The sequence below is a fragment of the Capra hircus genome, chromosome 10 (assembly GCF_001704415.2).
Source record: "Capra hircus breed San Clemente chromosome 10, ASM170441v1, whole genome shotgun sequence".
Lineage (NCBI taxonomy): Eukaryota > Metazoa > Chordata > Mammalia > Artiodactyla > Bovidae > Capra > Capra hircus.
Window position 1 is genome coordinate 40,869,361 of NC_030817.1, and position 255,313 is coordinate 41,124,673.

Here is a 255,313-nt window from a genome sequence, read left to right on the forward strand (position 1 = left end):
AGTAAACCTGGTAGCCAGGTCCTGGTGGGGAGACAAAAGCTGGGAGATAAATTCTCCCCTTCTCCCCCCATCAGGGTCAACTGAACTGAGAGGCATCTTGTATCTCTTCCAGGGAAATGGCCTCAGGAGGTAAAGCAACTTCCAGAAGGCTGGCTCCACAGCCCAACCTCACCTCACCCTTCCTCCTCCCTGTCTCCCCTCCCTCTGCCCTCAGTCCTGCTCCAGGCATTATGTTCTTCCAGTAAACCTGGGCTTTGGGGGAAGCCAGGCTAACACTGCAGAGTTAATTTCATATTAATTCCAGTCTTCATCACTCTATTTCACAGAGACTAGATTTTACTGAGAGTGCCAAGAGCCATGATTAGGAAGGACTTCCCTGGTGGCTCAGACGGTAAAGCATCTGTCTACGATGCGGGAGACCCGGGTTCGATCCCTGGGTTGGGAAGATCCCTTGGAGAAGGAAATGGCAATCCACTCCAGTACTCTTGCCTGGAAAATCCCATGGACAGAGGAGCCTGGTAGGCTATAGTCCATGGGGTCGCAAAGAGTCGGACATGACTGAGCAATTTCACGTTCACATTACCTATTTAAGAAGGTAAGACCCTCGAAGTCATCCAGGAAAAGTATTAGATCCCGGTACGTGGGTATCCCTAGAATGGGAAATACAGCTCCTGGATAAAATGGTCCACAAATGCAAGGCCTCCAGCCCCCCAAGTTAAAGAAAGTAGAATTCATGAAGAATCTGGGAGGTTGCATGTAACGGCTTCCTGAACTGGACCTAGAAGCAGTGTCAGTGCAGCCTAGCCGTTTGATGTTGTCAACAGAAACCCTTCCTGGTGGCTCAGATGGCAAAGAATCTGCCTGCAATGTAAGAGACTTAGGTTCGATCCCTGGGTCAAGAAGACCCCCTGAACAGGTAGGGAATGGGTAGGGAATGGCTACCCACTCTATTCTTGCCTGGAGAATCCCATGGAGAGGGGAGCCTGGTGGGCTACAGTCCATGGGGTCGCAAAGAGACGGACACGACTGAGCCACTTCGCTTCCACAGCAATCCTGGGCCACTAACCAGTGGAAAACAAGGGTCGCCTGATGGAAAGTGGTCCTTAACCAAAAATATCATAATGAAGCAGACAAGCAGTTAACCTGAAGTGTTTCATGACTAATTCCAGTTTTTGAGATTTCAAACACATTCTGAAAGAAAAAAAAGAATAAGTGTCTTCTTTTATCTGGTAAGGCAACAGCTGTCAGGACACATAATTGTCCGGTATCTGCCACACTGAAACAGCCATCGCTGTAGTCCTCTCACTGGTCCTGGCACCGAGATGTTGCTCCCAGTCCCAGGCTGCTTCCACCCCAGCTGGGGATTTCCTGGAAATACTCTGCAGAATGAATAATACATCGTTTTGTTTCTATGAGGACACTTGTCACTGTTTCACTTGCCAAAGTGCAGATGAATATTCAGCGAGCACTGTGGCCTCCGCTGCCTGCCATGAATGGTCAGGGGCAGCCGTGACCCACGTGATGTGATTTCAGAATGCTCCCACCGCCGGAATCCACCGCCAGGAAGCCGCTAGAAACCCGCGGAAGGGGAAGTAGCCACCATGGAGCCCTATGCCCCACGCTCTGCAGCAGGGCCTTTCTGTAGTGTCACTGGGGTGGGCAGTTTCTCCAGAAGGCTCAGAGAGCAGATATCTTAGGCTCTGTGGTCCACACCCTCTGTCAGAAGCTTCTAACCTTGCCACTGTAGTGCCACAGCAGCCACAGCTAATAAATACACAAAGGGGCACAGCTGTGTTCTCCTGAAATTTTATTTACCAACACAGGATCTGGCCAGCAGGCCAGAGTTTGCTGTCTCCTGGGCCAGCTGATGTCACGTTCATGACTCACGGGTGGCAGGCGCGGTCCTCCTGGAGGCGTTTCTCATGTGCTGTCACTCTTGAGAGAAATGACTCAGCAAATCGCAAATGTGAGATTTATCATCCACTCTTCTGGAGATGAGCTGAGGAGCAAAGTACCAGGAGAGGGGGCAGAAAAGGACAGAGGGAGAGGAGAGGACGAGGTGACAGACCATGAGACGTAAGGCGAGGTGGGGATGAGGGGAGGCACCGGCTGTGAGCACAGATGGTGACAAGGTCCCCTCACCACAACTTTCCTGGACCCTTGTAGGCAGTGCCACACCATGGTTAAAAGCAGGGTCTGAATGTCAGTTGCTTTGACATAACTGGCTTTGCTTCTGATGGCGGGGAGGGACCTTGGGTAAATTATTAATCCTGGATGTTAGACTTCTCATCTGTCAAAGGGGGATTCTTAAGATTGAAGGGAGGATTAAATGAAATAATTCACAGAAGGGGCTTGGCAAAGTGCCTGGCATGATGTGAGTATTCAAAAAAGGCCAGCTGTTATCATCGTTCATTACCTAGGATGAGCCCAAGGAAGTAAAGGCCATCAGAACAAAACAACACTGTAAATTCACAAATACTCTTAGTGAATATTCCATACGGCTCCTGTCGCCCTTACAAGTAAGAAACTTACCAGAGAGCCCACTGGATGGTCTAGAATAATAATCACAGCAGCAGTGACACACTCAGATATAAGTTTCTGCGCAAGCCAGGAATCCATCAATCCTTTCCCCAAAGAAGTCTCCCTTCCCCGTTTGGTACACTTGAATGTATTATGTCTTAGCAGTTGATTACTGACACTATAGAGAATGCGTCTGCGATCCAACCTAAATGCCAAGGCTTGTTTTTCTAGTCATTTATTATAAGCATGCTTTTTTCAGGGCTTACTGAGGCTTTAGCAGTAATATGAGAGACTACAAATTAGATAAAATATAGTGCATAATGTACACAAAACCAATTGCTTTATAATTCCATTTGCATGAAGCCCGGTGACACCCTATTCACAGCTCTTGAACTGAAGGGGTCAACATATGACAAGAGCATTTAAGACGGGAAATCGAGTTTCTAAGCAAAAGTGTAGCCGCCACCAGAAAAACTGAAAAATGAGAATTGGAAATTGAATGTTTCCTGGGCTTGAAACATTCATGTATAGTGGAACCCCACTGGCCTCAAACAATCTCTCCCAGCCTTTCAGGATTCATGCATGTTCTGCTTCTCTGGGAAGTTTGTACCCAAGCCTGCAGTCTAAACTGGTTTCTGGCTCCTCTCACTGCCCACAGGACAAATAGCAGTGGTTCTCAATCCTGGAGGCACATTCAAATAATCTAGGGAGGTTTTTAAAAATCCTAATGCCCAGGCCCTCCTCTAAGAAATCTGATTTAGTTGGTCTAGGTAGGATTATACATTAGCATAGCTTTTCACGTTTTATCAAAATAAAATATTACATACAGAAATTGCTCAATACATTTTCATAATGGAACATGCCCATGTAACCTACACGTAGATTAAGTCACAGAACAGGACTTCTCTGGTGGTCCCGTGGGTAGGAATCTGCCTGCCAATGCAGGGGACACAGGTTTTGATCCCTGATCCAGGAAGATCCCACGTGCTACAGGGCAGCTGAGCCTGTGCTGTACAGCTACTGAAGCTGTGAGCCACCACTACTGAGGCTGTGAGCCTCAACTACTGAAGCCCACAAGCTTGTGCTCAGCAATAAGGGAAACCCCCATTATAAGCAGCCCCCACACTGCAACTAGAGACTAACCCCTGCTTGCTACAGATAGAGAAAGCCTGTACACAGCAATGAAGACCCAGCATAGCCAAAAATAAACAATTTTTAAAAAAAGATACCACCCCAGTTCCCTTCCTAGACTTATGCCTTCCAGGGTAAGCATCTTCCTGAATTCTAATAGCTTAGGATGAACGCTGTCTGTCTTTGGCATTAATGGAATCATACAGTATAACTCATATTTAAATAGACTTCTGAATTTTGGAGCAGTCCAGATTTGCAACAAAAAAAGAAGTGTGGATAATACAGAATTCCAGTGTACCCCACACCTACTTTTTTCTATTGTTAGCATCTTCCATTGTGATGGTACCTTTAAGTGTGACACTTGTTTATCTGGTTTCTTTCACTCAACATTATAGTGAAGAGATTTATCCATGTTGTTGCGTGTAGTCAATCTTTCCTTCTCATTGCTAAGTGGCACTCCATTATGTGAATGATCCATAATTATTTATCCATACTACTGTTGATGTGCATTTGGATAGTCTCCAGTTTGGAGCTCTTATAAGCAGTGCTGCTATGAACATTCCAGTAGGCATCTGTAGTTTTTAAAAGCTCTCCAGGGATTCTAATGTGCAGCCAGAACTGAAAACCACTCATAAATTCTTGGCCAAACAATTCATTCCTCCTTGGGTTGTTGTTCTTATCCCTCAGACTTTTCTCCTCTGTGACGGGGTGGGGGTGGGGGGTAGAGGGGAGGGGAGTAGGAGCACGGCCTGGTGTTTTTGTGCTCCCCACTGGAGTCAAATAGGTCTTCAACAAATGCGTGTGTGTTGATTCTTCAATTGACGACGCTTTCCTATTTCGCAGCACCCCTTTGCTCCAGGTTAGGACTGTTTCCATGCTTCAGCGTTACTCCTGCTGATGCATCAAGCTGTGCAGCACCCACCTTTGCTTCCTCTGGGCTGAAATAAGCCCCCTCTCTCTCTGGTGCTCACAAGCTGGGTGCTAATTAGGACATGCATCATTAGGACACACTTGAAAGAGCAAATCTCAAGTACCAGTTTAAGAGGAGGCAGGATGCTCAGTGAGCCCAGGTCAATTCAGGTGATGATCCATTCATCATTTGCATGTTTCCTTTGTATAGTGATTGCTTCTCAACTTTTGTCATTTTCCTAAAAGGTATTTATCTTTTTATTGATTGTTTGATAGTGGATCTTCATGTAATGAAATTCACACTTTTTGCCCTGCATGTTACACTTATTTTTCAAAGTGCTGTATGCTATTGAATTCTGTATGTGGTCCTCTTGGTAACCTCATATGGTAGCCTTTTTTCCCCTTCCCAGGTCCTCCCCAGAGCCCAGGCATGCAAAGCAAAGCTGCCATGTGCCTGGCATCATGAACTTTCCAACCTGTTTTCATTGAGACATCAGACCCGGATTTCTACTTGAAAACGAGGCTGGACCATCACAAGTTTATCTAGATATTAGTTTCCTACTTGTAACAAATTGCCATAAAGTAGATGTCTTAAAGGACTTCCCAGGTGGCTCAGTGGTAAAGAATCCACCTGCCAGTGCAGGAGACACAGGTTCAGCCCCTGGATTGGAAAGATCCCCTGGAGTGGGAAATGGCAAACCACTCCAATATTCTTGCCTGAATAATCCCTAGACAGAACAGCCTGGTGGGCTACAATCCATAGAGTCGCAAAGAATCAAACATGACTGAAGTGACTGAGTATGCACACAGGTGGCTTAAAACAACATAAATTTATTTTCTCACAATTCAGGAGGCTCCAATTCCAAATCCAAGGTGTTGACAGGACTGATTACTTCCAGAGGCTCTGAGGAAGAAATCATCTCATGTATCCACCACCTAGTCTGTTTCCCGCTAAGATGGAGAGATGCTTGCAGGCAGAAAGCACATCTTACTCTCCCCATCTTGGTCTTGTGTACCAAGCACACAGTAGGACATCAGTAGATGTCCCTGGTCAGTTCAATGGGCCATACTGAGTGCTGTGAGCCAGCTTGCTCTGTGCTTATAGTTTCTCACTCATCATGGCTCAGCTGGTAAAGAATCCACCTGTAATTTGGGCAACCTGGGTTCGATCCCTCAGTTGGGAAGATCCGCTGCAGAAGGGAAAGGCTACCCATTCCAGTATTCTGGCCTGGAGAATTCCATGGGGTCACAAAGAGTCAGACACGACTGAGCATCTTTCACTTTCATCATGTTTTATTTGTGTTGCACTGCTTGAAATTCTTCTACAGCATTTTCTCATAGCATTTGTCTTCATCACTCTCACTCACCTGTACTCACCATAAAGGAACCAGTCAGCCAGGTTCATGGTCCACTGTCCTCACATGTCCTGCTGGGGGGGGTGCTGGTCACACGAGCATGGCTCTGAATGGGTGTGTGTGTGTACATCTTCAGTCCCTTCAATAGTGCCCAACTCTTTGTGACTCTATGGACTGTAGATTCCTCTGTCCATGGATTCTCTGGGCAAGAATACTGGAGTGGGTTGCTATGCCCTCCTCCAGGGAATCTTCCTGAGCCAGGGATCAAACCCACAACTCCTGCATTGCAGGCAGATTCTTTACTGCTGAGCCATCAGCAAAGACCTCTGAAGGAGTGAGTTAGCTCCAACATTAGAAATCGCACCTTGGCCCTTGTTATTTCTGCTGTGCCAATATTATTGTACAAGCATGTTTTCAGCCTACTTGGGACATGGTGCACCTACCTATAAACTGACAGTTTTGACCTGCCCAGTCACAGAGATTAACTAAATTCTTAACTCAGCAATCTAAAAAACATATAAACAACTGAGGCAAGATGGAGAAGCCCAAAGTATCTGAGTTCCAACCTCCAAACAGATGGTCATGCAGCCAGCTAGTGTTCAGAGAGTGAGCCAGATACCTGAATTCACTTCTCAAGAAGCCTGACATATAAGAAGACAACTGGCATTCACATTTCTCTCGTCTCTGGTGAAAGATGACGGAGGATTTGCTTTGAGAATATTCCTGTATTCTTGGTGCAGTAGCATTTAGGACTGCTAGTCAGTGTGCACGGTACAAAATTTGGATCTCCCTCTCCACTTCACCCTCCACATTGTAACCAGGGAAGTCATTCTGAACTCCTGATCTACGGATTCAAATGGCCCAAGGCCATACAATGTTGTGCCCAGTGCAGCCCAAGCTTCTTTTAGAGAAATGTGTCTTTCTGCGCTCCTCACCCGCACTCTCCACTCCTCACCTGCTCTCACCACACCCTCCACTGCCCATCTCTCAAACACAGAGGGTGTCACTCTTCCATGCCTTGGCTCAGGTTAGTCCCCTACCTTTACTCCACCTTCCTCTTGTCCTGCTGGAAAATGCAACTATATATCCACTGGGTTTCCCTGGTGGCTCAGACAGTAAAGAATCTACCAGCAATGCGGGGGAGATGTGGGTTCAATCCCTGGGTGGGGAAGATCCCCTGGAGAAAGGAATAGCAACCCACTTCATTGATCTTGCCTGGAGAATTCCAAATCTCCAGCGCACTACATTGCAATGAATCAGAACTAGAAGCCATGGTAAACTGTTATTTTGTTTTTGGTTTTGGTGGGGAGGATAAGAGCAAGTTTTGCAAAAATATGCATAGCCTGTGGGCATGGAAGACCTTTGGAGAATTCCAAGAACATATCTGACATCAGCCTCCTCTCTCCCCACCCCCACATCCCCCACATTCACTCTGCTTAAAGTGAGGGTGCAGCCCAAGCCCACTGGCCATAGAGGTTTGGATGCATATATCACCTTCCATGCCTACTCACCATCAGGGCTTCATCACGAAGCCTGTCATGTGACCTAAACAACCAAATGTCCAAATCAGGTTTCAAGCTCAACTAAAGGCTGTCACTAAAGCTTTACTTAACATAAAACACATTATGAACCAGCAAATTAGAGTTTTCAAAGTTGGATTTAAAAACTTAATTACACAACACACAGTCTGAGCTCTCACTCCATCTCTCATCTGATCTAGACTTGATACCCCTCCGTCCTTGCCTTTACCTGAGCCCCACAATCCGATCTCTCTTCTGTTCTCTTCTTCCTTGTATCACCCTTAGTGGGGTGAGCAGCAGAGTTGTGGCAAAGAAAGCACTGGTTATGAGGGAAGAAGTGAGGAGTGCCATGATGCATTGTACATGACTATTCTTTAGTAATTTCTTTAAAGATAGAAGTTGAATTGTTTTTCAGTCAATCAAATCAAACTATTGTCATATTAAATTATCTGAGTCAAGATGTCATGTGACACAAGAAAGGAAATCAGTAATTTTTATGGCCATGGAATGGAGTTGGGGACACCCTTAGTTTTCAAACTACATGATAAACACCTCTTGTATTTTGTCTTGTGTGCATGCATTACCTTTTTGCCAAAACATTTTTTTAAGGTTCTATGTGCTCTTAACAGACCCAATGCACCAGGGTCCTAGAAAATAGTGCATGCCAACTCTAGGAAGGCATAACATTAAATATCCAATTAATTCCAGTGTGTTTGTGCCACAGCTTTGTTGGAAATGAAAACCTGAAGGTTTTCTTAGAAATGTTTCTTCTTTTCTTGTATTGGAGGTAGAGTCTAGAATTGGCTGTGAACTTATAAACAGCAATTGAACATAAGAGATAGGTTCAACATCACTTCTCCTACAGGAAGCCAAAGAATTATACAAATGTGTGTCTGAGAAGCAAAGGGATATTTAGGAATGCAAACTCATGTTTCCTGATTGGTGAATAAATATTACAGTCCTGTAACTCAACATACACAGCCAGCAATCTTCAGTAGAAGTTTATTGGCTTATTTATTTCAGAAACTAAACCAGCAAAATCTAACATGCTACAAATTTTGTTTCATTTGCTCTCTTCAATCAACTGCAAATGAATTGTTAAGAGTGTTACTCTTTTATAGGTTATCAATAGTTTTTTCCATCAAAAAGCTATTTTAATTCATTATTGACGCTTCTCACAAATGCCACCATAAAGTCACAACTCTATTGATGGCAGAGGATAAAAGAGAAAACATCTGAGGAAATGTGGGACATGAATTCTGTGAGCACAGCATTGTCTTGTTTTAATGAAAGTGTATTTGTTGCTCAGTCGTGCCCGACTCTTTGTGACTCCATGAACTGTAGCCTGCCAGGCTCCTCTGCCCATGGAATTCTCCGGGCAAGAATACTAGAGTGGGTAGCCATTCTCTTCTCCAGGGAAATCTTCCCTACCCAGGGATCAAACCCAGGTCTCCTGCATTGCAGGCAGATTCTTTACCATCTGAGCCACCAGAGAAGCCCATTAAATTATCCCTGATGATGCAAGTAAACTCAGCAATGCCTCCATTACCCCCCCCCCCCGCAACCAGGACACTGGGAGCACCAGCAGAAATCCCCTATACACACTCCCATCTGCTCTCTTGAAACCAGACAGTCAGTCTGGCTAAGAATTACATGTTGAGGCTCAAGAGCCAGACTGAAATGCTCCACTAACTCCTAGCTAATCACCTTGGCCAATTGTCTTTAACTTTTCTGCCTGAGTTTCTTCATCTGTAAAAGAGAACAGTTGTGTCTCTCTTATGGGATAGTTATGTGGAGTAAGAAAGATAATGCATGTCAGGAACTTGGCAGCAAGTAAGTATTCAGTAAATACTAGCTCTTATAATTATATTGAGATTATAGTAACAACAACCAGACTTGGTACTGTCATGTCTGGAGACTTTCCTATCCAGGTGCTTTCCTTTTCACCTTGGCCTCACTGATGATCCGATCAGTGCACGGAGAATGCATTTCTGTTGATCACTGTCCCCCACGTTTCACAGGATCAATTCTATCTTGGGTGTTTCCCATGTTCGGTATCCAGAAATTTATAACTGAACAACCTGGAAATGTGAACTCTTTCTATCCTTTCCTCTACTCTGCTTTGATAACTGCTCTTAAGCACAGGCAGAATATCAAGGACCAGTGGAAGATAAGGGAGGCCACAAAACCCTCCCTCATCCCCAGCCATCCCTCATCTCTGGACAATGCCTGAACTTACATCATTGGCTCAGTGAAATGTTCAATTAAGAGGAATGACAGAAAGATATATGGAATCTAGAAAGATGGTCCTAATGAACCTATTTGCAGGGCAGGAATAGAAATACAGACATAGAGCACGGACTTGTGGACCCAGTAGGAGAAGGAGAGGGTGGGGCAAATTGAGAGAGTAGCATTGAAATATATACATTACCTTGTGTAAAATAGCTAGCTAGTGGGAAGTTGCTATATAGCTTAGGAAGATCAGCCTGGTGCTCTGTGATGACCTAGGGGGGTGCGATGGCGGGTGGGGTGGGAGAGAGCCTCAGCAAGGAGGGGATATATGTATATTTAAAGCTGATTCACATTGTTGTATGGCAGAAGCCAATACAACATTGTAAAACAATTATCCTCCAATTAACAATTTTTTAAAAACAGAAAGTTGAGTTAAACTCTCCTAAAAGGAAATGAAACATGATTTTTACCTTCTTCCAATCCACTCCAAACTCAGGCTTTACATATGGTAGGAAAGCATGGTGCACAATGGATTGTGTAGCCTGTAACTTACCTTAAGAACCAGATCCGCAGGCTTTAGTTGCAATACTTCACCAAAAAATAGACATACGAGTTACTCTTCCTCTTCTGCATACACAAATCCTATACATCATTCAAGACTAAAATACTTCATCCAGGTATAAACACTCCTTTCTCTAAGTGTGCATAATGCCTTGTAACTAGATTCTGGCCCTTGTTAATTCCTGCCTTATTTTATGTTATTCGTGTATTATAGGTCCTGGTGACTATGCTCTAACTTTCCCCCTGAGCTCTCAGAGACCTGAGGTCAGTGCTGCTGCCTCTATTTCTCATCCTCAGCTTGTCATCCATGTTCATTTTCATGTTGTGCCATCCTTATTGCTCCAGTCTGCATCGACAGCCCCATTTGATGCATGAGCAACGATGATTAGAGATCCAAACATACAGTGACTTTATATCATCACAGCCTCTGAAACCATGACACAAACCAAGAAATAATCAATAGCACAGTTTTTAATAGTGCAACTAAAAATGGATTACCTGCTCCTAAGCATAGAGAAACGATTACAGCTGGAGCTGCTACAGAAGGGAGGGCTGATGTTCAATAACGTGAAATAGGAAATCTCATGCAGTTACGAAAATGGATTATCTATTCTTAGCTCCAACCTGGAAGTGACTTTTTCACACAAAGGAGTGCAAACCTTATTACTAACCACAGCCCTTAAATATTCAGCTTCTGGCCCCCAAACTATGAATCCTCACAAAGGGAATGCAGTGGTCTGGTCCATCTCTTCTTAGAGCCAAAAAAAACTCAGAAATCTCTAGGAACCATAGGCAGCATGTTGGAGGGATATCGAAGGGAAACCGAGGCCTTTTTAAAAAGTCCATCTGATGGACTCAGAGCCAGTGACACCAGAGCCAGAAAAAGCATGTTCTTCTCATCAGCTTAAGTGTACCTCGAAATGCATGTCATTCAGAGCCAGAGATGCAGTGTCTCTCAGACTTCATTCCAGCCTCTTTCCCCATGGTGGCTTCCCAGGTGTCGCAGAGGTAAAGAATACTCCTGCCAACACAGGGGACACAGAGACATAGATTTGATCCCTTGGTTGGGAAGATCCCCCGGTGGTGGAAATGACAACCTGCTCTTAGTATTCTTTCTTGGAAAATTCCATGGACAGAGGAGCCTGCCAGGATGTGGTCTATGCAAAGAGCTGGACATAACTGAGCACGCACGCAATGTGGTAAATCTCCTATGGTACCTCAGAAAGCTTGCCCTCCTAGAGCTCTGCTAGGAGCAGGGCATGGGTCCTAACTACTCTCCAGACTGGCCATTCTCCAGATCTTCTTAATATCTGGATTTCCCTGCTCCACCTTGTGCTTAAAGATGTTCCCTCTGCATCTGTCTTCCCCAGAACACCCAATGCCATCACTGTGAAAAGCTCAAGATCTTCAAACATGTTAGAAGAGCTCTTGTCCTCTGACGTTTCTTCTCTCTTCCCTGCAGAAGTTTCCAAGGTAAAGAAATAAGAACAACCTTGCTTCCCACCTGAAACAGGGAAGGAGAAAAAAATGGAAAAACTCACACCAATTGATAGGTCATTTCTTCATTCTGCCACAAATAAAGACTCTATAATAAAGACAAGAGCAAGATGTAGATACCCCAGGGCAGATGGGAGCTTTTCAGATAGGAGCAACATGAAACAGGCAGAAAAGAAACCAGTTTGGACTAAAACTAGTCTAGTAAAAAGTTATCTTCAAGTTCCTTAGGGAGGAAGGAGAGAAGAAAAGGGCCAAACCTGCTGTGTATCTTTCCTTTACAACTTGAAATCTATCTGTAAGAACAATGAATGGCGTTTTAGTTCATTCTCCACAATACATTAACCATCTTCATAAAACCCAAGGTACAGAATCCTTTCTAAAAGTGTTAGAAGCAAACTCTAGATGTGGGTGACACCCACTTGAACACCAGCATCCAAATTAAGTGGACAAACCAAGTATGAAACACCCCCTAAGAGGACTGGCTCAACCCCAGATTAGTTCCATCTCTATGTGCAGAATATGGAAAATCAGAGTTTTTGAAGGGGGATCCCAGTGTCCGGTGAGACATTTGCACAGCATAGATGATCTGAAAAATAGCAGATGCTTTTATCTGATTTATTACGCCATTCAGTCACTAAGGAAATGGAAATTCTGGAAGTCAGCCAGCCATGCTTAACCTAAAGATTTGTGCTTTCCAAAATGGAGTAGTGATAAACCTAGCCTATCTTTCCCATCACAGACACAACCTACAAAAGACAGAAGTTTTCCAGCCATTATATATTATCCCCAAACTTCTTCATTTTCCCCAATCATCTGGCAAACAGTTGCAGAAGAAACAATCAAAATATCTTAAATAGGTGTAGTAAACAGGTAAATTAAAGAAGGAAATGGCAACCCACTCCCATATTCTTGCCTAGAAAATCCCATGGACAGAGAAGCCTGGCAGGCCATACATAGTCCATGGGTTGCAAAAGAGTTAGACACGACTTAGCAACTAAACAGCAACAACAAACAGGCAGATAATCAGTCTGCACTCACATGGGAAATGATGTATAACTCTTTAATTACACAAGTAGTCAAGTGGTGCTTGTTTATTGATAAACCAAAACCCTAGAAATTATATGGATAAGACAATAGTAGAAATTAAAAATTGCCTACTATCCTACCGCCCAGTAATAACTGCTATTAACATCTTGGTATAAATTTTTCCAGATTTTTTTCATACGTACGCATAAGTAGACTAATTTTTGTAAAAGGAAATAAACCTAATCTTGTAAAAATATCTAACTCTTACAGAATTAGGGTCATTATACATGCCATTCTGTAACCTGTTTTTTCATTTAGGAATATGCTTTCATATAAAATTTTCATATTTCAAAAATCTCTACTTAATCATTTTATTATTGACAGAATACTCCACTGTACCATAATTATTTTATTAGAAAATGTATGTTATCTCCAGTTTTTTGACATTATAAACAATCTTACAATGAACGAATATACTCCAGATGCATTTCTGGCCAGTCCCTTTGAACAAATTCTTTAAAAAGGAATTTGAGGTCACTGCTGTTCAGATTTCAAATGCTGTTTTGACGTCCATTGCCAAACTGCCCTTCAGAAGAACTGTTCCAATGTATACTCCCACCTGCATGGTGTGAGTGAGTGTCCAAAGCGTTAATCTTAATTCTGCACAGTAAACACACTGACAGATCCAACTTCTTGGGTCTATAAGAACATGAAGCCCTAACAACACACTGTCCATCATTTGCAAACATGCACACCTAAGAAACAAAATGGTTATGTTGATAATACATATGTGTTCAAGCAAGACAAAAATCTGCAGGAGATTCTCATTTGGCAGTAACTCTTAAATCATGCTCTATTTTTAAATATGTAGTTTAATCAATTCACCATGTGGCTCTCAGGTTCTTTATCAGCCAGATGTTTTTTAAGACATCCTCCTGTTCCAAAATCTATGGTTCCATTCCACAGAGGGAGAGAAAAAGGCCCTGGGCCCCTGGCTGGGAACCAAAGGCACCTTGTGTGGCACGGCTTCCTCTCCAGCCATTGCTCCCCCAATTCCCTGCAGGAGCAGCTCCCTCCTGCCTGGGTGCTGTTTCCTGAGGAGGCCAGGCTACTTCCGGATTCCATGTCTTTGGACACAGAATTCCTCTACCTTGAAATATTACCCTTCTTTTCTTTCTCTCATGGCAAATTCTTCTTTTCCTTCAAGGCCCACCCCCAATAACACCATCTCTTTGAAGCTTTTTTGGAATCCCCCCAGTTACTATTTGTATTTCAACATCACCCTGTTTTGCCTACTTTACACCACTTATAACCCTGAGAGCAATGATCTTCTTAATGTCTGTCTCTCCCATGAGACCATGTACTCTCTGTATTTCTTGGGTTAAGAACTGTGATGTGAAATATCATACTATCAAATTAAAACTAAATTAATATCTTTTATTTTAAAAGAACTGTGATGTGCATATTCAAAGTGCTTTTCTTAAAAAAAAGTTTCTTTTTTTTTTTTTTAATATGGACTACTTTTTAAAGTCTTTTATTGAATTTGTTACAGTATTGCTTCTGTTTTATGTTTTGGTTTTTTGGCTGCAAGGCATGTGGGATCTTAACTCCCACACCAGTGATCAAACCTGCATCCCCTGCCCTGGAAGGTGAAGCCTTAACTACTGGACCACTAGGTATGTCCCCTAAAGGTGCTTTTTATACGCACTTGATAATAAGCTGCAAATGAGCTCACAGGTTACAGTTCTTCTAAATCTGTCTCTGACACCTCCAAAAATTCAGCGATCTACTCAAATCTGTGTCAAGTAGAAGACTACTACTTTGTACATCAAGGCGCCAGGGTTTCTTCTGGGAATTATCCCAGACCCAGTCTCCTCTCAATAGCATGCTCTTCCTTCCTTCTTAAGAACAAGCACCTACTACTAATGCTCATTCCTGGATTGAGAAAGAGGGGGATTAAACCCAGCCCATACACACAACACCATGGGACCAGCCAGGGGCTATCTGTCATCTACAGGGAGGGCTCCAGGGAGAGAGGGAAGATTGTAGCAATTCTAGTTAAGCAAAGTGGTCTGCTGAGTGTAAGAGGGACATAGTCTTTGTACATTGTTCCAGAAGCTACTATAGCAGGACAGAGAAAACAAATGAGAGGAGGCTAAACAGGGAAACAGAAACGTGTTTCTGCTATCAACTTTATCTTACAGGACTCAGGCAAGGGCCCAATGTGAATTTCCCTCAAGCCGTGTGAACATTCTGCGGGTGCACATTCTCCAGGTAACACTTTAGAAGTGCTAACTCAGCACACATGATTCTCAGGACACTCCCCTTCAGCTGATTTTCACACAGCAAAACAGATACCCTGTTGTTTTTCAAACTGACTTTAAGCAAATATGTGTTTCTCTTTTCACTATGAAACTGGAGCTTCTCCAAATGGCTATGGTCAGGGCAGGGGGCCACTGAGGCTCAGGGAGCAGCAAAGCCTGATGTGGGGAGCTGGAATTCCAGAGGTGGTCAAGAAGATGCTTTGAAGAAGGAAATTGCAATTCACTTCAATATTCTTGCCTGGGAAATCCCATGGACAGAGGAGCCTGGTGGGCTATAGTCCCTGGGGTCGCAAGAGTCAGACATGACTTAGTGACTTAAACAACAACAGCAATGCACATCATGTGCGGTAACTAGTAGTTCTAATAATTCTAATAATACACATTCCATCCCTAGAGTCATTTTTTCAATTCAATAGTAGAAATATGACTTGGTATAGTCCTATTTTATGTTTAATGAATAACTCAGCTTCTCCCATAGAAGGATTTTAGGTAGTTTACAAAAATATGTAAAACTAGCTCTACCAACATAACTTATATTGTTCTCAAATATTTTTACAATTGTTAATAAATTTTAATGCATTTTATTTGCTTATTCATGTATTTTACAGCAAACACTTTGAACAATCTCATTCAACAATCTCACTCTTCTTGTGCACAACACTTACTGAGACTAGTGATCAAACCTGAGAGAACATTCAGTTACCCTCAGTCAATGCATGCAGTGGCCTGGTTTCCACCCCACTGTGAGAGCACCCATGCCAAGTTGTGCTCATTCTCTGTCCTGCTAACTTCGCACTTCCATCTGAGGAAAGCAGCTCTTATAAAATTACAGTAGGCATCAACGAGTGTTCTGGAATACAGTTTCCCACAGTGACAGTATTTAGTGTACGTAATGTATTTAATGACTGTCCACTATGATGTACTGCAAAGCTCATAGCTATAACATGCTTCCTCTTTTTTTGCCTTTCATTTTCTTTATAGCATGTAGATCTCTACATTGAGTGTTCCCGTGTGGTTAGTCCTGTGATTTCACTCATCTTCTCATTCCCATTCATTCTTATCATCCCTCGGAGGTCTCTGTCCATATTTGTCATCTTGATCTCCACTTTACTACCATATTTGCGTTTTTTATGAGGCTCCCAGAGTCTTTAGACATGATTTAGCTCATCTTACATTTCTTAAATTATTTGACTAAGCAAATATATTTCAAAAATTCATAAAGTGCCTTAGTTAAGTTAATAAAGGCTCAGATAGGAACTGGAGCCTCTCCAAATGGCCATGGTCAGAGCAGGGGGCCACTGAGGCTCAGGGAGCAGCAAAGCCTGATGTGGGGAGCTGGAATTCCAGAGGTTTTAATTGATAAATTAAATTTAATTGATAAATCTTCAGAAATATGTTTACTTTTTATAAACAATTTTGTACCTGGTATTGTCTAAGATAGATGACATTTTGAATATTATATATTATAGAAATTCTCAACACTTATTAACTCAATAAATCCTCAGAAACATGTACTATTTATAAATGGACCTAATCTTAATCTTCACTATTAAGGTTTATAACAGGCTTGCTTTCCCCAGGATCACCAGGAATTTGCACCAATTGAAGTGGTCAGGAGAAAATTTCACCCAGCTGAACCTTGGGGAGACATATTTTAATATTAAATATTCAAGAAAGATTCTAGAATAGAAAAAGAAACATGAGAAGAAATCACCAAGATGAGGAAATCAGGAAAAGATAATCAGATAAAGCAAAGGATAAAATAATTCATAAGAAATGGATATCATATTTTTCTGCATAATTGCTGAAGCTGAGCCTCAGCCTCCGCCACAAATCTGGCTGTAATAGACAAAGCAAAGAGGAAAACACATTCACTTATGAGACTCACAAATTGTCAGTTCACTCAGGAGAGTCACAGGTCTTCCTAGCAATGAAATCTTAGAAAAGTTTCCCTTGTGGGTCCTAATGGAAGGAATATTGTGGAAGGGAGTGAATTACTTCCTCAGCAACCTACACTAAATACCACAGAGAATTACAAAGAGTGCTTCTCACAGCATCCGCAGCAGCAGTAAATGTTATTACCCACAAGGCTGCCCATAAGAAGTGGTCCCCGAGGAATGAAGACAGTGGTGTCCCAGGAAGCAGCTCTCAGTTCAGGAATAAGTTTCAGACTTTTTAAAAGAATAGACTTATTTGTTCATTCTATAAATGTTTATTGAGTATTTTATGGGTCAGGTACCATTCTGGGCATTAGGGAGGAAGCAGTGACAAATGTGATCCTGACCTAAATACCACATTGTTGGAAAGATAGACCAACAACTACAAAGCGCCAAGATGTGTGCAAGATGAGAGGACACCCAACTGGACTTTCAGTTCCTTGAACTTCTCATCTCCACTTGCTTTTCTAGTCTTATTATCACACACTAACCGGTTATTACTGCAATCAGCGCCATTTCCAAATCTGCAAATCTCCAAATATAAGATGAATTAAACATGATTTTTAAAATGTTCTTTATGATTAAAAATAGAAATCCATCAGCTAAGAATTTACATATCCTCCTCCCCACTTAATCTCCCCACCAATCTTGAACTCACACCCCCCATCCCCAACTCCAGTTCATGCTCATGATTTTTTCACCTCACCAATATCCCTAAACCATCAGCCATGTTCTCATTACCCTCCAATCAGTCCCCTTTTTTCATTTTCTTTCTGATTCATTTAGATCACATAATCCATAATTTATAATCACTTCTTTGAAAATTTCCTCCCCTCCTTTACACCTCTCTTGTCTATCAACACTTATTTGGAATAAAACACACCTAGTGAAAAAAAAAAACACACACCTAGTGGAGTCCAGTTTCCCCACACCTGCATTTTAAAAATAGAATATTACTGGAGGATGAATGCATACACACAGAATGGAGGTAACCAGTTTTGCTTTAAATTCATGATCAAAAACCTGAACAAAACACTCAACACTGCTCTTATGTTTCCCTAGTAAATTAGCTTTTCCAATATCAATATGATCATTTCATATCTTCTACAGTTTCTCTTCTCAAACCTTCCTCAAAAATGAATTAAACATGATTTTTAAAATGTTATTTATGATTTAAAAATAGAAACCATCAGAAAAGAAAGTATATATCCTCTTCCCCACCTAATCTGTGACTCTATATCCATCTTCTCCATTCCTTCTCTTTCAGGGGAAGAAGCAGAGTTTCTCCAGCAAAAGTCCACCTACCCTCTGGAGCTCTGAAACCCTGACCCCCAGAACTTTCTCAGGGATTCCCTTCTCTCTTCTGCATTTGCAAGTAATGCTTGTTTTTGGATCATCCAAATCAATGCAAAAACCTGCTATAGAATATCCCATGACATTCAAACAAAACCCCAGATCCCTCACCCAATATTCTCCTCCAGTTGCTGAATTTCCCTTTCACATACATAAAACAATCAAAAACCCTCTACTTTTCTCCTCTTCATCGTTTATTCCAACTTAACTTCTACCCATTGGACTCCACTGAAACTTCTCTCTTGAAAATCACCCATGATCTCTGTGCTGCCAAATATTACGGACTGTTACGTATTTCACCTTAACCTCTAACCAGTCCTCAGTGCCAACTTCCTATCTTCTGCTCTGGCAATACCACATTCCTTTGGTTTTCCTCCTGCCTCAGTGACCCTCTTTCTGAAATTCACTGGCTGGCTCCTTCTCCTCTACCTGGCTGCACCTCTGAGCTGTGCACATGCGTGCTAAGTCGCTTCAGTTGTGTCATATTCTTTTTGACACTATGGACTGTACAGCCCGGCTCCTCTGTCCATGGGATTCTCCAGGCAGGAATACTGGAGTGAGTTGCATTTCTTTCTCCAGGGGATCTTCCCTACCCAGGGATTGAACCCACATCTCTTATATCTCCTGCATTGGCAGGTGGGTTCTTCACCGCCAGCACCATCTAGGAAGCGTGTACTATCTTCTACTGCCTACCTCACACACAGGCGTTGGAAGGACAGTGGGAATGGGGGATTGAGATGACATCCTTGTCAGGAGGCTCCTATAGAAATCTGGGCAACAGACAATGGTAGCATGGATATGGAGAGGAGTGTGGACCCAAGAGATGTTCAGGAGAAAGAGTTATTTGGACTCGGTGATTGATAGAGATGGTAGAGAATGGGAGAAGTAGGAATCATGGATGACAACCAGGCAGTATCTTTCACTGAGATTCAGTTGGAAGGAAAATGGGCTGCATACAGCACATCCTTTAGAAAATTTCCAGAAACCTGCCCAAGGAATCAGTGGCATTCATTGCTTCAAGAAAATGATAGACACAGTAAAGAACAAAGGAGTTATTCCTTAACTGTGAGCTTCAAATTCAATCTGTTTTTCCATCTATAGGCAACAATTTTGAAAGCCAAGTTTTGTTGAAGGAAAAGAGCATTTTCTCAGATCTAAAACTCACTGTTCAAATATCAAGGGTAAAGTTTGGAGTTCTGAGCATAAACAAAGCTACAAAACAGGCTAGGGCCTATCATCACAGGTTGGGTTCTTTGAGGCTGTCATTTAGATGGAGTTGGGGTGTAAGATGTTTACTGGGGCTCTGCACCTGTGAGAGGAAAGGGAGGAAGCAGGATTTGGAAGTTAAAGAAGCTAAACTTCAAGGCAGGTCCAAAGAAGCCCTGGTCCAATCAGTGGGGAGCTCTGAAACTACACTGCCCATCAGAGTTGTCTTCGTGGCACTGAAATGACTGGGCTTCTACATCTCTGCCTTACTTAGATGTGGGCTGCCCTGAGGATGGTGTGGTTTTAGGTAAGGAGGCTCTTCAGCTCAGGCAGTCCGTGACAGGGCTAAACTGGAGGCCATCTGCTGACAGCAACCCCCATCCTGGGATAGCAAGTCCTTCAAGGGGTATCTGTGAGGTACATATCTGTGTCTCCTTCAGAGAACTTTCAGTTTGGAGAAGAAGAGGGAAAAGAGGGAGAGAAAGCAAGCAGTGAAATATGCATGTCCTTAGGTTCTAGAAAAAAGTAGTGTAACTCTAGTTCTTTGGGAATACCCAGCCAAAGATGCAGCAGGCTAAGAAGACTCGCAGTCTGGAAAGCAAGGAACCTTTTCACAGAGACTTGTGCCAACCATGCCAACAGATCAATTTACAAAGAGTGGCCACGGTCATAGTACCAACAACAGCCCTGGCCTTCATGGGCATGGAGTACAAGCTACTCGTGTTACTGTGGTTAGCCCTCTTGGTCAACTCCCCTGCTTCCCCTCTAGCTCCATACTCCCAACAACAATAGCAGCAGAGCTATGACCACCTCCAGCTCTACTTGCTAAGGAAGGACTTCGAACACACGACATGATGTGTGTAACCTATCCCAGTATAGAAAGAGTTATAAAGTGCTTACTGGCTTTCCTTCTTCAAAACCAGAGTCTTATACATTCAGTCCCCATGAACACCAGGGCTCTTGAGTTCCTAGCCTAGGCAAGAAACTCTAAGCCCAGCAAAATTTGAAGAATCCCTGATGCCTTCGTCCCTATTATTTAGAGTGAAGGAGGCATCAATCTCTTCATGTGGGGATGACAGCCTTCACAGAGCAGACTAAGGAGAAATGATGATGCTAACTCAGACCCTGAGGGGGTTTATTATATTAAAGTGAAGAAAATAAATCTTCCCACTCCAGCATATGTGAGTCAGGTCCCCCTGCCCTCCACTTTTCACACTTGCCACCCCCTCAGAACGCCTCAGTGAAATAGAGCTGGAGGAGAAAGTGAAAAAAAAAACAGGCTGGATCAAGCTTTTTTACAGATCACTCATTAAACCACCAAGTTCTGAAACATGTTATATTTAAACCTGGCGAAGGAAGACAGAGTAAGGCTAGCACAAATGAAGAAGGTGTAACAAGTACCAAAATACAGGCTAAAAAGCAAACATTTTTTTATAAATATAGCTAATGAAAATCCTTTATCTATTCATTTTCCCCCAACTCATGGCCTGCCCAATGCATTCAGTTTCATTGAGGGCTAAACACTATGCCAAGTTCTAGTGACATAAAATGTGCTCTCATGGAGTTATATTCCAGAGGAAAAGGGGATGAATATTCATGCTCTAGGTTTGTAATCTCAAAAGCATGTGGTATTACCCCCATTTATTGAGTTTCAGAAAGAATGAAGGAGGCAGCTGTAACCCAGGTTTAGCTAATTTTAAAATTATATACACTGTAAAGTGTTTTTTTATTTTAAACAATATTTGATCTGTAAAACATGATCAGCATATTCAGAGAATTGGAATATACCCTCCAGGGGGGGAAAAATACAAATTTTGAGAAGACTGTGAAGCCCTTCTAGGAACTGAAAATGTTTTAAACACTTTTCACTGAGTATGACCCACACAGCAGTGAATGAGACCAATCTGAACTGGGTTAGAAATTGGAAACGCTCAGTCACACTCGCAGCTAGTTCATGATCCCAACTTTGGCTGATAAACTCACTAAGGATGAGCGTATGAGAAAGTTGGCAGGTAAAAAGGGAATGTGTGAACCACACTGAGCAGACTGTTGCTCACTCACGGCCATGTCTGTGGTCCCAGTGAGCAACTTCTTTGTTGATTAGAGACAAAAGATGAAGGAGCTTGGTAGACTGCGCTGAAAGCTCCTTGTCATGAGGACTCCTAGGCTACTTCCTAGGAAAGCAGCCTGAGGGAAAGCCAGTCATGGGGCAGCAGCAGCTGAGATTCAGAGGGCTCTCTATGATGATGCACTTGCAGTCAGTGCTTGCTGCATCTCCAGCCTTGCAGACTGTTCTTAACATGGTGACCATCAATCACTGTCTTGTTAAGAGGCCCCCACCTGGCTTGACTCTGTGTTTAAATAGCAAAAAAGCAATGGCAAAGCATGTGCCCTCTTTTTGTATATTAGTTGTATAGGTATATTATATATTTTAACAGAAAGTTAAAAAATAAAAAGGTGATAATGACAAGCTGAAGTCAGAGCACAGGACCAGCCTTAGCCATCCGTTTCCTTTCCCTTCCTCGTTCTTCACAGTAGTTGGGATGCCTACAAAAGCCTCCACTTCAGGGTTGGGTGCAGATAATTAAAGACAACATTACTAGCTCTCTTTCTCATGAAGAAAAGTCAAAATCTCTTATCAAATGACCAATTTCACAGGGTTCCTCATTGTAGGTTTCCTGTATTTCCTCCAACAGGAAGTTGGAAAGCCCAACATGGTGTTTGAAGTAGTAGCAGGTGGAGCTGGAGAGCTGATTGACAGATGCTTGGGGAACTGGATGGCAGAAAGGGTCAACTTACAGAAGATACTGTGTATTCTTATCCTGTGGATGTTGTAAAGGAAAAGTCTTTGGGGAATTCCCTATTTTATTTCATTCACTCATCCATTCAACAATATTTAATAAATGTCTACCACATGCCCAGCACTGTGTTGAACCCTGGAAATGCTGGAGGAAACTAGATAGGCATGGTTTTGTCCTCATGAAACCTACACTATAAAGAGTTGGCTCAACTTAGCAGATGAGGACATTCTTGTACTTCGACATTAAATAGACCTTTGCCTGTATCCTAGCTCTGACACTTAGTTGGGAACTATATAACCTTAGATCTTAGGCAATTGACTCAATCTACCATCTATAAAGCAAGGGTAGAAATATCCATCCCAGTAGTTCTCAACACCCCTAGAATCACCTGGGAAATTTTAACAAAATATCCATGCCTAAGCCACCCCTTAGACTTTGATTCAATTAGTCTGAGTAAGTGTCAAGTCATCAGCAATTTTAAAAGCCACAGATACTTCTACTGAGCAACAAGTAAAAACTACTCCTCTACCCTTTAGGGTTAGCGGGAGAATTACACTGATTAATACATATGAATATGCCTCTTGCTTAGTAAACATAACTTTACTATCACCTTTGATTCCAAATATAGCAGGTGCTAACTCAGCAGAGGTCCAGGTATCTGTGAGAAGACTGTGAAACTGAAGCTGGTCAGTGAGCAAGGAAGAGCTGAAAGTAATTCTGACAGTTTTATTCCTCAGAAGAAAAAAATGACTACTAGTCATTGACTCAATGACCACCTCTGTACTGATTTTACCAGGGTAGCTTACTTGGTTGTTTCAATAGACTGCTTGTTCTGGGCGTCTTTATTTTTTATTTATTTTAGTTTTCACTGTGAGTACAGGACACAGTTCAAACTTTAATAATACTATCAACATGAAAGAACTCAGGGAATATAGTTCCCATGAGCCCTTCCAAAGAATCTACTAGAATATAAGATTTGAGCATCAGAGTATCTAGAGAAATATCAACCTAAGAATGGTGGCAAGTGTTGAAAATGTAATTATTTGTTTGTAGTACCAAGATTAGATGAGGGTTAAAAGAAAAAAGAATATATTTAATGACTGTATGCTCAGGCAATGAATATAGACTATAGATCGTAGCATAGAAAGAGAATGGAAAGGGCATCTATGTGGTGGTGACATCAGTATCACTATTTTGAGGTTCATAAATAGGATCAGCTAATGAGTAATTATGAAGCACTGGATTTTCTACTCCCCCCCCCCCCTTAGTACATGAGAACCTTGAATGAGAACTATCGGTATGAACTCATGAGGCAATCTATTAAGAGGTGTGTGTGCGTATGTGTGTGTGTGAGAGAGAGAGAGAAAGACAGACAGAAAGAGAGGAAGGATGAACATCCCTGGCAACCCAGATTCTTAGATCGTGGTCTTGATGTACTTAACATTTGAAAAAACAGAGAGACATTTGGGACGATGGCTGGTTTGAGGTAAATGACAAGCCTAGCGCATCTTTTTTTTTTTTTTTTTTAACATTAGGCAGTAAGAAAGCTATCAGAAACTATTAAGGCTCTCAGAAGTCATATTGAAGAGGCTCCTTCTGCCTAAAGATGAGACAATTTGAACTTCAGAAGTGATAATAACTATAATTGGAACCCATCAAAATATCTAAATACATTAATTCATAATAATTGTTTAAATAGAATTGGTTATTTGGGAGGAAAACAGAGAGCCAGTCATCCTGAGAAGTGATAAATACAGAAGAGTCAAGCACATATATTGTCTTTTCTATATACCCCTGGGAACCTACCAAGTGGATGACAGAAATTATCTCATTGTAAAACATTCCAAGTGATAAATGAAGAAGAAATCATAGAAGTAGAATGTCTTTCTTTTGCAAGTGAATGGATTGCAAAAGAATGAATGGATTTAGGCAATGAGCATGAAGGGCTGTGATTAATAACTTTACCACAAGAGAGAAGCAGACATTGTGTGCTTTATAAGGAAAGACCTCACCACCACCTTAGTGATGCCAAAGCGTAGCCCAGTAGCAAGCAGATTCTGAGCAAGCAGAGTTAGTCTTGCCAAAGGGGCAGAACTGAGTCTAATCAAGTTCTGCATCCAGCTGTCAATCAACAAAAATATAGAAAACGGATGCATCTATTGAGCTATACCATAGGACACAATCAATAAAATCAGGACTGTGAGAAACTCTACAGATCAGATGCCCGGGGGTTTTCTAACAGATAACCCATAAGGAGAAGAAAAAAAGAGAGGAAACCTATAAACTAAAGGAGACTTAAAAGCCTTCTTTCAAGGCTAAGCTGCAGTATCCTAAGAATGCACCCAATTAGGGATGGGTGATAAACTATTAAAAATACACCCACAAGGAGATGACTACTATATAAGTCAGGAGCCTGGTTACTCTTAGGGAAAAGGACGAGTTGGGACTGAAGCACATGAAAGGATTGCTGGGGTGTCTGGTAAACTTCTATTTCTTGACCTGGGGAGTTTATGAGGGAGTCCATCTTATAAAAATAAAACAACAACAATAACTGTTATGCCCAAGTTGTGAAATCTCCCAATGACCACCAGGGAGCTGATATCCGATGCAAAAGCAAGAGAGTTTTTATTACCAAGCTCGAGCTGGGGGCTCCCACCGTTACTGACGCAGCGGCTAAGGAGAGGAGCCCCAAACTCTGGGTTACTTTGCTTATATAGGGTATTCTCGAATGAAGAATTTGAAAAACGGGAGTTTCTGGGTTGGGAGATGTCTAATTGGTTACCTTCTGTGGAAGGGTTAGGTGTTGGGTTCTGATTGGTTCCCATTTCCTGGGCTTAATTCGAATTTCCTGGGCAGGGCATAAGCCCTAAAGTCAGGAGATCCTGATCTGGGATCTGATTGGCTCGCAGGTGGTGGGGTGAGGTCAGGGGATTTCCAAAGACTCTTTCCTCAGAACTCTAAAATGGAGTCTTTTTCAGTATGGTACTGGCACAAAGACAGAAATATAGATCAATGGAACAAAATAGAAAGCCCAGAGATGAATCCACACACATATGGACACCTTATCTTTGACAAAGGAGGCAAGAATATACAATGGAGTAAAAACAATCTCTTTAACAAGTGGTGCTGGGAAAACTGGTCAACCACTTGTAAAAGAATGAAACTAGATCACTTTCTAACACCGCACACGAAAATAAACTCAAAATGGATTAAAGATCTAAATATAAGACCAGAAACTATAAAACTCCTAGAGGAGAACATAGGCAAAACACTCTCCGACATAAATCACAGCAGGATCCTCTATGATCCACCTCCCAGAATTCTGGAAATAAAAGCAAAAATAAACAAATAGGATCTAATTAAAATTAAAAGCTTCTGCACAACAAAGGAAAATATAAGCAAGGTGAAAAGACAGCCTTCTGAATGGGAGAAAATAATAGCAAATGAAGCAACGGACAAACAACTAATCTCAAAAATATACAAGCAACTTATGCAGCTCAATTCCAGAAAAATAAACAACCCAATCAAAAAATGGGCCAAAGAACTAAATAGACATTTCTCCAAAGAAGACATACGGATGGCTAACAAACACATGAAAAGATGCTCAACATCACTCATTATCAGAGAAATGCAAATCAAAACCACAATGAGGTACCACTTCACACCAGTCAGAATGTCTGCGATCCAAAAGTCTGCAAGCAATAAATGCTGGAGAGGGTGTGGAGAAAACGGAACCCTCCTACACTGTTGGTGGGAATGCAAACTAGTACAGCCACTATGGAGAACAGTGTGGAGAGTCCTTAAAAAATTGCAAATAGAACTGCCATATGACCCAGCAATCCCACTGCTGGGCATACACACCGAGGAAACCAGAACTGAAAGAGACACATGTACCCCAATGTTCATCGCAGCACTGTTTATAATAGCCAGGACATGGAAACAACCTAGATGTCCATCAGCAGATGAATGGATCAGAAAGCTGTGGTACATATACACAATGGAGTATTACTCAGCTGTTAAAAAGAATACATTTGAATCAGTTCTGATGAGATGGATGAAACTGGAGCCGATTATACAGAGTGAAGTAAGCCAGAAAGAAAAACACCAATACAGTATACTAACACATATATATGGAATTTAGAAAGATGGCAATGATGACCCTGTATGCAAGACAGCAAAAAAGACACAGATGTGTATAGCGGACTTTTGGACTCAGAGGGAGAGGGAGAGGGTGGGATGATTTGGGAGAATGGCATTGAAACATGTGTACTATCATGGAAGAATCGAATCACCAGTCTATGTCCGATGCAGGATAGAGCATGCTTGGGGCTGGTGCATGGGGATGACCCAAAGGGATGTTGTGGGGAGGGAGGTGGGAGGGGGGTTCATGTTTGGGATTGCATGTACACCTGTGGTGGATTCATGTCAATGTATGGCAAAACCAATACAGTATTATAAAGTAAAATAAAGTAAAAATAAAAAGTTAAAAAAATAAAAAAAATTAAATGGAGTCTTTTTTTAACAAAATGGGGTGGCTTAGGTTCTTCAATAACAATATAATAATAAACTATACATTTATTTTATGTGGCTTTTTATATGTTTTATTTTACAATAGAAAGCTTTTAAACATTCTTTTGCAAAATGAAGCACAAATGTATGAAGTAAATCTAATTAGCCTCCTAAATTCTCTTTTCTTGGTAAAACTATGCTTTATCAGATAGTTTGTTCAGAACAAGTATATGTGTGTTCTGGGAATGTGTTTTCAAGACTTATTACAATCTAATCAATCAACAAATGTTTATTAAGTACCTACTCTGCACAGGATTCCACTGGAATTGTTTCATAGTCATTGGCTTTTCTCTTCAGATATTTGCTCTGTTTCCTGGATTAACAATATACATTGTATAAGTATTCACCCTGGGCTTGCGTTTTCCTGTTTTGTCTGTTTATAATGTTTAGTTTTATTAATTAGTTAAACCACTGCATTTCAGAGAGGAAAGGTTCATGAGACACTTCCACACACACCAAGTTAAGTGGTCTCTTCCCAGGGGGTTAGCACTGCTGGCATTGAGACCACAGGCCAGTGGTCCAGGGTGCCACCTCCTGCAGGTATCAGCAACCAGAACTCTGCTTGCTGGGAATCTGCTCTGTTCCTGGGCTACACTTTGGTGACTCATTATCCCAGCTTCACAACCACACCACACATCTGGGTAGTCAGTTCCTGGAAATGATGGTTTCTGAGAGGTTTATAATGGGTAACAATTCCCAGCAAAACAAAGGGGGTGTTTGAGAATTTTCACCAAATCAAGATCACAAACATCGGAAGCAACTTACTCCTTTCCACCAGAAAAACCTAGTTTCTAAATTTAAAACTAAGCAAATAGAACACTTTTTATGCTCTTTTCTGCAAAGCAAAGGAACCACAGGAGTTGCAAAACTAAAAATTACCCTTATGGCCAAGATTCTATCTTAATCAAAAGTAATAAAATAGCAATAATAATACACCTGATGCAAAGAACTGATTCATTGGGAAAGATCCTGATGCTGGGAAACAATGAAGGCAGGAGGAGAAGGGGATGACAGAGGACAAGATGGTTGGATGGCATCACTGACTCAATGGACATGAGTTTGAGCAAGCTCCAGGAGTTGGTGAAGGAAGGGAAGCCTGGCATGCTGCAGTCCATGGGGTTGCAAAGAGTCTGACACGACTGAGTGACTGAACTGAACATGATAGATAATAGATAGCTAGGTAAAATTGACCAAGGGGCAGAGGCTGTTCTGAGCAGATGACATGCATTCATTTATGTAATCTGCACACAACCCAAATAGAGGGTACTATAACCTTCCTGTTTTACAGAGAACGGAACAGAAGAGGAGAGAGGTTAAATAGCTTGCCCAAGGTCTTATAGCTAGTAAGTAGCTAGGATTCAAACCAAGAGGTCTGGCTCCAGAGCCTGTGCTATTTGCTACATGTTACCACACTGCCAGAAGTTCTTAACATTCCAGCAAGCCCAGTAAATGCTTAAGCAGGGAGGATAGTAGTTTATATTTGAACACTCACTGGCGTGTCCAGTTTGCATTTTCGAACCTCTGGCAGAGAGCACAGCTAATAAATGATCAAATAGCCTTCATCCACTATGGCTCTTACAAGTTCTTGAAGCTGCCCGCTTCTCTGCTCCCCCACTGTTGTTGCTCTGGTTCAAGTCACCATCATTTCTCCAGGAGATTATTGTAGGAGCCTCTTTCATGGCCTCCCTGCGTGGAGCCCTAACTAGAGAGAGAATGAGAGGCCCCAAAACAGCAGTATAAAAGTGTATAAACTTAGCCAAAGAACACATAGACAACAGCTCCAACAACTTCTAGAAGGGCTGGAGAGAGAGGTGGAAGCACTTGTAAACTCAGGTTCTTAGAAATCTGGAGAAAGCCCACAGCAGGAGTGGAGACGCAGACCTAGAGCAGACTTGTGGACACAGAGCAGGAAGGAGAGGGTGGGACACACTGAGAAAGTGGCACTGCCATACATACACTATCACATGCAAAACAGATAGCTAGTGGGAAGCTACTGTACAACACAGGGAGCCCAGCCTGGAGCTCTGTGATGACCTAGAGGGTGGGATGGAAGTGGGGAGGGAGGCTCAACAGGGAAGGGATAGATACATAGAATCATGACTGATTTGCCTTGGTGTATGGCAGAAACCAGCACAATGCTATAAAGCAATTATCCTCAATTTAAAAAAAAAAAAAGCAAAGCCACTATGAAGACAATAAAATCAGTCCACAAAGAACGAGCTGCCTCGATCTGCCCTCAGGGACCATGGGCCAGAGGACTGTCCCCCTCTTCTCCACCTCTTCCAGCCTCTCTGAGGCTTACAGCTGCTGATCAGAGTAGCTTAACTGACTCCAGTCACCCTCCCTCAAGCACTGGCCTTGCTGTGATGTGCCCTGGGCAGGGCGTGGGGCAGGAAGGAGACTCCTCACATGATCCAGCTTAATCCTCCTTTTCTCCCTTCCCAAGGCTGCACGCTGCAGAAAGATTGCTACTGGAATGCAGATCAAAGGGGGCCCACGGTGGGCAAGACGGGCCCTGCTCCTCGGCCTCCTCTGGGCTACTGCACACTTGCCTCCCCCAGGGGCCTCCCTGGCCCAGCGTCTCCCAAGGGCTACAGGTAGGTGGACACTGGGGTCAGCCACCCCTGCTGCTACTGCCACATACAAATAAACAAAGAGAGGGGAATTCTTATTTGGCTCACTTTTGCTTATGCTTGCCGCTGTATTTGCTCGGATTTTTAGCATTTGGTGGGGCTTCCCAGGTGGGTGCAGTGGTAAAGAATCCAGAGACGCGAATTTTATTTGATCCCTGGATCGGAAAGATCGCCTGGAGTAGGAAATGTCAACCCGCTCCAATATTCTTGCCTGAAAAATTCCTTGGACAGAAGAGCCTGGCGGGCTATAGTCCATGCAGTCACAAAGAGTCAGACACGACTGAGCATTTAGATTATTTTAGCATTTGGTAGGATATCGAATACTTTCGGTCCTTCAGGTAGGTTCTTGAAAATGGCTCTGAAATAACGCACAGACATCATGAAACAGTAGAGTCTTCAGATTTTATTGCTGGAGACTTCATCACAGAAAAAGGAATCTTTCATCCTATAAATTCTGTCTGCAACAATGAATGATTCTCTGTGGGCCTTGAGATTTGTGGACAATTTGGGCTCTGAAATGGGAAAATGAGATTGCATGGATATTAGAAATTTTTATCTTTAGATATATAGTTTCTAATTTAGGAGGAAAAGGGGTTCAGAATTCCCTTTTAGAGTTGAAGCAGACAAGGAAAACCGATTTCATTATTTCTTCTTTCAAATTCATCCACTATCTTTATTTTATTAAAACACCTCTTTTGGGTCCCAAAGACTAATATTTTTAAGGATCTATAATTATACCATAGTCAAAAGAGATTTATACATTTTTTGCCAGAGTTCTTAAAATTCCACCCAGAAACCCCACACTTACTATTTTCTTAAGGTATTTCTCTTTGTGGGCTTGGAATGCGTGACTCCAATATCCTTCAGATTTTCACCTCCTTTTCCTTACCAGGAAATAGCACCCAGTGTGTTATATCCCCATCATCGGAGTTTCCTGAGGGGTTTTTCACGAAACAGGAACGTGCAGATGGAGGCATCATAATCTACTTCCTAATTATCCTTTACATGTTCATGGCTGTGTCATTTGTCTGCGATGAGTACTTCCTACCATCCTTGGAAATCATCAGTGAATGTAAGTTGCTGGAAATCTCCACTATAACTTCCCAGAATAGTGATGCCACACACATATATGCCTGTGTTTGGAGAAGCTCAGTAACAATCCTGTCCATCTTACTTGGCTGCAGGACACTAACGTCTGTGTTGTGGCATCCTGTACTGTGAGGAATTGGCCTGACTGTGGTTTTTCTTGGTAGCTCATGTACAGCAGGGCATCTTTAATGGGTATAAAGCAACTATCCTACCAGCTATGTCTAAAAACTGCCAGTTTGTCTACTGTATTGTATAGCTATCTGTTAGTAAACTGTTTCGAATTTTATACACATGCATTTGGCGCTCCTAATACTTGCCATCAAATACTTCAATTTTTTTTTAAATTTTTACTCTGAAATCTCTGTAACTTTTTATAAATGGTAGATGATAAACAAATGCCTTTAAGGACCACCTCCTACCTCTTCCTTTACCAGTCTCCTACAAGGAGGGAAAGGAAATTAATTCATACTAATGAACCAACAAATATATAAATAAGTCCTGCATCTTATGTAAAGTGACCTCAGGGATTAGGTAATCAAAAATTAAGCTCAGTTATTGGTTTCTGGGAAATAAGACCTGCCAAGCCCTTTAGTTCTGTCTCTTCAATCATGTGTATCACTCAGCATTCTGAGCATAGACCTTACATGGGTGCACTGGTCCCTAAAATCAGGATACCAGTGATGTATTACAATGACTAAGCAAAAGTGCCTGCATTTCCAGGCTCTGTCTCCTGTTTAATTAGTTTAACTGGTTGAGCATGCTCACTTCAGAGAAGGTCGAAATTCAGGATTAGATTTCCCACTGCATACTCCCAGGATTGCACAGAAATAGCATGCCACTTCCCCACTGCCAGACACACACACTGCTAGCATTTCTTCACAGAGGGAAAGACCATGAATGTAAACTCTCCTTTTCCCCTTTTTCCCATGGTCCCATCCCCACCCCTGCTGAAATGCAAGTCCTTTTTTCTCTTTTCTCTCTTGTTAGCGCAGTATAGCAATATCCTTAGGACTTAAAACAGGATGTGGCAACAGTGTTTTCACTCAACACTTATTTCTCTAATTCAAAATATTTATAGAACAGATCAGTGTAAGTTTATTATAATTATTATTTAATTTATATATACAGTTTTACTTTGATATTATATTTGACATGGACATTTCTTTAATAGAAATTAACATTACATTTTACTTAGATTGATGAAATGCAAGAAAAATAGAAAAAGCATAGACTTTCCTACATTACTGTCACCCAGAGATCCCCACAGTTGTCATTTGGTATATTTCCTTTTAGTCTTTTAGATATTGCTACACATACAGTCTGAGACTGTTTCTTTTTCCTAAGATACTATTTTATTGTGAACATTTTCCCATATTATTAAATAGCCTTCAAAAACACGATTTTTAATGGTAGCACAGTACTTCTTGCTTCTATAAATGATTTCAGCACCTAACACTGGTTTTTATACAGAATGAGCACTCAGTAGAAATTTATCAATTTTTTAAATTATAAATTTTATTCAGTTCAGTTCAGTCGCTCAGTCGTGTCCGACTCTTTGCGACCCCATGAATCGCAGCACGCCAGGCCTCCTGTTCATCACCAACTCCCAGAGTTCACTGAGATTCACATCCATTGAGTCAGTGATGCCATCCAGCCATCTCATCCTCTGTCATCCCCTTCTCCTCCTGCCCCCAATCCCTCCCAGCATCAGAGTCTTCTCCAAAGAGTCAACTCTTCACATGAGGTGGCCAAAGTATATTAGACATTTGATTTTTAAATTTTTTGTCCTACATAATGCTCATACTTGTATCAAATCTTTGCAAACTTCGCTGACCATTTCCTAACAAAGACGCAGAGCTATGTATATTTTAAGCTTTATTTTATACATTGCCAGAAACATTTTACAAAAGGTGTGCCAACAAAAACCTCCACAATGTGTGGTAGCTTCCATTCCCAAAAATCATGAATAATATCATTTTAAATTTCTTTGTTAATTGCTTTAAAATAGAAGTTTATTTTATAAAATTTGCATTATTATTTGTGATGTTGAACATTTTATATAGGTACTGAAATTTGTAGTTTTGTTCTTGTGGGGTTTTTTTTCCCCATGTTCTAATTAGGGGAGTATTTGTCTTTTACTTATTGATATCCAAGATTTTTTCTAATATAAATTCCTAACATAATTTTCCTATCATATGCTTTTTATGGTTTGTTTGGTTTTGTATTTTGTGTGTTTATTGCATTGAAGTGTACATAGGTAAATTTATAAATATTTTCCTTTATGATTCTTTTTTGGTTTTATACCTAGAAATACCTTTTATCCCTAGGTCAGAAAAAATTTCATCTTCTCTCTACTGATGGTTTTTTCTTAACATTTATTTATTTATGTTGAGTATTTTTATTTTTTTCCACTAAGAATTTCTTTTGTTATCTGATACATTGCTATTTTACCAAAAGTTGATCCACTTTCTATACCTTCAACTCTATACTCTAATGATCTATTAATGTTTGTGCCAATACCACACTTTTCATTAGAAAAACTAAATCATATTAATTATATAAAACTAAGAAATTTAAATTCAAGGTACTATCTCTCTACTTAGAATCTTATTTTTCTGGAAAATAATAAATCCCCATCCCCTTTTTTTGCTTTCTTGACTGAAAAAATTAACACATCAATAATTTTTTTTAATTAAAAACCTGTCTTGAGAGTGGTAAATAAATAAATAACTTTTCTGGCCCTGCAGAAGAAACTACTGCATTAAAATTTAGATTGATACTTCAAAATAATCTTCTTTAAGTAACTTCATGAAATATCTATAATAAGTAACTTCATGAAACATCTATAATAATGACTTCCACAATGCCACTTGTGGAATTACCTTGAACATCATTAGCAAACATGCGTTTCTCAAGTGAATTGCCTTTTGCTCTGAAATATAACACAGTAGCTATTATGGATGTGTGATTGATGGATGCCTATGCCACTGCCTATCTTCAGCTGCTAGGAATTTATCCCTGTCTTGAGTATTGAAAATACTGGCAACAAAATGAAATAGAAATAGTGCTAGCTTGATTCATTTTTAAATGCCTATAAATTAATTCTGTCATTTCTCTTTTCAAGGTCTTAGCATGGTCTTGTCCAAATTAGGACATCAGCAATAAAAAACAGGTTCTCTGAAATTTGTTTACATCCACAGAAACTAGCTTCAGAAAGTCTATAATTGCTTTACATTTCCCCATAGTTCTTTGATGAGCATGAGTTATAACAGTCCCACCCAACTAATAAGTATTAATATTATCCTCAAAATAATTTACTGAGCATTATACATTGTACTGAAATGTTATTAACTACTTATATATTTATTGTAGTTATTTTTCATAAACAATTATAGAAGACCAAGCATAGTTCTAAATGAAATATATAAGGTTTTAGTTCTTCAAAAAACCCTACAAACTAGGGACTATTAGGTTGATTTTACTAATGAAAAAACTGGAGCTGAAAGAATATATAAGTTCTCAAGACTACACAGGGCTTCCCAGGTGGCACAGTGGTAAAGAATCTGCCTGCCAATGCAAGAGACACAAGAGATGCAGGTTTAATCCCTGAATCAGGAAGATCCCCTGGAAGAGGAAATGGCAACCCATTCCAGTATTACTGCCTGGAAAATTCTATAGACAGAGGAGCCTGGTGGGTTACAGTTCATGGGGTCACAGAGAGTTGGACATGACTGAACACACACATACACACACACAGAGCCAGTACACAGGAGAGCCCTGGTCTCTTTAATGTCAAAACCCAAGAATGGTTTCAATTGCTATATAATTTTACATATCCTTATTTGAGATTAGCTGTCATAATATGGTTGTTTCAGAAGAACTGTTATTTAAATAATTTTAAAAGGTATTTTCCACCCAAGGGCACCAAAAATTTTGATTAAAAAATACGTCAAAGTCATTGTAATGACAGAGGAAGTATACTACAAAATAATGAGAATCTACTGAGTCACTTTAAAACATCAGTTAAGAATTTCAGCAACCTACTAGGGTTTGTAAATTAATGTTATAAATGGTTACCCACAATAATTAATATGAGAACTAAGCATTTTGTTTACAATGCACATGAGATTATAGCATCATACTGTGGAACCAAACCATCATGTTTGATTCAATGACATTCTGTGGAGTACACGTCTGAGTTCCAATCTAGGATACAATGGTTGAATTGGCTGGCCCCTGGCCCACCCCAGCCCCATCATCCCATGATCCACTCTTCCAATCACTGACAGTGGTTCATTTGGTTATTAGCACAAGGGGCTTCAGCATGGTGAATTCTAGAAATGGCTGGGACTGCAGTCTCCATGCAGGGGATACGTTGGAGGTGGTGGAGGACAGAGCCTCTGGCTGATACTCTGGTCAGGCCCAGCTTAGACACCTGAGTGCTTTCTCTGTCTGTAGCTATACACATTGGTTCTATATACATTGGTCTGTAAATTACCTCTAGAACCACTACCACTTGATGCTTCCACTAAGGATCTTTCTCTTTCTTGCTCTACTCATGATCATTAAAGTCAAACAACCTCTCCTTCGCACCTCACACTAGGAAAGCAAGCACACACAAACCCTGAGACATTTTGTGGTCATTTTAACCAAGTAGATCCAATATGAGAAAATGCTGTTGCTATACCACCTTCCTTTAATCCTATCTTCTCTTTTATCCATTTAAGTTCTAAAGGAAAAGAGGCTAAAGATTCTTTGAACACATTTGTATATAATAGAAACTATATTAACTTACAGCCCATAGTAAGATGATTACCTCTCATCTTTATAAGCAGTTCATTTTTAGAAACACAGAAGTTCAGCAGAAAGCCAAAACAAATCCTTTATGTATCATTTTAATATGTAATGGGGATCTTCTAGAGTTATTTAATCACTGTTTAGAGTACCTTTCTTTAACTTTTCTGAGGCTAACTACAGAGAAAACTGAGAACCCCTAGTGATTGGTCGGTCACTTGATACCGCCAAAAGTCCACAATGAGCTAGTTATGAAACTTTTTGTCTTAAATGTTACACTAATATGCTATTCAGTTGATACCTCTAATCCCTCCACCATGTTGATCCTTTGAAGTATAACATGTCTTAAGTGAAAATGATCTTAATAAGGTTTTGGGAAACATACTTAAATAAAATATTTACTTTTTTATTAAAAATTCTTTTTATTCATACTGCTTTGAACTAATATTTGTCCATGTTCTATTTTATGTTTCAGAAACAGACAATAAGAAAGAAATACAAGTTTTAATTCCAGGTAGAATTGATTCTAAATTGATAAAATTGAAAGGGAGTCAAATAATTCTGTGAGTATGGCATTTGGATAGCCGACAGTTTCAGGGGATTGTTTGATTCTTAATCCTTATGAAATTTACAGAGGCAAAGCCTTCCTCAAGAACAAAGAATCTAAGAAGAGTGCTTCCTCCCAACCACAAAGGCACTCATCCTCCTCTTAAGAGCATTTCCATCCTCTTTGCTTTTCTTTTTCCTCTGATCTACACTAATCTGAATTTAAAATATAAATAAATACATTGTGGTTACCTTGGATTGCATCTAAATCTACCTTAGGTATACAGAGATAAATAAATGTTAAGTGGTCTGGATATTACCCAAATGCTATTGGAGAGACAGGCAATAATAATAATAATAAAGCTATGTATTAAATCTCTTCACTTACCTACATGGATAACAGAAAGAGCAGCTCTTTCAACTCAGAAAGATCTAAGTGCCCATCCCATCTCTGCAACTACTACCTATGTGACCTTGAGCAAGTTACGGAGACAAAACTCAGATAATTGTGAGGTTTGGACACAAAAAGTCTTGCATGTGGCTTTATATGATTGACTTACAGCAAGTGGAAACTAATAGCTGTTAGATTAGGGCATGGGGGCGTCCTTTTTCAGTGGAATCGGGCTTTTCAAAGCATTATACAGAGCTTCAGAATTTGTTCCGTTATGGCTCAGACAAGATATGAGATGATAACTATAAAGTACTCAAAATGTTTTTATTTACTATTAGAAGCATCACAGAGCATATAGATGCAATTGTGCATGGAGAGGCTAGGCATTTATTCCAGTGATGCTGACTTTACTGAAAATATTTCTAGAAATATATCTGAAATTAATGTCAGAACCAGTTTTGCAAATCATAAAAAGCACTGGTTTGCTGTCACACTTCATTTTGAATCCTAAGTAGAGTTACTCAGCATGACTACCCACCATAGTCACTAGAATTGGGTCTGAATGACTTTTAATTGCTTCCAAGACTCAAATCCATTCACAAAGCATAAAAATTTGCTATCACTGAGGACTTTATAAAATTGTACCAGAAGACACCAAATTGCTTATAGCCTAGTCTTGTAACTCTGTTAAATGTACATGTGAAAAGAATTGAAAATACATTTTTTAAAAGGTAGCAGTGGTTAAAATACAATGGTAAATGATGCTCCCTCCCATCTGTTTTCTCCTCTATCTTCTAAATTTTCAGTTAACATAGGGGTTTTTAATTATAAAAGGAATTTATCTAACAATAAGAGGTGGTCCAGAGGTGTAAGGCATAGAATTCATATTTTATAATTTTTAAATTTGATAAAAATTTGAAGATACCTCAAAGATTTGTATATTCCAACCCTATTACAGATGGCAAAATACAAGCCTTGTCTGAATGACTTATCTAAATTCTCACATTAATGTACTGGCAGGGCCAGAAGCCAGGTTTTCCATTTTAGTTTAAAACTCTTTTTCTATATTTCCAGAAAAAGATTTGCAAAGATGGTTATAAACTTTGCAGCATGTATCAGAGAACACACTCCAGAAAAAGTCTGTTGAGTTTTAGTAATCAGTTCATTATCATGAAGTTGCACTTTATATAACCAATGTAATATCTAAACCTATAAAGAAAACTCACCTTGAACATTTCTACTATATCCTCAAGGAAATATGATTAGTCCTTTAGAGTAATAGAGAGGGAAAAAAAAGTAATAGCTCTGGGTTGGGGGGGGGGACAGAACAATTTATCTTTAATAATAAACTATAACAGAGAGAAATGCTACCCAAAGGTCAGTGAAGACAAAGCCAGTCGATTCTAAAGTTCAAAGGTATAAACCATTCTACAAAATATGCTTAGAACCTTAACATATAACTTGTTAAAATATCTTTGAAGTTTTATAATTCATCTGTAGAGAGCTCTTCTTTTCATAACTGGAACAGAGCCCAGTGAATAGCAACAAGCTTTATTGTTAATGCCTTTTGAGAAAGAAAGTGTTCAGAAGGGTCACTTATTTTCTTACCTTGCAACAGCCAGATGGATCACTTTTTCTCTCTCCAGACTGAATTCTTCCAATGAAGCATTCTTCAGCCAGCACTAGACGCAGATCAGCCAATCACTCTTCAGCTGCCCCAAGTTTAGAAAGTTTAAAATATTTTGTTCTTTTTTCAATTTCCTCCACGTATTAGTTAACCCTGATTTCATTCAAGAATTCATGGTAATATCACTAAAATTATACATTCTCTGAAATATGCTAGAAAACTTCTGAATTATTACTCTCACTAGCTATTTTTTCCCCCTAGAAAAGAATACAATGGGGGAAGTTACGTACCAGTGCCACAAGGAAGGGAAGAAAATGACTCAACCACCTCCCATCTTAAATTGCCTCAGTGCCTTTCTGATACTGAGTTTCTGTGGTGAAAAAGAAATAGCACTGGACTTAGGTATAGCTCAGCTGGTAAAGAATCTGCCTGCAATGCGGGGGACCTGGGTTCCATCCTTAGGTTGGGAAAATCCCCCGGCGAAGGGAAAGGCTACCCACTCCAGTATTCTGGCCTGGAGAATTCCATGGACTGCATAGGTCGCAAAAAGTGGGATACAACTGAGTGATTTTCACTTTCATGTTTCATGTTTAGAATCAATAGACTTGGGGTTTACGCCCAAACTCCTCACATTTAAGACCCTTACTTTCCATGTCACTTTAAGTTACTTAACCTTCTGATTATCTGTTTTTTATATGTGAAATGGAAACACCACAACTCAGAACTTCCCTGGTGGCTCAGATGGTAAGGAATCTGCCTGCAATGCAGGAGACCTGGGTTTGAGCTGAGTCGAGAAGATCCCCTGGAGAAGGGAATGGCTGCCCACTCCAGTATTCTTGCCTGGAGAATTTCATGGACAGAGAAGCCTGACAGGCTACAGTTCATGGAACCGCAAAGAGTAGGACACAACTGAGCAACTAACACTCATTTCAAGGAATAGCTGAGATGATTAAATTATGTATATGAAAGTGAATTGTATGCCATGAATATAAGATATTATTTAATTCATAGATAAAATTTTTAAGAAGTTAATAGAACAATATGCTTCATCTTTTCTAAGTTTTATGACCAACTGGACCTTCTATGTATCAGAGTTGTAGTAAAAGTATAAATACTATATATACATGCAAAATCACTCCAACCAATTAAAGAAATGCTATGAAATGTAACTTACATGAATTATTACTTCTATCCCTTCATTAGTCACCACAAATAGTGTTCATCAAGCAACATGACCAAAGGCAAATAGGATAGAGAACCTGGATTTGGTAACTCCAACTATCCTGAGAGGATTTTTCCCAGTGGAGGCGTAACAGGTAGCAAAACAGTTCTGACTGGAGCTGGTTTGACCACTGAGACCAGATAGCCTCATTGGGACAAACAAAAGACAACTGTGGCTAGTATCACCAGCAACACTGTAGATGCCTTTCCAAAAACTCTATGAATTCTCCAGGCCAAAATACTCGAGTGGGTAGTCATTCCCTTCTCCAGGGGAGAAGTTATCCAAACCAGGGATCAAACTCAGATCTTCCCAAACCAGGTCTCCTGCACTGCAGGCGGATTTTTTAACAGCTGAGCCACCAAGGAAGCCCAAGAATACTGGAGTGGGTAGCCTATCCCTTCTCCAGCAGATCTTCCTGACCCAGGAATGGAACCAGGGTTTCCTGCCTCGCAGGCGGATTCTTTACCAGCTGAGCGACCAGGGAAGCCCATCTTTCCAAGCACTTCCCATATTTTTCACAGTAAAAGCCCAAGTGCTTGCTAGGATCCACAAGGCTTTATATGATCTGGCCATCTATCACCTTGGACTCCATCATCTACAGCTCTCCTTCACACACTTTATTCCAGACACTCTGGCCTTTCTCTGTTTCTTGAACATATAGGCTAGCGTCTACCTCAAAACCTTTGCATGCACTCCATCTGCCTATATGACCCTCAGGTCTATGTGTGGCTACTCCCTCACTTTGTTAGCATCTCGGTGAAGTCCTTTCTGGTTACCCAATCTAAAATTACAACCTTTCTTCCATGACATTTTATATCCCCCCTCCTGACTTTCGAGCTTCCCTGGTGGCTCAGACAGTAAAGCATCTGCCTACAATGTGGGAGACCCGGGTTCAGTCCCTGGGTCGGGAAGATCTCCTGGAGGAGGAAATGGCAACCCACTCCAGTATTCTTGCCTGGAAAATCCCATGGATGGAGGAAACTGGTAGGCTATAGTCCATGGGGTCACAAAGAGTTGGACATGACTGAGCAACTTCACACCTGACTTTTGCTCCTTCTACACAGTATGTATTTTTTCTTGTCTGTTTGCGCTCACTGGAATTAAATTCCAGAACAGAAATGTTTGTCTGTTTTGTGACTGCCACATTCCTATCACATAAAAAAAGCATCTGGTACAGTAGGTGGTCAATAAATACAACAAATAGATAAACAGGTGTTCCAGTTATCAATGGCTTCTTATGAAATCACCCCAAAACTAGGGGCTTAAAAGAACAATCATTTCAGACTTCTCATAGCTTTAAGGGTTTACTGGCCTCAGCTGGACGGTTCTTGCTTGAGGTCTTTCATGCAGTGATAGTCAGAAAAACGACTAGAATTATCTGAAAGCTCCCTCCTTCGCATGTCTGGTGCTGGGACGGGAGGATTCAAAACTGAGGGGCTGAAACAGCAGGGGTTCCTCAGGCATCTCTATGTGGGCTCTTCACAGGGTCTTTCCTATATGGCAGCCATGGTTTTTATGTGGTAGCTTAGGGCTCTGAAGCAAATGTCCCTAGAGAGAACAATTAGAAAGGTGAAAAATCACCTTTTATGTCCTAGCTTCAGGCATATGGTTCTGCCATACTTTCAGCGGTCACAAAGGCTCATCTAGGCTCAAAATACATAAAACTCCACCTTGTTTTTTGCTTTAGTTTGTTTGACAGGGAATGGACAGGTTCTGAAAGACCATGTGGGCAGAAATAGTGTAGCTATTTTTATAAAATTCAACCTGCTACACCACCAACAAAAAAAGAAATCAGTAATGTCAAAGGCAGATATCTCAGTAGAGAAGCAGAAGTTGAGGTGGACTGGAGAATAAGCAACAGGTAATGGTCCCACAGGTAAGAATAAGGAAATACTGACTACAGGTGACAGGGACTCAACCAAGCACACGAGAGTCTGAGGGTCTGGGAAGACTCAAAAATCAACAATAAACAATAAACACTGACAAAGGATTGCTATCAATGGCTTGGAAACCTGAATTTTCATTCTAATTTTAACTTTCTGATATAGGGTAAATAATGCCTAGAAGGCTTCCTCTATTGGCTGTTTTCCAGTTGAAGTTAGTAACAATGGCTTTCTATGAAAATGTTGCTTTGATATATATTTAGTTATGAGAACATGCTCTCCCGTTTGTCACTTTACCAGGCATAATATAATTTCATTTGTCTTCAGCCTTTGGACTGTCCCAGGATGTTGCAGGTGCAACTTTTATGGCAGCCGGTAGTTCAGCTCCTGAATTAGTTACTGCTTTCCTAGGTAAATACCACTCCTTATATTTTTTTTTGCTTAATTGGTGTTATTTGATCTTCTCCAAGGCAACACTAACTTAGCTACAATCTGGCTCATAGGTGTATTTATCACAAAGGGCGATATTGGCATTAGCACCATTCTTGGATCTGCAATCTATAACCTCCTTGGTATCTGTGCAGCCTGTGGCTTACTATCTAACGTGGTACGTAAGAAAACTTTATTCAACAAAATATATTGTCTTGACAAATTATAAGAACTGCTTACTGTCAAACCGCAACATTAATCAGCCATAGGTATATATATACCCCCTCCCTTTTGAACCTCCCTCCCATCTCCCTCCCCATCCCACCTCTCTAGGTTGATACAGAGGCCCTGTTTGAGTTTCCTGAGACATACAGCAAATTTCTGTTGGCTATCTATTTTACATACGGTAATATGTTTCCATGTTACTTTCTCCATGCATCTCATCCTCTCCACCCCTCTCCCCATGTCCATAAGTCTATTTTCCATGTCTGTTTCTCCACTGCTGCCCTGCAAATAAATCTTCAGTACCATTTTTCTAGATTCTGTATATACACGTTAGTATACAATATTTCTCTCTTTCTGGCTTCACTCTGTATAATAGGCTCTAGCTTCATCCACAGAAATAACAGAAAACAACAGAATTTGACAGAGTTTTGACAGAAAAGAACAAAATTCTGTGAAGCAATTATCCTTCAATTAAAAAATAAATAAATTTATAAAAAAAAGACAAAGAAAAAAAAAGAACTGTTTATAGTCTGGAACAAACAAGGCACTAGGGATGTGTTCAATTAAGTTTATTAATCAGTAGAAAAACAACATGTATTCAATTTTAACCCACAAATACCTCTTGGTCAAATTTATGAAAATCAGACTAGGTTTAGAAACACAATTTTTCTTAAAATTCCTTTCTCTAAAAGCAATATGTAAAAGATAACAATGTTTAACTACAAATATACAAATAATTTTAGTATTACACTAAGCAAGTACTTGAAGAAGTAATAGTGTAATGGAAACATTAATTATTTTTACAGGTTTCAACACTGTCATGTTGGCCCCTATTCAGAGACTGTGTGGCATATGCTATCAGTGTAGCAGCACTTCTTGCCATAATATTTGACAACCAAGTTTACTGGTAAGCTTGAAACAATCATTACTCTTATGTAAACCAATTAGAGAGTACTTTTATAAAATTCTAGTTTAGTAACTTTTTTTTCAGAAATGTTATTTCTTTTACTTCTTAATTATCTACCACTTCCATACATTTTTCCTGTAGATCTGAGCTAACCTCATCACACTTGCTGGTTGGGTAGTTCTCCCTTGGCAATTTTTCAGTCAAATCAGTCTTCCTTTTGGTCTAACCAGTGGATGTTACCATCCTTCCTTTTCCCTACTGACTACCTTCTCAGAAAGTTTCCAAACTTTTGATGTTTGTTAAAGCCCCAACAGGTGGCTTTTTCATCTGTTGGGTTGTTTACCTTTCCTCAGTTAGAAGTGGCCATGATCACACAATTAGAGAGATAACAAAGAAATAAACAAAGTCCCTTTGAATTCCTCCAACTTTTTCCCTGATGTTCATTTAGTAAGAGAAATATAGGCCTCTTCCTCTAAAAATTAAAAATGTTTTAGGTTTCAAAACTAAAAGCTATTTGTTTTCTTTATAATCTCCCCATGCCTTGTCATTCTAAGAAAATGGACCAGCTAACATGTACCAGGTATTTGTTAGGTATTGATCACTATGATATGAGTCTTAACAGATGAATAAATGTAAAACACAGACACACAGATTATACATTGCCTGATGGTGGAGGTCAATGGCAGCCCTCTGGAATACTAGTTTGGCAGTGCTGCTCTAATACCTACTATCAAGAAACTTCAGACCTAGCAGGGAGTAAATTTTCAAAGTGAATCTTCCTGAAATCTAGTTTGTTTCCCAAGGAAAGACTGTTGGTTACAACAGAAGTGCTTCTGGGACTTGGCAGTTGTCTGCCAGGGGACAATGACTGTGGGAGTATCCAAGGTAATGCTCCTTTCATTAGGGGAATCAAGAACTCTGTGCTTTCAAGCTGTAGCAGTGATTCACTAGCTATAAAATAATTGGTAAATGCAAGGTTCAAATGTGATGGCATCAGATAATCAAAATTCTCTAAATAGCAAACCAGAGTATAGGAAAACGGTGCAAGCCAAACTTATTTACATTAAAATCATCAAAAAATCTCAGTATAGCAAATTGAAAAGCTTCAGCCAAAGTCTAACATATTCTGATTTAGCACAGAATTCCTATACCAGAACAATTGAAATGAAGGTATACTATATTCTTATAATTATTATCTTCTTTCAATGAACTGAGGTGGAGAAACCCTATCACTATTCATTAGTTTCACTTTCACTTTGAAAATTTGTAATTACTATTATTTTCAAATAGGACCTCCCAGCTGGCTCAGAGGGTAAAGAATCTGCCTGTAGTGCAGGAGACTCAGGCTTGATCCCTGGGTTGGGAAGATCCCCTGGAGAAGGGAATGGTAACCCACTCCAGTATTCTTGCCTGGAGAATTCCATGGTCAGAGGAGCCTGGCAGGCTACACTCCATTGGGTCGCAAAGATTCAGACATGACTAAGTGACTAACACACATTTTCAAAGAACTTTCTATGCCTGCTATTTGGAAGGATTCTACAAATTAAGAATGAGTTTATAATCCTTGTTTTTAAAATACAAAAAGGACAGTGTAGAACTTTCATCAGTAAGTCTTTTATAATGTTGTAACCAAATCTGGACCCATCTACAAAATCAAAATATATCTAGAATATTTCTGTTCTATTGTTTCATTAGAAAATTAAGCAGATACTGCCCCAAAACTACTAACTCTAAAATAACTTTCACTTTAAGTTGAAAACCACACAAATTTCTCTAATTTATAGGTATGAAGGAACTTTACTGCTTTTGATATACGGATTATATGTTGTGGTGCTGTGTTTTGACATTAAAATTAACCAATATATTATAAAGAAATGCAGTCCTTGCTGTACCTGTCTTGCCAAAGCAATAGAAGAGAGAAGTGAACAACAGCCACTGATGGGATGGGAAGATGAGGATCAACCATTCATCCGTAGGCAATCAAGAACTGACAGTGGAATATTTCATGAAGATTCTGGCTACTCCCAACTTTCTTTAAGTTTACATGGTCTTAGTCAGGTTTGTGAAGGTAATAACCACATCATGACCATTATTAAGTTTATTACTAGCAAAACTTAATTTCATTTCAATTCAGCAAGTACTATACACTTACTATTTTAAAAATACTATGGGAATTTAGAGATGATCAAGAGGCAGACCTATCCTTAAAGAAGCTTCCAATATTTCAGAAAAAAACCAAAATAGCTAAAATATGAACATTTAAATATTGTAAAGAGAAAGAAATAAAGCATAAACATAGTTCCTAAATGGGACAGATGGTAAAAAAAATTTGATGAGGATGGTCAGATAGCAAAGATTATCACAGAGACAAACTAAGCCTTGTAGAATATTCTAGTAAGATTTTAACAACTTGATTTATAGTAATAGCTACTGAAGTTTTATCAGACTGCATATGTCATAAGTAAATGATGCAGAGCTAACAGTAAAAAGCATTCCATGGACTGACAAAGAAATAACATGGGAAAAAGGCTTGTCAAGTACTAACATAACTGGAGGACTGAATGTGCAGAATGGAAGCAGAAGAAAGGTAGATCGGAAGGAATACGACAGTCTTAAATGCTAGATTAATAGCGTTTGCAGGTTTGCAGAGAAATTATCAGAACTGAAATATGAGATAAAAGACATGCTACTAAACCAACTGATGTGTTTAACAGATGCTTAGACAAGGTGACGGAGAAGGCGATGGCACCCCACTCCAGTACTCTTGCCTGAAAAATCCCATGGACAGAGGAGCCTGGTAGGCTGCAGTCCATGGGGTCTCGAAGAGTCGGACACGACTGAGTGACTTCCCTTTCACTTTTCACTTTCATGCACTGGAGAAGGAAATGGCAACCCACTCCAGTGTTCTTGCCTGGAGAATCCCAGGTACGGGGGAGCCTGGTGGACTGCCGTCTGTGGGGTCACACAGAGTCGGACACGACTGAAGTGACTTAGCAGCAGCAGCAGCAGACAAGGTGAAGGCAGTGGGAATACAAGAAAACAGGTGTGAGACAATGCAGAGGAAGCGTCACCAAGACCAGGCAACTGAAGGGCTACATGGGAGCAGAGATAATTCTGAGGCTTTTGATCATGACAAAGTAAGAACTTTGAGAATACCACGTACAAAAACTAGGAATTTAGGAAGAAGAGCTGGTGTGAAGAAAAAGTAGGAAGGAGACAGCTGAATTTTAAACATGTGAAGCAGTAGCAAAACATGTAAATAAATGTTTATAGTATATGTGCTAAGTCGCGTCAGTCATGTCTGACTCTTTGAGACCTGATGGACTGTAGCCCACCAGACTCCTCTGCCCATGGGATTCTCTAGGCAAAAATACTGCAGTGGGTTTCCATGTCCTCCTCCTCCAAGATCCCCTGGGGAAAAGAATGACCTACACACTGCAGTATTCTTGCCTGGAGAATCCCATGGACAGAGGAGCCTGTTAGGGCTACAGTCCATGAGATCGCAAAGAGTCAGACACGACTGAGCAACTAACATGTTTAGTATATAGGAAGTCAAATTCAGCTACAGCCAGAAATACATATTTAGGGATTTTTTTTTTAATAAAGTAGTTTCAAGAAACAGATTCTGGATTTTATTTAGTACATTAGACAGGGAACTTAGTAATTTATTATCTGAAAAAATTAAAACATAAATTTCCCCTTTCTTACAAAGATTATAGTTTCTAGTCTTTCAGGTACAAGAAGTACACATTTCTAAGTTAAATTTTATAACAAGAAGCCAAAAAAAAACAGTCCAAACATTTTTTATTACAATAAAATTATATCTGTTACTTTCTGGCCCATTTGCTGCAATGTGGCAAAAAGAAAAAATTATGAGTTATTTTACTAGTATTAATTGTAATGTGACCTAATAGATGGGCAAAATATTGGACTGGCCAACAAGTTTGTTCAATTTTTTCCATAAGATGGTATGGAAAAAACCAACCAAACTTGTTGGCCAACCCAATATTTTATAAGTGCCATACAAATTTAAACAATCTAAAGTGAAGTCTCCTTTTTATCTAATATATTATTATTGACTTCTTCCACCAAGTTAATAGAACAAACTGAATTTAAAAAACAAACTCAAGTTTTATAAGTTACACTGTAGATTCAATACTACTTCCAATTTTCTTAAAGTTCTAAGAATTGTGGTGAATTTTGTTTAGTAAATTAATGAAAGAAAATGATGAAATAAGCCCCATAAAATCACCTGAGAATCAGAAATATTCAACTTCATAAAAACATTATGCTGTAGCTATCTTTTACTCCCTAAGTATACATTTTGTGATACATAGGGCAGGCTAGAGGTATCAATACTGGGAAGTGGAGACAACTGGGGTTGCTAAGGGAAGACACCAGGTTAACCCCATTAGCAAAAGTTACTAAAAACCATCCACATTGTAGAAAATCAAGAGATGTTGAACTGAAACTTCAGAAACATTATGTTTCTAACACACTTAGTGAATGACCCTAAACACTTTGATGGATTTAAGACCCCAAATCAAGAAATGCTGAGTATCACATTTTATAGTCAGCCCTGAAGTCTCAATTAGCTTCTTTTTGCCAGCAATATCAGTAATGAGATATTCAAATGTTTTAAATAGCCTCTTAAAAACTGATACAGCTAATTTATTTCAATATAGCTTCTTAAATGGACACTCTAACTTAATTGGCCATTTGAGAAAACTCAAAATTGTTTAATTTTTCCTTAACAGATCCGCCAAGTGTTTTCAACATGCCTGAAGCAGACTTAAAAAGAATTTTTTGGGTACTATCCCTTCCCATTATTATACTACTTTTTCTAACCACACCAGATTGTAGAAGAAAGTTTTGGAGAAAGTATTTTGTGATAACATTTTTTATGTCAGCACTGTGGATATCTGCATTTACATATATCCTGGTTTGGATGGTCACAATAACTGGTATGTATAATATCTCAAGAGCACAATTTAAAAATAATCAGTTGTATATAAGAACAGCATATATTCACTAAGTATAGTCTAGTTAAAGAGAAAATTTGTTTTTCAGCAAAGACTAAAAATAAAGATTAGTGCTATTTACAAAAAGATTAAATATTAATATACCAACAAGCTCACTCAGGTTTTGTGAGGTGTATACCACATGTCAGCTATATGGTCACTATTACACAGCCCAGGGGTACGAGTCAAAGGAACATGTTATAAACTATATCAAATTCACAGAATTTCTATGTTGCTAATAATTAAATCACATTGCATGGGTCCACAAGATAGTCTTTATACTGAATGCCATCCCATAATTTAACATATAGCAAGGTGCCAGTGTTTTGAGAAAACAATGGGTATTCACTGTTTAACTGGATTACATTTTGTTTTTTAATATGGCAATATAAACATACTACAAAATGAATTAAAAGGGTATAAAATAAAGTCTCATTTTAGTTTCTACTACTTTCATGATTAAGATTTAACTATTACTGCCTGGCCATAATCAGCTCTAGTCCCAAAGAACTCCTAGTTCAGAAGGAAAAACTGAATATAAGCAATGTACAAAAAAAACCCAGGAATTTCTCCCAAAAAGGTCAATCAGAGGTGAGCAAACTACCACCTGTGTACCCAAACACTGAGTCTCCCGTTTTTGCGAGTTAAGTTTTACTGAACAGTCAAGCCCATCCATTTATATACTATCCATGAATGCTTTCACATTACACTGGCAGAGCTGAATAACTGCAACAGAGATTGTATAGGCTACAAAACCTAAAAAAATTACTATCTCACCCTTTCAAAAAAAAGTTTCCTGACCTCTGACTTTTGTCAAATTAATATATGACTCAGAATAGTATGCTATTCTAAGAACATTTTTTTATGAGTAATATAGAAAAATCCAATAGCCTGCCTATTAAAGCTCTCCATAAATGCTCTCAGCCAGATCACATTTGACATTAGGAAATTAAGAAAAGAACAAAATCAAGTACTAGATCACAGAACAGTCCCCAAAATGATAAATGTTAGTGTTATTTATGTACATATGAACTCTGGCAAACCAGTTAACAAATTAACAACCAATTACAGTTCCAACAGCAATATATATAAGCATGCAACAAATATGCTACTTGAAGTTTTTTTTTAAGTAACATTTTAAGAAAAAAAAAAAGAATTGTAAAGCAAGTTTTCAATTACAATATTAAGAGCAGTTACATTCTAGTTGTTTCCCAAAATGCATACATTTATGAAAAATGATGAACTGCCATCAGATTTAACAGAAGTATTAAACCCGGACCACAAAGTTAGAAAGACTCAAGTAGAAGCCTATTCTGTTTTCCTCAGATTTATGATTTCCCAAAGGAAACACCTAAACTAAGGTATATCACTAAAGTAGAACATTAAAAATGCATACCATGTTAACACATTTACAGCCTAAAAATAGCTATAAATAATTTGCTTAAATCTGACCTCTTTAGGAAATGTTTTTAAAAAGGAAAAGAGAAAATGACCAATCTTATTGGCATATTTTAAGCAACAGCCTTGATAACAGTGGACATCCAAAACTTCTATAAGCATACCAGATAGGGAAATTATTCCTTGGTAGAATTTTGTGTATTAAATATCACCATCTGTCATGAAAAATCTGTGCTACCTTGGTTACCAATTCACCAATATTATTCAAATATTTTGCTACCTAAAATCTAAGTACATATTGGTTCTGAAATCTAAATATGTCTAGTTTCTTTTTCAGGAAAGAAATATCTGCAGAGAACAGTTAGTGAATCTATAAGATTTGTAATATATAATATCTGTGTTTGTTACAGGGGAAACATTAGAAATTCCAGATACAGTAATGGGCCTTACTTTATTAGCAGCAGGAACAAGCATACCAGACACGATCGCAAGTGTGTTGGTTGCAAGAAAAGGTAAGAACTGGGTGCCTCAAGCTGCAATGCCCATTCTTAAAAGCCTGACTGAAATACACTGAGCAAAGATACCTTTAAAATATTTCCTCAGTAACACACTTTGAAGAAAAAAGAACTCAAGAGGAAGCATTTACTATTTAATAGATTAATTTCACTAAATCTAATCCCCTAAATAATATTCACCTGAAATGTGAATTAAATTGTAATTAACCATGTTAGAATGAAAAGCAACAAGTAATCTACATACCTTATTGAAAAATGGTTTAATAAATACGGATAATTATTATTAGATAAATAAATGTTAAGACTTTAAATACTAACCCCCTAAAATTTAAAAATACAAATTCAGTAAGACTTTTGCTCTAATACAATTTTCCAAAACAAACAGAAAATGTATCCAGTGTTTTTTCTTACGAAGCTTATTAATAAAATACAGTATTGGTATGCACATTTAACAACATGCTTTTTTTCTGCAGGCAAAGGAGATATGGCTATGTCTAACATCGTGGGATCCAATGTCTTTGATATGCTATGCCTAGGTGTTCCATGGTTTATTAAAACTGCATTTATAAATGCATCTGCTCCTGTAGAAGTGAACAGTAGAGGACTAACTTACATAACCATCTTTCTCAACATTTCAATTGTTTTCCTTTTCTTAGCAGTTTACCTCAATGGCTGGAAACTAGACAGAAAGTTGGGAGTAGTCTGTCTGTTACTGTACTTGGGGCTTACAACATTATCAGTTCTATATGAACTTGGAATTATTGGAAACAATAAAATAAGGGGCTGTGGTGATTAATGTTAACAGTGTTATGTGGAAAATGTGAATGATGGGGAAGGGCAGAGAAGAAAAACTTCATTTCTTCATTAACAAATAAAAAATATTCTGAACTTCAGAATTTAAAACTTACTTACAGTAATTTTTTATCACCAACAAAAGTTATTTAAAGCCAATCAAAATCATTTCCTAATTTGTCTGAGCCCTTTCTTTTCAAGGACAATTACATATATTAAACAGAAGTTTTGGAAAAAACCATCCTTGCTTTACCTTACAATAGGTTGATAACAGCTGGGGACACTTTTAACAAACAAATCCCACTATGCAGAACTGAAAATAACAAGAAAATGGCTTACTTCATTAAAAATAGTATAACCATTCATTTAAACTGAATGACCAGACTTGCTGTCTTAAAAACCCAAACTTGAGATTAACAAAAAAATCACAGTATATTTAACACTATACTGTTAAAAACTGGTGGGAGTTTTAGAAGTTCATTTTTACAACTTTTTGTAAGCAGACAGTATTACTTTAAAAAAATGACATTTACTAGGAGATTCAGCAAAACAGATGTAAGAATGTTCTAACCGTGGTTTCAAATTATGCATTACGATCCAAGCGAACATCAATTTCTCTGCCACTGATTTTTATGCCATTCATTATTCTGCAGGCTTTTTCAGCTGATTCTGGGGAGTCAAATCTGACTGTTCCACAGCCTTTTGACTTTCCATTCTCCATTTTTATTTCTGCAAACATTACATGACCTGTAAAAGAAAAATTATAGAATTACCTGTCAGTTTAAACAGGTTCCATTTCAGTATACAGGTTTGAAATTTCTCATAGCCTATGAAGTGACAAGTAACTAGGCTAAAAACATTAATGATTTTAAAATAGCACATCATATAAGTATTACTCTCATCATTTTATATTCTGTATATAATGCAATTCATATATAGTAATAAAGGTTATAATATATAAAATTGAAATAAAAATAGATTTGCTTAGGATTTAATATTTTTAGAATGAAAAATTTTAATGTAAATCTTTACTTGAATTTTATAGCAAAATAAGGTAAGCTAGCACAAAACAATACCTAGTTACCATGCCTAAAAACAAACACAAATCCAAACAAAATTTTTTTTTTTTAATTTCTTGTTTTATACTCAATCCCCTAATCTCTTTTCTTTCCCTTTTATCCTCCATATCACTGTTTATCCCTGAAAACAGTAACAACAACCCAGGAATTTTACCAGGTGCACAAAGGGCTCCACTAATTCTGTTTTCAACCACAGTGCAAAGTCATTTATTCAATATCTTAATTTGAACTCTACATCTAAGAGTGGCACCAAGTATTTATGGAAACAGACATGGAAGAGATACTATAGATTTAAATCAATAAAGGTAGAAAACACTGATGATGACAAGAGCATAAAGAAGGACCTCAGAGAGGAACTTTCAGAAGGAGGAAGAAAACCAGACAATGGTTCTGTTTAGAGTTAATATCATTACTGACTCTATACAGACTGGTATTTGAAATAAATGCATATCATTTATAAAAACATATGGCCATAAAAACCCATCATCCAAACCAGAAACTTGAGAGTAAAAGGGAGAGATGGTAATAAGTACACACAAATAACAGATGTAAACACTGAGACTATCCCCAGGCAAACAGGGATGTATGATAACCCAGTTCACATAGATTTAGATAATGAGGTGTGTAACTACTTACCACAGTGTTCCCCCCCTTGGAATATGTAGTTGCCAGATCACTATGGGCTAACTTTAGTCTGGCAATAAAATCAAAGAGTCAGAAAAGGGAGGAAGGTAAAAGAAAAGGGCTTATCAAAAAATTGCATAAGCCCTTTCCACATGATGGGATGAATTTTTAATCTGAGTGCAAGAGTAAGATTTTTTTCCTGTTTAAAGTTTGATCTGAATGATTGCTACAACATCCTGGACTATTTTTTACTTTCGTTTATTCATCCATCACCACCTTGCCCCATTACTGCGTTTTTTTTTTTAAACTGATAGTTACTCATCTACTTAATGCTAATTAAATGGTTCAAGTTTTATTAACTATTCATTATATCACACTGAGCCAAAACCATGACCTGTAACCCAGGTTGCTGCTGCTGCTGCTGCTAAGTCACTTTAGTCATGTCCAACTCTGTGCGACCCCATAGACAGCAGCCCACCAGGCTCCGCCGCCCCTGGTATTCTCCAAGCAAGAACACTGGAGTGGGTTGCCATTTCCTTCTCCAATGCATGAAAGTGAAAAGTAAAAGTGAAAGTGAAGTCATTCAGTCGTGTCCAACTCTTAGCGACCTCATGGACTGCAGCCTACCAGGCTCCTTCGTCCATGGGATTTTCCAGGCAAGAGTACTGGAGTGGGGTGCCATTGCCTTCTCCTTAACTGTTTTCTAAAATTTATTTGTTGTTTAGTTGCTAAGTCACATCTGACTCTTTGTGAGCCTGTTGACTATAGTCTGCCCAGCTCCTCTGTCCATGGTTTTCCCAGGCAATTATCCTGGAATGGGTTGCCATTCCCTTCTCCAGGGGATCTTCCTGACCCAGGGATTGAACCCTTGTCCCCTGCACTGGCAGGAGGATTCTTTACCACTGAGCCACCAGGGAAGGCCCTTCTAAAAGTTCTAAGACTAATTTCCAGAGAAATTATATTACAATAGTTAAAGTTTATCCAAACAATTTTTAACTTACAACTGGTAAAAATCAAACCACCCCTGTGCACCATTAATAGGAATGTAAATTGTTGTTGACACTATAGAAAACAATACGGAGATTCTTCAAGAAATTAAAAATAGTAATACTCTATGATCCAGCAATTCCACTCCTGGGTATTTATCCAAAGAAAATAAAAACACTAATTAAGAAAGATATATGCACCCCTTTGTTCATGGCAACATTATTTACAACAGCCAAGATATGGAAACAAACTAAAAACGCCATAAAAAAAGAATGAAATCTTGCCATCTGCAACAACATGGATGGACCTAGAGGTTATTATGCTAAGTGAAATAAGTCAGACATAGGAAGATAAATATTGTATAATTTCATTTATATATGGAATCTAAAAAACAAACAAACAAAACAGAAACAGTTAAACAGAAAACAACAGGTAAGGTTGTCTGAGTGGAAGATTAAGAATACAAACTTCCAATCACAAAATAAATGAATCACGGGTACGACACATACTATGTGAGGAACACAGTCAATAACTAGCATCTTTTTATGGTGATATATTGTAACTAGACTTTATTGAGATGATCATCTAAAAAGTAGGGAAATATCAAGTAACTGGGTTGTGTAACAGGAACTAACATAGAGTTGTAGATTAATTAAACTTCAAAAGCAAAGAAACAAACTCAGAAAGAAAAAAAAAGAGGTCAGATTTGTAGTTGTCAGAGGCAGGGAGAGGGCTGGAGAGGGGGAATTAGAAGAAGGCAGTGAAAAGGTACAAACTTCCAGTTATAAGATAAATAAGTACTAGAGATGTAATGTACAACATGATAAATATAATTAACACTACTATATGCTATATATGAAAGTTGTTAAGAATAAATCCTCAGAAAAAATCCTAACTCCCAAGGAAAATTTGTTTTCTGTTTCTTTGTTTCTATGAGATGATGGGTGTTCACTGAGCTTCTTGTAATACTCATTTTACATGTGTAAGTCAAACCATTTATGCTGTACACCTTAAACTTATACAGTGCTGTATGTCAATTATATCTCAATGAAACTGGAATAAAAAGTAAAAAAAAAAAAACGCAGAAATTGTATTTTCTAATAAATGTCATAAAATGAAACATTTTATATCATAAAATGAAATAAAAAACTGTATTTTTTAAAAAGCTTTAAAGATAAATGCAGAGCAATTTCCAGAGTCCTCTTAGTAACTCAAATGCTGGGACCTGAAAACAAGCACGTTTAATTAAAGAAGTACACCTTAGTATATGGCAGCATTTTTCAGTGACTTTGAAGAGGACTGTGGAGAATATTCAAGAGCTTTTAAGGTTAAAGGTTCTTCGTTATCCTAAATTTACCTAAAAATTTAGGGTTTTTCTTATCTTAAGTATCCTACCATAGATTTAACAGCAATACTGAGGTTCACTCAACCAAGAAATCTTCGTAACTTCAAAGGAAAATATGTAATTGTCTCTTGCAAAAATCTGTTAATCTCCCAGGACAAGTTTCTGCATTTTTTCCTCTTAAATTTTCCCTCTTTTTAGGAATCATGATTCAGACCCCCAAATTCCTGACTTCACAATGATCACAAGGCTGTTCCAGCTGACAAGGTCTATCAGCTAAGATAACTGAATTTTCTTATATTCTGGACACTCAGGCTTATAGAGAAAGTGACTTATAGATACTTGTTTCACGGTTAGACTGCCCTAAAAAGCTCCTAGGCATAGAACTGGAAAGTTCTGTTATCCAAGTTTCTTCTTAATTCCATAAAAACACCAATAGAGATATTTTCTTTTCTAAAGATAAATAATTGAGGAGAAAAAAATTTAGCTTTAAGTGATTATTATCAGATTTCCCTGGCTTTTTCCATGCTCTGAGGACTCCAAAATGACTTAAAAATCTCCTGATCTTAGGTGATTTCAAGAAAAATAAAATAGTACTGCTATTTCAGCAACCGTATAGGACAAACTGATGCTTTAGAACTATGGTGCTGAAGAAGACCCTTGAGAGTCCCTTGGACTGCAAGGAGATCAAATCAGTCAATCCTAAAGGAAATCAACCCTGCATATTCACTGGAAGGGCTGATGTTGAAGCTGAAGCTCCAATACTTTGGACACCTGATGCGAAGAGCCGACCCATTAAATAAGACCCTAAGACTGAGGCAGGAGGAGAAAGGGATGACAGAGGACGAGATGGTTGGATGGCATCACTGACTCAATGGACATGAGTTTGAGCAAGCTCCAGGAGACGGTGAAGGACAGGGAAGCCTGGCAAGTTGCAGTCCATGGGGTTGCAAAGAGTAGGACACAACTGAGCTACTGAACAACAACAAGCAGGACAAAAGAGTATGAAATGAGAAATCAGTATTACAATGATCAAAGATATTGCTGTTACATACACTAACTACAAAAATTACTTCCTTGCAATAAAAGAAACCTTTCTACTTTATTTAACTCAGTCTATTAACTTATCTTGTGGGGTGTACTCTGGAAAATGATGGAAAAGCATATCCAAAAACAGGCCAAGTTAAAGTACATTTAAATAGTTTAATAAAATCGACTTCCAAAGTATTCCTTAATATAACCATGGGAGAAAAAATGCAAAATCAAGATATTCTATAAGAAACTATAATTATGAAATAGAAGACAAAAAATTTTAGTGTTTCTTTACAAACAATAGAAAGTGATTATCTGTGAATGTTCTTCATATTGTGTTTCTACTCTTACTGCATTATTTTTACTGTTATGTTAATCTTGAGTACACTAAGTCATGCTTGATGCAGCATGTGAAAGCTGCTCAGTCGTGTCCGACTTTTTGCAAACCCATGGACTACACAGTCCATGGAATTCTCCAGGCCAGAAAACTGGAGTGGGTAGCCTTTCCCTTCTCCAGGGGATCTTCCTAACCCAGGGATCAAACCCAGGTTTCCTGCATTGTAGGCAGATTCTTTACCAGCTGAGCCACAACGGAAGCAGCATGTATTTTAGTAAATAAAATCTACCACAAGTCTCTGTTTTCTGTGCAGTTAACAGATCTTCTGATTGATATAGAAAACTACATTATGGAAACCTGTAGAGCAATGTTACATTTGTTACAGTTTAGAGCAGGAATAGTTAAGATGGGCTTTCCTTGCACTGCAATGTTATGGTCCTGCATCATACTAGACCACTGAGTACAGTTAAAGGGTACAGGCTATACGAAGTTTGATAGGCTATGCCTATTTGACCTCAGTAGCATAACCTAAACCTATGTGGGATCCAACTCTAAATGGTTCACTTATATTATAGTCTGCCTTCTTAAAAATGCATATTCTGAGGAATTACACCGAGCAGAATAAAGGAAGATCTACTTTACTATTCTCACTTAACTTCTCATCTTGTTATATTTGGAGATCTGAACAGATTTTTTTTTCCTGTATTTTATCTGCTGAGGAAATGCTGTACTGAGGGTTATATAACTCATATTACATTTTCTCAGCCTTTGTAAGTGCCCCATTAAGGAAAACTAAACACTATAGACATTTAATGATCAGAGGGCTTGCTGATGGGTCATTTGCTGACAGTTACTATTTTAGCAGAGAGCACGGAGTACCACTAGACTCTTAGTAAGTAACCAAGAGAATATACTTAACTTACACTGGGTCCAAGGGAGTTAAGAAAAAGCAAAACACTGACTTATACTACAAAAAGGGCCACTAAAGGCTTGAAGCAGATTAAAAACAAACTTCTCATTCTAAGAAAGAAAAATTCTTAAGATTTAAAAGTAAATAAATAAAGTGATGCGGCAGAAAATTGTTCAGTTCATACAAGCCAAATAAATAATTTTCATAGTTGTCAATAGCTGGACACTTAATTCTATATTACCATAACTTATTTTCCTTTCCACTAATGTAAGTTCTAAGTTTAAAAAAGGAAAATGGTAAGAAATTTATTATATTACCTTAATATAAATCTAAAATCAGATGCTTTTACAATTGAGAAAACAAAAAAATATCATTACTTTCGTGACATAACACAGACTGATCAACAAGGGACATAAGACTAGAGCTAAAATAACAAAGTTAACCACTTTATTTTATTAGCTAAAATGTACAGATTTTTGAAGTGTAGATTTAGGTATTAGTTTTTTCCTTTTAAAACATGTTTTTGAGTCAATGATGTCCTCCTGTCAAAACAATGCCAGTAGCAAGTATAGAAGCCCACCAAAGACCTCAATGTGCTACAATGTCTGATCTCGAAAGGAAATCTGCCTACATATGACAAAGAAGAGTCAATTCAATATTGGTCACATTTCCATTGATGTCACTATTTGTCCCATTTGTTCTTTATCTTGTTTCACTTCTACTTAATCATATGATATTTGGAGGTTTTTTTTTTTTCACTGAAACTACAATAGCAAGGGTTATCTATACTTGCTGCCACTGCTCCCTCATTTGATGTATTTCACTAAGGCCCTGATAATGTTCACTTCCCTGTAGTCTATGGGATTCATGGCTAACTGCTGCTTACTCATTCTGGCAGATCTTCTTACTCCTACAAAGACTACTAATACCTCAAAACAACTTCATAATTCTGCTTTCTCTTAGTAGCAACTATTACTACTAGCTGACTTATTTACAACAACTTTTTTATCAAGAAAAATTATGTTTCTCTTCTTTGAATAAACTACATAAATATAAATAAGAGGATAGTCAGCTAAAAGGAGCCACTAGAACATTATAGACAGATTCATATTGTATGTTCTTTGAGGGCAGTGGTAATATCTTACTTTCTTCCTCTTTCTAATCCTAATGACAAGCAGACTGCCAAAAATATAGTATTTGGAGATTTGATTAATGACTAAATAAGCAAATAAATGAATGAAGATCTTTTCAGAATGCTTAACTCATTCATGAACATTTAATAAACTCCTACTATATGTACAGAAGCAATGAAGGATGCTAAAATAAAAAGATGATGGTTCTTGCCCTCAAAAGCCTCTATCTGGGAGGGAAAAAACACATGTGAACAGATTATTATAAGAAAGTTAAGTATAAAGTACTCTCAGATTATAGCTTCCAAAAGATCACTATCACTGTGATAGTGGCGACAAAGGCTACTTTTACAGGAGAACACTGAAACTTATCCCCTTCACGATCTCTAAAAATTAAAGATAATAGTCCAAATACTCTTAGTTCAGTTCAGTCAGTTCAGTCGCTCAGTCTTGTCTGACTCTTTGCGACCCTATGAATCGCAGCACGCCAGGCCTCCCTGTCCATCACCAACTCCCAGAGTTCACTCAGATTCACATCCATCGAGTCAGTGATGCCATCCAGCCGTCTCATCCTCGGTCGTCCCCTTCTCCTCCTGCCCCCAATCCCTCCAAGCATCAGAGTCTTCTCCAATGAGTCAACTCTTCGCATGAGGTGGCCAAAGTACTGGAGTTTCAGCTTTAGCATCATTCCTTCCAAAGAAATCCCAGGGCTCTCACAGGCTGAATGTATCACTTTTATTTAGTCATTTTTCATCATTATATGCCACCTACATGGCTTACTATTAATGACTATACTCTGGGTTATGATGCAAGAACAGACAAATATTAGCAGGAAATCTGTTACTTTGTTCCACTTGCACTAATTCTCTCATCACAAGAAAAGTCCCTCTTTTAAAAGTAATAAACCACCTAATTTTCTACAGAGCTAATGAACATATTATAGTTGTACAGGTAGTATCATTATAGCCAAGAACAGTTTATAAAAGAAACAGAAGGGCCAACAACATGTACCTGTCTAAGGTATTCTAGACAGTGGGTTCTAAGCTACCTACCACCTAAGCTACTTGAGTTGTACAAGTGACAAGAGTGCGCAGAATGGGTCTCATCTATTAACTCCATATCACTTAGAAGTCAGGATTTCATTGGGTCATACTGACAATGCACTGCACTACATCATAAACAAAGAAAATACCACTCCTCAGTATTTCCCACAGGAAAAAAATTCCTTTTAAATGCAACCAATGATGATATATTAACCATTTAAAAACCAGGTATTACAATATGCACCTTCTTTATCCACAAAGACTCTACTCAATGACAAACTCTACTCTAAATCTTGTTATTTAGTACTAATATGCACTGCTGTTATGTCAGAGGGTAGCAAAATAATTCATTTCTTTGAAGTGGAATTAACCCAGGAATAAGCGTCTGGAAAGGTCATGATCTAAGCAGTATTTAAAAGTTTAAAATCAATTTTTCTTCCATAGTCAATATCAATATATCTACAGTTTGGCATACTTACCACACTGACTGAATTTCTCTTTTAGTTTCTGCCAAGTCAAGTCAAAAGGCAGCTAGAATGAAAAAAGGTATTAGTAACAGATATACAAGGAAAAAATTAATTTTAAGTATCCTTTACATTTAGTTGCTTACATTTCTGACAAATATCTGGTTGCCTTTGGAGCCTATTCTGTCTCTCATTCCGCTTCCCATCGGACCCGATAAAAATCCTCGATCCATATCGATGCTTCTCTCCAGTATAGCTCCTATACCTGGTCCCATTCTATCAAAGCTGGTACTCATCCGATCCAGTCCCATCCCCATTCCTCCAGTCACACTGTTCATGCCACCCATTCCACCACCTGGATTTTCAAGAAGGGAAGGGAGGATTTGGGAGTTTGGCGTTTTTGTTTTAAAAGCAGAAGGAAAAGGAGAAGGAAGAAGAAGGAGGGAAAAAGGAGGGAGACAATCATTTTTGAGAAAGAAAGGGAGATAAAAATTAATTTATTTATGTGATTAGACAATATATAAACATAAAATTATTTTCATACACATGATATAACAATCTTCCAAGGAACAAATTTTAATTTGGTATATATTAGGTTAGTTGAATGTTAATGGCTAACTCAATCAGTTTATTCTAGCCACTGTATAACTACATTAGACATATACACGTCTATAAAGTTACATTCATATCATAAAACATAATATAAATTTTCTACCAATTGTTAGTGCTTTATTCATTAATCTTATAGTGGTTTTTACCCTCATTTTCATTTTCTAACATTACCAAGTTTAGTAATTATTAGAACAAACACATATGGGATAAATTCAAATAATTACAACTCACACATCAACTGTTGCTCTCATCATACTGTCCTACATAATATTCTTTCCCTAGCTTACCTTTTATCTCAATATCTTTTCTCACATATAATTTCTCCTTGCATTATCAATTCAATTTCCAATAACCAAAGAACCTAACTTTTAGTCTCTCTGTTATACAGAACTTGTAGAGATAACAAAAAACACAATCACATCCCTTTAGCCAGAGCCTGAGAATCTAGCTTGTATCTCATACCCACTTGATTGCTATATTCAAGTTGAATCCTCTTTATTCCAATTTTACTCTTTCTCAAATGTATCCTTGTTTCTCATAGCTATTCTAGTATCCCCATTCTAAAAACTAACATCACCCTCAAATTGGTTTTCTGTTAATAACAAATACAAAATTAGGGGAACAGAAGTATAAACACTGAGGTGAAAAAGGAAGATAGGGATATTATATTTAACAAGGAAATAAATAGCCAAGGTTGACAAAAGATGTTGAAAAGAATAAAGTGAGAAGCAAAGTACAATGGAGTAAGTATCTTCCACTGACAAGATTTTTTTTAAACTCACTCTTAGAACAGTTCAAGTAGACTGTGTTTCCTATTTGTGAAATTTCAATCAAGTAAAGGAAGTCAATAAAGTATGGAGAGCTCACACAGACATGGTTCAGCAGAATTCAAAATTATAAGCCTTGTGCTAAGGCTTAATATAAGTTCTAAAATATAGTAGTGGAAACAGAGGGAAGAAATTTAGAATTCTCTAGGGTTGCAACAATGGTACTCTTGATTCTATCATGGAAAGATTTAAGAGGCAAGGAAATAAGCATCTCTTTCAATCTTGCCCTCAAACTCAGGCGGTCTCTCAAGAAGTGTTAGATCTGAGGCAATTCACCCATGTTTACCAGAAGACACAAGATGCTCACAGATGAAATAAGTTAGTCCAATATAAGCAAGGAAACAAAATTGATGCTAAAGCTAATGTTGTTCCTGACACATGATTAGAAAAATCCCCAGATTCATTAGCTAGAATAAATGTTCTTGAGTTGGGTGACATTAAACACATATTCTGGGGTTTAGAAATGTCAAAGAAGTAAAATTCAAAGTTAGTTTAGAAATTTCAAACAGTAAAGCTCAATAACTATCAAAGTTTCTCTAAATTACAAGTCATAATAACATTTAAGAACAAAGTATTACTATACTACAATAACTACTCTTGCAAAGTTTTTTGCAAGTACTCAAATATTACTATAAAATTCTAGTAAAATTTAAACCTACTTATTCCAGATCCTATTGGACCCATGTTAGAAGCTCCTATTCTTCCTGCAAACCCTCCAATCATTGCACTGCCTAAACAAGGATGGAAAGATAATATACTAATTAATAATCATACTTTAAAATTCCCAAAGTACTATGCTCTCAGAAGATGTATAAAAACTGAAAAATACAAAGTCTTCTAGAAATAGGGTTCAGATATGTAACTGAAAAAGAGAGCTAGTACATTAAAATCTCTAAAGTATTTTTCTTCAAGTAATAAACTACATGAAACATTTTAAATGTCTACTTTTTCATAAAAAAGAGAGCCAAACTCTAAAAATATAACCTGCAAAAAGAAAAGGAGAAGTAAACAGCCAGCCCTACCAAGTCTACCAAAGGAATCTCCAAAGCCTCGATTTATTCCAATATCACCACGTCCAAAATCTCTCTCCATGCTACTAGTCATCGCACCACGGTATAGCTCTGAAAAGATTATGCAACAAATTAACCCTTTTTCAAGTATTATCAATAAACAGTAATCTATTTAGGAACTTACTGAAACTAAACTGTAAAGACAGCAAATGTCACAATACAGAAAGTCCGTGATTCACCCACCTACTTTCTATGCCACATATATCCCAGTCCTGCTATATCTGTCCTTATCCCCTAGTGCCCATACATCCTCTGAAAATATCTATGGTATCCATCCCCAAGTAAAGGGGGGACATTTTTAATAATAAGGAAAATGAAATGTACCACACATATCCCACTATATACAATTACCTACCTCCCATTCGACCAACTCCTCCAAATCCTCCCATGCTATTCATTGCTTCCAGACCACCAAACCCAATTCCTATGAAATAAAGATTAAGTTTGAGATGTGACTGTCAGTTGTATAGCTGAATAGTGCATTTTGTAAATGTTAAGTCTCATCAGTAAACTTTTCATAACACATCACCTTCCATAGCCCTTAAGTAGGTGCTAGGCCAAATTTCTGCTCACAGCCTTTAGGACGTGAACCAATAGTAAATCATGTTTTGTTTTCCTTAGAATTCTCAACAAATTTCTAATTCACTCAACATGGCGATGGGTACATACAAAAAAAAAAAAAGAAACAAATACTTATACATACCTCCTCCAATCTATTCATTCCTCCAAAACCTGGACCATCCATTCCCATACCTCAAATAAAATACACAATATTTACTTTCAATAAACTTTATTTTAATGACTAAAGAATGACATAATGCAAGAGCACAATAGATGTAATACTGGTCTAGTCACAGCGGAACACTAGAGAAGCAGCAGGGCACAGGCAGGATGGTTTTAAGTGCTATGCCATAGCAGTTGTCTAAGCAAGAGTCTTTAAAAAGGTCTCTGTGAAAATTCATTAGTCAAGAAAACAAAATTCACTGGTCATGCTCACATTCAGTTAGAGAATATCTAGGACTGGGCAAGAGTTCATTATTTTTTCAGCTCACACACACAAATATCACTACAGCAGATTGAGAAATCAGGTCTCCTTCAAACATGGCAGCTAAGGGAGCAGTAAAAAATTAAAGAATAAAAATAGTATGTGTTTAGGAGGGCAGAAGGCCTAGGAGTAAGGGAGAAAATTTCCACCCATTTAGATGAGAATGATTATTTTAACTATCTTCACAATTTAAACTGTAGCTATAGCACCTCAACAAAAACAGAAACCAGACAGCATTTATTAGTTCATCAGTTAAAATAGCAATTCTCAAAATATGGTATGGGGACCTTTGAGGGTTCAATAGATCAAAACTATTTTCCTATTCAAATAATACTAAGATATTGACTGTTTTACTTTCACTTTCTCCTGAGTATAAGGTGGAATTTTCCAGAAACTACACAATAGATGGTATTGTAATGAATTGAATTCAGAAGCAAATGTAAGAGCATGATTATCTTGCATTAAGCCAAACATTAAAGAGATGCAAAAAAAGGTGAAATATCACTCTTCTAATTTTTGTTTTCTTAAAGACTACATTTATGTTAACACATAATAAGTTTATTATTTTAAACATGCAAATTTTTAAGTTCTAATTTTTAATTTCTTATGAAGTACATACCGACAAATATAACCACATACACAAAAGCACTTTGGAGTCCTCAACAAATTTTAAAAGTTTATAAAAGGGTTCTGAAACCAAAAAGCTTAAAAATTAATTTTCAAAGATAAACTGTAGATTACTCTAGGTGAAGAGTCAAACAGCTATCTGAAAAGCTACCTTCCCAACTAGATATTCAAATTTAAATTGCTTACAATATGGTAGTATTTCACCCATTCCACAAAGAAAGTATATCCATGATATACAAGGCACAGACAATACTGAATATTCTCCTTTGACAATTCAAAATCCACAGTGCTAAAAGGCTGACTGTAACATGGCTGGCCTCAGAGGAACCCTCCTGACCTTTGCCCAATCTCTTTCCTGTTCTCTGCTCTCAAGGTTTCCTTCCTTTTTCAGACTAAAGTAACATCTTAAATATTCAATTATAAACTACAGTCCTTTCAACATTATTACAAACTAGTAAGTATAAGCTTTACAATCTAGCAAATGTATCATTTAAAATGAAATAATAAAGTTAGAATACTTACCACTTGGACCTAAATTTCCCATTACACCACCTATGTTCAACTGGCTGGCACTAATAGGTTGTCCACCTGGACCAAGTCCCATTCCAATGCCTCCAAGACCACCTAAAACACAAATAAGGATTAATTCATATTTGATCAACTAACTGCCACTGAAAAGTTTAAAGCTATATGCTTATAGTAGTAATTCTAAAAGTTTGAAAATTTGTAAATAAGAGTAACAGTTCTTGCTTTCACTGAAACGTAGCACACTGAGGCCTTACTATATCATTTATTAAAGAGAAGTGTTTTATGAAGCAGGTTCATCTTATATCACAGTCAAATGCATGTTGAAAAAGAGTAATGAAATACTAAGAGCATTCTGAATCACTTTATAAATGACCTACATATCTTAAAATTATGTACGTATTAAATCTGTAGACCCTCTTAAAATCTAGGAATTACTTTTAGATGGTTCAGAAGAAACTAAAAAGTCAACAACCAAGTAAACATAATATTGAATAAAGTGAATGTTATATTACCCAGGTTTATCATTGACATATTTATATGTATCTTAAGTGTTTTCATATATGCCATGCATAGATGAGGTAATTTTTGAGACCTTAAGTTACTTGCAAAATGCTATGTGATTAAGCTAACACTAGAATTCAAGTTTTATGTCTCTAAATCCAGTATTCTTTTTACTTCTCTTAAACTACTTAAGTTCACTGAAAATAGACTCTAAGAAGATAATCTGATGACCTTAAAGACAGTGGGAACTGTTTTATTCTACTAACTCTGAGTTTGGTCTTAAAGTTCCTGCTAGTCAATGGAGCAATTAGTAAGTGCTAAGGGTTGAGAAAACCATATATTATATACTTTTTTTTCACAGTATAGAAGCATGTTGTGTTACATTGGGAAGATCAGTGTGACCTGGTAAAAGAAATACCTTTTTTTCAGTTCAGTCCCTAAAAATGATTCAAAGCAATAGCACACTTAACTATCAACAACGCTCATGTCTACACATAACACTCTTTTCATCTTTGATACCATTCTTCACTAACAGGAACCAGGACTCTTTGAAAGTAGGCCAATTTCATGTCTCAGAAAAAGAAAAATCATGGATCTGGGAAATTCCATTCTTACTAGAAAGTAAGAATATCAGAGGCATAAGAAATGAAGAAGCCTCCACTTGCCAAGTTACAATAATCTCAGCAAAGGAAGTGGAAGTGGAGGGAGAAAGGAAAGAATAAACACATTAAAAATAATTAACTTAAAACAACAAACTGATTCTGTCCAAGTCTATGAATTCACACTACCTCTCAATAGAAAGAGTACATAAAACCATAAATCTTGAAAAGAATAGATATAAAATAAATATGAATATAATAAAGGATTATTTTTAATCTAAACAAATTGAAGAGTTCTAGTGGTGGAAAAGAAAATTGAAAGCCCTTACTTTACAGAGCCAGGATCTTAAAAGATGACACCCTAAGTGATAAGGAAGGGCAGAGAAGGACTGCCCTACAAAGGGAGAACAGGCAATATTCAAAGACACGTTAAGCTGAGAATTTTCCAGAATTTATTTTAAAAAACTGAATTCTCAATTGTGAAAGCCCAATAAAGGATAATCCACACCCACAATGTAGTAAAACTATATGCCAAAGACAAAGATCTTAAAATCGGCTACAGGAAGAACACAGCTTACCTACAAAGAAAGGACAATTCAGCTGATAGCTGACTCAATAGCCATAATGGAAGTCAGAAGACTGGAATATTTTTAAAGTGCTGAGGGAAAATAACTATCTTAAACTACATAACTTCATCTTCGAAGACATTTGTAGACGAATCAAAATTGAGAGAATTTACTAACAACAGGTACTCATTGAAAGAGCTTTTAAAATATACACTTCGGGGGCAAAATAATAGTGTCATGATCTATGAAAGCAAATAAGATAAGTAAGTACTAAAAATGCCTATTTTGTGGAACTGGATAAAAAGTAAATATATAACATTAAGCAATAATAGCATATAATTCAGTAGGAAAGTGATTAAAATTAGAGCATTCAAAGGTCATTTGGCTTTTGAGAATAATCCTATTAACTTCAGACTTTATATCAACACACTAAAATATTCAGGATAAGCACTGAAAGGGAAAGATAGAAAAAGAAATATAAAGTAAATATTTGTACAAAGCAGATAAATACTAATAAAACACAAAATAAGATAATAGGAATTAAACCAAATAAATCTATAAAGTAAATAAACAAAACAAAGCTGTTGTATCTACATTACTATCAGACAAAAGATGTAGAGGCAGTTACTAAATATGAAATCATTCTACAATGATAAAATCTTAACTCACTAGGAAAATGTATCAGTTCTATACTTGTATGCATCTACTGAATTAGTTTTGAAATAAAGTTAAACTAAGAAAAAGCAGACAAATTCACCTTAATAGCATAGGATTTTACCATAAATATATCTCAGTAATTGATAGCACAAGTAGACAAAATTACTAGCAAAGGTGTAATTTAAATGATTAACAAACTTGACTTAATGAACACAGGGCTCTCCAGGTGGCACTAGCGGTAAAGAATTCACTTGCCAATGCAGGAGACCCAAGAGATGCAGGTTCCATCCCTGGGTCGGGAAGATCCTCTGGACTAGGAAATGGCAAACACAGCAGTATTCTTGACTGGAAAGTTCCATGGATAGAGGAGCCTGGAGGGCTACAGTCCATGGGGGTCACAAAGAGTCAGACACAACAGAGCGACTGCACATGCACACACACACAACACACACACAACAGTATACTGAACACCTGGAATATGTATTAAAATGTATCATATAGTAGGCCACAATAAAAAGTCCAAATTAATTAATTCCAAAGAATCACAATCATATAGACAGCTACAGCCACACTAAGTTAGAAATTAATAAGAAAAAGCCTATACATTTGGAAATTCAAAAATACATAACTTAGGAAGAAATCATAATGGTAATTTAATAAAAATTAAATCACAATAAAGACACTCTAGCACAACTTGTATATAGTGGCCAAATTGATAGTCATAACTATCTGTATTAAAAAAGAGGCTACAAATTAGTGAAGTACACATTCAACTTAAGGAGATATGACAAAAATAAGAGACTAAACCCAAAGAAATAGAAAAGGAAATAAAACTAAGAGCATAAACTAAGATATAAAAAGTGAAATACTACTGAAAGTAGTATTGTTTCTTATAACAGAAAAATTAGAATAACCTAAAATACACACACACATATATTTACAAAATGTGGCATTAGCCACTGAAGTGAAGGGATTAGAGCTACAATTTTTCAACACACATGAAATCTCAAAAACAATGTTAAACCAAAAACAGCAAGTTGCAGAAAAATATAAACAATATAATTTCACTCACACCAAATTTTGAATCCAGCAAAACAATTTCATATAATGTTTATGAATGTATAAATGTGTAATCAAATTATTAAAACACAGATAAAATGATAAACACTGTATCCATAAGTTGTTTCTTCTAGGTAAAGTTATCTAATGGGAGGTGGTAAGGGAGGAGAATCTTTATCTATAAAATGTTAACGAAAAATCACCTAAAACAAATATGGTCTATGATAGCTACATGAGTGATTTTATATTTGTCTATATAAACAGTTTATGATAAAAAAAACTTTAATAATAAACAGAAAAATATAACAAAAAGAATAAGAGATAGTATTTACTGAGTGCTTACATTATGCAGAACTGTTCTATGCACTTTATATATTAACTCATATAATTCTCATGCCAATCCATAAAGTAGGTACCATAAGCATCCTCATTTTAAAGATGGAGCATTGAGACACAGATGTTAAATATATTATATTGATGTTTTATAATCCTTTGGAAAATAATTTTGATAACACTGATCACCTGAAAATCTACTTCAAGGTATCTATCCTAAGGAAATAACCAAAAACATACCAAAGACTTGTATACAAAAAGAAAGAAAAAAGGAAAACTCTGTTGGTGATTAAAGGAAAAAAAGTTAACATACCTAAAATATACATAACACTGAAATAGTTATGGAGCTATATGGAGATATGGAGTTATATCATATGGATATAGTTACCTATATCCATATGATAGGTTAACAGCCAATAAAAAAATTTTAGAAAGAATTTATAACAAGGAATAGTGCTTACATTCTAATTCTAATTGCTAAACAAAAAAAATAGAAAATTATTTATGTGGTAGTTTTCAACTATGTAAAAAAAAATACACATATAAGGAAACACTGGAAGGAAATTCACAAAAATGTTATAATAATGGAGGTTATTTATGGATAATAAAATTACAAAGACTTTCCCCCACCCACATATGACCTTAACAAACTTTTTAGTATATATTGCTTTTATAATCAGGAAAAAACTACAAAAAGGAAACAGAAAGTGGCACATATTTATCTTCTCAGTCTTCCTAATTAATTAGCACAAACTAGCTCCATAACTCCAAACACCACACAGTGGGCAACTGGGGATGCAAGCACAGACAGTCCTGTTTCGCCTATGACCGTCTGCGTTGCGTCTAGGAACGGCTTCACTTACGTGGCAACTGCGGCGCTTTACTGTCATGCGACCGGTAGTCTTCATGAGGGACAGACTTGTCATCCTAGTTGCAAAAAAGTTTATTATATGGTTAATATATAACTTAAAAGATCTGTAATGTAGAAGAAAGCAGGTAAACTTTGAGGTTGGAGAGTTGAAGTGATATACAGGAACTCACCATTTTCACATGCATAGGTCTATCAAACAAAAACTGCCCATTGAACATAGCTGTTGGTTCAGTCAAGGAAAGCCAGTCAGAACAACTATGAAATTATAGTTGAACACAAATACATTTTTAATAATCATATTTAGCATCAAACTACCCCTAATATTTTAATCAACGTCTTTTAATATTTTACTTATTTGTATTAGTTTCTTCTACATGCTCAAAGAAAAGCTTCAATTTTTTGCTTTATAGTTTTACTTTATAAATAAAATATCTTTTAATCCAGCCACTGAAAAAATAAAACTAACTAGGCATCATTTAAAGCAACTATGTTAATGTACAATGAGATACATTACTGTCAACAACATGTATACAATTAGTTGTAGTAGCAAGAAAAAGTAGGAAAAAGCTAATACCAGGCCTGTATAATATGGCTAATTCAAGTTTTAAGAGTGACTTTAGTACTTGGACATAATAAAGGTTTTATGCACTGGAGACCAAATTCTAATATACATTTCTAAATAAGGCAACCTTAAATTCCATGATCCCCACAAAATGGTATCAAACTTCAACCTTATTAAATAACGCTCAAGTGTAAATCAGGATACAAATTGCTTGAACTGCTTCAATTGCTTGTTCAAAAGTGACTGTGCCCATTCCTCTGCTCTTGCCATCTTTGTCTTCTTTAATATCTGCCCGCTTTACAGTTCCAGCTATGCTGAACACTTCCTTTAGCTTCTTCCAACCAACTTTGAAGTCAAGCTTAATATAAAATCATATAAAGTTACACATCTATTAACCCCTCTCCCCACTTAATACAAATCATTTCTAAATTCTCCAAAATATAAAGAACTCTAATTCTTGTAAAACAGTGTATCAACAGTATCAAATAGAAACATCTGAAGTTGTTAAAGATCAGTAAGCTACATCTATGTTGTTCCTTACCCTTGATTTTTTTAAATTCTCAAAAACAGCCTCTCAGTGCTGCTCAGTCCTGTTTTGTACATTTTGAAACTTTTATATCTATTTTTACTGACAGAAATTCAGATTTTGGAAAGTATAATTGATATCACTGGCTTTCAAAAGCTTAAGACAAACCAATGACAACATGCACATTCACAAATATCAAATCTAAAGAAAGAAATCCAGTTACCAATAACACTAAAGTCACATACAATAATAGTATATAATATCAAGAACTGTTTGTTTATAAATTCTACAGTTCTCTTTTTAAAAATCCTAAATACTTGTGTTTATACTCTAACCTTGTGTTTATGGACTCAAATTGGGTTTGAGTTTATAATAATTACTATTTTGCTTACTTTAGTTAAAAACAAGCAAAATGTTTTATAAACCTGTAACCCATTCATCTAATAATCTCATGATTAGGACTAAATATCTAAATGGCAAAATTTTAGAGTAAAGCTTACACTTACATTAGCAACAAAAATTGTGGAACCAAGTCTACCAGCCTGCAAATTACTGATAACCTCAGGAGGAATGTTTGGATTATTGAGAATGGAAGGTGGTAAATTCATCAATCCCGATCCCATGTCGGGTACATGTCCTCCTGGAAATGATCCTCCTGTTCGTTGCAATGCCCTACGAGCATTTTCTCCATCAGGATCCTATAATACACAGTCAATGTTAAGTGCCACTATATACATCAGTAAATCTATACCACTAAAATAACAACTTCAAATTCTACAGCAGCTATCCAAACTGGCTCAAATTACTGGCCCTCTTGAAGAGTGAGCTTTTTTCTCATCCAGAGAATCCAGTCCCATAAAAACCTGTGGACAGACAAAAGATTTCAGTCTCCAGGGATGTCAATTAAATACCTCTTTCCAATCACTAAAGTCACTTAAGAACTTGAAATTAGTTTAATTTTGTCCTCACACAGGTATACAAATATATGGCACATACACATACAAATAACTCAAAGAGGAACAAATACTTACTGTGACTCTTTCCTTTTCAAAATGCGGTAAAGATACACCCAAAGCAATGCCAAATTCATATTACCGCAAAGCTTTCAACAGAGAACAAACTATTACAAAACCCAGAAATACTGGGGTAGAGGGGAACTGTTACAATCTGCAAATTTTATTCCTGAACAAAAGAGAATTATATACTTTCCAACCTCAAAAATGATTACAATTTGAGATGGAGAGAAGAAGAAGATAAAGAAAGGCTAAGTACCAAGTAAAGAATGGTACTAAACATTGTTTGGGTTTTGTTTTCTTTAGTTCATTAACTTTTAAGAGAAACATTCTGCCTTTAAACAAAACAAAAAAGGCAAGCTTAAACATACTTCTCACTTATCTCAGTAGAGTACAAAATACAAAAACCACATAAACACACAGACTACTACTATCTGCAATACCAAATGATTACGATATATGTTACCATCTACACTCTACTCTGCTGGTCCTGGTCAGGGAATTCTAATGAAAAGAGAGCTGGGTGACTTTAATAAATTTTCTAGGAAGGCTAAGAGAATAGAAGGTGAAGTGAATGTAAGGATAAAGGTATTCTGCCATTCAATTTATTCCATCATGATGAAGTAAAAAGAAATATAAAAACAAAGAAATGTTCTGAAGAATGCTACATAACTTTTTAAGTTAATAAATAAATGCTTCAGGCCTAAGTTTCAAAAACTTGCACAAATACAAAACTGAGAATAGTGGTTATCCATGGGGGAAGGAGGAGGACATAGCAGGGGAGATGCTTCATGAGCCATTAAGAGAGTCGGTTTCTCCTTAACATCTTAATAAAGCACATTGCTATATTTTTATTTTTAATGTATGACATACATATAAACACATATACACACAAAATACACATATATATCATAAAACATATATAAAATACAACTTATGTAAAACCACCTACTATACAGCGTGGTTTTTAGTCCTCCGTTCCCATTAGGTGTCAGTCTGTCTGTCACTGTCTACTATTGCTATGAGAGAGCCTATAAGTTTACAACTGCTATCAAGCACATTTAAGTAAATTTAAAAATGTAATTCTAATATCTGTTAATGAACATTGGAAATATACTTTTCCCTAGACTCAAACTAGTATTTCTCGGCAATGATCCTAGCCACCCATGTGAAAATCAGATAATTTCAAGAAAGGAACCTTTAGAGATAATACTCCAGAAAAGTTAATTGAATAAAGAACACCTCATCATTTAGCTCGGCCAACTCAATCATTCTTCTCTTTAGGCAGTTAAAAATAAGAAGTATTCTATATCACCTTGGATCACATAAATCTGTTATAGGGTCTCTGAAATATTACCAAGGATCTACAATGCGCTAAAACTTAAAAGAACACAAACAGTATGGGCTTTGTTCCCAGTTTAAAAAATAACAAAACAAACACAGAACCTATAATACTTGTGGGTTTTTTTTTTTTTTGGCCCCACTGTCAGGTTTGTGAGATCTTAGTTCCTGGACCAGGCACTGAACCCCAGCCCTTGGCAGTGAGAACACACAGTCCTAACCACTGGACCACCCGAGAATTCCCTGTAATACTTGTCTTTTGAAGAGGAATAGGAAACATCATAAAAAAGTAAGTCATAATCCTCAAAATTACAATTTCCTACATGGTGGTTGTTCTACAAATGTTACTTCCTTATGGGAAATTATTAGGGTATCAACACATTTCTGAAAAATTGGTCCTGGCTTATGCATGAAAATTATTTAATATCAAATAAATGGAACAGCTTACTAGAGTCTAAACTTCCTCTACCAATTCTCTACTTCTCAGTCAAAATGTTAACAACAAGAAAAATGAAAAAACCCTTAGGCTCAAACAGAATTAGAGAAACTCAGAAGCTGACTCCAATAAAGAAATAAGGGATACTTTTATTTGCTGGCAGCATGGCCTTTAATTTTAAGCTATTATTCATCTCATTTCCAGGAACACAAGACCAAGGACCAAGTTACACTGCCAGCTTGTGCAGCAATAACAAAAGTCAAAATTATTACAGTTAACTCGTCACACAGCTAGAAAATGATAGAGCTGGGACTCAAACCAACACCACACTACATTAAACTGTGACTGACAGTACTGTTCCACAATGATTTGTATCCATGTTGGTGGAAACTCTTCAGCATCCCAAGGTTATATCTTCTGTTGTTTCTTATTACAGACTTTAAGAAGGATATACGCCTAAGTGGTATGTGATCAAACTATTCAGGTAAGATTAACAATATGAACTAAAGAGAGACATGAAAATGACTTCTACTCAAGCTAGCCATTTCCAAGGTTAATTAAACAGCTAACTGTAAATAGTTTTTCATTTTATCTTCCGATCATTCTTTTGTCAACATATTTACACTGCTTCACACAAAGTGAATATCTTCATTTTAAGGGAGGCATCTAAACATCCCATTTATATAAGTTCTGGTTATATATTTCACTAATAGATTTATAACTTTTCTTAAATTTTAATCGGGGATAGTTTCAGGTTAATTTTATTAAAAGTGAGTATTAATTTTATTTAAATCTATAAGGTATTTGAATTACTAAGTAAACTTTATCAACTACAAGAATATCTGCAATATTTTTCAAATCTGACAACACAATCTGAAAACTGAAAGCATTTATACCAAAGTCAGCATTGTCCTCTTTAAATTTCTGCACCCTGTAATTTTTACAAATCATACACCTCTGCTTATAACAACTTGTGACAAATCAAATACATAGGATATTGCTTAAAAGCAAATATGAAACCATGTACAAGCAAAACTGTCAACTATATAACACTTTAATAAGCATCTATGCTTTAAAAAAAAGTTGTAATCAGATAAATAACATTACCAGATGAAAATCCAAAGAAACCATGTCCTTTTATTCAAATGTTTAAATTATTTCAAATACAAGAAATCTTACCTCTTTAATATTCAATGGTCTTCCACTAAGATCATATTTGTTCATTGTCTCTAGTGCTTTCTTGACAAATTCTTCATCTTTGAATTCAACCACACTTAAAGGGAAAAAAATTTATAGGAAATGTTTATGTACTAAGATTTTTTTCCAATCATAAATTTAAATTTCACTTAAGATACTAAAAAAAAAAATTCTTACCCACAACCCTACATCCAGGTAGATTTGTCAATATATGCAAAAGAAAAAAAAGTTTTGGATCAGTAGATGAAGTTAATGATAGATTCTAACATTTAAATCATTAAAGCAACTGATAATACAATCACTCTGTTTTTTACACCTCCAGAACATAACAGGCAAATGACCACAAATTTCCTATAAATTTTTAGATCTATCCATTTAAGATTGTAGAATCTAGCATCTAAGAAGCACATGTTTACTTTTAGATGACTGTTCTTTAAAACTAAGCAATGTCATCGCACAAATTCAATCAAGGAAATAACTGAAGGCTCTCAAATACCTATCCTTACATTGTTATATGTGTTTTTGAAAGATGTATGGTGTACAAATAATTTTAATGTAAATTTTCCAATTTTACTTTTACAAAGTTCTCAAAGAAAACTGGCTACACACAATTTAATAACATCCAGTTGTAACTGTTTTAAAAAATTAATGCTAAAGAAACAAAGTAATAGAATCATTTTTTAAAATAGTTCCTTGTCATTATTATTATTCAAAGTGCCCTTTGAATATGATTACAGAAGTTTTATTTATCATACCCAACTGGTTTTTGCTAATATAATTAAACATTGTTTAAAAGTTTTCCATTATATTCTTCAATATGTTGCTTTTGTTGCTAAAGATAAAAATCTATCAACCTATTCCTTCTCTGTCAATTTAATCATCAATGTTTTTATATTCATCCAATTGGTCAGAGCACTGCCTTTTCTGTAGTCCTGTAGGCTACCAAATTAAGCTCTTTAGTGCAAGTTTCAAACATACATTCTGAAATAACACCTTTAAGCTACAGGCCTCTCATGGAACTCTGAAGAAATATTATCAATTCAGTGACTTTTAAAATATCCTTGAAGACATCAAAACACAACAAAAAAAAATCCTACATTAAAATCTATTGGCTAAGAAGCATTACCTTAGAGCATTAGAAAAGTGAATGCCTTTTATGAGCATTTTCAAAACCCACCTCTTCAAGGCAGCTAGTTTGGTTTGTGTGTCAGACTTGCTAGTATAAAGCCTCAAATCTTTCATAATAGAGTAAAACAAAATGAAACTTAAGTTTCCAAAAACTGGTACAAGTATTATACAAAAAGTAAACTGCTGAGGAACTTTTAAACCTCAAGCAGATTATTGCCCACAGCACTTACCCTTGATTTTCCTTCCGCATCCTTAAAGAGCTCCACGTATGTAACCTCACCAACTACATAAGACATACAAAAGGAAGATACCAAGAAACAATACATTTAAACACCAGTATCTTGCTTTACTGCACACCTGTGCACAACTCTACAGAAAAGCACCTATTATTCACCAACAATCAAAACCAGACCAACATACCTCCTGTCAATGACTATGTAAATTTAACTAATTTTCAGAAATGTACATCATCCACATTCTCTAAAAAAAGCTAACAACCATATTAACCTAATTCATGCTACAGATCATATTTTGGCCAGCATGATATAGTTGGTGAACAAATGCACATATACATACAAAAGGTCCCTTAGCCTATCATATTAAAAACATCAACATTAGCACTTTTCAAATAACTTTGGTCCCCTACACACAACAGCTGTTTTAAGGTGACTTTCTACCTGAATGTCTTCAAATCATGTTTGCCGTCAGTAAACTAAATTTACAAGTCATGCTTCACAGCAAGCCACACACTTTCTAAATAAAGTCAGTGAATAAAACCAATCAAATAGTTGTCACCTTACAACAGATACACCAATGCAAAAAAATTTTTTTTATTTATTAGATCAGCCTCAAAACCAAGTACATAGTTTGCATGACTATTGAAACTCAATTTTTCAAGAAATAACAAAACTAACTTTTACAAGATCAAGTATTAAAATGATTTTTCCCCAAAACAAACCATATATATAAAATGAAGGTTTTCAGGTTATTCTGAAAACAAAACTGCAACAGCAGTAACGCAATTTTAATATAGAACTGCAGAGACAGCATCATGGCATTCATGACAATGCAAACAAAATGAATTCCACAGCCAGATTCCAGACTCCACCAAGATAATAACAAAACAGCTTTTGGAAAAAGAAATAATCAGACCTTATTATTCATACTTTAACACACTAAATGTATTGCTTACCTAATGCAATAGTCCTTTAAAAAATCTATAAAAACTTCAACTAGACAAAGCAATCACTTTAACAAAATTCTTGGTGGCATGCATATGTTGTCTCGCTCCTTCCCCACTAACATGGCAAAAAAAAAAAACTTCATTTATCCATACTACCTTGTAATGAAATTGTACCAAGTGAAAGAAGAGGAAAAGATTAATTTATGTGTCAAGAAATAAACAAAAATCAATTTTTTGAGTCTGTGTGGCTAAGAGGAATGAAAAAAGTTTGCTTATCTCCCTCCCCATTCTAAATGAAGATCATCCAACAATGAGTTTATCAAAAATAGTTACCTTTTTCTCTCATTAGATCTTTAATAGCTTGCCATTTCATGTCATAGGGGATGTTGCTAATAAAAACTCTGTTACGATTTGGACCCTTCTTTTCTCCAGTGCCTGAATTCTTATCTTTTGAATAAGGATGGAATCTATTGGCCTTCTTATTCCCTGTAGATTTTTCTTTTAATTCAGATTTCTCTTCTTTGACTGATTCATCATTCTCCCTATGAATTAAAAACAAAACAGAACAACAAAAAGAAAACCTCAGTGGTGCTTCCAATAGTGGAAGTCTATGTTAAAATAAGTATTTCACATTTATCTTTTCACAAAATTCTCCCCTAAGTTAGACCTAAGGAAAGCAGCTGGAGAGTCAACTACTGCCTTTGAAATTACCCAATCAATGTCTTTTCAAAGCAATGATTTCAGCATATTATCAAAGTTCTCATTTAACAACCCTTCTTTTTTCCATATTAAATAGCTGCAGCATTCAAAACAAGAGGGGGAAATGGGTGATTTTATTCCTAGAGTATATTAAAACTGCCACTGTTAATGGAGAATTAACTTTCTGGGCCTCATTCAGAACTCTAAAAACTTAATTTACAAAATGACACAATGAAAAAGTTCATATCTTAAAGGTTAATAACAGTTTCCTCCCAGAATTTTTCTCCTTTATTGCTTAAAAACATAATCAAAACACAGTTATATCTATATCTATACACTCCCCATATGACTCTCATAATTTTTGTCTCTTCCCAGTTTTGACCAACCTAATAAGGTATCCTATTATTTTCATGTTCAGTATTTCTGTTTTAACCTACAAATTAGGATAGGGTATTTCACAGAATCGAGCCATTTTTATTAAGAGTAATATCTATAATAGGTGGGATGGGATGGAGGAGAGAAGCAGTACTTAAATGCAACATGAACCAGAAATGTATAAATCTACTTTTTAATGAGGCCCTAACTGGAAAGACATTTATCACATTTCAATTACATGACGCTATTCACCAAGCATCTGTAACATGTAGGTAAACAAAGTAAATCCTAAAGACAAAAATTTGGATATACATTTTAAAAATGAAATTTACTTTTCAAAAGTAATCTTTAACAAAAGTAACAACAGATTTCTTTTAAGTCACCAATGATCCTACTGAACTTAAAAGTATTTAATTAAAACTTCAATTTGAAAGCAATTTTTCACAAACACGTATTAAGAAAAATCTCTGAGAATGATGCCCTAGGTTTTCTGGATTATTCTGACAACCAATCAGGTTTCATAATCCAGGCTCCATATTATCTTCCAAGCCAAGCAACTGTGTGATTTATACACTGCAGTACTTCACACACTTCTAATTGTAGTCACTTGTTCCACAATACATCGAATTTTTCAGATAACTGTTTTTCTGGGCAGGAAACAACCTAGCCATGAGTACAGTATGTAAAATGCTAGAGAACAAAAACCATCTGCAGTGATATCAGCAGTATCTAGCATGGTAATACGTGCTTGACAAATGTTCATTTTTGAATGAATAGTTAATTAAGAAACCATACTCATCTGAGCACAGACGATGCTACTGTCTGCCAGAAAAACTGTTAAAATCAAGGAAGACACTTGAGGGCCAAATATGCTTTGCCACCTCTTCAGACCTAGACAGGGACAACTTCACTATCCAGCATCTTCCCTCATTAGAAATGGCATGCCTGGAAGTGATCTCCTCAACTGTACTCCACCAAGTACCCACCTGTCTAAACAGAGTGGCACTCCTATAAATGGCAGCAAGCAGTCAAAAGCCACAGAGGACTTTTCTGTTTCCCAGGTACATCAGATACAAAAACAAATCCTTCTTTCCATCCCCCAAAGAACCTATTTACAGTCTGAATTCAACAAATATTGTTAAAAGTCTCTGTTCAGGTGAGCAGACAACTATACAGTCCCTATCCAAATACCCCTTCCCCTGTTATTTTCTTCCTACGTGAAAACAACTAGGAAATTTGCACAAAGTTCTGAAGTATGTTCTTTTATTCTTACACAGATGTTGTAAAGTTACAACAATCTGACAACTCCACTAAAAAGCAATAATGTAAAATCATTAATTATTATTAATCCCTTGAGTAGTAATAATAATATAACCCCTTAAGTATTAAAGGCTTCCTTGACAGCTCAGTTGGTAAAGAATTCACCTGCAGTGCAGGAGACCCCAGTTTGATTCCTGGATCAGGACGATCCCCTGGAGAAGGGATAGGCAACCCACTCCAGTATTCTTGGGTTTCCCCAGTGGCTCAGATGGTAAAGGATCTGCCTGCAATGTGGGAGACCTGGGTTCAATCCCTGGGTTGGGAAGATCCCCTGGAGAAGGGAAAGGCTACCCACTTCAGTAGAGTCAGACTCTAGTGACTTTCACTTTCACTTTTGAGTAGTAAAGGATATGCTCTTTACTGCTCAAGGGATTACCAGAGGGAGAGACATCTTCCAAGTTTTTCCCAATTAGTGGCATCTTAAAGATATTGCTAAACTGCTCATCTACAATGCACAAACTAACATTACTACAGAAGGTAAAATCAGTGTAGTTGCTAAAGGTATAGTCTGATTGTTAAGAAAGTGAACTATAATAATAGGGGAGGGGTGAGAGGAACATTTACGGGGGAGGGGATATGCGTATACTTTAGGTGGATTCATGCTGTTGCATCACAGAAACCAATGCAACACTGTAAAATAAAAATAAATTTCAAAAAAGAAATATACAAACATCATAATGTAACTCTCAATCTCCATATGCTCCAAGTTGTTAGTCACACATAAATAATGAAGCATTATAACAACACTGCTATTTTTCCTCACATTCACTTAAGAAGAGGAGAGCTAGTATACCATTTTGGCGTAAAGAAAAAGACTAGACCAAGGGAAATATCTTTAATTTCTTGTCAAAAGATGTGAACATGCCAAATAAATCCTCTGTATTCGAGTTTCATGATCATATGAAAGCTCACTTTGGCATTTCTTAAAATGTTTACTGGGCATTTTTAAATACAAAGAGGAGTAAGACATAGCTGATGCCGACATAGCTGCCTCCGTTCTCAATTACTATGGACTAGCCTCAGTAAAAATTTCACTCTTGATGACAAACAGCACTCTGTTCACCTCTAAGCAACATTTTAAGGCAATACGTGGCCATTTTTATCAGTGCTACAAGTTCTTATCATTAAGAATATATGGTGAATCAACTCAAGGTTTATGTATTGGGTTGTTGACTACTTCTGTTGGTGCCCAGAGTCAAAAAAAAGGCTGTTAGGCTGATGTAAGTAAATGTCTCTAGTTACTTAGCGTGAGTGATCCATGCCTGTGAGCTCAGTCACTCAGCGTCTGACTCTTTGTGACCCTATGGACTGTAGCCCATTAGGCTCCTCTGTCCATGTGGTTTTCCAGAAAAGAATACTGGAGTGGGTTGTCATTTCCTCCTCCAGGGGATCTTCCCAAGCCAGGGATTAAACACCCAGGTCTCCTGCATTGGTAGGCAGATTCTTAGCCACTGAGCCACCTAGGAAGCCCAAGTGATCCATGATGGTCTGTCATACGTTCTCAAGGAATAGACAGTACAAGAAACCCAACAGTAAACTGGTTTCTTTACACAACTGGGAAAAGAGGCAGGGAGAAAGATGAGTCATAAGCAATAGGAAAAGAATCTGCGTTTGCATTTACCGGTAACATTTCTTCACCTTATATTTACCTCTGCTTCAGTAAGAAGTGAAAGTGATTCTTTTCCCACTTCTCACTTCTTTTGTCTATCTACACCCCCATGGGACTTAAAAAGGGATTAGAGACTTTCCGATCTCATGGAAGTTCAGACACCAGCTTTATCTGTACCAAGACTATTATACTAATCATACGCGAGTACAGTAGGGCTTGTCTCCATAATTCAAGGTTGTACTTTTTGATAAGGAGGTGGCAGGCCCATATTTAGATAAAACAAAGTACTTCTTATTTCCCATTCCACTGGTTTTCACTTATATTTATGATGCCAACTCCCTGAAAGCCCACAGTTTGGCAGGAAGGGTAGAAAATGCTTCATTCACTTTTTTGGTCTTCAGTTTCTAAGTGCACCAGATTCCACCCAGGAACAAACTCCACTAGGAGACAGGTCAAATCTCCTATACCCACATCTCTGTTTTTCCTAGAAGATACTGCCCATCCTATTCAAATCCAATTGAGAGCAAGAGCACATAACCGAGCTGGGAGACCTACTTTATTTCATCTGCAATCAACCCTTAGACTGGTCCAGGTCTTACATAGTGTTCCAAACATTCTTATACAAAAGAAAAGTAAGAACGTTTATCTTTCCTACTTTAGTGTGAACATTATTACTTTCTAGTAAATTTAGTGTGTTCACAAAATTATTAACATACTTTCAACTTCAGGTTTAAAGAGCTGGGCATGTGCAGATGAAATGTCTGACTTCATATTCCTTCTAAATAACAAGAACAAAGGGAGGCACAGCATTTCCTTTTAACTGGAAATTATTATGACTCGAACCGATTACATTCTTCATCGGCAACTGATGACAGCTGCAATGTTTTAAGTAGTGGGTTTCCTTCAACTAAAAAACGATCTTATTTTACCAAAATTAAGATCCTACCATCCCGCACTGAGTGTTTTTAAAAAGCCTGTGTGGCTGACAAACATGGGGAAGCGGTAGGGAAGGGGGTGGAGCAAGGCACCACGCACCGTTCCCTTTTTAAAGTAGCTCTCACCAGTTCAAGGATTACACAATGGATTCGGTCTCACAGCACATTACTAAACTTCCTCTTGGTATATAAATCAGTTAAGAAGTGAATACACACTTTAGAAAACAACGGTGAATTTATAAAGCTCAGAATGAGGCCGGGGAGATGGGGGAGAGGGGGTGTGCAGATACTCCTTTTACAAACGTTCTCGGCGGTTAAGAGGCAATGTCCGATGATGTCATCCCTAGTTACTCCCTAGTGATGAACACTAACTATTGGCCTTTAAAGGGGGGTACCATTTTCCTGCAAATCGTGGCGACCGCCGAGTTCTGCGTAAGGGTTCTCCAACCGAAGTCCGGGAAGAGGGGGTGACTCGCGGTCTTGGGTCAGTAGCAGGGGAGGGTAGCCCCCAGGCCCGCATCCGGGCTCCCCCGGTTCGGTGCGGGCGGGGAGGGCCCGCAAGAGGGCCGACTGCACCTGCACCAACCCGCCGCCCACGGCCCGGGGACGGTTATCCTCCGCCAAGGCTCAGGCCCCGGCTTTGGCACCCCCCGCCCCCAGGTCGATCTCCCGCCCCCCACCTCGTCCCAGTCCCCTGAGGAAAAGACAATACATTTTAACGCCATTGGAGCTGCTGCTGTGCTGCGGAGGCTGCTTCTCCTGCTCGGGCGGCTGAGGTTCTCGCCGGGGCTCGCCCGGCGGCTCCGAGGGCTGCCGATGCGGGCTGTCGTCGCCAGCGGCCCTAAGCACCTCAGGCTTGTCGGCGTCAGCCATCCCGCCGCCACGGCCTCCGCCTCCGCCGCCTGCGCTGAGGGGCTCCGAGCGCGACAATGGCGGCGGCCGGCAAAGCGGTAACGGATCCCGATTTGAAAAGGCCCCGAGCGCTCAGTTGCCCGGATCTCGCGAGAACCAGTCAGGGCTGGGAGACTGGGAGATGGTGTGAGCTGGTAGAGGGGAGGGAGTGGGAGTGCGCGGGGAGGGGAGTAGAAGGATGGGTTGGTGGCGTGTGTGAGCCACCATGGCCGTAGTCCGTCCTGCTCCTGCCCAAGGAGGGCTTGGTTTGTCCTGAAGCCGGTGGTAGGGCAGTGTTCTGAGCCCCAGCCCCTTCAGTCCTGTGGCACCCGGGGGCGTCTTCACTAACAAAAGTCGGCTCTGGGTGTTAGAAATCTCCAGGGCTCTGAAACCTAGACTATTCTAATCATTTCCTGTAGGGGCAATTTAAATTAGAGAAGCACACACCGCTTAGCATCTTTACAAACGTCTGCTAATCTTCAGACTCCCCTTAGAAATCCTTTGAATAATGCAAATAAATCACTTGCTACTTCAGTGCCTAAGCACCCTGTGGACATTCAATAAATAGTCATTGATGACTGGTTGCAATTCACCAGAAAGAATGGCTTTGAATTCCTTTGAGTTCTGGTTGTTCTAGAGAATAAGGCAAAAAGAAGACTAAAGTTTTTAACTCTCCAGGCAGCAATCAATGAGGAGAATCTATACTTTTCCTAAGAAACCTACTAGACTAGCCAATAATGAACATTTGGGGGTTTGGTTGTCTTTATTATATGCTGATGGAAATTCTGTTTGAAGCAGTTACAGGCTCTCAAACAAATTTAATTACCGTATGGAGTTTTAAAATATAGGCATAGATTTTCCTCCCCCCACCAAGTATGAAAAAGAAACTCATTAAACTTAATCAACTTCTAACTTGGGAGTACCATAATAATATTTCACATTGAAATAACCTTTTTCAGCTGAAAAGTTCAAAGACCTTACCAAACCTTTCTTTTCATAAAGAGGCAAACATGTATGATTTACATGCTTTGTTAAATATCATGCACACATTAGCGGTAAAGCTGTAGTTAGACAAGTAATACATAATTTCCTCAATTACCCCGTTTCCTTGACATTTCAATGTGTAGGGGTTTTTCCCTTCAACTAAAAAATACCATAAAACAGCCAATTCTATGCCAGAAGAGTTACTTCATCAAACGCACACACATAAAAATCAGAACAATTTTAATCAGATGGGTACACTTGGTAAAATATTACTGTTTAGGGTGCCACTGACATTGTTTCAAAAACACAACACAGGCTGTTGTTGTTACTGCATGAATTGTTTCTCCTCAGTCATTTCTCCAAGATTTAGTATTTGGAGTAGCAGAAGTCATTGGATTTTTGACACACAAAAACTGGGTTACAACCCCTGCTCTGCCACTCTCTGCCTGTAACTCCTTGGACAAGTCACTTTACTTTTCAATCTTTCCATAATAAATAAGGATAATACCTACCTAGCAACATTAAGATGAGGATTAAAAGAAAGCACTTTATGTAGGGCAAATTGCTATATGAATATAAAGTAGTATTACAATTCCCTATCTCTCCAGGCTGAGCAGGGTTTTAATCAAAGAAAAGTCAAGTGGTTTTCATAGAACTGAATTGTAAGTACTTTCAAAACATCCATCACTCTCTGTTATTCTTTGGCTGTTACTGAATTTAAGATGAAAACAAACCTGCAGTCTCTTGTATAGTATATTCTTGCAAAATCTCAAAAAATTCAATTTAATATTTTTAAGAGGCCTTTATGCTTAAAACATAGTAAGAACATGAGGAATACAAAAATAGATACAGTCTATTCCCTATTGGGGAGAACACTTATAAAAAGCACTATTTGAGTGCTGTAATTGAGACAAATATGAAGTATAATTTAAAATTTATTTACAAAATCAGGACTCTGGCCTGCATTACTGTAGTGTGCTAATTAAAATGTTTCATTAAAATATTTATCTTGATTACTGAGCTTTTTGGCATCCTTTAAATGATGTACCTAAGACACGTACCTCCCTTGCTGGAATTTAACTCTAGTCCTGATAAATGCATAAATGGCAGAGGTTAATTTCTATAGGGAGATCCGTGAGAACTTTACAGAAGAGCTGAATCTCAAAAGATGGAGAGAACTAGGGCAGCTTCTGAAGAGAAGATGTTGAATAACTACTATTCCATCTGACTGCTCTATAGATTGATCTTTCCTCCCTCACTTGCTACTATATTTTACTTACCTTAGCAAAATGTGAAAAAAGATTTTTAAAACACATTTGCTAACATACTATTGCTACATTCCATTTCTATATTTTCCTTCCACACTTATTTTTTTTAAGTCCATATACACATACTGAAAAATCTTGAGTAATGATTTAGCTTTTACCTTCTCATAATTCCTACTACAAAATTCATCCTTTGCAATGGCACAAAATGCATTACTGATGCAACCTCACATAACTACCTAGTTTTCTCTCTTACAAATTGAAATGTATTTGTAATAGAGTGGCAGAAAATGAGAGGGGGAGATGGAGGGAGATTAAGGAAAGAACCATTATAGTACACATACCTGGAAATTTAATACTAAAATTCCAAAATATTTTCAACTAATAATTTGTGTACCATTTAGAAATTGTATTGTTAGTAACAGAGTCTAGAAATAATAGTGTCTTAAACAAGATAGAATTTATTACTCTTTTAAGTAAAAATAGTGTAGAAGAAGGCATCCCAGAGCAGGTATAGTTGCTCCACAATTATCATGGACTCAGGTTTCTTCTGAGAAATTGATGCCTTTAAACTGTTGTGTTGGAGAAGACTCTTGAGAGTCTCTTGGACTGCAAGGAGATCCAACCAGTCAATCCTAAATGAAATCAGTCCTGAATATTCATCGGAAGGACTGATGTTCAAGCTGAAACTCTAATACTTTGGCCGCTTGATGCGAAGAACTGACTCATTGGAAAAGACCCTGATTCTGAGAAAGATTGAAGGCAGGAGGAAAAGGAGATGACAGAGGATGAGATGGTTGGATGGTATCACCAACTCTATGGACATGAGTTTGAGCAAGCTCCAGGAGTTGGTGATGGACGGGGAGGCCTAGTGTGCTGCAGTCCATGGGGTCGCAAAGAGTCGGACAAAACTGAGCAACTGAACTGAACTGAACTGAACAGTTTTCTTCTTTCTTGACCTTTCACCACCCTAGTGTGTGGCAAACATTTTAAAGGTCACCCTAGGGCCCAAGCTGGCTACTGGAGATCTAGGCATCTTGTCTGGATTGAAGGCAAGAAGTTGTTCAGAAAAGAAGGCTCCTATTCAGAAGTCTCACACAACACTTCCCATTCACAGGTCAAAACTTAGTCGCATTATTGCAGGGCGGAAGCCAATTCTGACTCCATGTTGGAAACTGTTTCTTTGATTTGCTTTTATTATTATAATCATACTCAGTGGCTTGTCTGGAGGACCCTGCCCCCCTGTTAAACTAACGTGCCTTTGTTCAGCTCACGGAGAGATAGTTTGTCCCTTCTCACTTGTGAATAGAAGAGATTCGGTTCAGTTCAGTTGCTCAGTCATGTCCGACTCTTTGCAACCCCATGGACCCCAGCATGCCAGGCTTCCCTGTCCATCACCAATTCCTGGAGCTTGCTCAAACTCAAGTCCATCGAGTCAGTGATGCCATCCAACCATCTCATCCTCTGTTGTCCCCTTCTCCTCGCACCTTCAATCTTTCCCAGCAGCAGGGTCTTTCCAAATGAGTCAGTTCTTCGCATCAGGTGGCCAAAGTATTGGAGTTTCAGCTTTAGCATCAGTCCTTCCAATGTATATTCAGGACTGATTTCCTTTAGGATAGACTGGTTGAATACCCTCGCAGTCCAAGGGACTCTCAAGAATCTTCTCCAACATCACAGTTCAAAAGGATCAATTCTTCAGCACTCAGCTTTCTTTATAGTCCACCTCTCACATCCGTACATGACTACTGGAAAAACCATAGCTTTGACTAGAGAGACCTTTGTTGGCAAACTAATGTCTCTACTTTTTAACATGCTGTCTAGGTTGGTCATGGTTTTTCTCCCAAGGAGCAAGTGTCTTTTAATTTCATGGCTGCAGTCACCATCTGCAGTGATTTTGGAGCCCAAGAAAATAAAGTCTGTCACTGTTTCCATTGTTTCCCCATCTATTTGCCATGAAGTGATGGGAATAGATGCCATGATCTTCGTTTTCTGAATGTTGAGTTTTAAGCCAACTTGTTCACTCTCCTCTTTCACTTTCATCAAGAAGCTCTTTGGTTCTTCTTTGCTTTCTGCCATTAAGTGTGGTGTCATCTGCATATCTGAGCTTATTGATATTTCTCCCGGCAGTCTTGATTTCAGCTTGTGCTTCAACCACTCTGGCATTTTGCATGATGTTCTCTGCATATAAGTTAAATAAGCAGGGTGACAATATACAGCCTTGATATACTCCCTTCCCCATTTGGAACCAGTCTGTTGTTCCATGTCCAGTTCTAACTGTTGCTTCCTGACCTGCATGTAGGTTTCTCAGGAGGCAGGTCAGGTGGTCAGGAAATCTCTTTAAGAATTTTCCACAGTTTGTTGTGATCCATAGAGTCAAAGGCTTTGGCATAATCAGTAAAGCAGAAGTAGATGTTTTTCTGGAAATATATTGCTTTTTCTATGATCCAGTGGATGTTGGTAATTTGATCTCGGTTCATCTGCTTTTTCTAAAACCAGTTTGAACATCTGGAAGTTCACAGTTCATCTACTGTTTAAGCCTGGCTTGGAGGGAGAATTTTGAGCATTACTTTGCTAGCGTGTGAAATGAGGGCAAGTGGGTGGTAGTTTGAACATTCTTTGGCATTGCCTTTCTTTGGGATTGGAATGAAAACTGACCTTTTCCAGTCCTGTGGCCACTGCTGAGTTTTCCAAATTTGCTGGCATATTGAGTGCAGCATTTTCACAGCATCATCTTTTAGAATTTGAAATAGCTCAACTGGAATACCATCACCTCCACTACCTTTGTTCGTAGTGATGCTTCCTAAGGCCCACTTGACTTTACATTCCAAGATGTCTGGCTCTAGGTGAGTGATCACACCATTGTGATTATCTGGGTTATGAAGATCTTTTTTGTATAGTTCTTTTGTGTATCATTGCCACTTCTTAATATCTTCTGCTTCTGTTGGGTCCATACCATTTCTTTCCTTTATTGTGCCCGTCTTTGCATGAAATGTTCCTTTGGTATCTCTGATTTTCTTGAAGAGATCTCTAGCCTTTCCCATTTTATTATTTTCCTCTTTTTTTTTGCATTGATCACTGAGGAAGGCTTTCTTATCTCTCCTTGCTATTCTTTGGAACTCTGCATTCAAATGGGTATATCTTTCCTTTTCTCCTGAAGGCTGACATTTTCTCAAGGCTGGACATTCCCTTGGAGATGTTTTGCAAGACTGAGGACTCTTTCACTTTACTTCCCCACTGCATCTCCCTCTCTATTCTGCTTTTGACTTTAGTTCCTCATTGCTTCTTTCTCTCTCATCTATAAAACAACCTGGCATCCAGACCCCAAGAAGATGGTTATTTTGAGGCACTAGCCTGCCATCTTGTTGATCTGCCGGCTCCCTGATTAAAGTCTCTTCCTTGCCTCAACACCTGTGGCAAGCAGAGCGAGCTTGGACTCGGTAACAACACGACACACCCATCTGTAAGGGAGGTTGGCAACTGGGCTCATTGCCTATGGTTCTGCTACCAAAGAAGAGAATGGAGTAGCCACTAGCATTCTTTTAATTTGGCTTTAAGTACTGAAGGCAAAGACCAAGAATATGAAGTCAAAGAAATGGTATGTTTTTAAAGTCAGTTTACTTGGCTTTACAAAACTAAATGGCTGAATTTGAAGCCACTGTTTCCCAACTTTAGAAAACTGAAACTAAGAAAGGAATTTATAACTAAAAAATATTGCAGGTTATATTTGAAATACATATATAGTTCACTTTTTCACCATAGAAGCTCATTCTGTGATGAAAAAGTGGATATTGGTTATTATCACTTGAAAGAATAGATTTATTCTGACAATTAACTACTTACTCTTTTTCTTCCCTTCTCCTATTACTCTGTGTAACTTAGGAGTCCTTTTTAGCATTTATCATTCTAAAATTACATACTTAAGAAAGTTCTCTACTAGTTAAGAGAAGTTTAGAATTAAGTCAATTATCTGAATAATCCAGGCAGGAATTCCACTTTCACCTCAATTATTCAAATAATTCGGATAATACCAACAGTGTTGCTTGAATTCCTTTAATAATTGTTTCATTTTTCCACTTTACAATGCTAGGATCATTGCCCATTAACAGATTTACTTTTGATTTTTGTAAGCAATATTGGGACAGTTTTCTCCTTTGAAGATTAAACACTCCTTTAATTCCTGGGTACTTACTTGAGTCTCAATTTTTTTTCATTGTCTTTTTGTTTTGGAGGAAAATTGCTTTACAATGTCATGTTGGTTTCTTTCTAATTCCTTAAATCACCATGTCTTTTCCTCAATCTCATTCCAGTAACTCCATTAAAAGAAAGATCAGAAGAGCAAATTTCTAAATGTTCTGCCCTACTTTCCTTCCTATAGGCATAGCTACCCCCTCCTCTCGGGTAGTAAGTTCATGAATTAGGTTTCCTCTGTCCAAAGCCATGATACCATGTGGTAATATTTTTAACTCTTCCAAATTTGGTATTCTAGCTCAAGGAGTATTCATGAAAATGATTATTGTATAGCAAACATTGTTTTTAACTTAATTGCTCTTTTTAGCAAGGTCATTCTCAATGTTTCAGTTCAGTTCAGTCACTCAGTCGTGTCCGACTCTTTGCGACCCCATGAATCGCAGCATGCCAGGCCTCCCTGTCCATCACCAACTCCCGGAGTTCACTCAGACTCACGTCCATTGAGTCAGTGATGCCATCCAGCCATCTCATCCTCTGTGGTCTCCTTCTCCTCCTGCCCCCAATCCCTCCCAGCATCAGAATTTTTTCCAATGAGTCAACTCTTCACATGAGGTGGCCAAAGTACTGGAGTTTCAGCTTTAGCATCATTCCTTCCAAAGAAATCCCAGGGCTGATCTCCTTCAGAATGGATTGGTTGGATCTCCTTGCAGTCCAAGGGACTCTCAAGAGTCTTCTCAATGTTTAGTTACCACATTTAGAAGGGACAATACATTTCTTAGAGTGTTGACTAATAAGGTCTAATCCACACACTGTCATGCATATTTGAATATAATCCTATAAATCAGGGGTACCAACTCCAGACACTCGGACAGATAGCAGTCCAAGTCAGATAGCCTGGTAGGAACCCAGCCCCACAGCAGGAAGTGAGTGCATGTGAGGGACTAAAGCTTCATCTGCCCCACCCCATCACTCACATTACCACCCAAACCACCCCCTCCCTCCCCTGTTCGTGAAAAATTGTCCCAGGTGCCAAAAAGGTTGGGGACTGCTGCTGTAAATGGTAATGATAGACTTAATAACTAACATAATCCATATTCCTCTTATTTGATAATAGAAATTTATTTAAGATGATTGTGAATACAGAAGTCCAAATTTCCTAGCTTCACTTGCCACTGTGCGTGGCCACGCATCTATTGTCTGGCCATTAGAATATGAGCAGAAATGTTGTGAGGACTGAGGAGGAGGTTCCTTAGAAGGGACTGACCTAACTGGAAGAGTGGCCCTTTTGTCCTCTCTAGTCTCCTCTTGCTGCTGCTTGGAATGGACAAACGATGTCTGTAGCAGTGGCAACCATGATGAACCGTGAAGTGAGCTTATGACTGAAAGCTAAGGACTGACGTTGCTAGAACAGGAAAATAGAATTAGGGTCTCTGATGACACCATGAAGCCACCACAAACAACCTTCATAGTCCTATCTCAAGCTTGTTCTCAGTTGGAGGAAATCCTCTATCCTGATTAATATGCTACTATTTGGAGTCTTTCTGTTAAGCACAGCTAAACTTAATCCTGATAGTCAAAAGGTTTTTTTGTAAAAACCAATTTGCTTCAGTAGTCTACAGTGTGGTCACACAAACACAGCTTTATTTTTTTCTCTTTCTTGAGGACACCCTTTACACTGGTTTTTTTTGTTCCTTTGCTGTCTACTGTAGAACAGTACAAGTCTCCTGCCTGATATCCAGTCTCCCTCCTTTTTTTTTTTAACAACAGAATCACAATTTTGTCTAGTAGCAGTATGCCCAACTAAAATACTGGGAGTGGTCATAGGACACAGCTCTAAGAAGTTATAAGGATAAATAGGCTTGGATTGCTAGAAGAAGCTTTCCTAATAAGTTCTTTGCTTCCCTGCTTTCCTGTGAGGCTAGATGGTGGAGTATCCCTCTGAAACCATGAGGTAACAGGTTTGAGGACAAGAGCCACCAGCTAAAGATGGCAAATCAGAAAAAAATAGGAGCCTGACCTCACAGAGCCAGTGGATAAGCCCTAGACTGCCTATATATAAACTTAGGACCTATTTTTGTATTCCTATATACAAAAATAGGGCCTCACAGAGCCAGCGTATAAGCCCTAGCATGCCTATATACAAACTTCTTGCTTGGGGAGAAAAAGAACCTCCATTTGCTTTAGGCCTTGCATTGGGTTTCTATTACCACAGTTTCATGAAACGGAACATAATCCAAAAATTCTACCCTTTGCAACCCTTTATAACAAGGGTTATACTTTTGCTTATAGCTGCATATGAGCTTACTCTGTTAGAAACAATACTTTTTTAGTAGTATACAAATGTAATATATTTTTCATGGTGTATTACAGACTGGTAGGCTTAAGTGATTTCATGTCATTATATTTCAACTCACAAACTGTTTAAACATGTTAAAAATATATATGTCTATATGCATAACTGTAAACATATTGATGTATATAAACAGAGTTGATTAGGTATATTTCCATGATTTTACTTCTTTCTTTATTCAGTACTCAGTCAGGAAAAGAAATAAAAGCTTTCGATCCAGCTGTAGGCATTTCATGTAAGATCTAATGCACAAAGACAGGGAGGTTTACACAATAATTAGTGCGATTGATGGAGCAAAGGTCCAGGAACTATTGCTAGGGTTTGAAAAATTAAGCAGGGCAGGAATCATGGGAACTGCCACTAATTATCTTTGTTTCATGTAGCAGCAGGTAAGTCTCAGAACTTCCTTATGCCCTGAAGCTGCTGGTATAACATCTCATCTGCCATTTGCTGATACCTAGTTGCTGAGACTGGTGGTTTCTCTGTCCCTTCCTTTAAATTTTAAATCTGAGCTTCTCATAAGTAGAATTTAGGTTAGAATTAGCAGAGTGTGAGAAATGTCTCATACAAGGGAGCTCAGAAGGGTGAGAATAATGCTGAGTATCAATAAATAATATTTGGCACAATGTCTAAGCTGTTTAGTATATGTTGTGAGATATCCCAAAACAAAGGAGAGAATAACTATGTTTATTTGTTCATTCATCCATTCATTCATTGTGTCCATTAGAGACAGGAATCCGTGCACCTCTAAATAAGTCTAAGTGTATTAAAAAAAAAAGAAATTTGTTATTTATTTCATACTTTTTGCTCCATTAACAAATCTCAATTGTGAGTTCCCCGAGTTTCCTTCAGATAACTAAGGATGCATGGTAGTACTGTGAGGACAGATGTTCTGACAGTCCCAGGATTGACATTCTGTCCAAAACTTTTCTGAAAACTCAGACTTTATTCTTCCCGAATGTTTATTGCTTTGAGCATCATCTAAAGTCTTAGGATAGTTATATAAGGATTACTGTGTATAGAGAATATCATGCAAAAAATATTTAATTCTCAAACCATTAGCTTTATACTTTCTCCTTAAAATCTTCATAGTTTTAAGTATTGTTTTATACATAGCCACTAGCTTCAACTTATTTTACACCAACTTTTACGTAGTATCACAGGCTTTTTCAGTCTTACTGAATACTCATTCAGTTTAGCTTTGCTTATGAGAGATGTGAGTTCAGTTTGGCTACCTTGGTTTTACAAATCTGATATCAAGTATACAAGTGTTTCTTATTTAACAATGCATGCATTTCTGAAAACAAAAACTCATGTTCTATAAAATCATTCTTAAAAATACCTGGCAACTTAAGAAAATGAAAAGACAGACTCAGATAAGGATAAAATCTTTGCAAAACATATATCTAGTAAAGGGCATATTTCCAAACTATACAAAGAACTCTTAAAACTCAATGATAAGAAACCAAACTACCAAATTAAAAAGTCGGAAACTATCTGATAAAAAAGCTATTCTTGTGTTTCAGAGCAAATAAAGAAATTTCACAACCTATTAATGAGCAAATTTATATGCTTTATTGTATATGATTTAATAAAATCTAGAATTTATTTAATTATTAATTGAAAATCTGCATTTAAAGATGTAAAATGTCAGCATACTATTTGGCTGAATGACCTATTTTTGTTATTGGGCCATAACTTATGCCTTTGTTCTTAAGATACCACTGGTAATAAACCAGCACAAAACCCCATGTTTGTTCCCCCTGAAAGGTAAGGAAGATTATCCTTTATATTGCAGAAGTGTGTTACCAAGAAAATGTATTCTTTGTAGAACACATGTCTTTTTAATTAATGAGGACAAAAAACTGCCTGTGTCTTATGTCTTCAAGTCAGAATAAATAATAACTACTTTTGGAAAAAAAAAAAAATGAACAGACATCGCATCAAAGAAGATATACAAATAGAAAATCAGCATAAGATATTCAACATCTTTTGTCATAGAATTGAAAATGAAAATGGCACTGAGATATCACTGCATAGCCATTAGGATGCTAAAATCCAAAACACTGACAATACCAAATGCTGATGAGGAATGTCAAGCAACAGGAATTTTACTTTATTGCTGGTGGAAACATAAAATGATATACCTACTTTGAAAGACAGCATGTTAACTTTTTACAAAGCTAAACATACCCTTAGCATATACAATCCAGAAATCACACACTTAGTTATTTACCAAAATGAGTTGAAAAATTATGTTCATACAAAAACGTACAAGTGATGTTTAAAACACCTTTACTTTTAATTTCCAAAAATTGGAAGCAACTAAGATGTCCTTCAATAGGTGAATGGCTAAACAAACTATGGTATATCCATCCAATGGAATGTTAAGTGATAAAAAGAAATGAGCTACCCAGCCATGAAACATCATGAAAGAAAGTTAAATGCTTATTGTTAAATGAAAAAAAGCCAGTCTGAAAAAGGTAACAGAGTCTGTATGACTCCATACACACATTCTGGAGACAAAGCAATAGAGACAATGGTTTCCAGGGGTTAACCTGGTGGGTTAGGGAAAGGAGGAGAATGAGTAAATGGAGCTCAAGGAGTTATTTAGGGAAATGAAACTATTTTTTTAAGATATTATAATGCTGGATACATGACATGCATTTGGTGAAACATGTAGAACTGTACAACACAAAAGTTAACCCTAATGTACACTATGGACCTTAGTAATAATGTGTCAGTATTGGCTCATCAACTGTAATAAATGTACCACACTAATGCAAGATGTTAATACCAGATGAAACTGTGGAGTAAGGGCAAAAGAGATATAGAGGAACTTTCAGTACTTTCTGATTGATTTTATATAATCCTAAAACTAATCTACAAAATAAAGTTTATTCAGTGAAAAAATAATTGGCAAAATTTAGGAAAAAAATATCATGTTGGAGAAAAATCCATGTAAAACTCATGCAACTTCCCAAAAACACTACAAAAACATTTACAAACCTAATGAAAATATGAGCACAGTTAAAAATACAAGCTAAAATATACATGACAATGTATCTAGAACTTGACCAAAATTTTTTTAGTTAAGAGAGAATGATGAAAAAGCATAAGGAAAGGGTAAATTATGAAAACAAGGGCAAATGCACAAAGATCAGGAAATCACTCTGTATGTTCAAGACAGAGCATATGGCTGAACTGAGCAAAGAGGAAGAAGGAGTGAATGCGTAGTGTGTATAGGATTGCTTTCCTTCAAGCTTATTGCATTAGCTGTGTTAATAGATTTAGCATTAAATTCCTTTACCAAGTAGTCAAAACACTAATGTTTTAGGGAAAATCTTGTATAAACCTTGATTTTCACATTCTCTTGGCATCCCTATTTGTCAATTAATTGATGCATATTACAGAAACATACACTATAGCAGAATAAACTGATTCTATTTCTCTGTTTCTTTAACCCAGCAAGATAACTTGAGCCAATTATACATTATACTGTGGTTATGGATCACACATTCATTGTGCCCAAGGTACCTTATCATATTCGTTAAGATTCAACAGTAAATATAGAAAAGACTCGAAGTGCAGTTTATATGAAATGATTTAAGGCTTATGGGTAGTGAAATTGAAACCAGTTAAATGAAACTTCATTTAAAAAGTTCACTCTGAACTGACACATTTAGTGCATTTTTCTTTGCAGAACAGTTTACCAGCAAAACATACCATCTCATTTTCAATGGGACTCAATAAATAGACCAGCATTAGATCATTATCTATACTGAAGTATCATCATGCTCAATTCACTTATGATTCCACTTACTTAGATAATTTCTTCACTGTTGACAAAAATCCCACAGTCGTTTTCTAATCAAATTTAATCATCCTATTACAATACTCTTTAATCTTATTTCAGCATATTCAGCATTGGCTACTCTCTAGAGATCAGATGGTAAGATGACCTGGAGGAAGAACTCCAAGGAAGGAAAATTGAAAATTAATAGGGCAGTTTAAAAAATACAGAACTTTAAGACAATCAGTACTTAGTTGCAAAACTGAGAATGAGACCACAGACCATTTATTTATAGCAGAAATTTAAAAATCACTCCTTGTATTACTTTGGGATTTATAAAAATGGACTTCCAAGAGTCCATGAATGCCACGAATTGTAAGCAAAATTATCTGCAAGTGTATGAGGGCATAGATTTCCTATTGAAATTTCAAAAGCAGTCTTAACCTTCCAAAAAGATTGAAACTGTTTATGTAGAAAATAAGCCATAGGTACCTAAAAATGACAATCCAAATAAGAATGTATTTTTTAAAAACAAACAGGTCACTTTTGGACATAATTAATTATCTAATACCATCTAAAGCTAAGTAAGCACTGGGTTGATGTTTAACATTTATAACAAAAAGGTAATTTACATTTGTCCTCAATACATTTTTTTAAGTTTGGCATTTGAAAGTTGTAGTATCCAATATTTGAATAAATGACAACTTTAAAAAAAAAAAGCAGAGCTACTTTCAAATGTTTTAACTCAGAAAGGCTAAACAAACTTCAGCCAGATAAGATATAGATTTCCATGAAAAGCTGAAGGTAACATAGTAATAAGGTCAAGAGAGGATCCCACTATAGAAAACTTGAGAGCAAGCAGTCAGCTGAAACCAGGGTGACAAGCATTCATAGTAACAAAATTTTCCTCTGAAAAGAATCCTGAGCTGTCTTGTTAGAGAAAATTTTTGCTTCCAGTTCCTTAGTGACACCTTCATTCTCAAATATATTCATTAGAGCGGGGATGTCATATTCTTTACATTTCTATAGTTACCACACCTTCTGACAAGATAGATAATTAATAAATCTGCTCTCTGACATAAGAAAAAGTCCTAGTCATACAAAAGACACTATTTAGAAGAATAGAAGGAGAAATGGGGAAACAATATGTTTTGAAATAAAGCTGATCTATAGTTAAAGAGAAATTTTCTTCTGTTAGCTTAACAAGCATAATAAATTGGATTTTTCTCTTCATAGCTAACTAGATAATCATTTTTCTATATTTTAGTACCTTGTTAAAAACAAGCTTATGTTGACAACCATATATATTCACCCAATACTCAACACTTTTTTGCCAAAAAGTAGAGAAATAAATTTACTTATTTACTTATTTTTTAATTTATTTACTCCATTTCTGATTCCATAAGAACATTTGGATGCAGGCACACATTAAAACAGATAATTGAAAGAAAATAATACATCAACATCTGAGTAAAGAAAAGTGCTGCTGCTGCTGCTAAGTCGCTTCAGCCGTGTCTGATTCTGTGCGACCCCACAGATGGCAGCCCACCAGGCTCCCCCATCCCTGGGACTCTCCAGGCAAGAACACTGGAGTGGGTTGCCATTTCCTTCTCCAGTGCATGAAAGTGAGAAGTGAAAGTGAAGTGGCTCAGTCATGCCCGACTCTTAGCGACCCCATGGACTGCAGCCTACCGGGCTTCTCCGTCCATGGGATTTTCCAGGCAAGAGTACTGGAGTGGGGTGCCATTGCCTTTTCCCAAGAAAAGTGCAGTAGTCAATAAAGAAAGAACATAAATGCACTAGTCAATAAAGAACATAAATATAAAAGCCTTAAGGTCTTATACAGTTACTCATTTTTAGCTGTTAATTTGACCCTGACATCCTTGGTAACTAAAGGAAAAGGCACATGTGATCAGCTACATGATATACATTGTATATAAGAAGAGGACACACCACTTCCCTTGAGATGATTTAAAAGGAAGGGTATGAGAGTTCAATTCATGAAACTGGTCTTAAAAGAAATGCTTTCAGAGGTATGTCAAATAAGAAATAGTACAGAATGCGTTAGGCAAATCTTTAGTAACAACCTCATAGCAAGCATAGAGTGGATTGTATAAGCTGAACATTGCTTTATGTGGAAAACTTGTATATAAACTGAAAGTGTAAAGTCAAAGCATAGTAAAGGTAGTTCTATTGGAAGGAGATCTAAACGATTTCATCCACATATTTACCTTTCTAATAATTTTGGATTGTTCTGAAAATAAATCAGAGACAATCCAGAAACTATGTGTGTTTTAGAAAAGCATTCATTTCCTATCTTTCAACAATTTTTAAATAAAAATTGGGCAACAAACATTGGCAAGGACTTGAAATACAGTTATTCTTGATTTTATATTTTGCTATGCTTCATCACTTCTTTGGTAATGGAGAATAAAACATAAATGATTACTTTCTGTACTTCCATAGAACTTCATATAACCTGCTATGTTGTTTTCCAAAATATCTCATTTGTATCCCAGCACTTGGCAAAGGATGTGGAACATAATTGATATTTAATCCTTTTATGCTTTCCAGAATGAGCCATTTTGCAGACTTTTCAAAACATCACCTCGGTTCATATAGCTTGTTAAAGGTCAAGGTCATGTACCAAGTAATACCAAGGAACCTAATTTATAGTCAAAACTTTCCTTTGGCATCAATTCAAAAGCATTAACTGAAAGCACTGCACAACTGATGTAGGTATGGATTTTTAAAAAAATCATTCAGAGGAACCTTCAAAATCCAAGCATAAGTATATTATGTCAATGATATGACAGATCAGATTTCACTCAAATGGTCTGTGAAACAATGGTCCTCTTCTACTTTTTAAAATGAGTGAAAATTAGATCTGTAATGTCCAGATTTTGCAAATCAGTATCATGAGCGTTCGCTAAGGAACCAGATTTAAAGTCATAAAATGACAAGTTGAAGTCTCCAATCATGGTAACAAATTCTTGCAGTGAAGCCCAAACATCAGTAGTAGAGTCATATAACTTGCTTCTGCTTTCTTAAACTTGACTTCCAAAGAGAATCAGTGATTGTAGATCATAGTATGGAAATAGAGAATTGAGTAAACTATAGCATGTGTCTAGACAATGTCAAAATCAATCAAATGATAAATTCATAAAATTTGTTAATATTGTGCAAACAAAATGGTTAATCTCTGAACTTCTTTGAATAGAATATTATTGCAATAATCTAGAAACATACATAGAAAAATTGTGGAAAGAAAATGATCTCCTTTTCCATACTCTGTGAGTGACTGCATGCCAGAATATACTATGTCCAGAACCTTGTTACTAGAAGTGTAGTCCTGAGACTAGCAACCTATGGAATCACCTGAGATGTTGTTAGAAATTCAGAATCTGAGACCTAATCTCACACTTACTGAATGAGAATCTTCATTTTAACAAGATCCCTTGGGGATTCATATGCACATTAAATTTCAAGAAGCACTGCTATACCATATAATACCAAAAAATGATGTGGCCTTTAGCAAGCTTTAAAAAAAGAGTCAGTAAAACCATGGCAATGAACATGTTCCTGGAAGTAGATACTTCTTCCACTCTCCTTGGTGGGCCTGTATTATAGGGCATTTAATAGTTTCAAATGAAAAAGACAACTTTAGTATAGTTTTATATGAACCCACAGTTATACATTAAACATTTTTGTTAAGACCATGGAATTTTCTAGTTTAGTAAATAGTCTTAATGAACATGAAATGTGTCTTCACTTTATTTTCAATTAGAACACACTTGTTTTCAGCTTTTTTTTATTTGAACAATGACCCAATTCTGCACCACACTTTTCCCAGTCACTGAATAGTTTATAGTTCATTAGGTCAATAATTTAGTTTTTAAGGAATCTACAAATGTTTGCAACTTGTAGGTTCTGAATATACTGTGTTGTTATGTTTGTCACTCAGTCACATCCAACCCTTTGTGCCTCACGGACTATAGCCCACCAGGCTCCTCTGTCCATGAAATTCTCCAAGCAAGAATACTGGACTGGGTTGCCGTACCCTTATCCAGGGGATATTCCCAGCTCAGACATCAGGGAAGCCTCTGAATATATTATCCAAAGATAAATAGAATTGGGGCTTTATAACTGAGCTTGGAGAATGGGAAGAGCCCTAAATAAGGATGAAGGGAGAGGGGGTTTTGTTTGTTGTCTTGTTTGTATTGCTTTCAATGCTGTTTAAGTTTGATTTATATACATTCAATGCTGTTTACAAAATGAGCCTCTCTGCTTTATGTGGGCTTTATCTAAGGGTTCCTCGCTTTATGTCTTCTATAAATAGCTTGAAATACGCAGTGTTCTTGCCTGGAGAATCCTGGGGGCGGAGGAGTCTGGTGGGCTGCCGTCTATGGGGTCGCACAGAGTCGGACACGACTGAAGTGACTTAGCAGCAACGCAGTGTTTCAGCACTACGGACAGCGCCTAGGCACCTACCCCTAAGAAAAGAGGATTTTGTTGGGTTTGCTTAGGAAAGGCGATGAGTAGGGGAAAATAACTCCAGATGACATATGCAGTCCCCAGTTAAACCCATACACCCTTCACTCACGTCTTTCCTTTATAGGATGAGAAGACGTAAGAATTTAGTGCCTACTGCTCGACTGAGGCTGAGGTCACCGAGCAGAGCAAAATGCCCGCGGCACAGCTATTAATGCAGAGAGGAGAGGAAAACAAGGATTTTTAATAATAAGTTAAGGAAAACCCCCACTGCCTTAGAAAGCCTTATTGGTGTTGAAGGATTCCTAACCTGCAAAGTGTGATACGAGTGAGAATGAGCCGCTGTCTTTTTTTTTTTTTTTAAGAGCTGAGGACTAGACAGAGCCTGTTGCTGCAGTAGCCGATTTCCTTCCCCCGTCACTTCCCACCTCTTCTCTCTCACGTACACAAACGGTCAGACGCCCTCACAAACGCACACACGCGCGCGCAAGTATTTACACACTGCCACATCGAAGAAATCCGTACACATTTTCCTGCTAATATACTAGCGCGCGCACACGCTCTTCTCAGGCGCCCAGGTCTTCTGTCCATCACAGACAGAAACATTTACACACGTAGGCCAGGAAAGCGCTAACCGCGGTACTGTGACTCCACGGAGGTCCCCAGGACACGCCTTTTACATGGTTATTGAACCGATCAGCGAACACAGACAAACGTGCCAACCCTTAAATCTACTCTCTGGATTTCATCTCCATGGCAACAAGCATGGAAGGTGAGACATCTCTGCCTGCGAAGTAACTTTCTCCCCCTACCCTCCGCATTAACTGACAGGATTCCAATGCAGCTCCAGACGAGAAGTAGCATGTCTGCTTTTCTTGTATTTCTGAAGCTAGACAGCAGGAGAGGAGGTGGGGAGAGGGGAGGGAGGAAGGAGTCTGCAGGTCTGCCGAGTTCAAATTCTAAAGGAGAAAGAGCCCTAATGTTTCTGTTGCTGCAGCTGACAAAAAGAAAAGGAAAAAAAAAAAAAGAAAGGCAGATGTGTGTGCCCAGTCAGCTTGCTGATGATTCTTCCATAATATTTTGTAGGTGGTTTCTATGTTTCTTCAATTTAATATGTCCAAAGAGAACTGGCAGCAAACAAGGCAGAATGGTATTGACAGTCTAGGTTTCTCTAGTGAGAGAATTTTGAGAATTTTTGGACCAGGTTTCCAGTGCTTTGGGGAGAAAAGAAAAAAGGAATGTCAGAGTCCTTGAGGAGCCATTCAAAGATCCTCTTAAAAGAGGAATTTTCTTGATGTTGAAATCTGAAAGGTTGGGAGGAGGTTGATTCTAGCATATCTCAAGGTTTTGGATCCCTGGGAAGGCCTGAAATGTATGCACTTCATCATGAAGACATCTGGGTTTGTAATTTAAGGTTTTTCTTTGACTTCAACATATTCCATTCCAAATTATCAACCAATTCTTTGCAGATGTGGCCTCAGTAAGGCATGTTTTCCCTCTTTTAATGGGATTAATAATTTTGATATTTGAAGGGGTGTATATATATGTGTATATGGGAGAATTCATTATTTTTTAAGCATGGGTTTTCCTGTATGTCTCATTTCATTAAATTATGAATTTTCATATTATTAGCATTAGAGATGATTATATCTAGTGACTAGTATCAAAATACTTTTTACCTAGAACACTATATTCCACTATAATAGTTGTTATTTATTGTTTGGAATATCATTAATGGATGAGTAAACCGGAGGGGAAAAAACCTGTTGATTGAAATAAGATATAGGAGATTCTTTTATTAATGGGCACATGCTTTCCTTTTCTTTCTTTGGGGGGGGGCACATGCTTTTCAATTTTGGTTTCTGCAGTTGCACATTGTTGGGTGATTAAATGACTATAAAACTGAACTAAAAGTGAATTTGTATATCTCCAGTCAGTAAACTTATTTCACAGCAGAAAAATCATCACACATAACATTCATGACTCAAGTGTAAAAATACTATTATCTTTCCTTGACTACTCACAATAGTATTATTTGCATGGCTAGTCATAGAAAGACATGTTAGCTTGCTTACTGGTTACCAGCAACAAAACAATTCAGTGAGATTTGGGCCTACTGATAACTGCAGGTATACCCTTGGCCCAATCCCATGACTCATCAGAACTTAGAAATCCCAGTTTCTGGCAATTGCCATGAAAGGAATGATATGCTTTCAACTAATTTTCTCATTTCTAAAATACCTCAACATTTATTCTAGTCAATAGGGCTTGAGGCAATATTTTATCATTTGCAGAAGTATTATAGAAATATATTGAAATATGGTAATCATAATACACATAGACCCTGATATTTAAACTGTACAATGTTGATAATGTTACCCACTTTTTTGTGGCACAGCATATCTAAAATAAGTTTTACCCCAAAACTTTACATTCTGCTCTTTTCATAAAAATTCATTTCTGTATTCTCAATTTTTTTTTCTCATAAGGATTTGTTATTTACAGCTTTGTAGCTTCATGATCTAAACTTCTCCCATATTTCTTTCATTTCCTATTTCCCTATAAATAGGATATTAAGATGATGTTTTCCCTTTGAGGTAGGCATTAACATGACTGTTTTACAGAGCCTGCTAATTTTTTTTTTACTTCAGTTCCAAGAATTAGAGAAAGTGAAAGAAATGTATTTTTTATCCACAATTGAGTGATTTTAGATACCTTATTAATTACAAACAAATCAGTGCTGTATCTGAAGACTTCTATTGATTTTTAATAATATTTGATTACTTTTATATCATATTATACTCTATAATTGACTGAAAGATGCAAAGCTCAGCATACTTAGTAGTCTCAAAAACATTAGATTTGGTATTGCAATAAGACAAGTTAGGCAAATACTTGAAAAATTTAGGCCAGAAATTACTGATGTTTTAGCTACAGTCACCAAGAGACTTAAATTCCCAAGAGAATCTATTTTCTGAACATGCTGTTAGGTAATTGCTTAACTTTTAACCTATTTGTTTGTGTGAATACATTGCCTGCAGCAATGGTCAGACTTTTTTTTTCAGTATTTGAATACTGCCCTTTGAGGTGTTCTCCTTAGCCTGTATTTTGTTTTTATCTTTGGTGTAAGGTAGAATTTTAAGATGAATATAAAGGTCCAAGTTCTTCCTTTTTAGATATTAATAAAACATCTGTTCACATGAACTTCCCAGTCAAGTGTCCCCAATCTAAGATTCATGTATCTCTCTCCCTCTCACTTAAATATGGGACTTTAGAAGGGTTTTTATTAAATTTTTTCTATTAAATTTTATGTTCAGGTTTCCATTCAGAATTCCAGTCATCAGAATTGCCTTGAATCTTGATTCTATAAGTTAACTTATTGTTTTTGGTCGAGCTTTGTATCAAATTTAATAATCATCACTTCAATGTCTTCAAGCTACTGTTCAAAAAACATTGAAGAGGATGTAGATAGAGTTAGACCTTTGTGATACTATGTTAGAGAATGGCCTCTATGATTACAGAACACAGTTTTTATTAGGATACTTCAGTGAACTATAAATCTACATTAAAATAATATTATCCAGGCATATCTCACCAGCTTCCCCAAAAAAGATATCACAGGAGACTATTAACTCTATTGCCATGCTATTTGTACCAACTAAATCATGTCAATGCTATTTCCCTAATAATTCATGTGAGTAGTAAACTTTCAAATAAGGAAGTCAATTTAGCACGTTAATGATTTTTAAAAACACGTAAATAAATTTAGCTAATATCATAACTATACTCAGTTTAGGCTATTTCTGCATGGTGGTGAGATGAACTAGCTGAAAAATGTACAGATCATTAAAACTGCTCAGATGTTTTAACTTTTGTGAGACCAAGTGTTTCAGGTTAGATTCCTCAGAAACCAGACTCTGAGACAGAGATTAATGTGCAAAATGCTTACTAAGTATTGCCCTTGGGCTCAATACCTGTGGAAAAGTGGGGAGTTAAGCAGGAGTGGGCAGGATTTGAGCTGTAATTAAACAACAACAGCCTCAGCTTATCCCTTAATGAAATCTAGAGCTAGAATTGTTCCTCAGAATCGTGACCCTTTAAGCCAAGATGGCCAGGCCCTTATATTCTCACATTAATCAATTGTTATTAGTTGTCTGCTGTTGGAAGCGAAGTGACCTTGGGTAAGACAACTCTCTGCTATCAAGGAGAGGAACTACCAGCTGAGGATTATCTGCTGGTAGCACTCCCAGGTGCTGGGCAACAAGCCCTTCATTGAATGAAGTCCGTTTACTAAGCCCAGCAGCAAACCACGTTTATTGCCTCTTCTTACCCAGTGTCCCAGGAGATAGTCAAATGGTATAACCTAGCAAGGTCAGGATTCTAGGGAAGAAGTAATTCAATTAGTTACTTGACTGAATCAGCCAAATGATCGATCCAGCATCTCCAAGTAGAAACAGACTTCTTTTCAGTTTGTCCACCCATTAAATAAATGAACCAGAGGATGTATGAATCTAAACAAATGACCTTTAATTGACAAAGCAATAAAATTAAAAATTTGGTCAGAAAGAATGTTCCAGTTAATACCAAAGTCATAGATATTCAGTTCAGTCTCCCCTACCTTCTACAGGATAAATAGTATAAAAAGAGTTCAGTCTTCGGAAAAGACCGCTTAAGTGATCTGAAATCTTCTTAAAATATATTCAGTATACTATAATTATTAAGACAGAAAAATGATTTGATAGAAATTCCATAAATATGGTTGAAACATATTTTTCCTTCTATTGAACAGAAAAGTCTAATAACCAGCACATCCCAGAATCTACTGATTATTTCTGATACTTAGGATTTGAAGACAGAGCTATTTTGTAATGCAAACCATTATAAAATAAATACTGTTTGATATTAATTACTGCATAAGTGAGTGAACAAGTTTGAAAGCTGTAAGTCTTGTTCTTAATAATTGCTCATTTTTTCCACTCCTTAGCTACCATTTCTTGTTCTGCCTCAGTTGTTTTCTGAAAATTCAATCCATAAAACCCTGAAGGGTCAGTCATTTTAATAAACACAATTTTTAAAATTATCAAAAGAAGCAACAAAAAAGACAAAAACACTAGCAGTCTATCGTTTTCAGTTATTGAATGACAAGCTTTTGGTTACAATTCTATCAAGAAGGGCAGCTATGGGTTAGTAACCATTTGATTTAATTAACTAATCTTAATTTTAATTGATTAATTTCATTAACTTTAAGACATCAAATGGAAAGGTCTATTTTGCTTCAGTTCAACACACAGATTCTGAACATTTTTGCTGTAGTTTTAGAATCTCAATAGAGTAGGAGCTTAGAGAGAATGGGAATCTGGTTGGCAAGGAGTCTGGGGAGCTAGACTTGCAGCTGAATTTCATAGAAAGCATGCTGTTTAACCTGGATTTTATGTCTAATTAGGATATGAGAGCTAATGGAGGAGTTGGGGAGATGATTAATCATCCATGGCTACTGCAGCTTTGTAACCCACAAGCCACCATGTTGGGTATTGCTCTTTTTAACATAATTTTAAAAACACAATTTCTCTCTTTAAAAAAGTAGCATTTAGTGTATGAAGCGGTAGTGGAAAAGAAACTATAAGAATATAAGTCTAAAAGCTAAGGGGGTAAAAAAAGAATGAAGATAGACCTTAAAGCATGGACTTTAGAGAGCTTGATCAGCTTATACCTATAATTTATTATGACTTTATTGATACATGCAAAAATGAAATGAAAATTAGATGACAACTTGGGTCAAAGAAGTAATGACAACCATCTAGCAATGAATCAAAAGCTTTCAGGGTTAATAATTTGACTATTCCCCTTTATACTTGATTTTATGTTTAGTGTATACAGGTACTGTTTTATGTGTCCATGAAGGCAATTCTGTAATTACTACAATAAAAGTAGCATCTCCAATGCAAATTTGATCCTGATCCATATCTGATGATATTTTCAAATATCTTTTGTGAGTTAAGTCAAATGAGTTTGAAAAATACCATATTTTATTTTAAAAATTACCTGTCTAATGCTTTATATGGATAAAACTAAAGTGAGTCCAATTTTGTATCTAGGCCAAGAGGTGACTTCGGCAGGAATTCTGAAGACCCAAAATGATGTGACAGTGAATTATGAGTAGTACCTACTGTGGCAACACTTCTGCTAAGATGAGTGTCAACGAAGTGTCAGCTTTCTCATTGACTCTGGAGCAGAAAACTGGCTTTGCTTTTGTTGGGATTTTGTGTATCTTCTTGGGACTTCTTATTATCAGATGCTTCAAAATCCTGTTAGACCCATATAGTAGCATGCCTTCCTCTACATGGGAAGATGAAGTAGAAGAGTTTGATAAAGGGACATTTGAATATGCACTTGCCTGAATGTTCCAGCTTTACAGTTTTTAGGGTTATACTGCTGGAACACATGATGGACACAGTTGTAATTTCCTTCAGTGTGCTGGAAGAAGCTAATTTCATTCACTAAATTCAATAAATGTGTGTGGTTAATTTCTCCATGTAAGTGATAAACCACTGTTGGAATTTTTCACTTTCCTCTGTCCTCACACTGAGTTTTCTAATGAATAAGTAAGTAAGTGAAGTTACTTAGTTGTCTCTGACTCTTTGTGATCCCATGGACTGTCGCCTACCAGGCTCCTCCGTCGATGGAATTTTTCAGGCAAGATTACTGGAGTGGGTTGCCATTTCCTTCTCCAGGGGATCTTCTCAACCCAGGGGTCAAACCCAGGTCTCCCACATTGCAGGGAGACACTTTACTGTCTGAGCTGCCAGGGAAGCCCTGCGTCTGCTCCTATGCAAAACCCAGACACCCTCTCCATACTCACTCTGGCTCCCTTGCCTTAGAGAGTTAGGTGTCAAAGATAAGGGCCCTTCACTCCAAAGAATAAACAGAATATGTATTTCCTAATAATAGCCATAGGTCAACAATGTTCACACAAACCTTACAAGTAACCACAGGCCATAAAGATTCTAAAATACCTCAATTTGACCCTTTTATTTCTTCTTTTTCTAGAATCTCTTGCAATAAAATTCCCTAGCTTGGGATCATAGTGATACTCCCTTCCCCTCCCCTTTTATAAATAAAATTACAAAAGGAGTTTTCATTGTGACCTAGTGGAAATAAGAAGTCCAGGCTCCATTCTGCCACCATTATAGCTGTCAACCTTGGCCAAGTCATCCCACCTCTGTAAAGTTCAGCGAGGAGGTTAACCAGAGACTTTTTAACATCCTTTTTAATTCTAGTGCCTTGTAAACTTTACAAATATATCTGGAAACTCAGGGAACTGAGATGAATAAAGATTTAAGATGTCATGAAAAGTTTTTCAGCTTAGAAGCCTGAACTCTGAGATTTGAATTCTAATATTTGTCTAGCCAAGAACAAGCATTATGACCTAAAAAGTTATATAATGGGAACTTAAGTCCCACAGCTGTAAAACAAGGATAAAGAAAACTATTCTACATGTTTTGCAGGAATGCTGGGAGGACCAAATGACTTATAATGAGTGGGAAAGTAATTTGAAAACCAGAAAACACTGTTTAAATATACCTTGCTATTATTAATTATCCTTATTGGTAATTGTTAAAGAGATTACCAAACCTTAAGAAGCAATGGTTAGATGTTAAGTTATTCAACCTCCCCAGTATTCATTCTCTTCATTTGATAAATTAAAAAAATAAAATTACATAATTCTAAATTATTTCCAACTACAAAATTCTATCCATTATAAATTAATGGAGGAATGCACCAGGAGATAAATAATGCAAAAATATTTGTGTCACTTGAGAATACAGACCTGCCAAACACACCAAAAAAAAAAAAGGGGATTAATATGTACTGAAAGTTAGGACTAAATTAAGTGCTTTCCATTTATTATGCAACTTGATACTCTCATCAGTCCTTTGAGTTTGGTACTATATTTATATTTTATTATTTCAATTTTACAGATGAGAAACTGAAGCTCAGAGAGATTAAGTAACTTTCAAAGGTCACCAAGCAATGGAGTGATTGTATTAGAAATTAAACTATCCTCGAAGTCATAGTCATTGTTTATAGATATCATGCTGTACATTCACTGTCCTCAACACTTCTTCCTGCATATTTTATAACATGATTATTGCCCAGGTCTATGGCACTCCAAAATCAGCTTTTTCAGTGAGAATCCCTGACACTTTTCATTTCCTAGTAGATTTAGAACATATCTGTGTTGGCTACAGATTTTCTGAACCAAACTCACACCTTAAGGAGACTCTTTGAACCCCAGTATGTATTGAAGTGTCAACCTAGGATACTTTGTAGCCAGTTAGTAATTTGGTCCAGAACAGGTCACTGAGCCAAGTCTGCTGGACACACTGAAAGCTATAAATGTCCATGATGCTAGTCATCTCCTTAGTGACCCAGACTTTTGAAGTACTCACTAAGATATGTCCCCAAGTATCAGATACTCCATTTGTCTCCCAAGGAAGACACCCAACAAGACCTTTCATTTTGGTGACTAGACTTGTTATGTTAACAAGGACAGATCTTTATTTCAAAAAGAAAAAAGACTCCAAAAACCAAAGATAAAAAGTTTTGTAAAGTATGAGCGTTGTTTCTGTATATTCAATACCCATAAATTTTTCAGATATTATCAAACCTGCCTTAGCATTATATTATTTCTAATCCTACTAAAGAGAAATTCTTTTCACCAAAAGTGTCTTCATTCACATTCATTCAGGGCTATTTTGTGCCTTAGACTATTTTGTGCCTTTTGGGGTGCAGGGAAAGGTATGGGAAGGAAATGTTAGCATCTGTATTTTCAGAGCCAAAAACAATATGATATAAAGGATGGTTACAGCATGGAGCACATGGAAATTTCATGAAATTCTAATCCTTTTAGGAATAGATGTTCAATGTTATAGTCAGATTATCCCGTAGATGCCAATTCCCAAGAGCCCTAGCAAGGAGGACAAAAAAAGACAGAGAGGACCTCTAGACAATTTTCCCCTGTTACCTTACCCACCTGTCTGAAAGACCTTTCCAGGTTGGCTTTATGGATGGTGTAATTTCATCCATATCCCCTAAACCATCTCCCATCTGCTCCAGAATGGCTGAATCCCCTTAATGGAGGACAAAGACATTCATTTCACAGTTCAAGATAAAAGGCTTTGAGTGAAAGTGTCTAGTTGATGTAAGACTAAAACCAAAACCAATTCACACTACACTGTAGTCAAGTAGTCAGTCAGCAAGAAAAAAGGAAATTGATGGCTATCAGAGGCAGTCATAGTCTTTGGTAGAGGAAAAAGGTTGAGGAATAAATAGATGGGCTCCTCAAAGACGGCTGGAGTTGAGGGAACAGTTGAAGGAAAGGGAGGCTAGAGGTGGCAGAAATACTGCAGATAAGTTCATAGCTCCTGTCCAAGGTGAGTGAATAGGACTTATTTTAGGTCCCAGCCTCATCTTAGCTGATCTAAACACCTGGCTTCACTCAGCTGAGTCTGAAATGCAACGACTCCCTTTGTCTATTATATGGGAAGTCAGAACTCTTTGTTGAACAGATAAATGCCTTGCACCAGTGGCCTTTAAGAGCAAAATGAGTTATAGGTCTTTATCTTCCATGTAATTCTGTCTCAATTTCTGATACAGTCTCATGACATTAGCCTGACTTATTAACATGACATTTATCTAAGAACCTCTAAGGCATTTTACATAGGTACCTTAGACCCCTTTGTACAATCTGATATCTGTTCACCTACCATTCCTCCTCTTTTAATAGACATAGTACCTATCCCAACCTCTAATGATTTACCTCAGACCCTTGGATGTGACTGCAAAAGTCATCAGTGAATTGAAAATATTGTCAAAATAGTAAAAGAAAACACCAAGTGCAAACTGGTGTTTTCTGAAATTAGCACATTAATGTTCTACACAAACTAACTTATTTAACTCTAACATTAAGTCTACAATACAGTATTGTTCACAACTGCACTTTACAGATGAGAAAGTTAAGGTACCGTGAGGTTGACTAACTTGCCAGAGCTCACATAGATAGGAAGGGGCAAGACCAGGATGTAACTCAAGTGCACTGACTTCAGAGACTTTCTCCTACTCTCTGCATCACACCACAACTGTGCTACTCAGACAACTGGAAATCACTTGAATAGTTTCTAATAAAACATGAGGAGGACTCCTTCAATCATCCTGATCGAAAACCAATGACAGAACCTGCATGGAGGAACTCTGTGCTGTCTTAATAAGCACCACCTCACACATTTGAGCAAAACCTTTCCTGCAACAAAACTCAAAACCCAGTTTTGATTTAAAAAAAAAAAACGTTTTGCCAGGTGGAGGTAAAAAGGTCATTTAGCAGTGCCACTGAAAAACTTACCCATAGTTTGATTCTTGCTTAAAAGAGTTTCTCCATTAAGTAGAAATAATTGTCAATAAGTCATTGATCATATTCTATCTGCTCATTTCCCAATCAGAGAAGAATCAAGATAATATCTACCATACATGAGATAAAATAATCTCAAACACCATTTTCTAGTTGCAAAGTATAGAAATTATCTCTGGAGGCCTATATTTTGCTGCAAATCCTGAAAAATAGGAGGTCACTAGGAATCATGTGAAATGAAATGACAAGATTCTATTTATTTAACCTCAACTGAAGCACAGTTCATATTTTGTTGGATGATTGCTGTTGAGCAATTCAACTCCCCTTATGAATTAAAGAAACTATTTGTCTTCCTGTGTAAAGGGATTAATGGTTTACTCCTGGTTACAAGTTGATGTAGAACTCAAGGTTCTTCTGTGCTAATGGCTGGGTGGTATTATTTCAGGCCAATCATTGCTTGGTCATCTTTTTCAAGGAAGATTTTAGCCAATAAGAAGAAGCCTAATGTTTGGGGCGGTGGGGGCGGGGAGTGAGAGCTAAGTGGTTCATATATGCCTGGGTGATGCTGAAGGCTATGATTCCTGAGAAGAAGGCTCCCAGGTGGTAAGTTAAATATTTCTGGGCAGGGTAAAAATTACACTTAAAATTATGCTGTAAAGTGGATTCTGAGGAGTAAAGGGGAGGATGTCAAGGGCTATGAAGATAAGTGAGAGGTTCCATTAAAAACTAAAGAGGTAATAGCTTCACTTATTATTTCCCCAGGAATGATTACTTGGAGTTGAAGCTGAGATTTTTTTTTTCCTTTAATTCAAAGAAATAGCTGCTGGGGAGAAGCAAGGTTATTTGTTTGTTTTTTGTATTTATCTATCTTTGTTGAATTTTCTTTGAAAAGCTAAATTTTAAGATATCAATAAAGGTATTATTCTAATGAAAGAACGTTCTAAAATGGGATTATAGCATGGATTGTGAAAATGATTATGTAGTCTATCTCACAGTCAAATAAAAACCTCTCAAAAATTGAGAATATTTCATTAAAGGGAATCAGTAGAGCATAATTATTCTGCCTAAATATAGCATATAACTTTATTAAGGACTAAGATGCATTTCCTTTCCCTGAATACTCCTGTTTTTTAAAGATTCCATAATAGCATTTGTTAAACAAACAAATGTATGAACAAATGAAATATTTTGAAGACTAGTAAAAGATCCAAGAATTCAGAGACATCTTGACAGGGTATATTTTTATAACCCTACAAGAACTTTTCTTTAGAAATTCTAAAACTATTTTAGAAATTTACTCATGATGAAATATACGTTAATATCAATCGTAATATAGTTTCCAGTTTACACTTGTAGTACTGTCAATGTCCTGGGTTTCAGGCTGAGAATATTCTCATTAGCCTTCACTCAATTTGTCTGGGAGAATTTCATCTTTTCTAAAGTCATATCGAATCCACCTGCATTGAGTACAAGCAAATACTAGAAACGCAGGTGGCATTTTAATTACTCCATTGGAAATTCTGCTTGCTGAAGCACGTCCCCAGTTATTTATTACAGGATTTAATTGCTTAGGTAACTAAGGTTCCTAAGTGTAAGTATTAGTCACTCAGTCGTGTCCGACTCTTTGCGACCCCAGGTACTGTAGCCCACTAGGCTCCTCTGTCCGTGGAATTCTCCAGGCAAGAGTACTGGAGTGGGTAGCGATTCCCTTCTCCAGGGGACCTTCCCCACCCAGGAATCGAACCCAAATCTCCTGCAGAGACTTGCAGGCAGATTCTTTACTCTCTGAGCTGCCAGGTTCATAGACAGGTCATTTTTAAGGAAATGAATTTAAAGTTGTAAGTCTTATGAAAGAAAACTGTTCCCTCATACCTCAACCCTACTTAAATATATTTATGTTACCTGGAACGAGATTAATTTTCTCTTTTAATGACAGCTTTGAAGAACATTCTGAAGATTGTATAGGAGACAATATATCAAGAATCTGTTTGTTGCATTGTTCTAGAACAAAAGTCAAGAGCTCCCTAATGTAGCACTTCAGTGTTTTGGAGAGCAAATCTACACATTTTTTTAAACAACCATAAAATAGCTTAGTGAAAAATCTATTTGGAAGATGTCACTGAACAACTCTTCCAATGTATTTCTGGATTCCACGCCCAGTAATACCAATCGCTTTCAAGTTAATGTCATAAGCGAGAGCCTGAGAGCAGCGCAGCTGTGAATGACAACGCTGACCCTCCGCATTATGAGGAAACCTCTTTTGGGGATGAAGGCCAGAACAGGTTTAGAATCAGCTTCAGGCCTGGGAATCAGGAGTGCTACGACAATTTCCTCCAAACTGGGGAAACGGCTAAAACAGATGCCAGTTTTCACGCTTACGATTCTCACACAAACACATACTACCTACAAACCTTTGGCCACAACACTGTGGATGCTGTGCCCAAGATCGAGTACTATCGCAACACCGGCAGTGTTAGCGGGCCCAAGGTCAACCGTCCCAGCCTGCTGGACATTCACGAGCAACTTGCAAAGGTAAGCTTAAGGGTACAGACAAGTATCCTCCTCATTCCTTCAGGTGATTCCCTGCTCCATAAGAACCTTATAAGGTTTATAAATTTATTTATAAATGTAAAAGTGTCCAATGAAGAGGTCTATGGCAAACTGTCCATCTTACTCATACAACTGTTCCTAGTTCGCGATAAACAGAAGATACACGAAAGGTCTTTCACAAATGTTTAGTGGCTGGGAAAGAGAACTAAAAAATGAATTCTGAAAGTTAGGCAATATGTGGGATCTTGTTTACAGTTATTGTCTATTCAATTCACACTTGGTTAAGCATGTCAAACTGAATACTAAGCTGGTTTCACATTGGTATTAATGCCTCCACAACAGTTGTAAAAAAAAAAAATAAGAAATCACTGGTGCCTGCTGTAGTTAATACTGTGCAAACAGACTTTAGAGCACATGGGTATTTTTTATATTCTTTAAAGAGAGAGAGGAGATGTATATGATCAGCATTTTATCCCTTCCTCTTCAAAACCTTGCCCAAGGTTACTGAAGGCACTTAAGCATATAAAAGTAACTAAATTAAATTTTACTAAAGAAGAAGTGGCTGAACTTTTCATTATTTAAGGAATATGGCCAAGCTGTTAAACGCATGAGGCAGCACTTTTTCTAATCTTTAGCAAAGCATGTAAGCTTTGTAGATTTCTTCATCTGTAACTTGTTCTAAAATATATTGATGCACTTTATTTAACTGCTCATCTGGAACATAGTTTGGAATGAATAGCACTCTTTATGTGATATAATTAATTACTATGAAGAATAATTATTTGTCTCATATCTAGATTCACTCTACTTTTGCCTAGGGTTTAAGGTAAGGAGAAAAAAAAATGGCTGGAACAATTCTTTTCATATTCATTCATTCATTCAACCTTTTTTAAATTAAATGATTGTCCACTCCAGGGATTCTAGGAATACTGCTAATACGATTCTAATAAAGGTGAAAAGCTCCCCTTAGTTTCTGCTCATCTTTCTTTCCTTAGGGAAATCCCTCTCCATAACCAATTCCCCATGGCTGCTCAGGACCCTGGACCCTGGGTCCTAACTCTGGAGACTGAGCAACATCCAGAGAAAGAGCTATGCCCTGTCTCTTTACCCTTCTTCCCACCAGACCTTACTTGTGCGGTATACTATATCACCAACATTCTGCTAAATGGCTGCTTTATTTATAGACATAAGATTTAGATTTAATCTGGGATATTTGGTGCTTTAATCAAACGACATTAGCAATGTAGTGGTTTTGGACAAAATGGCAGCCCTGAGAAAAACTGTTGAGAAGCCAGGCAATTTGAAGCTCCAGTCAGACTAAGGTGTCATTTTCCTTTTCTATGTGAGAGAAGGGGAAAGGAGAAGAAAGAAAAAGGAGAAGGAAAAGAGGGAAAAAAAGATTGAAAGAAGGGGCACAAGGAGTTTCTGAGACATGGGAAGGGCAGAAAGAGAAATTTAGAACATTATAAAGAGATTTTTATTTATCCTGAAGAAGTAAAACGAGCAGACTTAAAATTTTATTCCACTGTCCCCTACCTCATTACACATGATAATTTTTAAAGCTGCATACTTTGTTAAAATTGCGATCAAAATTTAAATATGCTCACTCCCTCCCTCAACTTACAACAAAAGAAGTGAAAATTTTAACTCCTGGGATTCTCCAGGCAAGAATACTGGAGTAGGTTGTCATGCCCTCCTCCAGGGGATCTTTCCAACCCAGGGATTGAACCCAGGTCTCCCACTTTGCAGGTGGATTCTTTACTGTCTAAGCCACAGGAGTGGGTAGCCTGTCTGTTCTCCAGGGGATCTTCCCAACCCAGAAATTGAACCAGGGTCCCCTGCATTGCAGGCAGATTCTTTACAGGCTGATCCACCAGGAAAGCCCCTATTAAAAGGAAATGGTGTAAATTCACAGTGTTCTTAGGACTGATATTCCATAGAGAGGAAAGTGGCTGATTTACAATTTCCAAAGCCATGGTTTGAATAAATATTTATATAAGGGGAGAAAAGCTCTGAGGCCACTATTAGAAAACTGTCTGAATGACTGAACAGGAGAAATGTCATAGCTGCTTTTGACAGTTTTGATGACTGTCTGAAATATCATATTATTTTTTAAAAGATGAGACTAAGGGCTTTAACTTGTCGATTTTTCCTCAGATATGAAGGAATGGCAAATTAAATACATTAAAAATTAGATTGTCTCAATGCCCTGAATAATCATTCTGAACCAGTATAGTTATTCTTTTTGTGAACTTGATCCTCATCTAAGGTGAGAGTGCTCAGTTGCTCCAGTCCTGTCTGACGATTTGCAACTCTATGGACAGAAGCCCACCAGGCTTCTCTGTCCATGGGATTCTCCAGACAAGAATATTGGAGTGGGCTGCCATTTCCTGCTCCAGGAGATCTTCTTGACCCAGGGATCAAACCCACATCTCCTGCGTCTCCTGTGTTGCAATTCAATTCTTTACCGCTAAGCCGCTGGGGAAGACCCTCATCTAGGGTACTTCAGTTTGATTAAATCATGAACTATGCACATAACCAAATTGGGAGCAGAATCTGAATATAATCAGCGACTCTACAATGGGCACATTCACACAGCCATGGACATTCTAGTGTTGCTGAACTTGTGAACACCTGTTCCATGTGTTCCACTTCCGTGCTGTCCTTCAGACATTAACAGTTTGGGCCTTCTTCAATTCATTTCTTCCTTGCTAGTGAATTTGATTCTGCTATTCCCTCTGCTTTCCCCCCACCTCCCAAATAAAACATGAACACTTGCAGTATAAGGTAAATATGCTGTCACCTTCTTGTGGTCCTTGACAACTTTATAGTCATTCTTCAAATCACAAATGGAAATGATCACTAGAACAAATATTATATAATAATACTCAGACATGTCACTGATTTTGTATGCAAAAAAATAACTTTTAGTGTTTACTTCAATAATTTAAAAGTAGAAAGTAACTGACACAGTGTAAGTTAAGAGAGATTTTTTGATCCCTAATCATGGTTTTAAAAGCCATGTAGGAACGGTACATTCATGATAAATGGCAGAACATACTTAGTTAGAAATCAGTTGGATTTTGTGCAAATCCTGATTATAGCTTCCAAGCTGGAAAAAAATTACATGACAAGCTTGTACGTAGTACGTAAAATGAAAAATAGGCTTGAAAGACATTATTTTAAGTCTCTATCTTAAATAGAACTCCAGGAGTGATAGATATTGACAGAATTTGTAATCTCAATGATTTGATATCACAGTGAAGAAATCCTTTTCATTTTCTTTGTAGTAAAGAGCTAAATGCCTATACTAGTGGTCATGAATTACGGATTTCTGAAAACTCTGGTTAAAAGTAGAGAAAAATTACTTCATCCCTTACTTGCAGTACTGTACAAGTTGTTGTTGTTCAGTCGCTAAGTCGTGTCTGACTCTTTGAGACCCCTGAACTGTAGCACACCAGGATCCTCTATCCTCCCCTGTCTCTCCAAGTTTGCTCAAACTTATGTCCACTGAGTTGGTGATGCTATCTAAGCAGCTTATCCTCTATTACCCCCCTTCTCCTTTTGCCTACAAGTTATATATAATATCAATTGTTTTTGTAGGATGCTTGTAAATGTTGGAGTTTATATGCAGACAAAATCTAGCACGTTGCTTATAATGAGTACAAACTTAGTAAATGATTATTAATGATGGTCATGGTAATTTTTATACCAGATAATTTTTATTTGAAGTTTTATTTAAAAAGTAAAATGCACACTGAAAAACATTTAATAAATACTAAAAGTATATATACTGATTTTTCTTCTTTGATAATAGCTAGAAAGCCATTTGTCATTTTTCAGAGGTCTGAAAAAATCACATATTTTATACTAAATAAAATAATTCAATCTTTAATCATCTAGAAAAATCCAGTAGCAATTTACTTAAACCACACATGATTGAATCTTTACTAGTTTATCAGTATTGGAGGGGGGAAAGCCTTTTATCAAATGGTCTTTCTTTCTTTCTTTCCTTTACCTTTTCTGAATACTTAACACACAGGTAAAACTCTTGGTAAATAAATAATCATTCCCTAAAGCTATGCAATTTAAAATGCATTTATTAAAGGTTGTGGGTCATAATTTATGGTAATGGAGTGTGAACAAACAGATGAATTCAAAGTATGGAGGAAAAAACTGGTTTCAGGCAGCAATCATAAAACTTTGAGTCTTTGAGACCTTGGTCCCAAGAACGTGCACCAGCCAGGAGTCTGCCAGCCCACTGTTATAGCTCACAGCCATGACGTTCCTACAAATCCTCGAACTGAAGTGCTGTTCCATACTTTGATGATAAGTTAACTTTATAATTGCTGTTTGGCCTTACAAAGGAGGCATTTATTAAAGAGTGAAACCAGGTTTTGCTTTGCCATGTTAGAAGACGAAGACGGCAAACAGAAAAATGATTTTGCCTTAGAGTAAACTACTTCAAAGTAAGATTTTTAGAAAACCCATTGGATTTAACCTCATTGGCAGTATCCAGGAAAGGTTAAATAACTTGCTGGAGGACAAGCACTGAATTAATTGTGTAGCCAAACTAGATTCCAAGTCTCCTAGTTTATATGGGACAAAGATTTTTCAGTTTCTGCATGACAGCAAGGAATGGAAATGGATTCTACTTAAGAATTTGCTATCAGACCTTTATTATCCATGGAATAAATTTACATTCAAGGAATTTTTCCCCACTGTGGTATATTTAAAACTTTGAGACTCTAGCAGGTAGAACATACCTAAGAGAGAGTTATAGATCCTACAGTGTCTCAAATTTTGAATAACTTGGAAGATAGCTGCTTACTAATTTTTTATATAACTATTTCCTTGACATGACCTCATAGAATATTATTTTTGTTGCACATTGTGATGTCCTAGTGATAAATTGCAGAACTATTAAACTGTGACCAGAAGGGCATCCATCAGATAAAAATGTTCATTTAGGAAGAAATTTTAGATACTTTATTTACCGTTTAGCCTACTTTGTAAATACTATTTTTTTTTAACAATAATTAGTAGTCTAATCCAGATCTAAGGGAAAGAGTTACCATTAGAATTCAAAGAAGAGCAGAGCAATTTCCTGGACCAAACCCTCAAGTACAAGTTTAATCAGGAAACATGGATTTTAGCCCCAAGATTGCCTTTAAAAAGTGAGCGACTAAGGTTCTGTCTCATGGGCTCCCTAATTAACCCAGAAAGAGGAAATTGCTTTCTCCCTGACTGAGTAGCTGCTGATGGTCTGGCCATGGGATCTTATTAACTAGAATATTGACAATTTTGAAAGTTTTTCTCATATCAAGTCAAATAAATGAAACTCCTAACCAAATAATCTCTTCAACATTCATGAATATTTTAACACATTCCTCAAGTCCTCACTCTCATTGATTTTTCCAGTTACACAAAATAAAATTTACATTTGACCTACTCAGCTGCCTTACAAGTGTAGAATCCTTTCAAAAAAAAAATAGAATTTTTAATTGACTGGAGAACAAGTATTTCATCCATCTGAAATTGACTGTGTTGTATAGACATGTGAGATTCAATATAATAGCTCTAGCCACATGCGGCTATTGAGCACTTGAAAAGTGGTTAGCACAAACTGAGATGTGCTATCACTGTAAAATACACACTGGATTCAGAGACATGGTTTGAAAAAAAAGAATACAAAATATTCTGTTAATATTTTTATAATGATTAGTGCTGAAATGATAGTATTTTATACAGATCTATTAAGTAAAGTACATTATTAAGACATTCTGTGGTTGAGCTCTCCTATAAGATGGGGTGCCTCTACTGCTAATGAATATTTATATTGCTGATATGGAACACAAAATATTCTACAAAAATTAAATATATTTTTAAATGTAAGGATCCATATCTGAACCCAAGTTATTTTACTAAATTCTTTTTTTTTTTTACTTTTTTTGAACTAGCTACTAAAAATTTTTTTAATTACATGCATGTCTTACATTTGTGGTTGGTATAGATCACCAATTTCTGCCCAGCTCAGCCTGTTTCTGTGGACTTTGTTTATCCATACTTCACACTGATACGAGTATATAATGTCAGTTTCAATTATCTGTTAAGTAGGGATTGAGTATGCTCAAAATGCAAATATTTCTCAAATAATTCAGAAATGAATTTTAACTATAACTTTCAGTTTTCTATGCCATTCAGTTTTTTCCTAATGCTGTCAGAAAAGAATAAGATGATCTGACTTGGGAAACATTCCCTTTCTATCTCTTATTTAATGTGGCCTGCACAGAGGAAATAGTGAGAAATGGAATACCCAATAGGGAAAGAAGGAAAATGAAACAAGAGGCAAGAATGATAAGAGACAAGTTTCTCTGCTCTTAAGTGATAGAGATTGGGTAGCCTTCAAGTCCACGTTATGGATTCAGTACTGTTTATTGATGGCCTGCTCTATGGCAGGTCCTTGGTTTGTATTAAGATGTAACTCTCATCTCCTCCAGTTCCGTTCACATACAGTAACTCCTATCACGTATTACATTGATTACCCAAGTGGCATAATAGTGTCATGAAAAAAGTCTTATAGAGAACAAAATTGGGAGAAATCCTTGCTTAAAGGACTTCTACAAAAAGACAAAAGGTCAAAACCGCTTGACTAAAGAGCCCAGATTAGGGTCATCTTACAGTGGGTATGCTAACGATATGTCCTAAATCACTTCAGTCGTGTCCAACTCTTTGCAACCCTGTGGACTGCAGCCCATTAGTCTCCTCTGTCCATGGGACTCTCCAGGCAAGAATGCTGGAGTGTGTTGCCATGTCCTTCTCCAGGGGACTTTCCCATGCTGACGGTACACTAAAGCCCAAAGAAGCAAGCACCCTTGAGCATGGCAAGAGCAAGAGCTTCAGTTGTTCCCAAATGAAGTCCTTATAAAGTTGTTCTTTAATAACATAATCAACTGCTGAATCTAAAATTCTCCCCTAATAATTTCAAAATCCTTACTGGGGAAGATTGCTTTTGGGGAGCTCAGTGGGGTGTAGTCTAACCATTAGTCAGTGAGGTGCTAGACAGGCTAAATTAAGTGGGCACATCTGAAATTATTCAGTTAAATCTAAAAGAAAAGCTAGAACGTTGTTCTTAACTTGAAAGAAACATAGCTATTTCCTTCTCGAAACTATTCAACTGACAGGGAAGATCTTTTTTCAAAATTAGGCCACAGTGGGGGGAAAAAAAAAACTAAGTAAAGGTTTTGATCTTTTTTTATAGGACTTACTACTTCTTATTTCTACTAGTTTTCGAGTAGTCAGTAGGGAGACTTCTCACCTTCCATACAATACTATTGCACATCCAACAATTCTCAGGCAAAGGTATATCAAATCTGGAAGAAAATTCCCCTACAGGAGTAGCATTTTTGTAGTCATACACTTTTTGCACCTTTGAAGAAAACTCTAAACCTAAAACAAACAAACAAACAAACAAAACACTTCTATGTGTTCCTTTATTGAATCTTCTTAAAGATATTCTGACATGAGTGGAGAATTTTTGTTATCATTATTTCAGATGGATAAAATGAAGTCCAGGGAGGTTAATGGAAAGAAGGCCAAACATTGTATGAGTAAGGAATGTTAACTTTCATCTTACTTTGCCTTATAAAAGACTCATTCACTTTTTTTTTTTTTTTTTTGCTTTTTTGTCCACACCCCACAGTATGTGGGGGTCTTAGTTTCCCAGCCAGGGATCAAAACTGTGCCTCCTGCATTGGAAGTATGGAGTCTTAACCACTGTGCCACCAGGAAAGTCCCCACCCCTCATTCAGTCTTGATAATCTTTCTTACCTGCCTTGCACCCCCTCTTCCTTCTTTCCATCTTTTTGTATTCTAAGTCTATCCAACTCTGATCATTCTCCCTAAGGTAATATTCTCACCGGTAGAAGAACTGCCCAGTTTCCTTTACCACCCTTGCAGTCTCAGTGGTGCCTAAAATCACCCACAAAATGAACACATCATCTTCCGGGGCAAAAAAAAATCATATTATTAAAATGACCAAAATGTTTCCCCTTTTGACTCACGCTTTATGTCAACTATTTTGATTTGCCTTTGGAAGTTTTCTGGAACCATGTGTTGACCAGATATCATGTTTTTGCTATCTATAAAAATGTAGAATGTATCAGTGGCCCCAGGTTCAGCTGATGTGGTTGCTAACGGTGAAGGGACACCTGGAGATGAACAAGCTGAAAACAAGGGAGAAGATCAAGCTGGTGCTGTGAAGTTTGGATGGGTGAAAGGTGTGCTGGTAAGAAAGTTCCTATATATATATACACAAATGAAAACTATCAGTTCAATGTCCTACTGGATTATGTGCTAACAAGGCCTGAAAACAGGAGCCACAAAGATGCCTGGGTGTTGCCCCACTGCCACTTCTCACGTCCTTTTTCATGCTCCTTCAACCCACAGGTACGATGTATGCTGAATATCTGGGGTGTCATGCTCTTCATTCGCCTCTCCTGGATTGTTGGAGAAGCTGGAATCGGTAAGCACTCCCCCCACCACCCACGACATACTTTTCAATGTAAATTAAAAACTCAACAAGCAACTTGTTTTCACCATTAATTCTGAATGTGAGATGAAGGTCACAGTGTTAATCTGCATTTGGGCTCTTTTACTTTGCCTTTCTGTCAATGTTTGTCAGGGAGGAAAGGTAAAGGGTTAACTCCTGGGAGGCTGGAATTTTCCAGCTTGCCAGCCAGATAAATGCTCAAGTAAATATTTCATCTTTTCATAGAGTTTTATGTGTACAGGTATATAGAGATTCGTCCATTTTAAAGAATATATTCATGTTTGGGGACATACTGGTATTCATCAGAGTATCCCCCTTTATGATTATTGGCAAAATTTAACTAAGTAAAAATAACTTGTAGAAAAACTGGGGAAAATGTGACTTGACTAATAAAAATGCTGAATTTCAAAAAAAAAAAAAAAGAATTGCGTTACTTTCAGGTACAAGCAGTAAGAAATCAAAGGTTAATGAAGTATTGCCAGATAGAAGTTTAAATAATAGATAATAAAATAAATAAGATAATAACTATTGCTAATTTTTCTAAATGGAAAATGTATGATGTTGAAATGATTTTGAGTGCTTAGTTGATGTTTTTAGATATTATATTCCATTTAAAGTACTGTTTTGGTGGAAAATGTTTTTATTGAGAGTATATTACTTAAATTTATATGAAAATTTATTTGAATGCTATTGAAGTCTCTGATTCAATGTGACAAAAATTAGTGGTGTTCTCTATATATGGAAAATACATTATATATTCACTTTGGTGGGGGGCATAGCTAAAAATCATGAATATCAAGAAAATAGAAGTTCAGATGTGCTTTCAGATTCTACGCCAAGATGGGTCTCAATTCACATATAAAAGGTACTTGCTCATTATTTACTGCCTTCACTCCTCAAAACAGATTCAGAATCACCAGAAACTTAACATGAGAAAGAAAGAGTTGGAACCAGTTCCCACAGTTTTTCCTTATTGCATGTTTGGCAACTGCTGGGTGCCTGACAAAAGGCTGCTTGCTGGCTTTATGATGCATATCAAATGAACACTTACAGCCTCGGGTTCAAAATAAGTCTATGCTGTTCCATGGAAAATCTGCATCTTAATATTGCCAAGTTGTTGCTCCAGGGTTTCATGCAAAATTAGTTTTTTAAGGGCAGTTTAGTAACTTATTGAGATCATCAGGAAACAATACTTTGTTTGGAGGTGTGAGTGTGGCCCAGGGCAAGAGTGAGTGTTTTGAATGCAGCTTATTTGAAACCCATATGTTTGGGCAATAATCTGAACTTTAATCAGATCTCACATTATTCTTCCCAGTCAATCCAGTTTCATGACTATTGCAAAATTGTGGAATATGAAGAATTTTATCTTGTGCTAAACTGTTTATTATACTTTCAGATATCAATATTGTTTCAATAAAGATCTTTTATTTAAGTAGTCAAGTCTAATTTAAGAAGAGAGTAGAGTTCTACCTAAATGGGTGTCCATTGGGTTTTTCTAGGAATAGAGGTTTCTGGTTTTTCTTTACTCTGAGAAAATAGACTTTAGTGAACAGTAGAAACTTAACTATCAACCTTACTCAGTTTTACTGGACTTTGCTACAGTCTTAAAACTGAATGAGTTGATTAAGTCACCGTCTGAGTCCCATTTGTGTTCTTTTTATTGGGAAAGAAAACAAATGAGTCCATACTCCCTTCTCGCTTTATGAGGAGCTTGGGGAAGAAACCTGAACACACTTTCAAGCTCAGACTCTGGAAACAAAGTCAGAAGGAAGCTGTAGCCAGGAGTAATGGCAGCTATAGTTCTTGGGTAACCATTATGGGGCCATACATTTTGGCTGCCTCGTCCCCAAAAGTATACGCTAGAATGAGCTGATAATGCCATCTACTTGTTCTCTGTCTTGACCACTTTGGCTGGGGCATGTAGTATCCAATAAATTTAACCATCAAGTGAGGAAGAAGGGTGTGAAAAGCAGATGAGACTGAAGCAAGTCATTTATATTCTGTGTATTTCACTTCCTCGTCTGAAAATTAGGAAGCTGGATTAAGTGTTTCCCAATCAATTCTTTGAAGATAAAGCCTAGGAATCTTCCTTAACAGGCAGACACAGATTGAGATAGGCTGCTGCTGCTGCTGCTGCTCCTAAGTTGTTTCAGTCGTGTCCGACTCTGTGCAACCCCATCGACAGCAGCCCACCAGGCTCCCCCGTCCCTGGGATTCTCCAGGCAAGAACACTGGAGTGGGTTGCCATTTCCTTCTCCAATGCGTGAAAAAGTGAAAGGGAAGTCGCTCAGTCATGTCCAACTGTTAGCAACCCTATGGGCTGCAGCCTACCAGGCTCCTCCATCCATAGTATTTTCCAGGCAAGAGTACTGGAGTGGGGTGCCATTGCCTTCTCCTGAGATAGGCTGAGGATAGCTCAATAATCTTCAGACTGCAGGGTGCATAAGAATTACCTGGGAAGTTAATTACAACACTGCAGAATCCTGGATTCACTTGGAAAGATCCAAAGTCAGTGAGTCTGGGCATTTTAAATAAGCACCCCAGGCATTTCCTGAAGCAGGTGGTTCAAGGACCCAAGTTTGTGGATGAACCTGATGTTTTCTAAGTTGCTTTTACCCTGGGATTTTATATTTGATTGTGAGATGTATGCAAATCCCTTACTGTTTAAATACATACTTTATACCAGGATTTAAATAGTTTACAGAAATAGACATAATGCAAAAGGATAAATTAAGAATTGTTCAGAAATAAAGGCAAAGTGAATATAAAGGTAGGAAAATACTAAAAGTCAGACTAGTTTTAATATCATGAAATGCAAACTATATGATTCAGTCCAGTTGCTGGGGTAAGCTAAACATTTGCTATGAAACAACATCAAGAGTTAATGAGCAAAAAAAAAAAAAAAAAAAAAGGAAACCATCTTTAGTGGCACACAGACCTGAAACTGCACAGTGATATAGAGGCAATGCTCATCACAGGATCCCTGTAAAAGATACAGAGAATTTAGTGCAATCATTTCTTATAACACCAAGTGTTTAAGATAAACTCTAGGGGCCAAACCAATATAGTTGATGTTTGCATCTCATGCCCAACTTAGCCTCTTCCTACTGCATTTTAAACTGTAAAAGAGCCTAGAAACTTCAGCTAGAACCAGGATATAACTGAAGGTGTCAAAAGAGCCAGCTTCCAATACTTCATTCCCATTTTTGTTCTTAGCCTCCCTCCACGCCCCTTTGTCTAGGGCATGGCCAGAAAGATCACAGCCTCTCTTAGCTGACTACCCTTCTTACATCCTTGGAACAAAAGAGCCTACCCATAACAATTATAAAGCATTCACTTTATGTCAGGGAACACACCAAACAGGCGCAGGTAAGCTGCTGCAGCCAGCATGATGTCAGTGCCTGTGAGCCTATAATTTCTCCCTGAATTTAAGGTTGACCTCCTGGCTCAGCAGTAAAGAATCCACCTGCAATGCAGGATGATGCAGGAGAAGCGAGTTCAATCCCTGAGTCAGGAAGATCCCCTGGAGGAGGGCATGGCAACCCACTCCCGTATTTTTGCCTGGAAAATCCGATGGACTGAGGAGCCTGGAAGGCTACAGTCCACGAGGTTGCAAAAGAGTTGGACATGACTGATAGTTTCTACAGGACTGGTCCATTGAGGAAGGTAATGAAGGGATGAAAGTGAAAGTGGCTCAGTCCTGTCTGACTCTTTGCAACCCCATGGACTGTATACAGTCCATGGAATTCTCCAGGCCAGAATACTGGAGTGGGTAGCCTTTCCCTTCTCCAGAGGATCTTCCCAACCCAGGGATCAAACCCAGGTCTCCCACATCGCAGGCAGATTCTTTACCAGCTGAGCCACAAGGGAAGCCCAAGAATACTGGAGTGGGTAGCCTATCCCTTCTCCAGGGGATTTTCCCAACTCAGGAATTGAACCAGGTTCCCCTGCATTGCAGGTGGATTCTTTACCAACTGTGCTATGAGGGAAGCCTTCAGTGAAGGGGAGGAAGTTACAATTTTCCCTCTACTCATCTTAGGCTCATTGGCTAGTACCCTGTAAATTAGACTGACAACATACAGATTAATAAGAGAAAAACAATCAGAAGTTTATTAACATGTGTATCCATTGTGCCTATAAATGGGAATCCTCAGTGATGAGTAATTCAAAGGGGTGGTTAGAATTTGGTCTTATACAAGCATCTGAGCAAAAGAACAACACATTTTTAGAGAAATAACAAGACAAAGGAAAAGACTGAATGTCTAGAGTGGCACATTGTGGAAAGGCAAATATATGGGGAACTAGTGGAAGATACAGAGAAGGCAATGGCACCCCACTCCAGTACTCTTGCCTGGAAAATCCCATGGACGGAGGAGCCTGGTAGGCTACAGCCCATGGGGTCGTGAAGAGTCCGACATGACTGAGCGACTTCACTTTCACTTTTCACTTTGATGCACTGGAGAAGGAAATGGCAACTCCAGTGTTCTTGCCTGGAGAATCCCAGGGACGAGGGAGCCTGGTGGGCTGCCGTCTCGGGTCGCACAGAGTCAGACACGACTGAAGTCACTTAGCAGCAGTAGCAGCAGCAGTGGAAGATAAGGCCTAGTTGGTAAAGTCTATGTAGATTCCTCTAGTATCATTTCCAGCTGTCTCCAGTCTCTAGCTGATAACTATACCCAGGAGAAAGGAAAAAGGAGACACCTTTACAAATTTATGTCCTGCCTTTAGGCAAATAAGGGGAGATATCTGCTTCTTTCCAGTTGTCTTTAGCTCAGAGTAATCTTTATGCTAACATGGCAAATTTGGCCACAGCATATTCTGCTAACCTTCAGTGTCCTCCTGGCTGTGAATTTCCTGAAACTGAGAACAGCCTTGATTTCCTCCGAATTCTGGTCTACATTCTCCCTCTCATAGTAAATGATTCTGCACCATAAGATCCTTGAGGGCAGCTTTTTTTCATTTTCATTTTTTGTTGCATTTCACATACTGCCTAACACGGCTGGATATATAGTTGGCTTTTAATAAACAATAACTATTACGACTACTGTGGATATGATTACAAAGCAGCACCTTTGATTATGTGCTATATGCACTATGCTACTTTACACAGGCATTCTGCCTCTACACGTGCCACTGCTTTCTTTATACATGGCCACTTCACACACATTCTTTCTAATTTCATTGCCATTTCTGGCTCAGAAAATAGGTAACTTATCAGAGTTCACATAGCCAATAAGTAAATGCAGTTTGATTTGATTCTCTCTACTTTAATCATCTGCCAGATGAACAATTTTCTATACTATTAATATATATGATTTTCCACTCCTACACAATCAAATATACATAAAAAGATAGTTGAACATTTACCCTGTACTAATAATATTAGGAGCTTGGGATTGTTCAGACCAATTATTATGTTTCTGGGTGTCCAGAACTTCATAAACAGTGAGGTTCACATTAAATTTGACCAGCCATTAGTTGCTCAGTTAGGTGCAACTTTGTGCTGCACGTCTTAGGTCTTGGGTTTCTTGGATCTGTGTTACCATGGGCAGAAAACTTCAAAGCTGAGCATTTCCTCTGTGGTGGCTTCCAGACCAACTTGTTAAACTCAAGAGGAGATCTTTTGGTGATTACTCTAGACTTGCTGACTTTTTTTGTAAACAATCTAAATGGATTATTCCACCATTTAATTGCCTTTATTTTTCCTTTCTCAACTGAGGTCTTGGTGTGATTATCATCGGCTTAGCCGTGACAGTGACTGGTATCACTGGTTTATCCACCTCTGCTATTGCTACAAATGGATATGTCAGAGGAGGTAATTAAACTTGTGACCCGCATGATCATTTGTAAGGTAAAGGCAACACAGGCTCAAAGAGGTCACCACTGACATTTCTGAAGTGTTTTCAAAGGTAATCCAAGTTGGTTCCTTTTTTTTTCCTTTTTTTACCCTGCCAGGCAAGAGAGATGCAAGAAAAATGGAGAAGGATTTAACCTTTGTCAAAACCCCGGCTTTCTCATTCAGGTTCCTCTCAAGCAAAAGAGAAGGTCAAATGTTATGTTTTCTCTTTTCACAGCCAGGGTAACTTCTCTCCCAGGACACCAGCATAAGTCAGCTTTTTCTTTCCAGGGCCGCATTTTAGATTGTGTTTACTTTTGGAGACCATCCTTCATCACAATGAGCAGTTCTCTGACTTGATCTTTATACCAGGCAAACCAGTTTCTCTTTAGCAAGAAGGAACTCCACCGGGGCCCAAAGGCTTGGATGTGAAAACTTAAATTCAGAGCAGTATAGTTTGCAGCAATAGGGAATCCAAGGAAGAAGAGTAAAATGTAATATCTTCTGTCTTTCATTGCTAACAGGTCTTGGAGTTCTCATAATTCTTCTTTCCACCATGGTCACTTCTATTACTGGGTTGTCAACTTCTGCAATAGCAACTAACGGGTTTGTTCGTGGAGGTAAAATTTCTAAGATATCTAAATATTCTCACTGCTTGCTACGGGTAGGCAAAAACTTTTTATTATACTTTACTTCTTTTTGGTGGGAACAAGAAAGTAGCTCGATGTTCTTGAAGTTGGACCCAGAAGAAAACATAAGGTACTGTCCATATAGCCCCCATCTACTCTGCTCAGCTACGGTCTCTTGTCTAACCATCCTCTCTGGCACATTGCAGGTCGTGAAGTCCATGTGCACAAATTCGTTGGGTAAATGCTTTACTTTTCAGGCCACTGCACAACTCCAGCTGGTGTTTCTTGAAAACCGATTCCTCAACACAACTTCAGTTTTAAAGTTTAGTACATTTCAGGTACCTTCTAGACCTTCCTATACCTGGATGCAATGGGATCTTTTAGAACATTTCAGGTTTTTCATGGGGAGACAGAACATTCCTTGACAAGGTTTAAACTGATGCCTCCTGAAGTACTTATTGGTGACTTCTTGAAGTCCTGGAGCCAAACACCTTTCTTGGGGGATTTTTCAGGTCTTGGAGTCATCATCATCGGCCTGAGTGTGGTAGTAACAACACTTACAGGTATTTCTATGTCCGCTATTTGCACAAATGGAGTGGTAAGAGGAGGTAAGCCAATCCATGCACTTGTGACTACAAACTTTGATTATGTAGTGATGTCTAGAGTCGGTTTAATGTTGGAAGTAAAATTTGTACGTTGATAATTAGTTCCCAAAGGATTCAAACAAAACAAAATAATCCAAAATTTAAATAGCAAGGGCTGATTCTTTTCACCAAAAATTAAGAGCTCTCCAGAAAAGATTTTTTGGGCCCGCTTCCTGTGATTGATCATGTTTATAAAGCAGAGAATGACCAGGTGTCTAGAAAGAAAGCATGTGTTAAAGTGAAATGAATGGTTTCTTTGTGCCTTGGATGAGCCCCGCTGGCTCTTCCCCAAGCCCTCTTAGAAGGGGCCTTCTTGAGCATCCCAGCTGACACTCCTGACACTTCTCATTCAGTGAGCCCTCAGAGTTCACCCCAACGCTACGCTACCAATGGCCAACAGGCTTCAGAAGATTCTCAAAAAGAAAATAAAACAAAGGGTTACTTTCAAATCATCCAGGAACATGTGGGCCTGGGCTGGAAAAGAGTGAGTAAAGTTTGTCATTGTTCTTCAAACTTCCTTTCTTCCTCGACCACGTCTAGTAATTGGCTGCTAATTTACTTAATGTAATCAGGACAATGGAAATAATGAGGATTTGCCCAACCCAAATAAAAATGTACATTTATAGAGAAGGTGTTGCCCCTTCACCCAAAGGAGTTGCTAGGGAGGAAACAGTGAAAAGGTGTCAGTGAGAGGTCGTTTGGGTTATAGGTCTGTGTGTTCAGCGTCATTCTTCTCCCAATAGTTCAGGACGGGAAGTCATGAACTCACACGGTCTGTGATAACATCCAGTCACCTAGGCCTTTCAACAACTATTTATTTTTGCCTTCAGAACTCAGACCTTTCTCTCAGAACTTTCAAGGTGATTAGCCATTCTGGCTCAGTCTTTCTCATACCCAGAAGTACGCAGCCATGTGTAGAACTTCCTTTTCAAAGTCCAAGAGAGAAGCAATCATCCTAAGGTCTCTGAATATTACTTCCCACTTGCCACTCCCATTCACATATGGGTATTTGGGGATAACCATGCTTTCTTGAGCTAAAATCATCAAAACTAAGTCTGATGTATAAAGTGGATAATACATAGCACTATTTAGTCATCAATTTTAATGTAATAAATATACACCAAAAATTATACCAGAAATGAAGCTTGAATGATATTGATAAACTTTACCTGCTTCATTTTCTGCCTGTGCCTGCCTGTTTCTGGAAATTTCAGATACGAAATTATTAATCTGAACTCTCCAATGAAGTTAGAGACAAATAATTTTATATTTTCAAAAGACAAAGAATTTGAAAGAAAAGTTTGCTGTATTCTTATTTGTAGCATTTGTGTACTATGGGTTTTGATAGATTTTATTTAGTCAAGATAGTTCTATTGTAGATTATACACAGAATTCAAAGAAGGGCTAAGTTATTCATTAAGTTGACACAAGAGTTCTAAAATTACTAGGATTTGTAATATTTTTATTAAAATAAAAAATTAGAATAGTTAGTACTTTAAATGTTCTCAGACAGTCACAATTGTTTGGTCATATAAACTAAATCCTCTAGCAGTTCGTCAGTATAAAACATGTTCCTTTCTTGTTTCAGGTGGGGCCTACTATCTTATTTCCAGAAGCTTAGGGCCTGAGTTTGGTGGATCTATAGGCTTGATCTTTGCTTTTGCCAACGCAGTGGCTGTTGCTATGTATGTGGTGGGATTTGCTGAGACTGTGGTAGATCTTCTTAAGGTAATTAAAAGCTTTTGTTCTCTTCATCCAAGCAAGATAATTCAGTTTAATTTGCTTTTCCAGGGCACTAGGGGATATCATTATGGCAAGATGAGAGGAAATAGATTTATTGTGCAGAATGTGGAAGCTGAATATAGTTGGCATCAGAACTTCTTTGAGTCCTGGCTCTCATACTTCCCAGCTGACAGATTTTGGACCAGTCCTTTTGTTCATCTGAACCTTGCTTTTCAAATCCATTATATGGGTTAATAATATTGTCCTATGTTTTTCATACAAATGTGGTACAGATCAAATGAAATAATGGATATGAAATACGGGGCAAAACATGAAAGAAAAGATAAATAATGAGCATTATTGTCAGCATCAATATTACTATATGGTTACAGATGTCCAAAGGGAAAGAAAGTTCATCTCTCTAGTATTCCCCTTGATACACAAAAATAACTGGTTGTTCTCCTGAAATAAAACGTGATAAGTGTATATACCCATAATTTTACTTAGTGCTACAATAGTTTCAAAAGCTGTGCCTAGAATGGATCCCTAAAAATTTTAACTCCTAACCTTGGCTATCAAAGGCTTATTATTATAGGAAAAAGTAATGCTAGATGTTTTATCTTCTCAAATTTATCAGCACTTCATTATCCCCAGACAGCAGGGCATAGTATCTTTTTTTATTGTTAAATGCTACAATAACACATACAGACCAAAAAAAAAAAAAAAACACTTCTAACTATTTAGGGGGGATTTTTTTGTTGTTGTTCCAGGAGAGTGATTCAATGATGGTGGATCCAACCAATGACATCCGGATCATAGGCTCCATCACAGTGGTGATTCTTTTAGGAATTTCAGTAGCTGGAATGGAATGGGAAGCAAAGGTTAGTTTCTCAAAATGATATTACCAACAACTGCTAGTCAGCTTCCTGAACAAATTGCAGGAATAGAAGGAACTCCATATTCAAAAGGAATTGCTATTATTACTTTCTATGGTAAAAAGAGCCTGGTCAGTGCTCAGTGGAACAAGTCCTCAAAGCACAAAGTCCAGGCAGTAGTAAGTCATAGCTCATGTGATCAGGCCTATACTTTGTCCTTTATTCTGTAGTCACAGTGACATAGCCAACAAGATTACTGCCATCTTCACGCACAGACCCCTTGTGGTCATAGCAATAGTACATACTGGAGGCCTGTGTCTTTTCCTCATTTCCCTGGTATGCCCTTCCTAGCTGACTGTCCACAAGATATGACAAGTGTGTTGGGAGAAGATAACAGAGGCAGGAACTGTCATTCCCCTCTGAAATCCCGTACTCTAGCAGCAAATCTAAGGGTACCAGAGGCCCTGGAACTAGAGAATATCTGGATTTAATGATTAGTATGTTGTCATATAGCCACTAAGTCGTGTCTGACTCTTTGTGACCCCGTGGACTGTAGCCTGCCAGTTTGATTCTCGAGGCAAGAATACTGGAGTGGGTAGCCATTTCCTTCTCCAGGGGATCTTCCCGACCCACAGATTGAACCCGTGTCTCTGCATTGGCAGGCAGATTCTTTAGCATCTGAGCCAATAGGGAAGTCACTCAGTGATTAGTATACCAGTTAGTAAATTTCTGAATGGTGGGGAGAATGTCTTTTGCTTGCTTTGTAACTCTCTATGGTGACTAGTACAATCAAAACTCCTAGGTTCCTATGTGCCTAGAGGTGCAGTAACTAGATCTCAAGTGGTCCCCAGAAATGAAAAGATAGCCAAAACCTCCCATTTTATATAAGGCAATAGAAAACATTCTTACATGGCGTTTATTTGTGGGTTATGCATTCACACATTAAACAAAAACTGACGAAGTGCTTATCATGTGCTGGGTATTCTGCTAGGCACTGGATATTCAGTGTGACCCAGACAGGCACAATCCTTGTCATAGCTGAGCATATGGTCTACGGGGAGATGAGTAATAAAAAAGTAAATATAGAATGGTAAATTGTGAAAGTGCTATAAAGGAAATAAACAGGGCACTGAGATAGAATATAGCAGGGGGAACATACGTTAGATTATTCCCTGAGGGAGGCAATGTAGTTTCATGACAGTAGAAGGTAGAATTTAGAGCTCCAGCTCTGTAGTTAGAGTGGATTTGAACCTGGTTTATGTCTATACGACCTTTGGTAAATTACTTAACCTCTCTGTCCCTCAGTTTTTTTTATCCTTAAAATGATGACAGCAGTATTACCTACTTCATACAGTTGCGGGTGGTTATTATTTACCTGAGAGGATATTGGTAAAGTTAAAACTGCATCTGTTATACTGTAGCCCTCACAAACATTAGCTGTTACTGTTTAGATTGAGTGGGCAAGAAAGCTTCTGTGAAGACATAGGTTTGCAAAATATAGGGAGAATTGCATTTCCAGCTGAGGGAAACAACCAAGCCAGTAAACACCTTGAAAAGTCAGAGGGACCCAAGAACAGATGATTTGGCTGGTCAGCCTTGGAGACAGCCTGTGCTGAGCACACACGGGTATGATCGCTCGACCCTGAGTGCGCTAGGCATCCTGGGAATTCTGTGCCTCATTCTGTATTCTCATACTCCTGCAGTTAGTCCCAGGAAGGGCAAGAATCCACAGGAGCTCTGCCGAGGAAAGAAGACAGCTCTGTCAGTGTTAAATCTTTTGGCTCCACTTACATTCCTAGGGACACTGCACTAAGTTACCCACTTAGTACTTAGAATGCTCTTGAAATATCACCTTCAAGTGCACAAGCACATGAGTGCATGCGTGTTTAGTCGCTGTCATGTCTGACTCTTTTGCGACTCCATGGACTACAACCCGCCAGGCTCCTCGGTCCATGGGATTTTCCAGTTAAGAATACTGCAGTGGGTTGCCATTTCCTCCTGCAGGGGATCTTCCCAACCCAAGGACTGGACCCACATCTCTTATGTCTCCTTCATTGGCAGGCGGATTCTTTATCGCTGCTCTTCCTCAGAAGCCATGCACCGTTGAAAATGTAACATCTATTCTTAGACCAAATAAGGCTTATTAAGATGCCATTTTATAAGAACACCCTTATTACCTACGATAGTAGAATCTTAACTGGAATTATTAGATAGGGTCTTCATTCAGTGGGCATTTATAACTTTTATAATAATGTAAAAAGGTCATTGAATAAATCTAATTTGACCTCCTGTTACTTTGTCATTCCAGGCTCAAGTGATTCTTCTGATCATTCTTCTCATTGCTATCGCAAACTTCTTCATTGGAACTGTCATTCCATCCAACAATGAGAAAAGGGCCAGAGGTTTCTTTAATTACCAAGGTATGGGTGTCAAATAGCTTGCTTTGCAATAAAAGCTGCTTCTTTGCCCGCCTCATCACCATCCCCATAACCATTGCTCTGGCCACTGGAAGCCCAGGGAATAGTCTCAGGTTTGAGTCAGAAGAGCCAGAGTGAGTCGCAACCTTGCTGCTTGCCAGCTAGACAGGTCACATAACACTATTTGTCTCAGATTTTCCTGCCAAGGTGGGAATGGTAATAGCAACTTCCTAAAGCGATGTTGAAAAGCACGTAAGATAGCGGATGTTAAAGTGCTTTGAAAACCTTAGAGTGCTGGAGCCTAAAAAATAAACCTCTCCTTAAGCAGCAAAATATAAAGAAACTATATATTTTTGGACTAAAAATAACCGTGTACATGCGCAGTTGGGGCAAAATTATAGACAAAAGATACAGAGACCAAAAAATTCCATCTGCCACTTCTGAAAAGTCTAGAGCAAAAGTAGGGGATTAAAGCAAAAGCACACGACCCCTGCACACAATATTACCTCAGTTCAGTTCGGTTGCTCAGTCATGTCCTACTGTTTGTGACCCCATGCATCACAGCACGCCAGGCCTCCCTGTCCATCACCAACTCCCGGAGTTCACTCAGACTCACACCCATCGAGTCAGTGATGCCATCCAGCCATCTCATCCTCTGTTGTCCCCTTTTCCTCCTGCCCCCAACCCCTCCCAGCATCAGAGTCTTTTCCAATGAGTCAACTCTTCACATCAGGTGGCCAAAGTACTGGAGTTTCAGCTTCAGCATCAGCCCTTCCAATGAACACCCAGGACTGATCTCCTTTAGAATGGACTGGTTGGATCTCCTTGCAGTCCAAGGGACTCTCAAGAGTCTTTTCCAACACCACAGTTCAAAAGCATCAATTCTTTGGTGCTCAGCTTTCTTCACAGTCCAACTCTCACATCCATACATGACCTCAGGGGTGGGCAAAACACCGAAGGCCAGCCCTCTGGCCCAACCTCTGGACACATTCCCTACCCTCACCCCATATAAGGAACAAGCTTACCCTGCCCAGGGAGCCAGGGAACAAGGGAACCTGTTATTTGTTCTGCCTCCCCTCTGCTGCAGCTGGGGCCCCAGTAAAGCCTTGTCTGAAAAAAATAAAAAAAACCTTGAAGTGCTGCACATGTTGTCTCTGTCGAACAGTAGGGGTGTCTGTGCAAAAAAGGAACACAGCTCAGACAATGTGCCCAACCACTGGGAGCACCGAAATCAAACACAGACATTTTTTCATCCCGCTAGTCGTTTTTGTACCTTGCTTTCTTATGACATTATCTAGCTGAGCATCACTGTCAGGTTTTCAAACAGAAAATATCGTAGGAACTATTAACATAGCAGCTGTGATCAAGGCATGAACATTGGCTTCTCTCTTCTATTCTAGTCCACCTATCCCCTCTTTCCTAGCTTTCCACCCTAGCATTCTTAAGAATCCATGGCTGAGGTTTTTTATATTTCCCTTCAATATTTACCTGGTTGTCACTATTTGTTCCCTTTTTATATCACATCACTTCTTCCTGATTCTTTTTCTTTGTAAAGATTGTCTTGCTTGATTTGCATATCCTTTTCCTTTTGCTTCTTTTCCCCTTTTCCAGCTCCTGCTATAAATTTTTTTATGTTTTCAGTTTTTTTCTTCTTATTTTTGCATTTCCCTAGATTCTTTTGTTTACATTTTTCTTCCTTCCTTTTCTTTCTTTGTTTTTGCTTATGTTTTTCTTTTTTTCTAGATTGTTTCCATTTCATTTAAATAATTTGGTGACAACCTGTGGTATATTTTTATTTTATGACCAAAGCTCCTCACTATATATGAGAATTCTTATACATGAGAATTTGATATAAGGATCTAACATTCAGTCTCTAGTGACAAAGGTCAGGGAGGTTAGAACATTAGTATCAAAACTATAAGGTAGCTTCATCCACAAGGTTCTACAATTCAAAACAAAAAAACAAAAAAAAAGGGTGTAGTAAAGCAATATGCTGATTAAGGTATATATACAAGTGAGAATGTAGTTGTATGTCTGTAGGGCAATATGATGTGGTATATTTGTGAGTATGCCAGTTCAATCATGAGAGAATTTTTTCTGTTTCCTTCTTTTTTAGTCTTCTAGGTTCAAATAAATCAGACAGCATGGGTCTCCATTTTCATGAAAATTATTGACTTTTCAGAGAATATTCTAGAGATTTAAAACCTTGTGACATGTATTTTGATACCTGGCAAATATTAACATGAGGTTCATCAAGATTATACCAATATCTTCAAGCTCATTCCATTTGGATTATAGGAACACATTTGCATTTAGGACTACATAAGCCAAAGGTAACTTTATCTCCTACCAGTGAAGAAAGTCTACATGATAATTTTCTCATTATTTGTGTTACAGCATCAATATTTGCAGAAAATTTTGGGCCAAGCTTCACCAAAGGTGAAGGCTTCTTCTCTGTCTTTGCCATTTTTTTCCCAGCAGCAACTGGGATCCTAGCTGGTGCCAATATCTCGGGAGATTTGGAGGTATGTTGTTTTCTGTGCTTTGTAATTCTAAGAAGCAATGGTACAGTTTCTCAGGACAGGGAGCTACAGACATCAACAGTGACCATGTTTCTCTATAGATTTCAAAGCTATAAGATTTCTTCAAGGTTTCCTAGTTATTTAAAAAGTTCTCTCTCTTAATGACAAATTGTACTGCCAAATTATCCTATTCCTGATAGATCTTCCAAAAGTCTAATTCAGTAAGCTGAGCCACTGGAGAGGCCCCCTCTGTGACTTTACCTAGTTGCAAAGATTGGGAAATGTAATCTCTAGTTGGACAGCCATGTGCCCAGGTAAAATTTTAAGGAAATCTAGTATTATTGCAGGGAGTTCTAATATTAAAGGGTGGGCTTCCCTGGTAGCTCAGTGGTAAAGAATCCACCTGCAATGCAGGAGACACAGGTTTGATCCCTAGGTCGGGTAGATCCCTTGGAGAAAGAAATGACAACCCACTCCAATATTCTTGCCTGGAGAATCCCATGGACAGCGGAGCCTGGCGAGCTCCTCACAAAAGCCTCACAAAAGAGTCAGACACAATTTAGTGACTCAACAACAACAGCAACAGTATTAAAATGAGGAAGGTGAGAATGGATATTAAAGGACAATAAATAATCTTTACCACATATGAAAAAAATAGAAAACACAGGTTTTACCTCAATAAATTTACAATCAACTTTGGAAGACTAGAAATATTTGCAAGTTATCAGGGGAGATATATGTACATACTGTATATATATACATATGTATGTGTATATATATATATATATATGCAAACTGAATGCATTGTCCAAGTAGATTATGAAATAAAAATAAAGAAGAAATAATTACATTAGGAACAATTTTTGCAATGAAGAAACTTTTGAGCAGTAAGTAAAAGCAGCTGATTACTGACAACAATCAGGAAATGTAAGGGTATTCCAGGAAGAGAAGACAAAAGGACAGACAGGCAAGGGAAAATTGTGGGACCAGGAAGGGGTCTCTCATGATTCAAGTGGAGAAGCCCTGATAGGCTGAGTATCCTTACAAGGTAAGGAGAAAGGCATTTAAAGGGGCCTGAGTGAGAGATGTTTGCTCTATAATATAACTTCATACAAGTGGGGACTTTGCCTTTGGTTTTGTTCAGTGCTGTGTCCTTGGAGCTAGCAAAGCTTCAATAAATATTTATAGAGTCAATGAACAAAAGCATTCACATTTGTTATATTAAGGACTACGATGCCACAGTAAATTCTTCAGCAGAGATGTGACATAAAAATGAGCATGCTGAGGCTCAGAAAAATTAAGTAATTTCTTCATAATGAAGTAAGTAAGTAGTGCTGCTTAACAAAATTTAACTCTGGACATTGAGCTTCTGGTTTCTCAAGATTTGGAAAAGTATCAGAGGTCATAGGTTTAAATTTCAGTAAACTGTAAGAACACATTGAAAGAATATTCTGTTTTCTTTGGACTAAGTTTTTATTGTTTGTTGATTAGCAGTCGGTTCAACTCAGCCAACACTTGTTACTTATACCAGGCATCAAAGACATGAAGAAGAGCTTGCTTGATCCTACTCAAGCATGTAGTTAGGGCAAGACCAGTGCAGGAAAAATGGATCAAACAGGTCAGCTTTTGTAGAGTTAGGAAAGGAACTGGAAAGGATGCTTTTTCTTTCTTTCTTTTCTTTTCTTTTTTTTTTTTACTATGATCTACAGTAAGGAAATACTATATATCACAACCAAGTGCCTACATATAAAAATTTCTCCTAAACAGTTCAATACTTTACTACAAATGATGCCCTCTGATGTTTTCACATCAGTTCTATTCTACTGTATTGTTTTCATGCTGGTTGCAACCTACCGAATTGATTCCATGTTGAAGCTCAGATTTAGCCGTTGGGGTTAAAATGGAAGGCCAACAGAGGGGAGATGTCTAGTGGGTAACTACACTAACCTGTAATTAAAAGTAAATTTTAAAAAAAGAGAGAAAGAGCTATGGGACTGGGGAACCCAAGAGAGAGGAAATCAAGAGATGATGATGCTTTAGGATGTAATAATTAACATGATCAGAAGCCAGAGGGGTCAAGCATGTTAAGGACTAAAAGATGACCACATGTTGGGATGTGGCAACCAAAGTTCTGGACTTATAGTAATAATTGTTTCTGAGAGTGAAACTAGAGCATAATAAATTCAGTTCAACTTAGTAAACGTGTTATTTGCACATTCTGGGGATATGCAAGACACTACCTCTGCTCACAACCTCAGAATCCTTCTCAAGATTCCGAGGCTCTTCAGGCTGATAGTGACAGCTAGCAGGAACTGGCACAAGGGGATGCTATACAAGGTTCCCATCCTGAACCTTCTACTTGTTAACACACTATTGATGGTCTGTAAATATGTGTGTGGGAGAAGATTTTCAAGGTACACAGATCTAATCAGGAGAGTTAAGATGCTGCTTCAGAGATGAAAGATTAGGATATGGTTGACACGCAACCAGCAGCAACCTAGTAAGACTGCTTGTACTGTGTCCCAAGGGGAAAAAAATATATATTTAATGTAAAAAGGTGAAGGAAGGTGAGATTTTGTGCTACTGCTTAAGGAATGGAAATAAACATTTGGAATGAAAACTAAGAATCTAAGTCCTGTCCTGACTAGAGGAAAAGTAGCCAGGACAGGCAGTGTGAGTATGTGACCAGACATTAAGATATTGGCATCCTGACTTATATCACATCAAGTTTGACCCTCAAGTAACTCCTAAATAAGGAAAATTTGAGCTTGTAGCAGGTCTACAGCTACATGGAAATTATCTTATGTGTAGAGTGGGGTGTGTGCTTGCTAAGTCACTTCAGTCGTGTCGGACTCTTTGTGACCCTATGGACCATAGCCCACCAGGATCTCTGTCCATGGGATTCTCCAGGCAAGGATGCTGGAGTGGGTTGCCATGCTCTCCTCTAGGGGATCTTTGTGTTTTAGGTATACCACTTCTGTTCATCTTCATGCCTCTTTTCCCTATATATATCTCCTTTCTTCCCCCTTATATCAATTCTTCAATTTTCACTGATAGCTCAAGAAACCATCACTGAAAGGAAATTTGAAACATACTATGACTGGATATTGAGTGGGGTTCATTTCAGCCATGGTTGCCCTCTTTTTCCCTCTGTGCACTACTCAGTGCACACATTCTCTTTTGGAGACAGTAGCTTGAAATGAAGAGGTTGCATATATCAGACAAATCCTGTGCACAGATATTCCTACAAGAGTGCGAAGAAATGAATGGCTACAGAATGGCTCCATAGGGCTGGCTTACTTCCCTGTGGGGACAGATTTACTTGGTTTAATTAACATTTCCAGCTGTCAGCTTGAGTCTGCATTCGTTATGAGTTGATTTTTCTGATGGATTTGATCAGCAGATTTAAGTTAATGAAACACAGAACTCAGATTTTGACTGCATTGATTGCTCACTTGTATCGATGAGTCTCATGTCCTCTGGAGGGGGAACTGATGCCTACTGGGACAGTGCTTTCCTCAGTTCAGCATTTACTAACTCCTACTCTGTGCCAGCACTGTCTTATAGGTAATGAATACATTGAAATCTCTACTTAATAATCCCTATTTAAGTTGAACTCTATTATAGAGAAGTTATGCTGCTTGGAAGTTGATTATGATATGATTCAACCCCCAAAATAGGATATAAAACAGTATATTATATATGATGTGAGCTCAGCTCAGTGAATTTATATACATTTATGGGCAAGAGAAAAGCCCATTTTCTGGTATAAGCTTAAATTTGCCTCTTTCTTTATGCCTGCCTATGGAAATTAAATATCTCGCATTGCAGTTATTCCTGAACTAGATTCCAAAACAAGAATTTGAGGGATTGGAGAATGTAGCAGATTATCCTTTTTGCTCATTCAAAAGTGATTTTTTTAAAGCAAGTCTAAGCTTAGTACAAAACAAATACACACAGAGATATATCGCCAGTGTACCAGATATGTTACATTGATATGTTACCCTGCCCCCTCAGTACTCTGTGGTCTGACACACCTGCATGAAATTCACAGGAGATTAAGGGGAGGGACAGGAAGAGGTATTAGTGAGTGAACTAACTAGCCTACTTTTCTGTAAAAACTCCCTCCTGGTCAGTTACAGATCTCTTGTTCAGCACAAAGTTCGACAGATTTCTTTATTCACTCTTGTCTTTGTCCAAAAAGAACTGGAGCTCAGCACTTTGCCATTTGCTTGATTTTTTTCTCTTTAGAACTTGCCCCAGGAAGGGTAGCCTAAAATTTTGAAAATACAGAACTAACTCCAAGTGATATCTGTTTCTTATTCCACTCTCTCTCCTTGTTCCTCTACGTTATTTTTTTCAAAGGATCCCCAAGATGCCATCCCCAAAGGAACCATGCTGGCCATCTTCATCACCACGGTCGCCTACATAGGAGTAGCCATTTGCGTGGGTAAGTTATGTTGTCTCTGGTGTCAGAATGCCAGAATTACAAGGGATCCAGTTGCTTTTCATGCCAAGTTTTATGTTTCATGGCTTTCCATGGAACATAAGTTGAAAAATTTTTAATAGACAACAATTTAAATTCCCTTGTTGGGTGCTCTAGGAGTTTGAATGCAATTAAGGTGTAACCACAGGTGTCTCTGGTACTTCCCTGCTGGCTCAGACAGTAAAGCATCTGCCTACAATGCGGGAGACCCAGGTTCAATCCCTGGGTCAGGAAGATCTCTTGGAGAAGGAAATGGCAACCCACTCCAGTATTCTTGCCTGGAAAATCCCATGGATAGAGGAGCCTGGCAGGCTACAGTCCATGGGGTTGCAGAGAGTCGGACACGACTGAGCAACTTCACTTTCACTTTCATTCTGAACTGAAGTCTCTCAGTTGTGTCCGACTCTTTGCAACCCCATGGACTGTAGCCTACCAGCCTCCTCTATCCATGGGATTTTCCCGGCAATAATACTGGAGTGGGTTGCCATTTCCTTCTCCAGTCACTTTCATTCTACCTGAACACAAAAATGGATTTTTTGCTGCTGCAGGTAATAATTCCACTGACAGGGAAGCCACCACTTCTAGCAACCTCCTCCCCTGCCTTTAGGAGGCAGGTGAGGGACAGAGTAAGAGTCCAAAACAGAACAAAACGAATAAAAACAAAAACAACAGTGACAAAACCCTTAGGAAAGTAGGAAAGATATAGAATGAATGACTGTGACTCCTCCTTGCACTGCTGTCCCTAATGTGGAAATGTCACCGTCACCAACTGGCAGGCAATCAGAACAAGACCCAGCTGCCAGCAGTGTGGGCGGCCAGCCCCCACATTGCTCAGTGAGCAGAAAATATGTGAATTTGCCTGCTGTTCTTAAACTGACTTTTGTTCCACCTGCTGCCTGCAGCCACACCTCCTCCTGGTTGGGGGTCACCTCCAGCTTGTGCCATTATTGGAGAGGAAGGAATGTGAAACATTCAGAGACGAAAATTTTTCTGTGCACACCTATGAATACAGCCCCAGGCTGGACCACTGTGGAATCCCATCTGGCCATTTAAAAGGGGACATTCTGGTCGTCCTCTGCTTACTATGAAGGAAATTGAGATAGGACATATGTTCTGAGTTGGATTCTTTGGGGCAAAAAAAAAGCAAAACAATTAACTTAGATTCTTTCTTCTCTCACTGCCTCTTATTTCCAGAAATTGGATAATGTTGTTAACTCTATTGTGACATTGCCAAGTTTAGTTACAAATCAAGGGATATTATTCCAATGATTTAGGAAATCAATACTTTTTAAATGACATTGAAATTACCTAAATTTCACAAATGGTTTTTCTTTCTCCTACAAAGTAAAAAGGAAGGGATGAATAAAGGTATAGGCCTGACTTCAGAGATTCTTCTCATTTATTGGTTCTGATGGGTAGAAAAACCTGTGTTTCTATATTTTTCTCAGGATAAGAAAAGGATATTCATGAGGTCCCTGGCCTGTCATTAGTTCAAATAATAGCTCATGGCTTGGCTTCATGGGAATTTGGGGAGTTTGATTATGCAGAAGTGAAACCACAAGATTTTTAAAAGTCAGCTCAGCCTAAATAAACAGTGCAAAAAGGACTGGATAGTTTTGCTTAGTAACCAACCAACACTTACAATTTCAAGTATCTAAGTAGAGGTTGGTAGGCCACTTCTCAGGGCTATATAGAAAGGGTTCCTGCACTGATCATTTTAAATGACTCTTTCAGCTAAAGGATTCAATAAGTTTTAAGTCTTTCCTTGATTCAAAGAGTATAAATTCAAAGAGTATGAGCTCTATAATTGAGAGTTCCCATTAATATCTATTACTGGAATGTCTCTTAAAATAATTAGCAAGAAATGAGAACTCACCTGGCTGGAGACTGAAAAGCAAAATGAACAGTTTCATTGATTGGCATTTAGTTTGTAAAGTATTTACCCTTCAAGTAGTTTGGAAAAGTTTATATATATATTTCACAGCTATATTCATATCTCAATAATCCTATCAAATACATAATGGCAGAGGATACAGTTAGAAAAATTCAGAAGAAAAATAAATAATTTAAATATATATGTCAAGAATCTTTAAAATGCACATAACTCCATTTTGAGGAATCTATCCTAAAGAAATACCTCGAATTACAGAAGAAAAATTGTATGCACAAAGATGTTCATAGGATGTTTGTTACAGAAATTAACTCAAAGGTACAAAACTAATAAACTGAGATAAATACTTGATATAGCAGTATTTGACCATGACTAGTACCTGGGAAGGGCTTCCCATGTGGCTCTAGTGGTAAAAAATCCACCTGCCAATGCAGGAGAGATAAGAGCAGATTGGATCCCTGGGTCAGGAAGATCCCCTGGAGGAGGGTACGGCAACCCATTCCAGTATTCTCGCCTGGAGAATCCCACGGACTGAGGAGCCTGGTGGGCTACAGTCTATGGGGTCACACAGAATCAGACATGACTGAAGGGACTTAGCATGCATGCACGCATTACCTAGGAAATCTTAACATTTTATCCCCAAATATTTTCTGTATCTTTTAAACCATTGAAATTTCATAAAAAGTAAAAGTATAATGGTTTAAGAAATTATACAAAGAATACCATTAGCTGAAAATAAGAGCTCAGTTCTCTTAATTACTAGTATTCAATAATGTCATCCCTTGGTTCCCTTACAGATGAGGAAATAAATCCTTCTCTCTGGAAAGCTCCCAATCAGTAGCATTAACCTGGAAATCTGAACTGAATAAATATTACATACAAAGCACTGCTATGTGCACTTCAAAAAGGAAAGAAGTCTCAGTCCCAAGCATCTTACAGAGGCAGGCAGAAAGCTGAGACTTTGACCACCCAAGGACACCTTAGAGATAGGGGCTGCTCCCAGGCCTCAGAGGATGGGAACTTTCAGGTATCACATCAGAGGAAATATTGACCATGAAAACAGGATAGGTCAAAGCAAACTAAGTATGTTTTCAGAAGAAAAACAAGTGTGCATGCTCAGTCGTGTCTGACCCTTTGTGACCCTATGGACTGTTAGTCCAGCAGGTTCCTCTGACCATGGAATTTTACAGGCAACAATACTGGAGTGGGTTGCCATTTCCTCCTCCAGCGGATCTTCCCAACCCAGGGTCGAACCCACATCTCCTGAGTCTCCTGCATTGCAGGAAGATTCTTTACCGCTTGAGTCTTTGGGGGATATCTGAACCCTTCAAGTAAGGAAATGACAAACCTTGTTGTGTTCCCAGGGGCTTGTGTGGTCCGAGATGCCACTGGGAGCGTGAATGACACCATCATTTCTGGGATGAACTGCAATGGTTCAGCAGCCTGTGGGTTAGGCTATGACTTCTCAAGATGTCGACATGAACCGTGTCAGTATGGGCTGATGAACAATTTCCAGGTTGGAACTTCAAAAATTAATAATGTTTACTGCTATTGCTTCCATTTTTTAGAACATCATGTGTAATGAAACTTCTGACTCTCCAACAGATTGGTTATCGACTGATTCGAATTCAGCAAGGAATAGTTTGTGTGGGAGGAAAGGGAGTCCTATAGGCATTCATTATGTGGTTACACTCACTGTGGTGGTGCGAGAACAGGCAGTTGTATGAATTGCATCACCCAGGGAAAGATTACCACCCGCCATTATGCATCTTCCAATCAATCATGTAAGATTTCCTGGTGGGCAGATGGAGAGACTTCAATTAGTTAGCACTTGGAACGCATTTCATGCCTGGGCTTCACTCAGGAAAAGCCTCTGTGATGGTCCTGGAGTGTATGGAGGCAAGGCCAAGAGGGGAACTGTGAGTGGCGGAAAGGGGAGAAGAATGAGGGGCGGGGAAGGAACCAGGGCAGTTGGGGAGACTGTGGAACTTAAAACAGATTAATTTGCCTGAATGATTGGTGAGCAGAAGGAGAAGCAAATTTGTTGTCAAGGCTTCATTCATCTACTTTAATAACCAACAAAGAGAAATTAACTCAGCTGAAATCATTATTACAAATATGACTTAAATTGATAGAATCTCATCATGTCTCAGACCTCAAATTATGTTTAATGAGCACAGGAAAAGCAAAGATTTGAAAAGCTTCTATGTGCAGGAAGAACAAGAAAGGCTAATGCCTTTTAAAAAGATTGGTAAGCAGCTGAGTCCCTCCCCAGACTTTATTAAAATACCACTTTCTGCTGGATAGAATTTCCCGTTGACCAAGAAACAGATGCCCAGAAAGGACAGAGGGGAAAAAAAACAAAAATCCTTGAAATCATTTCCTTGTTTATTCTTTCCAGTATCTTCTGGACATATTGTGGTGAGCATTTGTTCCTTTTATCCAAAAACAGCAACAACAAAGGCATTTCCATTTTGAAAAAAAAACGACTATTAAGAACTCAGAATGAAGCAGGGGGGAAAACATCTGATTAGAAGCAATTAGCTTACAAAAGAGATTCGAAACCCCAGAAAGTGGAAAGGGAAGCATTTGCATTAAAATTTGGCTCAAATTTTTGTTTTCACTCTGTTGGATGAGTCTCCTTACTTGAACCTCTCTCCTCAAGGTCATGAGCATGGTATCAGGGTTCGGCCCCCTCATCACTGCTGGGATCTTTTCTGCAACGCTCTCCTCGGCCCTGGCCTCCCTCGTCAGCGCGCCCAAAGTGTTCCAGGTGACATACGCATAAGAGCACGTGCCTCTCCCTCCCTCTGAGATATCCGCTCTCACTGGTGATCATTTTCCATCATTTTCTGAAACAGTTTAATGTTTGCATCTGGCTCCGATGCTATGTCTGCCACATAGTCGAGATCGATTCAAATAATATAAAGAATGATAAACTGCAGTGTTAACTTGTGCTTCATATTGTGTGTCACTTCGTCTTTTCCCCAAATCTTGTTTGAATAGCCCAGGGAAAATGACTCTGCATAGATATAAATGACGAATTTCTCCTCTTTTCCATTAGGCTCTGTGCAAGGACAACATCTACAAAGCTCTGCAGTTCTTTGCAAAGGGATATGGGAAGAACAATGAGCCCCTGAGAGGATACTTTCTTACTTTTGTTATAGCCATGGCGTTCATTCTTATTGGTTTGTAGTTTTCTTGTTCTTACTGAAAGCCAACAAATTCTTCCAATTACTCATAGGGTTTTCCTGTGACCTTGAGAAATTATCTGTTTTATGTCTAATACTGCTTTTGGGAATATTGCAATCTAAGAAGGAAATGAGAAATCCTTGTGTGTGGAGGGCCTTGGAGGACTTGAGGTGGGCTTTGGACTTTAATCTCTTCTTTGAATCTGAATGTTGGAAATCCATCCAACCAAATGCAACTAACTCCTTCCTTGGACCTGCCGGATACTGTCTAATCCCACATTGCATCCAGCTGCCACCTGTCCTTACATCTCCTGGCCGCCAGCAGGAGAGCTGAAATGTCTATTCTCAAAATGTGGCCTGCTGACCACAAAATGTGGTCACCTGTGGATCTGGAAAATTGTGGATCGGTCACACCCAGTCCCACAGCTAGAATCTCTGGTCATAAAGAATCTGAATTTTTACAAGTTCCCAAAATTCATAGACCACTAATATTTGAGAACCACTTACCTTGGCTCTTTCTCCCTAAGCAATATAGAAACAGCTACATAATCTCAAAGAGGCACACACCTCAAAGTTAGCCTGCACATTCCTCACTCCTCCTTAAGGTACCACCATTGCAGGTGAGCAGAAGGCAAGGATGATAGTAACTATGCATACACAGGCAGAGTCAGATTCAGCAGTAGTGCCAGACAACGAGGGCTTCTCCTCATCCCATAAACTCAGAAAGTGACTATAATTCATGCATCCTCATAAGATTTCCACAAGGTTGAAGAGGGGAACATATGACTCTCCCTGTCTACACATAATCACTTTTTTTTTAATCTATGTTTGTTAGATTTTTTTAAAAAATAAATTAAAAAGTAATTATGTGTATATATGTTTCAATTATAATTTAAACTTTAAGACTTCAGTTATTGTCCTAGACTTCAGTTAAGTGATCAAATAGCCCCAGATTTTTAAAATTGCATACGTTAAATAATAGTCTTAATGTCACTCTCAGAACGCAGTGGATCAGCTTCATGGTGGCAGCTTTGTGGCAGCTATTTTTGCCTACTTTCTTGCTGACATCCATGTTCCTACAGTCACACTCAGCTTCCATCTGCATCTTCTTCACTGAAGGTGGAAGCTGTCTGATCTTCAGATAAATGAGAACATCTCTAAATTATTTTTTATATTATACAGTAAACATCCCAGCTAGGATTTAACCATACTGGATATTTACCTACTGAGGTAAAACTTTTTTTGGCAAACCTTCAGAGGTAAAGCTCTCTAGAGATGTAGAAAAGTAGGAGTGACTAGCAAAAATTCTGAAAGTCAGAGAGAGCAAGCTGGGTATATGCAGAGATATATCCTGTTAGATGGTTCGGATGTACAGGTGTTTAACTAACCTGTCACCCTGTAGAACATTTTGATTCTATCCATGCTCAGTCACTAAGTCGTGTCCAACTCTTTTCAACCCCATGGACTGTAGCCCGCCAGGCTCCTCTATCCATGGGATTTCCCAGGCAAGAATACCAGTGTGGGTTGCCATTTTCTTCTCCGACAGATCTTCCTGACCCAGGGATCAAACCCACATCTCCTGCATTGGCAGGTGGATTCTTTAACACTGAAGCACTTAGGAAACCGTTTGATGGTATACAAAGCAGATAAAGGGCCCTGGATTTGGTACCTCTGCAATAGCCACAGGGAATTTTGTCATCTGCCTGGTTTCCAAACTTTATATCCACTTCCACTTGAATTTTCTGTGGGTAGATATCTGGTAGATTGTCTATTTTATTGGTGAGTTTTCTTGTTTCTTACTTTACAGAAACTTTGGTTGAAAATACATTTCAAATGAGTGCAGACCCAAAGAAAAATCACAACCTTCTTAAACTTTGACAGATGCTAGCTGTGGTTTCAATTTCCAAATAAAGTCAAACTTCCAGACTGTAACAGCTGTTCAGCCCCTGGTCTCATCACTCATATGTACATACTCGATTCTGCTTCCTTCACAGCGGAACTGAACACCATCGCTCCCATCATCTCCAACTTTTTCCTGGCCTCATATGCACTTATTAACTTCTCCTGCTTTCATGCCTCTTACGCCAAATCTCCAGGTAAGTTGACTTTTCAAAACTAAAATAAACCTAAGCAAACAACTTCGTTCGTCTCAACAAGATGAAATAAGTCAGCGAAAACCACTGAATCTGTGTTTATATGCTTCCTTATATCCTAGTGGGCAGTGTAATTCACTTTCTTTTGGTGAGTTGGGGGCTGACTTCTGAAATAGAAAAAGAATCATTTGAGCAATGGCCTTTTTGACCAACCGTAAAGTCAATTTTCTCCTGCGGCAATAAATTATTCATTGCAAGAGAAACCACATTTATTGCAGCAGTAGAAAAACACCACTATTTATTTCCAGGGTGAAAGTGACCACAGAAGTGGAATGAATGTGTATATTTGAAACTTTCTTACTGTCAATTTGTTTTCTGCCCATGGTGCAGAAGAGAAGGATGAGTAGCTCCCATAATCACCTGCTGAGTACAGGCAGTGCAGATTCACGCTGAAGCTGGTGACACCCCTGCACTCCTCAGACTGTTGTTTAAAGTGGTGAGAAATTTCACACCAAAGAACCTCCCCCTGTCTTTGTCACCTCTCACCTCTTCTTTGCTTCCACTGGCCATTAGAATGTTTTCGCCTTTCCATCAGAAGAGAGTGGAAAATTCTTCACTACAAGGACTTTTGTTGAGGATATAAACACATCTTCACTTTTCAGGGTCTGCCAGGAACTCAAGCCTCCTTTGGAAAACCTCCTGCCAAAATATAGATGGAAGGGGAGCCTTCATCTACTCAAGGCCACTAGGCTCCAGAAGATGACAGAAGTTTTGTTTCTGTTTTGTTGCCTTGTTTTAAGCAGAGAACAGGAGGTTCTAGTCAGTGAAGATGACAGATGATAGAAATGTGTGCTTCCACGCCACGCTGTGTTCCTTTTTTAAAACCACAGTGAAGTAATAGAGGTTGGCAGGGGTAAGAATGGAAAGCAATGAGGAAAGAGGAAGAGGGAAAAGGGGAAGCCTAGAAAAGCACAGAGATAACATGGATACCAAACCCAAAAGATGACTCTGTCTTTCTCCTTCCCTCTCTTTCTCCTTCCCTCTTTTTCTCCTCTCTCTTTCTCTCTCTGACACACAAACACCCACACACAGAGAAAAATAAAGGCATTTCCAGTGATGTTCTTGTAGTGTGATTTCCATCTTGTGGCCATTTTGGAGACTGCTTCTGAAGAAAGAAAGCTCTGTTGTATTTTGGCAACTCCAAATTTAAAAATATACTTTGTGTGTGAGTGTGGAGACTCAGTCGTGTCCAACTCTTTGTGATCCCATGAACCATAGCACGCAAGGTTTCTCTGTCCTTGAGATTTCCCAGGCAAGAATACTGGAGTGGGTTGCCATTTCCTTCTCCAGGGGATCTTCTCGACCCAGGGATCAAACCTGCATCTTCTCCACTGGCAGGCGGATTCTTTACCCACAGACCAAATGTGCCCTTCAAGTCACAGCTTCTTTACCACGATTGTACTGTCTCCCAGCTTCTTTCTATTCAGGGAACTAATAGAACACAGTAACCCCCCATGCATGTATGAAAATATTTGTCACTGTGTGTTTTCATTGCAAAATGTGTGATATATTAGTGTATCGGGTTTAAAAAGCCATTGCAGAAAAATTTCTCCCTCTTTTGCCATAGATTGTTATTTCTGAAAGGGCAAGCACGATCCTCTTAGGGTGAAAGAAGAGCTAGCATGAAATAGCGGATATCTGATGGCTGCTCTGCCTTCTCTGCAGGAAAAAGCCCATTATCTTAACCTCCTCTTTCTTGAGCCACTAAGGTGTCCCCGCTGGCCTGCTGTTCCCCACTCTTTCCATCTCTCCTGCCTCCTTTCAACTCTTGATGACATAGATACCAGATGCTTAGGGTTTCGTTGTTTGGGAAGAAATCCTGGCATCCAGGAAGTGTAGAGGGGCCTCAAGTGACACATTTTCTACATTTCACAGCATTATTTTTTGGTGTGATTACATCTTCATAAGCCAGGGACCAAGACACAGAAAACTAATAACAGAGTTAGGAACTTGATCAAAAAGTTCTGATTTTTCATGCTGCGGAATAAAAAAAATGTTACCTATACTCTAAAAATACACAGTGGTATGATGGTATAGTGTGGACATTTTTCTTGTGCACATAGATTTTTTATTTTAATTTCAGGATGGAGACCTGCATATGGTATTTACAACATGTGGGTGTCTCTCTTTGGAGCTGTTTTGTGCTGTGCGGTCATGTTTGTCATCAACTGGTGGGCGGCTGTCATCACCTATGTCATTGAGTTCTTCCTCTATATATACGTGACTTACAAGAAGCCAGGTAAGATAAGAAGGATTGCACAGAGCACTCTCTAACTATCCATTCACTCAGCAAATGTTTATTTGGCACCTCCTGTGAATAGGTGTGCCGTGTGTATGGCAGATATTAATAATGTAATGTGATAATACAATAGTTACCCTTGTTGAACACCTATTGTATACCGTGTGCTGCTGAATTCTCACAATAGTGCTGTATATTAGGCATTATTAGTCTCATTTCAGAGATGAAGAAACTTGAGTTCAAAGAGGTGACCACTCACTGAGGTGACCACCAGGATGAGAAGCAGCTGATATTTTAAGGAGAGTGTATTGATACCAAACCCCATAAGCTTTCTACTGATATAATCCCTTAGGACACCAACTCTGTCCCCACTTCGAATTCCCTAGATCCACCGGGGCTGGACAGGCGCCACTTGCCGGGGTCCAGCCCCGGTGGATCCAGGGAATTCGAAGCGGGGACGGAGTCAGCGTCCTAAGAAAGAACTATTTAATTAGAAGAGAGGGATTAGGAAGGAATAGTGTAGTAGGAAAATTAGTGGAGAAAACAGGCTGAATAACTTGGTTTACGCAGAGAACCAATAAAACTCCGAGACAAGGAGTTGGCACCACCTACGTAGGCCACCAGCACCCACTTGAATAGCAGAGGGTGCCCTGTCTTGGGCTCCCTCTCGTTTGGGTCTTAGAAGCCAGGGCAAAATTAGCAGGCTTGGCGAGCCTCCACGCTCCAGATGGGAATTCAGCCAGAAGGTGAGAGAAAGAACGACATGAGGAGACCAGTCTTTCCAGGAACTGATCCCATTTCTTTATTTTTCAGGTCCACTTTTATACTTTCAGTTATACATAACTTTTAGTTATACATTTAGGGATAAATGTAAGAAACAGAGTCACGCAGGGTCAGCTGCTCCGACCCATATCTAAAGACAGTGTTCTTTGCATATCTTTGTTCTTACAAGGGTCTTACGTTTGTTCACAATATCTTCTGGTCTGGAGACTGATTAACATTTTATGGCCATACCTTACTTTCTATTGATAAAGGTTAGTTGATCTGAAAACTTGTTTCCCCTTAAGATCTACTTAGTCTTAAGACAGTGATAAAGTTACATTCTTACATAGCAAGGACACATGATTTATAATCAAAGAAAGAGGAGTACAGTGATCTATAACGAGGAGAAAATTCATTAACTCAAAAGTCTAGTATTCAGTTCAGTTCAGTTACTCAGTCGTGTCCGACTCTTTGCGACCCCATGAATCGCAGCACACCAGGCCTCCCTGTTCATCACCATCTCCCAGAGTTCACTCAGACTCGCATCCATCGAGTCCGTGATGCCATCCAGCCATCTCATCCTTGGTCGTCCCCTTCTCCTCCTGCCCCCAATCCCTCCCAGCATCAGAGTCTTTTCCAATGAGTCAACTCTTCACATGAGGTGGCCAAAGTACTGGAGTTTCAGCTTTAGCATCATTCCTTCCCAAGAAATCCTAGGATTGATCTCCTTCAGAATAGACTGGTTGGATCTCCTTGCAGTCCAAGGGACTCTCAAGAGTCTTCTCCAACACCACACTTCAAAAGCATCAATTCTTCAGCGCTCAGCCTTCTTCACAGTCCAACTCTCACATCCATACATGACCACAGGAAAAACCATAGCCTTGACTAGACGGACCTTAGTCGGCAAAGTAATGTCTCTGCTTTTGAATATACTACCTAGGTTGGTCATAACTTTTCTTCCAAGAAGTAAGCGTCTTTTAATTTCATGGCTGCAATCACCATCTACAGTGATTTTGGAGCCCCCCAAAATAAAGTCTGACACTGTTTCCACTGTTTCCCCATCTATTTCCCATGAAGTGATGGGACCGGATGCCATGATCTTTGTTTTCTGAATGTTGAGCTTTGAGCCAACTTTTTTGCTCTCCTCTTTCACTTTCATCAAGAGGCTTTTTAGCTCCTCTTCACTTTCTGCCATAAGGGTGGTGTCATCTACATATCTGAGGTTATTGATATTGCTAACATCAAAACTACTATATTTCCTTTTCTACCTTCCAATCATATCGATTAACATACTCCCAGGTGCCTAAGGATATGGAGGCCTGATGGCAATCATTAACTCAGCAATAAAACCCTTCACCAACATAATTTCTAACTAACTCACTAGTGCTATACTAATAATTTTCTAACGTCTCAAAAGAATCTGGTTTTAGAAAGTTTAAAGCATCTTGTGCTTCTCACGTTTGGGAGGCTGTAAACAATCACATGTGGCCAGATAATCCTGTCAGGCAGGCTAGAGAGCCATCAGAGGAGTTTTTGGACTGAAACACACCCAGGAGATTTACTAACTGGAGTCCTAAGTTAACTCCTTTACAGAGAGAGGTGGTGGGGGATAGCCCCCCATAAAGTCAGAGGTGTAGGTAAGAGCATAAAGCAGTAAAGTAGGCAGACTCTGGTTCTGGGGGTAGATGCTCGGGAACAGGGTGTCTCCTGAGGCTCAATCCTGCCTTTGCGTATGCTGAGCCTCCTTCCTCATGACCTTTGCCACAGGTGGAGTTCCTCACGCTGGCTCCTGGCATAATCCTTCTATATCTGATAAATGAGATATAATCCCTGTCCTCAAGAAGCACAGACTCACACATAAGCAATTAACTACACAACAGTATAGCAAGCACCGTGAGAGTGACATGAACAAATTACTGAGAAAAGGAGAGGAAGTGACTAACCGTGATTATTGTTAGTCTAAATCAAGTCTGACTCCTTGCCATCCCATAGACTGTAGCGCACCTGGCTCTTCTGTCCATGGAATTATCCAGGCAAGAATACAGGAGTGGGTAGCCATTTCCTTCTCCAGGGCATATTCCCAACCCAAGGACTCAATCCGAGTCTCCTGCATTGCACACGGATTCTTCACTATCAGGGAAGCTCTAACTGTGATTAGCATTGTCCAGGAAAACTTCCCCGGTTCATGGCTTGTGTTCCCAGGGTCAGTCACTCGGTTGGTACTTATAAATACCTGTTGAATGAACAAATAAGCTACTTAAAAAAAAAAAAAGGCAAGAGACTAGGGGTTGGTAAATCAGATGGAGCCAGGGATGGCTACTGTAGGCAGAAGAAAAGAGTGTGAGTAAAGTTAGGAAGCGTGCAAGTATCAGGCATATTTAAGGACTGCCAAGGCTTATAAACAGAGAAACTTGGTGGGCTACAGTCCATGGGGTTGCAAAGAGTCAGACACAACTGAGTGACTAAGCGTAGCATACACCAAGGCCTTTAGCATGATGGAGTCCTCAGGTGATGAGAAGGGGCCTGAGGTGAGCCTTGGAAGGTGAGTAGATCGGGCCAGATAAAAAGACACCTAAATGTCATGCTAAAGAATCTGGAGCAGCAAGAAGGTGCCCTTGATCATTCAGTTGAATCTGGACTTCAGATGTTATCTTTAGACCCAGTGAAAGGGATTGACGCTTGGAGAGGCTAGAGATTAAGGAGTACAGTATTCGGCGGTCTAGTCTCAGGGGCCAGACAGACCCTCAGCTACCCTCACATGCTCCTGACCCTTTCTACACAAGTATAGTAGAAAAGAGAAGGTAGTAACTATTTTGAAGAGCTTGGTTTTGTTGCTTTCTTTATTACTGTATGGTATTTGTAATACAGGTATGGTGGTGGTGGTTTAGTCGCTAAGTCGTGTCCGACTCTTGCGACACCATGGACTATAGCCTGCCAGGCTCCTCTGTCCATGGGATTCTCCAGGCAAGAATACTGGAGTAGGTTGCCATTTCCTTCTCTGCTAAATTGGGCTTAGTGGCATTGACCTAAATGGGCCGTGAAGGGGCTCAAGAGAGACAAAGACTCCTAAAGTTCTCGACACAAGTCTTGGGACCCAGGAAGTTTTCCACACACAGTACTTTCACATAATTTATGTATATTAATATTAACCCCCTGTAGTATACAGTCTATAGGTTTTAACAAATTTACAATCTTGTAACTACCACCACAATCAAAATAGAGGACAGAGAGCTTCCCTGGTGGCACTCAATATGTCAGCAAATTTGGAAAACTCAGCAGTGGCCACAGGACTGGAAAAGGTCAGTTTTCATTCCAATCCCAAAGAAAGGCAATGCCAAAGAATGCTTAAACTACCACACAATTGCACTAATCTCACATGCTAGTAAAGTAACGCTCGAAATTCTCCAAGCCAGGCTCTAGCAATACGTGGACTGTGAACTTCCAGATGTTCAAGCTGGTTTTAGAAAAGGCAGAGGAACCAGAGATCAAATTGTCAACATCTGCTGGATCATCAAAAAAGCAAGAGAGTTCTAGAAAAACATCTATTTCTGCTTTATTGACTATGCCAAAGCTTTTGTGTGGATAACAATAAACTGGAAAATTCTTAAAGAAATGGAAATACCAGACCACCTGACCTGCATCCTGAGAAATCTGTATGCAGATCAGGAAGCAACAGTTAGAACTGAACATGAAACAACAGACTGATTCCAAATTGGAAAAGGAGTACATCAAGGCTGTGTATTGTCACCCTGCTTATTTAACTTATATGCAGAGTACATCATGAGAAACGCTGGGCTGGATGAAGCACAAGTTGGAATCAAGATTGCGGGGAGAAATATCAATAACCTCAAATATGCAGATGACACCACCCTTATGGCAGAAAGTGAAGAACTAAAGAGCCTCTTGAAAGTGAAAGAGGAGACTGAAAAAGTTGGCTTAAAGCTCAACGTTCAGAAAACTAAGATCATGGCATCCGGTCCTATCGTTTCATGACAAATAGATGGGGAAACAGGGGAAACAGTGTCTGACTTTATTTTGGGGGGGCTCCAAAATCACTGCAGATGGTGATTGCAACCATGAAATTAAAAGTTCCTTACTCCTTGGAAGGAAAGTTATGACCAACCTAGACAGCATATTAAAAAGCAGAGACACTACTTTGCCAACAAAGGTCCATCTAGTCAAGGCTATGGTTTTCCCAGTAGTCATGTATGGATGTAAGAGTTGGACTATAAAGAAAGCTGAGCACTGAAGAATTGATGCTTTTGAACTGTAGTGTTGGAGAAGACTCTTGAGAGTCCCTTGGACTACAAGGAGATCCAACCAGTCCATCCTAAAGGAGATCAGTCCGGGGTGTTCATTAGAAGGACTGATGTTGAAGCTAAGACTCCAATACTTTGGCCACCTGATGTGAAGAGTTGACTCATTTGAAAAGACTCTGATGCTGGGAAAGATTGAAGGCAGGAGGAGAAGGGGATGACAGAGGATGAGATGGTTGGATGGCATCACTGACTCACTGGACATGAGTTTGGGTGAACTCCGGGAGTTGGTGATGGACAGGGAGGCCTGGAGTGCTGCAGTTCATGGGGTCACAACGAGTCAGACACGATTTAGTGACTGAACTGAACTGAATTGGTGGTCCAGTGGATAAAAATGTGCCTTGCAATGCAAGGGACAGCGGTTTGGTCACTGGTCCAGGAAAATTTCACATGCCGTGGAGCAGCTAAGCTCATGTGCCACAACCACTGAACCTAGGCTCTAGAGCCCAGGAGCCACAGCTACTGAACCCACGTGCTGCAACTAGTGAAGCTTGAGTGCCTAGAGCCAGCAGATCCAAAGAGAAGCCACCACAATCAGAAGCCCATGCACTGCAACAGAAAGTAGCCCCCTCTTGCCATAGCTAGAGAAAGCCTGTGCGTGGCAATGAAGACTCACCGCAGCCAAAAAATAAAATAAACAAATCTTTTTTAAAAAGAGAGGACATTTCCATCATGGCTAAAAGATTCTGTGCAGTCAATTTCTTCCCCCCAACTTAGCCCCTAGCTATAGCTTTTCTGATTTCTGTTCCTATATCTTTGCCTTTCCCAGAGTGTTATGTAGAACCATATAGGATGTAGCCTTTATATACACTTTCTTCCACTTAACATGAGGTTTTTAGATTCATCCATGTTGTTACATGTATGAGTAGTTTGTTCCTTTTTGTTGTTGAGTAGTATTCCATCATATGAATATATCTCAAGATTGTTTAAAATATATTCACTAATTAAAGAATTATATCTAACCTGGTATATCTAATTGTATTTATATCTAGTGATTATATCTAAAGCTGCTGTAAATATTCACACACAGGGCTTTATGTGAATGTATATTTTCATTTCTCTAGAGTGGAATTTATGATTACAAAGTACACATAACTTTATAATTAACAGCCAAACTATTTTCTAAAGTAGCAGCATCATTTTCCATTCCTAACAGCAATAAATTTATGTCTCAGTTGTTCCACATCCTAGGCAGCACATATTATTGTCAGTTGAGTTCTTTAAAAAAAAAAATTCTAATTATGTGGTGTACTAAAGATGTAATGTACTGTCTTATTGTGGCTTGGTTCGCATTTTTTCCCAGTGACTAATGATGTTGAACATATTATTTGTCATCCATATATCTTCTTTTGTGAAGTGTCTGTTTAAATTTTTTGCCTATTTTTTGAGTTGTTTTCTTATTATTCATTTGTAAGACCTCTTTATATTCAGGATACAAACCCTTTCACAGTACATCTTTTGTAAATGTTTTCTACGGGTCTGTAACTTGTTTTTTAATTTCCTTACAGTTTGTTTTGAAGAGCAGATATTCTTGATTCCTCTAAAGTCTGATTTTTCATGTTTTATGGTTTGTTTGTTTTTTGCTTCTAATCTCTTTCCCTAATTCAAAGTTACAAACTATTTCTAAAAGTTTTAATGCTTTAGATTTTTAATTTATATCTCATCATTTTGAGATATTTTTGTATATGGTGTGTGAGGAATGGCTCAAGGTTGATTTTCTTGCGTATAAATATCCAGTTGATTTATAGGGTTCTTATAAGAATGAAATGACTTAAGGAATGCTAAATTCCTGATGCATAGTAAATACTTAATCAATATTAATCTGCTTTATCTCCAGATAATTATCTCTCATCATTTTCCTTATTGTTCTGAGCAAGACTGGGGAGATGGCTGTCTCCTATCTAGGGTGAATCTATGCATTCCAATCAGTGACTTCTTACAAAATGTAGAGGATTCATCCAACATTTAATTTTTTAAGCCAGGGCAAGGTAGTGTTTTCCTCCCTTATTATAGAGATTGGGTCCTTAACACATCAAACTAAAATGCTTGCTAAAGATTGACCCTCTTCATGGCCACCCAGAAGTAAGAATTCCTGTTATTCAGTTTCATTATTCAAAATGTAAAGACTGCTGCATACTCTCTATGTATGCAGAAATGCCTCTTTTCTTTTCAACTTAAGAATTTGTGAAGAACTCTTGGATTTATTTAGGGGCTGACCATTTTCCCAAGTCTACCTGCCGGCAGTGTAGTTGTAACACAGCCTGTTCCACTGAGTAAGTTTTCTCAAGCTGCAACACTAGAGTCTGATCCTCAGCTGGAAAAAGAGGTCTCACTTCTAAGAATGCACAAAGATTCATAGAAGGACACACTTTCTAGGAAATATTACATTATGTTTCTCTAATTTGGGCACTTGTCACTGCTGACATAGCCAAGGAAAATCAAAGAAGGGAATGGCTTATAAAAATATTCACAGTACACAGAGGGAAGTTCAGTGCTTTTATGTCAAATTCTTCTTTGTCCACAGATGTGAACTGGGGCTCCTCCACGCAGGCTCTTTCCTACGTGAGTGCTTTAGACAATGCTCTAGAGCTAACTACAGTGGAAGACCATGTGAAAAACTTCAGGTAAAACTGGCTTCTCAAGCATCCTGGTGTCATTTCCCATTGGAAGTAGCTTCCCTCTATGGGAGACAAATGCATTAGTGGTACGCTTTAGGGGTATATTCTTAGACAGGTAATCTTACAAAACTGCCACATTTTCACAACAGCACCTCCTGTGAATGAGCGCTTCTCCTCTTCCACTCTGAGCTATGCCCACCCCCAACTCTAAATTCTTAGTGCTGGCTGTCACCTTCCATGTACAGATAGAGAGGAGATCTCAGTGACGTGATTTCAGAGAGATGTCCCCAAATCTCCACACACTTTAATTGTTGTTTCTGTCTCCATATAGCTCAAGACTTTGTGGCTTACTGAATTCCCTTAGGAGAAGTTATACTTTAAGCTCTTCTTTGGTTATATCTTATTTTTAGTGGAACTTCAAAACACAAGCTTTGCAAGGAGGGTGAAGGAAAATAACATAAATATACTGGTTGGAGAAGGACAGGTTGTACTGAGGATCTGGGATAGGGTCAGGTTCAGAGGAAAAAGACAGGGGGACAGTAAGGACCTCTTCCTTACTTTACATGCTTACTATCACTAACTAAACTGAGAATACAAATTTGGCAAGATTGGCAGGAAATCACAATGATTCAAGTCTTCTAGTGAGGGACTTCCCTGGTGGTCCAGTGGTTAAGAATCCACTTTGCAATGCAGGGGACGCGAGTTTGATCCCTGGTCAGGGAACTAAGATCCCACATGCTGGGGGAGTAACTAAGCCACGAGCTGAACCCGTGCACCACAGTGAAACACCCCACATGATGAAACAAAGATACCATGAGCTGCAACTAAGACCTGATGCAGCCAAATAAATAAATACTTCTTTTTAAAAAAGAAGAATAAAAAAAGGACTTCTAGTGAGAAACTCAAGAGATGTTTCGGAGACTGGTTGCCCCATTTTGCCAAGACTTCTGTACCAGCCCATTCCATCGGGGGTGGTTCTGGACTCACAGGTTTCTTGTCATGATCAGTTCTCACATCTTCTCTTCTCCATTTTCAGGCCCCAGTGCATCGTCTTAACAGGGGGACCCATGACAAGACCTGCTCTCTTGGATATAGCTCATGCCTTTACCAAGAACAGTGGCCTTTGCATCTGCTGTGAAGTCTTTGTGGTAAGAGCCGCTTCATCCCTCGAAGGTGCCTTTTCCTACTTGCTCATTTGTATTGCCTTAGAGGAGCCCGGCAGGTATATGCAGTGATAGGAGAATGGTAAGGCAGTTTAGAACAGGACCCCTTTCCTTCATTCATATATCAAGGACTAGCAGGGGCCCATGATCCTGAACTTAAGTGACTGGATAAAATGTGTTTCAGATTTCACAGGAGACCAACTAAAAATGACAATACTTCTCATTGATGGCCTTTGAGTCAAGAAAAAGAGAGCCAGCTCATAAATAAAATGAAAATATTTGGGGGGGGGGTGATAACCGTTCTCAGAAATATGAAAGGATAGAATGAGCTAGAGAGCACTATTATGTAGATTAACTGATGAGGAAGAGCCAGACGCTATGGCCTTAAATGAAAGCAGGTAGAATTTAGATTTAATATTTGAATAAATTTGATGATACAGATATCTAGGGAGTTAGACCAAGTTTTCCATGCCTTAGATAAACATTCGAAGCTGAATGAGTTCCTTTTTGTTCAGAAAGTATGTGGTAGACTAAGGATAACTTACTGGTGGTTATTCCAGGAGGTATTTAAAGTAGATGCTAAACACTTAACAGTAATTATTGACCAATCACTATCACTACTGTCTAAAGTGAGAAGAAAGCATTAATATTTTAACAAAATAATAAGTCTAAGTCCTCCAGACAAGCCTACTTCCACTTGCATTCTCACAGTGTGCTCTCTTGCACACACTCTGTGTGTGTGTGTGTGTGTGTGTGTGTGTGTGTGTGTGTGTCCGTCCCTGTTTCTCTCTCTGGGTCATGCACACACACCACTCAAAATCCTCAGCAGTGTCAATGTATTATGATCATATTTACCTATTCTTCAAAGTATTTTCCTACAGTTTTTCTTATTTCAGTCTACATAACAGTCTAGTGAGGAAGAAAGGGAAAGAAGCCCTATTTTCATTACACAGATTAGAAAAGTGAGATTCAGGAAAATTCAATTATGCACAGGGTCACAGGACAAGAAAGTGGCAGAGTCGGGATATGGGTTCAGGTGTTTGTGACCACATGGACTGAGCTGCCAGTCTCCTCTTGTCCATGGAACTTTCCATGCAAGAATACTGGAGTGGGTTGCCATTTCTTTCTCAGAGATCTTCCTGAGCCAGGGATCAAACTCACGTCTCCTGCATTTCAGGTGGATTCTTTACCAGCTGAGCCACCGGGGACGCCCTTAGAGTTGGATACCACTCCCTAAACTTCCAGTCTTGCCAGGGAATAGGGTGGCCAGGAAGCTGTGTAACCTAGCTGGGGCCAGTCGACTGTCCCATGACACAGGGGTTAATTTACCACATGTCATTGTGACCAGCACTTAAGCATCTTTTAACACTTGGCAATACTCTAAATGCAATATGAAGCAAGCTGGTCGATCATATTCTCTCCCCTCTCAGTGGTTATATGATAGTAACTCAAACAATATAACTCAATGTAATTATCCCATAGAGGGAAGAGGGAATCCTACTGACTACCTATGATTGACAGGTTCAATAATGACCAACAGGGACTCCAGAGGATTTTGGAAAATCTCATCAAGCACCCTACTTTCATATTATCAACTTTGGTGCCCCGGATTAGTGGATTTCATTTTGGCCAATATAATACCAGAGCCAGTTTTGGTGAAATACGCAATTTGGGGTATTTTTCTTCTCTAGTAATTTAGAGAAAATTTAGTTTAGCAAGCCAATAAAATATCTCTAGGAGTGGAGAAATGAACTGAGAGTATAAACAGTCATATATTGACAAGGGACACAAGGTCTTTTTAAGAGATATTACTTCAAATTAACCCTTTGCTGCTTTAACTATAATAAAAGAGTATGGTTCTCACATTTCATGTGAGATAGGTACTTAAGCCTGTTCCTCTAATGGCCCTGGTTGCTTGACATGTATATTAGACCACTTCCTACATTACTGTGTTGGTCTCTCTGAGTAAGGCCCAAGAACCTCGCTCCCAGGTGCTGAGATTCTCTTTGGGACAGAAAATAGTCACTGTATCAGTTAATGACTTTTCAGTTAGTTACTTTCTGTGAGCTCCTGAGACTGCAGATGCCATCAGCATTTTTCAATTCCACGCTCAGTCGTCAATCATCTTTACAAAGAAACAGATGGAAGGGGATGTAGGGAAAGTCAACATGACATTTTTTTTTCTCCAAGACGTAGTGATTGGTGCTTAGGCCGACCTTGTGGAAAAGGTTAAATGGTAACAAGGAGGTTGAGAGATAACAATTTACATTTTAACTCTAGAAAGCTCATGCTCATGGACTTTTGAGACACTCAGTTAAGTTCTAAATCACTGTTTTGCCACCTATTAGCTGGGATTCCCTTGGGCACACAATTTAATCTCCTTATGCCTCAATTTTCCTCAGGTATAAAGTGGGAATAATAATGATGATGACAGCACCTGTGTTTGTTACAGGGTCATGAGAATTCTGGAAGATAATTCAGCTCAGAGTCTGTCAAACAGTAAATGCTCAATTAATTTTATTTGTTATTGTTGGTATTATTATCATGGGATTTTTTGATATACAGTTGTTGCCATTTTCATTCTGAAAATATACTTTCCTCAACAGAAACCTAAAACACCCTCCTTAGCGAAACCAGGTCCAAATATTGGATCTTGGACTTCTAGTTATTCAGCAACTTGGCAGGATAGAACAGTTAGATGCGCACTCCCTCCCAATGAGTGACAGGGCAGCGGGCTCTGTGCTCCATCCCTCTGCTGACCTCCAGTTACTTGCCATCTGCTCCTCCAAGTAAGGGGCAAGACGCGGAGCTCACAGGCATTTCGTTGTTGGTGGGTAGTGGGCAAACACATGGCCCCCAGCTGCCATATCCTGCAGACAGGGATTTTTAAAGGGACTAGATGTTGTAGCCCTCAAAACGGCTGAAACTGAAATTAAGAATTATACTTTTGCTAGGTCCCAAGTCCACACTGTAGCCTTCCAACTATTTAACGTTCTACTCGCCCGTCAGAGCTTCTGCCTACCTCTTGCCTTTTTCTACTAAACTCAAAGATTTTAGAAAAGGGACCCTTCATCAGGTCAAACTAGGGGATATTTTTTAAGGAATTTGGCTTGGTTACTTAAAATAATATCTATTTTTTCTCCTTTGGATTACCTTATAGTAAGGTAGTGATATATCCCAGGAGGCTTTCTATTCAATATGTGTGATTTTCTTTTTCTTGTGCGCTTCACTCCTTTCACCACACAAGACTAGGGGTCGGATTCCACCTTCGAGCATCACCTCGTGTTCCTGAGCATAGCCATTTTCTGTGCGTTCAGCAACAGGCAAATATGAAGGCAAGGGTTGTGATTTCCACTAATTGTACTGTACGTACAATGGCATAAGAAAACACTGACTTTCTTTGTCGGTCAGTTTCCTCACTTATTTATAGTAGCTGGAGAGATAGTAATCTTTGCAGATAGCTTAGTTTGGATTCACGTACCCTTAATTCTCGGAGTGGGGCTTCACTGGTGGCTCAGTGGTAAAAGAATCTGCCTGCCAATACCAGGAGACACGGTTTGGATCCCTGACAAATGGAAGACTAGAGCAACTAAGTCCATGTGCCACAGCTATTGAGCCCTTTTGGTGGCTCAGCAGTAATGAATCTGCCTGCAAGCAGAAGACGTGGGTTCGATCCCTGAGTCCTTCTCTCTTCCCTGGAGAAGGAAATGGCAAACCACTCCAGTATTGTTGCCTGGGAAATCCCATGGACAGAGGAACCTGATGAGCTACAGTCTCTGGGGTCACAAGAGTTGGACACTACTTAGTGACTAAACCACCACCACCATCATCAATTCTCCGAGTACACTACATTCAGTTTAAGAATCACACAGCTCATCATGTTAGAAGGCATAGTGTTTCTAGGCATAGCTGTCACTCACTCATATACTTCTTAGTTTTACATTTAAAGGCAGGTTTTGTTTTTTTTTTACTAAAACAAATAAAAGACAAATATACATTAAAGATGGAAAGGTGACCTAATTGATCTGGGATTTAACATGCTCATCAGATAAAGTCATTATTGCCAGAAATGCAACACTTGCCTCTTTTCTATATTTTGTTTCTCTTAAGACTGCAAAGGGCTTTCAAGTTTACTGGTATCTTTTATTAAATACACTGTATTGTTTTGGCTTAAAAATAAAGATGTTTTAAAGCTTGCTTCTATTTTTCATTTTGAAGCATTAAGAAAAATATTAGATTAAATACATGAAATTTACTTTTTTGTATGTTGAAAGTCATTGAACACTGACAATTTCATATGAAGAAACTATAGTCAGTAAAACAACACCCATATACTACTTCTCTAATTAACAACAGTTAACATTTTTCTTAGATGCTTCCACTCACTTTTTAAATGAAATGAAACATTACAGATCAAGCTAAAGTCCCCTTTATAGCCACTCAGCCCCATGGCTCTCTTCCTCTGAAAAGGCAATGTTATCTGATTTTGATTGGTGTTCTTCTAGTTATTTCACCTATGTGTACAAAGATGTAGATCTATTTTGATTAATGTTTGCCTACTCATTATATTCTTTAAACCTGATTGTCCTGTTCTCTCTTCTCACTGTAAAGAAAAGGAATGACATTGGACCAACTTCCTTATGAACCAACTTCCCCTTTTAAGAAGTTTTCACCCTGTTACCCTTTCTCTTTTTTTTCATAAAATTTACAAAATATCTTAATAAAACCTAAAACTCTCTTTGAATTCAAAGAATCTCTTCTCTTGTCAAGGGAAGATAACCCAACTCTGTGGCTTATGGAGGGCAGTTCAAGCATAGATAAGCATGGAAAACTAAAATTATCATTTTTTCTTCTATCATCATCCTTTTAATCTCAACTTTCACCTCCATCAAAAGGAAAAAGCTTTTTTTAGATGCGCATATTCTTTATTAGTCATTGAGTTTCTGTGACGATATTAATAAAATAATGACATGACAAAATACAGGCAGAATGAAGTGAACTGTAAGTGGGCACTAGGATCATGATGAGTTAAAATACCCACCAAATCAGAAAGTGAAAATTTTTCTTTTCCATAGTTCCAACCAGAGAGGCAATGAAAGCAAAGACAGAGCAAAAAGACCCTTGATGTTTTAAAATATAAGAGCTGGAAAGAACTCTGCGTTTGACCCAAATTTCTGTATTTGAGCCCAGTAATACTGGAAATCCTTTGCAAATTCTTTTTCATAATATACACCTATTTGAAGTAGTATCATATGAATTTATTCTCGACTAAATAATTAGAATTCCTTTAACCCTTTCTCTATCAACAACAAAGTCATAATATATACAAAATTTTAAGAGCTTCTTTGTTCAAATCCTGAATTAACTTATATACTCATATTTTGACTCCTAACTGAGCTAATCTCTATAATATTTTAATTGGGTGATAAAATTCATTTTTTGTGACTATCGATGTATTTGAACGTTGAAAAATTAGATTCAACATGTCTTCCCTTTTTATTAGTTCACTTTTCCCATACTGTGTTTGTATTGTAGCCTTGCCTCACATTAATAAGTGTGCTACAAGGATAATATAATTGCTTTTAGCAAAGAGAGTCTCTGCATGAAATATTTTTATAACTTCTCAATATGGCAAATTTAGGCATTAAAGTAAATCTCTCCATCACAATTAATGTTTAATCTGGATTTTTTATTACTAATAGATATACATTAAGCTATACTTATTTAAATAAATGCCAGTTTCCCCAGAGGTTCAAAGTCATTGCGGTACAACTCAATATGGCAATGGTCTGATACCTTTCCTAGCTGTTGGTTATTCTTCTATCTCATGGTTATTGTTACCATTCAGCTTCCCTGAAGAAGATATTTCTTCCTTCTTTTGCAATTGATGGTGTCTAGAATGCCCAAGAAGTAATAGTGGTGGAAATGCATCGATAGAATCCTGAGCAAAATTTGATCTATAATGACATATCTTTCCCCAGGCTAGGTCTTCTGGTTTAATAACTATCCTTCCTATGTACCTTCTCCATCTTCACGGGAGGTTCTTATTAGTTAACTGCAAAGTAAGTTATCCAAACTGCTTTGATATGTTGTTATATTCTAGAAAGCATTCTAGTAAAAATAAGTACAAAAAGAATCTGATCCAATTTAAATAGAATACTAAAATGGAAGTGACCCCAAATTACATCTAGTGTTATATAATAGAAATGTAATATGTGCCACAAATGTAATTTTAAAATTTCTAGTAGCCAATAAAGAAAAGTAAAAAGAAACAGGTAAATGTAAAGCATCCAGATTATGATTTCAACATTCAATGTATATAAAAACATTAATGAGACATTTTACCTTCCTTTTTTTATATATACTAAGGCTTCAAAATCCAGTGAACATTTTACATTTCCAGTACATCTTTATGTGGACCAGCCAGATTTCAAATGCTCCATAGCAACATGTGGATAAGGGCTAATCATACTGAACAGTGATGGCCTAGACAATTTTCTTACTTTTATAAAAGTGAAAATAAAGTGAAAGTGTTAGTCACTCAGTCGTGTCCAACTCTTTGCAACCCCATGGACTGTAGCCTGCCAGGCTCCTCTGTCCATGAAATTCTCCAGGCAAGAATACTGAAGTGGGTAGCCATTTCCCTCTCCAGGGGATCGTCCCAGCCCACTGGGACGATCCCCTAGAGATGCAGGATTGAACTTGGGTCTCCTGCATCACAGGCAGATTCTTTACTGTCTGAGCCCCCAGTGTAGAGCCCAAATCAAGAGAAAACAAATGGCACACCTAGGATATCGGCCAGTCAGTTTCAGAGCCAGATCTAAGTCATACACTCTTCTCCCAGTTCAGCAGTCTTTCAGCTCTATTGTAGAACACTGGTGAACTTAGGTCTGGGACTTAACTGAGATTGTGAGCACTTATTTAATATAATAAAAATCAGCTTTGAATGAGCACTTACTACATTCCAGACATCATTCCAGATACTTTATCAATGACTGTTTGAAATGACCTTGCAGGATAGCTATTTGATCTCTGTTTCTGGAGTAATGTATCAAAGCTCAGACATCATTAAATACCTCCAGAGTGGCCAAATGAACCCAGTTATATCTGATCAAAAACCTGGTATCTTTTTCATACATACCAAGCCTTTTCTCTCTAATCCTAGACCCTCTAAGACTATGACTCCAAGAATGGTCTGAGGACCAGCAGCATCAGTGTCATCTGGGAGTTTGTTAGAAATGCAGGATCTTCAGCCCTGTTTTATTTTACTCAGCGCATTTTACCAAGAGCTGAGGTGGTTAGTAAGAAATCTAAAACAATCCAATAAAATATTTCCATCAACTGAAAGAATTTTTCAGGAAAATAGTAGATTTGTATCCTTGTCAGGCACACAGTAGATAATCAGAAATACTCTTGGGGTTGACTTGAAACATGCAAAGAATAAAACTAGCTTGGACCTCTAAGGAAGAAGAAACAACAGAAACTTTAATTAAAATGAGTTTCCAGAACTCAAATCTTGAAATTTTAAAATGCTTCATCTACCACCACAACACCTGCCTCCTTCTCTCTTAATCTCTTCTGTTGTTCCTATGCCATAGGTATGTGAACATCCATTTCCACTAATTTTATTGAGTAATGGCAAATGTTAATTTGAATAGGAATATGTCTACATTGGGCTTCCCAGGTGGCGCTAAAGGTAAAGAACCTGCCTGCCAATGCAGGAGACATAAGAGACGTGGCTTTTGATTCCTGGGGCAGGAAGATCCCCTGAAGGAGGGCATGGCAACCCATCCCAGTATTCTTGCCTGGAGAATCCCCATGGACAGAGGAGCCTGGTGGGCAAAAGTCCATAGGGTCACAAAAAGTCAGACATGACTAGTGACTGAGCACACACAATGTCAATATCACACAGAGAAAAATGATACAAGGGTGTCTTCACCACATAAAAAACAAAACAAAACAACAACAACAACAACAACAAAAACGAAGAATGGGCCTGATAGAATTATCAAGATGTAATTGTTCCTGCCAGGATTTGCAACTCACCACATTTTGGCTCCCAAGAGTGCTGTCACATTTCTTGAAATGGCTCTAGCTGAGGCTTCCTTGGTATTCATAAATGTGGGTCTTGCTATTAAAAAAATTTTTTTGGCCATACCGCACAGCATGTGGGATCTTAGTTTCCTAACAAGGGATTGAACCTGCCCCCTGCATTGGAAGACAGAGTCTTAGCCACTGGATCACCAAGGAAGTCCCAGGTCTTGCTATTGAGTCAAACGTTGATGGTGTATTTATCTGAACCTTGTCAATCACATTTTCTGTATTTTTTCTCATGTACTATCAGCTCTTTCTTTCATTTGACATGAGGCAGTTAATTAAGCAGGTGCTAATACATCTAGACAGTCTGCACAGAAAGTGAGTAATGTGAGCAGTCCAGATTCTTTCCAGAAGGTTGAATGTCTGTGAAGCCTGTTTAGTGAGGTGTTTTCCCCTCTTTCCCATTTCTTAACCCAACAAGGCTGGCTATTTTTGTCCTTTAGAAAATAACAGCAGTGCGATGTATAATAGCAGGGCTTCTAACCAATATTTCATTGTGTCATACAGGGACCGCGCAAGCTGTGTGTTAAAGAGATGAACAGTGGCATGGCAAAAAAGCAGGCCTGGCTTATAAAGAACAAAATCAAGGCATTTTATGCAGCAGTGGCAGCAGATTGTTTCAGGGATGGTGTCCGAAGTCTCCTTCAGGTAAGGCTGGCATTGAGGGAATGAGTACAGAGGCAAAAGGCAATTAGCACTCCATTGTAATGAAGCTCCCAAATGGAACTGCTCCAGTTAGGCAGACAAGCATCAGAGATCAATACAGATGGTTAAGGAATTCATTTTGAATTCCTGGGGATAGGCAAAGCTAAAACAGAAGCAGAGAGGTTCTATTACAGTGAACTACGAGTGATACACTGGAAATGGAAAATGAGGTTGCCTTTGGCCAACAGCATATATTCTGTCTCATACTTATTGAAATGCAAATTTGTTCTGATAGTTGACGACATTCAAGATCCTATTAAAACTTCAAACTATTTTTACATCTCATACTGCATATAGCAAGGCTCAAGTCAGGCATTCTTTTCCTTTTTTCTTTTGCAAATAGTGTGAGAGCAGCTGCAAGACTGGACTAAATAAATGTCTGGTGATCTGGGCATAAAATCTCCCTCTCCTCCTTAATTATTTCCAGAATGTTAAATAAAATGTAATAATCTCTGTGGTTTAACACTAAAGCTCACAGTTCTTCCATCTTTTCTCCCTTATTCTTTCCTTTTTTCCTCTCCTTTTATAACATATAGAATCTTTCCCTAGTTCTGATTTTCTAAATTTAAAGTGCTAGAGAATTCTAAAACAATCCAGGAGAACCTCAGAAATTGTAGGGCTTAGCTTTCTAATAATTTGGACTTCAATATTGTTGGAAAAACCTGATTGTACATATACTAAATGATATATTTAGCTTTCAGAATTGCCATCTACAGGAGGGTCAAAATTCAGGATTGCATCCAGTTAACACTGATGGGTTATACAGGCCAGAAAGAAAACACATGGATTAAATTGTAATATTGTGGAGAATAAGAGTTTTTGAAGCATTCCTGTCTCTAGTATCCCCAAAGAACAAAGTAGCTGTACATGTAGAGAAACCATTTCTGAAAAACCTATTACCTTCTTCTGAATACCAATGAGCCTCTTTTCACTTGTTACTAATTTGATAAACTGTAGAAATAGATGTCATTGCAAGATGCTGATTTTCCTTTCAGTAGCAAGTTCTTTTTCAGTAGCTCTTCAGTTAAATGAGTTGGGAAGGTTACACATTTAATGTAAAATTATCATGGAAGGTTAGTAAAATAATAAGAATCTCAACTAGGAATGAGACAACAAATACAGAATAAGAACATGAAGAGGGAAGACATTGGCATGTAAAACAATTCACCTATTATTCCAGAAGAAATTGTAAAAAAAAAAAAAAAAAAAAAACACGACATGAATTTCTTCAGAGAAAAATGGAGTAAGAGAGGTCATGTCAAAAAGGGCAGGACAGAGTAGTATTAAAGGGAAGCACTGACAACTATACCATTTTGAATAAAACCTTCTTTGCAGCTAAAAAATTATGATATGAATGGCCACATCCTCAAATCATAGTCATGGAAAACACTGCACCCACACTGCCGTGCCAAGGGCCAGATGACAGCTCTAAGGAGCTGTTCTGCTACCAGTACATTTCCAAGGACAACACACAAAATGGGGTGGAGGCAAAGCTCATTTCAGGAGCCCTCTATCATTGCCTATCTTTTTTCACTTGCTACTGTCCCTTCGATGTCCCACGCCTGTCACTTGCGTCACTATTCCCATGACCCACAATATCCTTCCTTCACTTCTGCTGCTCCCCTTATTTTCACTTGGAAACATCTAACCAAACTGCCAGATCCAAAACAAATGTCAGCTTTCCCAAGAAACCATTCAAAAAATTTCCCCTTACACTTCCATGTGATTTCTTACTGCCTTTGCACTTGAATAATAATTAATTGCATGTATCTGTCACCTCAATCTTATTCTAAACTCCTTCAGGCCAAAGAATGTGTCTCACTACTCTCTCACAGCACCTAACGTAGCATTTTGCAATGAATAGGTGCTCAGTAATATTGCCCGATTAAATTTAATTAACTGGAAGCCATATCCTGTCATCTAATGGGGGGAATGAAACTTCTGGTAGGGAAGATGGCTATTAATGATACTGTCATGTAAGAGGATTAGATTCTGGAAACATAGCTCAGTTATTCTTCAATAAATAATGTAAGTAGAAGTTTCAGTGATTCTTCTATATAGGAATTTTCCAAACATGGATTTTATTGCTAATGACATTATGGATATAGCAGGTGGAAATGAGCTTGGAACCACTAAGTTACAACACGCATGCCAACAGTTAAGCCAACCCTCACTTGATTTTAAATTATTGAACCATTTTAATGAGTGTATCAGAAGAAATGCAAATGACTGCTAATTTAGAAAAGCTACATTTCTGTCATCTAAAATCCATTTATGGCTGAGATGATTTAGAACTAATCTTTCTATTTTATGCTTGGGTACGGGCATGAAGGACATGCACTGAAATGTAATCTAATCTTCAGAACATTACTTCAGTGCTCTTTTGGACATTATTTTTCATTTGCAGAGGTAGCTTCCTGGTCTGGTAAGAATTGCCCATGTGTTTATCTCCTCTGTTTAGGCCTCGGGCTTAGGAAGAATGAAACCAAACACTCTGGTGATTGGATATAAAAAAAACTGGAGGAAGGCTCCCCTGACAGAGATTGAAAACTACGTGGGAATCATACAGTAAGTGATGGCTTTCAAGACGCACTCTTGTTTGTAAAGCACTAACCAGGGCAGTACATAACTGACACTGCTGTACAGGATAAATTGCCTGAGAAGACGACATTCCCCTGGTGCTCTGAACTCTTCAGCAAAGTGGAAAAACACTGCCAGTGTTCAACCTTGAGGGAATCGTGTCAGCAGAGGAGAAGGGGTGGGGGAAATTCGGTGTCAGAGAAAAAGGTAAATATAAAGGTTACAATCTTAAAACCTATTTACAAGATTAAAAGGAGAGGACAACTAGGTAAGGAAGGAACTGTTTTTTCAAAACAGTTGGAATCTTGGGTTGGCTGGTGTGCTCAATTCAGTGATCTTATCTTGAGCCTCACTTCTCCCTTTGTGATACAAGGATCCACATGGCAGGTGCCTCTGAAAGGTAACAATGTTAGTTTATGGACAAAAAGTGAGTTTAAAATGCACGTGACATCTAACATCTAAAAATGGAAGAAGTCGTGGGATAGGGATAATAATGCTAATCCTTAAAAAACTAGCTGGCACCAGGCTAATGTTCTTAACATGAATTATCCCACTTAATTCTCAAAAGAAGCCTCTGAAGTAAGGACTACTACTGTTCTGATTTTATGAGTAGAGACATAGACATTAAAAATTAAGTAAAAGGCAGAAAATGACAAGTTTTACAAGAGAGCTGGAATTCTGACCCAAGACCAACCAAGTTCAAAGTTTAAACTAACGAGCATAATGCTATGCAACCTTCAAAACCTCATATATACCCAAAATATTACCTGACTTGGTTCCTTCTTTTAAGAGAAGACAAATATTATACATACAGAGCAACTCAGGGTGTCCTTAGTGACAGTTCTAGAAAATTGATCCTCTCTTCCAGGCTTGAAAATACTTAACCAGCTTTGTCTCAAGGAGGGTGATATTAGCTAGGCCTAACAGCCATCTTTTGTGTCAATAGCTCAGAAAGTGGAATATTTCCTCTGTCTGATTTCATACCACAGGACAGAGAACATGCCAAGAGGTCTGACTGCCCTAGGTTTCCATACCACACAGGAAAAAATTCCTTTCCCCTTCAAAGCAGGTATATACCCAGTGCTTCTTATACCAGGCTCTGTTTTCCGGCCTCTGCTAGAATGAGCATCACATTTACCATTATTTGGGGGAGATTTAGTGAATGCAACAAAATATTCCCATTTTAGTTCTATTAAAAAGAAATACAAGAAAATAATTTTCATCTTCTGAAATTATATGCATTACTGACCAAACTGTCATTTAACAGTCCTCCTAACATGGGGAACCCACGTATTAAATGCATTCTCCTTAACTGTGTTCCCTAAACATATAACATCTGGATGCCATGTGCTGCTATCTGGCTCCGACTGGTACTCTAAGGTCAGTAGGTTAGGGCTAAACCAGGTGATCAGGGACAGAATTTTGCCAGGCTTAGCAAACAGCTTTTTGATATATTTAAAATCACAGTTAGTTGCTGATCAGACATTCTTAGAAATGGACTAGATCCACACTCTGTTATCCTGATTCTTCAGTAAAGTTTCATCCTCATCTTTAGGAACAAAAAGAGGTGGAATAAAAAGGAAAAAATCTGTGAATCTTCAGTCAAAGAGTCCATTAGTGATATAAAATTATCTGAGTTCATCTTCCAATCTCCCTACCATGTGAAATATTCTAAAATTTCAAAGAACCAAAATAATCAAACCTAGTAATAGTAAGCTGGGGAGATGCTGGCTTTTATAGAAATTAATAATTGATAATAACAGTTAGTGTTAAGGTGGATCAAATTTGTACTAGGATAAAACGTAGCTGGCTTGATAAAGTTAAATGATTTTATTACCACAGAAAATGGGGTCAACACAGAAGAAAGACAGTCAGATATCCATTTTGTATTTCTCTAACTTTTTCATTTTGTTTTTTTAATAACTTAAAGCTCAGTATTATTATTAACATAAAGGGGTATCACTACAATAGTACAGTATTTTATTGATACCATTTTCTTTGAGTAAAAGATTCTAAATTTCATAATATAATAATTATGATTTAATTCTAATTAGACTCTGTATTAGTTTTCATAGGGCTTCCCTGGTGGTTCAGAGGTTAAAGTGTCTGCCTCCAATGCAGGGGACCCGGGTTCATTCCCTGGGTTGGGAAGATCCCCTGGGGAAGGAAATGTGGGCTGTCATAACAAACAACCTCAAAGTCAGTGTCTTAAAAAAACACAAATGTGTTAGCTTACAAAAGTGTAGGTTAAAAGTCTGACTTTTAAAAGAGAAAGACAAATACCATATGATATCACTTATATGTGGAATCTAAAATGATACAAATGAACATATTTACGAAACAGACAGACTCACAGACTTAGAAAATAAACTTAAGGTTACCAAGAGAAAGGAGGTAGGGGAGAGATGAATTAGGAGTTTGGTATTAGTGGGTACAAACTACTATATATAAAATAAACAGCACGGTCCCACTGTATAGCACAGGAAACTACATTCCATATCCTGTAATACACTAACAGTTCGGTTTAGTCATTCAGTCGTGTCCGACTCTTTGCGACCCCATGAACCACAGCACACCAGGCCTCCCTGTCCATCACCAACTCCCGAAGTCCACCCAAACCCATGTCCATTGAGTCTGTGATGCCATTCAACCATCTCATCCTCTGTTGTCTCCTTCCCCTCCTGCCCTCAATCTTTCCCAGCATCAGGGTCTTTTCAAATGAGTCAGCTCTCCGCATCAGGTGGCCAAAGTATTGGAGTTTCAGCTTCAACGTCAGTCTCTCCAATGAACACCCAGGACTGATTTCCCTTAGGATAGGCTGGTTGGATCTCTAATGGGGAAGAATACGGAAAAGAATATCGATATATAACTGAATCACTTTGCTATACACTGAAAACTAACACAACACTGTAAATCAACTACGATTAAAACCAAAACAGTCTTATACCAGCTCCCTGGGCTGTTTTCCCTTCTGAAGGTTCTAGGAGAGAATTCTTAGCCTTGCCTTTTCTAGGTTCTAGAGGTTTCCCACTGCTCATGGCCTCTGTCTCCATCTTTACAGCTTTTGATGGGTCAAGTCCTTCTCTCACGACATTGCTCTGACCTCTTCCTCTGCTTCCAAATTTTACTTTTAAGGACCTTTGTCATTATACTAGTATCCCGGTCCTGGATAATTTTGCCTAACACAGAATTCAGATACCTTTTGTGGAACACACTGTCCACTTTTTATAATCAAGGACACTTAGAAGTAAGATTTATCAGGATATTACTTCGTGGAACTTTTGCTAGAATAGATCTATTATTTTGAGTGAAGTTCACTTATGGTTCAAATTCTGAATGGATATTCTTATTATACTGAACTTATTTATATTACTATTTGAAAATTCAGGTTTACTTTGGCAAGAGACATTTTTTTTGCATATCGCCATAGTTTCTGGGAAAGGGTGACCAAATGAAAAGTCTCTTTGGGTTTCAGATCCATAAAAGATTGAACAAAGGAATTTCCAAGGAGAATATTTCAAATGAACTCAAAGTACCAGTTGGTTTGCTCGATATTTAATGTCAGGGAAAAAGTATTTTTTTAAGAACTGAGATAAAGGAGCTAGTGTTTCTTTCCCTTCCAGATAGTCTAATTCCATTTGGTTGGGTTTAGAGAAGATACAATAGCCAAATTCAACAGGATAGAGTTGCCTTGAAAAGGTGTTATGTCAAATGGTCTCTCTAAAGTCAATAATGAAAGTTTCTTAGAGGAACTAGAGACATTTTTAACTGGGAACTTGCTGTCAAAAATGTTGTAGGATTCCCCCTCAATGGGTAAACAGTTTGGCTGATAAGTTCAAAGGGTCTTTGTGGCCTTGAAACTTCTGTTCAATGATTGTTTTGTTTACATTAGAAAAGAATCAAGTATTTTAAATAATCAAAATTCTAATCTTAAAATTCTAGTTGATAGTATTGTTTGAATAAGAGTTAGTTACCTTTCCTCAGAATACATTTTTAAAAGACATAAAGGGAAAACAAACGAACAGAAAAAGCATCAACTCTTGGCTATGTTCAAAAGTAAATTTTTGTAGTTTGATTACATTAAAATCCATAGAAGTTTAGTATGAGTCCAAATCTTGAGGCTTACGTGAGTCATTTCAATCACTAACTCTTTTGTTTCCACTTTCAGTGATGCGTTTGATTTTGAGATTGGTGTTGTCATAGTCAGAATCAGCCAAGGGTTTGACATCTCCCAGGTTCTTCAGGTGCAAGGTATGTACTCTCTTTATTCAACAAGTAGATATTCATTGAGCACCCACTTCCTGCCTGGCACTGTTCTAGGTGCAAGGGGATAATGCAGAGCCCAGCACAGACAAAACCTGCTCATAGCGGAGCTCTCGTCAGGACAATGTTCTTGCCCTGACATGAGCTGTGTACCCTTCCCCTGTGCTTTTCTCATTGTTAACATAAGCGGTGTTTGTCTGGCTCACCAGAAATACAGAATAATTCAGGGCAGTTATCAGTCTTCTCATCACAAAACCACAAACCTAGCATCACTAAAAATAAATACTTTTGGTGAAGTAAACGGCCAAATTAATTTTTGCAAGATGTTTCAAAAAATGAAGACTAATTATTTCCTTGGAAAACCATGTATTTTGTTTAAGAGTCTATGATCTGGTTTGTAGCTAATATGGAAATGAGCCTGAATGTATCATGCTGTGAAGCACTAATCTAAGTCAGGGACAGAAACACTAATTCAGATTAGTGATTCTGCTTTTTCCCTGTAGAGGATTCCAGAAACTCCTTATTAAGTCTTAGAGTATAAACATACCCTCTTGTGTATAAAGTGAAGGACACATCTAAAGAGTCAGTAAAACACTAGGATAGGGCCACTAATCCTTGACTCACCTCTTTAGCTGAACTTCACAATGGAGCCCACTGGCAAGATGACACTGCAACAGGAGGATGTTTGGGGTTACCTCTTGTGTGCCAGGTATGGTGTGTACTGCAGTGCTGGGTAGACTAAGCCTCTTAGTAGAGTCTGTATCGTCAAGGATTCATGGCCTCGTAATGGAAATGGGTGCACTATGAGTGTGATGATACGTATATTAATAGGGTACTATGGAAAAGGGAAAAGGGGCACTTAACTCCAGGAAGCCTTCCTGGCCAAGTAGGAGCTAACTCAACAATGGCTGGAGAGAGAACAACGAGAATTTGAACAACAGCATTCTTGGCAAAGAGGAGAGCATTAGCAAAGATATGGGACTATGGAGGAATGAGGTATATGGACAACTGAAAGCACATTCGTATTACTGAAGCAGATCATAGTGAAATACAAGGCTGGTGATAAAAGATCCTGATTTCAAAAGGCTCATTTGCCATATCAAAAAGCATGGACCTTATTCTATGGACAATGAGGAACCGTGAAGAGATTTGAAGGGAGGGAAAATATGGTGAAATTTGAGTCTTAGATCTCCTACTCTTTCAGTTACACAGAGGATGGACTTGAAGAGAACTAGACCAGAGACAGAAATATAAATCGAAAAGATTTCCATAATCAAAGTCAGAGCAGGTGACGGCCTGGACTAGAGCAGCCTCTCTCAGGGGATGGAGAGAAAAGGACAGTGCACTTTGGAGGTGCAAAAGGCAGACTTTGGGGTTTGATAGGATGTGTGGGATGTGAGAGAGGGACACGTGGGAAAAGATTCCTTGATTCCTTGGCTGACAGTGAACGGTGGTGCTATTAGTGGAAATGGGAACCACAAGAGGAAGAGTAGTGGGTGTAATGAAGAGATGTCTGGTTCAGTTGTAAACAATGTTCTATGGGAAATCCTACTGGAAATGTCCAATAGGCAGTTAGATAGTCCTAGGCTTAAAAAACAAATCTGAACTGGAGATGTTGATTTAGATGTTTTGGGTCAAATTATATACCCCCAGAATTTGTATAAGTCCTAACCTCAGAATGTGGCTATATTTGGAGACAGCATCTTTAATCAAATAGGTAAGGAAAACTGAGATCCCTTGGTTGGGCCCTAATCCCGTACGAATGGAGTCCCTAGGACGCTGACAAGCGCACAGGAAAGATCAGATGAAGTCAAAAGGAAAAGATGGCCATCTGCAAACCAAAGGGAGAGGCCACAGAATGAAACAACCCTGCTGACACCCTGACCTTGGTGTTATCTTCTAGAACTGCAAGAAAATAAATTTCAGTTGTGTTCTGCCCATTTATATGGTATATATCATGGCAGCTCTACCAAACGAATACAAGGAACATCCTAATTAAGACGAAAATTGAAACTGTGACACTGGAAAATACAATCCCAAAAGTGTGTAAGAGTTGAGAGCCCCAAGACACAAGACAAAGGTCCCAAAAGAAGACCGAGGAAGGAGTGGCCAGAGACAAAAAGGCCCCAGGAGTCTGTGTTGTCATGGAAGTCATGGGGCAGAGTGCTCAGAATGTGAACCATCAGCACAAATACCAGCAGACTGCAAAGGAAATGTCATTGACATGGCACAGATAATCCTAGAACAGTGTCTGTAGAGCAGTGTCGACAGAATCCAGAGTGCAGGGGGTTAGGGAGAGAATGTGAGGTGATGAAGCAGAGGACGTGGATATGGCCCACCATTAGGAGCTAAGGAGAAGAGTAAGGTGAGGAGGTCTACTATAGACCTTAGAACGGGGGAAGCGTTTGTTTCTAGGTGAAAAATGGGTTCTAGAGAGTAGGAGAGTGTGAAGATGAGGGTAAAGAAAGAGACGGCCATGAAATAAGATCCTGGAGGAGCAGGAAGGATCAAGGGAAGGGCATGGGTGGAAGAGCTGGTGTGACACAGAAGAAAACTGCTTCATCTTCTAAAACTGGAGTAAAAGAAGTGAGGATTGATGAAGAGTTATGTGGATTTGCAGGAGTGGTAAACTGAGGAAGATCATTCACAATATTCTCAATTCTGTCTGTAAAACTGGAGTAATTTTGCTAGTTGTCTGTTTTTTCTTTAGTGACATTTGATCTCTGGGGTTGAGAGGATCAGGGTTTTGCTGGGTAGGGTCACAGAAAGGAAAAGCCTGCAAGATTTGAGAGTGTAAATGGCTGATGCGTTCAGAGTCTTTTTTTTTTTTTTTTTTGGCCATTTCACCTCTGTCTCATCCTAATAGAAGGGACCATGAGTGAATCAGGTGAATTTTATGATGTAACCATTCTTTTGTTGCAAGGGAGCAAGAGAAAGAAGAAAAATTAGAAATCAAGCATTTGTATAAGATGGAGAATCACTATCTGATATGTATACTCTATAATTCTGCATGAAGAACTTTAAAAAATAAAACTCAGAGTAGAATCCATTCTATGTAAAATTGCTGTGTTAAGGTTATCTTTCATGCCTTCAGCCTTCCTTTTTATGTCCCTTTTCTTTTTCATGGACCTTTTACATCTTCAGGTCAGATATACTAATTCTATGTGGTACTCATGATTAATTCATATTCCTTCCTAATAGAATGTAATGCATTAATAGCAATAATAGCTAACACTTTCGAGCACTTACTATGTGCCATGTGTTATGCTTTATGTTCACATGTATTATAATAGTTATCACCCCGACTCCCCTATCAGGCAAATACGATCATTGTCCCCATTTTACAGCTAATAAAATTGAGGCTTAACTAAGAGTCACAGCACCAGTAGTTGGTAGAGCTAAGATTCAAACCTGTGTCTATTTGAAGCCTCTATTCTACCTTTTAAAAGAGGATAACTAGAGGACAATGACTTACATAACGAGAAGCAGTGGTGAAATCTGAGAGATAGGAATGGAACAAACCCATTTCTATCTATTCCTTAAAACACCCAGCATAGGGGCTGTTTGACTGTGGTAAGATAAACATGACACTGAGGACAATCACAAGAACCTAATATCAAGAGACCTGGTTTATTAACTTCTACATTTTCATTTAATTTTTCTGCCTTTTGAGTTGTCCTGTTTTTCCATCTAAAAAATAAGAATGCAATCTATAATTTGTATTAAATTACACATTTGCTTTGTATGTTCATCTCTTCAGGCTGAAAGATATGATGCAGCTCCCACCCCTCACAGCTCCATCTGCGCAAATGCCCTGTCAATTTAGTTCTATAAAGCAATACAGCCAGCAAATTCTGTAAATTTCTGAAAGAATCCTGGCAGTGAACTGCATCCCCTTTTAATTTCCCAAGGGAATTATCTGATTTATATCAACTTTGATGTTTGAAATATTTTTGCTTCTTAGTCAAGGAAGGAAAAATGCAGTGGGATGCTAATAAAATAATTATAAGTACCAATTATCTAGAGTAAACCAAAACAACATTACACAAATACATGAACCTGCAGAAAAACAGCGGCATAATGATAGAAATTAACTTCACCCCACATTTCTATGCATTGTTTTGAAGTTTATGTAATTTATGCCACAACCCTCATATTAGATTTTGAATTGGAAGAAATAAGCTTGCATTTCATTGTATCATACTGTAATACAGGGCTTAATAAGAGCCTGATAAATCTTAAGTATTGCATTACAATATGTTAATGATTATCATCATAGCTTTTCCAACACCGACACCACAGTGTCATCACAGATTATAATTTAAAGGAAATATTAGCAATTCAGAGTGCTCGTATAGTGTAGTTAATAAAGCAGTGAATAGAAATCAACTTTATAGGTAATTTACCAGCTAATGACAATTATTTCTATACTGTGTCACAGGCTTATGTGAGGAGAATAATTTTTTATGTAAATAAGATTGATGCTCATAGCATTATAACTTGTATACTGCAGCAACTCATCCAATACTGATGGCTGATAGTTTCTCTTAAGAAGTTAATTTATTGCCTGACAACACACAAAAAAATGCAGTATTTCATATTGCTCACTTCCCAGGGGTATTTAGCAAGTTGCCAACTACAACATAGAGTCCAAATTGTACTGGTAGGAAATAAGGTGATGAGACGTGATTCACAATATATTGTGGTCAAGTGTTCCGTGGAAGTACTGCACGATTTATGACCATCTCAGAGCGCGAGGATTCTGCTGTGTCTGATGGAGTGGCTTAGCAAAATAAAGACAGATGGCAGTGTAGTAAATAATCACTTGATTGGAAGGCGACCACTGCAGGATTGCTTCCTGCCTTCAATTCAACTAAACTTCACCTGGGGTACGGCACATTGATTCATGTGAGCATTTACAGCTTTGAGTTGATTGACCAAGAAAGAATCATAATTTAATAATTAATAAAGAAAAAGGATGCTGTAAAGTCAGAGGGTACGCAATTCCTCAGTGGGTTTCCCTGCTCTCTCTTTTGTTGTCAGGTAATTGACTACTCTCTATCCTGAAGATTCAGACTGAATTTCAATTGTAGAATCCTGCCTATTTCTAAAAGACATGTTAAAAGAGAAAAAAAAAAAAAAAAAGACTGGAAATAGACCATTCCAGGCAATCTTGACAACTAAATTGAATTTCAAAATAGTCACTGCAGTTGGTTACCATACAATCAATTTATAAAGCACTTGAAAATAAACCAACTACTGTTCAAGTGGTTTTGGTATTTGCATGAGGTTACAGCTCAGGCTTCACTCTTTGTTTTTCCTATGAGAACTGTTTAGGGGTATGTAGGAAGCCTTGGTTACAAATTCATGCTCAACTGATAGATCCTGAAAGTCTATACTTTTCTCCCCCATCATTAGGACCTCAGGGATTCTCTTAATCTTGGCATGAGAGAAAGGCGGGCTCTTACTCTCTCTCCCGAGCAGTATGGCTTTGTAAATATGAGATAATATGAAACTATCTAGTATGCAAGATTCAGAGTCGTACCAGTGCCCAGATGGTGGCCAATTCCAGGGTAAGGAGCCCTTTCCTCGTCTCTCATTCTTAGGGTAAATCCCATAAGTCCTACCTCTGTCCTGTGCCAGCCTGATCTGTACTGTTAGCTGCTCTCAGCCCCTCTTCTTGTAACTCTGTACGAGGCATGAACTCTCCTTCTTTCAAACGTTGTCTTTTATACCAACAGCCCTCCATGCATACACACTATACACACCCCCACCCCTGGCAGCTCTTCACTTGTTTTCTTCCTTCATAGAGATAACTGTGTCAAATGTATTCCACCACACGAAACAGAATTGACTGTTCTTTTATTTCAGCAAAACATTCTTGAGTGATTGCGGTGATGGGCACTAGTGAGGCATGAATGCATCTAAGAATGTTTGAGAGGGAGTCTGGGAAGCCTAAGCATAGGCTTTGGAATCAGATAGGTCTGGATTCAAATTCAATTACTCTAATGGGAATAACTGTAATACCTGCCTCACAGGTTTGTTGTTTTGGATTAAAGGATATGATGGCTGCACAGTGTTTGGCATTGTACTTCACACAAAGTAAACTCTCAATAAGTGGTGGTAATGAAATAGGACATAAGCTACCCTCCAGGAGTTTACAGATTAGTGGGGTTACAATAGACATGTATCTTAAAACTCTATTCCATGTCACATAGTTTAGTTAGTGGAATAAAGTTTGAAGAAGAATATTATTAAAATATGAAATGTTATAGAAATTTCTCAACTGAGAAATTTGGGGATTTTTTTTCAAAACATGCAGACTGGGTATTGCTTCATCAGGGAGATATTGGAAGTCAGAGCACATCGCTAATGAAGGACAGTAGAGGGATGAAGACTAGAATTGGAGACAGAAGACTGGGGTCACCAGCTGTGCAACGTCAGACAAATCACTTGAACTCTCTAAACCCAAGTTTCCGTCTCAGTAAAATGGGGGAGGGAGGAATGGTACGAGCTCTGCTTTCATCCTAGTACTCATGCTGGGATGAAATAAGACACTATTGGAAAGAGCATTGTGAATCCTGAATATCACGATGTAATGGTTGTGGCGGTCGTGGTAGCGGTGATGAAATGAGTAGTTTTCAGGCAGCTTTATGGCAATCGTCACATCTATCCACTCCTATTCCCTTGCCTTATCTCTCCTGTGATTAAAGGCACACTTTTACAAGTCAGCTAGCCAGTGCTCCAGTTGAAAGCAATGTTTTGACAAAGTCTACTCGTGATTTCGCATGCAAACAGAGGCAAGCAGTAGGCCACGTAGATAATGCAGAATAGATCATCAAAACGTCACTTCTACTTAGCACTGAAAAGAGAAAAGGCGGGAGTGCACAGAAGGAGGCCTCAGATCACCTACAAAGTGCATAATTGAGAATTAACTTTAATAAGAGTTTGCAAAATCACTTTGACCATACCACTGTGTGGATCTGAAAGTCCAAGATGTCCGAGCAGGCAGACTTTAGCCTTTAGAATGGACTCTGTCGACCTCTGGCTCTGTTGTCTTTGAGGAAACTGCTGAATCTGACTCGCTCACACAGTCTGGTTTTGTCTCACAGGCCTGGGATTTTGCAGTTTGCTCTGTCCAGGATGGGCTTTGCACATACTTTCCGAGCACATTATTGGAGTAGCTCCTGGTTTACTTAGCCAGCCAAATCCTTTACAAAGGAGAATTTATTTTTCCCCTCCTTTGTCCAAATTAGAGGACAAAAAAACATGGCAACTAGTGGCTAATCACAGGGTATGCTGGAGCCTGCCAAGAAAAGAAAAGGAAAAGAATCCTCTCTCCAGTGCAAACTTTGCAGTTGCCCCTAGAGGAGCTCAGCAAATACTTGCCTTCCAGATGACTGCAAAGAATAGGTTACCCCACAGCTGACCCCTTGCAACACCCCACAGAGTGGGCAACAGTTGGGGGGCCATCACCCAGGACAGTGAAGCTGCTGCTCTGGGGCAGCCTGCCATATATACCTGTATCCTTAGGGTCTTCTATTTAAAATGACAATTTGGAAGAGACCAAAGTTTTGGGGAATTAGCTTGGCATTACACCATGTACCTGAGTGTTTAGGTTCATCTAAGGATAAAGAGTTGGAGGTTAATAAAACAACTCTGAAATAATAGCAAGAAGCCAACAGCAGAAGGTCTTCACAGTGATAGCATGCAGAATTTGGAGTCAAGCAGACTCCTTTGCAGAGAAGACAGTGGCACCCCACTCCAACTCTTGCCTGGAAAATCCCAGGGACGGAGGAGCCTGGTAGGCTACAGCCCATGGGGTCGCAAAGAGTCGGACATGACTGAGTGACTTCACTTTCACTTTTCACTTTCATGCATTGGAGAAGGAAATGGCAACCCACTCCAGTGTTCTTGCCTGGAGAGTCCCAGGGATGGGGGAGCCTGGTGGACTGCCATCTATGGGGTCGCACAGAGTCAGACACGACTGAAGCGACTTAGCAGCAGCAGCAGCAGCAGCAGACTCCTTTGCACTGGAACCCTGTGATTTGCTGGGTGACATCAGACAAATTACCTAAACTTTCTGAGCCTCAGTTTCTGCACCTACAAAATGAGGATAATAATGGTAGCTTTCTCAGAGTTGTTTGGGAATAAATAATGTGCAGCATAGACCCTGGCACCCAAAGAAAGTACACTAATAATTAACTTCTAAAATAACTCCCAGGCTTCTCAAAGTCCTTGATTTGCTTTGTATGACAGCCCATTTCCAGAAGTTGCATAAATACACTGCCTATAGAAATGCACTCATTGCTTTGTTCTCTAAGGAGCAACAAAGCACCATGCAGGACCTGTTGCTTATTCTTTTTGCAAAGCTAGGGAGTGGGAAAGGCGAGGGGTTATGATTTTCCATTTCACAGATAGGAAATCAGAGGCATAGGAAAAGTAAGTGACTTGCCCAGTGTCACATGAACCCAGCAGCAGAGCTGTAATTGGTTATGACCCCAGTGCAACACAGCGTGTGTTCACCTCTCGAAAGTCAGGTGTAAGCAGCTCTTGTCTAAGCTTTAATGCCATTCATCTAATTTCTTAGATTTTCTATAGCTGCTGATCTTGAGAACCTTTGAAGCTTTGGGGAAATCACATGGATGATTTGACCTTAAATCTCATGCCACTGGCAAAAGATTAATCGCTGAGACCTGGAAAGGGGCCAGACAATTCTGTGTAGCTGAATAACAACACCGTCTAGGGATGTGACTGTCCTGACAGATTTAGTTAGTACATAATTGATAAATCTAGAGTTTGTATAGCTTCACTTCCCAGAAAGAAAAGGCAATGGGTTCCTAGGGTTGACATTTACAGAAGCCCTTCCAGTGTTTTGTAACACTGAATCTAGGTTTTCTACTCTTCCTCCAAACCTAGCTCATTTTCTAAGGTTCTGTTCTCAGCAGGCAAGAAGATGAAGGGATCTGACAAGACTCTCACCTTACCACTGTAAGCAAGAATGTCCATCAGTCTTTAACACAGTCATATGACTGCCCTGATCCGTGCAAATTGAGGCCAGCAAGGGACGCAACGCATTCCCTAGCAGCTAGGAACTTTCTGTCACCATCAGAATCCAGGAAAGATAAAAGGCATCCGGACCCAGCATCAGAGCTTGGAGAGTGGGTCTAAATCCTGGACAGGACATTTTATACAGCTTGACTCTTATTGCAGACTCAAGTGTCGTGAGGGCCTTTTTAGTAATGTGGACTCTGACAGGCGCACAGAAATGTCAGCTTTTATTTCTTTTGCTTTGGTCACTCACTCCAGAAAGTATTTTACTTATTGGAACGACTTGGTGGTGGTAAATATTTTTCACTGTAAGCTTATTATCAGATCTGGTTCTCTTTCTTTAGTTCTTGTTCTCTAGTTTTATGTTTCAATTCAGGAGGCACCGCTGTGTGTCTGATATACACCCAGCATACTTCTGTAATTTTGTTACTCCCAGTTGTAAAATATCTTGGCCCGGTAGCTTAGATCAGTAAATCAGTAGCTTTCAGTGTACAAGATCTTACATACAGTGGATCTGGTATCTTGTTTTGCCAGTAGTAAATAAAGATGGCATTACATAATCTTCCTCCTTTGCCCTCACAAATAAAAAACTCAGTGTCCTCATGTATTATAACTTAACAGAGCCAGTTTTCTGAGCTAGTTGTTACTTTCTGAATACAGTTTCTTGATACATGTTACTTCTATAAAACCATTCAGAAAAATCATATTATGCATAAATAATCATTTAATTGCATAGTCACACCATTTTCAATATTGAAATCATTAGTAAGACCGTTCCTGGAAACTTCGTTGTCCTGAGTTAAGTAAGTGATTTTTTTCTTTTTTCATTAGAGGAATTAGAGAGATTAGAACAGGAGCGGCTGGCTCTGGAAGCCACCATCAAAGACAATGAAAGTGAAGAAGGAAATGGAGGCATCCGAGGCTTGTTTAAAAAAGCTGGCAAGCTGAACATTACTAAGCCAACTCCTAAGAAAGGTAAGTGCTTTTAAGATTTACAAGAAAAGTTACAAAATGAACCAAAATGAATCTTCAAGGGTCAGTAGACAATATCTAAGATACTGGGGGCATTGTGTGTAGGTAAGGACTGAAAGACATTTCCTTAGGAAAGATAGTATGGCTAAAAGTTAGAAGCTATTGTCACTTATTAACAACATTCACCCCTTTGTAACATCTTACTGTAAAAACTCTGTTTTAAAATAATATTTAGTTTCGAAGATATATAGTGGTTAAGCAGATTGAACAAAGAAGCAAAAATAAAGTTCTAAGTTAAGATGTAAAGGGGATAGAAGTTCATAACCAAATACCGAAACTGGTTTATCTATACACACACACACCTTGCAGACATTTCAGGAGACTGAAAGCCGACTGGTACAGGCAAGTAAGGGATCCAGGTAGAATTCTAATTTCAAAACTACCTTTTTATCACAAGCCAGAATTCTGGACTTCATTGACACTAATTACCGGCAGATTTTGGCTAAATGGTACACTTATCTCTGAATGTTCAGTGTACATCCCAGGAATGGAGGACCACAGAATGAGATCCTTGTTACAAGTTTTATAAATAGGTGATTCAAATGACAGATTTTTTTTTTTTTTTTGAAAATTGCTCTTTACAGGAACAGTTTTTTCGTGAGGTCCATAGCGACCTCTGCTGGTAGAAAATTAGAACGTTAAGGTTCATTTCTTTCACACACAAATAGTCCTGCAGTTCATGAAGTCCTTCACTGGTGTGAAGCCCAGGAAAGATCATTTCTTTGGCAAGGTCTCCAAGTCAAGTAGCAAGATCCAAATTGGGACTTAGCAGGCTGCTGGTCTAGGTTGCTAGGACCCAATCTTTCAAAGAAGCCATCTCTTTACTCTGGAAGAGGTTTGGTTCAGTTTTCTTATTTCCCTACTATGACCCAAGGACCAAATTTAACCTGTCATACAACAATTTTGTGTATCTACATAGCATTATGAGAAACCCAAACATTTCTCCCCTTCAGATACTTAGAGGTACCCTTGGGTGCCAGAAATATTTGATTGCCTAGGGCAGAACCTACTAGGTATTACCTTCCTTAAGATGACATTTTCTAGAAAAATGATGTGTTTGAATCTTAAGTTGGAGGTACATCAAGTCTTTCCAGGTATAAATATTAGAATAAGACCCTCTGGATGCTAACTACTATCGTCTTTCCTCTTCAACTGTTTGGTGTAGTCATGAGAAGAATTAACTACCCATTGAATCTGCTCTGTGCAACAGTACAACCTGAGAAGCAATGGAAAATTTAGAAGTCATAGCTCATACTCTTCTCTAGAGTTGGGGAGGAGAGAAGTAATAAGGTCCTTATTAGTGAAAGTGGAACTTATTTATTCTGAACCCCGTTTCTGCATGACAATACTTTTGGCAAAAACATACATCTCTGAAAGTCAACATGTCTCATTGTTCAGAAAAGCAAAATTATGTTATGTTTTGTTTCAATGCCTAAATTTTCAAGCACAGCTCTGATAGTGGGCCCCTTTACTGCTCTGGGCTTTTGTCAGTTGAGGACTCTTTGGAGTTCTAGATCAGGATCAGCTTGGCTTCCAGGCACTCATACAGGAATCCTCTGGATGCTCTGATCTGCTTGTAAGTGGGGGCAGAGTTTGGTCCACTTGGTAAAGATATTTACTTTCTCCTTTAGTGGTCCTGAGATAGAAACAATACAAGATAATTGCTTCAGAACTGACCAGCCCAACCTTGGAAACAGCAAAAGACGGAACAAAGCATCCTGAGACCGTCTTAGATCAGAGAGGAAGCTCTAACGAGGCTGTCACTCTGCTCTAAGCACGATGCTGACACTACCGCTTTGAAATAGACCAATGAAGTCACAATTTTCAAAGATGTGGAAATGAGAAATAACACATAGAGTGTAGCAAAGAAACCCCTACTGGCGAATAGGAATGAGGGTTCTGCTCAAACACTGCCCTACTTCCCTGGTACACTTTCACTGTGTCCATGTTAGGGTGGAAATAGCATTAAAATATTTTTAAGTACTTTATGTACACCCTTAACTGTAACTCAAGAAGAGGTAATTTTAATCCGTATTTCCTGGCTTTTTTATCTCATTCACAGATATTCAAATAGCTCAAGTGGCTTTACCTTAGACTCACAAGATGCCAGGAAAAGAAAGCAGAAGAGTAAGCCAGACCCATGTTAGGACCAAAGGGTCATGGAGAGATGAAATGCTCAAGGTCCCTGGCAACCTTTATAATCCAGACATTTCTGGAATTCATACCAAAATTGTGCTCAAATAAACATATTGTCTAGCGAAGGAATACCTCTGATTCTTTTGATTATCTCTAGAAAACCAATAACTACATGTTCTATTGATACTTTTAAGTACATCTGATATTATAACCTGAGTTATATGTGAAATTTAGGAAAATGAGGATATTTGGGGTTTTGTATAAGATAATTTAGCATTGCTACATGTCTAAATAATAATTCTGCACTGAGACAGATTACTAAGGATCTGAAAAAATTCACTACTCTATAATAAAAACTGTAATCATAAGATCAATATCAAATTTTTCTGAACTATGGAAGGTGATCTAAATTATTGTGGGATTTGACCTTTATCTTTTCTTTTGTGGAGAATAGGACTCACTATTTTCCCATAAGTATAAAAAACACAAAGTCATGACCCTTCTTCTATTTTCCTGAATAGATTTATTGGCACGTTATTTTGTTTCTTTCCTCAAAAGACAAATGGATGTACTACTTTCTCTTTTGTTACAGATAGTGGCATTAACACAATCCAGTCAATGCACATTGGGGAGTTCAACCAGAAACTGGTGGAAGCCAGCACCCAATTTAAAAAGAAGCAGGGAAAAGGCACAATTGATGTTTGGTGGTTGTTTGATGACGGAGGTAAAAAATTCCAGAATATACACTAGAGAGCAGAATTTCTTGTTGATAAATTTAACAAACTGCATGGGAAGGTATATGAAAATGGTATCAGTTGAAGAATAACATTTCCGTGTTCTCTAAAGATTTAAATTATTTAGGAGCTATGAGTGTGGGAATGAATACTGATATAAAGCTATTCATTTCCTTTCAATTGGATATGCTCATCCTTTCCGTCATAATTTAATCTTTTTTTCAGGGTTAACACTCCTTATCCCCTATATCTTGACTCTCAGAAAAAAATGGAAAGACTGTAAATTAAGAATCTATGTTGGAGGGAAGATCAATCGCATTGAAGAAGAAAAAATTGCGTAAGTAATTTATCACTTGTGTTGAAGCATTTTTGATGTTTGTTGCTTGAATGCTTTAATTTAAAAAAAAACTTTAAGTGTCTTTGAGGCACAATAAATTTGAAGACAAAAAGTCACCACGCTGGGCCTCAGGCTTGCTTGGTTTCTGTCAATAAATTATCTGCGTAATTTTCTAATCATTGTCTTCAAGTCCTTTTATCCCCTTCCACAAATGCTTTCAACAAGCATTTGGCATGGAAGCCCATCTCAAGTCTTCAGTGAGAGCATCATTATCTTGTATAATGTTTATTTTGTTCTGACTAGTAAATGCATCCAAGAAAGGAAGAGCTTGAAGGCATCTGTGTCCAAATTCTGTCCAGTTTCTTCTAGGAGATTCAAACCTGTTAATTCGAGGCAGTCCTTCTAGCCTAGCACACTTAGAAGAGAACAGAGAGATGGCACCTGGTCCAAGCCCCAGCTCTGCCACTGACAAGATGCAGGACTTTGCAACAGTTGCTTTACCCATCTGGGTCCCCCCAGTTTCTCACTTGTAGTTTGAAAGTGTTAAAATGGGTGACTGTTCGCAACTCTTCTGATTAAAATAAATAAATAAGCCAAGCCCCATGGTGCTAAGTCTGTTCCTTTCTTATTTATTTAGTCATGGAGAGTTGATCTCTAGTTGCGAGAGCAACAAGCATGCCAAGAGTGTGGTGCATCCAACAATCTCTGGAGGAAATCTGGAGAACGACTTTTGGCAGCCCATAGTCCCTCATGGCATGCCTACGTCCTAGCCCTTCCTGGAATGGCTACTTCCAGAAATCACAAAATAATGACTGGCTCTTCAGTTCAGTTCAGTCGCTCAGTCGTGTCCGACTCTGTGACCCCGTGGACTACAGTGTGCCAGGCTTCCCTGTCCATCACCAACTCCCAAAGCTTGCTCAAACTCGTGTCCATCAAGTCAGTGATGCCATCCAACCATCTCATCCTCTGTTGTCCCCTTCTCCTCCTGCCTTTAATCTGTCCCGGTATCAGGGTCTTTTCCAATGAGTCAGCTCTTCACATCAGGTGGCCAAAGTATTGGAGTTTCAGCTTTAGCAACAGTCCTTCCAAAGTACACCCAGGGCTGATCTCCTTTAGGATGGATTGGTTGGATCTCCTTGCAGTCCAGGGGACTCTCAAGAGTCTTCTCCAACACCACAGTTCAAAAGCATCAATTCTTCAGCTCTTAGTCATTTTTTCACATTGTCTCCCCCTTCTTAGAAAGTTATGATATATATCTAATTCCTCTTAAAGAAAATTATAGTAAAATGGAAACTAACATGAGGTCTACAATAATTTATATTTTCTTAAAGCCTCCAGTATCTTATGGAGACAAGTGAGGAAATTTGAAAATGGTTGGTGGATAAGATAGTAGCAGGGCATCCATGTTAAATTTCTTGATTTCAGAAACTGTACTCTGTTTATAAAAGAGAATGCCCTTGCTCTTAGGAAATATTCACTGAAGTACTTAGAGGTTAAAGGGGCCTGATATGTGGAACTTACTTTAAAATGGCAAATAGGTAGGATGTAGAAAGCCAGTGAGCAAAAACGATATAGAGAGAGGTAGACAGAGAAAAAGAGAATGACAAATCAAATGGGGCAAAACAGAAACAACTGATGAATCTGAGCTTTCTTTGCACTATCCTTATAATGTTTTGTAACTTTGAAATTATATCAAAATGTTCAATTGCTAGGGGGAAAGACTTTTAATCAACAACGATATAATAAATAATAATTATTGGTTTGTCAGTAGATTGTCAGTAACTCTGTAAACATTATGAGCAATCATCAATAAGTATTGAGACTTGTTCTCTTTTCCCCAAATGATATGGAAGAATGGACAGTGCCACAGCCTTTTCCCTGAAACATGAATGCAGAGCTGGGTTTGCTGTTTCCAGTGACTGCACCTACAGAAATTTCTCTTTGCCTTTGGTGGAATAATTTGGTCCACATTTATCCATATTCATCAGGTGCTACAATGGAAATCAAATACTAACCAAAGGCTTTGTCCAAAAGCTAAGCTGAAATAAGACATGATTGCTCTTGATGTCTTCAACACAAAACTCTTTGATTGAAAATAGTTATATATTCAATGATGAAGCATTTCTGTCTTGTATTTTCAGAATGGCTTCCCTTCTGAGCAAATTTAGGATAAAATTTGCAGACATCCATGTCATTGGTGACATCAACGTTAAGCCAAACAAAGAAAGGTATGAATATTTAACAAGATCCGCTGTTTATCCATGGTAAACTCTCTCCTCTTTTGTGTTGATTATTAGAAGGTTAAAATGTTACGGGTTTACTGCTGTGACTTCCTGATAGGATGTCATAAAGGGGGATTTTAAATAATCATGACACAGAGCTATCAGGTTCTAACGGAAGGAAAAGTTTTTAAGGTGAAGATGAGCTTGAGAAGAAGAACTGCGGAAACATCGTTTAGTTAGCATTTTAGAATTGCCTTTCACATTATGCTTTCTATGGTGGCAACAGTAGCAGGAAGCATAAGCGCAGAAAATTCTAACCTGAGCAGTCAGGGTAAGTTTACATTATTTAAAGTTACTGGTGGGGCATCCTGAATGGGAAGCCTATGAGAGCCCCCAAAGGGGATTTCTAAAACTATCTGAAGCCTGGCAAGGAAAGGTATTGGTTCCAGAATTTTAAAATGAAAAAAAAAAAATTGAAATAATTGTTTAAATGCCTTCAAAACAGCATCATTTTAACCTCATTAATTTTTAAATTTGTGAAGTCCAAGATATTTGAAAACAATTTGTAGGTTAGATCTTCACAGGAGTTCCCAGAGGTATAAGAAGATTGTCTGGAAATTACAACAGATCATAAATTAAAATATTTAGAGCAATGATTTCACAATCATAAAATATTTTCAATTGTTTACAGTTCAAAATCATGTTTAGCGTTGCATCTGTATGCAGTTTAGTACATTTGATTTGGTGTGGCATGGGTTCTCCCAGGGTGGAAAGAGGAGACACAAAGGTCTCAGTATGGCATAGGTCCTTGCTAGACTCCTAGACCTCTTCTCATTTCTGTTGACCACCATTTCTCCTTCCTCCTATAGTTCTTGATGAGTTGCAACTCTACATTCCTCAAACCTTCTTGCTCTGTCTTTCTTCTGATTCATTGTTATCCCAGATGAACTTAGTAACTAACTGAAAATTATCCGGATTTAAGATGTATTCTTATTGACCAAATGGCAATCTTGAACCTCATGTCATTTGAGGGTATTCGTGATTCCTCTAAGGAATCTATGCATCAGTTAAAACAGCTTTACGAAATGTCTTAACTGCAATAAGAAAGCTAGAATTGACAGGGTTGACCTGGATTATTATGATGTAATATTTCCTTATATCATAAATACCACTAATACCTTTCATTCCTATATTTCTACAGTTATAAAGTTAAGAAAAAATAAGAACAGATTTATCATTCTCCTCGGTAAATGGAATTAAGATTTTTATATGAACTAAGTTGTCATGCAGTAACCTCTGGTAGCCTTGCATATTTCATTTGAAGAATTTTAATTCCTAAGTCATTGCCCCTTGGCACTTGCAGTGATGTGATCAAACAGGCTCATCTTACAGCTCTAATTGGAGGAAACACATTCTCTTCCATAACACAGCAGGTACAGTGATTCCCCAGTATGTGCCACTTAGCACCAGACCACAGCCTGCCAGCTCTCTGCCAATACGGGACCGTTTACTGTTGTCTAAAGCATAGTTGAGGAGGAGAAGGGGGCAACAGAGGATGAGATGGTTAGACAGCATCACCAACTCAATGGACATGAGTCTGAGCAAACTCTGGAGATGATGAAGGACAGGGAAGCCTGACGTGCTGCAGTCCATGGGGGTCACAAAGAATCGGAAGTGGCTTAGCAACCGAACAACAACGGGAGCATAGTCACAGTGTCCCCTACTGAACTGGGATTCTCTATAAGCCCTGGCTCAGTGCTGGCCACAGACCAGTCACCTGCTTCTTGTAACTGAATTCTTCTTGCTGTTATTTGACTTAGCAGCAGCTGAGGACTGTCTGCGCTTGCTGATCAATTTGTTTCTATATCCTTTGCCTCTTTACCCATCAATATGATTTTTTCTACCCAAGCCTCGGTATCCTTCCCTCTGTTTTGTACTAGTCTCTGCCCAGCCCTTGGTCACCTGTATACCCATCCTTTCTGTTCTATCACTGAGGATGTTGCTGTATCACTAACCATGCCTCTTCCTTCTTTGAGTGTCCATCAGAGCCTAAATGCTCTTCATCTTCGTACCCCTGACCTTTGTTCCATGGTTTCCTCTTCTCAAGGAGAAAACTCTATGCACAGTCAAAAGAAACAGAGGACCAAGGCATTTGTACTTTTGTCCTGGTATCTAAATTTGACTTTAGACACCATTCTGACTTGGTGTTGCTTCCATATGCTCTGCATCCTACAATGAAGAGATCTATTTCCCTTTCTCAGGAAAAAAAAAAAATTTCATTTTCACAGTTCTGGAGATTTTCTCTGTGATATTTCAAGGTGCTGAGGAAGATGTAGGAACAAAAGCATTCTCGCCAGAATAAGTGTAGTTAGTGTACCCTGACGTGAAGACAGAAGGCCGCCCAGAAGAGGTGTGCTAGAAGGTGCGCCATCCTTCTCTCTTCAGCTTCTGCTGTGACCGATGCCATGTTACTTCATAGAACAGCCACCTGTCTGATGCTGGCGATGCCTTTTCCGGTATTTGAAGATAAGTTTTAGAACAGAGAATGGTCATCCAGTAACTCTCACAAATGGCCACTGCCCTGGTGACTCAGATGGTAGAGAATCCATCTGCAATGCAGGAGACGCAGGTTCCATCCCTGGGTCGGTGAGATCCCCTGGAGAAAGGAATGGATACCCACTCCAGTGTTCTTGCCTGGAGAATTCCATGGCCAGAGGAGCCTGGCAAGTACCGTTGATGGGGTTGCAAAGAATCGGACGTGACTTGAGTGACTAACACTATCACACTTGACCACACCTGGAATCTTTGTGATAATTTTTAAAAGGCAAATTCCCTGAGTGGTTTAATAAGAGAAACAGAACTCTTCAGTGGCCTGATGCAACCCCAGGCCCAGGGCCCAAAGCTTACAATGCTGGCTCAACTTCAGCTTTCAGGGGCCTTATGGCTAGACAGCCCTGCTCTACCATTAACAACCATCTCCCAATTGTTGTTCTTCCTTGGTCACCCATTTTCACACAATGTTAGCAATAGTTCACCGTCAATGATTTCCATGTTGGAGGCTAATGTTAAATGTCCTTCAACTGCACTTAATAGATCTTTCAACTGCTCACAAAACATGAGTAAATCTTGATGGAGACATTCTATCATAGAAACGTTATCTATAAATATGGTAGAGTAAGGGTGAAAAGGAGTAAAAAGCTAAGCTAATGAGAAAACAATTGGGCCAGGGAAACTGAAAAGCTATTGTGGTTAAATTTCTTTTTTTATTGTATAGACTGAATTAAAAGTCATAGGCAAAAAAGACAGCAATGATTAAACAGAAATCAAAGAGAAACTGGAAGCAATTAACTAGATAATTTAGCTGAAATATGCTAGTGTGATCACAAAAACGACAAATACATTAATGTGTAAGAAGAAATTTTATATGAATTTTAGGGGAAATTTTTATGCAGTTTAACCTTGTTATTATGAGGAACAAGGATGGGAAAGGCAGGAAACCTATAAGTAAAATTTTTTAATTGAATTAATTCTCACTTATATTTAATAGTATGTAATACTTAAACTATTCTAGAATAAATTTTAAGATATAATAAGAATGATCATGGGCTTCCCTAGTTTCTCAGCGGTAAAGAATCCACCTGCCAATGGAGGAGGTGTAAGAGACTCAGGTTTGATCCCTGGGTCAGGAAGATACCCTGGAGAAGGAAATGGCAACCCACTTCAGTATTCTCACCTGGGAAATCCTATGGACAGAGGAGCCTGGCAGGCTACAGTTCATGGGGTTGCAAAACAGTTGAATACAACTTAGCAACTAAATAACAACTGTAACAATAAGAATGACCAGATTTAATAGAGAATCAAAATAGAAATCTAAAACGACCTTTGGACCACCAAGCTATGAGCCACTCATTGTGGTCAGTGAAATGCTAGATCAAGCTTGCCTGGCTTATGTGCCCAGTTTAGCCAATCTGGCTGGCAAAAGGGATAGAACTGTGCTGACTGGCTGATATTGAGGATAGAGTCATTCCCATCCAAACTACAGTGGAGAAACATAGTATGGATGCCTGGGGCGACAAGCAAACAATCTTTATTCCACTTTCCATTTCATAGGAAACCTATTTTTGAAGTGGTCTTTCCAAAAAGCACCTGGACCGAGATGCAAATAAAACTCTTATCCCTGATCAAAATAATTGTATGTAAAGCTTAAACAGAGAAACCGTCAACTGCTAATCTCAGTCCCATGGTTGTTGAGTAAAATGAATGTCTTGCTTTTACAGGGCACTGCATACTTTTCAGAGCACGGCCATCCAAATCATCATTCTAACACTCGCATCAGTCTCACACCAGCTCTGAGCAGCCATTGTTACCCCTGTTACAGGCTAGGTTATCCAGGTCAAGGAGGACAATGGAAGAACTGGAGCAAGAACCCAGGCTCTTCTCTCCTAGGCCAGCACCTCTGCACTGATGACCACCAAGGTCTCTAAAAGCACAGCACTGTTGGGAGGAATAGCAGATAAAAGTATTACATGGTTGAAAGAATAATTGGGCATATCAGTCTTATTCCTTCCTATTCATTGTCTACCATTCTGAATAAGTCAGGAGAAGGCAATGGCACCCCACTCCAGTACTCTTGCCTGGAAAATCCCATGGACGAAGGAGCCTGGTGGGCTGCAGTCCATGGGGTCGCTAAGAGTCGGGCATGACTGAGCCACTTCACTTTCACTTCTCACTTTCATGCACTGGAGAAGGAAATGGCAACCCACTCCAGTACTCTTGCCTGGAAAATCCCATGGACGAAGGAGCCTGGTGGGCTGCTGTCTATGGGGTCGCACAGAGTCAGACACGACTGAAGCGACTTAGCAGCAGCAGCAGCAGCTGAATAAGTCAAAGCATCCGAAATCTACTGCATTAAGTATCTCTTCAATCTGTTAACAGCAGCACACTGGTGGGAACAAACTACTCCTTAGTAATCTCTGTACTTTCATCTGCAAGTCCTAAATCAGGAAAACTGATGAGACCACTGAAATCTTTGCGCTAAGTCACTTTAGTCATGTCTGACTCTTTCTGACCCTGTGGACTGTAGCCCTCCAGGCTCCTCCGTCCATGGGATTCTCCAGGCTAGAATATTGGAGTGGGTTGCCATGCTCTCCACCAGGGGATCTTCCCTACCCAGGGAATTGAACCCACGTCTGTTACATCTCTGCATTGGCAGGCAGGTTCTTTACCACTTGCACCATCTGGGAAACTGAAATCATTACTTTATGCTTTAATTCCTTAACCTAAAAGCACATTAATTCTAGTTATCATTCATTCCAAAGTTATTAAGTTTTAAGAAAGCCACGATATATAAAACCAAAGAAAACTATTTATATTTGACATCATCTTATAGTAGCATATGGAAGACAACTGCTCCTATAAATTATGTTTTGTTTTGTGCTATCATTTTAAAAATAAATCTTATGAGATTCTTATGATAGATAAGAATGAGATTTTTCAGCACTTTTTAAAATGTTCTACAGTTCTGAGATACTGCTACTAATTTTCTAGTCAATGATTTTTTCTTAATTGCCCTAAAATGGCCTCAGATTTTAAAATGTTATTGATTTTTGTTCTTTCCTCTAATGTGCACCTGAACAATAGCCATTTGAACATCTCAGACAGCAACATCAGACAGCAGAAGGACAAAGGCAGCATTATTTACAGCAAACATTCAGATTGTTCTATAGCCATTAAACTCACTCACTCACTATTCTCCGACCTACCCACAGCCTCCTGCATTAAGGTGGGAGCTGCCATGTGGGCTAAAGGTGAGGAGGGCAACCCTATCCAGCTCTCAGGGATGCTGGTTCATCTCCTACATTAATTCATGAACATCTGAACCTATAAAATAAGCAAATGGAAACTCATTTATGGGCTAAAGTGTCTACGTTAAAACTGTGCCTTTGACTATACTATGTAGAACGTGTAATTGCAGAGTAATTACCATCTATGTGTTTGTGTGTTTATATTGAGGATTTATTAATAATGCCTAGTAGGCTATCAAGGCCTCATACCCCTTAAGGTCTTTCCTTGGGTATGGAAGCACTATGATAGCCATGGTTTTACTCACAGTCTCCTGCAAAGATAAGTCTTAGAAGATTTTCATGACATTCGGCTCTGATTCTGCAGCCAGCATACCTAGTCACACCTGGAGTATCTGTGAAATAATGAGTTAGTTTCCCACTGTGAGGCCTCTTTTATAATTCCAATTTCAGCTGGAAAGTCTTTGAAGAAATGATTGAACCATATCGTCTCCATGAAAGCTGTAAAGATTTAACAACTGCTGAGAAATTAAAGAGAGAAACTCCGTGGAAAATTACAGATGCAGAACTGGAAGCAGTCAAGGAAAAGGTAAGGACATTTTTTCCTTAATCTTTACTTTGCTATCTAACTAGCTGAAAAAGAAAACAGTGGTTGATTTAAAGATCAAGAAGTAATGTATCTATTATAGAATTTCATTTATTCATGATCTAGGGTTTCTGGCTATTTCAAGTCCTTTTTCAATCATATTAGCGAATGTGAGGATTTAGAAAACTGCTTTCATTTTTTAATATAAAATCAAGATTTTTAAGTTGAAAACAGGCTATTGATACATATTGTGAAGCCTTCTTTCCAATTTAATTTTATAGTAAAGGGGACAGACCCATCAGACTAAAATAATTTCAGTCAATACATATGCAAAGTAAATATAGATTGCTCACAGTCTGACACAATAAAAAGAATTTTAACCTGATAAAATTAGCTATAAAAACTTACATAGGGATCTGAGAAAATCTGTAACTGGAACACTGAGTATGCAAATTGGATCTGGAACATCTTGTAGGATGGATGTGAAATGGTGAGCTTTTCTAGATAACCCAATAAGATGGGAGTTACCTGCATCTGGCTTGAATGAAGTTGCAACAGTGAGGATGATGAAGAGGGCAAAGACATAAGAATAAGGCAGAAAGATTAACATCTGAATTGGATTAGACGTTCAAAGAAAAGGACCTCAAGAAGCTCTAAATTACAAAATTTAAGCCATATTAGGAGCTGAAGGTGGAACAGATTAGAGCAGGAGATATTAAAAGCCTTTCAAATTTAGTAGAAAAAATACTGAGCTAAGAATCATAAACTCTGTACAACAAAGTGCCCAGTTCTAACAAAAGCTTTTCATATAATTGAACAGATCACTTATCTAAGCCTTGGCTTCTGAACCAATGAAATGTAATAATAAATATTAGTCTCATCACTGCAAAATAGTTAATGTAGTTATTTTTCCAAATGAGTCTTTTGGTGACTCTTTCATTGAAACCAGTCTCCTGCGCTGGTAAAAATCAAAGAGTTTAAAGAAAGATTAGACTAGGGTATAATCTATGTTCTTAGAATACCAAATTAGTTTCAAGATTAGGTTAGGTTTCTTCCACAGCAAACCTGTTCCCCAGCACTGGCCATTCTCATCTTTTTACTGTTATCCATGTTGCTTGCTTGTTTTTTTCTTCCAGAATTTAATAAGCCACTATACCTCAGTGGGGCTTCCCAGGTGGCTCAGTGACAAAGAATCCACCTGCCAAAGCAGGAGACATGGGTTCAATCCCTAGGTCGGGAAGATCCCTTGGAGAAGGAAATGGCAACCCACTCCAGAATTCTTGCCTGGGAAATTACATGAACAGAGGAGCCTGGCATGCTGCAGTCCATGGGGTCACAAAGAGTTGGACATGACTTAGCAACTTAACAACATAGCACAATGGTCTTATTCTTTATATTTCTAATATTTTCCATCAGTTTCTAAAACACTGTAAGTTTCCAAACCTGAACGAAAAGGTTTTGTTTTTTTTTTTTTTTAAATGAGGCTTTCCTACTTGTCTATAATTAGAGGAAAAAAGATAAATTCTCATTCATAATTCTGGGAAACTGCCCTCAACAAAATCTGAATGTTTTCCACAGAGTTACCGCCAAGTTCGACTGAATGAACTCTTACAGGAGCACTCAAGAGCTGCTAATCTCATAGTCCTGTAAGTATCATTGCAGACATTTAAAACTGTTACAGAGAAATCTCAGGTACATGAGTTAGTCAATACAAAAGCTCAGAACAATTCAGGCGGAAAGTTAAATTTGGAACATGTGGGAAAATAAACACCACCCTAAGACAATGGGGCCCACGGGCTTTAGAGGGCTCCATATGGACTTCACTCCAGACATGCCCCACCCAAAGGGCCAGGACACACGGCACCTAGAACCCTCATTCCCTGTCTAGACCTCACTCTAGGAACCTGACCCTGGAATTCCCTGCCAGTTAAGCCCCAAGTTGGCCAAGGTTCACAGGCCCCTTCCCTGGATAGCTGCTCCTGAGGTGTGGAGTCCATGGCATGTTCTCAAGGCTCCTTACCATGTGGGAAGAGGCCAGGGCAGGAGAAAAAAGGGTGCGCTTTTCCATTTCCACTCTTTGTCCTCCACCCCACAAATATTAGGGACATACCTGCTGGAAATATGAATGCTTATCTAAAGATTCATTGCTAAACATGAAACCCAGCAGTTCCACATTTATATCTCATGATCTAACTCCTAGGTACAAGGGTAAGTATGTCTTCAAGCAAGGTCTACATTGGAAGACTATTCATCTAAGAGATAGACTGGTGTCCTGCGATGGGTGATAGAGCCCAAATAGCTATTCCTCTCAAATATAATAAGAGCTTTAAACTATTAGGAAAAATCATTTCCCCCCCAGAAAAAATGGGGAGACGTATTGGTTGATCACATTTTCTATTTAAAGAGTGAAAATCTATTTATGCTTTGCCTCTATTCTAATGGGCTTCCCTGGTGGCTCAGATGGTAAAGAATCTGCCTGCAATGCAAGATATGCAGGTTTGATCCCTGGGTTGGGAAGATCCCTGGAGAAGGGAATGGAAGCCCACTCCAGTGTCCACAGGGTGGCAAAGAGTCGGTCATGATGAGCCACTAACACTTTCACTTTCACACTTTCTATTCTATTACAATGTCCAAGTCTATTTTTCTGGTTTGTAAATATTTGTATTATCTGAGAAACATCTCAATTTAACATCTATATTCAAAATAATTTCAGCGCTTTCATTTTGTGGGGGAGGCATATATACAGTTTAGGCTACTTGTTATTATAAAGCGCAGATAGCTAATGATGTTACTGTTGGTACTAATTGTCATGTTTGTTCTTTATTTTTCTTCCATGCTGTCAGGAGCCTTCCAGTGGCAAGGAAAGGATCTATATCAGATTGGTTGTACATGGCTTGGTTGGAAATCCTCACAAAGAACCTCCCTCCTGTCTTACTAGTTAGAGGAAATCACAAAAATGTCCTGACATTTTACTCTTAAAAGATCTTTATCCTTAAGGATAAAGGATTAGAACACGTTTTAATTTAATGTATGAATAATTAGGAAACAAGTTCCAGTACTTTATGTTATAAATGTGATCCGTGGATATTCAAACCTAGAAGACTATCCTATAGGGTTCCAAGTAAATTTTGCCATTTTTAAATTATTACTTAATGGGAACTATTTTTAAAATCAGTTTAAGGGAGTGTCAAAGCCAATGCTACCCTTAGAAAAACATCTTGTCAATGCTATTTAAAAACATGAAAATTAAGCAAACATATGCTGGCTTATTATGCCCATGAAAACTCAACTTATTGTAAGCTTTTCCAGGCACACCTAATCTTTTGTTTGCTTCTAGGGCCTGGTAGTGGCCTCAGCCCCACAGCAGTTTCTCATTAAATGCTTATTGACAGGCTGGTATAGTAACCATGGGTGGTTATCAAAGGAAAAGACCAACTGGGCAGGAAACATGATTATACTTGGTCTTCTGAGAAGCTTACACTCACAAAGAAGATTTGAAAATCAATAACTAAAAACTTTAAGAGGTAACCTGAGTCTCCACAATGTTTAAAACACTTACCTAAGTAAGGTTATTTAATATAACAGATTATATACTGAGAGTGATCTGAGCAATTGCTGATAACATACAGCTTCAATTTGGGGCTGACTGACAAATATATTAGCTGAAAGAGGAAGCAAAATATATTCTGATTAAATATGCAATATATTCTGTTCTTAATGTATAAATTTTAATTGCTTTCCCCACTAAATACTTAGACATTTTATTACTTTGAATATTTTTTTCTAATTAAGTGGTTAGCATAGATGAAGTCTTCATAGATGTCTAATTGGAAATCAAATATCACACATTTTCAAACTGCTGTAAAGAAATATATCCTGAATCATATTTTTAGTTACTTTATATAATGATTATAGAGAATTAAAAGATAATTAAAATTTGATGTAGAAAAATTTGCAAATTTGGAATATATAAGTATTGATTTTTTTTATTTGTTAGTATTCATACAATACTTAATCACATTAAAAACTACCAAAATTTTTTTCTGATGGATGTGTTGATTATTTTTCCCTGACATATTGTGGCTGTTTATTATAACTGATAAAAAATATGAGGGAGAAAAAGTCAACCTGAAATAAAAGCACTCAAATTTGTTTGCTCTGGTCTTGTTTTTTCCTTTCAGTCACTAAAATCACACTGCAATGGTGTTATCAGATGTGAGCCTGAAAATTTCAATCAGTTGCCTCGCTCATTTGCAGGTTGTTTAAAGCTAGGGTTCAAGATTAGGATTTCAAGCCAGACTCTGGCCTCAGAAGGATGACTAGGGAGGGAAAAGGGAAACGGCAAAGCCTAAGAAGCAGGATATCTGTATTCCGAAACTGACACCATTGGACTTAACTCAGGCCTGGGTTAACCCTCTCTCTTGAGTCCTCTGTACCTGAAATTCAGATGGTTAGATGCTATCCTGGTGACCAGGACAAGGAGCACCCAGCTTTTCATCTGGGGCCTGACACTTCTCAGAAACACTTGAGAGGGTCTCTGGAAACAGTGAGAAGTCATGTGACTCCTATAACAGGAAATTCTGGCTCTAGTTTCTTGGAGAAGCTGTTGCATGTTAGGTCCCCTAAGAAACAAAAAGTTTAGCGTGGAGCTTGTTTATTAAGGAGTCCCGTTGGAAGGAGGAGGAGAAAGCAGGAAGGGTTAGGGAAAGGTGAGCTGAAATGCAGTCCCAAGGACAGCCTCAGTGACCCCACAGGGAGCTCTGGAGACAGAAGGTTCATTCAGAGTAGTCCCAAGGAGGTCTGAGAGGGCCAGACCTTTATACTCCCACATACATCAGTCACATACATCAGTCACTGAAGGTGGGTGGCCTAGGAAGGGGTAGGAACCTGGACGTGACAAGTCTCTGCAGCTGAGCCATCCCAAAGGGCTGAACAGTTGAAGTCTGTCTGCTGACAGTACTCCCAGATGCTGAGGCAATAAGGCCTTTATTAAACAGGGTCTGGGTGGGGCATCACCATGCCGACTGCAGGGGTCAAATAAAGTAGTGATTAAAAAAAAAAACAACACTCAGATTGGCCTAAGTTCAAATCTCAGTCTAACCATTTATTAGTTTTATTACCTTAAATTAGTTATTTAATTTTTTGAAGGGTATTGATAAGATGGTGATTGAAGGGATAACGAAGGAGAAATTAACCAAGGAGGAGTACATGGACTGAGAGAAAAAGGGATGGGTGATTCTGAAGTCAAGAGCAGGGAAACAGGTTAGGGCAGCAGAAAATTGAAAAGATGGGAGTATGGTCAGCTGCCAGCGGGTTTCTGTAGCCCTCAGTGTCCTGTCCTTGACCTTTGATTTATCCAACTCTATCTGCCCAACCTCCTACAGTCTCTAAGTTCACAACCGGGCTTCTGAGCAAGAAGGAGAAGGTACACATTCATGTTCATTGATGTCCAACTTCCTCTGTCCCCTCATTTTGTGCATGCGTCTCATCAGCTTCCCTACACTTTCCTCACAACGCCTTTTCAAAATCTTCGCCACTTTTTCAGTTGATGACCCTGCTGCCATCCTACAACACAGCCAGGTACCCATAGATATTAAACTTTCTTATTAAGGAGGAACATACTAGGAGCATTGTCTTACAATGTCTTCCCTTAATACTCAATTTTAGAACTCTTTTAATGGAAGGATTTTAAAAAGATTATAGATTCCTGAGGGCAATCATAAGCCCACTAAATTAGAATCTATAGGACAGGGACCAAGGAATCTGTATATTTTGATGATCCACGAGATTTTGGAACTACTGCTTTAGGCAGACTGCCTTATTACTGTGACGTGACTCCTACTATGGACTGATGCCTCCAAATTTATATTTCTTTTCTAAAAAAGATTTTTTATATGGACCACTTTTAAAGTCTTTATTGAATTTGTTACAATATTGCTTCTGTTTCATGTTTTGGGTTTTTTGGCTATGAGGTGGGGATATTAGCTCCCTGACCAGGGATAGAATCCACACCTCCTACATTGGAAGACAAACTCTTAAGCACTGAACCAACAAGGAAGACCTCTAAATGTATATCTCTAACTCAGAGCTTCCCTAAGTCTCAGCTCCAAATATTCAATCACTAATTTGCATGGTATTTCTCTTTGTATTTGGGTGGGGCAAAAAGTTTGTTCGGGTTTTTCCATAATATGGAAAACCTCAAATGATCTTTTTGGCCAACCCAGTATATCCTGCAGTCTAAATGCAAAGTGACCAGATTTCTGTTAAACCCAACAAAACAAAACACAAAACTAGAGCAAAGGTGTCTATTTCTCTTTCTCCATCGGCTAGCAGATCCTCTCTGAAATGACCAAAGATACACACACATAGGAAAGTTCTGCATCATAGCAGGAAACCAAGAAAGGAAGCCATGTACATTATACATTTTTAGAAACACAATCAAGCTTGAGTTTATATGAGATGAGATCAATGGAAGCCAGAAAAGGTCAGTGTGCAACCAATGCTCCTGAGAAAAACTCAGGGTCACAGGAAATAATTGCAAGAGACCCTGGGAGGATTCCACTAACCCCTCCCTGCAGTTTGCATGTGAAGAGGTAAGAAGCTGAAGGTAGGAGAGAGAAGTGCAGCACTGGGATGAATACCAAGAAGGGCTCTTGGGAGAAGCCACAAGGTATATCCAGTGCGCACTCACAGCAGACATGGGTGTTGCAAGAGAGAATCTCATAGGTGTCCTTGAAAGGCACCAGAATGATATGCGCCAGTCATAGAGGCTGAGCCAGAGACAAAATCAGGCCTCAGTACACAACTTCTCGTAACACAGAGAAGAAAACTCAGATGGGTAATCCTGTCCTTGGGTCTCGCTGTTGTTAGGATGCTGGGCTGCTAAACTGGCACTGCAAGCTGCTAGCAATGAGACCCTTAGCTGAAGTTAAATAGGAGGAGTGTAACAATAACCAGGTGGTGAGGTGGAGGTCACTGTGTCCATCACAGAAGACCAGCACATCTGCTTATTGTCAGACTGAGCATCTACAGGTTCCTTGCTGCCTCCCACAGTTCACCTGGAGCCAGTCTACCTAGATATTTCCATTTTCTTCTGCAGAGATGCTGGGGACACACTGACATAAGGATGAAATCTGTCTGGATTCCCAAGTGGAGAACAGGAGAAATTCCTCTTTGGGTGTGACTCAGATGTCCCAGCTCCTGACAGATCAGGGCATCTCCATGAGTTGCAGTAAGAGCCAAGAGGTCAAACCAAGAGGGCTCAGGCCCAAGCAACTGACCCAGGCATTCCCCTGGGGCCAGCAGCTGCCCCAGAGTGTGCTAGCTCTGATCTACAGGTAAAATCTCTCCAAGGAAGGTGTGGGCATCCCTGGTGGCTCAGACGATATAGAATCTGCCTGCAATGCAGGAGATCTGGGTACAGTCCCTGGGTTGGAAAGATCCCCTGGAGAAGGGCATGGCAAATCACTCCAGTATTATTGCTTGGAGAATCCCATGGACAGAGGAGACTGGAGGGCTACAGTCTATGGTTTCACAAAGAGCTGGACACAACTGAGTGACTTTCACTCACTCAGGGAAGGTGTGCTGGTCATTCTTACCTCGTTAGGATTTCTGATGGTGCAAACCACCACCTCGGTCTCCCTTTTTTAATGCAGGAAAAAAATGTTTTCAAAAAGAACGTACAATATGTTCCTTCATCTTATCTACCACACCATTCTAAACACACTATTTTAGGGCCCTGCTGCTGCTAAGTAGCTTCAGTCGTGTCCGACTCTGTGTGACCCCATAGACGGCAGCCCACCAGGTTCAGCCGTCCCTGGGATTCTCCAGGCAAGAACACTGGAGTAGGTTGCCATTTCCTTCTCCAATGCATGAAAGTAAAAAGTGAAAGTGAAGTCGCTCAGTTGTGTCCGACTCTTAGCGATCCCATGGACTGCAGCCCACCAGACTCCTCTGTCCATGGGATTTTCCAGGCAAGAGTACGGGAGTGGGTTGCCATCGCCTTCTCTGATTTTAGGGCCTATTAAGGAATAAAAATCTCTGCTGTTTAAACTATGATATAATATTCTATCACTTAGCATTTTGTTATATTAATTGAGATATAATTTTTAGGCTTATGCAGGTATAGAATTTTAAGCCATATATTGTTCCTATGCATATTACAAAAAAGGGAAAGATAAGTGAAATAAATTTAGTTCCACTTCAGAGTCCCACTCTTCTCTTCACCTGTCCACTCAGTTTATGTCTGTTTCTCAGAACAGACAGGAGGAGCACTAATGACTCAGCATTTCTCACAGGGGAAGATCGATGGACACTATTTTCTCATTGGGATTAATAATTTTGATAATTCTGGGTTCTAGTACAGTTTTTTAATAGCTCAAATTTGTCTCCTAACAGAATTTAAAACATTGTGTGTAAATCCTGATGCATTAAATAGCATAGAAAGAGGGAAAAAATAATCCCAAAATGTCAGAAAAAAATTATCATTAAAAAAAGCGAAATCATATTATAGAAGACAAACATACAAGAAATAAACAAAACACAAATGTGTGCATCTTTTTAAATAGACTCTCAAATTTAATGATAAAACAAAATTAAACACTATTCTATCTGCTAGCATAATATTCTAAATTATATATCGAAAAAGGTTAAAAACAAAAGAATAAATAAAGATATATAGACACATTCAAACAAAAAGAATAGAGTTGGTAATCTTAATTTCAAAGTTTAAGATTAAAAGAATTAGGGAGGATAAGAGAGCATCATTTTTTATATTTATAAAAGATACACAGTCACAATATAGCTATGATAATAATGGAACTTTATGTAAATAAATAATGTATATTGACATAAATAATATAAGAATTGCTGAAAATGAGGAGAGTCACTACAAAAGCCAATTTTCTTAGGAAACACCTCACCTATATCACTACCTTTGACAGATCAAGTATAGAAGAATTCAAACTACATTTTTAAAAAATGGATTTAATAGGCACATAATGCTCACCCACAAAGACTATACTGTCTTTTAGAAATCTATCGAATGTTTATAAAAACAAATTACATATTAGATAACTCAGTAAATTCTAAAATGTAGAAATAGGAAATATTGTACTTTTACCACAATAAATAAAACTAATCATATCTACAAATATATAAACAACATCAAAAACCTTACTGCAAAAATAAAATTCTAATTATTTCAGGTCAAAAAAGAAAGAAATAGGGCTTTCCTCGTGGCTCAGTGGTAAAGAATCCACTTGCCAATGCAGGAGACACAGGTTCAGTCCCCAGTTTGGGAAAGTCCCACATGCTGTGGAGCAGCTAAGCCTGTGCACCACAGCCACTGGGCCTGTGCTCTAGAGCCAGGAGCCACGGAGACTGAAGCCTGCGCGCCTAGAGCCTGGGCTTCAGAAGAGAAGCCACGACAGGTAGAAGCCCAAGCACCACAGCTAGAAATTAGCCCCCACTTGCTGCAGCTGGAGAAAGCCCAAGCAGCAATGAAAACCCAGCAGAGCCAGAAATAAATGAATAAACAACATTTTAAAAAAGAAAGAATGAACACATTTGACTATTTAGCAAAAATGACATTGAGAATTCCACATAACAAAATGTATTTTATGCTGATAAAGCAGGCTTGGAGGTAGATTTATATCCATAAATGGATTTGTCAATAAATAAGGAAAATGAAAATTAATGATCCACTCAAGAATTTAGGGACTGTATGAAGTAATTAAAGGAAAGCATGAAGAAGACATTAAGGAAGAGAAGCAGGGAAGTAACATTAAAAGCTGAGGTTCTGGAGTCAGAAAGAGAGGAGCTGAGTCTCAGTTTTCCCTCTTATAGTGGAAGGCTTATTACCTGACCTCCTGAAGAACCATTTTCTCCTATGTAACATGAGCATTATTAAAAGATCTTCCTTTGAGGGTTGTTACAAGAAAATGAGATCTTGTGTATTAAAAGCTGAGTACTTTGTGGTAAATACTTAACTGTTCGACATTATTTTTTTAGAACAGACAAAAACAGCATTCGATAAACTCAAGTGCTGTTTGTTGCTATTGCTGAGAGAAAAAAAGAAGGAAAGTCAAAGGATAAAATTTAAATACACAAATTTTACAAATGAGCAAGGAACTATGGGTACAACTTGGAAGAATGTCCTTTAAAACTCTATCCTGGTAAATTATTAAATTCCAACAAAATATATCAATTGTTAGAAAAATACAAATTCCCAAAAGTAATGTGTCATGTTTGAATATCTATTTGTAACTGCATAGAATACCTCTAGAAAAATGCACAAGAAACCAGTTAAGGGTTGAATCTGGAGAGGAAAACAAGATTAATGAAGGACAGCTGCAAAAGAGAGTTGCTTTTTTACTATATATCAATAATAATTATGCAAAAACTATATTTTAAAAATCAAATATGTAAATAAACATATTACTAGCTTGCTAGGCTGTGTTTGGTTATTAATTCATGTTTGAAGAGACATATATTGTAAAGGTCATATGAAATAAACTTTTAAAAGTTTTATAAAGTACTCAAAAATATGAGATATCATACCATTATATTTTGTTGCACTTATTTATAACATAAGTAGCTCAAATATCACTGTAGAAAAAGTTGATCCCACCACACAGCCACTGATAAGTTTAATTGTGTTCCATTTGGACTTTGTTTTTTAGATTTTGTTTTTCTAGCTTATGACTCTCCTGGGTAGAGAAAGTAGTAGAGAAGAGAAATGTTGAATTGAATTTACCACTACTGCCTTGCATATTTTATTTGCTGAGGCTCAGGAACGGACAAATATAATTTTAATAGGTTCTGGAGTTTTATTTCCTGAGCGGAATAAAACTCAAAATTGATATTATGCATAGTAGGATGGGGTAATTATAATAATGTGATTAAGTTTGTATGAACCCATGCATTCCAAGTGCAGTATGCTTTTACCCTTTCAAATACAAAATCCAAATAGGGCGCTGTATTAGTTTTCTGTTGCTGCATAATAAATTATCACAAATGTATCAGCATAAAACAATACCCATTTATTGTCTCACAGTTTCTGTGGTTGAGAGTACAGGCACAGCTTAACTGGGTTTTCTGCTCAGGGTTTCACAACTCTGCAGTCAAGGTGTTGATTAGGGCTGTGGTTTGTTTTTTTTTTAATTAATTTTTGGTTGAGATGGGTCTTCGTTGCTGCATGCAGGCTTTCTCTAGTTATGCTGAGCGGGGGCAACGCTTCACTGCGGTGTGCAGGCTTCTTGCCACGGCTTCCCTTGTTGCAAAGCATAGGTTTTAGGCACTTCGGCTTCAGCAGTTGTGGCATAAGGGCTCAGTAGTTTTGACTTGTGGGCTCTAAAGCAAGGGCTCAGTAGTTGTGGTGCACAGACTTTGTTGCTCCATGACATGGGGGATCTTCCTAGACCAAGGATTGAACCCACATCTCCTGCATTGGCAGGTGGATTCTTATCCACTGTACCACCAGGCAATGACACCCCACTCCAGTACTCTTGCCTGGAAATTCCCATGGACGGAGGAGCCTGGTAGGCTGCAATCCATGGGGTCGCTAAGAGTTGGACACAACTGAGCGACTTCCCTTTCACTTTTCACTTTCATGCATTGGAGAAGGAAATGGCAACCCACTCCAGTGTTCTTGCCTGGAGAATCCCAGGGACGGGGGAGCCTGGTAGGCTGCTGTCTATGGGGTAGCACAGAGTCGGACAAGACTGAAGCGACTTAGCAGTACCACCAGCCAAGTCCAGGGCTTTGTTCTTATCTGAGGCTCGGGGTCCTCTTCCAAGCTTCTGCGTTTGCTGGTCAAATTCATTTTCTTGTTGCTATAGAACTCATGGTCATTTGCTTCTTGAAGGCCAACAGGAGAGGAAACCTCTTACCTCTAGGTCATCTTTCAAAGGGCTTGCCTGCTTAAGTCAGCCCTACCTGGGTCAATCTTCCTTCTAACTTGAAGTTAACTGATCATGAGACTCTTAATGATAGAATCAAAGTCCCTTCACTTTGTCAAACACATAGGTAACCTAGTCATTGGAGTGGCAATCCCATCATACTCATAAGTCAAGCTCAGATTCAAGGGGAGGAGATTTCATAGGATATGAGCATGGAAGGGGCCACCTTACAATTCTGATGACTGCAAATACTATCTCACATTTCTAAAGAATATATATCAGCTACTAAGACCCAAGCTTGGAATCAGATAAGTTAAAAATGGTCTGTGAAGTATCCAAATAAACAAGCAGTAACTAGCAAAAAATGACAGCAGGGATGGTGCAGCAAAACATCAAAAATGTTTTTAAAAAGGAAATACAAGCCTCAAAAACACAGCGGCTTGAGGCTGTAAGTGTAGGAGGCACAGACTCCAGATACTTCACTAGAGCCTGAGGACATCATCACTTGGTGGGAAGATAGCCTAATGCCTGACAAGTTCAGTTTTGTTTTATGCACTCTGGTTAAGAAAGCAGGAATGTTTACAGTTCAGCCTCAGAAAAAATTCTCTTCATGTAATTGACATTGAAGGATGGCTAAGCTTCAGATACCTGGAAAATTAATTTACATGGAACGACTCTGTAGTGAAGCAGGTGTACAGAGCTCTTGGGTGAGACTTAAAGAGTGCCTTTTCAAGTTGGGCAGTTCAAGATAAGGAGTGCGGAAGAACTCAGAAGCTGAGGCCAGGGTCCAGGTTATGAGTGCCATCACTTCAGAGAAAGTGACAAGCAGTGAAGCCTGGAGAAAAGAGTTGAAGCTATCCATCTCAGCCTGGAAGATCTCTCGGCATAGGGTTGCAGAGTCAAAGCTGGGCAGTTAACTTTTTAGAGAAAGACACAGTAACTGCCAAGCTGTGGACTTGGCTGCAGAGCCTTGGGGGCCAAAGCCAGGGTTCTGCTCTTAAACAGGCATCTCCCCAAAGCTGGTGGCTTTCCTCAGCTTCCGAGTTCAGTTCAGCTGCTCTTTTGGAGGACCAAGAGATGATGAAAAGGAGAGATTTCACCTGCAGACTTTCCTGTTGTTATTTCCAAAGCAGTTGCACACTTAAATTTTCTAATTTTCCTGTTGTACTTCTCCCAACAAAGAAGTGGTAGGAATTTCTCAGGGAAGGTGAGGAGCTCAGAGAAGTAAGCAATCACATGTCTTGAATGATATTAAACTAACGCATCCAGCACATTGGAGAGATATGATTACCAGTTCTATAATTTCCTAATGTTCACAGGAACATTTTCAAAATGAGTTCTATTTTTTAAAGTATTACTTGCGCACCTTGGAGGTGATGTATTCCAAGCTGATCTTCCTTCCCAAAGATGCTCTTTTAGCGCTTTTCCAAATATCAGTAAATGGCAACCCCATCCTTGCCATAAATCTTGTAGTCATCCTCGACTTCTCTCCCTTACTTCACATCTGACCCACCAGCAAATTCTACTGGCTTCAGAGTACATCCAGAATCAAACCATTTCTCATCATTCCCACTGCCACCTCCTGCTCTGTGCTACTACCATCATCTCTTACCTGGATCACGGAGTAGGGTGAAGGGTCTTCCTAGATCACGGAGTAGCCTCCTGAAGGGTCTTCCTGGATCACGGAGTAGCCTCCTGTACAGTCTTCCTGCCTCAGGCCTTAATCCTCTTCTGTCTCATATCAAAATAGCAGCCCAGGCAATCCTGTTCAATGAAATAGGGCATGTCACTCCTCTTACGAAAATATTCCAGTGGTTTCCCATTTCACTCACTGGAAAAGCTACTGTCCTTACAAAAGCTTCTAAGGCCCTATTGCTGCAACCCTCAGTCCCTGCCTCTGTAACCTCATTTTCTACAATGTCTAGCTTCCCATCACTCTATTTAGATCACACCAGCCTTTTTACAGATGAGTTTGCACCTCAGGACCTGAGTGCTTGCTGTGATCTCTGTCTAGAATGCCTTTCTCCCAAATGCCACTTCCTTCAAGGTTGGTTAAATGGCCTCCACCCTCAGTCCCAAACCTGTGTGCATGCTCAGTCGTGTCCGACTCTTTGCAACCCCATGTGCTGTAACCTACCAGGCTCCTCTATCCATGGGATTATCCCAGGAAGAATACTGGAATGGGTTGCCATTTCCTCTTCCAGGGGATCTTCCCAACCCAGGGACTGAACCCACGTCTCCTGTGTCTCTGGCATTGGCAGGCGGGTTCTTTACCACTGAGCCACTGGGGAATCCTATATCTGGCAGATAGCATATCCTCACTGAGGTCTTCCTTGGGCACTTTCTCTAAACTGCAAGCCTACATTCCACATCTCACTCTCGTGCTGTGCTATTCTCTTTAACATTCAGCACAGTTTATTTTAATTGCTTCTTCTATTTACTGTCAGACTAGTTTTTGTCTGGTCTGTTCTATGCTCTGTCCCCAAAGTCTAGACCAGTGCCTAACAAATTGAATACATTCAGAAAGATTTGTTGGAAGGGTGAATGGATGCAGGCAGTGAGAGGAATAGGAAGTATTCCCCCCGCCACCCCCTTGGAGGTCTGATTTTTGACTCACGGTGGAGCTAAGCTCAGCAGCTTCAGCCCTAACCCATGCCAGCCATGTACCACATTCCATACCCTCCACTGTGTGTCTCTGAATATGTGGGTCCTGCTGCCTAGAATGTCTCTCCTTGTTTATCTCACCATTATTTTTATCCTCATTTATTTCACTACCAATGAGTTTGCTGGCCATCTGGTGGAGTTTCTTTGGTCAATTCAACCAAAATGTGCCAGGCTCTAAAGATATGCAGACACACTGTTCTAAGCTCTTAAAATAACCATCTTCTCTGGTCTGAAAAAGTTTATGGTATAGAGAGACAAGCAAACAAGCATATAAAATAATTATGGATTATGAAAAATACTGTGAAGGAAATAAAGAGAAAAGCATGGCAGAGAATAACAGAAAGGGCAGTACTTACACAGGGTATTTGGAAGGGAGGGCATCTATAGATTTAAGGATGAGAAGATGATGACAGTGCTGAACTTTTATGTGACCCCCTTGGATCCTAGAAAACAATGATGATTAAGAAATCTCAGTATTTTCTTCTCCAAATTCCCCATCCTTTTGTGTTCTAGAAAATTACTAACTGTAATGAGCCATCACTCCCCACAAAGCTTAGATAAGGCTTGCTGTCCACTCTTTCTCATGACTCCCATAAGATTTGTAAATGGCTCCCATTTTTGGTGATAAGGCCAAACCCAGACCGTCCCCCTTTTGTTGACACAGTCAGAGATCTCTAACTTTCTTGTCTCATGAATAATTATCCAAGATTAGAATTGTTTGTTCCCCTGAAACCAGCTGAACATTTTCTGTTTCACTGAAGCTTCTTTGATTGAAAAAAATCCCAACTATAAATGACTCCACCTGTAAATTGTCTGCTCCTCCCTATAAAATCTAGTACAATCCCCCTGCTGAGACATAGTGCAGTAGGCTAAATAAGGGCCCTACAAGGTATTCATGTCCTAATCCCTGAAATCTATGTATGTCTTACCTTTCATGGAGAAAGGGTTTTCGCAGATGTTGTTAATGAGCTTGAGTGAGACAGTGATCCAGATTATCTGGTTGGACCCTAAATAGAATCACATGTATCCTTGTAGGAGGGTTGCAGAAGGAGAAAATTGTGGATAAAAGAGAAGGCAGCCATATGATAGAAGCAGAGTCAGAGAAAAAATACTACATCACTGGCTTTGAAAGCAGAGGAAGAGACCATGAGACAAGGAAGTCAGCTCTAGATGTGGGAAAAAGGAAGGGATCAGTCTTGCATGGACTTTCCATAGGCAGCACAGTCCTGCCAACATCTTGATTTTAGCCACGCTAAGATTCAATTCAGATTTCTGGCCTGCAGAACTATAATAGAATAGCTCTCTATTCTTTAAAGCCACCAGTTTTGCAATGGTCTGTTACAGCAACGATGGCAAACTTAATGCATACTCCAATCTTCAGATCTGAGGGTTTCCCCTATTGCCACAGCCTGAATAAAATCCATCTCCTCAGTGATTCATCATTTTGTCTTTGACAGCGCTAACCATAAGAAGAGCAGGAAGCAGAACACTCCTGGCAGAGTGACCAACATGGACAAGGTCCTTAGACAAAAGAGAATGAAGCGACTTAGCAGCAGCAGCAGCAGCAGAACCTATGAGACGAATGTGACTCAACTTGACGCTGAATGTTAAGAGCCTGATAAGGGCTTCCCTGGTGCCTCAGTGGTAACGAATCTGCCTGCCCATGCAGGAGACACACGTTTGATCCCTGGTTCAGGAAGATCCCACATGCTATGGAGCAACAAAGTTCATGCCCCGCAGCTACTGAGCCTGTACTCCAGAGCCCAGCAGCCACAGCTACTGAAGACCACGTGCCCTAGAGCCCATGCTCTGCAAAATAGGAGTCACCACAATGAGAAACCTGTCTACCACAACTAGAGACTAGCCCCCGATCTCTGCACCTAGAGAAAAGTCTGCACAGCAATGAAGACCCAGCACAGTCAAAAGTAAATAAATACATAATTTTTTTTTAAAGAGTCTGAATATAAAGGGCCCTGGGTCATGGTGGGGAATTTGGATTTTATTATATTTGTGATGAGAAGCTTTTAGATTTTGAGCATTAAAAAGTAGAGGCAGCAATATTACTTAGCAGTTCTGGTACGAGATGTTGGTGGCCCCCAGGATGTGAGAAGAATTTAGATACAGCGTTAGGTGGATCAGATTCTGTCTCTGTAAGGGTTGAAATACGAAACAGAGTTCAGTCAAGTTGGAAAAATTTGAGGAATGTTTACCAAAGGGGTATTTATAAAGGTTTCACAAGATATGGGAAACCAAAACCACACAGGGTAGTACAGCACCTTGAAGCTTGTAACAGCACTAGGCCTGAAGGGAAAGGGAGAGAAAACAGTTTCCAGAGCCTGGAGAAAGGGCGGCCATGACAAGAGCAGCCGTCTTTAGTGGAATGACACCGCTACCCAGAGGGATTCTGCCTTTCCCCTCCCCTCTACCTCTGACCTCCTGCTGGGGTTCTCTATTGCCAAACCCAAATGCAAGCCGCCGGAGAGCAAGAGAGCTCATTGACGAAGTCTCTACAGGTCAGCCTCCCCAGGCAGAAAGCAGGACAGGGAGGGATAAGACTGGATACAGAGGGAATAAAGAAAGATATGTAGTAGAGACCTGAAAATTGGCCCAATTCATTAAAAGAAAGGGCTCCCCGGTGGCTCAGTGGTAAAGAACCCACCTGCCAATGCAGGAGACATGGGCTCGATCCCTGGGTCAGGAAGATCCCCTGGAGGAGGAAACGGCAACCCACGCCAGTATTTTTGCCTGGAAAATTACATGGATAGACGAGCCTGGCAGGCGACAGTCTATGGAGTCTCAAAAAGAGTCGGATCTGACTCAGTGATTAAACATTAAAAGAAAATGTGGAGACCTGAATTTTCTACATTATTTCCTTAATACTCAGTTTCACCTACCCAATGCCAATAGGCACAAAAACAGTGAACTTTCACCCTTCTGTCTTTTCTTTGAACATGCACAACTGCTCTTTTGTCCTAAAGGCAATCAGGAAAGACAGTGATTAGAACACTTGCGTGTACTAACAATCTTCAGTGAAAAACCTCTTTTGATAAAAGTGTAGAATTTGAGGAAATATTGCCACATCAAAACTAGGTAATATTCACTTCATATTGAAGAGAACTGAGTTTCTGCAGCCAGGTTAGAACAGGTTGTTTCAGAGGGATAGAATATTAAATTACAATCAGCCAAACCACAGCAAGCCTAGTTCATACATCTCTCTGCATGGATGCCCATATTTTACCATTGTCTTGGTTTCTTTTTTTATTATTACTCTGGAAGATCATTCAATTTGCATCGCACATTTCCTCACAGAAATTTTGAATCTTATGAATATAAAAATCATGGACTTGGCCCAGTTTTATTTTAATCAGTTTTTCTGTTTCCTAATTCAGGATTAACTTCCCAGGATATATGCAGAGATTTAATAGCAAGAGCAACCGTGTGCACATTAAAACATGGAGAGTTTCAGCAGCAATTTGAGTTATGGTAATTACTGGGTTTGTTTACACAGACACAGATGAAAAGCATAACCTTTTTGTTCCTGTCTTTTTTTTTTTTAAATTTGGAAAAATTGTGTGCTACCAACAGAAAAATCATACAGCAGTTGTTTAATGTCATGGAGGAAATCAGGTGCAACCAAGGAGACTGAGAAATAAAGAGATCAGAACTGTCTGAGGTAGTGTCTTAACTAGGCATCCTTTTTCCTGGAGTCACCCTCAGTGTTATAGAAAGACTGCAGCGCTCACATTCTACTTAGAATGATGGCCACACCATTCACCTCCACCGAAATCAAGTACCCCGTGGGTCTTCCACTCGCAGACCAATTCCAGTGTGGCCTCAGCATCGATTTCTGCATCTGCAGTCATTCTCCATGCCCTGTGCCCTTCCGTTTGCTCCATCCAGGGAGTACGCCTGACCAAGACCAGGCCTGTGTGAGGGAAGAGGAGGAAAAAGAGGCAGATGCTTTCTGGCAACTGGGTGCCAATGGGAGAGGCATCAGTGCTTTCAGAGAAGGTGAGATATTAATCCTATTCCTGGGAACATTTGGGGGGGAAAAAAGGTCTGCTTTCATAAGGCTTATTGATCTCAGATCTGGAAGCTTCCACAAGACACCCATGCTTTCACAACAACCAGATGGTTCCCTTAAAGGCAGCAGGCAGACAGACTTTCATATGTCTTAGACTGGTTGAACAGGGGTGTAGTTACCTGAACAACTAATACTTGATCTTCTCCTACCTCTTCCACCCTATTTCCATAACAAATTGACTCTGCTGCTACTATGCTCATTCATATCCAACTGTTTGTGACCCCATGGACACAAGGCTCCTCTATCCATGGAGTTTTCCAGGCAAGAATACATGGAGTGGGTTGCCCATTTTATGCTCCAAGAGATCTTCCTGACCCAGGGATTGAACCCAAGTCTCTTGTGTCTCTTGCATTGGCAGGCGGATTCTTTTACCACGATGCCACCTGGGAAGCCTACCAAATCGACTCTTTGGTCCATCAATCCAGCTGAATGGGAAGTCCTATTGATTGTCTAAAATATCCATTCTAGGTGTTTATGATAAACATAGTAATGGCCCCCAATGACATCTACGCTTTGACCCCTGGAAAATGCGTGTATTACCTTATATGGTAAAAGGGACTTGACAGAAGTCATCAAGATTACTAACTCTGAGATAAAGGAATTATCCTGGATTATCTGGGTGGGTCCAGTCTAACCACAGGAGTCCTTGAAAGTGGAGAAACTTTCCCAACTACAATCAGAGAACTAGAGATACAGCAGCATGAGGAGTAAACCGCTGCTGCTGTTTTTAAAGATGGAGGCTGGAGGTCATAAGGCAGGGAATGTGCTCAGCTTCTGGACGCTGGAAAAGGCAAGGAAATGGGTTCCCTCTTCGACAAAGGATTGCATGCCAACACCTTGATTTTAGCCTTGTAAGACCCATGCAAGACTTCCAAAGTAAAGAACTGAAGATAATAAATTTGTATTGTTTAAGCCACTGAGGTAATTTGCTGTGGTTATTTTGTTACAGCAGCAATGTGAAAACATACACAGTCTTCATCACCTCAAGCTTGGATTAACACAATAGAAAATTTTCAGTTTCTCCAGCTTCTCAAATATCTAGGTCATCATAGTAATTCTTACTCCCCAAACTCTTGTCAACTATCACTCTATTGTTCAAGGGTCTACAAATGGCAATGTTTTCAAACTCAGTTCAGTTCGGTCGCTCAGTCGTGTCCGAATCTTTGTGACCCCATGGACTGCAGCACGCCAGGCCTCCCTGTCCATCACCAACTCCTGGAGTTTACTCAAACTCATGTCCATTGAGTCCGTGATACCATCCAACCATCTTACCCTCTGTTGTCCCCTTCCCTTCCTGCCTTCAGGGTCTTTTCAAATGAGTCAGTTCTTTGCATCAGGTGGCCAAAGTATTGGAGTTTCAGCTTCAACATCAGTCCTTCCAATGAACATTCAGGACTGATTTCCTTTAGAATGGACTGGTTGGATCTCCTTGCGGTCCAAGGGACTCTGAAGAGTCTTCTCCAACACCACAGTTCAAAAGCATCAATTCTTCGGTGCTCAGCTTTCTTTATAGTCCAACTCTCACATCCATACATGACTACTGGAAAAACCATAGCCTTTACTTGACGGACCTTTGCTGGCTAAGTAATTTCTCTGCTTTTTAATATGCTGTCTAGGTTGGTCATAACTTTTCTTCCAAGGAGTAAGCTTAGTTTTCAAACTAAGCTCCTATAAATATCAGAATGTCTAAAGTGCCTCCTCTGGACCTGCCAGAGTTCAAAGTGGAAGGTTAGTGAATACTGCTGAAAATGACCCAGAAAGATTCCTTGGAGAGACTGGTCAGCAGAATTTTCCTGGGGCTTCATCACCAAACATGTTGAACAACAGCAATATACTGGTTGGTTTATAAAGTCTTGCAATGTTGACCACTTACGCTGCCCTGCTGATAAAACCAGTCGGTTTGCTGGGATGAAACTGGTTTTGTGCTCCAGCCAGAATGGATAATACAACTAATTTCTGAACCAGGGGCTAGTGAGCAGGGACAGTTACATGACAATATATTATATAGCTAATTTCCCAGAGCAATCAGGTGCTCTTCAAAGATGAAAGAGGGAGACATAATTTGAAAGAGATCATGTGAGTCAAGAGAGACAGACTTAGTCCTCTCTTAGAGCTGACTTAGTTCTCAGACAACTGTCCAGTTTAGTCCATATAATCCACCCTCCTCTAACCCTTTCCTCTTTGACTAATCTTGCAATCAAAATTGTCAAATATATCAAGTTTCTTGTTGGTTAAACTTTCATTTTACACTCTACAGTAAGTTTCAGCCTTTTAGTCCTATCTAACTGTTGGTGGGGCACCTTTTGTGACCAGTTTTAATGGCCTCTATATGGCTTAACCAAGAAACAAGCAGATATTCTGAAAGATGCCTGGTCTGCAAATTTTCTTAGTAAAATTATACTACACATATATCATTAAGAACAAAGACTTAGGACCTGCTTCTATATGTAAGGTAATGGAATCTCGATTAAAATAACCTAGAGTACAGTGGGTTTGGTAAAATTTGTAATAATGGTTAAATGTGAAGATATTCTTTCCGGCAAGTCTTGACTACAACAGATTTTCTAGAAACAGATTCCCTAAAGCAGTGGTCCCAAGTGTGGGCAACGAGAATCACCCTGGAGATTCTTGGTCAGTGTGCAGTGGGATTTGGACGTGTGCGTTTGAGCAAGCTTTTTAACTGATTCTCACGTGTACCCTGCTCTTAAGCCATCTGTTTTATTTGCTTCCTGAAAAGTTGATGATGCTTTAAAATGAAGTAACAATAGTCCTTCTCTGTGACTACAATCACAGAAATTTCACCTTCTGGTACTCCTACACACAATGGCATAATTCAGAGTCAGCTTTTCATGATTATGTTAATTAACAGATCGTGTACTCAGTATATAGTGAGAACCCAGTGCATAGTTCTGAGTTTGTACATTAACTATTCTGATTCCCTTGAACTTTTGTGGCAGTAATTTGTGAGTTAGTCCAAAGTAGTTTTGTAGCAATAAATGCTTTTGTTGACTATTGGCTAGTTTCTCATTGTTTCTTAACAGTCACTCAATTTAGTGTCAATCTTCTGAGCTACTTACATACGTAAGATCCATGTGCTGATTTTATGAAATTGAAAGGCTACATATATTTTTCTGATCTTTGCATTCTTCCCAAGAGCCTTGAAGGAACAGTCTTGTGGGTTTCACAAGATATATGGTAGTTTAGTGTTTTCAAATAGATACTCTCAGAGGAACAAAAGACATTCCAGGAGTCCTCTTGATGGCATTAGGGACCAAACAATTTTAAAAGAATGAATTTCTAGATAGTTATACATATGTTGTCATTTAGTTGTTAAGTCATGTCCAATTTTTTTGCAACCCCATGGACTGTAGCCTGCCAGGCTCCTCTGTCCATGGAATTTTTCAGGCAAAAATACTGGAGTAGATTGCCATTTCCCTCTCCAGTGGGTCTTCCTGAACTAGGGATCAAACTGGTGTCTACTGCATTGCAGGCAGATTCTTTACCACTGAGCCACATATACTTTTTACTGAAACTGATCTGCCTGTATACTGGTTCTTTTCCATCTCTTTTATTCCAATTTCCCTTTTACAAAAGATAGGCTACAACTCACCATCTTCAGGCTAACTGGTTCTTGTCCTAAATGAAAAAAACTCTGGGCTTGAAATAAAGGGGAAGTTGTAAATTTTGGCACCATAACCCAAAGTATGGCTTCTGTTATTTTTTGGCTTGCACATATTTCTAGCCAAGGTGAAGTGTGGCATGATAAATGAGCTATTTTGGTCCACAATCAGATGTTCTAAATTCAGCCATAGAATTGTGCAGTTATGGGGCATTATGAAACTTTCACATTAATATTCTCACCTCTTCCATTCCTGAATAACTGTCAAAGAATGCACTACCCCTGAAGAAGAGTTCAAGAGTTTCGTTTAAATTAACCCAAACTGAGAAAGTTCACCTACATGGAAAGTTTGAGCAAAAGGATGGTAATCTGAGAGATTTGAGAGGATGTTTGAGATGCAGAAAGAAAAGCAAAGAAAGTGATGAAAGTATGGACAAACATTTTTTTTAATGACTGTAAAAAGTAGTAATAATAATGCTTATTAGATTTCAAGAAAAGATGCATTTAAAATACTAGACAGTAATAGTATGTATGCCAAAAAAAAATTAATGGAGTTAAAGCATTCTAAGTTCCCTATGTTATCCAGGAGAAAGATAATAATTTTGTTTTAGATCGTAAAAAATGATGGATTAAGCACGCATGTTTTAACTTATCTAAAACAACAGAATCAGAGAGTAAAACTGAAATAATTAAATAATTAATTTAAACAAAATTAATAATAAAATTTAAAAGAAGACAAGAAGAGGTAAAAAGAAAACAGAGTATTTTAAAGGAACCCAAATTAAGATAAATTTAAACCCATTATGGAACTTACATGCTAGTACAAGAAACATACATGTGAAATAAGTATGTAAATAATTTCATATAATATGGTGCTATGAAAAAAATCAAATAGGGTAAAACATTAGGTAGTACTTAGAAGACTATTTTTATTTCTTTTTAAAAATTTTACAATTCATTTAATGGCAACTGGCAATCATCAAACTAGCAAAGATTATCTTCAAACATTGTTACACTAGCCGTGCTATCATTTCTCAAGATTGATCAGATACCTAGAGTCACAGACATTTCACACACAAGATGCATCATATAAATCAGACTTGGTTTATCACCAGCATTTATAAAACCAGACTTAGGAAAAGAAGTAGATCTGGGGACACATGCATGGTCTTAATATAGCAAATGTTTAGCCTGCCTTGACTATCCGAACAGCGAGAATATTCGCAGACTATTTTTAGATAAGGAAAGATCTGAAAGAGGAAGGAAGAAAGACTCTATAAGGCTTTTTATCTTGAGCAAGAGAAAAGGTTGAAAAGAGAAGAGGCTACAAAAAGGAGATTGAAAAGACAGTAGGCGAGGTGGGAAGAAAACCGGAGTGTGGCTTGGTGAAGAAATGTTTCAATAAGGTGGGCACAATCAACTGTGACACTAAGGACGCCTGGTTAATTTTTCACACACATCTTTTCCAGACCTGCAGAACACAGCCAGGCTCAGTATTAAGAAGAGTTTCATAGTCTCATTAGGCATACATAAACCTAGAGAGTGGCTAAGTGTAAGGTCTCTGAAGTCAGATTCAACCTGAAGTTGAATCCTAGCTCTGTCTCTGGTTGTGAGCTATGTGGTCTTAGGCAAATTATTTGACCTCTGTGTGCTTTGATTTCCCCATCCATAAAATGTGGATAGTAACAGCACTTGTTTTCTCTGGCTGTTGCGATTAAACAAGTTAATATTTATAAAACACTTAGAATATACGTGAAATATAAAGTAATCATGTATGTCCTTATTAAAAAGTAAAAAATCTCTAAGATAGCAAAGATAGAAAGGACAACTTTGCTTATAGAGTACAGACTTGCATTCTCAGTAGGTTCACGTTGGCACAAGACTGAAGTAAATTATCACCATGACTGATAAGATAATTATATTCTGATAAACATATGGCATGAAATAAACTATGGCTAGAATATACTTAGTTCTTCTTTACTGTAGTATCCTGAATTTAAGGTGTATATAATTTTATATAAAATTACTTTTCAGTTGTCATAAGGAATATTCTTCAAATGTTTGGTGGTTCAGATCCCTAACCTGTTACTCTTTTTCAGTTGGATTATGCCCTTTTCTCTTTTCAATCTAAAATAAACTCAGATGGAAAGTGACATTAATAAAACTTTCAGTCTCCACATTAACAGAAGAAATAGCTGAATACTTCCTTGGTGCTAGGTATTATAAGGAGCCAAACAAATCATTTTGTGTAAAACACTGAGGTAGGTGCTTTGAAGGATTCATAAAAATTTATGACTCTAACTAATGTGAAAGATAAAATGCATGTACTTGAGATAATTGCACAGTGGGAGTATATGGCTAATGAATGATATGGTAAGTGTTATAAAAGATAAGGCAGGGTTTATTACTGGCTCTAAGGAAGTTTCATGAATGAAGTGAGATTTTTGTGTGGGCCTGGGTAAAGGGAAACGTTACAGTTACTATATTTTAGAATATGCGAAGACTCAAACTACCTTTAATGCAAACTTTCTTAGAAAATTCCTAGAGAAAGTATTTCAGCAAAATGAGGAAGTAAACTAAGAAAATACTAGATCCATAAGACCAGGACTCCAATATAAGGCAGGCACAAAGTGAAGTCCCAGGATGTCAGCTATTCAGCAGGACTAGATCATTTGTGCAGATGAGAACAAGAGAATAGAGTGAGGGAAGGAAAATTGGAACTGATTGGAGATTTACATCTCAGTGTTTCATCTGAAGTGATAGATGTTTGAGGTATAGAATCTTCTGGAACATTTGGAATAAACAAGCAGTGGGTGAAGCAAAAACACCATCACCAATAAAAAGATAGAAAAACAAGGCAATTATTAACTTGAAGGTGACAGGTGTAAAAAAAAGAAATAATCATATATTGTCCCCACAGTCAATATTTACTAGTCACGATAATGTAAATACTAACTGCTGACTTATACAGAAGATCATTACAAAACTATGAACAGAAAGCAGTGGAGAGGAGGTTAAAAGACTTAATTCTCAACTACTCTAATCCACAAGGTAATCTCTAGGCCATTTAAATAGCAACGTATAATTTGGGCACAGGTGGGGAGGTAAATACCAATAGAAAAAGTCAAAAAAATAGTTGAAAGTATTGCCCCTGAGTGAGAGCTGAGAGACTGTATTCATGGAGGGACTGGGAAGGGATTGATGTTGTTCATTGTAGGTTTGAAAAAGCATTATATGGAGAAAAAAACCTTTTGATTAAAAATTAAAAGAATGGAAAAAATAGAAAAATCGTAAGACTTTGATAAGTGATCATATACAGGGTCTGGATGGAACCTGAGATCTATCATTTATTCATATAATGAAGGAGTTCTTATTACTCATGCATTCATTTATATATCAAATAGTTCTCAAGCAACACTTGGAGCCAGGCACTAAACCAGGCCCCAGGAATACAATGGTGAATGAAGACACACTTGGTCCCTGCCCTTATGCAGCTACGTCCACTACAGCAAATAAACAATGAATGAGAAAATAAATAGAAAGAAGAGACACAGCCTGTAACAAGAAGTTGTGTGACTAGGGAAAAAAAAAAGTGTGCTAGAATGGTGGTGAAGGGAAAAAAGGGTAACTACTTTAGTTGTTTATCAGGGTGGGTCTTTCTCAGATGAGTGAGACTTGAAAAGGCATAAACCAAGGAAAGATGTGTACAGACTTGCAGGCAGGAAAGGCTGGTGGGTCTAGAAACTGTGGCCCTGAGCAACAGAAGTGAATCATATGATGGCTCCAGAGGCGGTTGAAGAAGTCCTAGATCACGTTGCTATAGATATAAATTTGGTAAGTCCTCAGAGTATAGATATTTGAAGCCATGGGAGAAGACTATATAGAGCGTAACCCATAATCTCTTCCAGAGGAATTCCAACATTTAAGAGGAAGAGCCAGTAAGAGACTGGAAAGGTGGGGGTTGTAAAGAAAGGCAAAGCAATGAAGTCCGAAAACTTCCCCAACAATACCCTAACATTTCTGTCATTTTCCTAACTGCCCTACAGGTTTGTATTTCTTTTGACAAAATGCATTACAATTTGAGACTTTACCGTCAGTTCCAGACATAAGTGAAGATACCTGAACCCTAGAAAAATCAATTTTAAATTACCTGAAAAGTTATTTACTCATCCCCACTGTAAATTACACCAGCGTGGCCCAGGACCTTTGTTCGAATACAGCCACAGCGTTTCTCCTCTGTGCTTCTGTGGGGTCATCCAAGAGTGCTAAGATTTCAACTGAGATGTCCCCGTGGTATCCTCAAGACTCTGGTATCCCCAGCCCCTCTGAGAATAAACAACAATCCCATCCTGCACTCGGTGTTGGAAGGAAACTGAACTCGCTGCCTTGCCCATCGCCTAGGGCGCAGCACTGAGCGCTGTGCCCGTCACGGGCAGCGTGATGCGGTTCCGTTCCTTTTGCAGAGGGTGGGGGGAGTGGAGTGCCTCGAGACTGGAACCTGGGGAATCATGGCCGCGGGCGGCGCCGCCCCAGGTAAACCGGCGGAGCGCAGGGCCCGGATCTCGGAAAACCGGCGCCAGATGAAAGGTGCGAGTCGAGAGAGGGAGAGGGCGAGGCAAAGGCGGCCGCGAGATTCGAGACGCCGAGAGCGCAGCTGCCCGGGAGGGCCTGCCGCCAGCCCGAGGGCTGTCGAGGCGCCGCCTCCGTGCGCCCCTCGTCAGACGGCGGCAGTTACTGCTTCCGAGGTCATTGGGCTGGCGCGCGCCCGCACGAGCTGCGCCCAAACTCGGGCAGATGACTTCCCTCTGCCCTCGCCCAGTGCTCGGCCACCACTTCATTCCGTCTTTGCTCCGCTCGGTGTTTAACAGCGCGCGCCGCGCACGGCCCGGGGCGGAGGCCGCGGGGCTCTCCCGGCCAGGCCCGCCCCTGGACCCCACCCCGCGGGGATCCGTGCTGCTCCCGGCGCTCCGGCTGCTCTCCAGCGGCCGCAAGCTGAGCCGAGGTGGCCGCGGCTCCAGTAATGTCGGGACCCAGGCTGGAAGCACACGCTTTCCAAGGCGGGGGGAGGCAGGGAGCCCGGCTGGCGGCCCCCGCGCCAGGCACCGAGCGGGAATCTGCTGCACCAGAGGAAGTTGTCGGGCTTCAGGCGGAGGGGCAAATGGGAGGGCGCGCGGCCTTAGCGGCGCGGGAGCCAGTCCATTCGAATTCCCTCACAGGGAAGGGGGGTGGTTTTCTATTTGGGGATGAGGGGAAGGCCACAAAAGCTGCCACTGGTTTTGGATCTAGGCACTGAGTATACAAAGTTTGAGAGGCTCCGTATTTTCCGTTCCCAAATCTGTCTTCTGAGAAAGATTTCCAGCCCCAAATTTGAGTCCTATCTCCCTTCTCAGCACTGACTGTGGGTTGGTCCGGGGGGGATAGGGGACGGGGGCGGGGCGAGGTTGGCGGGAAGTTTAGAATTCATCCGCGCGCTCGCTCGCTCTCTCTCTCTCTCGTTCCCCCTGCTCCCGCTTGTGCCCACCTTCTACGCTGCCATGCCCTGCTCTCAAGAGGCACAAGTCGTCTCCCCCAGCAAGCGGGCCCGGGCCACAGAGGCGGGAGATATGCGTCTCCGCTTTGCCCGGCTCTCAGAGCACGCCACAGCCCCCACCAAGGGGTCCGCACGCGCCGCGGGCTACGACCTGTACAGGTGAGTGGGCACCCTGTCCGCCCGCGCGCCGGAGGAAGGCCGGCCCGGGCCAGGAGGCTCGCCTTCTATCCCATGGTCCGGACTTCATGCAGAAAAGTCCCAATTTCCGAGTGATAGAGCTCTCAGGTTAGCTTACATGCCGGCTTGCTGCTGCAATTTGAAACAGTCATTGAAAAGTGCAGAAACAAACGCATTTTGCATTATATAGGGTTTTTGCCTTTTGGGGAAGTGGGGGCCCACAGCGTGGCACGTGAGATCCTGTTTCACTAGCCCGGGATGGCACCTGCACCCCCCTGCAGTGGAAGACGAGTCTTAACCACTGGACCACCACGGAAGTCCTGCTTTTTTTTAATGTTGAAAATTTTAGCTTTCCTCTTTAGCATAAATTCAGTACGGATTTGGGCAGATGTGTGGAATGGTAAATAGCAATAAACGACCGCCCAGGTGTTATTTTATTTTGCAACATTTTTTGCGTCCTTTCCAAGTGGAAGGTAGAGATGAAGAAGGCCCACTTTGGCCTTCAAGTAGTGGCCTGAGAGTGGTACTGTGGTCAGTAGAAAGAAAAGCTATGCTGGGAGCCGAGGTTCTTAGGTAATAAAATACCCGGGAAAGATGAGTAAAAGTTGCTTCTGCTTTAAGGGTTAGTAAGTTAAATTCCCCCCAAGGACTTGCCCAAAGTCTGAATATGAAAAGTAGGAATGTTAGTTAATACTACCACCTCTTTTGTACAGCATTTTTTACCTGTCCTAAAAGCTGTCCCATGTGCTATTTTATTTAATGCAGCAATCCTGAAGTAGATGAGTGTTACTCTTCACAGATGTGGGAGTTTGTGAAGAGATGAATTGATTGCCCAAGGGCTTGAACATAATAGAGTTTTTGACCCTGAATTCAGTGTTTGTTTGTTTGTATTTTAACCCCTTGAGTACTGTCCCCACTTCTTCAAACCATTAAGGTAGGTGAAAAGTGATACTGGAGGGGAGACAGTGTTTATTACATGACTAACTCCCAAGCCTAGGATTTATTTTAAAGCATCCCAGGTAATTCTAATGTGAGAACCACTGGTATAAGTTGTAAGTACAGGAAAAGAGGAGAGAGGTGTATGTGATGATAGTGGAAGAAAAGAAGGAAAAAGTGAGGTAAGACTGATGCAGCTGAATGGGATACAATTCAGTCTCTTATTTCATGAATAAAAATAGTGATGTAGATTGACTGCACCACAGCTGGGCACTGTTGTGAGTCTACGAAGAGACCTTAATTTAGGGTACTTTATAAACATCCTATTAAACATAAGACTTTGTATGTTGACGTGGACATAATTCATCTCTTCAATAAATTAGCGTTTTCACTGTTTCAAGAGAGGAAATTCCGATGAAAGAAGTAAAGACACAGCAGCATCTTACCAGTCTTACTTAAGGCCTCCAAAGTAACTTCCAGTTCTGCTTATTGTAAAATCTCTTAAATTTTTAGCAAAGAGGGCGCTACAGTGATAGCAAAGTAGCAGCGTTTGGTGGGTGGACCTTAGAGGATCAGTTCCTGGGCAGTGCCCATCTCTAGGACCTGTTCACAGTGGTCACCTCTCTGCCTCAGCCAGTGAAGTTCACAGCCACCGCTTGGTGAGCCTGGTCAACTACAAGTGCAGAACAGGTGCAGTGCAGCTGGACACACCCCTCCCCCCATTCATGCTGCTCCCCACCCCTTTTTCTCCCTTCTTCTGTACATTTTCCCTAATGCCTAGAGGATTGTTGTGAGAATAAAATGAGTTGTACAATGGACTTAGAACTGTACCTGGGACAGAGTAATGGCTTAATAAATATTAGCTATTATCTGCCTTTCTTCGTTCATCTTTTTTTGTACCATGTTAGTGAATCATATACAATCTAAAGTCTGCCTTTCAGCCCCCTCCTGCTAAAAAATTATCTCATTTTGCCAACACAATTTTGTTCAAAGGAAAATATGTTTACAGGTTGTCATCTCTTTTACCAAAGAATGCTCAGAGAATTACTATATCTAAATACCTGTTATCTTTCACTATTTTCCTAGTGCCTATGATTACACAGTACCACCGATGGAGAAAGTGCTTGTGAAAACTGACATTCAGATAGCCCTTCCTTCTGGGTGCTATGGAAGAGTGGGTAAGTGACTTGAGACACATAACCATTTGTCATGCTCTTCCTTTGTGATCGGTTCTTTCTTCTTACTTTCATTCGGGGTGTATAAATGAGGGAAGGGATATTGCTTGGCCTGTGTCCTAAAATAAAGACATGCCACCTGCGATGGCAGTTGCAGTCACTTGAAAACTTTCCTTTTTGTAGCTACATTTGCCTCTCTTTGCTTTTTTTTCTCCCCCGGATTCCTTACTTAAGGTTTTAGGACACTCACATTAGCCTAGGAGGTTGTTCTCACAACTGTTCACTGTGAGAAAAACTGAAAATATAGGTGATGTTTCCAGTCTTATCACCAATCCTCCTTTCAGGCATCAGATGGCGTATGGAGTCAGATTTCTTTGTGAAGATGTTTATTTGTTTTATAAGAATAAAGATGCAGGGTTAAGATAATGGCACATGGCATCTTATATCACTGATATAAGTAAAGTTTCTAACCCCTGAGGATATCAGGCCCGTAGCCTTTCCCCCTTGGGTTTCCTCCCATGAGGTGTGCTAGGAAAGGGATGTTCTTCAGTGCGCTACAGGACAAGGCCTCCTCGTGGGAGGAGAGAGGATAAAATGCAGGGCAAGCCAACAGGTTTGATTTTTTTCTGCAGCAAGTCAGTTGTCACTGTAGAAAGAGTTTAAAACTTCTTTTCAAGAGTTTTATTACTTGCTGACTGACTTCAGGGTAAACATAAAGGAGCAAATGGAACTGTGATCCCAGGGGGATCTTGTTAGCCGGAGTCTGAGAACTGCTGATACTTGAGCCTTTAAAAGAAAACTGAAATGAGCTCTCTCTCCATCTTTTTGGCTGCACTGACAGCATTTTTAGTGTACTAGGGGGTGGGTGGGTGGATTAGGAGATGGGGTGAAATAACAGTGAAGGCGGGAAGGGGTAGCATTTACCGACAAAGTGCCTGATTTAAGTTATTCTGGAATAAAATACTAGAAGTTAGGATAATTAATGGTAGGCCTGTTGCTCAAGTCAGCAAGAGTAAGGTATAAACTTACCTTCTTACTCTGGTTCATTTGTTTCATTCAGATGTGTCTTTCGGCATCTGAATTCTGCGTAGGAGTCCAAGTTCAAGGTTAACCTCTGCTACTCTGGTTGGGTTTATGCCCCTTCCCTTCTTATCCATACTGCAACATGCTCGGATCTCCTATCTTTTTTAAGTCCCTTCCTCTGCCCCATGTCCATGCCAGCTATCGTCCTCCCTTTGTGACCAAACGTCTGGACAGCATTGTCCACGGTTTTTGCCACTTGTTCACTTTCCATTTCTTTCCTGCAGACCACAGCTTCAGCACTTATCCTCAGTTGCCTAAAGACATACTGGAATGGTTTAAGTTGGTTTTGAATTAAACCTTGTCAACATTTTTCTAAACTTTTCTACTTTGATCATACAGTGTGATAAATACATTTTTAATTCAAAACTGTCTGCTAAGGATAAGATACAGATGTTATAGGGATGAGAGTGACATGCTTAGATTATGTCAATTTTATTCAGTATTGCCCTTCTTAAGATAGTCAATTTCTTTTCGTTTGTTTGTTTTATAGCTCCTCGTTCTGGCTTGGCAGCAAAACACTTCATAGATGTAGGAGGTAATATATTTACATTTTTATTCTGTAAATATTTGCAAGTGTTTCCTTTGTTTTTGCAGTAATCAAATGACAGATTTTATTTTTATCCTCAAGAAAAGAAAATGGTTTCTGTTGTATCTTGCCTTTTAGAAATTTCTGTCCCTAAGTAAAAGATGATTATGATACAGTTTTGAATGCTATTTGAGTATGTCTACTTTTTTAATGATCATTATGTGAAATGTTGTTATTTCACTCACAAGCTAGACACTATCTGACAGATAGGATTTTGCCTTGGTTTGGTGATAATCTGCATTTAGTCCAAAAATGACTGTTCACAGAAGGAAGTTTGTTATTACAAGGAAAGGAAATGCTTTTATATCATTATTTAAGCAATTGTAGTTAGTGCTTCTCTAACAAGGCCTCTTAGCCCTCAGATGAGTGAATATGTTAAATTCTCCACCTTCTGCCGTTTTTGTGAAGCTGCTTTTTAATAGAAAAGGAAACTGACTGAGAAATGGGCCCAAATTGCCTCTTTAGAAACTGACATCCATCCATATGATTCCAATCCCCTTGTTCTTTCCACTGCAGTTAAAAGCCGTGGATCACCCTGCCCTGTCCGTCTACCAGCCTAGCTCTGCCCTGAATTAACTTACTGTTCCTTCTTTGGCTGAGGCCTGTCCCTGGGCCATCTCCCTGTAGTGTCACTAGGTGGTGCTGCGGGGTAAACCAGGAGCCCAAAAATAGCTCTTGAGACTGAAGAGGAGCTGAATGTAACTCAACAGAGATGGACAGCCCTCCGGGGTAGAGAATTCCCTGGGCTAATTTATGCTTGACTTTCAAGAATATTTTTACAAGGTCTAGTATGGTCACTCGGAGAAGGCAGTGGCACCCTACTACAGTACTCTTGCCTGGAAAATCCCATGGATGGAGGAGCCTGGTGGGCTGCAGTCCATGGGGTCGCTAAGAGTCGGACACGACTGAGCGACTTCACTTTCATGCATTGGAGAAGGAGATGGCAACCCACTCCAGTGTTCTTGCCTGGAGAATCCCAGGGACGGGGGTGCCTGGTGGGCTACCGTCTATGGGGTCACACAGATTCGGACACGACTGAAGCAACTTAGCAGCAGCAGCAGCAGCAGCAGCAGTAGTAAGGTCACTTAAAACGATAACTTAAGGATATAAAATATGGTATTTTTAAATAAGTTTCAAAGGGTTATGAAAGGAACATGGGCTTTGGAATAACAACTGGATTTGGGGCTCTAACTTTGTCACTAACTTGCTAGTTATTGCTTAACTTTTCTGAGCCTCAGTTTCCTTATCTGTAAAATGAAAATTAGTGTGCTTGCCCTGAAAGATGGGAGGATTGAATTATAATGTATCTAAAACACTAACACTGCTTGCTACATATTTTCTGTCCTCTATGATTTTTTTTTAACATGGAAACTTTTTCTGACTTTGTTACTAACTTTTGCTCTATTTAAAACAATCCTCTGAAAAAAATTCATGTCAAAGCAATGGAAAGTTAGTTTGCCTGGTGGTTCCTGTGGTATTATGCACACAGTCACATTGTGGTGTGTTCTTGGATGCAGAGTATCTTAAAAATGTCTCCTAGGCACACATTTATCATAGTTGGCCACAGTTTTTATTTCAAAGAGGGATATTGTTAGAAATCCCAGGCTGTAAATAAGGGTCAAAGGGAAAAGTTGAGTATGCAGGATTCCGTTCACAATTCACATCTGGTAGGTGTGGATAGTTTTCAGTAAAGAAGGTTTCCAACGAATGACGTGCCAAAGTCTTGACACAGTAAAACTTTTGCCTGAAGTCAGTTAATCACTCTGCCAGTTCCAATGCATGATTTTTCCAGTGATAACTTCAGAATACTTTCTGCTTTCTCATGAAGAGAAATACCCTTGATGTTTTTGTCCCTTATGTACGAAAGGAATGTCTTGTATTTTTTTTTGATGGTCAGTTGCCTTTGATTAACAAGTAATAAATGAACTTGGAACTGTTAGATTTTTTAATACTGTTGGCATTCATGCTTTTTTAAAAAGGAGTAATTAAAGACCATTTTTTCTGTCATACATTCTAATTGACTTGAAAGGACTTAATTTCTTTCAGTCTAGGTAGATCACCTGGCTTTGAGGAATTCAAGACATCCAACCATATGTGTGATAGGACTCCTTTAGAAATGTATGGTGTTTTGGTATTGTAGAAGATACCATAAAATAAACAAATAAATACTTGCAAGTCATATGAAGAAGAGTTACATATCCAAACAGATAAGGGGGGAAAAAAACTGATTATAAAATACAGAAGAGGACATGCAAATGTGGAACAAACATATTGAGGGAAAAAGGCCAGCCTCTCACTAGTCATCAGGGAAATGTAAATAAATCCATGAAATGCCATCTTTTACTCATCATATTGGCCAGAATTAAAAAGATTGCTTCAATTTGGTATTATAAGAGAGCTTGGAAATGGGCATTCTTAAATATCATGGATAGAAATTTGAATTGCTATACCTTCTTTGCAAAGTTATCTAGCAATATCCATTAAAATTTTAAATATACACACCTTTCAGCCCAGGAAAGTGCTTTTTTTTTTTTTTGAAACTATTTGATGAGAATACAATACAGTAATACACAAGGACATATTTAAAGGACTGTTTTGATTATTATAGGAAAAATGTAAAAACGACCTGAATGTCTGATGATAGGTAAGAGAATAGTTACATAGGAATCATGGTGCTGTATTTCCATATCTTGGATCTAAAAGAATGACTAAGATTCAGATATGTTACTCTCAAAGGATAGCTGTGCTATTTTAGGTGAAAAAAAAAGTGTAAAATATGTGGCTGCCTGAGGGGGAGAGTTGGGAAGCATTATTAGCTTTTACTTTATACGTATTTGTACTGTTTGGGTACTCTAAAAATTTTCCAGTAAAGAAGTGAATTCAGAAGTCAGCACACATGGTCTTTATCTAAGGCACCCTAGGTGAATGAGTGCTAGCCTGAGCACTCCCACTTGGAGATGCCAAAGCCTCCTGTGGTCATTTGTTCCAGCATGGGAAGCGGGGAATGACCTGCTACTGAGGAGTTCCTTCCTTAACTCTGATCTGAGCCATTCCTGCAGCTGAAACTTTCTGCATCTAGATAATATAGAAAACAGCTGGTCCTATCTTTATATCCATTCTTTCAGTAAATATCAAGGACTAAGTTAATGATCAACTGTCAGTGGGGGAAAGAGGCCAGGCTTCAGTATTCTTTGAGTTGGTCAAAGTTTTATTGATGTAGAACCAGAAAAGAATAGACTGTTTCCTTCAGTCTAGACATGATATGAACCACTTTCAGCCACTTTTGTTTTATCTTTAATTCAGACTCTTAAGTCTTATGTCAGGAACCTTGTAAGAAGTATTTTAAGTTCAGTTTCACTTAGCCCTACTAATTCATTCATAAAGCACAGGGGTTCATCTAAACTTCTACAGTAATCCACTGGAAAAATCTAAAATGTTAGTTTTTCTGAGTATATTTCCCTGTGATGGAACTTTTTTTTTTAAATTTTGCCCTTTTTTCCCCTATATGAGAAAATTGAAAGTGAATGCTTACTCTTGTTCTAAAAAAGAAAAAAATAAAATCAACTTTTTTTTCAATTGACCTTCAAATAACTATGAGTCTAGCCAACCAGCATTAGTACCCATTGAACTAAATTCCTGATTCTTTTTTTTTCTTCTTTGATAAGAGTTTTTTGTTGCCCCAGAGAAGGGGGGTATTAAGAAGATGTAAGATATGACATGGAGCTGCATTTAATTAGATTCACATGAATCCTGTCTAGCATTTTACAAACTGAAGGGGAAGAATTAACATGTATAAAAGGAAATAGGCATTGAGGGGAAAGATAGGGATAGGAAAGTGACTGCTAATAGCTAGGGGGTTTCTTTTTGGGGTAATGAAAATGTTCAAAAATTGATTGTGGTCATGTTTTCACAGTGCTGAATACACTAAAAAAATGTTGACTTGTGAATTATGTCTTAATTTTTAAAAAGGAAATGAGAAGACTTGGTGCACCTACATTATCTTGTGCTTGTGTTTGTGGGACGGTTTTGGATTCTTGGCCCAAAGATAAATGCTAGCAAGTTGGGTAGATGTACTTCTCTGGGCTGTGGCAGGGCCCTGGCTCAAGATCCTCTCCTGCAAAAATTTGCTGCCTTTGTGTTTATAATCTCAAACAGGTTCTAATTATACCCAGTTGTGTATAAAATTATACTCATTATTAAGCTTATGTGCTAATGTCTTCTGAGAGATCATGCTCTTAACAAAGGATGGTAGCTCAAATGGAAAGGAGAAGAAGAATGTGAAATCAACAGTTCAGCTCCATTTTCATTATAAAAATGGAATGTTCTGATATTTGCTAGACTGTTGCTTAACAGTGTCAGCATCGACTTATTCCACCACAGATTTTCTGGCTTTTTGACATTTTTATTTATGACTCAATCATATTTCAGTCTGGGTATTAGTGGGAAGCTTCTACCAGGAAAAGCCTTTAAAACCCAAATCGTAATTTTCTCCTAGTCCTTTTGGCAGGTATGCAGCAGATAGACAGTAGGATTGGAAGAGAGCAATTAAGGATGTCTTGGCTGAGACACTAAGCACCTACTCCCAATTTAGAGTAGGTTAATGGTCACCATTTGTAAGGATGACAGGTTGTAAAATTAGGACCCCTTTCAAAATTCTTATTTGAATTTTGGGCTTCCCTGGTGGCTCAGATGGTAAGGAATCTACCTGCAATGCAGGAGACCTGGGTTCAGTCTCTGGGTTGGGAAGATCCCCTGGAGGAGGACATGTCAACCCACTATAGTAGTCTTGCCTGGAGAATCCCCACAGACAGAGGAGCTTGGCAGGCTATAGTCCATGGGGTCGCAGAGTAAGACACGACTGAGCGACTAAGTATATTTGCATTTTAGTAATATTTCTTAGCTTTGAGGCTTTACATAGTAGCAGAGCAAGATTCACATATTCATTGCAAGGATAAAACTTTCAGAGCTACATAGGAATGATTTCGAGGTAATTATATACCCTTAGTCCTCGGAGAAGGCAATGGCACCCCACTCCAGGACTCTTGCCTGGAAAATCCCATGGACGGAGGAGTCGAAGGCTGCATTCCGTGGGGTCGCTAAGAGTCAGACACGACTGAGCGACTTCAGTTTCACTTTTCACTTTCATGCATTGGAAAAGGAAATGGCAACCCACTCCAGTGTTCTTGCCTGGAGAACTCCCAGGGACGGGGGAGCCTGGTGGGCTTCCGTCTATGGGGTCGCAGAGTCGGACACTACTGAAGCGACTTAGCAGCAGTCCTCGGTACCACACACTAAGCTAAGATCATGTTTCTTTTCTCCAGCTGGTGTCATAGATGAAGATTATAGAGGGAATGTTGGTGTTGTCCTGTTTAATTTTGGCAAAGAGAAGTTTGAAGGTATGTTAAATATATCTAATCACATCAATGTAATGAGTTTTCCGAATTATGTATTAAATATGTCTAAATAGCACATATTAACTCCTCTGATTCTCATTGTATTGTATAAGGCAGGATACAGAGAATGCATCAATAAAGTATCAGTAATAAATTTTTTTTTTTTCCTTTGAAGTCAAAAAGGGTGATCGAATTGCACAGCTCATTTGTGAACGGATATTTTACCCAGAAATAGAGGAAGTTCAAGTAAGTATTATAAAAGCTGAGTAGGGAATACACGATAACATCTTCAGTGAAGGAAAAATAAAAATTTGAGGATCTAATATGCTATTGGTAACTAAATACAGATCTTTCTCAATTTAACAATGGGATTACATCCTGATATAGCCATTGTAAATTGAAAATACCTTAAGTTGAAAATACACTTCACGCACCTAACCTACTGAACATCATAGCTTAGTCTAGCCTGCCTTAAACATGCTCAGAGCACTTATTAACCTAGTTGGACAGAGTCGTCTAATGCAAAGCCTGTTTTATAATGAAGTGTTGAATATCTCATGTAATTTATTGACTACTGTCCTGAAAGTGAAAAATAGAATGGTTGTATGAGCACAGAAACTGTATCAGCATTTCACCCGTGATGGCATGGCTGACCGGCGGCTGCAGTCACTGCCATCGCCCAGCATCACGAGAGGATCACATCGCATATCACTAGCCCAGGGAAGGGTCAAAATTCATTATTTGAAGCACAGTTTTTACCAGATGCATATCACTTTCACACCATCAAGTTGAAAAATCGTTGGTCAAACCATTCTAAGTTGGAGACCACCTGTAGTAGAATATTTGACTAGTCCTATTTTAAGCAAAATTAAAATCCTAGTTGTAGAACTTCTTAAAATGTTTGCCATGGCTATTATATCGCATTACTTTGAATAGTAAACCATTTAAATAGACTGAAATGTACTATTCCCTTAGCTTTTTTGGTATTATTCAGTATTTTATGGAACATTTAAAAAAATTTTAATTTTCTGTAATCTCCTTTTTGAAGGAATGATATAGCAAGAATACAACTTTTACAGATTGAGAGCTGCAGAGACTTGAAAGAGGAAAAAATTAACTATACGGCTCACTATCTTTATGTCTTTTCAGATTTTAGATGACACTGAAAGGGGTTCAGGAGGCTTTGGTTCCACTGGAAATAATTAAAACTTATGCCAAGAACAGGAAATGAGAATGTACTTTTTTCTTGAAAATAAAGACTTTGCTTCAAAGTGTTTTGGTGTTTTGCATTTCTGTAAACTTAACACTTCAGCTTCTAAAAGTATTTGGTTTTCTTATGCTTAAGGAAAGGGTACCTCTGTTGGGATCCTATAGAAACCTACTTCCTTGTGTTTTTCTGCGTTTAGTGAACTGTTTGTGAACTCATGCAGTTTCTTTTTTAAATTAAATGCACATCAATTATCCCCAAATCTGTATTATTTAATTCATTATATACTACCCCTTCAGTAACTTATTTTTAAAATGCTTTGAATATCATAAGCAATGTATTTCATTCAATAAATTTGAATTCCCACAGATAGAAATTATTGCATAAACTGAATTAAACGGCAATAAAAAGAAGTTATTGCTAATTCTTCTCTTCAGTGATGTAAAAAATGTTTTTCTAAACTTAAGATTCTTTGTGAGGTCGGGAAGAAGAGAATCCTTGTTTGTTTGTTTGTTTTTTTAAGTTTTCCCTGTTTTTTGTTTGTTTTTTTTTCATCTTCCTTTTTGGTAGACCCCAGGTTAACTGGGTACAGGTTATTTGTGAAAGAAAATGTGAGTTGGGAATCTCCATTTGGTTTATTGCTCTGAATTTCATTCTGTTGGGGTTTCCCTGGTGGCCCAGATGGTAAAGAATCTGCCTGCAATGCCGGAGACCTGGTTTTGATCCCTGTGTTGGGAAGATCCCCTGGAGTAGGGCATGGCAAGCCCCTCCAGGATTCTTGCCTGGAGAATTCCATGGACAGGCTACAGTCCATGGGGTCACAGGGTCGGACGCGACTAAGCACACAAGTAAATTTTAGTAATGTGAATTTGCCTCACTGAAGTAGCAGTAATAGGCTGTCCAAGAAAATACACAGATAAATAGACGTAAGGAGGTATGCCTAGACCACTGGGTTTATCCAAACCAAGTATCTGAGTAAGTATGTCTCAGCCATATGAGCTGGTTTAACATCATCTATTGCAGTTTCTGGTGTGCTTTCCGTTACTGCATTTCCCAAACCGCTCTGCACCAGGACTTTGGGTGTCAGCTAGGCTTTGTCAATCAGATGCCCTAGCGCGAGGCTCAGGAGGCGCCATTTTTTAGGGGGGGATGTCACAGACGGAATGTCTGGAGCTGACAGCTCTTTGCTGCCCAGTTTTGGAAGCATGGATTAGAGTTTGTTTCTTCTGTTCCAGTGGTTCCCTAGGCCATGTTATACCTGCAGTGTATCAATAATATTTTCTATTACTTTGGAAATATAACTGGGTTATCGTTCATCAGTGAGTCATGAAATTAACTCAGTGGGTCATAACGTGTTAAAAAATACTGAACAGAAATACAGCAGAGGACAACACGTCAGATGGGTAAATTCTGTGAAGATTATTTGAATTACATACTTATGTGTGCACGTGTTTACTGGGTCATGGTATAAATTATTTCTGAAGTCAGTAAAGTTTAAATAAATTCTGCTAAACTAGCTAGAGTCTGGTTCTCTGAACTCTGACCAATACGTAGTAACAGTTGAAGACTATGATGTGACTGCTAAGAGATTCCGTCTTAGCTTAACGTTAAGTCCACGGTTAAGCACTTACAAACTGCTCTTTTCTTTCTCATAACGTGCTTGTGGAGAACAGAAAAACACTTTTTTATAGGTGACACAAACAGGCTCAGAGACATTTCAGCTAACAATGACTACTATTAAAACAGGTCCTATGGCTTCAAAGCCCATGTTCTCTGCAGTATCTTCAGTCTTACAAGTGGGAGAGAGGATACACAACGGAAGACATGGTTAATGAAGAGCTTCCTCTAGGTTTTTTGTACTTGGAATATGTTTCCATCTGGGTACCATACTTAAAGGAAGATGCTCACATTTGAAGCTACTCTAGAGACCTGGAATGATATCCATGGGTGCTATGTTTTCACCTGGGAAAGTATATTTGTTGGGATGGGAGGAATGAGGGGCAGTTGCCTAGAGAAAGTCCCTGGAATATAATAGGTGTTTTTAGAATCCAAAGACTCAGATTAGGCTTGTCATATGTGACCTGAGGGACTGAAGTTAGTATCAGTGGGTTTCACCTATAGAAGATGGTGGCTGTGAGATAATAGAATATATATATTAGCCTCTGTCACCCTGGTGGTAAGAACATCTTTTGTTCTGTTACTGGTCTTTGACCTCTGTTCTTGACACACAGCTCCTGAAACCCTTCCTTGTAGTTTTGTGGATAACAGAAGTGTCTTGTTCTAATAGGGTGACTCAGACCCTATGTGGCTCCTGAATGAGGTCTGGTCACCAGAAAGGCCAGGCCTTTATTAGAGGTTTAGACCTCTCAATTCCTCCCATTCTCTTGTGAAGGGAGAAGGGCAAAATTGGAATTAATGATGGATCATTCCCATGTGATGAAGCCTTCATAAAATCCCCTAAAGAACAGCCCAGAGAGCTCACAGGTAGTGCTAGGATAATATCTGAGCCTATCTCCAAGTACACAGTGTCAGAATTGAGAAATTGTAGGACACCCCAGCTGGTGTCACACAGAATTGCCTGGTGTAGGGAAAAGCCTGCACACATTGGGTGCCCAGAAGTGAAGTGTTTTCTGTGAGTAGTAGAGGAGACTCACAGGGAAGAAAGACATAGTAGGAGAGAACTAGGCTTTTGTCTACACAGGAAGGGAAAAGTCTGTTTCTCCTTTACAATGGCATAGAGCAGACTTGTGGAACTTCCCCAAAAAAGTGAAAAAAAAGCAAATACTGCATGGGAAAAGCAAAAGCCATATGGGAAAGTACAATACAGTCTGTTCGGTTGAGATTTTTGGAGACATTTTCTATGTAATATATGTAAAGTTCAAATATTTTAGGATAATTTTACTTTGTTTTATTATGAAATACAATGTTTAGGCAAGTGTATGAAACAAATGTGGATGGTATAGTGAGTAACTACAGTATGAAGTGAAGTTAAGTTGCTCAGTCGTGTCCGACTCTTTGCAACCCCATGGACTGTAGCCCACCAGGCTCCTCCGTCCATGGGATTCTCCAGGCAAGAATCCTAGAGTGGGTTGCCATTTCCTTCTCCAGGGGATCTTCCTGACCCAGGGATTGAACCCAAGTCTCCTGCATTAGAGGCAGACGCTTTAACCTCTGAGCCACCAGGGAAGCACCTAAATAGTGGTCTCGACTGGTTTGCTAGAAGTGAGAGCCTATGTTAACAAGGCTTGGTTCCTGAGCTCATTTGAGCTTTGCCTTCTTTCAGTATGCTAGATTCAGTTGGTGAAAGTGAAAGATGCTTAGTCGTGTCCAACTCTTTGCGACCCCATGGACAGTTCTCCAGGCCAAAATCCTAGGGTGGGTAGCTGTTTTCTTCTCCAGGGGATCTTCCCAACCCAGGGATCGAACCCAGGTTTCCTGCATTGCAGCAAGTTCTTTACCAGCTGAGCCACAGGGAAGCAGATTCAGTTGGTAGCAAAGGAAAACCAGGGTATGTCATTTTATTTGGGAAAGTCTTCCTTTCCACTAGAAACGGCACCAGTTTTTTACTGATGGCCAAAGAGAAGCATCATTTTCAGAGGCAGGGCTGCACTTTGCTTATCAACTGTAAACTGAATAGCAGTCACCGTTCTATCGATTTTTTTCCAGGCAGAAACCAGGCAGTTTTCCTCTCTCTTGACAGTTCTGCCTCACTCACTAATGATGTCCACTCTCCACTCCTGTCCTTGGTGCTGTATATGTCAGGAGAGAAATAGTCAGGGAGACTCCTACAAACTAATCTGATGCTCCATCAGTTAACTTCCTTGATGGCTATCCGTAGAAGTCATTTAAACAGCTGGCCTAGGTGGATGGTGAATAGAGGTGGGGGAAGACCCAAGATTTGGATCTCAGAGCACCTTCTCCACACAGTATTTCTTGCCACATGACCATCTCCATCCCACCTGGCTAGAAATATGTAGGTACCTGGAGTTTTCTGTTTGGGGTTAATGGATCTTGGACATATTGACATGATTACATGAGTGCTGAGTCCAAGTTGTCACATAAAGTGTTCTCAGCAGAGTTTCTACCTACCCCAATCCCCTGGCTTTGACCACCCCCAAATCACACTTAATCCTATTTTTCATTTGCTCCTTTCCCCACTGCATCTTCAACTCCAGCATTGGTCCCTGTGAGAAGAGTACCAAACCCGCCACCCAACTTCATTTTCTTACTGCTAGCCTCTACTACATACTCTTAAGGTAATGGGGATAGAGTACCAGTCACAAGAATGCCAATTACAGAGGACAGAAATCATCCAGGCAAAAATTCAATGATAGTTTTAGTAGTGATATTTATAGATTTCAGAGAGCACCCCTGGATACAGAGAAAGCTGTACGTGCAAAATCCACTCTAAGAGGCATGTAATCACTCAAGATAATAGTGTGACCCATATGTAATTAGGCATTTGAAGCCATTTTATTTTCTGCTCCATAGTGTAAAATATACCATTTTATGTAACTGACCTGATAGTTTTAGCTGAGAAATACTCTTTAGTGATATATCATCATCCTAAGAAGAGGTGAGTAGGGAGGAACAACTTAAAAGTGAAAATAAAATGTCTTTTACTGATAAGACACATCGCCACTGGAGATGGACTACGTGCACAGTGTTTTGACATTGCTCTTTTTCTTACTGAAAAGAGAATGAGAAAGGGAAAAATACAAGCAAAACTTTTCATGAAGGGAATCTTCTCCAGAAATACATGAAGGAAAAAAGGATATTGAAAATTGTCTCCCTTTATTTAGCAACTAATCTCGGTTAAGTTGAGAGACTTTTTAAAGGTCTGTGAAGTTTCCTAAAGAAAATGTCTAATAACTATTTACAAAAGTAAGATTACAGGGATAATTTTAGGTTAACAAATTACTAAATTATGTCTTGGTTTGATCCTAATTTTTTTTTTTTTTTTTTTTTTTAGTTTTAAAGTCTTTATTGAATTTGTTACAATTTGGTTTTGGTTTTCTGGTGGCCAGGCATGTGGGATCTTAGCTTCCCAACCAGGGATCTAACCTGGACCCCCTGCATTGGAAGGCGAAGTCTTAACCACTGGACTGCTAAGGAAGTCCCCTGATCCTAATTTTTAAAAATGGGTTTTGTTTTTGTCGTTCAGTTGTGTCTGACTCTGCGACCCCATGGACTGCAGCATACCATGCTTCCCTGTCCTTCACTGTCTTCTGGAATTTGCTCAAACTCATGTTTTACAGATCAGTAAAGCAATGTCTGGGAGAACATATTCCAAAATAATGATTATCTCTGGCTGTTGGAATTGCTGGTATTTCCCCTCTTTGCATTATCTATATTTTAATATTTTTAACATGAAAACTATATTATTTGATACTTGGTTAAGAAAAACACTTAAAACTTTATAATAAAATAGCTTTGTTTAATTTTTATTACTTTCAATACTTTACTGAATATTTTAATATTCAGTGGGAAATTTATGACTAAATTGTAAGCTTTGAATAAAAAACATACAAGTTGGTGTAATGGTAAAACACTGGCTTTGGGAATTTTAGACCTAAGTTTAAGTTCCACTCTTTTACTAACTAAAAGATCTTGGGTAACTCTTTTACTAACTAAAAGATCTTGGGTAAGTAAAATAACTTTATGGATTCTTAATTTTCTTAGCATAAAATAGGAAAGAGTGCTTGATCATTTCCAGGGTCCCTTTCTTGCTTTGCGATTCCATGTAGTGAATCTTGAGCCCGCACTGTATGGCTGTGGGTAACTACTGCCACCTGGTGGCAATTATCTAAAGTTAGGCTATGTTTAAGGTATAAAATCACCACTTATTCACATAACTGCCTCGCATTTATGTGCTGGACAAGTGCTAGCATCATCATTCCTTCAATTTAGTGTTTTTCTAGATGATATAGGTGAAACAACTAGACATAAGCTGTCACAGACTAGCAACATGACTTTGAGGATATCATTTAACCACTCGAGTCTCTATCATCCTATCTGAAAAATACAGTAATATCTGCCTTACAGTATAAGAAATCTAGAGTTGATGATGTGAAGTATCTCACACAGTCCATAGCAAAGAATATTTTGTCAATAAATGATCACAATTATCTTCAGGAAGGTTACTGTCTAGCAGGGGAAGTAAGATAAACACAGAAATCTCCACAACAGGCGATATGCCTTGAAAATACAAAGGAGACCCAAGGCATGCTTATAAAATGCCAAAACTGAAATTAAAATAGACTGGAGTGTAAGGGACATGTAGAAAATCGTTGGTAAGTATTCTGGAGTTGTAGGTTGCACATTCACTCTGGAGGGTTCTAAACACCAGGGAAGCAATAGCCAACCATGGAAATATTTGGGGCAAAGAGTAACATCACCAGAGCTGAGCTTCAAGAGATGATGTTAATCTAATATCTGTGACACTGAGGTTAAGAAGCCATTGCTGAAATAGCCAGCTAATAAACACAGAAGTTGGCGAAGGAAAAATGGACGGAAATGACACTGAGAAACCACAAAAACAAAATTGAGGCTGAATCTTTAAAGCTGACCTAAGACATGGTTAGATAACAAATGAACTGCCTGAGCCTAAAGGAGGCTGAAATGTGTTGGGGTTATGAAACCAACCATCCACAGTAGTTACAGGGCTAAGCGCCAGCTTCCTGATTAAAGGTCTCACACCGCTTCTCCGGGACTTCCCTTGTGGCTCAGCTAGTAAAGAATCCTCCTGCAATGCGGGAGACCTGGGTTCCATCCCTTGGTTGGGAAAATCCCCTGGAGATGGGAAAGGCTACCCACTCCAGTATTCTGGCCAGGAGAATTCCATGGACTGTATAGTCCATGGGATTGCAGAGAATCGGACATGACTAAGGTGACTTTCACTCACCCACTCACCCCTTCTCCACTCAGGAATGATGTTAACTTTCTACTCAGGTATAAATACTGAACCAAATACAAGCTTAGCTTTCTCACCACACATTGTACCAGTAGATAAGAAAGAAACACTTTGTGACTATTTTCTAGTTTGCAAAGGCCTACAGGGGAAATGTTTTGACAAAATACTCTTCGTCAAGTCCAGTCTACTCTTATTAGAAAGGGCATTATACTTGCGGGAAAAAAATCCTAAGTGTATCCCCATTTAAAAACCTCTGTGGGATTTATAATGACCTTAATTTTAGTGAACATGAGATATTTTTTTCCTGACATCTTAGAGAAGCCGGCAATTTCAGAGATGATATTTTGACAAATAGTAGCATAGATCAGGACAAATAACAGGAAGCTCTCATAAAAGAGACTTGACTAGAGCAAAGGCAAATAATGATATAATCCCCTGTAGATATATGTTTGGAATATAAGCATTATATTGTTGAGCATGATAGGGAAAATAATATTAGAAAGAGGCTAATGCTGTGTGGGAGTCCTGTCAGGTGGGGATTGTAGGGTGATTCCGTATTTTGTGCAATAATACTGTTCAGGAAAAAGAAGGGTGCCCATTGACTGAGACTGTGTTTGATTATCATAGAAGAAATGAAACAGGTTTTCATAGTCAGAAAAATCAATGTACCGCCAAAGAGAGGCTGTTTGATGATAAGGCAATACAAAACTTAAAGGGTAACTTACAAATGTTCCCTAATTCATTTCAGCCTAAACTTATCCCCGTGCTGTCTCACGCTGTCTGCCAGCTCTTTCACTGGAATATGTTACCCAGTTGCCTTGGAATCATTACTGGGTCTCCTTGGAATGGAAACTGTGTCAGACTGCAGGGGTGAGTAGGAGGGAAAATGGTGCTGGCAGAAGCAGAGGAAGTGTTTTTTCAATTTAGAGCCAGAAGTGAGTGCTGACATTGTCTCGCATGTGTTTGGGGACAATGGCACATGCCAACGGTAACACGTCCCCTTTTCCATGTCCCTTGCTCAGGGGCCTTGTGGCTCAGAAGCCACAGCTACTTTCCCCCCCTCCATCTGCCAAATCTCTGGCTCCTCTTCTCCCTTTGGGGATGTTAAAAGAGGACAAAAGGCACAGTTTCCACCTTTGTATTATTAGCATAATCATCCAGAGTGAATTCTCTCATTCTTCCTGCACATGTATTTTGATGTGAATAGTCTTTTTTTCTTACATGACTTCACTTCCTCTCTTTGCAAGCGCACCTTTTAGGGAATTTGAACATTAATTGCAGCTGACTTCAGAGCTGCACTAAGCAAAGCTTTCATTTTCTAGGCCAAAGTAGGCACAGTGAAAGGAGCCATTGCGGCTGATGCTAAGATAAGAGAGAGATAAGATAACCACCATCAGGAGCTGGGGGTGCCCCTCTTGCTCCCCCTCACCAAGTTCATAATGGGGAGGAGGGTTCAGACTCTGGGTCTCACATGCCCCTCCAATAGGTCTAGCATGATGGTTGTCTAGCTCTTGGATATTGCAATATAGTTGAGTAGCAATCAAAAAATTGTTTTTAAGGATAGTTTTATTTACGTATGACACAATGCCTACATTGAACATCTTTTGTCAAAAAGCAAGAATAATTACTCTTTTGCCATTTTTACCTATTATTTCTCCCCAAGAGTTCTTTGTAAGTATAGAAACTGCTTTGTCCTGATGTACTTATCTGTAATTTTTTTTAATGTCAACGACTTCCCTGGTGGCTCAGACGGTAAAGCATCTGCCTGCAATGTGGGAGACTCGGGTTTGATCCCTGGGTCAGGAAGATCCCCTGGAGAAGGAAATGGCAACCCACTCCAGTATTCTTGCCTGGAAAATTCCATAGACTGAGGAGACTGGTAGGCTACAGTCCATGAGGTCGCGAAGAGTTGGACACAACTGAGCGATTTCACTTTCACTTTTGTTTACTTTAAAAAAATACAGATAAGTTTCAGCTCACCCCACAGCCTGTGAGATCTTAGTCTTCTGACCAGGGATCAAACCCGTGCTCTCAGCATTGAAAGCTCGGAGTCCTAACCACTGGACCACCAGGGAATTCCCTGTACTAACTTTCATTAGAATCTATTGTCAGGACTTCAATTAGAATACAAATTGTAAGTGGAGGAGAATTAACTTTTATTAAAATATTGGAGAAGGAAGTGGCAACCCACTCCAGTATTCTTGCCTAGAGAATCCCAGGGATGGGGGAGCCCAGTAGGCTGCCGTCTATGGGGTTGAACCCGACTGAAGTGACTTAGCAGCAGCAGCAGCAGCAGCAGCAGCAGGAAATCTTTCGGAGAAGGCAATGGCACCCCACTCCAGTACTCTTGCCTGGAGAATCCCGTGGACGGAGGAGCCTGGTAGGCTGTGGTCCATGGGGTCGCTAAAAGTCGGACACTGAGCAACTTCACTTTCACTTTTCACTTTCATGCATTGGAGAAGGAAATGGCAACCTGCTCCACTATTCTTGCCTGGAGAATCCCACGGACAGAGGAGCCTGGTGGGCTGCCGTCTGTGGGGTCGCACAGAGTCGGACACGACTGATGCGACTTAGCAGCAGCAGCAAAATGCTATATACTCCAGGTGTTAGGCTAGTTTTATGTGATGATATTTCGTAAACCTGGAGCAGAATTCCTTTTAGGAATTTCTTGAATTTTTAGGGAAGCTACACACCATTCTGCTGGGCTCCCCCCAGTATTAGTGTGGGGTCCCAGAGCTCAAGGCTTGCTTGGGCAACCTGAGAAGGAGGAAGAGGCGATGAGATTCAGAAGTTGTGGGAAGGGATCCCAAAAGGTGATAGGAGGTTAATTGGAGAAGGAAGTGGAAGCCAGAGAAATTTCCTGCATCAGAGATGACAAAGGAGCTTGTTCTTTCAAATATTTTTATGCAAATTTCAATCATGAACAAAAGTAGAACATAGAGTATGATGAACCCCACGTATTCATCACTCAACTTCAACAATTATCAGCTCTAAGCTGATTTTGTTTCTTCTAGATTCCCACCTATTCCCTCATCCCCAACCCCAATGAATTATTTTGAAACAAAGTCCAGAGATAGTTATCACTGCACAGATTACATTTTAATCTGTTTGATGAGCCATCTGTGCTGTAGCTTCCCTCCTACTGCCCAAACATCAATAAAGTGTCCAACATGTACAGCTTAAGTGTCACTGGAGGGAGGTAAAGAGCAAAACAAGTTTGCATTTGGGCCAAAGTGGATAAAGAATACGACAGTAGTATTAAACTTGATGCAGAGCTGAGATTAAGCAGAGCTCCCAAGAATGCTTGAAATTATTGGGGGGTGACGAGGGGAAGAAAGTGATTCTAGATTTTCTACAGGAGGTCAGAGTTCATGCAGGGCTCTGTGTGTGTGTGTTTTAGTATTAAAATTGGTGACTCTAAAAGACGGGAAGAATTGGGGACAGCCAGACAGCTGGCATTTGGGTTATAGTTAAATATTCCAAGTTTCCTTTCCTTGAAAGGAAAGAAAATACTAAATTTAAACGCCATCTTCAGTTTCTCAGTCAATAATTTTCCTTTCTGTCTCTTGTATAATTTCTAGACAGCAATGCAAGGGATTTATTCTCCATGAAGCCTTTCAGACACATGAAATATCTGGAGAAGAATTGTTCGGCAACCCTAATCCCAATTCAGTTTTCAACTGCTTTGTATGTAGCTCTGATTAAGTCACTGTTTCCAATAACTTGTGGTGAACCAGCGAAAATTACCAATGGTAATAAAAAGTGGACCTAAATACCTGCATAATTCTCCCACAGCATTCTCAAGGAAAATAGGGATGATATTTGGACTAAATATAGACTTGCTAGATTAATAGTGCTCTTTAAGTTTATAGGGGACTGGAATGCAAAAGTAGGAAGTCAAGAAACACCTGGAGTGACAGGCAAATTTAGCCTTAGAGTACAGAATGAAGCAGGGAAAAGGCTAATAGAGTTTTGCCAAGAGAATGCAGTAGTCATAGCAAAGACCCTCTTCCAACAACATAAGAGAAGACTCTACACATGGACATCACCAGATGTCAGTACCAAAATCAGATTGATTATATTCTTTGCAGCCAAAGATGGAGAAGCTCTATACAGTCAGCAAAAACAAGACTGGGAGCTGACTATGGCTCAGATCATGAATTCCTTATTGTCGAATTCAGACTTAAATTGAAGAAAGTAGGGAAAAACACTAGACCATTCAGGTATGATTTAAATCAAATCCCTTATGATTATACAGTGGAAGTGAGAAATAGGTTTAAGGGACTAGATCTGATAGACAGAGTGCCTGATGAACTATGGATGGAGGTTCATGACATTGTACAGAAGACAGGGATCAAGACCATTCCCAAGAAAAAGAAACTCAGAAAAGCAAAATGGCTATCTGAGGAGGCCTTACAAATAGCTGTGAAAAGAAAAGAAGCAAAGATAAGGAAAGATATACCCATTTGAATGCAGAGTTCCAAAGAATAGCAAGGAGAGATAAGAAAGCCTTCCTCAGTGATCAGTGCAAAGAAATAGAGGAAAACAATAGAATGGGAAAGACTAGAGATCTCTTCAAGAAGATTAGAGATACCAAGGGGACATTTCATGCAAAGATGGGCTCAATAAAAGACAGAAATGGTATAGACCTAACAGAAGCAGAAGATATTAAGAAGAGGTGGCAAGAATACACAGAAGAAATATAAAAAATGATGTTCATGACCTAGATAATCACAATGGTGTGATCACTCACCTAGAGCCAGACATCCTGGAATGTAAAGTCAAGTGGGCCTTAAGAAGCATCACTATGAACAAAGCTAGTGGAGATGATGGAATTCCAGTTGAGCTATTTCAAATCCTAAAAGATGATCCTGTGAAAGTGCTGCACTCAATATGCCAGCAAATTTGGAAAAATCAGCAATGGCCATGGGACTGGAAAAGGTCAGTTTTCATTCCAATCCCAAAGAAAGGCAATGCCAAAAAATGCTCAAACTACTGCACAATCGCACTCATCTCACACGCTAGCAAAGTAATGCTCAAAATTCTCCAAGCCAGGCTTCAACAGTCAGTGAACCATGAAATTCCATATGTTCAAGCTGGTTTTAGAAAAGGCAGAGGAACCAGAGATCGAAATGCCAATATCTGTTGGATCATCACAAAAGCAAGAGAGTTCCAAAAAAACATCTATTTCTGCTTCACTGACTATGCCAAAGCCTTTGACTGTGTGGGTCACAATAAACTGTGGAAAATTCTGAAGGAAACGGGAATACCAGACCACCTGATCTGCCTCTTGAGAAATCTGTATGCAGGTCAGGAAGCAGCAGTTAGAACTGGACATGAACAACAGACTGGTTCCAAATAGGAAAAGGAGTACATCAAGGCTGTATAATGTCACCCTGCTTATTTAACTTCTATGCAGAGTACATCATGAGAAACATGGGGCTGGATGAAGCAGATGCTGGAATCAAGATTGCTAGGAGAAATATCAATAACCTCAGATATGCAGATGACACCACCCTTATGGCAGAAAGTGAAGGAGAACTAAAGAGCCTCTTGAGGAAAGTGAAAAAGTTGGCTTAAAGCTCAACGTTCAGAAAACTAAGATCATGGCATCTGGTCCCATCACTTCATGGCAAACAGATGTGGAAACAGTGGCAGACTTTATTTTGTGGGGCTCCAAAATCACTGCAGATAGTGATTGCAGCCATGAAATTAAAAGACGCTTGCTCCTTGCAAGGAAAGTTATGACCATCTTAGCATATTAAAAAGCAGAGTCATTACTTTGCTAACAAAGGTCCATCTAGTGAAGGCTATGGTTTTCCAGTAATCATGTATGGATGTGAGAGTTGAAATATAAAGAAATCTGAATGCCAAGAATTGATGCTTTTGAGCTATGGTGTTGGAGAAGATCTTGAGAGTCCCTTGGACTCAAAGGAGATCCAATCAGTCCATCCTAAAGGAGATCAGTTCTGAGTGTTCATTGGAAGGACTGATGTTGAAGCTGAAACTCCAGTACTTTGGCCACCTGATGCAAAGAGCTGACTCATTTGAAAAGACCCTGATGCTGGGAGAGTGAAGGCGGGAGCAGAAGGGGACGACAGAGGATGAGATGGTTGGATGACATCACCAACTCAATGGACATGAGTTTGAGTAGACCCCGGGAGTTGGTGATGGACAGGGAGGCCTGGTGTGCAATGGTTCATGGGGTTGCAAAGAGTTGGACATGACTGAGCAACTGAACTGAAGTGAACTGAAGATTATAGATAATAAAAAGAGGAATTTGAGATTGGAGGTGACATCTTAAGAACCATTACACGGTTGATAATTGCTCAAATATGTCTACTGATGCATAAACTGTGACCTTTTTTGCATACTTACAGCATGAGTTATGGGGGCTTCCCAGATGGCTCAGTGGTTAAAGAATCCGCCTGCCAATATGGGAGATGCAAGAGATGCCAATTTAATCCCTGTGTTGGGAAGATCCCCTGGAGGAGGACATGGAAACACGCTCCCATATTCTTGCATGAAGACTTCCGTGAAGAGAGGAACCTGGTTGGCTACAGTCCATGGCGTTGCAAAGAGTCGGACATGACCAAGCACACACATACACAGCATGAGTGACAAATGAGTTATTTCCAAAGTGCTTTATCCTGAGAATTGCTATCCATATACTAGTAGAAAGAGAAATTTTTCTTTGAGAGAAGAAAATGACAACTTTTCTAACATCTTTCTGTCTTAGGAAAAGACAGAGGCTCTATTGAAGAAACACAAATTATAAGTAATATTAAGATAAAATATTGTTGAGAATATTACTATTCAGAGGCCTTAGAAAATGATATTCAAACATCCACTAGATGTCACTTGATGTTTGCTTTTTGTAAAGGTAGCATATTTCTTTTTTGGTTTATCTGCAATTATGAATCAATGACTCCCAGTGGGTCCAAGCTGGCAGAAAACAAGATGCAGCAATGTTTGAGTGAACACAGGCAAAAGTCATTAAATGAGAACAATGATTATAATTTTCAATAAGATTTGGGTGGTTGTGGGGTTTGCATAATCCCTCCTGGCATTCGCAAGGGTGAGGAGAAGCCAGCAGCTTTGCCCTCCTGCTGGGTTTAAACAAAAAATGGAAAATTGTAATGAACAACTAGATTTTTCCTATCTTCCATTTTCTTTTTTCTGTTTTTTCCTTCCTCATTTTTAGGAGAATGCAATTTTAAAATGATGGCCCTTTAGTGAAGGTATTTCACAGCATTTTAAGATCAATTTTTCTTTGTTCAAATATCTAATCACCAATTAAAACTCCTTTAAATCCACATTATCTCATTGAAGGGCATGTGACCAAAGTAAATGGAGAAGATGTCTAGAAATTTTGCGAGGGTTCTCTGGGGTTATCCACTTCCTGTATTTGCTAAAAATCTAATAATCAGTTCCAGTAGAGACCATGTATCCTGGGGTTTTGTTTTGTGTAACAGCTATTTGTTTATTTTTTTAAACTGTCATTGTATTTTGGCTTCACGATGGTTAAATAAAACTTGGTATTAAGTAAACTTCTCTGACCCTGCCTATTTCCTGTCTTGTCAAACCTTTCCTTGTAAGAATAACAGTGTTCTTTTATTTGGTAGTGTGCAGCATGATATTTTTGGCATGCTCCACATTTTTGACTTGCAAAAATTTGTGACCTTAAGTGTGAGAGAAGTGAATGCTTGCTTTAGTACCTCATGGGGTCCTAATCTTACAAACAGTCCTGCTGCCTACATGTGAGAGTTGCAAAAGGATTATCAGCATATTTATTCCCCCAAATATAAAAAATAATAATGAAGACTAGATTTTTTGGGTACATTACTAAAACTGTCAAACAAGTGAATACTTGGTGAACATTTTGCTACTATTAAACTTACAATATTCCTCCAGTTAACCTAGCTATACAAAGATATTGTGCTTTTATTTACTGTATTCAATTACTGTGTTTAATTCATACTTTAAAAAATATATTTTCAAACCAACATATAGGAGATGGCAGAGGAGGTAGCATTATTCCAAGTAAAGGAAGAGCATGAATATCCTAGTTGCCTAACCTTTACGTGGTGAAGGTGAAGGTGAAGTTGCTCAGTCATGTCCGACTCTTTGTGACCCCGTGGACTGTCGCCTACCAGGCTTCTACGTCCATGGGATTCACCGGGCAAGAATACTGGAGTGGGTTACCATTTCCTTCTCCAGGGGATCTTCCCAACCCAGGGATCAAACCCAGGTCTCCTGCATTGCAGGCAGATGCTTTAACCTCTGAGCCATCAGGGAAGCCTTTACATATCCAGATCTAAATGTCTGTCAAATGGTTTCTATAACATAAGAACCACCAAAATCAAAAGTCTCAACCATCCCGCACTTTTTTAAATGGGAGAAGTTCCTGCCATTGATACCGAATGACCCACGTTTGTTTTCTACATTAATTGTGATTCTGTGTGATCTTTCTCTCCTCCCAAGTTTATAGACACCAGCATGGAATGCAGTTCCATTTTTTTCCCCTCGGGTTGATCTTTTCTTTTCTCATCTGATTGTTTGCCTGTGTCCAGTATTCTTTTGTGTCCTCTGAACCAGTTTTTCCCTGTATATGCAATTGTATGTTTATAAGTGAAAATGTTAATACATTAAATGATTGTTAACCTTAAAGCATAAAAAAAAAAAATGGGTGGCTATTTGATAGCATTTTCTCTCATTTTTCTTTCAATAATGCACATATTATGAGAATCAAAACCATGGTGAACATCTCTTACTTTTAAAGATTAACAACTGCTAAATATTTGTCTTGAAATATTGAGAAGTAATTGGAACATGAAAATGGTAGATTGAGTTGATTTGAAAACGTCATAGAATAAATTTTTATAATCATGGCAGTAATTCAGGTTATTTTCTGAAAGTCTCAGCTAAAAAATTTTTCCTAAATATCTGAAGTAGATGGAATTTGATAAAAAAAATACTGTCATTGAGCAATTCTGGTTTTCATCTTTAGAAATATTATTCTAATAAAGAGCCTGAGATAGGCAGTAACAAAGAAAAAATTGAGGACTAAAAAGACACATGTATCAAACTGATCTGGAATTGTTTTTTTTTCTCTAAAAGTGAAACACAGAGCTATAAATTCAGTTTAAGATCATCTTATACTTGTCCTCAAACTTCCCTCTGTTGCTCATTGTCATTAAGCATTTCTTTTTTTTCCAGAGCTGAATCTAAAGAGATTTATATAGTATTATCAAGATGTATTGCATCTGTACCACACACATATGCTTCCCTATGCTGTAATCCAAACACTATTTTATTGTCTTCCTTTTATAGAAATAAAAAAGAAGTAGAGTACTAGAAATTGATTTATCATCTTTTCTACTTTTTAATATAAAGTTTTAATATGACATAATAAAATGAAAAGTATTTAAAACAAAAGCCAGCCTGATTCAAGAAACATTCTTCACGTAAAAAAGATGAAAATCCAGAATGAAACCTGAAAGTTTTGGGCAGTCTTAGCTGTACTATAAAGTAGGTAGTGTAGGTATGGGCTTTGAATTTAGACTGCCTGGGTTCAAACCTTAGCTCCATCACTTACTAGTTGTGGATTTGGGCCAGTTAATCTGTACTTAAGTATCCTCTTCTGGTAAAATGGGGGAAATCATATTGTCTATGCTACTTTTTTTGGAAGAGTAAATAATTTGCAGAACATATTTGCAAAATGCTTAGATGAAGCCTAGTCCCTGGTAAGTGTTCAATAGGATTTACTATCATAAGAATTATTATGAAGCCAGACAATTATGTCCTTACAAACTTTGGCCATTTTTATATCATTGGTCATATTTGTCTGATGAGAACTTTGCAAAAAATTGAGTTTACAGGGTCTAATTTGTTATGTCACTAAAATACCTGAGAATACATCTTGAATTTGGTTTCTGATTAGTTCTATCACCTTAAATACAAGCACGGAAATCAATGAACTTGCTTTCTATAAATTCTTCGTATCTCTAATAGATTAAAAATATATATTTAAAACTTGTTTTAGAACATCTTTTAATTTAAAGGCTATTTTGCAAAACAATTGTTGAAAATTTGTTCATTTAAGAGAAAACGCAATGAGATATTCAGTTCATTTCGGTCGCTCAGTCGTGTCCGACTATTTGCGACCCCATGGACTGCAGCACACCAGGCCTTCTGGTCCATCACCAACTCCCAGAGTTTACTAAAACTCATGTCCATTGGGTCAGTGATGCCATCCAATCATCCCATCCTCTGTTGGTCTCTTCTCCCACCTTCAATCTTTCCCAGCATCAGGGTCTTTTCAAATGAGTCAGTTCTGCAGATCAGGTGGCCAAAGTATTAGAGTTTCAGCTTCAACATCAGTCCTTCCAATGAATATTCAGGACTGATTTCCTTTAGGATGGACTGGCTGGATCTCCTTGCAGTCCAAGGGACTCTCAAGAGTCTTCACCAACACCACAGTTCAAAAGCATCAGTTCTTTGGCACTCAACTTTCTTTATAGTCCTAATGAGCTATTAGGGAAAATTAAATACTCATTTGCCATTTATTGTCATTTTAAAAATTAGTCTAAAATATCCCCAATATTTTGTAAACATTAACTACAGTTAAATATTACCTAATATTAAATACAATCTATACTCATAGACCAGTCTTGTTGTTCACTACCATGTTGAGATTGTTTAGCAATGTTAATTCTAATAGGTTAAAAGATCACACGATTAATATAAATAATCTTTATAAGAGTGGAGAAAATTAAGTACTATGGTTCTACTGTGGCAGCAGTCCAACCTAAACAATGAGTTCTGGTCAAATATTCAGTTATAGAATTTATAACAAACATACTGACCAAAGTAATACAAACAGTAAAAATGATGAAATTCAGATATCTTAAAATGATTCACTCAATCTCTTGAAGACGTATGCACACCAGAATTGTGTTTTCTCATGTTTGTTAAAATTATGGAATCTTTCTGTGTTTTTCTTCCATTGTGTGACATTTTCCATCACCTCGTTGATTTGAGATTGCAAAGACAGCATAATATGAGTGATTTTATTCCCTCCTGGGACTAGGTTGCCTCACAAGTGGTAAAAGGAGTCAAAGGTGGTGTAATTTTCCACTCAACTATATAATTTTCTATTTTAAGTGCCTTACACTTTCATCTAAGTGTAACATTTATCAGACTTTCTCTGGCCCGAGCCATGACTCTCCAGCCTATTGTACAGCTGCCATCCTTGGACCCGCCATCTGGTTGGGAATTCCCTTCATCTCTTGTTCTCTGGGGGGTTTCCTATTACCTGGATCCCATGCTTTCCTGCTTTTGGCTATGTCTCATTTGAATGAGTCACAGTTGCCAGTAGTTTCTTTAAAAAAAGTTTTTTTTAGTTAAAGTACAACAAACATAAAGTGTATTAAACTTAAATGTTCAGGCCTATATATTTTCATACATGTATACGTTCATATAACCACCACCCAGGTCAAAATATTGAATACCTCCATTGCTTTCAGGGTTCTCTCGTGCCTCTTCCTGTTGTCTCCACCATCACTCCATCCCCATCGAGGTAATCTCTATTCTGACTTCTACCACCATCACTTAGTTTTACCTGGTTTTGAACTTCATGTGAAAGGATCAAGTATATACTCTTTTATATCTGGCTTTCTTTGACTCTTCATTATACTTGGGAGAGTTACCCATGTGGTTGCATGTATCAGTAGTTTATTTTGTTTTTTTGTTATGGAATGTAGTATGTATGCACTCATTTCTTTTTTTTCCCATTATATTATCTAGGAGTGGAATTCCTGGGTCATAGGGCAGCCATTAACTTCTTGAGAAATGGTGCATTTAGAAATAGAGAAAGATCTTAAATTATGAACTGAGGCTGCTTTTTCAACCTCTTACAGTTGTTTATATCCTCTTCAAACTGCCTCATGCTTATTCCTCACACACACTTAAAACAAATAATATCTGTTTTAATCCTCATGATTAATACATAGGGTAGACACTGTTGTCCCTTTTTTAATATAAATAATTCAACCTATGAATCTCAGGAAAATCCAATCGTATATCTTTTTACCTTTTGGACAAACCCTTTTGATGGTACCAAAACTACTTTTAAGTTACAGCTTGATATGCTATAGTTTTCCCCCATGCTGGAGTCAATTTAGGGACCTTCTTTGGGCTTGCCTATTATTCTGAGATCACTTGCTTTAGTCAGAAATCTATAGCCTTTGCTTTACCATAGTGTTATGTTTGCTATCCTAGTCTTATTCTATCAGGAGAGACATGCTTTTCCCCACATATAACATATAGAAAAGTCTCCATTTGTCCTTCCAAATATCCTGTTCTTACTGACTTTCTCAACATTTCAACAGGAATTAAAGAAATAAGTATTTTGAGGTACAATATATGGACTATGTGACAATGTTAAGATAGTCCACTTGCAACTGCCAACACATTCTGAGCTTCAGTCAGTTCAGTTGCTCAGTCGTGTCCAACTCTTTGAGACCCCATGGACTGCAGCATGCCAGGCTTCCCTGTCCATCACCAACCCCTGGAACTTACTCAAAGTCATGTGCATCAAGTCAGTGATGCCATCCAGCCATCTTAACCTCTGTTGTCCCCTTCTCCTCCTGCCCTCAATCTTTCCCAGCATCAGGGTCTTTTCAAATGAGTCAGCTCTTCGTATCAGGTGGCCAAAGTATTGGAGTTTCAGCTTCAGCATCAGTCCTTCCAATGAATACTCAGGATTGATTTCCTTTAGGATGGACTGGTTGGATCTCCTTTGAGTCCAAGGGACTCTCAAGAATCTTCTCCAACACCACAGTTCAAAAGCATCAATTCTTTTACACTCAGCTTTCTTTATAGTCCAACTCTCACATCCATACATGACTACTGAAAAAACTATAGCTTTGACTAGACAGAACTTTGTTGGTAAAGTAACATCTCTGCTTTTTAATATGCTGTCTAGGTTGTTCATAGCTTTTCTTCCAAAGAGCAAGTGTCTTTTAATTTCATTACTGCAGTCACCATCTGCAGTGATTTTGGAGCTGAAAAAATAAAGTCTATCACTGTATCCACTGTTTCCCCATCTGTTTGCCTTGAAGTGATAGACCAGATGCCATGATCTTAGTTTTCTGAATGTTGAGTTTTAAGCCAACTTTTTAACGCTCCTCTTTCACTTTCTTCAAGAGGCTCCTTAGTGCTTTGCTTTCTGCCATAAGGGTAGTGTCATCTGCATATCTGAGGTTATTGATATTTCTCCTGGCAATCTTGATTCCAGCATCTGCTTCATCCAGCCTGGCATTTTGCATGATGTACTCTGCATATAAGTTAAATATGCAAGGTGACAATATGCAGGCTTGACATACTCCCTTCCCAATTTGGAACCAGTCTGTTGTTCCATGTCCAGTTCTCCTGTTGCTTCTTGACCTGCAGATTGGTCAGGAGGCAGGTCAGGGGGTCTGGTATTCCCATCTCTTGAATTTTCCACAGTTTGTTATGATCCACCCAGTCAAAGACTTTGCCATACTCAATTAAGCAGAAGTAGATGTTTTTCTGGAATTTTCTTGCTTTCTCGATGATCCAACAGATGTTGGCAGCTTGATCTCTGGTTCTTCTGCCTTTACTAATCCAGATAGAACTTCTGGAAGTTCACAGTTCACATACTGTTGAAGTCTGGCTTGGAGAATTTTGAGCATTACTTTGCTAGCGTGTAAGATGAGTGCAATTGTGTGGTAGTCTGAGCATTCTTTGGCATTGCCTTTCTTTGGGATTGGAATGAAAACTGACTTTTTCCAGTCCCATGGCCATTGCTGAGTTTTCCAAATTTGCTGGCATATTGAGTGCAGCACTTTCACAGCATCATCTTTTAGGATTTGAAATAGCTCAACTAGAATTCCATCACCTCCACTAGCTTTGTTCGTAGTGATGCTTCCTAAGTCCCACTTGACTTTGCATTCCAGGATGTCTGGCTCTAGATGAGTGATCACACCATCATGGTTATCTGGGTCATGAAGATCTTTTTTTATAGTTCTTCTGTGTTCTTGCTACGTCTTCTTAACATCTTCTGCTTCTCTTAGGTCCATATCATTTCTGTCCTTTATTGAGCCCATCTTTGCATTAATTGTTCCCTTGATATCTCTAATTTTCTTGAAGAGATCTCTAGTCTTTCCCATTCTATTGTTTTCCTCTGTTTTTTTTTTTTTTCCCGCACTGATCCCTGAGGAAGGCTTTCTTATCTCTCCTTGCTATTCTTTGGAACTCTGCATTCAGATGCTTATATCTTTCCTTTTCTCCTTTGCCTTTCACTTCTCTTCTTTTCATAGCTATTTGTAAGGCCTCCTCAGAGAACCATTTTGCTTTTTCACATTTCTTTTTCTTGGGAATGATCTTGATCACTGCCTCCTGTACAATGTCATTCTGAGCTTCCTTCTTTTTTAAAAATTAATTATTGGTTTATTTTGGCTGTACTGGGTCTTCCTCACTGTACATGGGTTTTCTCCAGTTGTGACTAGCATGGGCTACTCTTTGTTGCAGTGCATGGGCTTCTCATTGTGGTAGTTTCTCTTGT

General features: G+C 38.8%; 5 protein-coding genes and 1 long non-coding RNA gene across 9 annotated transcripts; 4 read left to right on the top strand and 2 right to left on the bottom strand.

The window, feature by feature from the left end:
- SLC24A5 (solute carrier family 24 member 5) lies at nucleotides 29,308–50,501 on the top strand. Its single transcript, XM_005685809.3, has 9 exons — nucleotides 29,308–29,538; nucleotides 30,467–30,646; nucleotides 41,454–41,537; nucleotides 41,630–41,733; nucleotides 42,587–42,687; nucleotides 44,472–44,755; nucleotides 47,445–47,651; nucleotides 49,517–49,618; nucleotides 50,095–50,501. The coding sequence occupies exons 1-9, from the start codon at nucleotides 29,418–29,420 to the stop codon at nucleotides 50,415–50,417; spliced, it is 1,506 nt and encodes a 501-aa protein (XP_005685866.1). The 5' UTR covers nucleotides 29,308–29,417; the 3' UTR covers nucleotides 50,418–50,501.
- On the bottom strand, nucleotides 47,970–81,999 carry MYEF2 (myelin expression factor 2). Its single transcript, XM_018054168.1, is given in 18 exon segments — nucleotides 47,970–51,160; nucleotides 59,377–59,428; nucleotides 59,508–59,716; nucleotides 61,460–61,531; nucleotides 61,823–61,921; nucleotides 62,226–62,294; nucleotides 62,574–62,582; nucleotides 62,585–62,623; nucleotides 64,065–64,166; nucleotides 68,649–68,712; nucleotides 68,827–68,876; nucleotides 69,423–69,576; nucleotides 70,251–70,442; nucleotides 73,714–73,807; nucleotides 73,909–73,916; nucleotides 75,090–75,142; nucleotides 76,376–76,584; nucleotides 81,693–81,999. Coding segments are annotated over 18 exon segments (1,800 nt in total). The 5' UTR covers nucleotides 81,854–81,999; the 3' UTR covers nucleotides 47,970–50,996.
- Nucleotides 99,484–105,551, top strand: CTXN2 (cortexin 2). Its single transcript, XM_005685808.3, has 2 exons — nucleotides 99,484–99,714; nucleotides 105,038–105,551. Exon 2 carries the CDS (start codon nucleotides 105,095–105,097, stop codon nucleotides 105,338–105,340), a length of 246 nt encoding a protein of 81 aa, XP_005685865.1. The 5' UTR covers nucleotides 99,484–99,714; nucleotides 105,038–105,094; the 3' UTR covers nucleotides 105,341–105,551.
- On the top strand, nucleotides 110,063–199,608 carry SLC12A1 (solute carrier family 12 member 1). Its single transcript, XM_018054169.1, is given in 28 exon segments — nucleotides 110,063–110,081; nucleotides 111,284–111,545; nucleotides 111,548–111,879; nucleotides 120,053–120,184; nucleotides 120,346–120,421; nucleotides 126,809–126,904; nucleotides 129,146–129,285; nucleotides 130,050–130,160; nucleotides 132,463–132,574; nucleotides 134,969–135,096; nucleotides 139,459–139,543; nucleotides 142,835–142,986; nucleotides 144,136–144,243; nucleotides 144,535–144,658; nucleotides 146,656–146,757; nucleotides 148,898–149,053; nucleotides 156,656–156,755; nucleotides 157,786–157,897; nucleotides 166,517–166,657; nucleotides 169,176–169,282; nucleotides 173,463–173,545; nucleotides 183,440–183,583; nucleotides 186,369–186,500; nucleotides 186,736–186,847; nucleotides 188,989–189,075; nucleotides 195,324–195,459; nucleotides 197,035–197,102; nucleotides 198,300–199,608. Coding segments are annotated over 27 exon segments (3,297 nt in total). The 5' UTR covers nucleotides 110,063–110,081; nucleotides 111,284–111,460; the 3' UTR covers nucleotides 198,436–199,608.
- On the bottom strand, nucleotides 208,972–222,103 carry LOC102181128. The gene is made up of 3 exons (XR_001918675.1): nucleotides 221,874–222,103; nucleotides 210,377–210,463; nucleotides 208,972–209,120 (listed from the first exon to the last, which is right to left on the bottom strand). It is a non-coding gene; the product is annotated as an uncharacterized LOC102181128 (long non-coding RNA).
- On the top strand, nucleotides 222,162–233,879 carry DUT (deoxyuridine triphosphatase). 4 transcript variants are annotated; one of them, XM_005685805.3, is made up of 7 exons: nucleotides 222,162–222,256; nucleotides 223,274–223,412; nucleotides 225,453–225,544; nucleotides 227,115–227,159; nucleotides 232,532–232,606; nucleotides 232,779–232,849; nucleotides 233,753–233,874. In XM_005685805.3, exons 1-7 carry the CDS (start codon nucleotides 222,232–222,234, stop codon nucleotides 233,807–233,809), a joined length of 504 nt encoding a protein of 167 aa, XP_005685862.1. In that variant the 5' UTR covers nucleotides 222,162–222,231; the 3' UTR covers nucleotides 233,810–233,874. The 4 variants fall into 4 exon arrangements, with proteins under 4 accessions (XP_005685862.1, XP_005685861.1, XP_017909660.1 ...); XM_005685804.3 differs by having other exon boundaries at nucleotides 222,176–222,310; nucleotides 233,753–233,879; XM_018054171.1 differs by lacking the exon at nucleotides 222,162–222,256 and adding an exon at nucleotides 222,466–222,725.

Bases quoted from the DNA above. Each gene is read 5' to 3' on its own strand.
- CTXN2 (XM_005685808.3), top strand. From the start codon at position 105,095: ATGAGTAGTACCTACTGTGGCAACACTTCTGCTAAGATGAGTGTCAAC.
- SLC24A5 (XM_005685809.3), top strand. From the start codon at position 29,418: ATGCAGATCAAAGGGGGCCCACGGTGGGCAAGACGGGCCCTGCTCCTC. The intron at 41,734-42,586 runs GTACGTAAGAAA...TTATTTTTACAG, and splicing joins GTGGCTTACTATCTAACGTG to GTTTCAACACTGTCATGTTG. The intron at 49,619-50,094 runs GTAAGAACTGGG...TTTTTTCTGCAG, and splicing joins TGTGTTGGTTGCAAGAAAAG to GCAAAGGAGATATGGCTATG.
- DUT (XM_018054170.1), top strand. From the start codon at position 222,518: ATGACTTCCCTCTGCCCTCGCCCAGTGCTCGGCCACCACTTCATTCCG. The intron at 225,545-227,114 runs GTAAGTGACTTG...TTTGTTTTATAG, and splicing joins TGGGTGCTATGGAAGAGTGG to CTCCTCGTTCTGGCTTGGCA. The intron at 232,850-233,752 runs GTAAGTATTATA...ATGTCTTTTCAG, and splicing joins CAGAAATAGAGGAAGTTCAA to ATTTTAGATGACACTGAAAG.